Source organism: Lathamus discolor, chromosome 8 (assembly GCF_037157495.1).
Source record: "Lathamus discolor isolate bLatDis1 chromosome 8, bLatDis1.hap1, whole genome shotgun sequence".
Taxonomy (NCBI): Eukaryota; Metazoa; Chordata; class Aves; order Psittaciformes; family Psittacidae; genus Lathamus; species Lathamus discolor.
The window spans coordinates 10,143,358-10,420,242 of record NC_088891.1 but is presented as its reverse complement, the minus strand read 5'-3'; the positions used below and the strand labels follow the sequence as shown (position 1 = coordinate 10,420,242).

The 276,885-nt window shown below is 37.7% G+C and overlaps 3 protein-coding genes across 3 annotated transcripts; 2 read left to right on the top strand and 1 right to left on the bottom strand.

The window, feature by feature from the left end:
• Nucleotides 1–36,826: 36,826 nt before the first annotated feature.
• ADAMTSL3 (ADAMTS like 3) lies at nt 36,827–187,283 on the top strand. Its single transcript, XM_065688592.1, has 29 exons — nt 36,827–37,018; nt 37,340–37,459; nt 89,787–89,914; nt 92,294–92,339; nt 99,969–100,205; nt 113,213–113,339; nt 121,822–121,896; nt 127,207–127,364; nt 128,989–129,100; nt 131,929–132,067; nt 133,633–133,683; nt 137,814–138,018; nt 138,889–139,036; nt 140,433–140,517; nt 146,449–146,735; nt 153,599–153,728; nt 154,796–154,988; nt 155,721–155,900; nt 156,679–156,832; nt 161,161–162,241; nt 164,395–164,522; nt 164,955–165,083; nt 175,849–176,031; nt 178,045–178,164; nt 179,189–179,401; nt 181,839–182,022; nt 184,540–184,744; nt 185,593–185,702; nt 186,417–187,283. Exons 1-29 carry the CDS (start codon nt 36,869–36,871, stop codon nt 186,637–186,639), a joined length of 5,301 nt encoding a protein of 1,766 aa, XP_065544664.1. The 5' UTR covers nt 36,827–36,868; the 3' UTR covers nt 186,640–187,283.
• Nucleotides 187,284–190,833: 3,550 nt separating this feature from the next.
• Nucleotides 190,834–199,697, bottom strand: SAXO2 (stabilizer of axonemal microtubules 2). The gene is made up of 4 exons (XM_065688305.1): nt 199,579–199,697; nt 195,294–195,473; nt 194,163–194,365; nt 190,834–193,338 (listed from the first exon to the last, which is right to left on the bottom strand). Exons 1-4 carry the CDS (start codon nt 199,617–199,619, stop codon nt 192,356–192,358), a joined length of 1,407 nt encoding a protein of 468 aa, XP_065544377.1. The 5' UTR covers nt 199,620–199,697; the 3' UTR covers nt 190,834–192,355.
• Nucleotides 199,698–199,732: 35 nt separating this feature from the next.
• EFL1 (elongation factor like GTPase 1) lies at nt 199,733–276,546 on the top strand. The gene is made up of 20 exons (XM_065688219.1): nt 199,733–199,814; nt 200,332–200,432; nt 201,062–201,129; nt 201,312–201,396; nt 202,780–202,913; nt 203,506–203,643; nt 204,497–204,711; nt 209,054–209,177; nt 210,033–210,109; nt 210,209–210,345; nt 211,139–211,261; nt 212,908–213,007; nt 221,837–221,988; nt 222,938–223,116; nt 223,712–223,847; nt 250,454–250,585; nt 253,058–253,205; nt 257,500–258,503; nt 263,313–263,497; nt 276,321–276,546. The coding sequence occupies exons 2-20, from the start codon at nt 200,342–200,344 to the stop codon at nt 276,507–276,509; spliced, it is 3,417 nt and encodes a 1,138-aa protein (XP_065544291.1). The 5' UTR covers nt 199,733–199,814; nt 200,332–200,341; the 3' UTR covers nt 276,510–276,546.
• Nucleotides 276,547–276,885: the final 339 nt, after the last annotated feature.

The following is a 276,885-nucleotide window of genomic DNA, read 5'->3' as shown; positions in this document are numbered from 1 at the left end:
AATTTGAGAAGAGTGCAGGGACACCATTTAAGCTCTGGACTGGGGTTTAGTTGCTCTTTGAGCTATTATGGTTGTATATGGCTACAGGCTTTGTTGGCCTATGGGCTGATTTTCTGGCTTCACCTTGTACCTGCTAAGTTATTGCAACTTTGTCTGAGTTCTTTGCATACCCTGGCTGTCTTTAGCTCCTTGTGATTCTTACCTATGAGCAGTGGGACAGGGCCATAGCTGGTATGTGCCTGGCTACCTGATTTTGCTCTGTCCATTAGGAAGCAGCTGGACCTTGTTACTACTTTGATGACTGCTAAAGACTCAGGTAGGGCCAAGTTCCAAGTTTGTTGTTAGCAATATCTCTTCTTTTTTTTTTTTTTTTGGGTTTTTTTTTTGGGGTTTTTTTTTTTTTTTTTTTGTGACCTAGTACAAAATGCTTGAATTCATGCCCACTTTTCCAATGTTAAATGCGTTTGAGGCTGGGCATAGTAAGTGCACAAACTTGAAAATGGGAAAATATTGAGCTGGCAAATGTAGGCATAGATGAGGAGTCAGCATAGACTATGGAATCTTTGGTAGTGTTTTAGTGTTTTTCTTTGATAGTCATTCTGATCTCTAATTCATGAGGGTCTCTTCCCTAAGTAGCCTTTGAAAGCAAACAAGGTTATCACTGGATAGCCTTTGTAACAGATTAAGAAGTCTTTACATACAATAGTAATGTTGTTTCAATGGTATTACTCTGATGTATCAGAAAATATTAATAAGTACTTTGCTAAACAGTCTGTTTACAGGCAGATGTTAGTGACTCACGCATGTCCAGAGCTAATGAAGACAGATTGAGTTCTAATAACCTGATAAGGGTTTCCACAGTACTAGAGTAGGTATGGAGTTACTATGAGAAAATTAGAGATTAAACAAAGGTTTAAGGGCAGTTTCTGTGTCATTGGTGGCAGTATGCATAGATGGAAAAGTCTTTTCCAGAATATGTAACTGCACAAGTGATCCTCCTGTGTAGTATTTCAGCATATGCTCCTACTTGCCTAGCAAAATTAAGCAGGGTGGGTCAGTTAGTTTACAGTGGATTTTGTCTGTGTTAGAATAGCAGGCTTCTATAAACTGCTGATCAGTTAAGTTTATGTAAAATGCCCCTTAGTTTCTGTAAGAAATATCTATACAGAATTAGGTACTGTGCGTGGGTCTGGAATAACAGAATTTTGTTCTGAAGTTGTTACTAATACCAGTATCAGGCTTTGAAGAAAAGTCACAGATTTGAGTTTTCACAGTGTAAGGCAACAAAGGAAGCAGAGATGAAAATAAGGAAAGTGGAAGCTAAACTATTTCTTCAGTGACTATATAGCTCTAAATTGTGACTCTGGAGCTTGACAAACTTTCTTTCCCTCCATCCATCAGATCTCGCTAACCCTTCTTTGTCCTCATTCATTGTCAAATAGATTGTATTCAATTATGTCATCACTGACTGTTAACAAGAATAATGAGTGAATCTGCTGGCTCCCATAGCAGCCAGGAGTCACGTCTGATCCGTCAGAGCTAAGGCAAATCTGAGTCCCTTGTGAAAATGAAGTCACTTCCATCTTTTAGTAGAATATAACAAGAACGTCCTCATTTATATCCAGGCAACATTGCTGAATTGAGATGGGTTGAATCCACTTCATAGAGAGCAGTTTATCCCCCTATTACTGCACTTGATTTGATACCCTTCTCAATATGGAGGTCTTGGGCTGCAGCCAGGCTGTGGTGATGGTAATGTTCCATACTGTTTCTTGGTGATGATTCACAATATAGTCTTTAATGAAGGCTGTAAATGTGCGATTCAAGAAACACGGGTCTGTGCCAATATGGCAACTAGAGGAGAACAGAAGAATCAAATTTTAATTTCAAAATTGCTTTTTGTTCTCACATTTACTTTCAACTGTAAAGTATAGCTAGAGCTGGGGTTCTAGCCTTGGTTAGTACACTATTGCATCCTTGGTTTGGGCTTCATGTTTGCTCCTTTGTTCCCACCCACACAAGCTTACTGGAGTGTGAGACCGTTTTGTTACAAATTTTGCTGTATTTTTTCTGTATTTATATTGACACACAGATTGGCTATAAAAAAAGGAAATTCTGTTCCTCTTACTGCTAAATATTTGATGCAAAATGTTGCTTTTCTGAAGCTATTTTCTGATGACTTGGTTTTGGGAAGGTAATGATTTTTTTTAAGTTTTAACTTATTCACACATATTCATTCTTCTGGTGTTTGTTTTTTCTTTGTATTTTCCTACATCAGTTGTTCATCTTATGCTTTCATAACCACATTGTCTTTGTCAGTAGTATTCCTCCCAGCAAAGTATTATGTTTTAATTCCAATGTTGTCCTTGTCTATTTCCATATTGATGTGCATCTTCAGACACTCATGTGGCAACAGGCGCAAGTCAACTTGTGAGATGCAGGTAGCCTACCCTACTCTTCTTGCTTTTCCCCAGTGAGCCATTACAGTGAGGGCAGTAATTGTCCTGTTGACCTTTGTTGCTGGGACTTGCAGCATTACTGTTTTCCTCAGAGCCCCTGTTTATTCACCAAGTGTTGCTTCTTTCACATAGCACTCAATAACATCTTAATTTTAACAATCACGAAATTAGGGGCCACCACAGATGGAGTGAAACAGATCATCGTCGCTGTTGCATGAACAGAAAATGGCAGACAAGTTCAGGAATTCAAATCTGCCATATCCACAGTCCTCAGTGGGTTTTGCCTTGTTGTTTGCAGACTAAGTAAAAAAATCTGTTAACACACAGCTATGTGTAACTAGACTGAAGCTATTTTACTTCTGCAATGAATTTCTTGTCTTGCCTTATCTGCATACAATCTTCCTCTATACGAGTTCATATTTTCTATTTATGGCCACAATAAGCACCTAAATCCTTTTGAAAAAATAAGCTGCAAAACCACAAAGTGTATTATAATTGTCTGTCAAAACATTGGTTCTAGCATTCTAATTAGGGCTCTGAACACTGAACTACAACAAAAAGTATGTACTATCCGACTCTAGATGTATTTGTTCTGGAGAGTCATGAAAGTTAATGCATCTGCTACTACTGTACAGGATCATAAATATGCAAATATGCCACAAGTTGTTTTGCTTGAGGATAAAAAGGAATTTGAAAGACAAGAAAGGACAAATATTTATTCAAGTACTTGAAATAGTGACCATTTGTATATACTGTATTGGTTAATGCTAGATTCATTTAAACACAAATTGAGAGGAAGACAGTAGTTTTCTTCTACAATGTTTAGGTCTACACATAAGTAGTTTTTCTTTCTTTAAGCCACAAGAATTTTTTTGTACTTACTATATAGATGGAGTTGTTTCCAAAGCCCAGGGCAAGGATCAGTGTGGAAAGCAATGGGTTCCGTAACACCAAGAAATCAAAGACAGTGCTGTGGCTGAACTTTGTACCTTTCTGCTAATAGAGGCTTTACTCTTTATAGGGTATAACATATTTGTGAAGTGTGACAGTGCATGATTGCTTCCCACCCCAGAGAGCTTGTTATTTCAGGGTAAACAAGCACTCTGTACAAATACAATACACAGCCAAAGAACTGATTATACTGTGTCAGCCTTCTCATGACTCTAGTACAGGAAATTTAACATTTTCCTTTTATTAGTCAATCAGGTGCAGCTCTATTCCTGATAACTTTGAGGCCTCAACCCAAAATTCAGTTTCTGCATGGGGCCTCGGCAGGATACTTCCACTTTTGCTATTCATTAGACATAATCCTGATTTATGAGCCAAATGTTCTGTACTGTTTCAGTGGATTTTAAATTTGTAATTTAGCCAAACGTATTTTCTCCTGAGTAGTGCAGACTTTTGTTATGATGAAAGAGTGGCCTTCATGATCATCAGATTTGCTTAGCTGAACTTGTTTTGAGAGAATATTTATATATAAGTGGAGTCTGCTGAAGTATGTATTTCAAGACAAGAGAAATGTTTTTTTTTTTTTTAGATGTGAAGGTTTTCTACTAATGTTCACTGAGAGAGTGAAATCTGGTGGTTATCATATGATTGAACAGAGGGTTTTGTTTACCAGACCAGAGATTCAGTTTTCTCCAATTTTGCCCTTAGCTGTATCTTGCAGGATCTCTTTTCTCTGCCATTTCTGCCTGCACTGTTGAGTGCAAGTTGAAAGTTACAGTTGAATGTAAATCAACAAATGACAAAATATTTCATGGTTGTGTTCAATAGTGAAGACACCTGGCCTTAAGTCAGTATAAAACAAAGGATAAGACCATCATATTTCCAACCAGCTTCCTCATGAGAGACCATGCCAGCTGTACAGATGGATGAGATCATGATTATGTGTTCAATGAAATAATAAGTGCAAATGTCTATATTTCACAATTTTATGAACAGTAAGGGCTTTACAGCTGTCATATTTAATGTCATTTAAATGATGCATTTTTTTAGAGAGCAGCAAGAGAAAAGCATATATGTAATAGAAAAGCATTGCTAATAACAAGAGACAAATACAGGAACTACATTTCTGAACTCTTGAGTGCAAAGAGCAACACTACAGTTTCCTATCCAAAAATCGTACACCAACACTGCCAAGTTAATGTGGCATGAATGGGAATTAGAAGATTGTATGGTAAAATCTACTAAGAAAGTAATGCCTAAAGGACTTGACACTGGACCAGGGGTTGTGCAAACACAGTGTAACAGACAAAGAGCGTGAATTCCTGCCTTGGAGAGTTTATAATTCATATAGACAAGACAGAGTGAGCAGAAGGGAAGTTAAATATTTCCTTAGAAAAGGGTGATTTCTTTTAAACTTAAATGGTCAATTAGTTTTTGCAGAATTTCTTCAGGGATGAAAATTCGACATCCAGAACCTGCAAGTTTGTGGTCTTTAATTTTAGGATGTGTGTTGGTGTCTGATCTGGAGCTGCAGGTGCTGGGAGTTTTGAAGTGGCTGTTTTCAAACAGATCTTTCCTGGACACCCAAGTTTCATTCAGTTTTTGCTTGGCTTAGCAGAAGGGGTTATGGAGATATCCAACAGGAGTCAAAATCTAAAAGCTTCCAGGTTCACTGAAAATTCTGAGATAAAAGAGCGGAGTGGCAGGGGTGTGGAGTGAGGCTGAGGTGAAGAAACTAAATAATTTGGATAAAGAAGACAACAAATCGGCATTTCATGAGAATGAGCTTCACATGGGAAAATGCCCTGTTAAAAGCTGCCCAAAGCCCTTTCTGGTTTCCGTTTGTAGTCTGAGGCTATTTTTTGCTCCAAATACTGTTATTGCCTCACAAAAAGAATGATTTCAGTATAATAGAAGCAGACCATGGGTGCTGGGGGAGAATGGGACTCACTATGCTGTACAGAAACAGCATTGTGTCATTTCAGTAGCTTGGGCAAAACACATTGCCCATTGCTGGTTTATTAGGACTTGGGTCTTTTATTATAATGTTGCTTTCTGTAATCTTTCTGACATTTGGAGAGTAATGCTTGGAGACACTTATCTCTGTTCTCTTCCATGCTGTATAAATTCAGACATAGAACCTGAGATCGCACAAGGCATTAAGCATGTATGGAAGCAGCAGCCTCACTTTAGTCACTGAATCTGATGTGAGCTAACCCAGGCTGCTTCCTGTTACACAACTTCTTTTTCTATGCTCAAATTTAATGCAGGAGGTGAGCAGATATTTCTACATGTATGTGATGTTTGATTGTCCTTTATGGTTAGGGGTGCACGCAGGCAACTGATGCGAAGCAAATGACCAGGAACAGTGTTGAAGAATGGCATCAGTAAACTGGGAGGAGAAAGCAGAGAATGTAGAGATGAGTAGCACTGAAAAGGGGAAAATAAAGAAATACTGGCCAGCATTCAAATTTGGAAGACACTTTCAGATTCTCAGGGCCAAACATTTCAGTGGTATCTGTGGCTAATGCCAGTGCTAGGAACATAACCAGAGTACTTTTGGCTAAATATTCCCATCTGACAAACAAATTAATAGACCACTGTTCAGCTTTTGCTTCAGGGACCCAGCGGACAGCCTCAGTCTTAAGAGGCAGATAATTGTAAGAGAAATGACACTCAGAATAGGGGTGGTGCAAACCATGTACATTCCCAGATGACAGGTTCTGAGGGTCAGCTTCATCCTGCAGTTGTGAACATCTTTCGGGTTTGTTCTTGAAGTACTACGAGCCAAAGTTTTGAGACAGGAAAATTGATGCTCTGCGCCAGTTGATCTACTGGCTAAATTCTGCCTTTGAAATCACCAATGATCAAGTCTGAAGCATATGCTGACTGCACTGGTATATGCTTTTTGAAGATAACAAATCCCGGGTGTAACTGAAGTCATATTTAAAGGCTTATGTGGCTCTTTAAGTAAATGTAGTGACTGAAATGGATAAAACCCAACGCTTTCAGCTGAACAGTAGTAGAAAAAAAATCAAAGGTCAAGTCCTTCGCAGTGCTCCTGACAGTACTTCAGACAGCTTGCCCCAGCTCCCGGGGTGAGCCCGCAGACAGAGCGCTCTGCGCGTCTCATGCTGTCGAAGGGAAGCCGGCCGGGCAGCGCGGTATCTGCGCGGAGCCGGGGGCCGTCCCAGTGACCTGTGGCATCGCTGCAGCCCGGGCGTGCCGCCCCGGGCCCGTCCCGTCCCCCCCGGGCCCGTGTCCCCGTCAGGCGAGTTTCAGCAGAGGGCACTCTGCGTCTGGCGTTGGAGGAGGCGCTTCCCCGTCCTGGTGAGAAACCTAAACACATCGGCAAAGTTTCCAGCGCAACATATTTGAACAAACTTTTCATCGGTTATGTTTAGTTCACTGGAGCGTATTTTTAACTCCAGTGGCAGGGGTAACAGCCCTCTTCCTACGTGCTGCTCTTAGCGGACTCGGCGAACGCTCGGGACATCAGTGGAAGACGTAGAGCGAAGGTAGAGGATTTTAGTAGAGGATTTTAGCGTTCCTGTGTAGCAGCCCGACGCGCAGAGGCAGAAGGCGAGCAAAGCTGTCTTGTGAGACATACTCGTCAGATTTACAGTAGGAAGCCTAAAAATATCGTAGAGGGCAGCACGATTAAAGACCTCCTCGGTGTGAGCAGATTTGCAGCTGTATCGTGAGAGTTACTTGGAGATGAGACACAGGATGGTTGCGGTTTTGGAAGCTGCTTTGCATCGGATTTGGGGGCTGACTTCACGGTAGCTTTTGCCCCTCGGGGGAAGATGAACCGCTTGGTCTCGGGCTGCCGGGATCTCGGCCGCCCGCACCAGAGCGCCGCCAGCGCCTCCGCAGCCGGGGGGGACCGGGCCCCCTTGGCCGCCCGCCCGCTTTGGCCGGGGAGGCAGGGGCTGCGCGGGGGGTGCCAAGCCGCGGCGGCGGAGCGGGCGCCGGTCCGGACCGCGGCTCCGCGCCGCAGGTGGAGGCGCCCGGGCGCCTCTCGCCGGGGCCGGGCTGCGGCAGGCGGGCGGGCGGGCGGGGGGCGGCCGCTGCCAGCAGCCTGTAGGACCTTGGCTAACGTGCGGCGGTGGGCTGGAGCCTGGCGTGAGGGAGGGGCCGCCGCTCGTGATGCGGGATGCTGTATCCCCGGTGCCGTGACAGGCGAGGCTTTCCCCTGCCCTGCGAGCGGGAAGGAGGCGCCGGCTGACCCGGACCCGCTCCCCGCCTCTCCCTGGGTGCCAGCCCCGCTGCACGCTCCCCGCCGAACCGAGCCGGGTGCTGCACCAGGTGGGTGAGTTCGGAGGCAATGCCGGGGCGCGGCAGCCCTGCAGCAGCCTTCCCGACCGCTTTCCCAGAGCGGGCTCCCGCTGGCGGCTCCCCTGGCCGGGCTCAGCGGAAGCGATCGCGGTGCTGAGTGAGGGGCGTCCTGCAGCCTTCGTGTGGGCTATGTGTGGGGCCCTTGGGGAGCCCAGCTACCGGTACCTGTGAAGCACCGGAGACTGGGGTGTTGTGCCAGTCCCGGCTCTCGGCAATGCCTGGCTGGGGGAAGTGGGGGTTGAAGCGGGGAATCTTCCCTCTCTTATTGCCAAAGTTGATTGAAACTTTTGAATGACAAAAGCATTCGGGAGTGGTAAAGGTTCTGTGAGGGAGGAGAACTTCTTAAATGTTTTGGAGAGTGGGAATAGAACACTTATTTCTATAAGGAATCTTAATTATGTTTAGTTGACAGGTGCAAGAACCGTTTGGATAGATGGTTTTCTTTTGGGATATGTGACCTTTTAGAAAGGGGTACTGTTTTCTGAAGGAGAGATGTGCATTCACTGTGGGGCTTTTCAAAATAGCGGGGTGGTGGCAGGGAGAGGGGAGGAAGGGCTGCTTGTATGCTTGTGTATTAGGGGTGCATGGAACTTGTGCTATTTTGAGATCACTGTGGTAATGAATAGTCTGAGACAAAAAGATGCATTGAGATTAGGAATTAACAGAATTAGCAGCATTGCTACAAGATTGTTTTCTTGCTGGCAGTTTTAAATCTAAGGTTTTAGTAAAAGTGACCGACAGTTCAGGGTTGGCCCTGTAATGCGCATAATCACTAAATTGATGGATTATTATTTTTTCTTCTCTGCCCTGATCGCTTAGTCTCTTGTGTTGTTATGATCAAAGTTTTCAAAGGCAGTGCAAATGACTGCTGAAGTCCCAGGGCTGGGCTCTCAGCTTTGAGGGGGTGAAAGTGCTGGAACAGTACTCAGAAATCCTATGCTCCTTGGATCTTACTTTCCGGAGATCAAGATGGGACGTGTTCACAGTGTGATAAATTCTCCTGCATTCAGGAGATACTCAGAGTTACCCACTATGGCCAGCTTCCCCAGACCTTTCCTTTTCCCCCTTTCTGTTCTAATTGGAACTACCTCACCCTGCAGGCTGTGCTCATGGCATGCACTGTGCGCCTGCTCCTCTGGCCAGCACAGAACTCCGGTGTTTGCATTGCATTTCTTCCAAAGGCCGGTTCCATGCCTTTGCCCAGTTTGCTGTAGTCATTGGAATTCTGTCGGGGCCCTCTTGATTTTGTTTGTAACTTGAAACAATTTCTCTCAGCAGAGCCTGAAGGCATGAGGATGGCCAGCCCTAAAACCACAGGGTTCTCTTGGGAGATCATTTGGCTTGCTATTGCTATCTATGCTCACCTACAGGTAGGTAATGAACTTGTTGCTATTGTGCCTCATCCTTTATCAGGGGCACACTGCTGCACACTTTAAATTGCTGTGTTGTTTTTAAAGAGAAAACTGTTGAAGGAACTGCACTGTAAATAAAAGGCTCCCAATTAGGTTTTTGTTTCATTGAAATGACTTTCAAAGACATCCATGTGGGAAATGAGTCTTCTCTTTTCCTATTAATATTGTACCTAACTTTACCGAATGGGGACCAAAGGGACATCTTGCTGTACATGTAATGCCATGGGTCTTTCTAGGCACCAGAGCTGCTTTTTGCCCCCAGGAGGTTTAGCACCTGATAAATGTTAAGACACTGTGACAAGGGTTATATAAATACCTGGGTACAAACATCTAAAGCACTTGGAAGCCAGTGTCAGAGGAGAAGGTGGTCCAGAAAGGTCTTTGCTTCTAGAATTCAATGAATACAGGAACCATGGAGGAAAACCATAGCTGCCAACTGATCTATTGCCTGACACATGTGCCTAATCGGTTCCAAGAAGTGAGTATTTCAAGAAATATGGTGTGCTGGCATGCAGCAGAGATGTTGTTACAGTATGTCATTCTCCATACTGATAGTTCCCACAGCACGGAATGTTTCGAGGATTCTTCAGTCCTAAATACATCCAAATCCAGAAATCCTTAGAAAAGGACAGCTAAACAAACTGACAGATCTTTTTTGAAATAAATAACATTTTGTTTTTTTTTGATGTATTGTTGTACTTTTTTTGACAAAAAAAAAAAAAACATAATCTTGGTTTTAAATAAAACCAGTGATGCTGTTTACTGTCATACTGTTGTATACTGTTTGTACTATTGAAGTGCTGAGAAATGGTGATTTTAAACTGGAACCTGGTGTGCTGGGCATTATAGAAATGTACATGAAGATTTTTGAATTGAAGGATAATACAGCAGGCAAAATTAAATTCAAAAGGAGTGTGAAGAACTGGGGAGACTGTACTTGACAGCTGAGTAGGCTGTGATCTATGTAGAGTGGACTTTGAGACTTAAGGTAGTGGGAATTGGGCTCCAACCCATCCTCAACAGCACTGGTGAATGCGCTTTGTGCTGTGAATCATTTGGAAGCTACCTATTGATGAACACTTCCTATATTTGTCTGATGGTTGCAGTTAGTCATGAAAGTGCACTGGTTACTTGAGTAACATGACTTGCCATGAAAGTGAAATACTAGATTTGTATCAATTGTATAGTAAAGTACAGTGCACTCAGTGTGTGCCCAAGCAGATGGGGCAACAGTGAAATCTTCTGCTTTTTGCTTTCATCTTTCTTGTGTAAGAACAAAAAGGTTACTGATTTGCTGTGCCTGTTCAGCTTGTAGTTTTGTGTGCAAGCAGTTGAGGGGGGCTGTAATGACTGGCCCTATAAAACATTTAGAGAATAGTATATAAAGTTCACTTAATAGTTCAGTTCACGATGAGAATAGAAGTTCAGAGAAGGGAAATGTCAACTTTGTGTTTGGGCCTTTTGGTTATGAAGAGCCCATTTTTCTCTTGTACAATATTTTTCTTGCCTTTTTTCCTTTCATATTTTTCTTATTGTAGAACTGGAACTAGTAGTGGCAGTTTCCTCTTCTCCATGAGTGGTTTGGCATAGCCTCACTTGTCTCTTTATAATAAAAACAACCAAACACATTGTAGTAATCAGTACACTATTAAGAATAGCTTTATGGACATTTCAGTCCAGGTAATTTTTTTTTGGCTTTGATTGTCCTTTTAAATATCTTAATCTATTTGGTGTATTTGAGTCATTATCACTTAACCCCAATCTTGTAGGAGGCCCTTCTGCTCCAAAGTTTTAAGTGTTTTATCTCAATTTTAGGCACATTAATGATACTTTATATTATTTAACATAACATTTTTGGTATCCAGTAACCATTAATTCTTTAATTGGTTGCTTGGGGCCATACTATATGGACCACACACAGTCATTCTACCCTAATATTGTACCATAGCTTCCACTTGTGTTGTTTTTGGCTATTAAAATGCTTATGTCTGGAGCTAATCAATTAGAAACAATTGGATGCTGGGCAAGGTCACAAGTCTATGTCATGTCACTTATGTGCAATTGATTAATTTCATCCTGCTTGAGGCAGGTACAGAATAAAATAATGACCATTTTAAAAGAACGTGGTGGAAATGTGGTAAGAATGCAATGCAAAGAAAACTTTAACTTGAGAAGTTGTGGGAAAAAAGGTAGCTGTTACTGAGAAGAAATGAAAGTTAACTTTGGTAATAGGAACCCTTTCTGATTCTTCATGGCATGGTAAGAAGCACTGCACAGTGTTTAGCTAAGCTCCAAACTGCCCTTACAGGTATGCAGCTTCTCAAGCTTGACACAACTATTGTATCAGGGCCAGACAGTTGCTAGACTAGTAGGTCAGTTAGATTGCCGAGCTGCCTATTCATTTTATCTGCCCTGTAACCAAGAGGAGTGGCACAAGTGACATGGTCTAGCACTGGCTGTGTTCGTTTGCAGGCAGAGAGGCTGCTTTTTCTGTTATGTGCCAATATAGATGAAACGAATGGGACTGCATTAGTCTAAAGCCAGTGGCAATTCAGGGAAAGGATGGCTATATGTTTTCCTTAAAAACAAAAAAACCCACCACCAAATGGTGGCAGATGGGTTATGAATACTATAGATTTTAGGAGATGGTTGAGCTAATAAACAAAGTAGAAGTATCCAAGTCCAGTCTTGCTATTTTTAAGTGATCTCTTAAGCGCATATGGCTCCATATTGTTAATTGAAAAGGCAGGATGCTCAGCCTGGTAACCAGCTCTTAACCTTGTGATAACACTATATCACATTGTGCAACTAGATGATGTTAGATTTGTAATGAAATATATGTAAGACCATATATCTTTATATTCTTACTAATTAATGAGTAGCAGCAAGAAATGAGGGCTAGCAGATTCATACAGATGAATATATCATCAGGAATTTTACACATGGGTTTTTAGATTTGTTGTCTGGTATGTTGCTTTCATATTGGGAACATGCTGATATCTTCTTAGGTTCCTATAGTCCAAATGAAGCCCTCTACAAGTCAGTTGTTTCACCTCCAAAGACCGTGGGGTTGCTGAAGTCTGAGGAGGAAATAACAGCAAAGACACAGTTTCTGCATATTAGAGAAGCATTTACTTGGGTGTTCTATTGCAGGGAGAGTTTCATCGGTCGTGTGTTCATAGTTGCTCCCATGATTTATGTTTCTGCAATCCCTGCCTGCATAATGTTTTTTTCTATCTGTGATATTTTGGATAGAAAGGAAATACATGCTGAAAACATTATCTTATTCAAAATGATTCTGCCATAACCAATCAGCAGAAACCTACCAACACAGTAAATGTTTTTAAGGTTGAGTTTTGCAAATCCAAAAATCTGAGGTCCATTATATGACAGAGTGGACTTGGAGACCATCTTTGTGGAACACCTTTGGAGTATTGTTTTACAGTCACCGAATGCATTGCATACTGATATTCAGAAAATAAATTCTGATCTACATGCTGTACAATAGTAAGGATTCTTAAATCTCCAGTAACTTTAATCAAAACTATCAGGAAGAGATTTGCAAGCCCAGAGATAAATCGGAAGCAGTTTCCCTTTTTTGTAGGCAGGTCACAATTCTGCACCCATCTGGAGTTTTGCCATCAGCCTCAGTAGGCGTGTGGTTTTATTCTTAGTTTGAAGATTGAAATGTCTCTGCTATAGGCAAATAACACTTCTGAGACGCTGTAGAAGTGTTCTGACTTAAAATATTCATTATTATTGACAAGGTTGTAACTCAGTAACAGCATTACCAGAAAACTTATGTAAGTTTCTGAACTTGCTTTGAATTTATGACTAATAATGATTGCTCAGCCAGTGCTCATAGGATCTGAACTGCTGTTACCCCCAATTTACAATCCAAAAGAGTTGAATTGCCAGAAGAATTGTGATGAATCTGTCCTGTGACTTGAGACACAAACTATGCATGAATATTGAAATATTTTATGAGCACATTTTAAAAAACAAGTCAGCTATGGGAGATGGCCAAGAGTACAGTTGATATCAGTGGAGGCACCCTTATACTATCTAACTTGTTTTCATTTTCACAGTAGATATTGTAGTGATTATGAATGACGCGTGCACCGATACAACTCAGAAAATTAAGCTTTGGTTGTTCAGCTAAAGTATGGTGCAAACCCAATGAAGTAAAAGCAGTTTAATCTCAAAGTCCAGTTAGATTTTGAATTCTGTATCTACCTCTTCAGACATGAGTATCACTTATCATCAGTGCTCACCATGATGATAATTTCTGATGAGGTTACACTAAAAATTGGGCAGAGATTCTCAAGTCACTTTTATGTGGAGCTGCAAATTGCTGGTTTCAAGACTAAATATCCAAGAGTCAAACACTTTTAGAGAAGTCTCAAGTGTAGGAATAATCTCTCACAACAGCCAGTGGCTTCTAATTTCTCTTGAAAAAGTTATGAAGGAATGGAGGAATAGCTCTAGGGGATAGTCTTTGGTTTTAGCAGATACTTGAATGCTTAATCATTAATTACTCATTCAGGTCTGCGTGGGGCAGCTGGATCCTTCATATTCCTTACCAAATTGGGGCATAAACAGCACTGAGGTGGCAGTTCTGCACAGTGCACCAAACTTCATTCCTGCCTTTGCATCACAGAAAATGTACATGATTGATTGTACTGACATTAAAGCACTTTAACTGTTTGTTCAGAAATCAAGATTTGGCCATCCAAAATAATGACTTTCTCTTCAGAAGAACATATGTTTTAAAATCTGAGTCCTTTTATTTGCTTTTACTTTTGAGCCTGTAAGGTTCACATATTTTATGTCTTTATCTGCACTTTTTGGGCTTGAAGCTTTTTAAAGGATAATTCTCCATGATCACCTGAATGCAGGAGTTGGGGTTTAAGTAAACGCTGAATCTACTGTGGCTTGCAATGAAGTAGTAAAGGTTATTAAGTTCAATGGTAATAGGAGCAGACGTATAATTGTACCTCTATCCTTGTTTGTATTGTAAGGCTATGCAAGAAATCTTTGGGCATGAGTTATATCATACCCTGCGAATGTTGTACTTCACTGTTAATGTGTTGTTAAGATTTTGTATAGCTGATAATACCGATGATAAAGTCTTGTGGCTGCATACAGTCCAACACAGTCTTACTTAAACAATTCCAGTGTAATACTTATTATTATGCAAAATCTCTGTAAAACAGAGAGAGTTTGTGCATGGTGAAGGAATGGGCTTGGTTTTGAAGTACAGGTTGCTAGTGAGCACAACATTCCAGGAAGGGCATTGGATACAGCCATGGCAACTGTGGAGATTCAAGTAAGCCTCACATTGGAGCTGTATAGCACTGCAGTTCTGATATGCCCTCTGCACTCACTTTATTGTCACTGTTAGATAAGCAGTTCAGGTTTTAAAAGCACACATATAACTTTCTTTCCCATAAGAGGAGAAGTGTTCCTGATGATTAGCTGTAGCCTGTAGACTGTCAATGCTCTTGAACTTAACTGTCAAATTTTCGAAAGAGCCTCACTCAAACTGCTATGAGGATGAAGTAACAGTCCTACAAACCCCCTTTTTGACGACCATCAGTTACACAAGGGTGCTAAACTTAATGCAGATATAGCAGCATTTTCAGAAGGGTCTGTGTGATATGGAGCCTTTGTTTTGATGACTTTCAGTAAGACTTGAGACAAGTTAAACTCCAATACTGTTAAGTACTGTATTGGTAAGCACTTAGCTGCAAATTTCAGTTAATCCAATGGGAACCAGGCATTAGATGCCTTAGGCACTTCCAAAAGTCTGGCTAAGCATTTGTCATCATATTTAGCTGGTTGAACCAAAAAGTTCACCCTTAAAACCCTTTTGAAAGAGTAGGTTTTTGGTGTGTGAATTCTAGTACCTGGGTGTGCAGGTATTTGCTAATACTTGAGAAGTGTCAGTGCAAGCATCATGTTTATAAAGGGAGGTCAGGTTTAAAAAGCTTTGCCTAACATGTCCCTTCCAGACAGCACATTACATAAATTGTTTAGGAACAATGTTATTTCTGTTTCCAATTTTATATTTATTAGATTTAACATCATTATGGAGAGAAAATGAAAACAGTATTCTCAGTCTGTTTTGAGAAATGTGGTTTCCAAGAATTGTCAGTTTGTCATGCTTCTGGATGCACTAGAAACAGTGAATGCAAATCAGCCTGATTAAATTGTGAAATGATATTAAAAATGCATTTGCAATTGCAATTACTAGATTGTGTTGTATGCTAACTGTTGTCATTTGTGTCATGGTGGGAGGTCCCAACTGGTTAATGATGCTGTTTTGCAGCATTAAATAAGTGAAGCATTTGTTTATATGTGGAAACATGTATTTCTGTAATGTTTTTTTTTTTTTTCCTGTCATCAGGTGCTTTGCCAAAAATTGAAGCTGCTTAAAATTTATAGGATAGACTGTTGTCAGTGCATGCAGGCAGAACACGGTATCGTTTCTAGAGTGTATATGTGAAAGGGCTTAGAGAGGCTCACTCTATAGGAAGTGCAGACATGAGGATTTTAGCTGTTTTCTCTTAGCATCATAGAAGATGACACTGGGCACACCTGCTCTGCCACAGAATGCAAAGAGTGAGGGATTGTGTTCTCTCAAGTTCTCCGGCAATATATGTTTCCTGGCCTGCACCTTGCAGAAGCTCTGAGGAGGTTGCAGAAACTGGCTTTATTCCCAGCTGCCTGATTCAGCAAGAAATTAACTGGCTCAAAAAAAATTCCCCCCTTTGTTGCAATTTTTCTGCTTGTATATGTGGCTGCTTCAGGCCATCTACTGTGATGGAGAAATGTGAAAGGACAATGCAAGTGCTGGTTCACATTTGCGTTTTCTTAGGGAAGTTTTCCTTGCTTTTCCTGCTACTGCAGCCCTCTTGGTGGTGTAGGAGTGGTGTGAAAGCAGAAGGCTAAAGCTCAGTGCTCTCTCTGGATGTATAGCAAATGAAATATGCTAAAATATGAGTTGGTTTCCTCTCTTGAGAGTTGCCTTTTATTAGATGCTTTCAAGGTCTCATTACTCATTTGGTGTTTTGTTTTCTTGAGACTCCAAATAGTTTTAAACTGTTCCCTGGTTGACTAACATGGATGTTGGCTGAAAAAAACAATAGCACAGTAGTGTCTTGAGTATTGCCTGCTTGGTAGATGATGTTCTAGCTGGAAACTGCCAAGTACATCCAACATATTACCGATTCTTTCAGCTGATCTCATCAACGCTTTTGTTAGAAAGCAGAAGAGGGAGTACATATATCACTGGAGAGATGTGTTGTGTATGCTGTATGATATGTAGGGAATTCACTAAAGCCAGTAACTGGTAAGACTGCTTGAACAGACTCTGGGTTTGTGTCGTAATTTTATAATCTTATATGAAAGAGTATCATCTTTTCACTGTATGAATTCCTGGTGTGCCCACTTGAGTACTGTATACACTTGAGTACTGTATACAGTTCTGATCCCTTTGAGTGGGGTGGAAAGGCTAGACAAGAATCAGCTGGTAACTTGTTTCTTCCAGCATGAGAACTGAGTGCCATTAAATAAACCTATTGGGAGATAGATTCAAAACAATAAAAGGTGTTTATCCTCCACATAATGATCTTTGGCACTCCTTGCTATAGGTTTGTTTAGGGCTTTTTTTTTTTTTGAGTAGCAGGTTTCATGGATTTTGTGAGAGACAGGATGAGTACTGGGAAGATCCACTGTTACTATATGAACAAACCAAAGCAGGCTAGGAAAAGTAGGTCAGTCCAGGACAGTATTCCAGGGGAGTATTGTACATACTGGCTCCAGACATGCTCTTTGTGTGCCCTGTTATGGCTGTGTCAGAAGCTGAGGGACTGGATGGATCCTTTGTCTGAACATCATTTTGATGTTACTTGGTGCTACACTTGAGGGTTATTGAACTGGAAGTTAGAATCAGTCCTATACCTACTGTCATTTATGACTCGTCATTAAAAAAAATAACAAAGAAATATATTCTCCAAACTCCAGGTGTATCTGGAATCCTGGACACTTGCTCAAAAGCTGTGTAGATGCCTCCACTTTGAGCTGCTTTGTGGCTGCCTGGAAAAATTTTTATGTTTACATCATTTTTTTCTTTACAAACATTTTCATAATGTTTCTGGCACATCTTCAAATTTTAAAGCTCTGGAAAGGTTTTTCAAGTATGTAAGTATGGGTCGTCTTATTTAATTGCTGGATAGTTTCTTGTTTTTCAACAAACACTAGTATTTCCTTAAGCAAGATAGAGAAATGGCTTCTGGTATTTGACTAAATAAGGCTTGGCTTAAATTCCACTTTCATTATATGATCAGTCCTTCTGTAAGACAAAAATATTCCAGACATTTTCCCTGCATGAGTGAGCAGTTGCCTTCACCCCAGTGTGAAACTGTGCACCCAAATGCTTTTCCCATTTCCTCTTCCTGCTTCTTTCAGTTTAATTTTAGAACATAATAGGTTGGTTAAAACTATAAGAAAACCTCTAGAATGCCATCTTAATGTATGGGTTTTTACCATGCAGCTGTTTTTCTTCAGCTAAGAGGAAACTATAAATGCATTTTTAATGCCAGGAGCTGGGCTTAAAATGCCACTACTTACCCATTGGGAATAGATTTGAAAATTAGTAAGCAATTAGATCAGTAGACAAATACATTTTACTTAATGTTGCACATCTCATGGGCCTTTCAAATATCCTGTTAGCATCACCTGTTCTTAACCTGCAACCTTTTAAATCTTTACCTCGTCTTAAACAGCAGTGTTACTTTAAAAGGGAATTTTTCCAGTATATTTTTAATTTTTATTTATGAGCTGAATTTTAATGATTTTTTTTTTTTTTTAAACTTACATGGTTTCTCCAAGGGCAACAGAAATGTACTCGAACACTGAGCTTTTCTTGGAGAAAATTTCTTCCTGTAGATAACCATCTTGAGAAGGGCCGTAGCTGGGGTAACAGAACATGTGGGTCTTGTTCTGATCTTTTGAACTTGCTTGAATTATGTCCTCAGTAAACACCAGTGATGTATTTGTTTATAATTGCTTATTTTTCTTGCTGAATTTAGACCTCTGTGAGCCATCTGTCATATGCCACATAGAAGCCACTATTTAGAAATGGGGAAAACGTAGGGATTGTAGACTTTCTTTTTTACTGTTTCAAATATTAAGGCCCGTCCTTAAGAACATTGAAGAAAAGACCTTGTCCTCTTCAACTGTACTATAGAAGTGGCCCATCATTCCTTGTCTGCCAAAAGTTCACACTGGGTCGGTGATACTATAAGGACTCCTAGCTTAGGTACTAAAACCTTAGTCCTGCAAAAGATTTGGGCTAGTGAGCCCTCTGGACTTAGGTGGTTGTGCCACAAGAGAGACCTTGCTTTGTAAAATTCAGGTTTTCTGCTTCAGCAGTGCAACGTTCTCCACTTGAGTAACAGCGCAGTAGAGCCTGCAGGCACTTTGCCTGAGACATCAGTGGGAGTTTTTCTTAAGACCTGCCCATAGGAAGTGAATTGAGGCTGAATTTCATTAGTGCTAACTAGCTGGTTATCATATTTCCTGTTGTGTGGTGTGAATCATTTAATCTCTTCTTCATGTGACTGCTAAGGACAGATGGCATTTAAAGCTGTGTCTGCAGCTGTTGGTTTTCTTGAAAATTGGCTGTATTTATCCCTCTGGAAAAAAAGCAGAGATAATAAAAAAAATTTGCCTGTTGCTTATAAACCTCACAAAATTTGAAGTGATTTCCATTTTTACATGTCACTTTTTTATTGTGTGTCATTGAAGACCATTTTATCAGGTGTTCCAGACCATCCCTGTTGGCAGGAATTTCTCCAAACTACTGCAGAGGGAAACATCAAAACCAGTCCTTAGAGCATGTATGCTATTTTTCAAGAGAACTGAAGCAGAACATGGAAATTCACTTGTTAAAAATCTGTGTGTCTTTTTGCCAGGCTTACTATATTCAGAAGATTCCTTTCAACCTTTTAAGGGATTACGCTGTCCACGGCATGGTGCAGTTCTGCTAATGAAAATAGAGGGAAACACAAGCACACCATAAATACGGAAGATCTAGCGTTGATTTCTACATGTAGCATTTTGTCTGTGCATATGAAAATTGACATCATGGTGTTGGAATGTTGACCGTGTTTTGCATTTTGCTAGCTGCTCTTACTGGAAAGCATGTGTTTCAAAGGGAGTTTTCAGTTTTTACAAGTCTTTGCTTCCATAATAATACAGTCTTATTTTGAATGTAGACTTCAGCTATGAATAAAATTTAACTCATGAAGTAAGAGATTCCTCTGGCACAAAATATGACTGAATTATGCAAACATTAACCAGTTATGTGCATTGTGTGCATGTCTGGATCAGAATAGTCAAAGCCAACCTTTAGGTTCCACTATTACCACTTAGCATTGCCTTCCTCTGTTTAAGAATACCTTACTCTGAGAGTAAGGATACTGAGTTTTGAGGAACTTCTCTCAAGAAAAGCTGCATTAGGAAATTAGGAAATTCATTAACAGGAAATCATAGTTGGCTGCACAAAACCAACCCTTTGTGGGAAATCTTCACTAGTGTGCTTTCTTAGCTCCAGATGGGTCTGTGAAAGAAGGGAGCTGAGAAGTGAAGAAATCAGACAGGCAGCATTGAAATAGTAGCACTAGCCCTTCATTTTGAAGTAATCATTCAGGTAAAATTGGCAAAACTCAATTAGGTTATTTTTCAGTAATGGGCTGGCTTGTCTCTTCAACCTTCATAATCCAACTCCTTTTCCCAGAATTGCAGGGTTATATACCCTGTAGAAAGTTGGCAACCCAAGTTTCCCATGTCATCAGCTCTATCCAGTCTCCTGAGAGAAGAGTTTTCTGGTACAACATCCTTGCACCTGCTAGTTCTTCCCTTTTTAAAATCAGACCACTCTGAACACTTTTCATGAAATTATTCAGTTTAAAGCATAAAGCAGTTTACTAAATTTTATGATAATGTGATTCCCCAAGTGATAAAAGGCAGGTCCAGTTCCATTAACCTGTCCTTGTGATGAAAGACCCACATTCTTGATGATATTTTCAGCGTCTAAGGCTAATGGGTTTGAAAGAGTTAGACATCTATTTTATTCTGAGAAATGACATCTGCATCTCTAAGTTAAGTTAAATCAAAAGTACCTAGTATCTATCAAAGTGTATGTGCCTTTCTTTGCAGAGATAAGCTAGCACAGTTTTTAAGAGGAGCATAGCACCCCTTAAAAAATAACATTCCTCATTTTTAGGTGGTGTTGTGCAATGTTGAAAGCCTTGATTCACTGCTGAAGTTTTGGACTTTGTATGCTATATGGCAATATGCGCATGCATAGTGTATGTGGTTGCACTAACAAAGTCTCAGGCAAAAAGAGATTATCTTTAGGTGAGTTTTAGTCTGAATTAAGTGTTAGCTGCAGGTTTCTCATGGACTCTTCTTTGCATGTAAGTTACAAGGGTGCTGTATACAACATGCAATGATTTAGCCTGGTGTTATTATTAGTTGAGAAGGTACCACATTATTAGTTATTATTAGTTGAGAAGGTACCACATTATTAGTTATTATTAGTTGAGAAGGATCTCTTTGCGCAGCTAAATGAGAACATCGATCAAGAAAAATGAGAAATGACGTTTCATCTTGAAGGGTGATGCAGTTTGCTTGGCTGAATACCTGCTTGAACTGAGGCTTGCAACGGCATGATTGGTCTTACAAAATGGAGGCCTGCTTGACTGACCTATATTTTGTATGGGAATTTGCACTTTTAATGAAGTAGCTTAGAAGAAAATCCTGCTCAGAACTGCATAAAGTTAACAATCAGGGCAGACATAATATATGTAGTGCTTGAAATAAAATTTGGACTGGAGGGGGGATGCTTGAGTCTAATGGATCTTGCTTTCAGAAACTATGACTCTTCGTGAAGGCATTTGCGTCAATACTTGTTCTGTTCATCAATACTTGTTAAGTCCTGTTCATCTTTTAAAATGCTGGTTTAGCTCATCTACCTCCATCCTCTTTTTGGAGGGCTGCCCTAGCAGTCAGTGCTGTTTGTATGGGTTGTTAGTACCAGAGGATCTCTGCTGCAGCAGTTGTTTTTCTCTCTCTGGGTTTGCGTGATGGTTGGTGCAGTACTTGGCTCTTCTGCAAGGCTCTGGTGTTGCAGAGATTTCTCAGTGGGATCATCCCATTCATGGCTGATGAAGGGCACGTAAGAGCTCACATTTTTGAGACATGGAAACTGACAGGGTTCTCACTTATCTGTTATTTTCCTATATCTTGTTAAAGTTTATGGCTTTTTATTTAGCAGTTGAAAAAAGTATTCATAGTTCTTAATATTTCATCAGAACATTTCAACATAAACAGGTAACTTTCCATCTCAAATATTCAGATATTAATTGTCATGATAGCTACTTGTGACTTTTATTGGTTATTTCTAGAGTCCTATTTCAAGTATAGCAAGATTTGTGCAGGCTTTATTCTTAGGGGTGAAATTTAAACTTTATTAGGATTAAGTGTTTAATTGTATAATTTGTTGCATATGTTGCAAATACAAGCTGCTATGAATAGATCCTCTAAAAAAAAAAACCAAAAGCATTTGATATGCACTGAAATCTAACATGTTATCTTTAAAGGAAATTATAAGAAGAGATTTACAGAGAAGGGTTTATTCTATTAACTTTAATTTCTTGAAAACATTTCTCAAACAAAGTTGAATTTAGTTTCTGTATTTTGACTTTGTTCAAAATGTGCTGTACATAAATTCCTTTGTTCCTTGAATATTATTCTGAAACTAGTACAAATTGGCTGGTTTTCATATATAGAAACAGAGAAAAATGAGTAGTAGTAGGTGGAATATTTATTTGAGTGGGGTCCCCCGTTTCTCTACTTGTCCACTCACAGTAGACTAGAGGATTTAAGTGCAAGGTTTCCTGTTATTTTACTGAAATTTTTTAATGTACTTTTTATACCTTGTAAAGAACCAGGTTCTCCCTTTCCTACGTATCTTCATCCCCCAGGCTCCCAGGTAACAGCAGTACAGAGCAAAACTAGGAGGGCAGTGCAGCCCTGCGTTTTCCCAATCTGCATGAAGCATTTGGTTGATCTGTGAAATGCTGGTGCTTGGTTTGGATTCTTATGGCTTTTAGGAAATTTCGAATGCTTCTGTGTTTGTAAATGGCAAGAATTAATATTTTTGGCTTTTTGAGATTCAGGGACCATATTAAATCTTCTTGACACAGGCATTTTTACTTGGAGATTTTATTGCTGTCCCATATTTCCTTTTAAGGTGTGTAGTTGCTTCTTTGAGGGTTTTATTTAAGTAGGTAATCAATCTGTTTTGAGAAATTGGTTGTGTTTTTTATAGAACAATTTGCAGTCAGCCCCTGCCTCTGTTATTAAAGCTGGAGTAACAGAAAATGAGAAAAAATACTGCATGCATCATGTTAACTCTAAGAAAGGAAGAACACACAGGGAATGAGCAAATCTCAGTAATTTTGGATGGTTTTCTGCAAGAGGGCAACAGATTTCAGACCTTGTGTAGGATTCCCTTCAGCCTTTCTACCAGGAACTATAAAAAGCTTGTATAAAGGCAGAGAATAATTATAGCCTGATTCAGGCCAGCAAGTTGGCCTTTTTCACTGTAATCAGGATAAAAGAACATCTCTTTTGGCAAAAAGGACTGGGCTCTGAAATAAAGATGTTCTGGACTGATAATTCGAAGTACAGCCAAACTTGCAGAAAAATACACAGGTTAAGATTTATATTTTGGTCTTGTTATTTAAAATTGATGCATTTAGGCTTTGTATAAGAACATTGTATAGAGGGCAGAGGGAGCCAGGCCTGTAAAAAGTGCAAATGAAAATAGGATTACTCCCACTGTTAACTTCAGCATGGCTTAACTGTGACAGTGAGACTATCTTATTGTTTACAATTTGTAAAGCAGTGGAGAGTGATGTACAATTATGCAGGATAAGAACAGATCAATTGAACACAGTATCTCACACCAGTGTCTGCAAATTCACTAGATTGTGCAGGTTCTAGCTTCAGTAGCTTCTAGTGTCGTGGTCCGAGAAGTCATAGATACATAGGGCAAAAGGAATCCTCTGCAATTAAATAAAAGGGTGGATGAATTTATTTCCCTGCCTTTGCACAGTCCATTGTTCTTGGATTCTGTCTGTATTTTGAAAAGTCTTAGAATGCTAAAGACAAACATATGAGAATCTGGAACCATGCTAAAGCTTTAGATATTGTACTGTTAGCGTTGGCCTCCTAGCTCACATTAGCTTGTACTGGCAAACTAAGAGCTGACTGCGGATAAGAAAATTCAGGGGAGGTTATTGCCACAGATCCATCCAAAAGTGCTCAGGAATACTTGAAAAATACTCTGTAGGAAAAGTGCCCTTTTGTAAATCTTCAAAATGAAACTGTGCTGTCAAGTATTCTGTTTAACTTTGCATGTAAATGGTACTGGTAAAATAGAAGCTGTTAGGTATGCAAGAATAGGTGTTTTTGCACTCCTGGTTAGAAATGAGGCATGTACTGGGAACTCCACATTTCCCCTTGCACTTGCTGTTTTTAAAAGTAGTGAGTGGAGTACCCGTTGTCCTACAAGAGGCATGACAGCTTTTCAAAAGACAAGGTCAAGTGTACAAACCAAGATGATGTGTACTCTTAGAATTCAGTATATAAAAGCTCCTTTTGAAAAGCTGTTCCTTAGTACCTGTCCTATTTCTGAGAGAAGCGGGTGTTGTCCACTTTGCTGAAGTGGGGGAGGCTGGGTGTCTTGCCTTCTAAATGATGTCTATCACTTAAAGCTAACTGCTCACTTTGCATGCAAGACAAATGTGTTGAGATTAGGTTGTAGCAGCAATAAATCAGTCCATCCACAGGTGTTTTCTGTACTGGTCAAGGTATCAGGGCTTTTAAGTAGCTTAGCTACAGCCTCTACTTAGTGTTCAGTTGTGCCTAGTGTTCAGTTGCCAGTAGATTCAGTGAAATGCCAGTAACTAGGTACATGCTGAAAAGTTATTACCCCCTACAGTTAGCTTCTTCGAACTGCTAAGGAGAGAAAGAAACAAGACAATTTATCTACTAGCCATCTGCTATGCCATCATAAACTCCAATGCGGTCTTCCAGAGGAGTAAAATTATTCTGCTAAATTTCCTGTAGAAAGATAATCATTATTGGAAAGCAATGCATGACTTATGACACGTCTCAGTTCATCTGTCCTGGGAGCTATCCATTGTACGTCCACATCTGCTTCTGTACACCCACACAGGATGGGAAGATATTCCTCCACAGGAAGGTCTTCCGTTCCCTCAGTGTGCAGGTGGTATGTATTGGCAAATCACATATTGTGGATGTGGTAGCCAAGTTCCCAGAGTAATGCATACTTAGTGCAGCAGTCCACTCAACTTCAGCCGTTCGAATGAGAATAAAAGGTGACTGACTAGGAATAAAATCACATGGCCTTTCATTGTTCCTTTTGTGATACCTTTTTTAATCACTTGTACTTGCTACTGGTTTCATTTGAAATACCATTAGAGGATTAAAAATGGTATGTTAGTGAAATCAGTCACAGTGAGGACACTTGGTGCTTAAAATATTTAAAGAGAAAATGCAGAGCATTTTAGTGGGCATCATACTTAGTTCCAAAATATGAGACAATGTCTTGCCTTTGGCTTACAGATGTTATTCAGTGTTGTTTTCATCCCCCTTCTGTTGTCATGTTCATTTTGAATGTCTTTCTGTAATCACCTGGAACATTTTAAAGCTGCTTAATGGAATTTCTTCGCTGGTCATGGAAGATGGGCGATAAAGTAGTGTTGAAACTATCTTGATTAGGGCAGGGATCCTGTTCTGAATTAGCAGTTTCTATTTTCATTCGATGTCTGACTTGCTCAGTTGTGTCTTTGAACATTTCAGCAATTCTGGTTCATTCAGAGGATTTATTTCATTCTTTCCAGCAGCAGACCCTGTGTTTATCTTTTCTCACCTCGGTAAGAGCCCTTTCCCCTTCACCGTATCAGTCGTCCTGCTTTACTGTACACATCGTACATTAAACAAATGACCGTTAGTCTTAACAGTTGTCAGGGAACAGATGCCTGCAGTGCCTGTTGTGAGCTTTTAATTGCTCTGTTTTTTACCGATAAAACACAGTTATCTAAGTAGTGGCTTATTAGTAAGTGTACTTGTGAAATACTGTCAGTTAAAGCTAGTAGATGAATTATGACCAGGAAGGGGACAATCCTCAGATTAATGGTAGGTCCTCTTTCATTTTTGGTCTCTTCTGATTTGGAGATTACTTTTTTTTGGGAGGGGGGTGGGGTGGGGTTCTTCTGCTTCTTTTGTTACATTGTTTGCTTTTTGTTCACTTACTGACCATTTCTAGTCAGCCTTTGCTTTGCTAATGATGGACAGTGCGTCTGGCTCAACGCAGTGAAGGTTAAAACCTTGCCCTGCTTGAGATGCTTTCCCTGGCAAGCGGCAGAGGCAAAGTACACTTGGAGAACCACCCTCTTCCCCTGGCAAAAAAAAAAAAAAATATTAAAAGGAAATGAGAAAATGGATGGATTGAAGCTGTCAAGAACTGTCATCACTGGACTGGGGGAATAGTTAAGCTGACGTTTAAATGAGGCTAAAACAAATATGTAATAGTAGGGATGCATGCTTGGAGAAGTGAGTTGCAGTGTTTGAACAGTGGGCCTGGATCAGGGAAAGCATTTCATCCGCAGCAGATCAGGTGGGAATTATCAAGATTGTGGAAGTCAGTGGCAATCGTCTCAAAGTGGTAGATGACAGAGATGCTAATAAGACAAAGATAATTTCATAGGGAAAAATAGCTTCCTAGGGAATAGTGTGCTTTTTTTTTTTTTAGTGGTTGGTGTATCAGTATTCCTGACATCACTAAAGCACGAAAAGCTTAAAAGCTCTAGAGTATTTGCAAAAATGCACTTGAGACTTAGAGACTGTGCTGTGAACAGCTTCTTCTGGGAATTTCTCTTTAAAATCCTGCTGAAACAGGTGTGCACACATGGAGGGAGCTTGGCTGAAAGGCATTCACCTCATGTGCCTTATTAATAGCCTTAAACCAACATTCCTACAGCAGAGCCATGACCATTTAACTGCTTCCTTATTGTGAAAATGTGCCTGACTAGTCAATGTGCTAGGCTGCTCAGTCCATAAACCCTGCAATTATATATTGCCATGGAGAATGAAGAGGAGATGAAGAACTGGGTTAATATCACTAAAATTATCAGAAGTTATGGAAAACTAGTGGTGGAAAAGTCACGTTTTCCTCACCATGTGTTAGACACATTCATGTGCTGAGCTGTTGTAAATCACAAGTTGGCCTGAGAGTGAACATCTGGCAGTGACATTCTCTACAGTCTAATTTCTTTCAGGTGAGAAAGGATTCATCAGCTAGAGGTAGCAGGGAAGATAACCATTTTGATTATTTACACTCTTATTCAGGGTGGTCTGTCTTTGTAACTAGAACTTCAGGATATCTCCCAACCCGCATCCCTCTTTGAAGATGTGTTGACAAGATGGTAGCAGGTGCTGTCAGTGCTCTGCTGAAAAAGGTGGATGAGCAGTGTTAGCCCAAGCTCTCCCATTCCATGGGACAGAAGTACCAGGAATGTGTTTGTAAATGTTTTGGTCATTTGTGAGTGCCGTTAGGCTACCACACACCACCTTTCCCATCTTTTTTGAGGAAAGGGGAGAAAATTGTTTCTGATCATAAAGGACAGTGTAATATAGCACAAAAAACCTCCCACAGACCCACCCAAAGACCTAGATCAGAAGCTAGGCAGGTTCAGAGTGAAAATGTACAGAATTTTAGCAATGAAAGTAATTAAATGTGGAAATAATGTATATATTTGGTGTACTCTCTCTTCCTTGATGAATTCTAAACTGACTGAACCTTTTAGAAGATGTTTCCCATTTTAAAAAGAAGCAGTGAACTTGGTGAAGAAATTTCCTCACTCAGAACTGTGGCCTGTGTTGTGCAGGTCATGTTGGTGCCTTTGGAACATACAAGAGAAGTTCTGGCGCCAGTTTTCCATTTACTTGAGCAATTTCCCTCTGTTAATCTACATTCACAAGCTTTTACAGAGCCTTGTATGTGTGTGTATTCTTTGTGAAGTCATTGAAGTAGGTGAGCAAACACTGAGGATCGATAAAGATTGTTCTTGCCTCCTGTGTTATTTTACTTTGTTATTTTAGTATAGCTAACTGACCTTTGTGTGTATGACTTAAGTATATTCTTTTTGAGGGATATTTGTATCCTACAATAAACTGATTTGACTTGTCTGAAAAGGAATCTTGCCATCTTATTCTTCATATTACTGGATCTTATCCCTGTTTATATGGTACTTATAGGACTCTGAGGGTCTCATTTGTTGAGATCTTTTGTCACGATAGATACTTATTATCAGAAACTTTTTGACTTCCTAATCTGTTGAAGTTGCTTTTGCATACCCTTGGTTCTCCTGGTTGAATTTTGGGCTATATGATCTTCAAATAGTTGCACCAAAGATGTATTTTCTTACTGGAAAATTATTCCAGTTTTTTGGTGGCTGAGAGTTTGCCTGTTGCCAGGTCCATTTCTGTTGTGAGACTGCAGTCATTTACAGTAGCAGAGGAATTCCTTACATTTCATCTACCTGTTCAGTTCATGAGAAACACTATCCTGTTGCTGATGACAACATTGCATAAACAGTATGCAATGAAGAAAAATTACTAGTGCTAGGGCAGGCTTTTTGGGGGGGGACTGAATACTTGCCAATTTCCCCCTGCCACCTGAATCAGAAGCAGATGTATTGAGATTGAGGGCAGAGAGAAAATTCCCTGTCATTAGCAATTAAAGTCATGGCAGTGGTCTGCAGTGTATGATAGGGTCACTGTTCAGCCTTCCCCATGTTACGGAGGTTTGTTTATAGTTGCATTTCTGCACATCTTTAATGTCAAGATCTTCAGAAATTAGCTCTGAAGTATATAGCCATTTAGGATTATTTTTTTCCCCCCTAAGTGCTGTGGTTTTAATACCATTTCATTGCCCCACACATTTCCCTTCTTTGTGTTTTCATTATGCAACAGGAATTCTCTTAAAAATCTGGATCTGCCACTAGTTCTAGCAGGTGTTTGGCTTCTGAGTGCCAGAGTTTTTTTCTTTATGCAGCTCATGGATGAGAATTTCACTGCCCTTAGGCGCAATTTCAACTGAAGTATATGAAAAGCATGTTACTATGTCAGTTCAAATTATATCACTGTTAAAGAAAAAACTCAAAAGGAAATTAAATATAAATAATCACACTAACATAACATTAATAACATTAAGGTTATAATTTAAATGAAAAGAATCAGGAAAATCTGAGTCAGGAGTCCCATGTCATTCTTAGCCAGACTCTCCTGAGAGCAGCCATTGTACAATGAGGATAATGACAACTTTGAGTCATTTGAGATAATATATAAGAACAAAATTTATATTCTGACTCTGTGTAATACACTGCATAGGAACTAAGTATTGTGTAAGGTCTTGTATCCTACTTTCTCTCATCATTAACCTATTTATCTGATAGTGGCTAACAATTTTTTTTTCAGGACCCAACAATGTGCTGTTTCTCTCCTATTAAACTGTCTCTATCTTGACCCATGATTTTTACCTTTTTCCCAATTCTCTCCCACATCCCACTGGCAGATGAGTGAGTGATTGGCTCTGTGGTGTTTAGCTGCCTGCTGGGTTAAGGCACAATACAGAACTCTAAAAAGAAATATTATAGGTTATCCTGGTTTCTTTGCTAAGTACTTTTGTAGCATGTATTTTCTATGGAGATCATAGAAACCTTCAGTGAATGAGAGTTCCATGAGAACATGCTTCAATACTGCTTGATTTATGACAAGGGCTTGACTTATGACAAGAAACTTTCCAATTATTAAGTTACTAAATATAGAATGAAAAGAGGGTTTTGTTTGGAAGTGGAACATATGATGACAAAAGGGATAAAGAATACTTTTTTAATGACTTCAGTCACATCTGTCTTGCTTGCAAGACTTTAAAGAAGTTTTAATGAAATAGTATTTTCTGTCTCATTTACAGATTATTTTTACAAGATATCCCTCCCCTTTCACTATTTGAGGCACAGAGGAGTGTTCATCAAGCGGATTTTTGTAAAACCTCAATCCTTAAAACAAAAAAGTGCAAACATTCCCCAAGCACTCCCCTTTCCCCCAGAGCACCAAGCCTCAGATTTTACAGGTAGAATCTTCCTTCACCATTCAAAGCTGTTGTTAGAATTTCACTTTATAAGACATAAATACATTGTTGAACCAAGACCCTTATATAAAATACATAAACAAGTAAAGAAACAGCAATCTGCTGTGCGTACAGGAGACATGAGTTCAAGGATGAATTCCCTTCCACGCAGCAGGTACAGTCCTTCCTCCCTATACTGCCAGCTCCCCTCAGCCTTTCAGCACCGATGCCACTGGCATCCTGAATACAGCCTCTTGGCATCTGTAAGGAGACAGAAAATAGACATCCCACTATGCTGGGAATACAAGTAGTATCAGCCCTGGGGCAGAAAAACAGAAGATGGGGATTAAAATGACTGGATTTTTATTTTTTTATTTTTTTGTTAGCTAGTTTCTTCTTTTCCTTCTGGTAAATCCGTATCTTTGCAAACCTTTTATCTTGTTCTTAGGAACAGGGTTTGTACATTTTGTATGTGAAACTCTGAGTGGTAATCCTAATACCCAGATTTTATAGTATGCTTTAGCTGTATGCTATAAAATTGCTTTTATGTTGGCTCTAAATATTGTTGTGCCCATTCCCCCAAGGCCAAACTAAAGACTTAGGGAAATAATTGGGTATTGCATATTTTGAAAGCAGAATTTGACTCACAGTCACTAACTTTCTGACAATAATTGGACATGAACTGCTCTAGGGTCTTCCCATCAGAGTGCTGTATTTTTCACCTTGGCTCTCACTTCTGCAAAGCTCAAGAGCATTGAGTATCTAGTGTTATTCACAGTCCTATTGGTAAATGTTATATTGCAACGGATGTTCTCCTGCTGCAGATGTATTTGGGCCCTGTAAGGATGTCAGTGGGAACTTTGCCATTGATATCACTAGGAGCAACTTCAGTCTGCTAGAGCAGTTCATTTAAAAGCAAATACTTGACACATCAAATCAATCCTCTGGAAAGAGAGTAGAGTCTGCCTAACACTGAGTTTAGGAGCAGCTTCATTGAAGGAAGGAAAACTCAGAGGTTCAAATTTCTTTTGGAAATACGAAACAGAGTTGATATTTAAGCTGGGTTTTGAAACTAAATGAGATTTTGGCTAAATACTACTGCAGCCTTTCAGTAAGAAGTTTAATCTTTTAGCCAGACCAAAGCAAGAAAACACATAAGTAGCTACTGATAAATATCCAAAAGCTAATCGCTAGTATAAATTCCTGAAGGTACAGAAAAAGATTTTCAAAATGTGTTGATCTGTTTGCAGACCAACCTATGCCAAAGAAAATGTATTTACGTTTATTCAAGAACAAATTCGGTAGAAATGTCCTTTTGAAAGGACTGAAAGACAGTATCTTAAAACCAAAATGATCTCTATTATTCTTCTTGTGTTCAGTGTTGGCTTTAATTTGTACAAACTTACAGCATGAAGAAAGGCTTAGTCTGAGCGCTCTTGTTTTGATGAAAGGATCTTGAGCAATTTCTTAGTGGAATGATTCCTAGTGCTTGAATAGGCACAGGATGGGCTTCATTTGAGCAGCAGAAATGATGTAGGCAGTTGCTTTCTTGCACTTGTAAATATGACTGTAGTTATAGCTTAAATTCAGTTTACAATCATAGACACTATTCAAGCAATAGCTGAACTTTAAGTTTCTAAGTTGCTCACTGACAGCATTTTACTTTGTCATAAATAGGCTTATACAAAATAGTTCTGAATTCTTTTGCTTATCTTTGTATGTATCTTCAAATTAGAGTCACATTTACCCAAGTTTGCTTTATTTCTATGTGTTCTAAACTGGTCTAAAATAAGAGAGAAAAGTCATTAGATTTGGGCTTAAATCAAATATGTCAAAAGTTTGCCTTTAACTAATACAGAGCATACACCATAGGAAAAGCAATACTTGAGAGACACTTGAGTTCTGTCTGTGGAAGAAGTTTTGGTTCAGTCTTTCAGGTTGTGTTGGCATCTCACCTGTGTCTTTCCTGATGAAATCTGAGAGTTGTGTTCAGTGTTTGAGGGTTCTTTTACAAAGAAGTGTCTTTCATCAGTTCAGCTGTCCTTTTTTGTTTGTTGTTTTTTTTCAGAAAGATGACGTTTATAGTTTAATTCTGGTTTGAAATGCTGGCCTCTTGGTTTAATATTAATAATTAAATAATTGGCCTGGTCTCCAGAAATACTGAGCTGCTGGCAGCCTCTGTGGAAACTCAGTTCACTTGCTGGGTCTTTAAATGTTTCAGAGTGTCTAGCATTAGGAAGCTGTTTCTGTAAATCTTGGCCATGGCAAAAGCTAATCTGAGTCTGCCAGGTATTTATTCATCAAGATCACTTGCTTGTTCTGGAGATATATGAAGTTCTGAATTGTTAATGTGACCTTGTTTATTTGCTTACACACTTCGTGTTTTGATGAAGCTTGAGTGCTATGCTCTATCTAACATTTTTGTGCTGGAGTCCTTGAAAATCCATTCAACTGAACGGGTACTTAGCTGGTATATTACTTCCCTGGGGCATAGATCATATGCTACAGCAGCTTAGTAGACAGATATTTAACTTGAATTAAATGAGAAGGCACACATTTTGGTATATGATTGGACTTGCCATGCATATTAATCTGAGAAGCATGTATTTACAAGTCATTAAGAATGCAGATAGTTTTTCCCACTTTACCTGTTTTTCACATATTTTTCTTGAAACAGTGAGTTTTGGAAGCTAATGCTCTCAAGACCCTGCCCAATTTTCCCCTTTCAGCAAGAGCTAATCAAAGAGCCACAAAACTGTAGGAAGCAAACTGCCTTCACTGTGCTGGTCTTTTTTTTATAGAATTTACTTTGGGTAGGATAGTGCAGTTGTGCATATACATATAAAGCTGTAGGTGACTGGACCTTTATCCTTTGCCTGCTTCTCTTCAAAAATAAGATATTGGGCAGTTTCAGGAAGTGTGGTGTTTTGTCATCTTTGCCATTTAAAATAGATAATTTTGAAGTTTTAATCTTTTTCATTACAGAAAACAGTTTGTTCTCATCATGCTCTCAATTTTAGCAAGAACACAGGTTTAGACAGGGAATGACTGATTTAAATCTAGATAATGCTGATTTGCATTAAGAAGTGTTCATAAGAGCATAGTTCTTATTCTTAATGTGGTTCTTGGTGCCAACAAACTCTGAAATTAAAAATTCCTCTCTACCTGAAAGATAAGTGCTTGATTTCTAACTATGTTCAAGTCAGTTGAGATATTCCATCTGTTTTCTCATCTTCTTGACCTTCACTATGCAGGCTTAGCAGAAAGCTCACTTTCTAAAGCTGTTGCTGTTTATATATAAATATGGAACAATTACAGTGATTAAATAGAATAGTGACTTGTTATTATGATGTCCAGTTGATCTTTTTCATAGCCATTATACCAAGTGGTCCCTTAGGATTGTACACTAAGTTAATTTTTTTAATTTATCTGAAATTACAATAGCGGTTTAAATCCTTGGATGAAATTGTTAGTCTGTTACTTGGAAGGAATGATGGATGATTAATATTTGTAATTTTCAGTCATAGGGCAGCTCTACATTTTAGTGATTGCTCTGATGCAGTAATTACAAATGAATTGGGTAGCAATAGTTAATACGAATCCTGGCTATTAAGGAAAAAAAAGAGCAGTTACAGTAATTTGCATGGTGGTTTCAGGGTGTGCTAATGGTGAAACTGAACCAGAAGATGTGCCCCAGCAGCACACCTACTGTGCTTTGGTCACTGAGAGATACACAGCCCGTAGGAGCTAGTTGAAAGTAAGTCCCTCACTTTAAAATATGCTTTATATGGGCATCTGGTCATGCACACTATTTTTGTCTGCAGATTCAGTTCTCCTTGGCCACACTACTTGCTAATGTCAGCATTGGCTGGGAAGCACTCAGTAATCATCCCTCTTTCAGTAATATAATAAAATATAGAATACCCAAATCCAGCAACTTCAACTAGGGCAGATGCTTCTAGTCAGAATAGAATATAGAGCAGTGAAACTGGGCAGCAGTAAAAATGACATGAAACCCTCAATGGAAGGAGATCTAAAATTCAGAAGCTTGGATATAAGCTATTCATGTTGTCTTCTGCAGTTGAAAGTGGGAGAGTTATTTAGTCTTTAAGCACTCAGGTGGGGAGTGATGAGTGAGGAAGCAATCACAACCCGAGATCAAAGTTGTGCTTGCAGCATAAGTCTTTGAATAAGAACAGAGCCATTTTACACTTCCCAGAACCTTCATACGTTATCTACTTATCAGGGTAGTTCTCCTTGCTCACATAGGTGGAATAATGTAGCATGGAAGACATAATATTGTTTTTTTGGTTTCCGACTTATGAGTTACATGTTTTGATTAACCAATGCCTGGAAAGATTTTCAAACACTGATCTGTTTCTAACTTCTAAATTTTCTTCTTTGTCATACTTCCTTGCTCCCTGATATATTAATTTCAATGAATTTTATGCAGTGATTATTATTTTATCTTTTTTTGCTATATTATCTCTTTCTACTGTCTTCAAATGCTATGATCATCTTAAAAGCTGTTTTAAAATGCCTGTTCTAAATCTTAAATGTACTTGTTTAACTTAATGTTTAACTTAAAGCTACTAACATTAAACTGGCCATTAAACAGACTTACAATACTAGCATGAAATGTAATTGTTTACTGAAACTTGCAGTCTAGTTTAAAATGTGAATTTATATCAGATTAGCTAAGTCATTCAGAGATGATCCCAAGTACACTATAAAATCAGAGATTGTTGAAATTTGAGTTATGTTTAAGCAAAAATGCCCATAGAAATATAAAAGCCTCACAAGGAATGTTGGTAGATTCCTCAGTGGGGAATGAAGTGGACTAAGTGGAAACAGTACATTTTATGTTCAGTATGAATGAAAGTGCGTTGGACCTGTGCTGCTTATTTGAAGGTACCTATATCTAGAGGGGAAAGATGTTTTTCTGCTACTTTGGTGAGTCAATACAAAAGAGTTCTTTGAGCGTTTGAAGCTTTATTTTTTTAACTGTACTTATTGATTTGGGTTGTTCATCAGCTGTAATTACTTGGCTTCAACATTGGTTTGCCAGGATAATGTGTTCATAATGTGTTCTTAGTAGATTTTTATTTTTCATTAAATGCTTTGCTGGATTCTTCCTTACTTTAGTTATATGGGGTAGGTAGCAGTACCTATTGCTGTAGTTAGCAGATCAGTTTCCACTGTAACCTCCTGTGTAACCTTATAAAACGTTCATCGTTTACATTAAATTTTTCCATGCTTGGAAGCCAGGTTTTGCTTGCCTTAATCTAGCAAGCATTCTTCTGCTTTTCCAGTGGCTAGCTGCTCATTAGCTTGTAATATGAAAATTGATGTGTTTGAGAGAAGCCCTTAGTTTTTCATGTCATATTTATTACATTGTTATTTCAGCTTCAAAAGTTGGCATTTTTTCTATTCAAAGCATAATACTGATGAATGTCCAAAGACTTTCTATTTTAAATATTTAGCTTATGAAGATGAGGAACACAAGCAAGTTAATCACTGCATATCCTACTGACAAATTTGTTTATGGGAATTTAGGCAACAATGTGATATATACATTTATCTAAGAAGTGTGCTGGCTTACTTGGATTTTCTTCTGTCTTTAGATTGGGCAGCTCTTTCAAAACTGTTGTTATAAATTGCTAGCGCTTAACACTATTCTTTTCCAAAGTATTTTACAAATATAAACTAAACTTAACAATACACCATTAATATGTGTCAGTTGGTGTTGTAATTGTGCTTTACACCTGGGGACCCTGAGGTAGAAAAGTGCTTTAACACAGGCCACCCGAGATTCAGAATGCATATCTCTTATCCATTAGTCCTGTGCTGAAATCATAGGATTACATCATTGCCATATTCCCTCACATAGGATCTATCGATAGCCCAGTGAAACCAGTAGGGAAAAAAGCCAGATTATGTCAGCCAGTTTCATGTCTGGGTTATACTTAACATGTCAAGGTTTGCATCAGCGGCAGCCAGCTTGGATACAGCAAGAAGCATAACTGTGGCCCTCGCTTGCTTTATAGGGAAATTGTTATCAAATGTAGATTTATTCTTCTTATTTTATGATTTAATTCTGCATAAAAAGTCACTTGGCTAAAGTGTGCAAGTGAGACCACTGCTGCAATAGGCTTTATAGAAATGTCATGATGACGTGAACATGAATTGCTCTTATGCAGGCCTGATGAAAAAATCCTCTTTCAAATCTTGTTCAGTCTTGCATGCTAAAATACAACCTTCTACCCTAGTCTAGACATGTCCTTTGCAAGATATTTCTAGTTTATATGAAGATTGCTTTATTTGAAACAAGTATGATAATCTAATGCTGTCAGGAATGATGGGGTTTACAGCCTGAGAAGCTGACAGCTTCTTTTGCAGAACAGAGTAAGTAAAAGCAACATATGCTTCTCCGGACCCGTATTTCGAATGACATGTCATCTGCTTTTTATAAGATAAGTTGTGAGCTTCAGAAAGTGAACTTACTGCAAGAGAGAAACTGCAGAAGGTCCTGCCTTCCTTTTTCACCACAAACTGCTTAAACTATGTGGATTGCTTTTGAACTCTCTAGTTATCTGGCACTGAGATTACACACCTATATTTGGTACAGTTCTAGCCAACAGTCTGGAAAGTGGTTGGTGGAAACTGCTAGCTTTCATGTAAAATTACAATGTATTTGTCAAAATATAACAAACAATTTAATGAAACCCTATTTATTAAATTGAATTATTGGGAAATGTCCAGCAGAAACTTGTACATTTCAGGCTTCGTTTTCTTCTCTGAAAGGTTACAACCTTTTGGAAGGTAATTTTCATCTCCTTGCTTTTTCCACTCTCTCTTACCACAGCTGGACTCAATATTCTTCATTCAGAAGATAATTGCTTATTTTACCCAGTATGCAAACCAATTAGCTTGCCAGGGTAAAGTTACAGTGTAATAGGAATAATGATGTAAGAGTCTGTGCAGTACCTTTACTACTTATCTGGGATGCTTTAGATGTACAGTGGAAGGAGAGAGTGTTCAATCAGCATGTTCAGCATGTCTAGCACATATCAAGTGTGTTATGATTACTGAACATGCATAGATCAGTTAAGCAAAAGCCATTTGTCTAATAAGGGCTCAGGTGTCAGACAGCCCAGCTGGAGGTACTGATGCCTAATCTGACACAATTAGCTCCTCTGTAGCTCAAAATGAGCCCTTCTTCCTCTCCCAGTATGACTTTTTCTCTCCACCGATTGTGAATAGCGTACAGAACTGATACAGACCACTGCCTGGTGTTCAGTCCAGCTGTTCCTGCTCCCTTCTGATTTCTTCTTTGCAGTGATATCTTCCTGCAGGATCTGAAAGTAATTCACTGTTGTGGTTTCAGTGGCTACCCTACTTTGAGGAGGCTGGACTAGATGAGCTTTCAGGGTGTCTTCCAGGCTGAGTCGTTCTATGGTTTTGTCTTTGTATTTTCCTGTAAGAATAGCAACACTGTATTTAACCAAAACCCTGCTACCTGCAGCAGCCAGCAACTGTCCAGTGAAGAGTATAAAGGAAAAGAAAGTGTAGGTTAATGTTGCTTTCCCGTGAAGTTTTCACAGTGTCTGTCGCAGTGATGGTTGATAAGCCAGAGATGGTATCTTTGTTTAATAGAGGATTCTGCTATTTGAAGCATCTGGATTGGCTTTGGACCCCTCTAAGCACTTGGTATTTGTCAGAGACCTCTGTAGCAAAATATGCACTCAGAAATCCTGTGCCTGAAAACACAGCCACCCCCACCCCAAAAAATTCAAGTCTAATCTCTGTAGTTATATGCATAGAGGCTTTCTTAAATTTTGACTTGTGTTTGCAGTAGCTGTAATGTGACCTTTCTGAATCTCTTACAGACGAGAGCAGAGCAGTCCCAAGGTGCATACTTCTTGCCTGAGTTTGCACTTTCTCCACAGGGGAGTTTTCTTGAGGATACCACGGGGGAACAATTCCTCACGTACCGTTATGATGACCAGGTCAGTATGCCACATGTGAAAATGATAAATTCTCACATTCGTGTAACCCTGAGGTATACATTACTGAGAAACAAACTAAGGTACAAAGTGTGTATTGTCTTTTGAAGGAACATCAAATTCATAGAAAATTGAATAACACACTACATGAAATGAAAATCAAGGCACTTATTTGTAGAAAACTACTTATATTAATAGGATGTAGGAGAACAGCAGTGTTTAGTGGTATGTTAATAGATGTTTATAGTTAGTTTCGTAAAATATGTAGGGTTAGAGGTGATCGTCCTTTCTGTGAATTGTTTAAGCTATTCATAGATAAATCAGTACAAGGCAGATCTTGCATTTCCCAGCCTGTGGAAAGTCAGCACATTTTAGTAGTTTATGAAGTTTTCAGAGGGGAAGGTTGAGTGAATCATAAAGAAACAAATGCAAAGTGTAATAATGGATGAAGCAGAGTGTTTAGAAAGCAACAAATTATGTATTTTAAAGTTAAAGATCTTTAATGCTTTCTCCAGACCCATTATGTTAAATGTGGAATATAGATACAAATGTAAAGAAAGCAACATGAAAGAAATGCTGTTAATCTTGGCAAAAGATCTAAAGTAAACCTAGGAAATGTGTGGCATGCTGTGGAAATTTACTCATAACACAATGTGTTCCAGAAGTCAGTTGAACTTCACATCAAAACAGTCTGAATTACATTCATAGACACTTACAGTACATTTCTTAAGAGGAGAGAATTTGTTAGGAAACGTTCCCTGTAAAAATGAGAGAGGAGACAAGCTTGCCCTGCAGTCACAAGGTATGCAAGTCAAGTGATTGGCAGCTTTATTTTAAAAGATGGTCTCCTTCCAGGAGAAATGCAGTTTGCTCACCACTAATCTAAAGAGAGGAGAGAGCTGAGATGAGTTTATTAAAGCTTTAGGCTGAGTCTCTTTTTAGGAAGACAAAAGGAAGCAGAAAAAAATCAAATAGAAACCATGCTGAGCTACTGTAATTTATGTGAATTTATTTTAAATATACATACAATACTTCACGCTTTTGCTACCCTATAGGATTTTGATTATCAACAGAAAAGGTACTTATCTAAGATGTCTCCTGGACCAAACACCTGGGAAGGCAATAACTTACAGGACAATAAAATGCAGGTGCAACTCAGGCTGTATTTAATGACAGTGGTTGAAAAACACTATAAAAGTTATACACTTTGATCAATACAGTTTCCACTAAATGGAGCACATTTTAAAGAAGATGATAAATCCAAACAGGGGATAGTCTAAGTCTTTGAATAGACTGTTTGGAATATGTGAATGACAGCTGACTAAAAAACAAAATTAATCCCCCTCTCCAAACCCCCTCAGATACCAGCACTGGCCTATACAGAAGCCAAGTTCAATTCATTTGATGGAAAGTTTTCCATTAATTCCATTGGGATCTGAGTTGGATCAGGGATATGGTCATCTTCTGTTCTTTCACAAATGTAATTCAGTTTTGAAGCCCACTCTATTTAGCAAACAATATAGAATTAAATTTGAATTCTTGAGACTGAAAGTGGTGCTAAGCCATCAGATTGTTGAAAATAAAAGCAACTGTATCAGTAGCAGTTTCTTTTGAAAGGAAGTTCTGTCCTTAAGCATTATTTATTAACAATCTAAACACCTTGAATGCAGATGGGAATTGTTCTATATCTCCAGTTTACCTTCCAGTGTGTAAACCAAGAATTCTTTGGTAAATATAAGGATTATTCTCCTTGACATTCTAGGACATTAATCATAAGGTTGTAATAATGTACAGTTATAATTTACTTATGCTTTTGCTGAAATGTTCATACAAAACTAACTTCTATCATGTGGTCAAACCAAGCTTTGAAATGTTGTGTGTTTTCTTGCTGTCTGTTTCATTCTACTCTTTCATATGACATTTACTGTATGAATGGAAGGAAGTCTTTAAACCAGAGGGTTCAATTCACTTTCTATCCTGCCCACTGTGAACTGGTGTTGGCCTGTGGGAAATATATTCCTTTCTTTTTCCTGAACACCAGCATTGTTCTGTGGACATACCTAACAGAGTCCTGGTGTTCCTGTACATCCTAAGATCCATTCATTTATTTGAAAGCTGGAAAAGAGAAATAACCTTGTGCACTTGATACCAACAAAACAAGTCTTGTCTGATCCACCGTGAAAATCACCCTCCCTTTATATTCCTGGAAGGGAGCAGAACAGATTAAGGGATGAGAACTTCCTAAGACTTTGGCATGGGGGTGGGAGAAGAGGGTGGGTCACAACCTCTGTTCTTTTGGCTAACCAACAAGATGTTGAGAACCTTGCAGGAAAAGTGTTCCTTCCTTATGTTCCCCCCTTGCACTATTCCTCATACCCAGGCCAATAAAATTTCCAGTTTGTTGGGATAGATGGATATTATTTTTATATATCAGCATCATCATCGTCATGATCCAAGATTAGTTCCTTTACATCCTCCAAACACAGGAATGTTTCAAAGGGGTTTTCTTTGGCTGTTGTGTGTGATATTTTTCAAGCGGGGAGCCAGTTTAATCAGGATCATTCATTCCTTTGTTAGTAAGTAATCTCAGTAAAATAGAACTAGCTGTTACTTAAATATTCAAAAGTATTTGCTATCTGAAAAGACAAGCTTACAGTTTGAAATGGAAGATGAGTAAATATTAATGGGAACACACTGTACTCTGTTTTAGCCCAGCAAAGTTACATATGGATTCATGTTGTACATGCAAGATAGTACATTTTGTTCTGGTTTAGTCTGGCAGGACTGTGCTCTCATTTTTGTACAGGATTGCACTAACCCCTTTGCATATTCAGTTGCTATGTGTGTACTTTAGAATTACATGCAGATGATTTTTTTTTGCTAGATATTTCAAAATTCAGTGAATATATCTTTTTCCTCCTCTTTTTGATGGTAGAATAAAATACCTCATAAGACCTGATTAAGTACTGTCACCTTTATTCATTGAGGTGACATCTGGATAGGATGTTACATTACAGCTTTGACACATTTACTATCTTATCTTCAGGGAAAAACAATGATTCAAAGCAAATACTTCTGAGGGCTGCAAAAACCAGAAACACAGAAATGTTTGCACTGTGCATTTTCTTATAGCTCCTGCATTGTTCAGCAAGCTGTGTCTTGCATCAGCGCATTGAGTACTGCATTGCTAGAATTCTGCTGTGTCAATGTAATTTAAATCTAACTCAGTACCAAAGAGATTTTGATGCATAGCCAAAGACTTCAATTGCCATTAGAAATTTGAGACTGAAAAAAATATGACCCTCTCCTATCATTTTTGAATGAGTTTTAAAATAAATATGTAAGTAGTAGCCTGTCCCCCAGCTTTGAGATAGAAGTTGAACCTTGCCATAAGGAATAGTTTCCTGGTTTTCCTTCTGATTTCTTTTGGCTTTTCACCTTTTAATCTACTGTGAGGAATTTTTTTTCTTTTCCAGAATACTAGTAGTACTGGAAAGCTTTCTTAAAGAAATAAAATGTTCTTGTTTTCTGACACTTAAGGTCTTGCTTCCAAGTATTAAAACCATTCCATATGATGGACCACCAACAAGGACAGCAGTGAAAACTTGGTTGAACTGAATATGCTTGAAGTAGCTTTCCACTTTGATAGGCTGAAAGTGACAGCTCTTGGAGGGGGTGGGAAGGAAAGAAAAAATGCAAAGTGAGAAAATGTTTGCTTGACCAGTTGGCTTTTTAGATGACCTTGCTCCTGCTAAATATTATGATGTTTACCAGTTTAAACTCACAGCAAGGACCCCTGATTCAGGAATGAGACATATGGCAAGATGTAGTCTAATCTTGAGGAAGAAATATAGTTTCATTAAAAAAAAAAAATGCAGTCAGAGAGTGGTAAATATGGGCATCTTGAAACCACCCAGTAAGTAATTAAAATAACGAAAATCTAGACTTTCAGACTTGAGTGTTTAGTTACACCAGGTAAGGTAGAAACCAATGAGTTGGTTTTCAATTAGTTGTGCAATTTGTAATGCACAGGCTGAGGCTGTTACAATTCTTTTAGTAAATAAGCTTTCTTTGGCATCAGGTGGATGCCAAACTGGGAGAGTAAGTATCTGTGATCTGGATGACTTATAAAATTAATGTAAAAATAAACCAATGGAACCTACTATTCCACCTTTGTATTTGTAGTCAGCCAGCAGTAAATATTTGTGTTTGTTGTGTAAGTACATGTAAAGCAAATTATTACATAGGCACAAGTTGTCTTCTGGATGCAGCTGATCTGCTAGTCTTTTTTTTTCCGCTTATTTCTCACCTGCTTTCCTCACTGCACTTGCTGAAGATTGCCATCCTCCCTGGTCTGCCTCTGGAGCTATATGTGACTTGCAGCCTGCTTTTGAGTATCAGCTGCTTGCTGGCTTCTGCTCCTAGTCTGAGCCTTTTTATTCCATTGCCAGCTAGTTTGCATGTAAATCACCAGTGAAATGGAGCTAGAAATTTTTGGGCTTGGAGACGAGTCATGCAAGGGACAAGCTTATTTCAAATTAACACATTAGTGAAGACAAGCTCTAATCCTGAGGAGGGAGTAAGATTTGTAGTTAACGACACACTTGCTACCCAAATATGTAAAGCTCCAGCACTCCCCTTCTGAGAAGGAGCCAGAAACTTGTGTTGTGCTGTGACGTGATATTTTTGTAGATGCCCTGAAGAAACATTCTGAACTATTAAAAAACTCAGCATTTTGAATCTCAATGTCTAGCTCTTCATTTAAAGATTCTGTTTGGAATGAAATAAGCTGTTCTCAAGTGGGCATAAGTTATTTCAGGCATTTTTCTACAATGCAAACCTTTCCCCAGCAAACACTCCTGGTGGTATCGTTTGTCTGTTCTGAGAGTGAGCTGATTGATAGACTTAATTACATCTAAGCACCAGAGGTGCAACTGTTAAGACTTGGCTACCTGAATTTCAGCATTATGTTAGAAATATTCCCCTTCAGCTGAGTAGGGGACTGACTTGCAGTCCCTATTCAGCCAGTGTGCTGATATTAGGATAACACAAATTCCACTGAATCCTGCAAAGTAGTTCCATTTTCGTAGCTGGACGTCTTGTGTAAGTAACAAATTACGTGGTCAGGTTTGTGGCACTCCATACTAATCGTACAGATGGTAATAAGGAGTTTTACATCATGTTCAAAGAGTTCAGAGCCATGTATTTGTAAGGCTGCATGAAGGTAAAATGCATCATTTGGTGTTTTCCTGGAAATTTATCTGAAGGTGATATTAGGTGCTTTTGGTTCCTTTTTTTTTTTTTATTACTTTTGTTTTTGACCTCTTTATTTTTAAGTTGTGGTTTGGTGGAGTCTTTCCCCCCCCTCCTAAATATTACTTGGATAAGGAAATTAGCTCCCTAATAAAGAGAAATGTGTTTCTGATTTGGAATGGGAAGGTGGGGGGAAAGGAGGCAGGGATTAAGAGCAAATGAAAACCACTTACAATTTTACAAAACTACTATTACAGAGACTGGTACTGTGTAAATCAGGCATGATCCTATTCAAACAATACTTTTGTTTGGGCTAATTGCTTGCTGGAAGTGCATGACTAGCATATGCACAAGTAATTATATCATTTGTGATATTCATGTGTGTGATACATTGCACAGTGAGCTGACGACTGTTTAAACACACTTGCTTATTGGCAAACTGAATAGGGACCTGGCACTTTTAAAAACCACCAACTAACATTTTAAACTCAGGGTTTTGTTGCTCAGAGCAAGCAGTGGAAGTGCTGTGTTCTGTACATTTTCCTTTGTGCACGAAGAATTACAGACTCTCTTGTTTTGTACTGCTGCATTAGTCCCAACCCTGCCAAAGGTCTCTGTGTGTAAATCATACTTACAGAAGCCAGTAGGTCTTCACCTCGTGCGGGCTAAGTGCCTTCACAGGGAATCTGTAAAAATACAATTTCTGCAGAAAACACACTTTATATCATTTCAATTTGGATCAAATACCTAGTATGAGGCTGTAATCCTATTCCACTAAATTCCATGGTAAAACTCATTGGCCTGGATCCTTAGCCCTCCTGTGGCTGTGATAGTACTGGCCTCAGCAGCTGGCAGAGGATTCCCAGGTAGCAGTAGCAGCCCCTCATTTGCAAGGTGTTACCCAGAATGACTTCTCAAGGAAGAAAGGAGAACGGCCTTTCATGAATGGCCACCTGAACTAACTTTCAGGTGTTTCTGTTATTCTTTCTCCCCTGGGTGTTGGACAGATACTAAGGATGCTCTAATGGATGATAAAAGGCTATACAGGGATGCATAAACTTTTGCGCTCTACACCTGCTTGGAGTGGTATTGCGAGCAGCTTGGATGCAGCATGTGACTGAGACCATTGACTTGGGTAGAAAGAAGATTGAGATTAGATTAAATACGTGTTTGTAGGAATGCAGGAACAATAATCTCAACTATCTTTTCTGCTAATGGAAAACAGAAAATAATTGCTAAAACACATTACTTACTGATATTAATGTCTTTATTTCTTGGATGTTTTCTTGTATGTTTATTCAGTTTGAGGTTGGTCTATATGAAAACAAAAAACTTTAATATTAAAGTGCCTTGTTTTTATAGTGTCTCCGCCATCTACCTTTTTCGTATAGGACTGAAATTTAACTCATGTTCAGTGTTTCATGTTCTGAGGTTTTCAATTTAGAGTTTTCCCAAATACATTTTTTCAGTTCCTAGCAATAGATTTAAAGTGTGTCCCCTTGAGGAGCAAAAAGAAGCATGTGCACTTGGGCAAATATTCTGCTGTATAGTTCTTAACTGCTATATTGAACTAATAACAAGACACCCGATGAAATGAATTAACAATATACAGAATAGGCATTCATTTAACATTCTTTTCTCAATACCAGTGATAAGTCATGAGAGACTGTTACCATGTAATGTGAATTTACCACTGACCTCCTCATGCCCCCAGTGCACCCCCAGCAGCTGGCACATGTACTTATCTAAGAATTTTGACGTTGATAAAGGCTTGGCTTCAGACTTCTAAATTAAGCCTTAAAGATCTGGAGGTAGCAGAAATGATCCCATGCTTACACAGCTCTGACGCACCTCTGCTCTCATCTATCAATAAGAGTTCATTGAGATATACTAGAGAAGTGCTTCTGAATCACAGATATATTTTAAGTACAGTAGGAAACACTGTGCTTGAAACTGGAAAACCGTTTTTCAGATGTGCATGGAAGAGGGGATGTTTTTGGCTGATAAAGCCTGACAATGAATTAGTTTACACAATGCAAATTAATTTTAGAACTATGTCTTTTCATGGGACTCAGTCAAGACCAGAACAGATGGTGTTTAGTTTTCTCAATAATAAGGTACATTTATTGAACTTCTCAAGCTGCTCAGTGCTTTTGTTAAGTTTTGCACAAATGCGAACATGAAATTGTTGTACTGCTGAAATTTCATGAAGGACGAATGTGATGAATTGGATTTTTTTCTTCTGTGCTGTTTCTGACACAGGTAACATTAAAAGACCCATGAAGGTTTACAGCAGCTTCTCTCTCTTAGCATGGAAAGCCTTAGAACAAAAATGAAAGAATCTTTGGTTTATACTGGCTCTGAAATAATGTTAAAATGCTTGCTTGATGAAATGACTCATTCCATGCAAAGTGTTTCTGATACTGTTTTGCAAGGCAGTGGGTAATTTAAGTGGAAGTTACATTGTAGAGCATGTGGATGACATCCTTGACAGTCATCCTTTCAGGCTTGTCCAGCATGGAAAACAGGTTTAAAGTAGAGGTTGAATGTCACAATGACCTTTTTGGTGAAGATATACTAAATTTCTTCCAATTTATAAGCCACTAATGTGGAAGACACACTGAAAAGCCTTCTTTTAGAAATCTGCATGGCTTGGCTTAATTTTCAGGAATAGTTAAAATGGTGCTTTATTGTTAGCACTTGTGTAATGAACCAGCCTTGGGACAGCTAAAGAACCTCTTTACCACTTCAAACAGTCATTTCACTTTGCACTATTTCAAAATAACTGTCAGAGTTGTCAGTAAACCTAATTTATATCTAGTGACTAGTAGACTTCAAAAGCTATTTGCTCACAAGGAAGAAAGTTACATACATTAATTACCAATTTTGGCAGTAACAGCAAAAATGGTAAATGTAGTTTCTTGAGAGAATCACTGCTGACAACTGTATTATTTTCAGAGCTTATAAAGTGTTACAGGTTGTGATACTGTAAGATCTGAAGCATTTTAGTGCTTCTAATGTGTAACAAACTGTACCAGACTTCACAACATACATTAATAATGTGCTGTTGATATAATGACAAAATAAGCAGACTGTCTCTTCTATTTTCCGGCTTTCAGCAACTGTCTTTTCTGATATCTAATTTAATAAAAGTGTGTTTATGTGAGGTAGTCAAGTGATTCAGCTGCAGCATGGCCAGGAAGAGATCTCCTTTAGTGACTGGATGCTAAATCTTGATGCTGTTTTATAAACAACTGTCTCACTTTGCAAAGGGGAGTTGTGCCCTTGTTACTTGGTTGTGTTAGGAGACTGATAAAGTTGTGATTGATGAAAAGGAAGGTCAAACAGCTCTGAACAGAGGAAAATGCTGTTATTTGCTGACTTTGTTACAGAAAGCAGAACTGATTTGCAGGGTAGGCTGTCGGATGGGCAAGAGTGACTGAGCTTCAGGATCAGAGCAAGGCTAGGTAGAAGAAATAATGCAAAAAATATCTTCAAAATCAGCTTGGCTTTAAAAGGAGAAAGAGTATATGCAGTTTTGGGGAGACAGGAGTAGCTGTAATCCCCAGCTAAACGTCTTGGAGTGGTGCATTTCAAGTGTCAGGATGCATGTGTAGCTCCCTACCAGCACTGTTGCTTACCCTGCGCTTAGATGCTTATCGACACTTAAGGATACAGAGGATAACCATGGTTCTCGGTAACAGAACTGGTGGTACTAAAAAACAACAAAGAACTAAATGGAATTTGTTGTTATTCATTCTTTCATGTTATGAAAAAGATATTTTTTTTTCTCTGTATTATGTATAGAAGTTATTTGCTTCTCTGTCTAGGCCATAGCCTTAAAAAATATTGCTTGTTTTTAATCACTTTAAACCATTACCCCCAGGGAACCACTGCACATTGGATGCAACCTCCAGCACTCAGGATGTCAACAGATCTTTCTGAATGTCCGAAACTATTTACAGAAATAAATGCTTGCATGTGATTTGAGGCAATGGTTAAAGGTGTTCAGAGCTTTGAGTTTAGTGTGGCCTTTGGTAAAGAGTAATGCTGTTCTTGATCATTAGCCTTAAGTACTTGAACATACTTGACATAGATTATAGGTCTAAGGTTTTGTGGAATGATTGGCAAATCAAACATTCCTTTTCATTCTCATTTGGCATTTTTTCACCCTTCCTATAGACGGGCAACTGTTAAGCTAGTTCTTGGTCTAGAAGGAGTGGCACTTAGACCTCTGAGAACTGGAAACAATCTGGCATTTTTAATACTCTGAGAGTATAAGACTTGACCTCTTGCCACTTGAGCTTGTATAATGTGGCTTTATAAAAATATCTTTTTGCTAGGAAAATTTATTTTTTGCTTGTGTTGCCATGCTATATGATAAAGTAGTTTAGTGCTTTGATATAAGCCTTTCTTCAGTTAACATTTTATGTTGCATAGGAGAAAAAGGACTTTAAAAAAGGCACCAAATCTTTAGCTGATTTACAGGTTCATGAAGCAGCCTAGAGTATTTGCACATAGGTGAGACAAATTAGTACTAATATGCTGCTGTATGATATGGGATGTTTTTGCAGTTTTAAAATAACCCTTGGGATATAGTTGCAATTGTAAATACAAGATGATATGTTCTCTTTTACCTGATTATTTAGGCTTTGTTCCAAAAATCATAGTAATTTCCACAGACTTTGGATCAGACATCCATTTTTTTTTAATGTAAAAGGAGATTTGCTGTGGATTTCAGGCAGATTGAATTCAGGTACCCCAAAAGAAATGCTGTAGAGAGTTTCAGCTAAGGCATTACTGGAAAATGGGATGGATCCTACAGACCTCAAGCATCAGCGCAGCCTCAGTATCCTGCAGAGAGAAAGTTCAATGTTTTTTTCAAACCTGGTGTCAAAAAGATGTGTGAAGCCTTGCTGCACAGTAAACTTTGTTAATTTGAACCAACTGCTGGCAGACTTGGTGAGGATCATGAGGATCACAGAATTTTCTGTGATTTATAGAAGCAAACTTATTCACGCACCACAAATGCTGAAATGAATTCTGTTCTTAAAATATTTGATCTGTTTCATTAATTATGTTTTACTCCAATCACATCACAAGATACTGACAAAATGTGGTTTACTACTCCACTCCCATGCCCAATTTTGCTAAAAATATGCACATTTGCTTAAATGCAAAGCACATAGGTCAACAATCCTCTTTGTCTAGATATTATGGTTTTATGTGGCATAAATCTGAAGAAACAGGCTGTGTGCTTTTAGACAACTCATAGAATGCCTCATAATGTCAATATAACATGGCAAAATACCTCTTTTTGTTATACGATTTGTAAAATAATAAAGACAATGCATCAGTTTTACTTACAAGAAGTGTAGTCCATTGGCTTGAATGTTTTCTTGATGTTATTAATAGGTGATATAAAGTATGTTAAAATACCAGACTATAAACCATGAAATTTTACCACCTTTGAGTGATGGTTTCAATGGTAACGGCTTGCGTTAGGGTAATACTGCATTCTAATGTATGAATCAGAATTATATCCTAAGTATCTTATTTATGTACTAGGGCTAAGTTTTAAACTTGCCCTGCTCTTTTTATTCCTGTCGAAAAAGATTTTGTTCTTTTTGCAGATATTTTTATGCTTTACAGTGAACTTGCCAGTTAATGTTCATTCTTCTCCTGCTCCTTCAATATCGAGACTATAGGATAGTCTGTTTTTCTCATATTTTCAACTCTGCATTCTAATGAATGTGAGGTAAAGAAAAGGAGGACTCTTTGTAAAATATTCTTTACAAAGAGTCCTTTTTCTATGCAGTTAAGTGATTCCCTTGTAATGAAGAGTATTGCCCCGAAATTCATTTTAAAGATTCTTTAGAGTGTTAAAGAGATTATCATACTTCTAAGATGAAATTGGAATTGAAATGATGTCCTGTTTTGCTACATGAGAGACCAAAGTCCTGCATACTGAAGGTAAGTTTTGCTGGCAGCATCATGATGTCTCAGCGTATTAGTTCTATATATGTTAATATTTTGGTGAGTGTGGATAGAAAATTTGGAACACTGTCTGAAGAAGATAGGGTAGATGCACAGACCTTGCAGTCTGTAAGCCCAAGCACTTATGCACATGCATAACTTAATTCTTGTGAGGACTCCCATCTACGTCAGTGAACTACCCACGTAAGTAAAGATGCACATGTGCACAAGTGTTGGCAGGATCAGGGCCTTGTTTTCAGCCCTGTTCTTTGAAATTCCTGTAGGACGCCAAAAAGAGAGCACCTCTTGGGAAGATCTGAACATCTTCTGTTCATATTACAGTGAGTGGAAGTTGAAATCATTTGTGTAATGCGATGGGGCCAACAGGTCTTTCTCTTTTCATAGCTCAGATGTATACTGATTTAATAACTCCCATTACCCAGTGTTGTCATAAAGCTTACCATGAATTGCAATCAGTCTAGTTTACATTTTAAGCATTATTTTTTTCTTAAATGAGGGGCTTGAAACCGTTTTTGCAGACTGACGACATCAGAAGATTTTCCAACTTAATGAAAAAATCCAAATGACCACGTAATATTTTCAAAGAACAGACTGATGGAGGCTGGCCTGTTGTCAGAAAAATAGGGTATGAATTAACTTTGCTATGTTATGATTTAATTTAAAATTAACTTACGGTTTGTTGACAACATTCATATTTCATAGAATAGGTGTAGGGTGCAAGTTTTCTGTATTTCCTACCATGAAGAAAAAAACCCATTAACTCTGACATCTGTTTTTAGCACTTTGCTTCATATTTTTGGATGAATGCCTGGCAAAAGCTGGAAAGCGACTAAGAAATCAACCAAAGATGGCCTAAGGGCCTGTTCCCAGCTGGTACGACATCTGGAATGTTATATATAGTGGATAAATTCAGAGTTGTAGTTTAATAAGATTGGTATTCAAGCGTTCGGCCTACAGCAAAGGAAAGGACAGTGAAGCTGACAGCATGCGTGCTGCATAATATGTCAAGGTGTCTGAAATATAGTTTGCTGGGTTTTCACTTTCATTTTGGCAGATTCCTTATGCTTATATATAAACTTTCATCTAGTATTATTTTGAACACATCCAAAATAAAGAGTTAAGTTATATCAGTATTATATCCAGAATCTTATCTTTTCACTGAGCTTAGGGTATGTCTGGGTTTCTTTCTTTTTTCTTAGGAAAAAAGGGCTAAAGACAGATTTTTATGAGCTGACTAGAAATAACTTAAGCTGCTACCTTTGAAAATTTTAAGTATAAGCAGTCTTTTACAGTGAAGATTTTACAGAATCATAAACTATTCAGGAAACTGGACTTCTGCTGTATGGAACCATACTTGCACTACTTAATGTCTCAAAGTCTTGTCTTTTAATATTTAGGGTTTAGTTAGTCTTCCAACTGTCTAATCTCCAAACTGTAATTAAATGTGTTGCTAGATAAGCCCAAAAAAGTTGCAGGTGGGGATCAGTGGAGATCCACATGCTTACAACAGCTCTGAGTGTGGTAATGCTAGGTCACAAAAATACAGGGAGTGATTTCTGTTTGCAATCCTGTAACTATACTAATCAAATAGTGTGCTTGTGCTTGCAAGTCCCTCTACCTTTGCATCACCTTTTTGTGTCCCAGTATAAAGTGAGTATTGCATATGTTTTGCACTGCAGCCCAGAAAAGGATGTAGTCTGTATGTATAGTTCTGCAGTGGGCAAATCAGTTGGTGTGACCGGGGCCAGCCATGGTGCAAGGCTGCAGCTGGAGAGAGTTTGCTGAAACATTTCTGCATAGGTCTGGGCTGTTCTGCGCATGATCGCTGTTTTGCAGCACTATGATCTGTCTTCAGTCTGCATCTTCCCTCTGTGATGCTGCAGCAGGGGGGAGTCTGTGAAACTCCACTCCTAATACGTAAGTCACAGGAGTGTGGCAAGGGAGTGTGAGATGGAGGAGGGTGTAGTGTGTGAAATGCGTCAGGGCTGTAATTGATGGAGAAAGGTGTAATGTAAGGTCTTATCCTTTGTTTTTTTAAAAACGACTTGCTTAATAGTTCATCAGCACATTGTGTTATTTCCACAGTATTTATTACTACGCAAGATCTTGTAGGTGAAGACAAGGCACTTGCATATGATTTGGCAGGGGACCAACAGAGTCTAGGAGGAGATGGACTTAGAGTGGGAGGAGAGATGACTTTTGCAGCTGCACTTTGCTAGTGGTTTAGATTTGGAGGGCCAGATCTGAAATGACTGCAGCTGACAGGAAGAAAGCTGATTTGTCTGCAGGGGAGTGTCACTAATTGCTGTTTAGCTGGTGGGGATGTCAACAAAATCTTATTATTAACTTGTGCGTGTGGTACAGGTATATGTGTGTGTGTAGTGCAGATGAAGCTTAAGAGGCTGAGATCGGGCCAAACAAGAACAGTGTAGGTTGTTCATTCCATGGTATTACCAGAAAATAGAATTATTTAGTTGTTACTTAGGAAAACAGGAAAAAATGATGATTGCCTTTTGAATCTTGTGACTGTGTCCTTACCTTTTCTTGTGCTCACTTGAACTTGCTTGGTCTTAGTGAGTTTGGGGACAGCTGGCAAAATCCCCATTGATGTCTACTACTTTATTCTGGTATGCAAAATAATAGTAACAATATCAAATACTAGGTGGTCCTTACAAAGTCACATACTTTAAAAGAATGGATGTTCTTGCAAGAGGAACAGATTCTCCTATCACAGAATTTGAAGTGATTGCTTCAGCTTTTTTCTTTTCCTTTTTTGGTATCATTGTACTTCTTGTAGTATCTGTCATTACAGTACTTGCTACTTAGTGCTTTGAAGAGATCCGTGCCAACATGCTCACTTCTCACTTTTCTCTGTGTAGATTGGTTATAGAATATTTACAGTTGACTCAAAGTTCTTCAGACTGAATATCTTAATATTACTTTGCCTTTGGAGTTGCTACCATTGTCTGTTTTTAGCCCTTCCCCAATTCTCTCTTCTGCCCAGATAGACTGGGTTGCCTGCTTTGTCTCCAAGAACTCAGGTAGCCTAATGGGTCTTTTTGATCTCAAAGACAGCTGTTTTTCTACTAGGATAATTTTATTTATTATAAATAATGCATGTTTAGAACAACAAAGTAACCCAAATATTACTAAGGTGTAATATGATGCTAACACCACAGTCTAACACTGTAACAAAATCAGTGTGTGATTTTTACAGTAACATTGCTTAGTCTCACAGTGTTATTTGTGAATTTAGAAGTGATATAATCTGATGAAAACAAATGTGCCAACAAAAAATAGTGGGATTGGAAATGGGAGGGAGGGCTCTAATGGATAACTTTAAACCTAAGACTGCTAGTGGTTTTCATAAGCTTTTATGTTTGGGGTCTGATCCTGTGCTAGCAGCACAGAACAAACTTGCTGTGTCCCTGTTATCTGTGCAGCAAGAGATTATGTGAATTAAGTTAAACCATATGGAGTAGATACTAGTTTACATAAATAGGGCAGATATAGTTGGAGGAGTACTTGCAGACTGAAGATGAAGGATGTGCTTGGTTCTTGGTTCGAATTTAATAATCGTGTTAAAACAGCTGTACACTTTCTAGAAGAAACCTATGGTTATTGTTGACACTTTATCTATTAAAAACCATTTTGTATAAGATTTTGTGACATATTATACTTTGGATATGAAATATTAGTGCCAGGAACAGAAGGATTTACTCTTCCATATGCAACTCCCTAGGTAGTTTTTTTGGTAAATAAGTTACATAATGCAATGTGAATATAGTGCTTCTATGTCTAAATAGTTTGGCCCTACAATGACAGAACATGCTTATGTATGCCTCTTCGTATTCATTGCACACACTTATCTAGATGATGCTATTTTGAAGTGAAATCACTGTCTTGTTTATTAAGGAATACGTGTTAAGGAATATGTGTCAGTGCTACTAGCAATCACGTAAACCACTTGAATGGGTTTTTGCCAGGGTATGTGCACTCTTGTCTTCAGGAGTTGATTATTACTTATTATAATTCAAAAAGGTGGCGAAATTCATAGAACTTCAACACAGTCATATTATGGGGAATGTGAAAAGAATTTCTTATAGAACTTCGAAAGAGCTGCACATGAAATCATATCACTGACAGCAGGATTTTTTAACAAGTCTATCAAAACAAGGGTGGTAGCATGTGGCTAAGGAATAGCTAATGTAGTACTTGTATATATGGAAGGGAGAGAGCCAGGAAACAATGAGTGTGGCTGTCTGATTGTAAGTGTATAAGACTTTGGAATGCTTTTTTTGAGGAAGGAATAATTAATAACAGAAAGGTAAATGGAAAACTGCAAAATTGGTTTTATCTGGAAGATCAAACCTATCCTAACTCATTTTGTACCATTCTTCGATCAGATATTTTTTCCTTAAATGAGAGCAATAGAAATCTCCTTTATCTGGACTTTATAAAGCTGTTTGATATAACGCCATACTGGAAATTAACTTACAGGAGTTGCAGTCTGGTGTGTGAAGTGGAAATGAATAAGGAATGGGAGAGGAAGATAATAACTGCCTGTGCTGAAAGAGAAATACTAACCTAGACAAAGGTTACACACAGAGGCACTCTGGGACTAGAACTGCTTAATGTTTCATTAATGACTTGGATAAAAAAAGATTAACATTGAGCTCATTACACTTTATGATAAGATAAAGTTGGGAGGAACTGTCAACACAGATGGGAATGAGAACAATACAGTAGTAACTGGATGACCTATAAGATGGGAGTAATAAAACAAAGTACATTGTCATACACACCATGGAAAAATAATTCCTCGAGCTAAGGAAACAATGCAACGTAGAAGTAAATTCTAACTTACTAGTGCTGCTAGGGTCTAATATGGAAAATAATATTCAGGAAAAAGAGACAGTTTATCAACTTGATTAGGGAGTAAACAGCTTATTTTATAACAGATTTAGTTTATACTGGCTAAAAAAAGGTGTTGATGATGTATGATTGCTGCCTGTCACTGCATGAGGCTAGAAAATAAGTAGCCGTATTTAAAGACACTGGGCACACCAGTAAGCGTATTGACCTCTAGTTAATCTTACTATGGAAACTAGAGGGAGGGTTTCTAGCCTTGTGAGAAAGATTCTGAAGTAGCTTCCCAACAGGAGTATTGAGAGGGGGAACAAATTTGCATGTTTCATCACAGAAATGTGCGGCTGCTGCAAATCTGTATTTGGAGCCTCAGGAGCTCCCTTCCAGAACTGCATTTTTTGGAGTACCAGTTGTAGGAAAACATGTGCCATGCTAGTCATGCACGCATATTTGGGTTGTATAACACATTGACAGACAGAAGTGGTATCTCTTCAGTGTTCAGCTAGTTTGTACATATGTTATTTTGTGTGCTTTAATAAATATTTAGTAACTAATAATGAAATTGACAGCAGATTCAGGGACATTTCTAAGTGGGTATTACTTGCTGAAGTATTTGTGCCTTGCTTGGTCATATTTTTCTCTGTATTACAATAATTTTTTTAGCAACCTTTACAGTTATTAACCTTTGTTTAAAATAAAATTCCTTCCATTAACCCAACATTTCATAGATGATATGCAGAGATGAAGAAAATTTCTATCCATTTTCTTCTAATGAGTAGTAATGCATATGCATCCATATACTATTAAAGTTGCTTTGGCAATGTACCCATCAATGGTCTAGAGCCCGTCAGGGGGCGGATACCTGTCCATGGTCTAGAACCCACCGGAGGGTAGGTACCCATTGATGGTTGGGAACCCGTCGGGGGCTGGGACCCAGTTGCGGGCGGGATCCCATTGCTGGGGGGGGGCTTACACTGGGATGGTTCCTGCTGTTTTAAATATTGGCCAGAGGATACATTTCCTTAAATGGAAATTGCTTCAAACCATTCATTTTTTGTGTGACAGTGAAGGTATCAATTACTTTCTGTTATTACCTATATGGAACAGGAAATGTTAATGAAACTCAACTTCTGAACCTCCTGATTGGTAAATTCTTGGCCACCATGTTGAAAGATCACTGTTGCAGATCAAGAAAATGTTCTGTTTTACTCTTTAAAGGTCACACATAAGGCACAAAAATAGGTGAGCAATAAAAAGGGGAAGGTATTTGGGAATGTGTAATGTTTTAAACTTTAATACCAGTTGTCAGTCAGAATCACAGAATCCCAAGGGTTGGAAGGGACCTAAAAAGATCATCTAGTCCAACCCCCCTGCAAGAGCAGGGTAACCTACAGTACATCACACAGGAACTTGTCCAGGCGGGCCTTGAATATCTCCAGTGTGGGAGACTCCACAACCCCCCTGGGCAACCTGTTCCAGTGCTCTGTCACTCTTACAGTAAAGAAGTTCTTCCTGATGTTAACGTGGAGCTTCCTATGCTCCAGTTTACACCCATTGCCCCTTGTCCTATCACTGGATATCACTGAAAAAAGAATGATATGACAGATCTACCTGCTTCTTTTGTCCATCTCTGTTCTTTTGTCTGGTCTTTTCTGCTTAAAGATCTAATCCAAAATGACTGAAAAAAAACCCAAAAACCTTTGGGATTTCACTGTGGGAATTCTTCTACTGACTTCAATGAGTCTCATTTTAAATCATGGAACAATTGGGGGTTTGGGGGATTTTTTTTTCTTTCTTTTAAATAAAGATGTGATAGTTTATAGCTCCCATGTTGGAGGCTGTTGCATTGAAGACTTTGATATATGTAGTTATTACAGAATTGTGCCCTTAGGATGCTAGGAAAGTAGAAGATCGGGCGTAGATCCATTTTAACTCAATTCTGCCTATGAGACTGGATTTATGCTGAGGAAGAGCGGGACACTACTGATTTTCAGTGCAATTAGGCACTGTATTTTACACATTGTAATTTTGGCAGGATTTGGCTTGTAGCATGAAAGGTCAATATTAGTTATAAGCTGTGTGCTTTGAATCTTCTGCCCTCATATTCTGTGTGTTTGAATATCATGTTTGCCTTGAGCCTGAGGCCCTCTTGGTTTTGTCTCTCTAATGTACAATTAAACACCAGGCTTCAGGCAGGAGGGTGACAGCTAACAGCTGGGAGGTACTAAAGCTTAACTATTGGTCAGCTGTACCTGAGTTTTTTGAGGAGAGTGATTAAAACTGCTCAGATTAGTGAGACAAAAACACCGGAGCATGGCAGTGGTTTTGTCTCATAGCAAAGGCCTTTTAGTTCTTTGGAGATAAATTTTGCATAGGTTTTCTAAGGTGGGAAGGGGTCCTTGATAACACTCTGCAGGGCGATAATGTTAGGTATTCACGCAGAACTACCAGACAGGTATGGCCTGTGCCGGAGTCATTACTTCTACTTTACCCAACCGCATTTTGGCCTAAAGTCATAGAAAAGATAAAACACTGAAGCATGGAAGCAAAAGCCTTCTGTTATCTTAGAGATATTGCCAGCCATTTGCCCTCATATAACTCTGGCTAAGTATGGGGAATGATTTTTGTTCTTCCACATTTCTGCCAAGCAGAGAATCATATAAAAATAAACAATTCTTACCACTCTTAATGCTTTAATGTAATCTTATAGTGGTTAAAATAACATTTGTAATTTTTTACTGGAAATACTTACATTTGTTATCATTTGTTAGCTGGCTTAAACTTACTGGCATGTGTAACATTCACCCTGCCAGATGAAAAAGGGATGATCCGCTTGACACAAGTAGCAGAGCTTCTCGGCACAATCCTAGAAACCTTCACTTTGTAGATAAGGTCATTTGAGGATATTCTGTGTTTGCTCACATTTGAGCAGAAATCACTATTAAGGCTCAATTGGGATAAGGGTTTGCCAGTCATAAAATGGATGGATTAAAATTTGCCAGCTATTATGACTAATTTTATCTGTGGGCTCAACAAGGAGTATGTTTGAGACTTCCTGTGTGTGTTTTCAGATAATGCCAAGGACTTGCAGATGAAGGCTCTGAATAGACAGGGCAATCAGCTGCATGCCCCTTTGCTATTCGGGTCTGGGTGACTTCACTGACTTTCAGTGTCCAACTGCTTAGGTCCTTTTTCAGTCTGGTCTCTTAGTAAGACTTAGTGAAGAAGGTATGTATGTGCCTGTGTTTGAATTGTCACTTAATAATGTATACTTTTGCTGATTATATCCAAATTTGCAGAGGTGTAACAGACTCCCAGAATGTTAAGTTACTGTATGATTTGTACAAATAAACACTTATATGGAGTGGAGAAGTGCTACAAATGGCCTTTACCTGAGTGAAAGGCTGCAGCGTAAGTTGAGCCTGTATTAAACATCAGAGGAACCATGCAGGAGCTCAGCCTTGTACAAATCCACAGGGAACCTCATACACTTGGTTCAGAAATCTGTGTAGAGTATTTGTGAAAGGGTGCTTGCGTGTATGTGGCAGTATAATGGATGAAATGCAAATGCTCCCCTGAAGCTGGTTATGAATGTTGTACCATGCAGACTGGGAATCACAGTATTTCTTGTGTTTCTTTTAGTGTGAATATGTATGTTGGGGTCAGTGCAAAGCTCAGTGGAAAAGTTAACTTTCTGATACTGGTGTTTTTAAAACTTCATGTGTATTTTGGTTGGAATTTTTGATGAATGTATATCACATCAGTACCGGATGTCAGAAACAGATGTGACATTTAACACACACCTTCCGGCCAAGGAATGGTCTGATAAATGAAGAGTACAGGTATCCTTGAAAGGAGTTGATATCAATCTGCTTGGGTACTAAGTTCATTTCAGGCTTGTGTTAGGAGTACTTGATGGAAGACTGGAGGCAGTGTGTGTGTGTGTGCGCCTGTGTGTGTGCGGATTTTTAGGGATCTGCAGCAGTTTAAATGCCAAATGGTTTTGTACTGCTTTCTTGAAAAAGGTTTTTTAAGGCACAGCTAGAAATGCAATTCACTGACTGATCTGTAGGTAGTTCTCTAAACGGTCCTTCATTTCTTGCAAAGTTATCAGTTCATGACAAGCTTAAATGGGGCTATTTTTTCTTGCTCCTATGTTTTCACAGTAGCAAGCCTTTATTGTGTATGTGGGATTATTGGGCAAGCCTTTGGGCTTGTTTTTAATGCGATATTACAAGAGGAGTGTATATGATTGCTCGTGGTTCAATTTTTAAATAAAGTGTTTCTCTTATCTCTGTAATACTTTTGAAAAAAACTATCGCTTGGAGGTAGTCTGGCTTCATTTGAAAATGAGAATTGACTTCAAAGCAATAGTTGTTAATATATTTGTTCAAACCCACCCAGTAATGGGCTTCAGTTTGATTTATAAAACAGCTCTCTCTTATCATATAAACTTTAATAGCTTTTGTTCATGAAGAACTGAGGGAGTAAAGTCAGTTTTCACTGAGACAACAGTACTGAAATAGAGTGAACGAGCTCTGGCTAAAAAGAGGCTTAAATATAAATGCGATTGTGCCAGGGCTAATGTTTGAATTTCTGAAAGAATTTAGATAAGCTGTATGATGCAATGCTTTCAGAATTTAGAAGAAAATAATCATCTTCTTTGAAGAAAAGGAGTCTGAATCACTGGTTTGAATATGGGAACCAGAGCATACAAAGTTTATGTATGAAAGATTAGTAGAACCCAATATGGCAATTTTAAATGTACAGTCAGGAAAATACTCAGTATGTAGGTTCAGCATGAACAAGGAAGTTTGCAGCTTTTGGAGCTTTTATGGTCATTGTACATTTCTGGATGGGCAGGTCATTGTTGTGCCCAGTTTTCATTTGACAAAGTAGACTCCCTGCTCTAACTAGAAGCTACTCCATTTGGCTTTTGTTTGGCACAATGGATCTTAAAGACAGAATGGAAACACCAGTTAACACAGAGCATATCTACCAGGTCACCCACACTACTATGGGCTGGGCAGGAAAGGTTGCACAGGCTGATGGTTTGCTTCCTGGCATTTGAGTCCATCCTAAAGTACATACAGCACAGGTTTGTAGAGAGTGGTTGCAGTATTCATCAGCTCTAATCCAGTAGTTGAAATCAGCTGCAACACTGCTGGCGGGCTGTATTTGGTATGTTGAAGCTTATGCATTATTTGTATGTTAAATTGCTCGTAGTTTTTCACTGAGTGAGGCTATCAGTTGGAGTAGATGCATATAATTTGCATATGCATATGGAGTATATAGGAGACATAGCCCTGATAAATGTATTAAAGCCACACAAATACCATCTGAGACAGTCGCTATTTCTCTGACTCCAAAAGGAAGAACTTAATGATGAGGTCCATGGTAATAACTTTTGAAAAAGTTGCATATGGCTGATTGTAAAATAACTTTAGCCAGGATGACATGCTAATGATAAATATTGGTTGGTCATAAAACTGGTCCTTGTTTTTTCAGAGACAGCAAATATGAAATTCAGTCATAATTCCTCTGTATAGCAGAGGATGTTACCAAAGAGTTTGGAGTGAAAGGAAGGAGGCGTGGATTGTTCAGAGTAGACTGAGAGCTCTACTTTCTAAGTAATTCAGATTGTAAGCAGTTACCCCCACTTGGTCTGAGAAGAGGTTGAGCTCTTGCTCCTTGCAAATGGAATGCTTTTATCACATTTCTAGTTAAGTAGGTGCTGAAATAAAGATTAACACAAGCAGGGTGGAAGTGTACTGTATATGGCACCTCTTCCTCTAGGACAGGAATAGTGCTACAGCAACATGACTAGGTAACTAATACTGGGGTTCTTAGACTATAGGTCAGATGTTGCTGCTCTTTATAGACCAAGAAAAAAATCCACTGAAATCAGTGGAGAGAATGATCGAAGGACAAAGATCCATATTTTCTGAGTCAGCAGGGTGATGAGGTTTCCTGTCACGCAGTATGGTAAGAAAGACAAAACTGTGTTTAAGTTCTAAACTCTACTGACTGCCGAGTTTGGAGAATGTGATGCTAGGACACCTGTAAAAGCATATTGCAGAGATGTATTCTTTAAAAAATGAGCAGGATTTGTGGTACCTTTCAAAGGGATAATAGAACAAACTGTCAGGGAAAACAAGTCCTAACCATGTACTGCATCTAATTGCTGAGAAATGGTGGGTTTTTTACTTCCAGTGTGTGGGATGACTCATATGGTGATATGGGTTAGAGGCTTTTATTTCAGAGTCATCGGTTCAAAGTGAACAGAGATTATTGTAATTCCCCGAAAGAACTGGAAAAGAATGAGATAGTGTTTTCTTTTTTAGCATCCAAGGTGATAGAAATATCAAGACTACATGCTTTATGTCATCTTACAGTTTGTAGAGTGCTAAGTTAAAATAAATATCCATATATAAATATTCTAATGAAATGTGTATTTGCCAAGATTCTTTAGGACCCTTTTCTCTTTTGCTCTTTTTATGTTTTCCTTGTTTATGGTGGAGGGTGGGGTAACATAATTAACTCCAGTTTATGGCATGAAAAAATTCTCCTTAAATCTTTCCCTTTGGAGATGAGTTTATAGTTAGTCTGTGTCTTAGATTCACAGATGTATAAAAATGTAGTAACACATTTGGTTCACTTCACAGATTGCATACTCTAATAGGCAAACCCTTACTCTAACAGATATCTATAACAGATTCCCACTAGACAAGGTATACTAGACCAGTACACCTATAATATGTATGTGTAACAACAGAACAGAAAGAGGGGAAAAATGCTTCTTACATCAGGTGAGTCTGTGCATAGTGTTGAAAATCCTTGAATATCTCCAGTAATGCCTGGAGAAATGGCACTTTACTGGTGTTCTGTCTTGGCTTACCGGAGTATCTCTGTTAGGAGGCCTGGCACGAGGGAGGGCTGAATGCCTTTTCCAAACTCAGAGATGAAATGCTCTGATGTTTCACTCCTGCTTTATTTTTATGTATGACATTATATGGCTTCATAGGAGAAAACAAAGCACTGAAACCCAAATATTTTTAAACTTCATCCATGATGTAATAACCCACTTCTTGGGACAAAAGCAAAACAAAAACCCTACCTTAAAAATGCCTTTTCTAATGTGTGAGTGATGGTGTAACCAGTGTGTAGGGTTTTTAGTCATTTATCATGTAGTAATTGTCACCGTTCCCATGCTACATTTTTCTCTATAAGATTAGGAAGCAATGGCATTCTTTATGCTTAATGGCACAAACAATTGTAGTACTGACTTGGCACTGATTTGCTGCTTTGGCTGGCTCTGATGCTGCTGGTTTTTAAATTGGCTGCAAAACAGCCTGTGGGACCAATGTATAATCGGTTGTCTGTTGGCGCGTGGTTCTGGACAGTGTTTTTGCTTTGACTCATCTCTGATTGCAGGGAGTTTGCTATTGGATATAGCATATTTGAGAATATGGCTGTATGCAAGTTCCTTACTAGCTTGTGAAGTCCCTTTTATGGTAAAAGTAAATTGTTTCACATGTAACATGAAAATACACACCATCCCTATTTATTGCTTCATTGCTTCATTGCTCCTTGGGCTTGCTTTCTTAACTTAACAATATAAGCTTACTAACGTTTGAAGTCATAGAATCATAGAATAGTTAGGGTTGGAAGGGACCTCAAGATCATCCAGTTCCAACCCCCCTGCCATGGACAGGGACACCTCTCACTAAACCATCCCACACAAGGCTTCATCCAACCTGGCCTTGAGCACTGCCAGGGATGGAGCACTCACAACCTCCCTGGGCAAAATGTGACTGAGTTTTGCCAAATAGTTCTTATACTATGCTTAGATATTATGCTGCAGAAACTAAGGTTGAAGCAAACTGAACATGCTTGTAGTACTCTTTTGTGGATAAAATGACATCAGCCTCTGTTTCTCAAGGAACCTAGTAAGAGCCAAAGCAAGGAAATAGGAGGACAGGCCAGATCATTAATACTGTAGTGCCTTTTTTTGTACTATGTTTATGGCTCCCTTTAGGCAGAGACCTTTTGGGGGATGGAGAGTCAAGCAGTTTTGGTGATCATGACTTGACAATGGAGATGGTTGCTAATGGAGCAGCTCAGTGTTCCTCTTTGACTGTTGCAGAAGAGAAGTGGGGGTGGCTTTGTAAACTTCTGCTTCAACATTTATACCCTTGAATTATTTGTGGTGATTACAAGAAAAGTCTTTACTTTTCAGACCCATGCAAAACATGGTGCAAATAATAACTGTAGTAATACTTACAGCATAGTGGAAATACTGTTTGTTTCTGTGCTGGAGGTATGCAGATGTGGGGCTGCAATATGGGAATACTGCATGTGGGTTTGGAGGTCAGTATTTACATTGTGTATTTTTTGAGGGAAAACTCAAATTTTATCCAGAATTGGAAAAAGAAATCTAAGTACAGATGCTAGTATGGCCACAACATCAATCTGCCCAGTCACCAGTTGTATCGTCTCTTCAGTTGTAATGCTGTTACTGTGTGCGTTGACTCCTCTGCCAGGACACCTCCAGTCTGTGAACATGTGAAAGACTGCCTGGCTGATGTGAGCAGAGCACATGGCCCTTGTCACGTGGTGATGTACTGGGGAAAAAAAATAATCTCCTCTTCTGGTCCTGTGAGGGTCAACTTCAGTCAAATTCTGAAAACCTTTTAAGAGCTTAGTACAGTTGAAAAGATGGCTTTTTAGCTGTACTCACTAACTTATCAGCTTCTCCAAATACATGCCTGCTTTTCCCTTTCTGAATTTTTGTTTGGCTCTGATAATGGTGCTCTGCATTGAAGCTGGGCTTACCAAGGAGGCCAGCTCCAGGGCTTGTGTTCTTTTTCTTTTGCTGTCTGTCTTCCACTGTGTTAAAAAATAATGTTCACTGGGTTTTGATGTTGAGCTCTGACAATTTTTAATGAGTTTTGTGCAATATATTGTGTCCTTTTTTGAAACTTGTACGGATTATTAGTGAATGCTTATCTCGAATACAGTTACAACCTAGCAAACTAAAACCTTTGACTCTTGAAGGATTAGATACTATTCATTGTATTTCAAGTTAACAATACTATATATTATATAATTTGGAATATCCGTGTTGGTATTGCAGAACAAAAGTGGTTAAATTAATAATAAGTTGCAGTGTGTTTAGGCAACCACATAATGGCTGAGGAGGAACTGTGAAGTCTACTGTATCCAAAACTGTTTAGGGTCTTTCACAACAATGGCTATATAGAGCCATAATGATTCCAAAGAAGCAATTACTGCCACATGAAAAGATAGCCCTTTAAGATCATTTGGGTAGATACTGATGGGCCTGACATGGGTGTAGACTGCACTGTTACTACACCCCGAAAACTGTAAGATACGCCAGTGTTTAAACCATCCTGTATATAAAGCAGCTTATTGTATCTACTTTCTCCCAAGCGCAAGACGAGCCAAGAAAACTTTCATTAAAGAAATGATCCAACTAATCTAAGCTGGTGGAAGAAGGAACTACTGTGAAGTAATAATTTGGCTTTGCTCTGCTTTACAGTAGTACCTCCTGGAATGACCTACTGTCAGGTCACGCAGGAGCTAGAGCTACTAATGGACGTGTGATAAGTACTTCATTATAATTGAGTGGCAATGACAAAAGAATGTGTTTCTAATGCATGCTTATTATTTTAACTTTGAAAGGGCCTTCCAGCTTATGTACTGTTTCTGGTGCTGTCACACTGCCCATTAGAGCAATGACTGTTTAATGATCTGAGCAGAAATCATTGTGCCGATGTGGTGCCAGAAGAGACCCTGTTCAGCATTGCTGTCTTCACCTCTCTGACGTGGTGGGACAATACTTCATCTCAATTGGGGATGTTTAAGTTTCTAACATGATCAGGAAATTCTTATAAATGGAACACAGGAAACCTTTATTTTTGCTTTTGAGTCTAGGGATCAGATTGAAGGTTTATCTTCTAAAGTAAATATGTCTGAAAACATGATGTTGTAGTTACTTTTATGTTAGTAAATGCTAATTTTTTCAGAAGACCACAAAATACTGAGGATACAGGAGGTCAGGAGAAGCCCTAGTTCACAGGAGATTTATTCCCAGTTAGAGTGCTGCTTCCGGGTAGCTGCTCCTGCTTCTGATTCCAGGCCAGGGTACAAGCTGCACCTTTAGCAAAGAGCTGTGCGTCTCTTTTCTGGAAACATCTCCCAGAATCCGCTGGTAGCAGCTGAAATAGCTGGAGTAAAAGCTGCATCATTGCTGTGCTTAGGAAAGCCTTATTCCCACTAGTGACCCCCATGTTGCTCTTATTGTAGAACTGAGCCTATATTTCTGCTTGTCCTTTCATCTGCACTGTTTTCATCTTCTATTGATGAAATGGTCTATAGCTGAAACTGTATTTCTGTCTGGAATGCTGTTTAATTAGGATGAATGATCTTATGCGTATGTAAGGTTATTTTTCTTTAATAAATCTTTTCTCCATGTGCATATTCTATGACAAAACTAATTAGGAATGACAAACATGTAACTCAATAGGTTAGAGGGAAAAATTGTGTAGTACCTCTTGTACTGTTTTTCATATCCAGATTGTGGACACTGTGGGTTCTTTGTTTGCTCTGTCACCTTGAAGTTCAGCTTACCAAATTTAGCTCAGCATTCTTGTGTTTTTGTAATTTGTGCTGTTGGCCATCTCAGGGCTCGTATTTCAATTACATTTTTATCACACTGATTCTTTTTTATTAAGTTATCCTCCTTATAAAAGTTCATTTTAATTAACTCTAGCAATAAAGAAGTTATGAAAACTGTAACTGAGAAATGCTGATGTAAATTTTCACCAAAATGTCCATTTTAAAGAAGGATGGAAAGTTTATTTCTCTTGGTATTTAATTAAAAGTTAAGAATCGGATATGCAAGCTGAAGGGAAAAATACAGCATTCTTAATAGAGTTCAAATGAAATATTCTACTCTGTTTAGCCTTTTTTTCCCCTTTTTTTGCTTATTTTTTTCTGCAACTTATGTAACTTTGCCCATCAGGTTTTTTATTCCTGTCTGTCTGAAGTGATGCCTCACACCTGCTTCTGAAGTCCAGGGACAGCTGCTTTTCATTTTCCCTTTTATGGAACAAATCCTGCTGTCACTGGAGTCAGTTATGGAACTTGTAGGGACTTTCTGGTATAGTTTTAGGCTTTCAGTAGTCTTAATCCAGTGACAGCATCATTTTCCTAGGCCCTTCATTATTCCTGCAAGCTTTACCCCTCGCTGCCTTGCTGTGACATACTTTGACCCAGACACTTCTCTGCCTTCTCTGTAGACACTAAAGTGCTGTTCTTGTTTACTTTTTTCAACATCTGCATTCTTCCTCATCTCTTCACCACTCGCAATGGTAGGTAGTTCAAATTTTATGTAACACCACTGATTTTCTTCTCTGTTCCTATATATCAGATGCAGATAATGATAAGTTGTTACTGCCGACCCACTTTTTCTAGCAGGATGATACTGCACAGTGGTGGATGAGCAGGAAGAGCCAGTGTTTTAAGAGAGACCCTCTCTCTGCTCTGAAAACAGCATTAGGCCAAAAGAGTTCTTGTGTACTTTTGCCAGGACTGGTATTCTTCCCTCCCCTTAAGTTTCTTCAGGCCTTTCTTCTGTCTGCCAACAGCACCTTTCCACATTCATCTGAAAGTACAGTTCGTATGATGTGACCAGGATATCTTTCGTGTTTGTTTCTAAGTTGGATTTGCCTTTAAGTCTCATACAGGTAGTAAATCAATTCAGCTATCCCAGTAAATTTCTCTGGGGAGAAGACAAGGGAAGGAATAAACATGGTTTATAAACTTTCAAAATACATAGTAAGAACTTTTTTCCTTAACTTGATGATTTACTTCTATTCATTGTTAGTAAGTTAATATAGAGAAACATTGGTTTTGGTGCCAAAAATCATCAGGAACATAACCCAGAGCAATTTTTAAGGGCACAGCTTTTAAACAAGCTTCTGGAAGAAGCATTATTTGACAGCACACAAGTGAAATAACCCAGTTTGTTATTTTAATCTCATATCTCCCCTTCTGGTGTTCTGTCTTGTGGATGATTTGCATTCAGCTGAGGCTTTGGCTGATGGGTTACCATAAATGGCTCAAAACCAGATTAGGTCCACTTATATACAGCAGGTTTTGTACATAATTAGAATAAAGCCAGCAGCTTTCTGAAATACCTCTTTTCACCTGATTAAATTTGGAATCATTGTTCCTGATAAAAACCAGTTGACTTTGTTGGAAGTCCATGAAAGACAGGAGGCAGCGTTCTTTGAAACAAGTATTTCTCAAATAAGAATACTGTATTCTGAATTCAGGTAAACCAATATGTGAGATTTTGAAATTAACTGTTTTTATATGTATGCTTAAAAAATATGAAGTCCCAAAATATGCTTTCAAGAGCAGTGATAATCTTTGAAAATGAATAAAACGGTGGATTTTGCTCTGTGCTTATTTTGTTAATTATGGTGAGACTTCCTAGGCAATTGTCCAACTAATTTTCCATTGAAAACCGAATATCGTCCTTGTCCAATTTATGAATGAAGAAGGATGGCAGCAACTTTGGAAATTGTCTCAGAAGCTCAGCTGCCGTTTGAGAAAAAGGGGGGATTTGTTAGAAGAGGAAATTGTTGACATTTAATATATAAAACCAGAAAAGTTTGTTTCTAAATTTGTGTGGGTATGTTGCATATAAAACAGTATCTGGTTGTTTCCTGGCCTTTGCAAGGCAACATTCATTTTGCCTTTTTTCTCACTCAGGATGAGTATGTGGAATATTGGAGAACACATGGAGTGACTTTGAAGACTTGTCTACAGTTGAGAGGAATATTGAATTTTAATCATAACTTGTACCAGGGACAGAAGAAAAAGTATTTGTAATCATATCTAGCCCTAAGATCCCAGGGGTGTCTCCATCTTGATAGCAACCATCTAGAAATACACATTTGTTCCTTCAAAATTTCTTACTTGCTTTGCAAAAGTAATGTAGCCAGACACCATAACATTCCTATGCTATCTTCTAGACAATGAGACACTAAAAGCAAACAAGTGCAGCTGAATGTTTTCTGCATTAGTTTGAAACACAACTGCCTATTTTTTTTGTGCTGTAGTTTGCAGCCATACTTAATGAAGACTGGTCTGACATTGACCTGCCTTAGTATTTCCTCATCTAAAGTTTCCAGTTTTTTATCTATACAAGTGAGATCAGACTGATTTTACTGTATGTCAAAGTGTTGACTTCCTTGTAGCAATCTGATTTTGTTCCTGTTGTACTAAACATGAATTCTTCTGTTGAACTCAGAGCAGGAATGAACACTGCAGTTAGATCCACCTTCCATTATGTAAAAGGAAAGAAGGTAATTTAATTGAATTGTTAAAGTATCTATCCACACTGATGTGTGATGCTTGCAAGTAGTCCAGCCTCTGGAGGGACTGACTACACAGTCTTCCCAGTCAACAGCTGCATGGCAGCCTCCTGCTTCTGCCAAGAGTTAGTGAATAATTCAGACGTAAGAGAGCAAGGAAACAAAGGCAAGGTCTTTAGTGTCACTAACAAATATCTAAGAAGAAAAAGTCGTCAAGTAGGATTTAATTCTGGAGTGCTGCTTTAGATTACTCACCCTCTAATATGCCTGTTTGAACTCTGTTCATGGTGCTCTTTGACGTTGTCTTTATTTCTTGATCAGAGACTAAGATAATATATGCTGGACGCAGAGTAAGTAAGCAAATATCTTTTTGGACTGATTTACACTTCTCAAATGAAAAGAATATGCAGCAAACTAACTCAACAATGTAGTTCACAGCACAGTCACAGGGAGGATTACTACAGGTGTTTTTCCCACACAGTGTCACTAGGGTGTTACAGCCCTTACCTCACACATGCAGAAAACAATTGTTTTTTTTCTCCATTTTCCAAGACAATTGTGGTGCTTTATTCTTTACCAGCTTGCCCAAAATGTTCTATTTGCCGAAGGCCTCCAGATGGGCTAAGTGGTGTGGTCTAAGATGCTGCAAATCTCTCTCACCTCGTTATTATTGCAGAGTAAGATGTGGATAACAGAGAGCAGACATAGCTGTCCTTTGACTATGGTTTTGAGAAATCTCCTTTTTTTTGGGCTAGGATCAGGTCTTCTCCTGACCCAGCAGCATGAGTTACTGAAGACTGAAAAACAGAACAGTCAGGACTTTTACATAGAAAAGACTTTCTACTCTCTGCTTGTTTTCCTGCTATTCTGGTGAGGCCTCATAACAAAGTTACTGACAACTGCTTGTGTACCTACCCTCATTTCTGGCTAAACTAGTTTTGTCCCACTGTATAAAATGAGAAGTGTGTTTTTGCAGCCCAACAGCTCTGCTTAGGGTTGTGTGAGCTTGCTCATGGGGAACACAGGGTAGCAGTCCATGATTGGAGTGCTGAAAAGCGAATGTCAGAGTAATTCATTTTCAGACAGTGTGGATTAATCCAAAGTGAATCAAGTTTATGGAACCAAAATCTACATAGCAGATAGACTGGTAGAAATTTCCAGTGTGATTCTAGTCTCTGTGGGAGGTTGCTCTACGTTATAGGAATATAAGTGCTTTTTCTTCTTTTTTTTTTTTTTTTTTTTTCCACAAAGGCACATAAAAAAAGGTTGAAAACAGTTTAAAGAAAATAAGAAACATCTGTCTTCCTCCTCACCCTTTTTTGTTGAAGGTTATTAGACACTTCCCTGCTTAAACATATCACCACACTGTAATGTTATTTTTGTGTGTGTGTGTGTGTGTAGGGTTGATATGGAGAAGCACTGCCCAACTGCAAGCTGTTCCTGCAGTTTTATTTTTGTGTGTGTGGTAGCAGCCTTTGGGATATAAAATGAGAACAAGAAGATTGCTCTTTAATGTTTGTAACCAAGCTCTTGATCTCCAGCTAGGTTATGTAGTTCATGAAAGCTTACTTCGGATTTCTTCTTCAGCTAAATGCTTGTTGACCATTTCACCTGGAGTTTAATTTTTCGCTTTATTGATGGTCAGCTTCTTGGAACAGGCAGAGGATGTTGCTGGAATATGTCTAAAGGCAAAAGAGAAAAGCAATGTGGCCAATCTACCCTGGGCAGCTCTCCAAAGGAAGTATTACACACTTTGCTTTCATGCCCTGATGGATAAGACTTTGTGATTTGATTATTTGAAGTGGTAAAACTCAAAGTATAGTTTAAAATAGAATAGGGTTTGTATTGTGCAGTATGGGATATGGACAATCATGTTAGCTGTGAATAGTATAGTGTAGTGTAATATTATTTGGTGACTCAATAGCATCTTTCTCTAACTTTGTTAGTCTATCTCCATCAGTCTGCCTTATGTGTTGTCAGGATGAGCTGCACATAATCTCACTTACTGGTTGGGAAACTGAGTCAGAAAAAGTTGTCCAGGTGCTTGTAATTGCTCCTTATCACACATGGAAGTAGGTTTCTGGATCCCCAGGTCTTGTGTTCTAGCTACTACTCCATGTTGTATGTATGTTACCAACCTATAGGCAGCGTCTCTTCTCCAGAACGTTTGAGCTTTACTATGCTTCGGTGCCCTCTACTGCTCCATTAAAATAATGCTGTCTCCTTGCTCTTGTAGAAGCATGGTTAGTTTTGTTCTGTGGGCTCCTTGGGCCAGTAGTTCCCCTGGTGAGCAGTTGCTATAATGCTGATTAGAGTAATGGACATATACTGTACTGAAAATTGATTTTCCTGAAGATTTTTTTTTTCTCTTCTGGAAGCCTGACATGATTCAGACTGAGATCATCGGGTTTTCTTGTTTTTATGGCAAGGGTAGATTTTATGTATATGTGTATGAGCAGTTTTTATTACTGTCTCCTTAATGAATATACAACATGTAGGGTCAGATATTCAGAAGTGTGGAGCCATTTCAGATTCCACTGAAATCAGGAGCTACAGATTTTGATTTGTGAGCTTCTGTGAATCAGCTATGAATTGAATTGTAGATTCTTATTCTTTTCCTGTGTTTTTATGGGTTTGGATTTTGTTTGGTTTTGATTTTTTTCTTGTGTTTTCCTTTCTGTAAGACGTTTTGCTTTTTACTAGGTACATTGGTAGATTCACTCTCTGCTTACTCCTGTTCTTTAGAAAGAAGCCTCGGGGATCTGTAAGCCATTGATCAACACTGTTGCTGTACTTGAGGCTTTTTGAATTGTATTGTTCAAGCTGCAAGGGTCTTTATGGAATGGAGTGTAGGAAGAATTGCATGTTCTCACCCTTGGAGAAGTAGTTCAGATTCAGAGAGCTATGTAATCTCCTTTCAGAGTTTTAGTCTTCCAGAATATGATCTGTTATGGAAACCATTGTCCCATAATGACAGGAATATTAGTCGTATGGCATTTTTTGTATAATTAGATGCAAACCAGACATGATATTCAGTTTTATTCCATTTTTAAATGCCTAATTTGCTACTAGATCCCTTGGCATTAGTCCATATAGGTTGCTGCTTGATTTTTGCATCATGTACATGCAATGGTAACTTGGAATTTCAGGCCATTTCCACCTCCCAGTGCTGCATTTTCTTACCAGTGGTAATGACTGATAATGCATTTGAGAAGGGAGAGGTTACCCTTTCATGGTGCACTGTGGTGCGAGATCTTTTTGCACATTTTCAGAATGCGTACAATGTGTTCTAATATAATCTTTAAACAGATTTTAGTTTATTCATAATCCATCTCTGCGGGGCAGATCTCCCTGTGGAATGAGATTCCTAGCGGCACTTTTTTTCTTCAGTGGTTCTTTCTAGCTCTCAGGAATACCCATAGTAAATGTTAAATTGGACAGTAATTAAACTATTTCCTAATCCCCTTTGATTCCTTGCAAGGATTATTTGAAATCTGCCACTCATTTACATTAATTTAGCATATGCTTTATTGATTTTGAATCTTGATTTTTAAAATGTGTGTGTTCCAGGTCAAATGCCTTGCAAAAGGTGAAATGTTTTATAACTATCATTAGCCCTCCCAGCCACACCTGCTATTGAAGTGTGGCATCAGGTTTATTTGACAAGACTGTCTTTCCTTTTCTGTACATAGCAAGGCTTTTCTTGGTTCTCTCCTTAATGATTTTCTGTTTGTGAAAGCACGTGATTTCCCTTATCTGTATGGGGCCATTACATTGGCACAGAGAGCAAATGCAATTTATAATTCAGTTTTTAAGATAGGCTGTCAGCAAATCCTGTCCTGACCACTCTTGAGAGTATCATATACAAAAAACGATTGTTCCTAGATCTGTGATTGATGTAGCAGAACTGATAAAAGTTGCATTGTTTGAAAGTGTTTATAAATCACCCTGTCCATATGTTCATTTCCTGTAATATGTTACTATGGTTTCAAATGTAATTGTGGGAGACACGAAACTGGCTTCATAACACTCTGGAATGAGGTTTGCTTCCATTTGGTGTACGTTGAAAGGTGGCTCAAAGCAAAAATTATAATCCTGGAATACCATGTACCTTACAACAGGATATCTTTGCTTTGTGGTTTTGAATTACTGAAGGGCGTAGTCTGAATTCTGTGTTTTTCCCCCTGCATTGCTGGGATTTATGCAAAGTAACTGAGCCAGTTGTAGGGATTGCTTGGCAGAGAGGATCGCAGGCTTTTTTCAAATACAATTCCTGTGCTCACTTGGGAGGTTAGCATTATGACAAGCTGGGTCTACAGTCAGTGCTGAGCTGGGGTTTTGGCTTTAACAGAGATGGACTACTAGAGAGCTCTGTGGTATGATCACAGATGCAGACCTCTGCTCCATTACTGAAGATGCTTCCCACTTTCTCGGCCAGGCCTAGGAGTTGGATGAAGGAGCAGTTATTACAGCAAGAGTGAAATCTGAAACAGTCTCTTCATGCACAGGTTTCTCCATTGCAAGGGATGGAAAAATAGTTTTGGAGAAGCAACGTAAGTTTTACTACCTTCAAGTTCTTTGTCAAAATTATCCAGGAGCATGATGGAGGCAGAGGGGTGGAGGTTTACCTTCTGTGACAAAGTGGCCCTACTCTAGCAGCTTGCTAAGAGGAGAGAATAGGTATAGCACAAACAGTGTTCTAAACTGTCACTCAGGGTACCCAACCATGGCTGCTGGTGAGGTTACTAGGCTTTAAACTGTGCAAGTTTTTCCAATTATTCCTTTAGGGAAGGAAAATAAAGCACAATATTGTCCTCTGAAGCTGCCACACGTTCTTCCAGGCGCAAGTATTATCTGTTTACACAGCCTATTCAGTTTTCCTTACTCATGAGTCCTGTTAAGGATACTATCGTTTGCCCAACTCCATCAAATGATATGAACCTCCTATTCTCCATAGTGGGCAAGGACAAGATTTGAATTCAGTACTGTAAAAACAATGACTTTTGCTCTTTCTGCCTTTTTTCATTTAGCGGTTATCTGTTTGGGTGAATTGTCAGCTTTCACGCTTTTTATAAAGGATTTGCACCGACAGACCAAAATCTTTCACTGACATCTGCGTCAGTTAAGTAGAATGCTTCATCACTGCAAACTAGTTTTAAGGAGCAGATTTGAATGAGTTCATATTTGTTAAGTGCAAATATTGTGACATTTGAGAGGCAGATGCAAAGTGGAAGATTTTATTTTAGTCAAGAAGTACTGGACAGCTTGGTTTCTGAATTAGGATTTGGGGATATAACAAAAACTTTTCGATTGCACAGCTAAGGTTATCCTTTATGTCCAGCTCGGGATGTGCTTATTTTATTTTTCCCCATCTGAAGAATTGGGAAGAATAGCATATTTGATTTGTGTTGTTCATTAAAGCAGCAAATGTAAATTCTGCTGCTGCTGGTTTAAGAGGTTAGAGTAGATGTCCAGGCTGGATGCCCATGCTCTTCAAATCAGCAAATCAATGCTTTATTCCTGTTCCTCAGGATAGAATTTATTAGCTGCTTCAGGTGTTATGTTCATGACATTGTATCAAAATATGGTGTGGTGGTACCTTCCAATGCTCTTTTCTTTGTTGATGCTTTTATTAGACTTGTGTAATTAAAAACTCAGAAGAGGTTTGTTTTAACAACATAATTACTTTTACCATTAACCTAGGAACTTTCTCTTACTTAAGGAAACTGCTGGTAGTATCTAACCAATTATCTAACCAGCAAAGCTGTATTTTCTTTTAATACATATCTGACAAATTTGTATTAATTTTTTGGTTTTGCAGACACACTTGAGATCTGCTTTTAATTACGGCTAAGATTTACAAATCAGAAACGCAAGCACAAGCATACAGCTTTTTTATCATATGTAAGTCACCTTTCAAAAACTGTCAAAAAACTGTATTTTTAGAAGCTGTACTTGTATAGACACAAGTAATGCAATAGCTGTGTCAGTCTCTGAGATTATGAACATGCTTACCATGAGAATATTCTTGGCGTAAGTCAGGAGTATTATATAATAAGGAAACAATGTCTTTTTATACTTTTCTTCCAAAACATTCCCTAGTGAGAACTAGACTAAAAAACCCCCATAGGATTGCCTATGAATAGATCTCATTGCAACAGGATAACTTTAGCCAAATTACACAAAGTAGATTTAAAATCCCTGTCATGTTTTCATAGTTATATTTTTAAAACCCTTTATTGGCATCTAATATGAGTTCTGATTGTATAACAAGACCAACAACGTGTAGATGTGCAAAACTGTCCCCTAGCAGTATGGATGTCTAAAAGGTAGGAGAGTGGTCAAAAGCAATAAACTACTTGAATGAAATAAAAACAGCAGGACTAATCCTGCTTTACCTAGTGTCCCAGAATGTACAAAAAGCAGTATGGGAGGATGAGGAAAATGGCTTTGGTTCAGTAATGGTATAGGTCTATGACCGTGTACAACACAAATAGGAAGCCCAGCACATGGTCATTACAATGACACCTCCAGAAAGGTTAGAGACCCACTGTAACATGAAGTTTCAAAAAGGAAGGGTATTGGGGCCTGCAGCACTTCAGATTTAGAAAATATACAAGTGGTAGATGGTTACCTCTCTTCAATCATTTTACTCCCCTGTGACTTACGTGGTTGTCAAGTACAACACAGAAGACAGCCCAACACATTCTACATGGCCACATACAAATGCTGAAAACTGAGGTGGAGCAAAAGGAAGGTGAATTTTAATATAGCAGCTGTGATCTGTGTTAATGATGTTTCCTAGTGTTTTATGAGTAGTTTCTAGAGAAAGTTGTTAATCGATGGTGACCAGGAGTATGTGAGTATATGAAAATATATGTGTACAATAGATGGCATTTGTAGTGCAAATAAGGATTTGGGAGTGTAAATTAATGATCCAAAATCGGCAGGAACAGTTCATCAGCAAGCTTAAAAGGAAAAGCAGTTTTTGGGTATGCAATGTATCTGTTTCCATACAGAATACATGGAATAGGTACATGTAGCCAGTCTTCAGAAGACAATGGAATTGTCATGTTTGAGTTATCTAAGCTGTACATACAGTAAATAAGAAACACAAAGTTGATTTGTGATAAAAGGGTAGAGCAAAACAGTAGTTAGGTAATTTGAAGAATACTGCCTGAAGTGAGAAATATATTGTGAAACAGTGTGTTTTGGAAGAGAGTTCCTTCTGGCAGGCATAAACCAGGACACACATCTGGGAAAGAACAGATAGCTGAGAGATGGACCTTGTCTCCAAGCAAAATATGAGTCATTGTTTTAATCCATTCGTCTTGCAGTGGGACCTTTCCTTCCTTACTTTTGTTTTCAGGATCCTGATTGCTTCTTCAGAGTAGCTAAATCTTAGCCCTTCTACCCTTCCTCAGTATCTGGTATGGATCAAACAGAAAATGGCTCTGGAAGAAACCCTGATCTGTTCCTTTGCTCTAAGGCAGAATCAATTCCAAGTAAACCTTTCCTGATGGATATTTGTCTAGCTTGTTCTTAAAAAGATTTGGTGATCAGGATTGCACAACCTTCCAAACTCCAGCATTTATTTATCTTTGTAGAGTATTTCGCTTATTTTTCCTTTATCCTCATCTAGCAACTGCTGTGACTTTGAGCACACAAACGAGAATGAGATCATAAGCCATTTTTACCATTAGCTATTTGCCATCTCTACAAAGACTGAGAAGCTTGTGCTTTAATTTTAAACCAATGAGATGCTACACAGATAATTTTAAATAGAGTTGAATGATGTGCATGGAGAAACCGTGGAAGTTAAATGCTGTGGATCAGTGAGGGGAAAAAAATGGTTGTTGATCTCCCTTTGTGCTCGGCAACATAGCTATGGTAAACTGATTATGTTGCGTTATTTGAATTGACTGATAACTGGCAAGCAAGACCTTTTTAAGGGAAAGCAAGCCTCCTTTTTGTGAGGGTATATTTTCACAAAAGAAATAAGTAGTGCCATAAAATATGGAACATTCAAAAGTGTTTGGAATCTGTCAGTTGGTGAACTTGTATAAAATGTTAGCTGTCTATAATGGACTGCATAGCTCATTGGTCCCCTGCGTCTCTTGAAAGCTTCACTTAAAGAGTTTACCTTTATGTATTTCGGTGGAAAAAAAGTGTGCAAACAAGCAGGAAGTAGTTTCAGGCTTTCAAAATTAATTTGTATACAAAATACATGAAAAGATATAAAAGATACTTATCTCTTTCATGCCAAAAAAAAGAGCTTCTCTATACTAAATGTGTTAAAAAAAAAAATACCATTTGGTTAAAATGTATGTGTGGGGAATTGTTTGATGTTCCTTCTTGTTCTCCAGACTCTCATGCAGTATAAGTGCAAATATTTTCATATTTAACCTGGAAAGTGAGATGGGATGATAACAGGGAGATTTCTGACAACTAAAATATGACTGACAACTTGCAACAAAGGTAAAGCAATCGTAATTTATGTGACAAATGCAACTTATTTTGGTGGTGGCAGGGAAATTCACGGCATCTGGGGCATAATTTGGTTTCAATAGCTAACCAAGAGCCGATGTTGTTTTCTTTCTTGTGCCCAAAAAAGGAGATAGTGCTCTTAAATGGAACTTTTTTTGTGGGTGTTTGAAGAAACATAATCGTAGACTCTAACCAAATGCCTACTTTATAGTCAGAACACTGATAAATGGAGGCTGGTAGAAGAAATAAATTTAGGAAAAGTATGTAAGAGTTTTTTTTCACTCTTCTTTGATCTTTATCTGCCCAGATGTGTAAGAAATCACATCCATGTCTCTAGTTTGGCTGTATCTGACATGGAACACAGGTGGTTCTTGTAGGTCCTCTACAAAGTCCAACAAAGTCACTAGAGATACTTTCCATTGATTTCAGTGGCTTTTAAATCAAGCTTTATTCATTAACTGTCTGCGGTAATATTTTGGTTGTCTTTCATTTACCAGAGTGTAAGGCAGAATTAAAAACAAAACTAAAGAAAAGGAGCATTGCTATTTAATTTATTTACACAAATTTTCCTGAAGCCCAAATGCTAATGCAACTTTTAATTAAAAACAACTAAACCCTCCAAAACTCTTCCCTTCTCTAAACCTTTCAAATACAAGCAACCAGGGAATTATATAAATAGATATTCTTACCTTTACTATAAAAAATTCATGCGGAAGTCCTATCTTGGAATAAGCTATTCATTAGTTGGCTTGGCAGAAGGAACACAATCCAAATGAATGAGCTGCCAAGAGTATTTTTAGTGGTTTTATATGTTGCCCATTCAAACCTTGGAAAATGTCTTTAGAAAATTGGACAAACTGACCACTCATTTTTATGGGCTTTCACAAGATCTAAAAGTGAAAAACAACTATTGTATTTAGCATCTGTTAATGGAGGTTTCAGGCTACAGAACTTGAGAAAGTACTGCTGGGAAGCTAATACAATAACCATAAAATATTGGACTGATAATAGGAAACACTGGCACTGAACAGATATGGAAAGAGTCATGCTAATATTCCGTATCCAGGCCTGTTACCCTATGCCGAGTGCTAAAGATACTGTAGTTAAACATACACAGTAGTAGAGATCTGGAATGAAGTCAGAATCAAACTCCAGATAGACGACATTGTCTTTTTCTACCATGAATACTGTTGGTTGGATAATTCTGTCTTTGGAGAATTAAAAACCAGGAACTCAGGCACAAAAGAGACAGCACGTTGTGCTAATATTTTTCCAAATGGGGAAGTAGATGTCCTTACCCCACATATGTAATGAAGCCCTCATCTTCCTTTATTTGAAGTCAGTGGCTTTTTTTCCCATTTTGCTTCTTTGGGAATTGGGTCTAGACTTGTGCTGCCATTGTAACTGTTCCCTTGACAGAATTTTTTTCCCCAATCTGGAAGCTAGAAAATCAATACAAGGGAAACTATTCATGAGATACCAAATGAGTTTCAGTGGCTTATATGTTATTTGATTCAAAGTGGAAAGAAATGACAAGAGATATTACATTTTTAATCCTACATAAAATATCATTCTGGGAAACCGTTCTTTGCACATGAAGTTTAATTTGGAAGATCTTTTTTTCTCAGCAACACTTTCTTTCAACCTGTGCAAAGGTGATATCCAAAATCTACCCTCAAAACGTGTTTTGGCTTGCAACTTCTGTATATTGGTATCCTCTGCACGACGAAATATAGGTAGGACATTTTAATGTTTTTTTAATTATCTAAAAATACTTCCTGAAGAATTTGAGCATGTTTTGCTGGATGTGAGAGAACACAGCTGGGGGAAGTTTAGATGACAGAATTGGTACAAGCTTTTGACTGCGAATAACCGGTGATCAAACAAAAGTTACAGGTATGACAGAGCAGCAACAGAAGGAGCTTAAGGATACATTTCACCAGTGCAGGTGCCCACCATCGAAGGTTCACAACATCTGCAAGTCAGGGTACCTTTGTGTAAAGGGAGCTCTTCACAACAATGAATGAAACTGTTCTTCAAGTGCAGGAAATCAGCTGGAGCCAGTGAAGCTGAGCAAACTTAAATATTAAATTTGTCTCTAAGTTAAGCATGAGTAATAAAAAGAAACACTAAAATTATATTTTGATTTTGGATCAGTTATGCCATTGCTTAATATCACCCAAAGATCAGGTCACGGTTAAAGGGGCAAGAACTGTTTTCTCTGAGAAGAAAACTCATCTTGTTAAATTTGATTTATGCCGTAGTAAAGAGGCACCGTGATCAGGCTGACAAGTTTTAGAGTTACTTTGGGCAGAATTAACTTCAGTCAGACTGCTTCTCGGTTATGGGCTTAATATTTCTCTTTCAATATATTAATTTAAAATGGCTCTACATTATGTGTTATCTACTTCAAAAATCAGGGGTGAGAAATACGTCAACATAAAATAATGCCTTTAAAATTCAAAACTGATAAACTTAATTTTTCTGTATTTATAGAAAGGAAAATTAGGATTCTTATAATTGCTGTCAGCTAACAATGTGGCTTTAATATTTTTCCTTTTGACATTTGTTCTGTTGCCAGGTGTATCTGCTTATGTTCTGTGATCTGCTTTGCATTACTTTTATAGAAATATTACCATTAAAAGTGCTACATGTAGTATTAAATAGCAGGGTGAGTCAGGAGACATGGGTCGAAGCTCTCGCTCACAAGCAAGAGGTTTGGATGCCTCATCTGAGTGATATGGTATAAATGCCTACAACCAAATCATCAGTCTGGCACTACCGATAATCTTGGCATTAAACTGGGGCAAAACATCCCAATATCCAGGCTTATGAATATTGCAGATTATGGATAGACAAAATGAACAGGAAAGACTTTTCTGTACTGGCTGCTTTAGCTACAGTTTATTCTTCTGTCAGTATTTCCCCTATAAACTCCTTTTATTCATAGGTTTGGCAGTTGGCCATAAAATTTTGCTTCTAGCTGGAACTTGGCAGACAGTGTCTCAAGTCAGGAAAATTATTTTAAACAAATTTAAAAAATATATGATATGTGTTGGGGCTCTTTTTAAAGTTAGAGGTGCAGTCGTTTTATTTTTCTTTTCTGAGAAAAAGGATTGGTTTCTGCGGGTTTTTTTATTGTAAATCCTCTAAACAAATTCTTAAAAAGAAAAAAAGATTGTTGTAACCAATTAGAAAAAAACATGAATTTTGTTTCAAAAGGATGTATATAGAGGTACTGTACATAAATGTCAAGGACCTGGGTGTTTTCAAGTTATTGCTTTTAGGGTATTGCTTTAAATTAAATACATAATTTATCATTGCAATGGGATGAAGCTTTTTTATTATATAAATTGTAAGGTGAATAGTGTGTAAGTTAGAAGTAATTTTAAATGCCCATACTCTCTCTTTATCTTTATTTACTTTACAATAACCTGTCTGTAAGTCTTGTACGCAAGAGTCTCTTGGCAAATCAACTCTTTAACAAATTCAACATAATACAGTAATTGATAATGTTGTGGGAACAAGTAGATACCATTCTGTGAATGTGTTGAATGGTCTAGGATCCAAATATACACGGATCACATATGTGTGTCGTGTAAGCAGAATAGCCTTTCTTATACTTCAGGGTTTGCAGTGCTAATTTGGGCAAATACCACCAGGATCACCACAAATCAGCAGGAGTGAAATTTGATGGCGATTGTGGTAACAGCTCCTGGCTTTGTGTCAGGGCCCGTTCTTCTCCATGTTCTTACAACTTACCTGTAGGCTGGAAAAAAAGTGCCACCCTGTGCTCTGCTCTGTCACTTCGCTCCTACTTGTAAATTATAAGTTTGCTACCTTGATTAATTTTAATCTAGAGTTTCAGTAGTTCATAGCATTCCTGCCATAGCTCTCCTTACCCTAGAAAGACTTCCTCAACTTTGGTCAAGTGGATCTCCATCAAATGAACAGATCAAGAAGGAAATGAGGAGGTCATAAGGCATAGGTGTTTTATCAAGAGGTGATGAGTCTGGGATAGGTACCTGACCCCTAGGAGAACTGTTTAGAAAATGAACATGAGCTGCCTTCAGTGTGCGCTCGCAGCCTAGAAAGCCAACCATATCCTGGGCTGCATCAAAAGGAGCGTGACCAGCAGGTCGAAGGAGGTGATCCTACCCCTCTACTCTGCTCTCTTGAGACCTCACTGGGAGTATTATGTGCAGTTCTGGTGCCCTCAACATATAAAGGACATGGAACTGCTGGAACAAGTCCAGAGGAGGACCACGAGGATGATCAGGGGACTGGAGCACCTCCTGTATGAAGATAGGCTGAGGAAGTTGGGGCTGTTCAGCCTGGAGAAGAGAAGGCTGCGTGGGGACCTCATAGCAGCCTTCCAGTATCTGAAGGGGGCCTATAGGGATGATGTGGAGGGACTCTTCGTCAGGGACTGTAGTGACAGGACAAGGGGTAACGGGTTAAAACTTAAAACAGGGGAAGTTTAGATTGGATATAAGGAAGAAGTTCTTTCCTGTAAGGGTGGTGAGGCACTGGAATGGGTTGCCCAGGGAGGTTGTGAATGCTCCATCCCTGGCAGTGTTCAAGGCCAGGCTGGACAGAGCCTTGGGTGGGATGGTTTAGTGTGAGGTGTCCCTGTCCATGGCAAGGGGGTTGGAACTGGATGATCTTGAGGTCCTTTCCAACCCTTACTATTCTATAATTCTATTATTCTATTTTGTTCTGTGTTGTACTGTTTTGTACATAGAAATCACAATTTATAAGCATTCAAAATTATGTAATCACTGAAGTATGATGGCAATTTCATATGGCATCACAATATGGAAACCCCCCTGAAAAATAAGCCTTGACAGGAAAGATTTTGCACACTTGCCAGTGCACCAATGTGTCATTATGATCTTTAGAAGCTTGTGGAAATCCTCTCCTTTGTCACAGGCGTAATGCTCATCCCTTTGTCAGTGTTACTCTTTTCTTTCCACTGCATGTGCTGAAGTGATGCAATTTTTACCTTTTGAGGCAAGTTTTAAAAATTGCATGGTAAAGTATTTAAAGAGCCTTTATTTGGATGTTTGCAAATATATTTAATAAGGTAAAAATAATGCCAGATATATTTCCCAGAAATTGGAATCTCTTTTTCTATTATGCACCTGAGGAATTCTGGTACATTGGACTCTGGCTGACCCATCATGCTGTTTATGCTGGATGAAGAACATGTGGTGTGCAGTGTGAAGGTGGAAAAACCCAGTGTATCCAGGTGCAAATTTTGAGTAAGCATTTGGTAAAGCTTGCATGGACTCTTACTACTTTTATGAACTCCAGGAAATATACGGAATGTTGTTAATGCAGATTTATACATAGGCCCAGAGATAATTAACATGGAAAAATGTCCTGAAGACTTTTTTTCCCCCTATATAGTTTGTACCTATTATAGATACACATAGGAGAAAGCACAATGTTTATAGTTTCAAAATAGAGGGTGGGAGAGCTCTGTAAGGGGCACTAAAATCTGACTTTGGACACTGGGATGTAATTCTCGGCTGTGCTACTGGCACAGCTCACCTTCTCTTCCTCCTTCCTGTGGTTAGGATCTCATGTAAAATGGACATCACAATACATAGCCTTAAAAGCTGCCATCAGCAGGTATTAAGACTGCATGTTATATTTTTTCACATGAAAATGAAAATGTTCTCAGGTCTGTGGCAAGATACGGTTGCACAACCAAATGCAAGGACTGTATATTTAATAATACCATTTTGTGAAGAATATTCTCTAATTTAATGTAGTTATACTTAAAAGTTATATCTTAACAAGTTCTTCATGTTAATGCAATCAATGGTATTTTAAAAAGGAATATCATGTTTCTTAAACTTTTTAAAGTATTCCGTTCCTTCTTTTTTGCATATTCTAAAATTCCACCTTTATCTCAGTTCCAGCCCCTGGCAAGTGTTTGCCTCAGACTGGCTACTGAAAGTGGGCAGTGTGCTACAATCTATATTGCTTTCTTGGTTATGTTCCCTTTTCAGAACCTCTGTGCTTTTCCCAAGTGTGGCTTTTGAGTCATTTGCCAGCTACACGTGCAAATCTTTAAGTTATAATTCTCCAGACCACTTAGAAATGGAGGGAATTGGAGTGATGCTAAACATTTCTTAGCGTAGTTTCCATTTCAGATGGGGCAGATACAGAGGAATGAATATGTTTTGAGAGTTAAAATTTATGTATTTCCAGCTACATGTTCACATGTACTTTTAAATCTTGGAAGACAATGAAATACTAGGAACTCGGGGAGAAGTTTTTCATATTCTTGATCCTGGTCAGCTGTCCTGGATGATTGAACCTAAAAGCATTAAAGAAGCAAGAACTTCTTGCTTGGCTGAGTATCACCAAAGTTGGCTATTATCCTGATGTTTGTTCTCAGGATGCAAGATCTCTCTATGCTCTAGTACTGGTGAATGTGGAATAGCATTTGCTGTTATAGATAGGGCACGTACAGGGCTCATGGCTCTAGTTAGGCAAGCGTGAATGAAAACTGAGTCAAAAGAAACTGTATTGTCAGGTGCATTGTCAGTGATATCTATTTGCAGGACATGCTTATCAGGGTTTAAAAAAATCATTTCTGTTTTTGCTATGCATTTGTCTGTCAGAATAGTAATTTATGGAATATAACCCAAGAAAATAAAACAGGTTGCCATTGTCCAGAACAGAGGACAGAGGCAAGTGTTCCTCTTGTAAAAGGTAGGTAATAAAAATGTACCCTTGGACTTCAGTATAGATCATCAAAACCTGTCAGCATTGAGTAAGACTAAAATTCATGTGGATTTTCTTTAAACTCATCCGAACAATGTAGTTAACTCAGAAACGGGAAAAAGAGCAGATTAATTGTGCTGTAACTACTTCAGTGCTGATTCCATTCAGTAGGAACATGTAGGTGCTGTCCTTAGCTGTTGTTAGATGCAGAAATAACTGCAGGAGCTGGTATACTAATGCAGTTGCTCTCTACTTGAAGCAGTTAGGGTGGGAACCACCATGATTCCTTCTCCGTGCCCACAAATTCCATGTTCCCTCTGTTACTGCTCACAAAGAAGGAAGGAGGTGATACAGACTCTTTTCGGTGCCAAAAGCCTCAGCTAGCTTATAGGTGCCAAACAGCCAAGCAACATTTCATCCCTTCCTGAATGCCAAAAGCCTCAAGTATCCCTGCTCCACCTGCCAAAACCTCCAACTTTGTCCTGACAACTCCTGCAGTGCAGGCCTGTGTTGTCAATATGAAATTTTGCAACACACTAACAATGGAAAATCTGGATGCAGTATAATACAGAAAAACATGCTGGGATTTGCCTTCAGTTTAGTATCAAAATGAATTACGCTGTAAATATTTCCTGTGTGTGACTGTTTTGCATGTTTTATTTTCCAAAACTTGAATTTGAATTTATTCAAAACTGCTGTAAAATGAAAATATATTGCAGAATTCAACACTGAAAGCTCTGAACTACATCTGAGCCCTCAGATGTATTCTTTCATGAAGCTGAATAAGTCCATCATTCGCCTTTTGGCTCATTTGTTTTTGGTGATTCTCCTTGTTACTAAGCTTTACTAACTCATGTTTCTGAAATGCTTTTTGTTACCAGGCACTGATTGCATTTTGCAGTCGGTTCATGGTGCATGGACACCACTACACAGTAGCAAGGCCAAGTGCAAGGAATAGTTAATGAGACTGAAATAATGTTAGTATATTAAAACTAATTACTTCTAAACATCTGCTTAAAATAGTTTCGTTTACTCCCTGGTGGTTTTTATCAGTCAGAAATAATGATGCATTGTTTTTTCTCCAGGATCTTAAAATTCCATATCCATTCTTTTTCACATACAGAATAATTTATAATTTACTTTCATACATGTAAGTAAAAGATATATTAAACTTAATGGCATACACAGTGCACAGTTAGGTACACCCAGCAGTAGTAAAAATATATCAGGAAATGTCTCAAAATGTGTCCTAATGAAACAAGTGGAAGTTTTTCCCCTAAAATCAGGCAATGCAAGAACTCAATAATAATTCTTATTTGTCTGGAAAGAAGTTTTGACTGTTCTTCTATTTAGTTGCTGACACAACTGAAATAATTTTTCCTAAATCTGTAATCTGAATTCTACACCTTACATACAAAATAGAGGTGTAAATCATTTCTGCATGTGACCTTAGCAAGGAAAGAGATTTCTAGTGTAGTTTGTTGCAAAGCCATAGACATAACAGCCAGCGTCAAAAGTGAAGGATACAGTTCTGAGGCTGAAGAGCATATCCAGTGATTATCTGCAGGTAAATACTTGTTCTGTCAGTTATGCACTCTGCTCATGGATACAGTCAACAGTGCAATTTGATACCTTTTCCACCAAGTGTAGTGTCTGGAATGAAGAATCTGGGAAATGCATCACAAGCTACTCAGGCAGGATATTTTCCCTTTAGTGCCATAATTCCTTGTGCTACCTCTCTTCAGAGCTGTTGTAGGTATGAGGAGAAGAAAATGGCATAGTGCAGTCCTGCACATGAAGAGTGGTGAATAGAACATAACCTTGTGCTTTGGAAGAGTCTGAAAGTCAGGAAAGTGTTAATAGTACTTATGGATTGTGAGAGTGGGAAGAAGCAATAAAAAGGAAATGCTTCATCTCTGTTCAAAATACCATCAAGGATGAAATTCACTCCTGGGAGAAGGGCCAGTACTGAGCTTTGGGTATTGCTTAATTTAGGCCTTCAGTGGGACTGAAGTGGTGTTTATACCCTTCAATAGGTTCTTTCACTTCAATGAATTTAATCTGAAGAATCTAGATTCTATATGGAGAAATTTAATTATACGCAATATGCTATTAAATAGCAATATGATATAGCTGTGCCAATGTAACTCCTTATGGGGATTCTCTTTTGGACTTTGGCATGCTGTTTTGAATTAATATAAACTACTTTGATAAGAAGCCATGAGAAAAATCAAGAGTGCTCACCCAGAGAGCTGCAGTGACGTTGGTAGAGTAGCAGATGCATTGGTAAATATTCCTGCATAAGTCCTTACTTGTTCTGACAAAGTCTTATTTTGTGAGCCACATCACTCTAACCTGTTTGAGTAGAACATTTTATATATCCATCCAGCCCTAGGCACGATCTGCACTGGCAGATGCTGCCCAGAGATTGTATTCAGTCTCTTCTAGAATATGACAGAGCTGGGCACCCTGCTCTGGGGAAGTGCTCAGGGGTGTGTCACCAGGCAGGATTTAGGGTAGTTTGTGTGTGATACGTACATGGCAGAGGGACTGTCACCTGGGGACTCTTGCAGATGAATCCCAGTCTGTACGTTTTTTCATTACACATTCTGTTACAATAATACTCATATGTCAAATGCTATGTGGCTTGTGGCTATGCGGTTTGTGTTTGTATTTAAAGCAAAAATGTATGCTGAAACCTCTGGAAAACAAACATATAAAGTAACGGAGCCTTTCTGTTGAGAAGCTGAATCTTTGTTACACTGAATGCTAAACATTTACATATCCAAGCCTTATGTAATGGATGTCTGAATAATAATAAAACTGCACAAACTGACCTTCATTCTCTGGCACCACATCTCCTTTGAAGTCTGCATGACCAAATTCAAGACAATTATGTCATCCTTCATAACAGCCAAACAAAAGTTTGGCCAAATAATCATTTTTCTCCATATAACAGCACTGTGTTTTATTTTTGTGATGTGTGTCAATGTAGCTGTTGTTATTTACTGGGTGTTACAAGTGACAGTAAAAACCCCCTTGTTTTATATTAATGATCAGCCCTGGTAACATCTGGATTTCATTTTACCTCAGTACCCACTTCTGCTATACTCAGTTACTTTGAGTAGTATGTTGCGGGGCAAGAGTGGCTTGAAAGCACGCAGACAAATAATTAGCAGAACATTATAGAATGAAAGCACACAGACAAATAATTGGTAGAAATAATTAGCAGTATGTGCCCATATATGACAGAAGTGAAACAGAGCCCAGGATGGAAGAGGGGAAACTGGCACTAACATTTCCCCTTTTGTCCAAATCTACCAGTGCCACACTTTGAGTAAAATTCTCCATGTACAAGGCTGTCTCTGTCAGTTAAGGGTTGTCAGCAGAGAGTCAGATTGCACGTTACTGGGCCTCAGACCTTGGGGAAACCTTGGCATACTGTCATCTCAGTCTTTGAGACTCTGCCTATGTCACCAAGCACTTTAATACTTGTTTATTTTCCCTCATGCCCTGGTTCAAGTGATCTTTGCTCATGTATGTGCAGTGTCATGATTTAACTCTTTGAAAATGAATTATAGATTGGATATGGATTGGGATGGATATAGAATGGGAGGAAATATTTTTTGAACCTACCTGTGTCATATAAACTGGATGCATTTCTGAAGAGAACATTGTATAGTTTCTTAAACACTGCTTTGAGTGCAGTGCTTGCATCTAACCCTGCGTTTGCATGTAATGCTTTTGGAAGGGATACAGCTCCTGCTAGCGTAGCTGGATCCAGTGGAAGTGTGACGCCTTGTGCCATCTAGTTTTACGTAAAGAGCAGCAAATCATGTAGGTTGTGTTTATAGCTGGCTTAAGTTATTTTATCTGGACTCCCTACAGCTCTTGTGCCTTTACTTGATCGTGTTACAGCATGGGTACATATATGCATGTACATGCATACATTTGTGTGTGTAGCTACATACTTGCACAATGAATGTGCCTGATGTATGTGTTGTACTTCATCTGTTGCGAAATTAAACTACTAAAGGAAAAATGCTTCCATTCTAATACGGTTCAGCAAAGCTTCACTTCTGAACTGTTAGAATTATGACTGAAGACAATAAAGCCATGAAAAACTGAAGAAACAAACCACAAATGCAATCCTGATAATAATAATACCCTTTTGTATCCAATTGCAATTAGCTCTTGATTTAATTCCTAAATGAGCTTCCAAGATTTTGTTGGTTTAAATCATAAAGTTGATGATCTTTTCTTTATTTTACTTCAGTTTGGTGTCGTGGTGTAGACAAATGTAATATGTAGAGTTTATGAAATCAGACAGCTAGTAAATCAGTATTATTTTGCTAGTAAATTACAAAGCCAGTGCAAGCTGCTTTTAACTCTTTCCCATGGGACAAACAGTTTGAACTAGCTGGAGTTTAAGTCAACACTGTGGGCACTGAATTAGTCAGTGATTCTGAAGAAGGCTTTGCTGGCATAAACTTCTGCTTTGATCATCCTAGTATTTACAGCTTTTTAATTAGATACAGTTCAGAACAATGGCTTTTATCAAAGCAGTTTGGGAAGTGAACAACTGGACATTGTTTTGGGCTTTAGATGACATTTTGTCTGTTAATATCATATGGCTGGTTTTAATACAATGATGAAGTTAGGATTATTTTCGGCATTGTCACTGCTTTGTCAAAAGAAACTAGCTAGTTTAAAAAAAGAGCGTGGCATGTATTGCTTTTTTAATATCATAAGTTTAATCATTTTTCAACATATTAAAAAATGATCATTTGCCTTGGGATTGTAGAAGACAGACTTTAATTTTGTACTCATAAATTTGAAAGAAGTGACTTTTTGTTCATCTTGACTTATTTTCATGTGCTGAGTGATTTGTTGGGAAGTGCTGAGCTCTTTTTGTTCAAGATTGAAGGCAGTTGGTTCCATTTTCAGTGTCAGACATTGCAGAGTTGGCTTCTGATGTAAAGTAAACCCAAAGCCAGTGTGAAAATTCCTCAGGGATCTTGGCAGAGTAGGGCTCTGTCGTTCCTGGAATGGTAGATTGGCTTAAGTACACTTTTAAAGCTTTACAGTAAATGTTCGTAAAGTGGTAAAGTTAGGGGAGCAAGAAAGTCAAGGAGCCACTGATGTGTTTAGAGCAACTTCTGCAATTTAGTGTTCAAATAGAGATAGCTTACAAAGGTTCTTTTTTACAAGCTCAAGTTTTTTGAGGAAGAGATGGAAATCTTTGGAAATGGTCAATGTTTGTTAGCTGCTTAACTACAGGGAGCAGTGCTATAATACTAGATCTGCCTACTCGTATTAATGCCTTTAAAATGTGTTTTAGTAGTCCTTGGTTCTGCTTAAGTGCAGCTAAGTTTATCTATTTACCACTTGGGTTTATTGTTCAATAGTTATAGATACAACTGTGGTGTGAATGCATCCTAACCTCATTCATTGAAATGGGCCAGTTTCTCCTTATATTGTTAAGATTTGAATTACACATCCTTCACTTTTAATTCACTTTGGTGGTTTTGGAAGAAAATAATGAGTCTTGTTCTCGTAAGTTTATTTCTGAAATAAAATCTGGATTAAAGTGTGTTCATCTGGTTTAGTATTAAGACATATACTAATCTCTTGCATTAATCTCAATCTAGTCACTCATTAAAATCTTTTTCATGGAATCATAGAATAGTTAGGGCTGGAAAGGACCTTAAGACCATCCAGTTCCAAACCCCTTGCCATGGGCAGGGACATCTCACACTAAACCATCTCACCCAAGGCTCTGTCCAACCTGGCCTTGAACACTGCCAGGGATGGAGCACTCACAGCTTCCCTGGGCAACCCATTCCAGTGCCTCACCACCCTAACAGGAAAGAACTTCTTCCTTATATCCAAACATGTTTTTAACATGTTAAACTTTTTTTTTTGGCACTTATGTAGCACTTATGGCACTTGAAGGTTTACATAGATGCAATTGATTTTGTAATGTTTATATCTCTTTGCCTGATGATTTCTGACGGGTAGCTCTTCTGTGTTTCAGTGCACTTGTTTTCTGGGAGGGGGAGTAAAGATTCTGAAATACAAGTTCAGTTGTGCCTTCCTTTGTTGTCAAAAATAAAACCATAACGTGAATGTACTGCCTTTGTTTGTCAGAGGTCTGCTCAGGTGCCCACTTAGGTTGATGGGAATAAAAAAATTTGCTGTAAATAGTCTTTATTAAAGCTTGGATGAGCTCTTCATGTTCTGACATTTGCAATTGTATTGGGGCAGAGTAAATATCAGTCAGTGTTCTCTGTCACTGGGATAAATGACTCACTGCCTCATTTTTATCCACAATATGACTTTCATTCATAACGACGTTAATAGTGACTACATTATGTTTGAGGTAGTTTTATGTGCAAACTCTATCACCATGGTGATTAGAGAAATTGGTGTTTTCCTCTCAGTCTGGGTGTAATATAAAGTTCTAAAAAGTCTTAACTTCTTTATAACTGACCCAGTTCTGATGACTCTCAGGGAATCGTTCTTTGAAGTTTTGTTATGAAAATGTGTGCATGATATTCTTTTCAAAAGAGAAATTTTAAAGGTTGCAGAGACAGGGGAATGAAAGTAGGATGTAAATGGAACAGCTGCTGAACAATCGTGGCAAAGTCAAAGAAAGGCTTGGGGAAACCCTGAATTTAATCACCCTATGTTTTCTTCATGAAGAAGATCAGAAACCAAAAAATACTCTCTTAAAGAAGGCCATGACTGAATAATTTGATTCATATTACTTTTTAATATTGAACTATTATATTTAAGCAACCACTTTCTAAAATGTTCTGATAAAATTCTCTGGGAAATGAACAGGATACAATGCAAGTGAAAAAAGACATTTTTAAAGGTCATTTGAAGAAGAATTTTGGCCTTTGCCACAAATCTTTCATTTTAACATTTATGATGTCTGGTAATAATGTTTTTGAAACCTGTGTGAATGAATTTAAGCCTAAATCAGTGTATAATCGGTGTAACCTAAAAATAACTCTATAAGTGATCTTTAATCTTTTCCCTGATCTTTTTCAAAGTAATAGCACTTTTTGTAATGAAGTTGTATTCTTGATTTGCTTCCCTGATTGCAGTTCTGGATGTGCACTCTGAAAGATTTGATGTGCTTAATTCCTGTACTACTGCCTGAGCGCAATCACACTTGGGATAAAAAGAGACTTAAGTCATCTTATTAGTTCTGGGTATGAAACTCCTTTCGTTAGGATCTCAGAAAGCCCAGCACCTGCTCAGAACATGATACCTGTCCTGGTTGCTCTAGATCTACTGTGGTTTCTATGCAGAATGTTGGGAATGACAGAGTATTTGTACATAGCAGTCCTTTGGCTGAAGGCACCACATTGAATACACTATATCTTCAAAGACTCTGCTTCCTTTCCCATGTAATTATTATGTATTGAAATAGCAAATAAATTCAAAATATTGTAAATAAGCAACAAAGTAATGTGCACAGTACTGTTAATGGCAAGCAGTAAAACATATACCAAATAAATTAATGTGGATTGTTTTATTTCTTCTATGGTCAATTTTCTTAGACCTCCAGAATTACCCGCTCTGATGAAGATAAGGATGGCTCCTGGGATGCCTGGGGAGCCTGGAGTGATTGCTCACGGACATGTGGGGGGGGAGCCTCCTACTCACTGAGGAGGTGTTTAAATGGCAGGTAAGCCAAAGGCTTATGTGTGTTTATTCTTCTGCAGCTCTGAGGTATTTCCCTGTCCTCATGTCTGTAGAGAAGCATTATTGCTTCTGTTTATGGAACCAAGCAGTGTGCACAAATCAAGTGTAATGAAATACTGCTTTTAATATGCTTTTGTAATATTTTAGATAAGTATCTTAGCCTTCAACTCTGATAGAACTTTAGCATATTATTATGTTTGTGGAATAACGAGAATGATTTAGTATGTTCAAATATTGAGAGAATTCCCTGTCACTGTAATATAAAGTGAATGTTGAGTTACCTGCATACAAATCAGCCTGCACTTGAACATTACTTGAAATAATGTTCAAGTGCAGGCTCCTCCATGTCTTCCCTGTAATGAAGAACAAGTGACCTACTCTGCGTATGGATGTACACATGCTGCTTTCTGTTAGGAAGCTTTTCCTCTGCTAGCTGTTCTTGTGCAGTGGTCCTGGTCGCCATGCATTTTCATGGATAAGCCTTAGTGTAACTGGAAGAGAGCAGTGTGTGTGGTGAAAACAGTTTACCTCAGTAGTAAAGCTGGACCAACACAGGATTTGTTGCTACAATCCTAAAAGTAGGAGTAATGCAATATACCTGTAGTCAGGCTAGAAGAGATCCCAACCAACTGAGAAGCATCTGTGCTGGTGTACATGATCGCATGCATTGCTTGAATTATTCTGGAGATTATTAAACCTGGTGGTTATGCTTAAACTTCTGTTTTGTTGAGATTTCTTAAGTGAAATGCAGTATCACCCAGGAATTTGATTTTTCTTAGAGAAGGCTTGCAGTGTGACACACTAGTGAAGTGCAAACCGTGTGAAATATGTAGCTAAAGATGATTGATTAAAGCACTGCCTGTTTCTTTTAGTGAAAAATGCACAAAAGGCTTTGAGAAAAGCAAGAGTTCAAGCAAGAAGCCGTGATATTCTACCAGAGTGTTAGGAACTATGAAATGAGCTCAATAAATTGCAGCAATATAAATTCCACTGTGGTTTTATTAATATTTTTAATGTGTTCCCCTGTGAAAAACATGTGTTTTCCATACCTTGACAAATGTGTACTTTCAAGGGTTTTTTTTTTTCTGTGTTTTATTGTTGTTGTAATGTCCAGGAAATGTGCAATTGTGAAACAAAGTTTTCACATTTGTGTGTATCATAAACATTTTTAACTTACATGTTCTGGTGCAATCTATCTTGCAAAAGAATGGAAATTTGAGACATGTAATACCTTGAGCTTGCAGAGCTGTACCTTCAGCTGAGCTTGTTGAACTCTTGCTTCAGGCATCCGTTGCCTTTTCCTTTTCAAATGGTAGTTTTCAATCTGTCACACATATTAAAGAATTTTCTTAATATTTGCAATCAATTTTCATGCAAAAAGTGGAAAGTTCAACAACAGCTTTAAATTACCAGCCATGCATTCATGCATTCTTTAATTTAAGGCAGGCTTTTTTTGGTAAAAAGCTATTATCCCAAAACATTATTGCTAATTCTGGAGACATCACTAATTATAATTCCCTGACAAATAATTTGAAATACGTTTTCAGTTCTTTCAAGGGCTTGATTTTGTCATTATTAAGGGAAGTAAGTATCTTACCCTGTGCAAAGTGCCGGTCAGTTACTGAGGAGTTTGGCAAACTTTGTCCCTAAGAAAACAAAAGTGTGAACCATCCCCCACCCCCAATTATGAGACCACAATAAAAATCATGACTTTATTATATGCCTGTTATTTCAGCTACTAACAACAGACTTTGCCAAGGATCTGGGTTGCCTGGATTTCAGGATTCACATGCATTGGGAACTACAGAAATGCATGAGAATTTGATTTCATTAAAAATTATGAAATCTGCTCATGTGGCAGTAAAATTACATGCTGTTCTTCAAAAGTTGCATTGGGTTTTGGAAGAAAGGTTTTAAGCTGTTCTTTCTTTCCTAAACAAAACAGGAGAAGGGAAAGTTAATGCTCATTATCCCGATGCTTGATTAAAGGATTGCGTAGATACTCTGATCCTCTTTTCTTCTGGGTTGCATCTTGTGGGTTAGAAGCAGCTTTGCTGCAGTCAGCATAGATCAGGCTTAGGGATATTTTGTGAAATCTTTTTCACGAAAGAAATGTGGTTTTCATAAGGTTTGCAGTAAATTAGGCTTACAGGGAAAGCCACACGTTCTTTGCTAAAGAGAGACAGCAGTGTAACCTGTTGAATCCCCAGATCCCCTTTGTATTTAAACCTTGCATTTTGAGTCCAAATTATGGTAGGGCAGTAGCTATAAAAGTCTAATTTTCAGGCGAATAACTAGCTGTAAAACAGGCATGGTTGTGTTTTGCCATTATTCAGTGTAACCAATTTACTCTGTTTTTCAGGAACTGTGAAGGTCGAAATATTCGATACAAAACCTGCAGTAATAATGTGAGTCTGGTTTTTAATCCTATTTTACTTATTCAAGCAATGTGTTAAAGTTCAAGAAATGCTGCTGCTTGTTTAAAACCTCATAATACGTAATTTTCTTTCCATCATTAATACAAATTTTAAAGACTTCAGTCTGCATGACACCACAAGGTCTGAAAATTAGGCTTCCCAAATGGACGTTTTCTTTTGAAATTATAAGGCCAATTGTGATTCAGAATGTTTTATATCTTTTACTAGGAAAGTTACACATTTTGGTGGATTAGCAAATCAGTTCTCATCATAAACTAGAAAGTGCTTTTCCTGGGAGTGCTGTCTTTCAGATGAAGCATTAAACTGAGCTGTTGATCAGTTCATGATTCGTAATGATTTGTGATCCCTAATGATATGGTGGTACTCTGAGCAAAGAGGTTAACTGCCTGTGTCCCTTCCTTATCTTAAATTGTATAATTACTCCTTCTATTCCCTCTGTTTCCCTAAGCCCAGATCTTTATATGTCTATATGTAAAAGAATATATATTGAGGTATGCTGGCATTGCTGATTTCCATGACTGATTTTAAAGCTGGAGTTCTGATTACACAGTTGCTGTTAATGTGATGCAATCACGTTATACAAACACATTGTATGACAACCAATTGCATACACCATACTTCATGACTTGTCCCCAGCTGATTGTAGTGATGTTTTGTGCTTAAATGTGTGTAAATGGCTTCTGCCTTTCACTCCAGATGTAGTCTGTTCAAGGTGTACAGGACTTTGTGATAGCACCGTCCCACAGACGTTTTTGCAAACACGCTAATTCAGGGTGGTTTATTTTCAGCAGTCTCCCCCTTGCATGGGTTACCTTACCATGTAAATGATAAGTCAATGTGATATTCACATAATCCCATTCCAGAAAAGAGAGAAGGTGGATGAGTAACTAAATCAAAAGTGTCTTATTTTTTTTAATGTCTAGTGCATTTGATTCATCTGCTTCTAGGTGGGAGAAAGGTAGCAATTTTCACCCAAATACTGCTAAAAGGTGAGGGCTGCAGTTCCCTTGGGTTGAATTATATCCAGGCAAGAGCAGGTGATACTCATGGCATTGCCAACCCTGTTTAATCTGCCAGCAGTGTGTAGCTGTGAAGTATGACATTCTTAGCAGCTTGATACTGAAAGCTGCCCAGTAAATATGTTGTATTGGTGTATATCCTGGGAGAACTGGCCATTTCCATTCTTCAGTTTGCTACACCTACAGTTTATTGTGTGCCAGTTGGCTTTTGCCCTCCTTGAAAACAAGACTTGCTAGCACCTTGAATTGCTCTAATGCTTCACTCAGTGCTGGATGGATTTTCCACCACAGCAGCTGCTGCCCAAGTTCCTGCTGGCAGAGGCTAGTGGAAGTGATTGACGAATCCATACATGCAAAAATCAGATTCTGGAGACAAACCCTGTCACCTGCCCTTTCAGAAGAAAAGGCCTAGCATCTTTGTGCACAGTGTCCTTAGCTCATAAATCAAAATGCCACGTAAAAAAAAAAAAATCCATAATCTTTTAAAGCTGTGTGATAAGCTAAATAGCAGCCAGCCAGTATGTATGCAATAAACAAACTGGCACTGTAAAATGTATTTGCTACGTTCCTTTTCTACATAACTAGTTGTGTGCATTGTGTACAATAATATACCTATGACTGCTTGATCCTGTGCACTTCAGCTTCCCATGAACAGTACACACAAGCCAAAGTAGTATACCTTGTTTCTCCAGCAAAAGGACTAGGAAACTACGCAGTCTAAAGAAAAGGAGAAAGATGAAATCAATTTGGGCATATTTTCTGCTGTAAGCAAAGGTCTGCATGCTTTTAGGATATGTAAGAGCAGTTGTGGATGCTGTTCATTTTAAGGATTATGTAGTAAAAATCTGATGGAGATGAAGGCACATTATGCTTCAGCACAGAGAGAATTAAGATGATTACCATATCCTTTCTGAACTCCCAGGGAGTTTTTCTGCAGTCATTGGGGCCTGTTTTTTAACTTTAGGACTTATTTTCAAGCGATAAGTGGCAAGCATCTTGTATGTGAGTCTGTTAGAATTTACGATGATTCAAATGTTAATTTCCAGACAGGAAGCTGCCTTTACAGTTCTGCTTTTGGGGCATGTCTGAAAGGGATCAGGTTTCCATTTCAGTTCAGATACAGCCGGAATCTCTCTGAATGGTTTTTTCTAGATTATGGATCAGATAATGGAGAACTCCTGAGAAAAATTTCATGAGATTTCTACTGTTGCTACACTTGATCTTTGAATTTGGCATCCTTGAATTCAAGCCCAGTATTAGACCTGACTTAACCTTGACACAAGAGCTAACACCAAATGTAAACCTGCGGCTACTAGGCCAGTTTTGTTTCAAATGATATAATTTTACCCAAAGTATTATTTCTAATGAATGCTTCTCACTTTAGGAATAAAATTTTAGTTTGAAAATTAAGCGTTGATACAAGCTTCTTTCCATATTAGTAGGCATTATTGTTAACCATATGAGACATTCAGTATATATACACTATGTAAAGCTGTCTGCAAATGTAATTTTGCTACATGATACATTACACCACTAACATCTATACTGGGGAGTACAAATGAAGCACAACTTAATATGTGTGTCATTCTAATGAAAAGAACAAGAATCATTTTACGAGAAAATTGGTTTCATCTGGATTTGTAATGGAATAGTAGTAAATTCATTGAACTCAAGCATAGATCCAGAATAATATTAGTGATATTTCAATCAAGAAATTAATTCAAAGTCTTAGCAACAAAATAACTGCTGAGATTAAGGCATATGTATATTCTGCTTGTCTTTCTATCATAAATAAGATACGAGGTGCCACATTCCCTAAAACTGCATGTATGTTTGCAGCTTTTCTTATAGAAACTTTGGAGAAATAAGCTATACAAATTGTTCATTATATGCTGTTCATGTGAGATTTTCAGTCTTTCTTAACCCTCTTTTTTTTATATTTCCATTTTTGTATATACTGTTACATTCTAATGCTATGATGTGCACTATATGGAAGTGTTTAAGATAATCCTTTAGGGTCCTATTCATAGAAACAAGTTATTTGGGCCATTTCTCCATAAATTTAACATTCTTGTGTGCCAAAAAGTCACTTACATATTTGCCAGAGTGACTCTTCTGCAGTAAGAAAAAACTCTACTTTGTAACAGATTTCCCATGTTTAATTCCATTATAAACTTTTATTATAGGCAGATGATGCTCACACTTGTTCAACATATTCATCAGATTATTGCTCCATCATCTACTTCTTAAACAGCTCATTTATCCTAGTCAGAAAATCTTGGCTGAACTGTGTCTACTTTAGTCCTATAATATTTCACCTTGAGTTGCCCAGTTTCTCCCTAATCTGCTTGTTTGTTTATTTCATTTTGATAATGCTGATGCACTGTATGGCTCTTGTGGCTAGGGTGGTTTCTAGCTCAGGTATCTTGATTTTACTAAGAAGTGGCCTGAAAATTGCTTAGGAAAACATAGAGCCTGAAGCTAATTTCAAAAAGAAAACAAAACAATGACTTCATCGCTTTTGGCTAGGTTTCAACAAAATGAGATTCAAAGAATAAAACTAGACAAAGGGCTAGACTTTCTTTGGTGTCATCATTTTTACTGGGAATTTTCTTGCCTTCTCTTTTGTGCTTTTTTCAGTGGAGTAATTGTTGGCAGGAATCGCAGGGTCTGATGCAACCTTCATATTTTGTACATGAACATTGCCTACAAAGATACAAATTTCCCAGGTTAGCTTTGTTTTCAAAGGCTAAGAGTGCTTGCTGCCAAAACTCAAATGATACATTTCATAAGAAGCCAGCCCTTGAATGCAGTAGTTTTTAATTGTCTGTCACAATAAGAATGGAAATATATATATGTACATACATGTATGTATTTTTAGCTTGCATGGTAGTCATGTCTGACACATTTTTTCAGATCTGTCTAATAATATGTTCATAAGTCATGTCACAAGTACACTTCATTCTCTTACAATATCTGGATGTGATTATTTTGCTAACATTTTCATGCATTAAGCCTCATAGATATGTCCTCAGCTACTTATGTAGTGTATGAACCTACGAACAGCCTGGCTTGAATTGGATTGAATGCAAGACACAAACTGTTGCTGAAGTTCGGAAATCTGAAAAATCCTGGAATTAGTCACAAAAATATTTAACAAACAAGAAAAATATGTGGAATATTGAGAGGGAAGAGGGAATGATTTAATGAATTGATGTCTGAAATAGGTTAAAACCAAAAAGAGATACAAACAGGATGAGGAGATGAGGACTGGGGCCTATGTGTCATTGTCTGACAGTGCGGCTTTGCCCACTTCCCAAACGTGTTTCACCCTTATCTCTTTCACATCATGCCATCCCCCTTTCCTTTCTATTTCTTAAACTCCCTCTCATTTTTCTGACCCACTGTGATGGATTAAACTGAAGTTTACAAGTTCTCTTGTTGTCTTGATTACATTCCTTTGTGTTTATTTGTCTTTGTTTAGATTATAAACTCCTTCCTTTATGCAAATATTTATTGTTCCCAAGAAAACAGGGATCTGAACTTGGTTGCTCTCCAAACTGTGATATAATGCAACTGATAATTTCTTCCCTGCTGTATCTCTTTGTGATGCTTCTTTTATGCTCCTGCTTTTGAACACAGCTCAAATACAAAGCAGGTGGAGCTGGCATATGAATCAAGCTGCCTGGATCGCTTTGTGGTCTTTGAAGATGCCAAAACAGAACAGGGAGATGAGAATTCACTTGCTCTCAAGCAGCCAGGAAGCGAGTGGAAGGAAGGAGCTGCATTGTGTTGAATCAATGAGAAACATACAGTAACCACAGATTGACATCCTGACATTGTGGTGTTTGTGTCTTGGCATTGCATCAACACCAAGTGATAATGAATTGTAACAACAGCTTGTCAAAACTCAGCCTAAGGCCATCACTCTGCCTATTTTACAGATAGCTCTTTAATTCTTTGTGATGAAAATGTGGCTGTGCATGGCTGAGTAACACTACTCTGACATACTGCTTCTAACTTTACCTGAATCTAACTTCCACTTACATTTATCCTTAGCTACTACTCTATTTGTAATGGTGGAAGGGAACCATATGGTATCCATATGAACTTTGAAGTTTTCTCTGCTTTTTAGACTTGCTATTGTGGAAAATGGGAGGTGACAGATAAGTAAAAACCAAATTCTGCTCTCATTTACACCAGTGCAAACTTGGTGAATTCTTAGGAGTGACACTGCAGTAAATAAGGCTGGTTTCCAACAGTGTTTGACCTAATAGCAGCCTTCCAGTATCTGAAGGGGGCCTATAGGGATGCTGGGGAGGGACTCTTCGTCAGGGACTGTAGTGATAGGACAAGGGGTAATGGGTTAAAACTTAAACAGGGGAAGTTTAAATTGGATATAAGGAGGAAATTCTTTCCTGTTAGGGTGGTGAGACACTGGAATGGGTTGCCCAGGGAGGCTGTGAGTGCTCCATCCCTGGCGGTGTTCAAGGCCAGGTTGGATGAAGCCTTGGGTGGGATGGTTTAGTGTGAGGTGTCCCTGTCCGTGGCAGAGGGGGTTGGAACTGGATGATCTTGAGGTCCTTTCCAACCTTAACTATTCTATGATTCTATGATTCTATGTTTTTAGAAGCTCTCACTTGTGGGATTTTGCGGAGGTAAAATTCTCAGAGGGTTACAGTAACTGTAATTTCCCCTTGTCTTATTCCATCATTTTAGTTTTTAAGAAATATGGCTCAACCTAGAATTATCCCGAATTAAAAATAATACAAAATGTATTAGCATCATTCTGAGTTATTCTCACTGTAAGGTGTAGTGCTGGACAGAGTTGGAAAATGTTGCTGGAAACTCTCAGTGAATCGCTTGGTTCCCAGCTGCAAAATCCCAGGTGTTGATCAGTAAAGAGAACGCTAATATTAGAAGATATTTTTATGCAGACTACAGATAAAGCAGAGACATTTCTAGGTTACTGTTTTGTATGGTGAAAAAAAATCTAAGGCATTGACAAAGCTAGTTAAGCTAATGCAGTGCCAGCTCATCCAGATTCATATGAGCAAGATGGTGTCAGGACAACATTGTTGAGGTCATTGGACCGGAATCTGAACCTTTCTCATGTATGTTTTAATTTTCAGTACTGTGTAATGCACTTACTATTCCTTCAGCTTTTTTTCAGGTAAGGTTCAGTTCACTGATAAGGCTGAAGCTGAGTTCAGGATTAGTATTGTTAACTAATACTTAGTAATAAGTTCCATGAGTTCAGCTGACACATCACAATGTTTCTTCCTTACATCCAATGAAAACAAATTCCTTAAAATCAGCCTCACATCTGGCTTATATGCAGTTGGAATTCTTGGAAGAATATCCTTTGTCTGGCATATGGACTGTTTGACACTGGACACACTTTCAAATGAAGTCTTTAGTGAGAAGTTGACACACTAACTCCTTTGCCAGTACTTTACCAAAGTTATTTTTGAATAAATGGGTATTCATCTCCATTCATGTCACTGTAGTTTAATATTAACAACATTGGGTGAAATGGATATAAGGGGATATTGGGGATTGGATATAAGGAGGAAATTCTTTCCTGTTAGGGTGGTGAGGCACTGGAATGGGTTGCCCAGGGAGGTTGTGAGTGCTCCATCCCTGGCGGTGTTCAAGGCCAGATTGGACAGAGCCTTGGGTGGCATGCTTTAGTGTGAGGTGTCCCTGCCCATGGCGGGGGGGTTGGAACTGGATGATCTTGAGGTCCTTTCCAACCCTAACTATTCTATTCTATTCTATTCTGTTCTGTTCTATGAAAATGGTTTAGAGCATTTTATTTCAAACAGTTCTTACGTTTGGTCTTTCAGCTGTATGTTCTGAGACTGTATGGGAGAAGGTACAGAACTGTCTCGTTAGAATTGGAGCTATATAATCAGTAGTTACCAATTTGAAGTATATTTCATTTCAACAAAGTAACCCTCACTGCTTCTATGGGGTAAAGAGGTTTTGGTAGACTGAAGGACTAAGCGCTGAAAGTTCTGCTGTCTCCTCCTAATGCTGTTGTCCCCTGTTGGAGCAATACTAAACAATTAATTAGATAATCTTTTCTTTATGTGTAAATAGCAATAATACCTTTTTCATTACTCTGACGTATGAACTGATGAATGAGTGTAGAGCAGTCAGAAATCCTTTAGTGGAAAGAGCTATTGAAAAGAGAAATATTAAATGTCAGACATCTCATTATATTCACTTAAGTTATATAGATTCCTTTAGAAGCTAATTCTTACTACAGAACCTGACTTTAGATATACTACATAGTGTCATAAAAAGTAGCATTTTTACTTATTCTCTCATATCAGTTATGTTGTTACTGGAATATGTGTGATATTCTGTTACTTGTTCTGAAAGCAATGGATTAAGCACCATAAATTGTTTTAATACACACTTTAAAACCTTGCAATATGGCATATTTGTCATAGCGGATCAGTTCTTGAACCAAGCCTTCCTGAATAGGTTCTGTGTAATTGATTAGATAACATTATTGCAAACATGAAATATTCCTTTCCTAAAACTAACATTTCCTTTGGTTTGTTTTTAGGACTGCCCTTCAGATGTTGGTGACTTCAGAGCACAGCAGTGTTCAGCCTACAATGATGTCAAATACCAGGGGCATTTTTATGAGTGGATCCCTGTGTATAACGATCCTACTGCACCGTGTGCCCTGAAGTGTCAAGCTCTGGGAAAGAACTTGATTGTGGAACTTGCCCCAAAAGTACTAGATGGTACTCGTTGCAATATTGAATCTTTGGATATGTGCATCAGTGGAATATGCCAGGTATGTTTGTGGTGTGAATCTGAATGTGACCTTTGTTGTGAGGCACTTTGCTCATGAGTGGGTGCTTTCTGGTTATTTTTCATCTTTAAGTTTACTTTAGATGTATCTGCAAGTACTCCCCAGTGGATTGTAGATAACTTACCTTTTCTTGCATATAGAAGTTCGTGACTGCCTTAGCTATTAGTATTTTCATATATAAAAGGTCAATAACGTTCACTCTTATATTTGTATGTTAAAATTAATGAAACTAGTTATGCTAGTTATAGCTGTCCAACTTTTAATATGTCTGTCTGGGGGTGTGATGAAATTGCATAGCCTTCCACTTCAGTTCACTCTTTCTCTGAGTCCTGTATCTTATGAATACTGTTAAAGAGAAAACTTGATGTTTTATAGGATCCAGCCCTGAATGGCAGGTGTGAGATTATGTGTGTGTCTTGAATGGATGAATGAGTATATGTTGTGATTGCATGAATTGATTGTTAACGTCATTTTCCTGGGAATCTACATTTCCAGATTTATTATTATTATGCTGTCAATTTTACGTAATTGGTGTAAAAATTGAGAGTTGTAGTATTTGAGGCAAGCAGTACTGCAATCTTGAATTTTATAAACAGAACAATTTTATATAGAATGGATATATTACTGCAATTGGTTTTCTTTGTCTGCAAGTGGTTATTGCTCTGTTAAATGCTCAAAATATGTGCAACTCAAAAATGCAGGATATGACCCAGTGAGCAAAACAGCTCAATTATAAGGGAAAATTTGACACCTTTGGCATAAGACTGGTGCATGGATTACAGCAACATTAATATATGATCTGGATTTGGTATGGATTTTATGTGATGTCTATGTATACTGCAGTTCTAATGCCAGTCATGCCAACACATAATGCATCTGCTGCCTCTGAAATAGAAAAATTCCTTCCGGTTTTCCCCTTCAAGAGACTACATTTGTCTCTTCACAGTGGCATCCAACAGTGTTCATTACCCTGTGCATTTAAAATAGGATATACCTCTATGAACTCTAGAAGCACTTGTCAATGAATACAGTTGGGGTTTTTTGCAATATTCTTAGTGATATTCTTATACAAGCTTTTTTCTAATACAAGCTTTCGCCCTGGAGAAAGGTCAAAAAGCCTTTTCTAGGTGATGCACTTAGAGCAGCCTCTGTTGTTTGTGACATTGCAGCATGTCATGCTGAAGCTAATGGAGATCCGAGTTTTTCAAAGGCTTTTGAGACTCTTGCTCAGAGTCCTGTGGGGTTTCCTGTGTCTTCCACAGTGGCTTCAAACATTTGCTCTCTTTCATGCACTGCATAAAATTCACTTTGTCTAGAGTGGATCCAATTTTGTGATGAACAGTTGAAAGGTATATTTAAAAGGGCTGCCTTCAATGTCTCTTGTTAGTATTTTGTAGTATTCATGTGTATATCTGATATCAAATGCTTGGAAATTTAAATAATCTGTTCTTAGAATAACCATAGTAGTAGCAGGAGAAGCTAATCATTCCAGAAACAGAACTGGAACTCTTTCATGCTATTGATGAGAATAAACTTCTTTTGTCCATCTCTTCCATTTTCTTCGGTGTGAGAAGAGCTTCAGAAAAAAAAAAAAAGGGAAAACCAAACCCAAAAATGTTTAGTGTGTGTCCTGGGTTGTGACTTAAGCAGTTTAATTAATTTATAACTTAACCTCATAAGCAGCTAGATGTTGTCACTATATTTCCTTTAAGTCACTGGCATTTGCTGAAGTATTCTTGCACAAATGGAAAATTTCTCCTTTCTAAAGTGTATATATGATAATTTAGTTTCAGATAATTTTGACATAAAAATTTGAATTTCAATTCAATGAATTGAAATGACAGGAATTCACTGGAATTACATTTTTCTCTTTGTGGAGTGTTCTGGGTGCAGAGTGGAAAGGTTGTTACCTGTGAAAGGGACTGCGAGAGGCGGGGGCCTTCCTCAGAAACCAACATGGAGCTTTGTTGCTGCTCCTGTTTAAGCAGCAAAAGAAAACAAATTGACACCTAATCTTCCCTGGGAAAATATGGTTATTTAGTCAACTGCTGTTAAGAGGGAGACAGCAAATTTGATTCTCTACAATTGTTGCTATAAGATCAGTCTGTTGGGTTCTGACATACACTTGGCACAGCCTGCAAATAACTTGGCAAGTGTTTTTACAGTTAACTCATCTAAATAAACATGTCATACTGCTGATGTGGATATCTTTGCTTTTATGCCTAGAAGCACCAAAGAATTAGTATAAGGAGACTGCCTTGCCTGAGTCCCTTCCCAACTGGTGCTGGTTTTGCTCATTTATTGTCTCAAAGTTGGCAGGTTTTGTAAGAACTCAGCTTCTCCTCCTACCCCCCAACATAATTTCACTTTTGTCTGCTTTCTTATGCTTGGTCAGGTAGGACTGCATCACTAATTCTGCCTCTTGGATTCTTGCTCAGACTGTCTCCTTGGCAGCATATGAATTTGCAAGTACAGAGGGTTCCTGTCATCTGCAACAGGACAGGGTTTGTTCTGAGTTTCTGCACTTAACAAAGAAAATCAAACTAAATAATGCTTCATCAAAGAAAATCATGAGATGACAGAGCTGCTCTTTGGGTAGGAGGTTTGAGGCTTCAGGGGAACTAACCTCTAAAGGCAGTTGAACAGGGAAAGGTTTATTGGGAAGGTTAAAGATATTTTGGGGTTGCTTAAGGCTTAACTCAGCCAAACCATTTGATCATGTATTAGTCTGCTACTGCTGTGCTTCTGTTACCAAAGCAAATATCTGGGGCTGTTGTGTTAAACGGGGGCAGGTCAAAACTTCGCTGCTGGGAGGATTTTCACACTTCTGATATTTTTTTGTAGTCTGCAGAACTCCCAACACATTTTTTCATGTAATATATTCCTGCTGTGCCCATCTGGGTGTGGGTGGAGACATTTTAAAACATCTGCATGTCAGACATGTGTGGGCAACATTTACCCACTTACTCCGCCTGCTTTGGGGCCCTGCCGCTCCTTGGCTTTTGTTTTTAATTAATGTAGACCTGCTTTTTTTCTACCAGGATGTAGAATGGGGTGTTACTTCTGTCAGCACCTGAAATGGTTACAGTGATAATTTTCCTAATATGGAGTAATGTGTCTGGACAATAAATACACACATAACACCAAAAATCTGGAGTCCTGAGGAGCAGCCTGAGTAGTTCTGTCCTACACTGTCACAGTTAGGTCAAAGATGATGTAAATCCTGTGGTGAACTTTCCATTTAGTGTCAGCAAGTTAGTTGTGTTCCAGAAAAGGCAGACACTACATTATGCTTTGTAGCATATGGCATAAATTTAGCTGACATCAGAATACATCCCGTATGTCAAGTGAAGCGCCATCAACTTCTGCCATGCTAGTTCTTTCATGTCACATGTCATGATATGGCCAGTAGGTATCTCTCACTCGCCACCAAAGCACTCATGATGTAAACATCTGTCAGAGTTTTCATTGAAAACAGTTTCTGTAAGCTTTTGGAAGGCCATATCACTTTTTTTCCAATGAGCTTTGTTTGTGCTTAAAACTGAAGATCATAGCAGATCATTAATTTCTTCTGATTTTTGACTCCTTTTATTCCTTTTATTCTTTTTATCCTTTTACTGCTTTCTCAGGGTGCTTTATTAAAGCTCTTTGTGTACTTTCCCATTCGTTTTGTGTATATAGATCTCTTTGCGTGTAAATGTATTAAAGGACGGCCCAAGACGCACAGGAGGTTTGGTGTTCAGATACTTAGAAAGGGATGTTTCCTTTTAATCCAGTGTTACTGCAGACATAAGGCTGTGTTTCTCACATGTGTTAGGCAAAGTCGTTAATTCTTAAATTTACAATCTCTTTTTAATATTTAAAAACAAGAAAAAGTGTTCCCATTACCTTTTCTTCCTTTCTAGCCTTCAAGCCCTGCATAACTTGTAGGAAGAATTGATTTTGAGGTAGCTCTGTGTTAAGTCACACGGTTAAGTTCAGCCTTTATACTGAACCTGACATTCTTTCCTGAGTACTGTTAATTAGTGAGTACAGAGGTTAAAGTGCATTTTGAAACATGGAGAAATCCATGCATAGAGACCTGCACTGTGTCTATAAATTGCTGCAGGTACCCGATTTGGCAGGCAAGCTTATCCAGAGAGGCTATGGGAGTTAGTCATGTACAGCCACCAAAACTTTCCGGCTCTGAGCTACGTATCAAAATCTTCATAAGACCGCATACATGTGGCATGTCATAAAACTGAGGAGAGTGGGGAGCTCCAGCTGCAGTTCAGCTGGGAAATGGTGGTGGTTCTCCAGAAGTCCCACTGAAGGATGTGGCTGTGCTAAGCATGGGTTACCACATCCTACTTTACCTGTCAGCATCACCCTCCATAACCTCGGTGGGTTGATATCCTCGCCCTACAGAGGCTCTTGGCACTGCCTAAGCCAGCAGATCACGTAGCCACCCTCCATGGGGCCACACTTGCAGCACTTACAATGTCAATCCACCTCGGTATAGTGCTTCCCTGGTGATGGTGTTGGCAACTCAGAGGTGTGCTTTTTCTGCAGGTAGTAATGGAATACTCAGACCCTGAACAGCTCTTTTGGAAGCACTCTTTTTTATTTTGCAGCTGTCCACTGCTGCTAGAAACTGACATCTCTGTTCAGATCTTGTCTTTTTCTCCCTCCTACTGTTTTTTAAGGAGAAATACTCCCTATAGTGTTTTCTTACTGTCTGAGTTTATCTTTCTTGTCAGATAAGTAGTGGAGTTTTTCTGATCTCCAGTTTCTTATCTATATTACTTTTTTCCTGAGTCTCTGCCAAGTTTTGTTTTGTTTTAGTGAGCTTTGTACAAATGCAGTTTTACTCCTCAGCTTGGCAAGACTCTAAAGCATGTAAGCAGTGATAGAAAATCTCAAAATTTGGGTGTCATCTTTAACTAGAGCCTTAGTAACCTTCAAATCCCCCAACGCTAACTTCACCTTCATTCTAGCAAGGTAGACTTGCTGGGACCCGGCCAGAAAACAGCAAAGTAATCTGATTCCATCTGATTTCATGTATTGATTTCTTGTTCAAAAGCATTCTCACAAGCAAGAAGCCCAACGGGAGTTTGTGTCCTATCTTCTGAGTGTGTGAAAGTGTATTTTTTTAAATGGAAACTGTGTGGGAAAGGGTATTTTCTCCTCTACTGGGTGGTCCTGTAATCTCTTAGCTGCTCTAGAACATGACAGATCCTGTAGTAAGAGTTAAATGTTTTGGGAACACTTTATTTTATTTGGTGGAAGTGGATTTACAGAATTGCAGTGCACTCTTTAGCCTCTTGCCTGCTTATATGGAATACTTGCAGAAATATATGGAAAGTCTTTTTAGGAGTCCTTTAGTAAGCAATGAATTTTGTGCACTGCATTTATCTTCTGGGTTTTCATTGCTTTGCGTTCTTTTCCTCTGTATGGATTGCTGGGGAATTTGAACATCGTGATGTGCCTCCTCATGCCCATCGTTCTGACCTATTTTATGCCTCTGTCCTGAGGCTTCCATTTTGACACACACTGCTTTTACTCCCTGTGTTCTCAACTAGGAACAACTGAAAATCCTTACACAGAAGACATTTTCTTACTCTCACAGCTATGAATACCCATTCAGCTTGGCAACTGAGATTGCTGCTTCATTTGCTGTGAAATGATGGGCTGCAACTGCTGTTAATCAGAGTCCATACTCAAAGTTTATTAACATATGCTGAAGCCCGTGTCAGCTTGTCTGGGCTGCTACTGACCTGCGCTGGCTCAGTTGCAGAGATGTGAGAACGTGTGCCACAATCAGGCCTTTGTTAGGCTGAGTTTAGGCATAACTGAAGAGTTATGAGACTGGACCATGTGAGGACAAAATCATGTCTCAAAGCAAGTTAAATCTTCAATGAGGATGAACTGAAGTTTGAAAGTGGTGCTTGAAAGCTAATATACCACACTACTTTTAAACAAGTAATTAAAGAAAAACAAAAGAAGGAAGTGACTTTCTTAATTGGAGGGATATTCTATTCTCTTTCCCTCTGCTTGTCAGAATCAGTTATTTGTAGATGGGAGCATGGGAAAGAGACAGTGGGAGTTTTTTCTTTATATTCTCTCCAGGGACATAATTTATCTGTTAGAAACAAAGTGCAAGCTGAAGTTATCACAAAGACAAAGCAGAGATTGCGAAGTAAATGGATAGATGGGCTTTGAATGACAGTAGAGGTTTACAGCAGGGCAAAGATACGTGGAAAATATTGACTAAGAACCGGATTTTCACATGACAGGTTTTATACTCATGTTTTTATTACCATAAATTCCCATGGCCATATTCAAAATTAATTATTTGTTGTGTGGATACAGACATTCCTAACATCTGCCTCTACTGTGATTCTGTGCAAGCAGAGCAGGAGAAAATGTAGCAAATAGCTGACATTGATGGAGTGAGATCTGTATAGTGTGATAGCATGTGTGACTGCAGTAAAATACAATCATAATTTCCCTGAGTTTTGGATTTTGTGGCATGTCTATAGGAACAGAAATATTTTTTTTTTATGACCAAGACCTGCGGATTCTAATTTTCCATATTTAATTTTCCCTATTGTGATTCAAAAAAAACTTCAATAGAGATTCATCTTTTTGAGCGTGTAAGGGTTTTTCACTGTTTTCTTTTACCCGTAAGTGTTGAAATAAAATGTGTCCCTTCTCAGTCAAGTCAGAAGACTCGGAGAAGATATTTTTGCCAGAAATAATTCTGAGGTCATCTTTTGTTATGTGCAATGCTGATAACTTTTAAAAGGATGTAGATGGTTTTGTTCCATTTTTTTAATCTTGGTTCTGATCTCTTATAAGACTGAAATAAATAGTTTGGCTATAAGAGCCCAAGTACTACTATCCTGGTGTCAGGGCAGTCACATCACTTTGTTGGATCTCTTTGGAGTAATAGTCTATTTTTATTCATTATTTTTCACACCTAGACAAATTTCATAGGTGGTGCAAACCCAATTGATCCTAGTCCACAAAGTCTTTGCCACCCTTCATCAGATCAGTAGTCCAACCAATACAGGATTTGCTTACTGACAGGTTGCTATAAAAGATCCAGCAAATTTTAAAACGAAAACTACTAGGCAAAATGTACTGGAATAATTACAGACTGTTCAGCCCTTGAGGAAAAGGATCTCCTTTATAGTAACTGTGCCACATTCACGTGAAGTATAATTATCATCTCCATTTGTGCATGCTGCAGTGTAGTTCCTTATCAGAAATGTAGTGTTTCTTTTACATTTTAAGCACTTCAGTCACATGTCCTTAAATTATTTACTAGGTTTTCTGCTTTGGCAGACTTTCACTAAATGCCACCTGTATGTTTGTGTGAAAATCCCACTAGCTGTCTTTTCCATGAGTACATGTGGTTGTGCATCCTTTGAAATAGCGAGGCAAATGAAAGCACACAGATGTGAATGTACTCAGGGTAGCTTTCATCTGGATTTCCCCACTCATTGAGGGGTTTACCCAGCACCTCTTGAAGGATGGTAATTATGTCATATTGAGGTGGTGTTGAATAGATTTTCTACTTTTATTTTATTAAGCCAAATCACATTACTAAAGAGCATCAGTCCTTGACACTGAGCTGTCAGACTCTCAAGTAAACATAGATAATCATAATTTAATTTACCATTTTAATTTGATCACTGATAAATGAGAGTCTATGGCAATCAAAAATTTGTTGTCAAAGTAGAAGATGTTATGGTATTTAACATACGCATTGCTGAATATTTAAATGGTCTGTCTGCCAAAGAGCTTAGTCTAAGACACAGTAGGTAGAGAAAGAATGGCCCTAGTGCAACTTCAGTCTTCCTGTTTCATAGAATTTATGTATCTGTCACAAATAAAAACAGCACTGATTTATTCTTTTGTGGCCACTTCTATGGGGAGAACTCAGTATGTTTGTTTTTTCTGGCTCTACCTGGAGCTCGGGTTCCAGAGGGCCATAGAGGGGGGAAGCCCCTTTCTAAAGAGAAATATTGTGTATAATTATATATGTTGCTGTATATAAAATTATGCTTTTGGTAGTAATAATGACACTATGCTTAAATGGTGCTTATTATGCTCACGTCTGTGTTTTTGCTCATGTTTCAGATAAGTAATTTTCTTTTGTAGAGCATAGGTGTATCTTCAAGTTCTTTATTTGAAGTGTATCATCTCGAGTTGTCAGCATCTCAGAAATGGGTGTTTTTTTATAATTGACATACAAGATTTTTATGATTGACAACTCACCTGTGGGGAAGGTGTTGTACAGAAAATGGTGTTGTGCCTCTTTTGAAAGAGTGCCTGCAGCTAGAGGTGAGTGGTCAGTTGAAGGAACAACACAGTTCAGGAGGTCTAAAGTAACTGTCTAACAAGAAAAAGCTGAAGTTTCAAAACCTGATCCTGCATTGGGCTCTGCATTGTCGATTCTACTCTGTGTTAATATTTATGTATATTAAGAGAAGACTCTGAAGGATGTTTGGGAATTACCATGTTTTTCACTACAGTGCTTTTTTTTGCCATATTGGAATCCTAGTTAAAGACCTGTCACCTGGGAGTCCTGTCTATTTTCTTGCCATAGTAAACTATAAACATCTCCTTAAGAAAGATCTATGAATTTAACAGATTGACCTTCACAATCAGAATTAACATGCTCTATTAATTTCTTCAAGTCTAATTCCTCAGCTGAAACTCTGCTAAGTGAATAAAAGCTAAAAAACCAGCTGTGGGAGCTTCTGAGTGACTTTTGGACTCATATTTGCAAACATACTTGTAATATTCCATAGTCACCTCTAACATAGCAGCAGCATTTTCATTTTTCTCTTTCATCTGTATTACTATATTTTATACTATGACCTTTTGCTTTTCCTTTGCCTTTCTGAACCTACATATGAACAATTCTAAGCATGCTACAATGTGTTTAACATCCTTTGGTATTGTCTTTCACAATAGCTCTGGCATACTAAGATTTGGTTTAGAAGTTTTTTGAAGCAGATGAACATTTCTGTTCACTGTTTATTCAGATGCTTTCCATCCTGGCTGCTTGTGTCAAAACACAAGATTCTTTTTCATATTTCTGTTTTGTTTTTTTCTTTGGAAGAACATAGACAAGTAACATATTCAGGTTCTGCCCCAGAGTAGTAATAAACCCGGCACCTGTTTCTGAAAATAATCCACCCCTCCCCATATCCAAATTCATAGATACCTCATCATGGACAATTTATTAAATGCATAAAGTACCTATTTCCTCAGTACCTTTTTTATATTAAATTTCTGCTGATTGTTCATTATATACTGGTCAATATTCTCCTTGCTGTCTGAGGAGCTCGTGTACAACCTAGTCATTACTGTGCTTGTATCATTTTTTGAATGATAGTATTTATGCTTGCAAATTTCTTAAATGTGAAGGGTCCCAATCCTTCCATTGCGCAGTTTGTATCATCACTTGTTTCATTAATGCAGCCTATGTTAAAATCACCTAATACAATTATTTCTGACTATGCCCTAAAAGCCTGCAGATGTTTTCCCAATCTGCCTGTAATATTTATAGCTGATCCCTTTGCTCTGTAAACAGTGAGCAATGTGGGGTAAATTAACCCTAACAAATGCCTTAATTGTGGAAATCCTCAGACCTCTCTGGCTTGCTGAGATGGTGTGTGAGCTGAGGAAGGCTGTTACCATATATAATTTTCTTGTCCTTGTTGCAGCTTTGCTTGCAAATACACATGTATTCTCCTCAGAATGTTTCATCAGATACTGTTTTTTTTCTATTAGCTACTGGCTAAAAATATGAATACCTTAAATTTATAATGTTTGATGCTTTAACACCATATGTGTTTGAGGCCTGATTTCCAAAGCTATGGCTTGCCCAGTATCTGAAATTCTGTGCTTGCTTCAGCCCTAAGTTGTGATACTACTTTGGATTTTCTGAATTGTGTTTCAGCATATGATTGCTTGATACTCATTCATAACAGTTGATACAAACGTAATCTTGGAAGAAAGTCCACAGAGGGTGAATACATCCAGCTGAACACCCCACCTTTGCTGGCAGGGGAGCTGTAAAACTTTTCCCACATCCAAGTCTCTTGCAGTTAGTGCTCCTGTTTTATTTCTGTGGCATTTGTCTTATTAAAAAACAAGCAATAATAGTACACGAAACAGTCCTCTGAAATATGCTGCTGTGCTGACTATCTTTTTTCTTACATTCCATGTTGGACACAATAGTGCCTTGTGTTTGCACAGTTGTATAATTTTTGTTATACGCAATGAGAGTTTGTTTTCATAGTGACTGTGTGTAATAGCTGAGTATGTGTGATTATTATCAGGTTGGGCTTTAATGAGCTGGTCTTACAAGTACTCTGCTTGCTCAATATCCTCCTCCTACCAAATTCTTGCAGGATCTGTAGCCTACAAATATACAACAGCTTTAATAAAAATAGCGGTTTCTCACACAGAATATCAGCATGTGCAGTTTAATTTTTCCTTTGAGAATTAATTGATGAGTGAATAAACAGATTCTTAATATTTAGAAAATGGGATTACACTATGAAATAGAAATGTGTTTGTGAGATCGGGGGAGAAATTACACTTGCAGTAGTTCCAACAATTAACCTCCATGTGCAAGTAGTAACTTTATGTGAATAAGAGCAGGAGAAGCAGTGGAGAGCAATAAATACTTTAAAAGCCTGCCTGAGAGAAATATAGACTCTCTCAACTACTGGTATGGTCCCCATCATTGCACCATCGGAATGTTTCAGAATCTTTAGGAGATTTATTCTTGCAACATCCCTGTGAGGTGGGGAATTGCAGTTATATCCCTTCCACAGACTGAAATCAAAAAGCACAGGAAGTTTTCAAAGGTCAAAAAGAAAGTCTGGTGTGGAGCTGGGAACTGAGGGAGTTTTCAAATTAAAGCCACTGTGTCGAGATCAGTATTACTGTATCCCTTGAAATGTTGTCTGCTTTCTGACTCGCACAGTGGCCTGGGCAGGTTCTGGTCTTGAAATGCTGTTAATTTCATTCATTCTCAGTGCTAATTGATAATTAAATGAGAAGAAAGACTTGTTTAGAGTAATTTGTTTACAATATTTTTCCTTTTGTTATTTTGTGGGTGTCATTGAGGAACCCAGAGCTAATGTTATAAAACATTAAGTGAAAACATTTTAATCTAAATCCTATCCTAAATTATAGTATAGTTTTCCCCCATAGCTCCTATGTAGTAAAGAATCACCTGTTCTGAGATAGTCTGATTTCACATGTATGTTAATTTTACTTTTACAAATAAGTTTTTTGTTACACTAACATTAAATCATTTCATTTAGGCTGCTTATTTATTTTTTAAATGAATTCTTTGCTGGGTTACATAGGATGAATATTTCCTTCAGCTGTAGGAATAAAATAACTTCCTGCTGCCAAGGTAGAATTCTGTGATAAATCTGCACCTTTTAGTAAGGAGATGCCATTCAGAGCAACATGTCTCTCAACCCAATGTATTGTAAGCTGTCCTCCATAATGCCATCCTCTTAAGAAGATGCAGGATGTAAAGAACTGGGAAACCGAGGGAAAGGGTCAGGCGTGGGAGGTGGGACTGCTTTGCTGTCTTTTCTATAGACACATGAAACCTTGAGATTACGTTTCTCTGTGTTTGGCAGTGAATGTGTGTGATTTGTGCAGTGTGTGTCTTGTGTGTGTGTTAACCCAGACTGGAAGACCCAACCCTGCCTCTTATGTGCGGACTCCATCCTCACCTCTCCAAGGGGATCGTGTGTCAGTTTTGGCATAGCACAGATGCAGTGGATCTTGGCAGCTAAGACTGCCCCTTCCCCTTCCAAGCATTTTTATATAGGAAGAGGAGTGTGCTGGCCAATTTCAGAATTCTAGCACTGCTTTTAAATGTGAATTTCCAGAGTGCTTTCTATCCGTTTGTCAGTTTGGAGTTCAGTTAAATATTCATCCATGATGAATGAGCTGCACTTCTCAGGGATGTGTGGCTATTAGAGGCATTTAGGCTGACTTGAGAAAACTTGAATCTGCAGATGAGCTTTTTACCACATTGCTCAGCATTTGGTACTCCCTGCAAATATCTTTTATGAAATGCTGAAGGGTAAGACAGGTGAGACCAAATATTTATCTCCCTTTCAGAAAGAAGATGCTTTTAAATCAGTGTCATCTACTCTTCTTTGTCTTCCCATTCTCACTCCCGTGCTTCTTGGAGGGTGATTGATATGAAAAAGGAAAACCCGGAAAAATGTTTTCATTACAGTTTGGAGAGTTTTCAGTTGACAGTTTTTCAAAAATGTTGCTTTTGGAATTTTTGGCAGTGTTCAAGTTAGGGTGTTTTCATAATAAGCATTGGAAAGTTTTATAGATCGGGTCTCATGTTCAGAAACAAACAAAAAAAATAATCAGAAGGTGAGAACCGAATCCTCCAAGTTTTTTAAAACCTGGTTAGCAACTGTATATTTCATTGACTGGATGTAAATGGCAAATAGGGGATCTACACAAATACCAGTTAAATTTTGAATGGCCGACACACTAGATTGAGCACTGCCCACAAGTGCTTGTCTGTGAAGCTGAAGGCTGAGTGCCCTTTAAACATTTAGCTTGGGTTATTTCATTGCATTAATCCATTCTCAGACATAATTAAACAGGTGATGAAAAACAAATTGTAAATAACATAGTTGTCCCTTGTGTTGGAAAGAATAATGCTCAATGGTATTCATTCACATAAGTAGAGGGAAACCGATTTGTGTATTTCCTATGCTCGAGCAGCTTAATACATCAGTTGTTGTGGTTCATCATTAACAATGTGGAAATGACAGTGTGCTTTAAAATCCTAAATGGCAAGATATGCTTTGATAGAATGAGGCCAGCTCATAAAATCGAAAGGATAACATAATAAATATAATTTCAGAAACCTGAGCATGTCTACTGCAGCTTTGCCCTCCTTCTGACTGTGGTGTTGATCTTGGCAGGCAGTAGGCTGTGATCGACAACTTGGGAGCAATGCCAAGGAAGACAACTGTGGAGTCTGTGCAGGAGATGGTTCAACATGCAGGCTTGTGAGGGGACAAGCTAAGGCACATGTCTCACCAGAAAAAAGTAGGTTGCAAACTGATCCTATTATAATCTATCCTTGACTGTGTTTTCTGCTTGTATATGAACGTACATATTGCAAGGTGACCTTTTAACTATATACTTGTTTGCAGTTTTCAAAGCTACTTATTCTAAAGTCTGTGCTAGATTAGTCTGTTGAAATTCCATGAGGGATACTACACATTAGAGTATAGCTAGGAAAGAATCTAAGATATGCAATTTTTTAATAGAGCTACTCAATTCATTCTATCAGGAATAACCATCAAGATGCACATCTTATTTTAGAGGGTATCCTCGTGTTGCAATATATGTGATACTGCAGCGATGTTCTTAAATGATGGAAACATCTTATAGATGGCTTTGTGGAAATTGTGGCCCATGACTGAAAGTATACGGTTTTCAACTTAACTTTCTTTTTTTTTAATTGTCTAAAGACAGTTGAACTTAAGAGGTAAGTTAACTACTTGTATGCTACAAAAAGCTCAAGGTGAAAGGCAGTCATACTCTCTTCTCACTTTTGTGTGTTCGACTTACATTTTGCCACTCTTTCTCAAACTAACTAGCATCTTACTTTGAGTAACTCTAGGTCTCAGTAGTACTAAAAATGTAAGAGAGAAGGGGTATCAGAATTAGATCCTTTCCTGGAGTCCTAAGAGTGGCAATATCCAGGCAAGGTTTGTCATATAGAGGCTTGCCTCTGGCACTTTACCCTTACGGATGATGTTCCCTGTAGCCTCCCAGCATATGTCCCCTGTGTTTATCATGTGAGATAGTTGCCTCACATCAATTTTTTTTTTGTTTCTGAACTCACAGTATGTATTTATCCTATGGATATGGAGCCTTTGGTGTTTGTTAACTTTCTGCAGAGCCACAATATGCACGAAGATCTGATGCTCTTAAAGTCGATACTTAAAGATCAAATGCAAGCAGCTGTTTGGGTTTTTTAATGAATGAAGCACCTGCCTTTGACAGATGCACATATTTTAGTACTGTTGTAGTTCAGCCAGCAAAGAATGTAGTTCAGCAATTTATGAACTTTTTTATCCTGAACACTGAGCAAATGTCTTATGTTTACAATGAGAAGAAAACGAGTTTTCGTGGAAGGCCACTTTTTATTCACTTTGTCCTATCGAATACTCAGACTTTCTGGTCAGCACAGAGTAAGTACTTGTAAGGCAATAAAATACCTCTTCCCATTTCTCATCTGGTGGTCAGCTGGAACAGAAAGGAATTTCATTGTCTGTTCCAGTTTTACAGTAACAGAGGTTCTCCTAGAGGACAATTTTTGGGGACACCCTAGCTATTTCTAAGGCAGCCCAAACTAAACTTGTTGAATTGGCAAACCTGGTTGGATAGCTCATGACAACTGAGATAAAAAGATTCACATTTAATTGCTGCTTAGTATGTAAGTATGATAGAAACAAAGTGGTAACAGGGATCTGGTTTTGAAACTGTCATTGTGCAACAAGATACTAATTTCACCTGTGATATTCTGGCACAGTTAAGAGCTGACTACAGCTGACATCGCCTGATGGAAGACCTCCCATTGCCTTTACCAAGTCATGAAGAATGCCCATGGCTGATTGTTTTCTCTGCCATAATTCAGTGGCTCTTTAAGAGTTCTTTAAAATTAAAGATGAAGAAAGGCTATTCTGGGGAAAGGTGTCGGTTATGTCAATTTTTGTTTTTACCTTGCACTGCAGTAGGGTATATTCTATGAATGAATTCCATTCACATAAACAAAACAGTACATATGCTACTAAAATCAGAACTTTTACCTTTTTTCTTGGTATTGTGATAGTGCCAAAATCTCTTCTGGGTCAAGTTGTTCAACACTGCGGAAGCAGTTCCGTATAGTCATCCTCTGTGTGAATGAAACGTGGAAATAAAGCTGTGCTTTCTTTGTGCTAATGTATCGGTGAAGGGAGACACAATATCTTCCAAGTAGTCATTTGGAAGCTTTCAGAACTAGTGTTGAGAAGTAAAATATCAACACATGACAGACATGTATTTGAGAGGGAGCTTATAAGGTTGTGAGCAGGATGTAAATTTTATTTTGCAATGAAGCAAATTAAAGAATTGGAAAGAAAGCAAGAGCCAAAGATTTTATTATGAAAAAAAGGAGACATAAGGGGAAATAAAAGTGCCTTGTTATCTTGGTCCTTATTTTAAGAAAAGAAATTTAGGCATCGATAGCAAATGATCTCTCATAAAGGGCTCACTTCAGTTTATTACCTTTTTATATGCTTTTACAGTAAATGAATACCTTTTTTGATCGAAAAGCTAAACGGCACTGAAAGAAAGCTTGCTGTTTTGCAAATATGAAACGAGCTGTCATTTCAAAAGTTCTTTATTTTTTCCACTAACACTTAATTGCCTTTGAAAGACAAAGTAAGTTAGACTTCTGCCAGCAAGCCAGATTCTAACATTCTGGTAAAATGATTAAAGGTTTGACTAATGATATTCAAACAAAAAGTGTAATAGGTTGTAAAATGTACCATCCCACTGGGAAATGAGATATCACGGGCCTGATGTTTCTCGTGCTTATATGCATGGAACTCCCATTAACTCTACTGCACTTCGTGCACATGGAAAAATTGTAGGATTGGGCCCTGATGTCTGCGTTCTGCACCGTTATTGGCAAGAAATGGTAGGAAAGTGTTCTGGTTCTGATACCAAGGAAGAAGAAAAGATGCTGGTTCTGAAATTAACAGGGAGTGAAGTTTAAGGCACAGACTTGTCCTAATCTGGTCTTACTTGATTCTTAAACTGTTTGATACTTGCAGGTTTTACCTTTACTAACTTTTGCTAAAAGCTTCTTACAAAAGGTTTCAGTGTTCATAGCTTTGTAACTGCTTGAATTTCTTCTTGCCGTGCATTTTATTTCCTATGGCACTTGGGTATTGTACCACTGGTCACTTACTGTTACATGTTTGTATGTCATCATCCCCAAGCGCACTTACCTAAAAACCTGATTTCAGTTTGGTCATTTATCTAAACAGAGGCTTTCTGCAAGGCTCCCTGTTCAGTATCATCAGCTGGCTCAGTTTTGTGACAACTTGCTGCCTCGCATCTTTTTCCCTTTTTGAAATCAATATACATGGAGCTAGTAACCCCCATTGTCAGGGTTACCTGATACTTCACTTTATATGAATGACTGTTTGCCAAAATTGAACAGTTGGGTCAGAAACTTTCCATGTCAGGTGCTGAATGTTTTGGAGAAAATTCAGCCAAAACAACTCTGCATGTTCCAAAGACACAGGAGAGAAAAACATGTTGTTTCCCACTGTCAAAACATTCCTGAAACCTTTTCTCTAATATGTCTTAACATCCCCCATTGTTGGACTTGATCACAGATCAGGGATTTGAAATTTGGCAGGCAATGGTCTTCTGGTCATGGACAAGTCGTTTGCCAATATCTGTGAACATCAACACGTCTTTTACTACAATCCCTTCAAAAAAACCCACACCAAACCCCAAAACAAACCCCTTCTCCTTAAGGCTCTGTTAGAGGCTTCTTGGATGTTAACAGCTGACATTTCTGAAAACTTGTCCTTTTAAGTGTGTTTAGCTTTTTACACATTGTAGCTGCAAACGAATCATATGTGTGCTGTCTTCACAGAATAAATTAACATGTTGCTCTTCCAGAGCTAAGCTTTTAAAAAGCATCCTTGATGTTGTTCTTGCTTTCTATTTGCTTCAGTGTAGAATGGGTACCATGGGATGAAGTCAATGATGCCTCCTGCCTCACTTTCAGGCATTACAGAAAAGATTTTGTGAAGATTTTCTGACTCTCCTGAGTTTCAGACTTACGAGTGGGGAAGGGGAGAACACATGAGAAGAGGGAAAGACAAAACTAGCTGAACAGAAAAATCTGACAGTTCATAGAGTGAAGACAGATTTGAGAAGATGTGAGGAGGACCTGGGACTGGCTGTACACTTACATTGGGTCAAGGAAAATAGGAAGAGTGGAAGACTGAGATTAGATATGGAATCTAGAGTGGGAGATGGAGTGAGAAACACTTGGAGAGGAAGGAGAAAAATTGACGGTATGTAGAGCCAGGAGAGGGAATTGGGACTGGTTTGGCAGGAAAACTGTGTGTGGGGAGGGATAGAATGCCAATACTTTAGCATTTCGGTTTGGAGTATGTTTTTTTTGAAGCAAATTTCATCATGGTCCTAACATGCTGCTCCTTGTTCACATCACGGAGTGGTCTTCAGGAACATAAACTGGATTTTTGTTGGATGAAGCTGAACTGGAAGGTGTGCCCCAGAAAAGCACCTGATGTTCTCCAGCAGCTACTGAATATGCAGTGCATGGGATCAGCCTAGAGTTGCTCCAAGGTGAAGCACCTGCAGTGTGCATAGTGTGAATGCTGGCTCTTCAGCACCAGCTATTTCAGTTTACACATTGTTTAGTTTGGTTGCTTTACTTGGAAATGTTATTGGTAGCATGAAGTCTTCTTCATTACTTTCCTGATCTCTCTTGTCTTACTTGGTGATATTACTGTGTAAGAACATTGTCTATTTCATTATTTATTTAACACTGCACTTCCTGCAGATGCATTTACTTGAAAGGCTGCTTACTGTGTGTCCCTGAACATTTTCTCCAGTGCAAAAAAATCTTAGAGTAAGTGTCCAGAAATAGAAGAAGTCTGTAACCAAAATGAGTTGTGCTCACACTGCCTCAAGCAGGTTACCACACCTTAGAAACAGCCAGCAGTGCAAAGAAGTGGCACTCTCAGATGAAGAGACAGCCTTGAGTGGTATTATCAGTGGACAAGAAGGATGAAGGTCCAGAGGAGTGGGGGAGTCTGAGGCTGAAGAGGGAAGGACTCAAGAAGAGAAAGGATGTGCTTATACAGATTTTTGCAATGTGGCTTTTAGGGACAAGATATATAATTGCTGCTTTCAGTAGCCCACACTGATCTGGTTCAGGTGTCTCTTAAAGACTGTGTATATTGCTTTGCTCGCATTCTTCTTATGAGGCAGGTCAGCACATACCCCACACAAATGGCCCCCGAAATTATGCCTAATTTTAGGGTGGATGGTTGAAGACACCCCAGGAGGACTCCAAGCATTTTGAGCTGTTTTGTTTCCCTTGTGCTGATAGTTGTTCCTGGGCTATTGTTCTCTGTGTTTTGAGAGCACATAGGTCTTCAATCAGAATCGGAGGACCAGCAGATAAGTGCTGAGCAAATACATAGAAAGAAACAGTTTTTATAGGCCTGAAATAAACCCTCTGCCCTGCTGTAAGAGGAGAGAGGGAAAAATCCCAACTGGCCCATATGTGAAACAGTAAATGGGTCCACCATGGCCCACATGGAAAAATAAATAAAACCTGCTGAATTGGATTGAACTCAGGAATGTGGCTCTTTTATTTTGATCCTGGGGATTAGCTCCCAGTCTTACCATAGCAGGGAGTCTGATCTTGCTCTCGTTGAAATCCAAAATCTAAATCCACATTAACACCATAGAAACAGGATCAAACCTTGCCATCTAGAGTAAAAGCAATCCAGGAGCTAAATCTGCAAGTGCTTTGTGTAGTGTGTGCACACTCATTTGCTGAGAGAGTCCCTATGTAAGAGCAGGAAGCCCATTTCAAGCAGGTGCTGGAGAAAGATGAACCACATGCCCTCAGGAACCCATACAGTGAAAGCAGTGTTGGAATAAAGAGACAGTATCTCACCTGTTTCTCAGTTTTTAAGGTGAGATTTATGACTCTCAGAACGTATTTTACGGTCTAGTGTTTCTGCATATTCCAGATGATTGGGGGATTATTTGTTTTCAGCTTTAGACAAAGGTTACACTTAACTTCCAAAGGTACATAAATAGTATAAGGCGGGGGAAGATAATTGGAAATTCTAAGTATAGGTTTCAGAACAGCAATTTACCCTTTCGGTTTTGTAAGAGTTCACTGCTTTTTGACAGTGTAGATCCTACTGATAATGGGAAATGTACAACATAACCATTTTTAAATGGGCTTACAGGACCTTGTACTCGTTTAAGAATATGAATTATGTGCTTCAGCTGAGAACCAGAGACCTCTGGAATATACAGTTTTGGAGCCAGACCTGGACAATCGTTAACTACTGTTTCATAGGGATTTAAAGCTGTCCTCAGGAGAAGGTGGAGTCCCTTAGGTCATTCTGCCCCATTTCCTTCCAATTCTCCGTTTCAGTTCAGAATTCCAAAAATCTCGTTTTCATTTTTTCCTATAATTAACTTCATCTCATGGAAGGATAGAGCAAGGTCATAATTATCTCAGTCAGGTTATAAGAATCTTTTGTCTGCTTTCAGACTTCTTGACAGGTCTGCGGGGGTGCAGAGGCTGAACATTGCTGTGGTGGTGAACTTAGTCATCTCCTCTAATGCAAATAAAATACTTTCTGGTAATATTGTCTCTGCCGCAGAGAAACACCAAATTTAGCACCCCCGTGAGACTTTTGGACCATATCAGAGAGTGCTTCAGTGAGGGTGGAATGTCTGTAGTATTATTAAAGGAATGTGAAGCATCCTGAAAAGGGATCAACAAGGCCTGCTGAGGCGAGTGGAGCTTTCTGTAAGGAGGTGGAGGAAGCAAAGCAGAACGACCCTGGTTGTTCTCAAGAGGAGCAGTCCTACACATCTCTGCACATCTGCAAATCCCAGCCTTGTCCGTTCAGCACGGAGTGCCCTTGGTTCCACTTCAAAACAGCAGTTGCTTTATTCAGAGCTGGTCATAAGCAGACTCTTATTTGAGGTTTTGTGCTGTAACTGCTGGTTGGTTGTCAAGACTGGATACAATTCCTGACCAAGTAGGGACAGATGGGCCCCTCAAACCTGCTTTCTCTCAAATACTGTATAGCACATGAATTCAGTAGTTATTTCCTTACTTTAAAGATACACACATCCACTACCTTCTGGCTATCTTTAGCAATTCAGCTGATGAAAAACCAAGATGCAAAAAGATATTAAGTGGTTCAGTGGTTAATGTTTTTTCCAGGGCTCCGTAGCTGTGTTATTGTTCTTACTGTAGTATTTTTCACTCTGGTGGAATACCCAAGTATGAAATTAATAAAGATCATATTTTATTACATCCAAAATAAATTGTTATATTTAAATGTCTTTCCTAGAAATTGGCGATATAAAAACTGTAACATAAGAAGGTGTTTATTTCAGAAAAAATAATTGCAGCATTTGCTTGAAGTATCCTGAACATTTGGCAGGATTTCATACTTATGCTAAGGAGATGTAAACCAGAAGCTGATAATTTAGCATCTACTATAAAAGGGTCTGGTTTAAAGTGGAAAGAAACATTCTTCAACTAATTTTTAGTTAAAACTAAACTCAAGTATTCTTCCTTTAAATATTGTGTGAGTACTTCTGGAGCCAATGCATCACTGACCTTCAACTCGCATTACTTTTTGAATTTGCAAAACTGACTTTCCTCTACACCAGCCCCTAGATGTGTGTTAATGCTGTCACTGAACAGGGCACCCTCTGTGTGTTGTACCTGCAATGGGCCTGTGTTTACAGGTCTTGCCTCAAAGAAGATTTGCAGCTGGAAATGGGAGACAGCAAGTTGGCACTTCGTTGTTTGGACACTTCTCTTGTTCTTCTGTAGATATTACTGTTGTGCACTGTGCATACTCTTTTCTGAGAGCACTGCTCTTGCTGGCATGAAAGACTCTGGTCTATTGATTCGTGTGCTAACTCAGTTTGCTTGGGCAAATCACAGATTTCCTACAGTTGAAATGGAAAGTAATAACTTTCTGCCTTTGTAAAATACACTGAAGTAAGTGTGTTGAACGTTTATATATGAAGAGACCATTCAGGCAGCCAAAAGCTGTTTTGTATTGACATGTCCTATTCAGCGCTGGTTTGTTTTATAGTTAATTTTAAATTGAGGCTCTTACTGGAAGGAATGATCTTATATCGTAAGTTAGATGCAGACACTCTGTTATAACATACACGTTATAGCTAAAATATATTTGCTCTTAAGTGGTCTGTAATTGGTTAAGGGTTAGTGTTAAGTAGATGATTTATTTCCTGTAAGTCCTGCCACTTATTAAAGTTGTGACCTGCAGCAGGAAATGAGGTGTGGGCAAAATGAAACTGAACAGCTGCAGATTTTTGTAAGGGGGAAGTACTACTTAGCAGATTCCTTATGTCAATTCAGTGATTAGGAAATAAAACTAGAACAACAGAGTGTAAATATGTTCCTAATACACTACTGACATTTCAATTGTTTTTGTTAATAGCAAATAATTTTCAAATAGCAAGAAAGATTTACAAGTCCATTCGTAGCTCTTAATAGTTGTATGGCATAGCAAACAGACTCAATATACTGTACTTAATAAAATAACATATGATTATTTTTAATAGAAAAATTGTGAAACCTGTTAAATATTTTCTTAGACACATTTGACAGTTTTCCATCAAGTTATGTGATGTGCAAATTCCCCGATGCAAGATAACTTCTAAAACAGTTCTTTAATTTTCCTAGGGGAAGAAACTGTGATTGCTGTACCACATGGGAGTCGCAGTGTGAGAATTACCCTGAAAGGACCAGCACACCTTGGTATGACTGAGCTGTTATATGTATTTATTCATAGACAGAAGGTAAAAACAGAACCCTGTATTTGAACTCATGCAAGCTTTGGGAACACATAGTGACCCTGATTCATCTTTCCATCTTTAATATCCATCCTGTAGATAGTCCTAGAGAACATTGTAAGTCCACTTAGTAAAAAGAAATAGCGCACATACTGGTGGTTTCTAAATTTATTTAAACCAAGTCATTCTTAACATGTCTATAAGACATCTAAAATACAGTACACTCTTAAACTACATGCAAACAGTTACGTGAAAATTACTATCAAAGGCTGTGTGTGGGATTGATAGCACTTGTATAACCCAGCGCCAGATTTCTGTTGAAGAGATAGCATAAATAGTGCAGTTGAAGTCACGCCTGGTCAGTGAGCAGTGTTCCAGGAAAAGCAGTCTAGGTAAAAATGAGGTAAGGTATTTTTTACATAAAATAAACCACACAAGTCCTGTTTCCATGTAATGTGTTTGGTCATTACATACCATCTGTGAGCGACAGTGCTCTTCTCTCAGACATTCATTTCCTAATATTTTTTATAAGGCTGATGGTAATATCTGTAGTAATTTCTTTACCTATAGCCCTACTTTACATAAGGACCTAATCTTTTCAATGATAAGTGATACTGCCATAGCAAGCAATGAAATACAACTTTCCTTAACATTTTGAGCAATTGTTTACCAGTAGAAGTGGAAGACTTAGTCTGAATCATAGAAATAGAAAGGACTTCTACTGGTCGGAGGTATGTAAATAGAAGACAGAAATGTATTTTATTTGAAAATTGCTTATCTATTTGTTTGCTTTGAATGTACAGTTATTTTCTTTCAAAGATTTTGAAGGCTTTCATTTTAGAGAAGCTCCAGAAGGACAGGAAATTATGACACTGATATCAACAATGTGCGAAGCTGAACTTAATCTTGAAATAAATAATATTAATGTAAAACTATTGCAAGGGGTGTATGAATGAGTGATCCTGACCAGTTCAGGTCAGGACTCTTGGTCTTTCTTAAGTAGTTCTGCAGAAGGAAGTTGTTGATTTAGCTTTGTATAAGGAAAAAGAACTAGATTCAGTGGCTCCTGGGGGATTTCTGGAAAGCTCCTGAGGAATGCAGCAGCAGCTCTGAAGCTAAGTACAGAGTGCTCCTGGCTTCCTACCCAGGGTGGTTCCGTCAAGAAGCTGTGGCTTGGCATTACCTTTGTTAGCTAGTTCTCTTGCTGGATAAGAATTGTGAAATGTTCCTTTAACCACTTCCTCCAGCACATCTGTTTGCAAAGCTGGGAGGATTTAGACATTTGTTACCTAAAATTTAAAACTAAAAACACAGAGGTGAGAAACAAGCGAGAGCTGTTGTGGGGAGGGAGGTGGAAATAGTTTCTGGCTTCACAGAAGACAGGTCTTCAAGAATTGGTGTTCTAGAAGATGTGCTTCAGGAAAATTTGCTTGTCTGCCTTTCTGACTGTACTTGTGTACTTGTGGATGTTTGTCACTTAACAGAAAGTATCAAGGGATCTTTTTTCTGAAGCCTCATTGGGTTCTGTGTGGGTGTGCTGGCATAATTAAAGGCAGAACTTAAAAAATAGTCATCTCTAATTACAGGCTCCATTTGTCAGAGACTTTCTTCCCAGCTTCGAAGGAGCTGAATTTAACAGGTGGAGCACGCACTACTTATTGTAGAATTTTATACTGCCTCCTGTTGCCAGTATATATTTGCTCTTCAAGTAAAGTCAGCAGCTCAAACGCTCAAAGAGCACGATGGAGTGTCTGGCACTTTTCCCTTTATCTTGTATTCTTTTGTGCTTCATCCTGGGCTTTATGATCTGCACTTGTTCCAAGAAAACACAGCTGCTAGATTAATCAAAAATGGAAATGTGGTTGGAGATGTAGCACATAACAGATTTGAAACAAATAAATGCTCTGAACGTTGTTTTACAATCAGCAGCTTAGCGTTTTAGGAAAGACTGCATTTGTTTGTAGCCGGTGAGACTATTTTGTTTGTGTATACCGGCACCTTAAGAGAGGCAGCAGATTTATCAGACAGCAAAGGCATTACTCTGGGTTTTTTTTACATATAGATCCCTCTTGTACCTCTTTCTGCTTGGGTTTTGTGAGTGATTTGGTGGGAAATAACCAAGTAATGAGTACAAAAATGGTTATGAATAAAATGTTTCATTGTGTTGGTTTTGGTTTTGATTTGGACTATATTACGGCTTTTCTAGCAGTTGTTTTAAGAGCATTAGAATCAAAAGAAAGACTGAAAGTTCCCTGAAATTAATCCTCCAGCAGAAGAAACAGGAAAACCAGAAGCTAATATTTTTACAAGTGGCTAATGCTAGATAACTGAGTTCATGAACTTAGGGAGGTTAGCTTCACCAAAAGGAACTGAAACTTTTTTCCCTTTTTGTCGATATCTGTGCTGCTTGCAGTGGTTTGTGTTACTTGACAGTGTTTAGTTGTTCATCTGTGCACTGCTTTGTCTTTTGAGGAAGACAGTGTTGCTTGCATTTAGAAAAGATGTATTTTGAGTCCCTGTAATGTTCTATCTACAAATGAATCACATAGGAAAGAGCGAGCTTCTGGTTAGCAACATGATTTGCTCCTTCTTGCACTGGGAGCAGCAGCTATTGCCCTGGGAATTCTTCCATGCACCCTTCTACTTAGTGAGGTATCTGCAGTGGGTTCCCCATGCCATGCTGCCCTACTCCTGCCTGCCGCTAAGAGTATAGGAGGCTTTTGTGCTGGGTCTTCCATTCACAACTGGGCAAGGCATTTCCATGGGGAAAATACTCTGTATCAAGATGATGGAAATAACACAAAGGCAGAGAGTTATAGGTCTTTGGCACCAGTGATTATGTTGTTAGGCACAGAAACAGGTGAGCACTTGAGAGAATTCCCAGTCCTTATGACTCTGCATATCTGGAGTCCTAAAGACCCCACAAGGAAACTTAGGGGGAGAAGCTTACTCCTGAAGTCAAACTTCCCACCTCTCCAAGATTACAGGGCCCTGCAGAACAAATAAATGTTTGGTCAGTCCTTTTCTAAACCTAGCCTATAAGCCAGTTGGTGAAACCCTTGTTCCCAGTTACTGCTCTGATATCAATAGTTTTTTTTGGGGGGAACTATTCCCTAATAAGAATTATTCTGTTATGCGTGTGTTACACTAAATGCTTGGTTTCACTCTGATTTAGAAGCCTGTGGTGACAAACACTAGATACTACTGAGCAGGAATAAATTGCATGAGAGGTTATCTCTGCTGTGCTGTGGAATAGCTCTTCATCTCCCTGTGTGACACCCTCCTGGAAAAAACTGAGCAGCTGCTATAAGCTTCACTGACATGACCTCCAGAGATACAGTCCATCCCTGGACCTTGCAAATAAGCACATGCTTTGGATTAAAATTTAGCATAGCACTAATGTAAATGTGTATCAGTTCTCAGCGAGTTACCTTGTGGTTGGTTGCTGAACAGTATTCCTGGTTTGTGCTTAGAAACACATAAAAATTATTTTTTAATGAAGAAAAATAGCATAAAGACTGCAAAGTAATGCAGCTCAGGTCACCACATTAACATCTTTAAATTCCTGCAACAGCTGGATGTCTTGCTTTGCAATTTTAAATGCTAGTTTCAAAGGGTTCCTCTACCCCTGAGGATCCTACTGACTTTATGTGGAGTTGGAAGTACTTGAGATTTGCGGATTTGACTCTTATTCAACAAAATGACAGAATAACAGGCACCATGCATTAATACTTACTGTTAAGCAGTGTAAGTTTGGGGTCAAGACTTGAGGAAGCTTAATCCAAGAATGCTGAGTTCAGATATTTAAAAGGTTATTTTGTAATGCAGTCAGGAAAGAAAATGTCTATAAGTGACAAACAAAAATATGTAGTGATTGTCTAAATACTGTTGATTTTTCTGGGATTTGTTTACCTCAGTTTGTTCCTAATGGAAATGCATTGGACAATGGGGTTCCCAGGGACTTATTTTTTGTCTTTGACAAAGTACATTTGATTCACCACGAGATTCTTACTTTATGATTAACTTAAAGTAATTTTTCTAGAACCATCCTTGCTTAAACTTCCTTCCAGCCATGTATGTGACCTTTGTTATGCCTTTGGACATAGCGGAACCAAATGCTTAGAAACTTGGGATAATATTGGTACCTTTTAAAGGAAATTAATTTCTTCTAGAATTTCTTCACTCTGTTGGGGATGCTCCAGAATGCATTTTTATTTAAAAAACCTTAAGGAAGGAAACAGTAATGATGGATTGCAGCATTCAGAATATGTTTTCAGTGCAGGTAAACCTAGATGCTCTTAACCTAAATTGTCTAGCCTGAATTAGGTAACTGTGTTTAAAGTACCAAAAAAGGGAAGATAGTTGAAGAAAGAGGGTATTTATAGCTCACCAAAAGGTTCCTTTTAGCTAGCTTTGAGCTCATCTGAGATTCATGCCTGCCTTATGCAGTCCTCTGATTGTAACCAGACCAGTGTATTTCAACTCATGCATCTTGCTGTGCCTATGTGCAGCATTATGCAGAGCCAAAAATTCTACCTTTGTTATGAAAATCTTCCTTTAGCTTTGTGCACTCGTAGCTCAGTCAGTTTGCTGGAAGTGACTCAATCCTAAAAATGCTTCATCTGTCTTCTGGAGGTTGTGGGCTGTTAGTTTAATGTGTTTCCAAGGAGTGCAGAACAGCTCAAAAGGGTTTTCATCACCACCTGTTCTGAGAAAGGGACATCCCCCCGGCAGCACTGCAGCTACCCACCTCCTGGCCATGCTTTTGCCTCACAGGGGAAATATTCAAAGTTGAGTTAATGACATCTGGAATGGGTAAAGTGATACAGGTACTGAGGTGAGTGTTTGGTGAGTTTGACACCATTCAGGCTTCTCTGGAGACTGCTGAAGTTGCTAGGCTTTTGAGTTGCATGGAAGTTTAAGTTATTTTTCTGTGTATTGGTTCTATCTGGTTTGAGTTTCTTGCAGCTCGTCCTGCTGAATCTGTTGCTTTATAAATATATAGAGCACTTGGTGTAGGAAAACCTGTCTCAGAAGTGTTTCTGGTATGAAAGAATAGTGTGTTCAGGCAGATATTCCTGTGCTGACATGTCCTTCAATTATATGGTAGCCCATAATCTGAAGTAGCGAATACTCCTACAGATATTCTGCATGTTTTTTAAATGCACACATATAGCTGTTACTTGTAAGACAAAACTGTAAATATTATTTTCTGATTTCCTTGAAAATAAAAAATATCCTGTTCAAATTTACTAATTACATGTTTCTTCTTTAGTTATAGAGTCAAAGACACTGCAAGGAGACAAGGGAGAGCACAGTTTTGATGCTTCTGGAACGTTTATCATAGAAAATACAACCATCGAATTTCAGAAGAGTACAGACAGGGAAATCATAAAGATCCAGGGACCTCTTGGAGCAGATCTCATTATCAAGGTGGGATGTGTGTATGTACAAATCTACAAAGATACTGCAAAGTATGTGTAACAGAGTAGGTGGCTCCATCAGCTTGTAGCAGTACAACAAAATCTTTCAGCTAGCAAATAAGGAATCCTAATTACAGTCCAGAGGTAGTTTATACTAAGTATATCCAAACAAATTAAAATGCTACAAGGTTAATGTCTTTTCTGTGGTGGAAAGAGCAACAGAGGTAAACATGACCAGGAGTTTTGTTTTAATTACTGGGAGAATATCAGTGTGATCCTGTGCAGTGGGTTAGTGTTAATCCAATTGAAGACTGCCACCTACTGAATCTGAGAATTGCTTCCATGCAGCATCCTAGAATCAACTTTAGCTAATCCAGCTACTGACCATCTCTAACCTAAGCTTCTCTTCTACCCAGACCACACACCAGTGGCTTGCATCATACACACAGATATTTGTATGTAGAAAAAAATCAAGATTTGATTGCCAAAGAAGATAGTCATGCAGTTTTCCACTGGAAATGACAAGTGTTTCAGTATTGCCACAACATTTGGCTTTATCTGTCATGTTGTAGAAATAGACTTTTAGTAGTTTTCATTTTGCATCACCAAAATCACGGATGCAGTTAGACCTGCCTGAGTCTGAACCGGTGTGCTTGGATCAATTATAGACTCCCCTCTCCAGCAAATTCTAAAACTTTTGCTAAGAAAGATAAGCCAGAAGAATACAGTTAGGAACTTTGGCAATCAAAGTTAGATAATCAAAGTCACATTCAAGATAATCTTGAATGGTTTCTAAAGCAAAGCAGCATAGAAGTGTTTGACTATTGGAAACTTTAATTGTCACTGTGGACTTTCTAGAGGTTTTATGCCTGTCATCATAGACTCATAGAATAGTTCGGGTTGAAAAGGACCTTAAGATCATCTAGTTCCCACCCCCCTTGCCATGGGCAGGGACACCTCACACTAAACCATCTCACCCAAGGCTCTGTCCAACCTGGCCTTGAACACTGCCAGGGATGAAGCCTTCACAACCTCCCTGGGCAACCCATTCCAGTGCCTCACCACCCTTACAGTATCGAATTTCTTCCTTATATCCAATCTAAACTTCCCCTGTTTAAGTTTTAACCCATTACCCCTTGTCCTACCACTACAGTCCCTAACGAAGAGTCCCTCTCCAGCACCCTTGTAGGCCCCCTTCAGATACTGGAAGGCTGCTATGAGGTCTCCATGCAGCCTTCTCCAGGCTGAACAGCCCCAACTTTCTCAGCCTGTCTTCACAGGGGAGGTGCTCCAGTCCCCTGATCATCCTTGTGGCCCTCCTCTGGACTTGTTCCAGCAGTTCCATGTCCTTTATATGTTGAGGACACCAGAACTGCACACAATACTCCAAGTGAGGTGTCTCGAGAGCAGAGTAGAGGGGCAGGATCACTTCCTTCGACCTGCTGGCTCATGTTCATTTTCTCATTGACCAACACCCACAAGTCCTCCACAGGGCTGCTCTGAATCTCTTCTCTAGTACTCTCATATTACTCATATATCGTATTACTCTCTGCACTGCTGTTATATACAAATTATGTTTTGAGATTACATGAGCAGTACAGTATACACATGTGTTGTAATGGAAATTTCTTCAGACCAGGTACTCTGGATCAAAAGATAGTGTGGTTCAGTTCTTCTTCTATCAACCCATCAGTCATCAGTGGAGACAAACAGAGTTCTTCCCTTGCACAGTGACATGTGGAGGAGGTAAGTAATGGCAGTTCTTCATGTGTTTAAATCTGAAGATCAAAAGTGGCAGATTGACAACCTTTGTTCTGCATTTTTATTGGTTAGATTTTTGTGTTTCTTTGCACACTGATGGTTCTTCAGGAAAATAAATGAAAGTAGCACCTAAGTTGGTTGGTTAAGTTAGTATGTGTGTAGGATTTCTTATACCTTATATTACCGGAAGTCATGTTATTCCATAAGGAATGATCATTTGAGTAAGAACTTCAAGTAGGTTGCCCGGAGAAGTTGTGGCTGCCCCATCCCTGGAAGTGTTCAGGAAGGGGCTTTGAGCAACCTGATCTAGTGGAAGGTATTCCTGCCTATGGCAAGTTGGTTGGAACTTGATGATCTTTAAAGGTCCCTTCAAACCCAACCTCATCTATGATTTTATGTTATGACATTCAAAACAGAAAATGCCAATTCATAAAGGGTATTTTAGGAAAGTAAGCAAAGACTTACGGTGAGATTTTAACATAAGGATAATCAAGAAATGGAGGAAGAAGGTATTTCTGGCCACAGTGTAGACAGGAGGGGAGACAGTATAAGTAAATAGAACTTAAAGAATAACTACTATTAATACCTTTGACTCTCTGATCTTAAACACTTAGTCCTGACGGTGAGCAGCACATAGTGTGCCATGGCATCTACTGGTTTAAACACTACAGTTTATACAATGGTTAGATGAAGTGCAGCACAAATCTGCTGCTGCTCATACAGCCCAGCCCACTGCTTGTCATGTCTGGTTCTGCAAAAACTGTAACCTCATGGCAGGAGGAGTGCTTGACATTTTAGATAGCTGTTTCACTTCAGCTAGCATTACCCAGGTCACCTGGAAAACAGACTGGGGTACTGGTGATCCTGTTGTAGTGGGTTTTTTGGAGACTGCAAATATGGTTTAAATAGTTACTTGGGACATGAGTAAAAGATGTTTAAAGCACAAGTGGAGCCTGGGGATCCTTTGATGGACCACTTGCACCTCACTTTAATCTGAAATGCAGACACTATATGTGTGTAATATCTAGTCCCACAGGAAACTACTGTATCTTATAAGATACTTGGCCTCATTAAGTGTGATTCTTGCTGGAAGTGTGAGTGGCAATACATGTCCTCTGATGATTTCACCGCACCGTTTATGAATTTTTTCCTAACTCATTTGACAGGGGAAGAAGTGTAAAGCATCACAGTTATTTTTGAGGACTGCAGGTAAACACTGGATAACTCAAGGGACGTATCTACCTTCAAGTTTATTGGCTTAAATCCAGCCTTATGCAGACTGGTATTATGGTTTGAAAATTATAGCTACGTGTCAATCTCTTTGAAATCAGCCAGGGTTTTTAGTGCCCTGCTTTCTAGCTGCATGTCTGTAGCATGAAAATGAGCTTTATAAGCAGGGCTTGACACTCTTGATGGCAGTCCTGAGGAAGGCCAGTAACTGAGGAAGCACAGAAACTAAGCTATTTGCTTGCCCATGAAATTAGTAAAGAATGGCATATTACTGAGGCATGCGGGGAAGTTGTATTGCAGCTGCCTGGCTTTAACCTGTTATCTTAAAGCAGATTTAGTGTCCAGATTGTCTGTTTGGCGTATTTTACTGGCAATAAAAGAAAAAGTTCTTCACAACAAAGACTTGGAATCAGTGCACCACCATTCCTCACTTGGATGCCTCTCCTACATTTAATTCTGTAATCTCCGTGTGTTGGAAGGGGGAGTGTGATGGGCATCTCGGAAAGTACTGTCAGGCTTGAATGAGCAAGAATGTCTGGAAATTAAGTTTATCTTGTTTGCAAGTAGCGTATCTTCTGGGTCCTTTCAGTACTTAACAAGAACTGGAACATACATGCTTTCAGCACTGGAACTGCTTAGTTCCTCTTCATGGTTATCCCTCTCATGCATGATGACACTTTGAATTGGCCAAGAGACATACAAGCAAAGCCATTGATACATGATACTTAGCATTTTCAGTAGACACTGGGACTTGTGCTGTTAGTTTATTGACTCTGTTTGGATTTTAATTCTTGTGGTTTCAAGCTTTTTTTTCTTTGCACATACCAGAACATCCTCCTCCTCTCCTCAGTTTAAGTCCAAGTCAGCTCTTTTGAATGAGTCTTTTTTCTTAGCCAAAAAAGCAATTTAGTGGTTTATAAAACTCAGATCCTTTCTTGTAACCAGTCTCCTCACAGACTTCTTTTTTGGGTTTTTTTTTTTTCACCAAGTAGTTACTTCAAGTTTTCTTTTGCTGGCTCTTCAACTAGGAATGTTCTTGAAACTATTTCTTGGTTTTCTCCAGTTTAACTTAGCAATGTTTTTGGATCTCATCTTCAATTCCTCTGGCTTTATTTTAAGTATTTATTTTTTTTTTAACATGCATGACTATGTAATATAGCTCTCTAACATACGTGGTAAATCCTCCTTGGGGGAGGGCAGTTGTAAATTGTGGAACATGTAGTAGAACCATATGACTTTCTAGGGTTGCCTCTGTGACAGGTGAACTGTTCCAGTACATGTATTCCTACATCACGTAAAAATATATATGCTTTTACTCTTATACTTAGAATATTATTAGAATAATGTGCCAAAGCCTTGTCTAGTGTTAGGATAGGCTAACATAATAGTTGCACTGAATTGCTTTAAATGAAGATCTGGTCCTGCATGTTCCTGTGCAGTGTTTCCTTGTTTAAAAGTAAACCAAAGAGTAGCAGAAGAAATTAATAGTGAATGGGCAGCACAATTTTTGGGAGGGGTGGGGAAGGAATAAGGCTGCTTTAATGTATTGCTGTTACCAATATTTAACTTTGCTCCTACATTAGGTTATCAGCTTAATTCAGCTGAATGCATGGATATTCGTCTGAAGCGTGTTGTTCCTGACCACTATTGTCATTACCATCCAGAAAATAAGAAACCAAAGCCCAAGCTAAAAGAATGCAACATGGATCCCTGCCCTTCTAGGTTTGTATGGCAAATAAGTTTGTGTGTGGTATAGTCAGTTACTAAGGAACAAGAAATTGTATTTACTTAATTTAATCTCTTTTAATCTTTATGGCTACTTAATCTTGGATGATTATTGTACACATTAAAGGCTGGTGTTGAGCACCACTTGCCTATGGATTTGTAGCATTTCAGTGTTGCAGAATAGGAGACTTTGCTTTATACAGAAATATTGTAAATGTCAATTTGTATGTTCAAGGACTAATTCTACTTTATCTTTTGCTGAGTGGTACAGCACTAGTACAAGGATTTTGTGAGGCTGTGTGAGAAGGACAGATTTTTTGCCTGCTTCGGATTTATTGATGCTGCCATTCAGGATTTCTCATTAGACAGACAGTAGCTTCAGTTCTGTCAGAGTACAAGTTTTGCACATGGTTTAACTTGTTTTATTCATCTGCCCACTGTAAAAGTTTCATTCTTTGTTTGTACTGTGGAATTGACAGTTATTAAAGTTTGGGGGGCTTTGTGTTTTTATACTAAGAATTAAAAAAAAAAAATCATTAAAAGTAAATATACTTGTATTACAAACACCGCAGAACATTATTGCCAAATTACAAAGGCTATAGTATACATAAATTGTATCGAATTACACTACAGTATTTCAAACTAACTTTTGGATTGTCTGGTGAGGTTTCCTGGCTGTGCTAAAGAATCTTAAAATAACATCACAGTATCAGGTCCCAGAACCTCACATTAATATGCCAGCTGGCCGAGCTAGAGTTATAGGCAAGAAGAAAAGGAAACACTCTCAATGGATTTCATTTCCTATAGCTAAACTGTCCATTTTCTTTCATTCCTGTAGAACATAATCATTGATAGTGACCTCTAACAGTTATAGATGTGCAGACTCTCAAAGTTTTTTTTCTTGGAGAGTTGATCACTATATAGAGTGGTAAGATTTCAGTAATGCTTAATGGCAATGGTTGCCAAGTGTTGTAAAGCTGGAATGGGAAAATTAGGGAAGGAAAGGGTGTAATTACGTTTTCCTTTCAAATTTAGCTTATACAGACAGAAATAGGGAAGTACTACTGAATATAATACCATATCTCTTAGCATTGGTAGTAAGGGTTTATGCCTGCTCTATGCTGTGCAGTTCTAGAAGGGTCTTAATCACCATTCAGGACCTATCTAGGGGTAATCCTGTGATGCATTTATATCACTGACACTCAAGTTCCTCAGTGCCTTTGTTACAGGTTTAAGTATGTAACTTTTCTTGAGAATAAATTACCACAGTTCTAAAAATTCACTGATAATACTTTTCTTTGCTGAAGGCTTATTCATTTAATTATTTTTGGTTTTGATGGTATGAAGTGGAGAAACTGTATGGGGAGTAAATCTTTATCTGTGCAGAAGAGGTAAGGCTATACAAGTCATTGTTTGCCACAAGGGTGATGTGTAATGGGTGTAAGATTCCCTCATTTCACATTGGGAATTGCTTACTTTAAGTATGATCATGTAAAAATATGTACTTGGCATACAGTCTCTGGTATGAGAAATAATGATGCAATATTTATTTTTTTTGACAGTGACGGATTTAAAGAAATCATGCCCTATGATCACTTCCAGCCACTTCCTCGGTATGTATAATCAGGGTAGCATACGTGTCAGCATTAGCACAATTTTCATTGCAAACATACTATTTGAGTATTAAGATCATGGAACATCTGATTTTTTAATGTACAGGAGAGCAAGTTTATAGCAATCCTCTACATGTTTTTAAGTTTGTGATTTATTTCAGTGCACTCTGACTGATTAGCTTAACAGTAAGGGATTAATATGCTCTTTTGAAAATATCAGTGTGGAAGATTTAGAATAAAGAACTGTCCCCCTAAGCCTTCTCCTGCTGTAGTTTTGGGAAGAGCATCTCCATTAACATGCATGTATGAATTCTTGTCTTAATGATGAATGAAATGAAATGTGTTTTTTTTGAAGATGTATGCAATGAATGTATTTTATAGAACAGGTCTGCCTGTGTTACAGGGCTCTAGAAATCCTTTTTTCGTCAAGAGTTCTTATTCTTCTGCTCTTCATTAGACCTATGCTTTATCTATTGACATCAAGGCTGATGTCCCTTTAAAGACACTGAGTTGTCTGAATATATATTGCCTAAAATTAAGTTGTCAGAGCACAGCTTGTTGTCATTTGTTTATCTACCTGAATCAATGAAAAGAATGTGAATCTTCTCTGGAAGGCTTACATGTTCTGTGAAGAATGTTGGGACTAAAAAGCATTGAGCCAGATTTACTGTTAATGTGAAGAATTATAGTTGATGGAGTTAGATGCATATTTATCTAAGCTGATCCTCTGCTTTATTATGCCATGAAATGAATAATGTATATTTTTCTAAAGAAGTAAAGATATGAAGTAATACGAATGAAATCATAGACTTGCACGGCTCAGTGGAGCTACTGATTGCAGCTGATATAAATGTCATAGTTTATTTCTGTAGCAATTTATGCTTGCTGTGGATCTGCTGTCCTGTGATGTACTTTGGCTTTCCTACATACATTCAAGTTTTTTTTCCTTCACAGCTTTATCCTGTAAAGTTCGATAATTATGTTCTGTGTCTCTCCCCTTCCATTTTTTCTGCCAATTCCTTTGTACTTAAGGTCTCCTCTGGAACTCAGCATAATTTATTTACTTGAGTATTTCATCTTCTGAACTGTTCAGGGCTTGGAGGCCAGTTGAAAGAGAAATTTAATCCCCGTTTTTTGTGCTTTACTGTGCTCAGCACGTTTGCATGACACTGTGGTGAGATAGATGGTGTGCAGTAAAGATGTGGGCAGGTTCTCTTATTTCAAACACTGAGAAATGCAGACAAAGGCCCACCTCATTTCGACACCTCAGTGTGTCCTGTCAGAAGGTATCATGGTCTTCCTGGGTGATGCTCAGGAGTAGGAACTGTATAATAGCAGGTTGCCAAGTAGGGCACAGAGTTGGTGCCAGGAGGAAGGAGAGAGAGGAAATGGGCGGTATTACACTGTGAGGGCACATAAAGAAGCACAAGACAAAAAAGCACCCTTTCTTGCTGGAATTTCTGAAAGAAAGCAGCAGCGAAACAGGCACTCTGTATTCCTGCATCATAAGGTGAATCTGCTCCAGCACAGATGCAGGTCTTGCTTCAGTGTAGCAGGATGTATTTTCTCTGTGCCTGTCAAGTGACTGCAATGCATTAGCCTGTGCCAGTTCTGATGGAGGTTTTTTCACCTTTTGTTTTTGTCTTTTCTTACCTGTTTCTTATATGGTAATCCAAGACTGTTCTTGCAAAGCAGGCAGAAAACCAAAGTACTGTAGATATGCTTGAGCAAAACTGTACAGGCTCCTTCACCTTGACCAGCAGTCATACATCACACCTCCTACATAACACAAGGGCCATGTGGAGGGCTGCTTTGCAGTCCTGTGGTGTTTACCACTACTTTCCCATTCACATGAGGAAGCTGTGGGAAAGTCACGGTGCGCACCACAAGATCTTGAAAGAGTTCTGTGGCTAGAGTTGTAAATGCCCCGCTGAAATATTTTTACAGATGGAGGATTCTTTTGAAATAAATAGGAAAATTTCCCAGGATGAAAATTTTCTTTTAAAGCTTTTGGAATGCCTCCATTTATTTCAGACTTGTTGGACTGTTGAGGATCCCTTGACAGCTGTGGGTTCTGGAAAGAATCTCCTTGACTGCTTGCCCAAGACCCCCCCTTCTCCCCAGTAGCCATGGACCTCACTCCATCTTGAAAATGCTTATGGGAGTATGGGATCTGGAGTGTGTTCGAAACTGATGAGATAAAGAAAAACAGCTATAAAACTTCATGCTATAAACACTTGCAAGGCTAACATTACATACAGCACAGTGAGCCTTATATATATAAATCCATGAGCTGCTAATTCATTGAGCAGCTAATTATTCTGCAGTTTCTGACTTTTTTTGAGGAAAATGAGTTGACAATGGTAGTTTGTTTAAGTCAGAGAAGTGTAACTGTTGCTCTTCAAATGTATCTTGTACTTGTGATATGGTACCTTATGGGGACATCCAGCTTTATTCTAAATGTTTTTGAGTATATGCTCCATGGCTAATGTTTCATGGCTTGATCTATGTTTTAGACTCATTCTTTAGTTGAGCTTAAGCATGATTAATATGCTTTTGTAGGCAGTTTAATGAATTGCGTAAAATAGGAAGTGTCCTTGATTTACCTGTGAGATCATAGAAAGTGGGTAGTAGTCATTTAAACTTATCTTTGATTCATAGGCCTTCGCTTCATCTACTTTGAGATTATGACTTCCTTTATGATAACTAAGTTACTCTTGATGAATTGATTTTGGTGGGATACTGAAGTACTTGACAAGTCCATGGTTCATAATGCATGTAATTTTTTTCATGATCCTTTCCGAGCCCCTGCAGTTGTAATAGGAATAAGTTTTAAACTAAGACATCGATGAACCATAAGATGTGCTGCAGGACTGAAGCATTTCACAGGGCTTTGCTTTGGTTTGGGTGGGTGGTGGGAAAGAAGCAAGAGATAGTAGGAGAAGAGTGAGGAAAAATTGTGTGGGGGTCAGTGGAATCTATAGACAAATGCTATGATAGGAGCTTGTTATCTGTAAACATGACAACAGCAGGACATTATTGAAGTTAGTTTTTGTTGATAAGTGATTGCTTAAATGTACATTCATGCTAAAACCAGGAGATAAATGAAACAGAGTTTGTAACCTAAAAACCAACATGGAATTCTCGCTTCAGCTGGTGTAGCAATTTCCATCTTTATTGTGGTTAGGTCTAAGATTGTGGATAGATGTCCATTCTGAAGACATTCCCTCCCAGCAGATTGTTTATCATCCCTCTGTTGGAGGCTATTACCCTACAGCTCTGCTGGTCGACAGGGCTGTGTGGACTTTCCTTAATCTGTGCATAGCCCTGCTTCAGGAGCAATCAGCTAGGTTATCTGAAGCAGCTGAAATGGATGAGCAGCTGCCTTTTGCTTGAAGCAAGTTGGAAAGTGTGAATACAAAGTCATTCAACAGCATTTTAATGAGGGTGGAAAACTCTTGCAGAGCTACAGTGGTGACCAGCCAAATGGTAGCTGTCACAATTTAATTTTCTCACTGTCCTTAGGGATGAAGACAGTTTGAAATGAAATGGCTGGGTTTACCCAAAGCAAGTATTAGAGTGCCCAGAAAAGCTCTTGCATGAAGAGATTTTTTTAGGGTAGCCTGCATGATGTGGGCAGTGATGAGCTACTGGGCAATAACACCCTCAGTCAGCACAGCCAGATCTGTCTTTGTGGACTTCTTACAATCACAATTACATATGATTGTCTCTGACAGTGCTAATAGGAGTGTGTGACCATGTAAATTAACTGAAAAATATTCTGTTTAGAGTATTTAGACTATTTGCAAGAAAAATCATTCCAGTAATCAAACTCAGTATATTTAGTGTCTTTAACTCATATGTCAGAATAAGATTTTTATTCTGTTAAATGTACTTAAATGTGTAGTTCTGTTTTTCTTCTCAATTTGCAAGCTAATTTAAACCTGGAATAAGGCAAGGTAGTTCTGTAATTTGATGTATTTTTATTCAGTATATGGTAAGAATACAGCAACCAAACTGTGACTGGCTATTAATGACACTGATGTTGAATTCAGTATTTTGCGCTTTTAATAGAGATTAGTGGAATAAAAAGTAGCCTTATTTTTAACATGTGTGAGTTCTTCTTCCAGATGGGAACATAACCCTTGGACTGCATGTTCAGTTTCCTGTGGAGGTGGTATTCAGAGAAGAAGTTTTGTGTGTGTAGAGGAAACCATTCATGGAGAGATACTTCAGGTGGAAGAATGGAAATGCATGTATGCCCCTAAGCCCAAAGTCATTCAAACCTGCAATTTGTTTGACTGTCCTAAATGGGTGGCAATGGAGTGGTCTCAGGTAAGTTGAAAAATAAACTGGACCTTATTTTTGTTTTCTAAAGAAAGCCTCTAGTCTTGTTAGCGTGTATTTGTGAGCACAGGGCTATTAGAAAAAGACAGCCCTGCAAGCATAATTCATAGGACTTACTAGGAGAAGCTTGCCCTAAGTAATTTGGCCAGGTAATCAAAATGTTAATATGTCTGTGTGGAGAAAAATCCATATAGAATTATTTATGCCTGTTGAATTCCTGCTTTACACGGAGGAGGGATGAGAGCCAGAGGTCAGGCCCCTTTGCGATCAGGTCATTTGTCTCTCAGTTCTTGATAAATGTAATATTTCACCACATATAATACCTAAAGGCATCTCTGTCTAGGGGCTGACAAGTCTGCAAGGGTGATTTTCCAGCATTCTTACCTTTCATTATAGTAACAAGAATATAAAGCCAACTTATCTTGGCTGTACTTATCTGATACAATCAGATACCTCAACGCTTCTATAATTTCTTAGTTCATCCAAATGACTTCACTAACATGTAGCGAAGAAACTGTTCTTGCAGCACGTCTGACCCAGCTTTAACTGAAAATGACCACTGTGAAAGAGCATATTCTCAGTACATAGCCACCTCTGTTTCAGACTGTTGCCAATCAGATAAGCTTCACAGAACTCTGAGAAATCACTTGCATTCCCAAAACTTGAGACATTTTTTCCAGCATCAACCTTTTCTTTATTCACCCAGCAATGCAGGGGCAAATTCATACATCTGATACCTCACTGACTGTGGAAAAACTTTAGTGAACACATCATCAGAACTTCTAACTTGCTTTTTAACAGTATTAGTAAACATAATGAAAAATAAACAGTATGAGGTGATTGCATTGTCTCCTGCAGTGCACAGTGACCTGTGGCCGAGGCTTGCGCTACCGAGTAGTGCTGTGCATTGACCACCGCGGGCAGCACGTCGGTGGCTGTAATCCACAACTTAAACTCCACATAAAAGAAGAGTGCATCGTGCCAATACCATGTTACAAGCCAAAAGGTAACTGGAATTTTGTCTGGGTCTGTTATTGTTTTACATTTTTGTTAGGAGAATTAAAAGCCCCTGGTAACCTTTTTTTCAGAAATGCCAGAAGAAATACCTAGAATTTACTAGGACTTATTTCAGTCTTGGCAGAATCAAGCATTTTAATTATTGGTGCTAGGAAAAATGCTCTGCTAATATTTTTTGCTGATGATGTGGCCAGACTGTCATGAGGTGAACATGCTAACTAAATCTATACAGCCTGGTCAGACTGGGAAAACCAGAATTAATGAGTCCAACATGGGGAGGGGGAGTTGTTCAATAATACTTAAAATGGGAATGATACTCCATATGTATCACTTGGGATCTTGCTCATTTGCATCGCATTAAATGTGTCCACATTCTCAGGGGGACTCATCAGTTCATTAAGTTATAATCAAACTGGTTTCCTTCTCTCTTCTCCATATCTGCATATTTAAAAGGCCTTTAACAACGATGCAAGTTGATAAATATTCTCTAAAAGACTTGGTAAGGCATACAACAGTAGGTGGGAAGGTGAAAAGGAAAAACCAAGATGAGGGGGGGAAACCAGTGTATTTTGTCACTTGCTCATTCGTGTCCCTCTGGGCCATTTTAGTGGGTTCTACTCCTGTTCTTACAGTTTTTATTTGAAAGGCTGTACTTCAGACTTTCACAGCTGACCGCAGAGATTTGCATAGAAAAAGTGAAAGCTATCTGTAGACAACCCTATGTCAGGATGTTTTCGGACTCTAAAGAATTCTTCAAGCAGAAAACTATTAAGGGTTAAGCCACGAGGTAGTAACCAGCTCTGAACTTTTAAGGACCTTCTTCTGGGGTTTTACTGAAATTTGGAGGCACAGATCCTCAACTGGCTTACAGTACTCCTAGAAAAAGCATTACAGAACTATAGGATGCTTAGACAGATAAAAGAAGCTAGTGTTGTTTTTAAAATTAATCTCCAGGTTTGTGATAGCTGCCTAACTCAGGAATAAATAATTCTGTCAATATTTTCTAATGAAGCCAGCCTACCTGGAACACAATGTGTGTTTGCTATGCCCTGGCTTCTTTCAACTATAAAGTTAAATTATGATGATAAGCCATTATACTGAGATATACACTTCGGTCTGCATTTGGGGAAGGTGTGGGGAGGAAGTAAAAGATTAAACACAAATGGAAATTGAATTACTCGTACCCTCTCAGAAAAGAGGGGTGTCAAAATGGAGCTCAAATATCATGAGGGAATGTTCTCGTATGTTATGTTTTATTGTCCAGTACATATTCAAAAGGCCTTAGGTGAATTCAAAGGTGAATACTGCTAACTTTTGCATATTGTTCTGAGTTTGGAGGAATTACTGAATGTTTCTGTTGTGTTGATTTTTTTTCTCTCTCCCAGAAAAAACTCCAGTGGAAGCAAAATTGCCATGGTTTAAACAGGCACATGAAATGGAAGAGACCATAAAAGTCTCAGAAGAGCCAACGTAAGTACATTGGCTTTTACATTGAAGAAACATTTCCGGCACATTTTGCGGATCATCTGGAACAACTGTTGCTATGCAGTTTGCTTTGACAGTTGGCCCTCCTTGGGAGATGAGCTGTGTTGTGAGCTGTTCCTAATTTTGAATCTCAGTAGCTTTGCTTCTGGAGCTCCTGTTCTGGATGATGCAGAGCTGTTCTACTATAGTGTCCCTGTACCATTCAAGCAATGCAAAGGGATCTTAATTTAGCCTAATTAATGCATGTGGAAGCATTTCAGCAGATGTAAATTAAAAAAATTCAATTTTATCCCAGCCGTTGCAGTTACCTCAAGAATGTAGTGGCTGTATTAAAAACTAAGAGGTACTTTGTAGGGTTGCCAGCGTTTCCTTGGGGGGTGAGCCCCATGCATAAAGCAGGTGAGAAAAACCTGCTGATCTCTGAGCTTAGCTGAATCTACGGGGGTAAATTGTGATACTTTACACGTGAGTATGTGTGAAATAACATCTGGATTTTGTGAGTTCCCTTAAAAGCTGATGAGGGTAAGCCTCACAATATTTAAGTCCTGAGGATGAAAGCACTATTTAAATCCACCTGCACTTGTTCCTGTCCCTTGTATGTTAAGGCATCCACACAATTGCTTGTATCCCCTGTGTACGTTCATGGATATATGTATCTTATGAATTCAATATGTAGTATATAACTTTCTAGAAAGTAGTAACTTTTTGTAAGGCTTTCATGAGAGATTTTTAGCAATATCTTGTTGTGCTTTGCCAAATTCTGCACTCATTTGTTGTAATATTAATTTAAAATCATTTAGATGAGCTTACTGACGTTCCTTTGGATTTATTATTGCTCTGAGAGCAGAGCATGCCCAAAAACTTATTTTTCTTCCTCCATCTAGCTATTCCTGATTTTTGGCACACTTGCACCAACAGGTGTGATCATGAGTAATAAAATCTTTACACCTGCACTGACTCACAGAAGAAACTTCTTGCCAAACAGGTGTTTGTTATGGTGACTGACTTTTCACTGCTCTAGCCTCTCAAGTCAAGTGTCAACCTACTGTGAGCAGTTATTTCACTCTCCAAATTGGTGGCCCTGAATTCAAGCAGGGTAGTAGCAAAGATATAAAAGTAGTGTGATAATCGAAGGGGGTGATGCAACCAAATGTGCCTGTTAAATTCAGCTTATCAGAATGAAGGTATATGAGGCCGCCACTAAAGAGGATTCAGCATGAAGCTATAAAGAAAACGATCTCTGGTATTTTGAAATTATGCTGTGGCAACTGTAAGCTAATGTTGTCTTGAGCTTTTTTGGATCCTTCAGCAGCAGTCTGACAGAACAAGCAGAGAGGACTGGCAGGGACACAGCATGCTAAGTCAGAGTATATTTAGAATATAATAGAGCCGAGCCGGAAACTTTGTAATGGGTTCCCTTGTACCTCATCCTCACAAAGAAAGCAGTTATTCATGCCTTCCTAGACATGACCAATGTATTCCACTGCAGCCTCACAGTGTGAATGCAGCCATGTGTTTGAGTGCTCAGTGCATGGCCTGTCACAGCTGTGCAGTTTTGCAGTTTCCTGGATCTTTTTTCTTCTTCACTTGCTCTGGAGACCGAGATTTTCTTTATCTTTTATTCACAATCCTCATCTGTCCTGAGAGTCTTTCTTCACATTTTCCAGAATCATGTTCACTTAAGTCTAAAAGATTTCTCCCTCCACTTGTTGCTGATGACTTTTCTCTGCCATCCTTCTCTTTACTGAGGTGATGCTGAGGTGCTGTGATTTCCTAGTTTGGGTACTCTGGGCCCTCCTGGGACACAGCTCTAATGCTGCAGCCTGGTTCCCCATCACTTTCTTTTTACCTGTCTTCTGCTGTCACCTGCTCTTAATTTATTCTTCTAAGGAAGCTGTCAGGTAAGGAGAAATGAGAAACAACTGACTTCATTCCTTTTTGTGTATTGCCTCTTGGTCACGTAGACAATGATTTGCAACCTGAGCAGTTTCTCAATAGATGCTTGAATCTCATGCTCTAACTGCTGTGGTCTTTTCCAGCTGGAGTGAGATTTTTGGGTCAGGGTTTAGGATTTAAAAAGAAATTGTAACAATAGGTTGTAACTTCTCCCAGAATAAATTATAATGAGATTTCCCTCTGATTTGAAAGTGTTTAACTTTGTTTTCTGTAATTTACACATGGCACAGTGATAACTCATGGCCCACCTCTGCCTAGCCGGGGGGCTTTTGAGTTCCTTGGTAAAATGCCATCGCTTTTAATTTTAGCTATTCTCTTGTCATCCAAACTTAAACCACAATATGAAGTCTCAACTTCTAGTCCATCCTTTTATTACAACTGTCTTTCTATGTTTTCATGCGATATTTTAGTTGATAATGAATGAGAGAATAAATGCAGCTGTGTTTTAGAACCCACAAATGATGGATATGCCAAAAGTAGCTTGTGGAAGATAAATACTTCTGCCGCTGTGGTCTACCACGGCTGGTGTCCTGAATTTACAGAGAGGGGGAACATTCAAAAGCTTCTCTTTTTTTTTTTTTTCATTATTAGCAAAATAAAAAATGACTGCCCTTAAACTGAGGCCAAGAAAAATGTAGGTCTGACCTTTTTAGTTTTCAGTTGTGGAATGTGATGACAGTTGATACCAATCATTATTTTAAATGTTCTTCCCTCGAGCCTTCTTAGTTACAGTGGGATTCTCAGAGAAGCTGCAGCAAGGTTTTTGCATCCTTTTTATTAATCGTAAGTTAAAGAAATAGACACTTCAGCAGCTTTAGCCTGTCATGGCTTAGGGCAAAACTAAAATGCTCCCAAAAGCTGATGCGTTTTTTTTCAGCAGCCTGAGCTAAAAGTTAATCACTAGGTTTGTGGAGCTGCATTCGCTGAATGTGAAATGAGGTGTCTCTCACAAAGGCTCCTGCTCATTGTGTGTGGGTCATTTTCACATAAATGTCCCCACTGTGCCTTTGGTGATAGACATTTTTCACAGGTTCCTCTCTGAAAATGAACTGATGATTTTGTCCAATATATTACACTCATGGGTGATAAAACCTGGCAGTACAACTCTGCTTAGAATGGCAAGGGTGGTGCTTCAGGGACTGGTAGGATACCAGCGTCATTTAAGTTCTACGCCTGTAAGCAGCCAACATTTTAGATGCTTCTGCAAACTCTTATTCAGGCCCCTTGGCACAGTAGGGTTGGACTAGAAATATCACAAGAGTGGCCTTTTTTTTTTTTTCCAGGATTTAGGCATTTCCTCTCTTAACTGGAAGCAAGGACTGCAGGCATGAGGAAAATAAAATAAAAAAATAATATTAAGAGACAGCATGATTTTCAAGTCTTTAGAAAGATACAGAAGGCTTCACTGAGTTACGTTTTCAGTTCAGATTTGATTTGGTTGGACTCGGCTGTTCTGTACCAGTTTTATCATCAGTACTTTAGGTCACTGCTTCATTTTCCAGGTCAGCTTACACTGGCTTTTTCAGAGTGTGCCAGGTGAATGCACATTTCCATTAGTGTAAGACTGATAACACTGCAGCATGGACATATTCTCCAATGCATCTGTAGTGTGTACATCATTTATACCTGTGCAGATGAAAAGTTGTGCCTGCTTGGATTTGTATTTTTCCATTATTTTCCTTTTTTTAATCAGAAAAAGAGTCTCATCTACAAACTTAGTTACAGATCTCAGACAGTTTTGCAGAGCTGCGACCATCCTGTCAATCCAGAATATATTCCCAGTGATCTGCAAGGGATGAGCACACTCTGAGTGTATGCCCATCAAAGACAGAATGAATTTACTTTAGGGAAGTATTGTGTCCAAACTATTAGCGTGAGAAAGTATCAGGATGTATGCTGTGAATGCCACCGAGTGAAAAATATATCACTTCTGTGGCTGATGGTGTTTGCTTTAATGATCTGTCACAGGCTTTGGTTGTGCTCAGTTCCTTGCTCTAAATTTGTATTAGCAATCTCCGTTGACTTCTGTTGAAGATACTTAAAGTGTGACTTTAACACGGTCATCTTTTGAAAGATTCTATAATTTAGGATTTTAAGAACCAAATAGTCATGTGACTGATTTAGCAAATGCCAAGGTAAAATAAAAAGTATTTGGGGTGGTTTTTTATTTTGCACTTTGCTGAAAAATACCAGACACTAATATTCAACAGGAAAACCTCAATTATAATATAGGCTCGCTATAAGTCATAGAAAAAATCCTTAGAACTTTCTGAGTTTCTTTATAAATCAATTGGTTGCTGAATGAAAGGATTGCTGTGGTTCAAAATTTCCTTTCATTTATACAGGATTTCAAAAGAAAGCATCATACATTATTTTTGGAATGTCTTAATGCACTCAACTAACAGTACACAAAACTAGCCTTAATTTCTGGTATGCTGCTGTCATGCTTTTACCAAAAAAGTTATTTGCTTTCAGACTGTCAACTGTTATGTGTGGTCAGAACACCAAGCAACTCTTTTTGACTATAAGTTTTATTTTTCCTATTAGGTACATAAATACAAATGGACTTACACCTTTTTTGCACAGTTTTCCTTGGTTTCAGGAGGAGCTGGGGACACTGCACCCTTTACTGAGGTCTGTCATGGACCAGTGAGCTCTAAAATTTTGGGGCTCTGAGCAGGAAAGGAAACTTTTAAGTGATTGGATTTGACATCTTTATCTTCATAGTAGACTTGTAAAGGTATTTCATCAACAGCTCCTTAAAGAAGAACCAGTTACCTTGTAACCTTTATTGGAAATGGGAATGTTTTTTTCCAGAGGAGACAGTCTGTCCTGGGCTATGTCCCAAGCACATCTTGGGTGACTACCCCGAGGACTTAGTTAAACTATCCTTGTGTGTTACCCACTCATCTGTTCTCCTTTCTTCTATTTGATTCTTTCTCTGTATATATTGGCAAGAAGTTATTGGCTCAAGATGATAAACTGTCTACAGAATCAACCACACTGAGTTGACATTTTTTGATTCTTTCTGTGTATGCAGAGTGTAAATTCTGATTTTTGTCTTATGCAAGTGTTCCTGTATTTGTAAGGGCAGCTTTCCTGCAGTAAAGAGAAAGGTGATTCTTAGTCAAAGATAAGGAAAAAATCTTTGGATCCTAAGTTGGATTTTTCCTTCCAAATGTTTTTAGCATTGGTCAAATATATCCTCCTATGTCTCCTATTTGTGTTTTGATCATCATCTGCATTTGTATGTATAATAAAGAGCAACTGCAACCTTTTGAGTAAATGCTCTATGATACTCTCTATTTGATTTCTTATAAATAATACCCCAGAGCCACACAGGATGACTTCATTAATGGAATTCAGCCCCTTGGCTCTAGTGTCATTTTGAAAATTACTATCAGATAGTAAAGTGACCCTTGAAGTGAGAGAATATTACAGACTAAAACCTTGTTTTATTCAATAAATTCCATGATCTGTAAAATAAAATTTTATTATAGTTCATCAGGAGCATAAATGCTTTCTAATAAAAATGATAGATTAGAGACAGAGCCGGTTAGACTTCTTTATTGAAGATGAGAGGCTTCTTGCAAGATGAAATCTGAACAGCAGCCTGCGGTGGTGTGCACTGGAGAGAGCTGGGTTTGGAAGGTGCTTTTGTTCTCCCCGATTGCTGATTATTAGTATGACATAAGGTGATGGTCTTTCTCAGATTTAAGCAAACTGCAAACATACTTTTGGCATATGCCTCAGTCTGTATACCTGGGGAGCTATTTTACATTGTATAGATATGTCTTCATGAAGTTTCTCTCTTTTTTCTTTTTCACTGAAGGAGTTTGAAAAAAATAGTATTAGGTATTGTCTTCTTTGTGTATAGGCATACATTCATGTTTTAGTATGTTTTAACTGACACAATTATATGGAATAAAATTACAAGGTTTCTACTGTGATTCTTTGCAGGTTTATTCCTGAGCCCTGGTCTCCATGCAGTGCTACGTGTGGCAGTGGCATACAGGTGCGAGAGGTGAAGTGCCGAATTCTTCTTGCATTTACTCAGACTGAGGTTGAACTGCCTGAGGAGGAATGTGAAGATTTGAAACCACCAACAGAACGCATCTGTCACCAGGCGTCCTGTGACAGTGATCCTGTCCCCTATGCACCTGATTTTTCACATGCTGAAGATGGCAGCGTGATTTATGATTGGGAATACATTGGTTTTACTCCTTGTTCAGCCACGTGTCTTGGAGGTACCTTTGATTGTTTATCCTGAGTTGTAAGCATTTGGCATTGTTTGACATTGTTGGGGCTTCTGTTAGTGTTACCCTAACCTAGCTATGTAGATCTGTAGGAAAATATGCAGCTTCAAGTTTTAAATTATTTCTGGGTTATCCATAGAGTCTTTCAACCTACTTCATTTTCTTTATAATCTGTATTCAAACACCAACTTTATTTGGTTAAGTAAGGTGCAAGAAGGTGTTGATACAGCAACTTACTTTAACCTTGTTGCTGAAGGAGATATTGGCTGCCAGGCAGTTGGTGATACCAGTATGTTTCTAGGAACCAAAAGTATATAGTTTCATTCCCATGTTAATTATTTTTTATCTTCTGAAATGCTACCATTTTCTAGAGCACAGTAGGGATACAAAGTTGTAATTAGGGAGACTTGCTTTCAGCCTGACCGGCATAAAGATCAAGCAGAAGTTTGTTTACGTCTTAGTACAGTATATCACTGTATAGGAACTTTGTGCCATATATCTGTCTGCAAGTAGTTAGGCACATTCCTTTTTGGATGTAATCGAATATCCCTGTCGTCCTAAGTACATGTTACTAGACAAGGTTGTTGGTGTTGCTACTACATACCATACTTTGGGACTGAACAAGTGAGTTCAAGGCTGAACTGAGTGAGTTATGAAGTGTTAAGTGCAGGCAGTGGAATTGTGAACACACCTATATATGGCAGGACTGATGACATCAGTGAGAAGCGAAGACAGTTGTACCCATAGAAGAAACAAAAAATGTAGAAAAAGGGAGAACAGAAACAATTGGAAGCAGAGAGCTGGTCTAGAGCTCGCAGAATGCAGCCTCCTTTGTACTAATCTCCAGTTCAAACCTTGAAGACAAACATAAGGAGGGATGCGCTAGGATGCTACCAGCAGGATGGTAAGTGACTGATAGGTGCCTCCTTTATCATCTACTACTGCTATTTGTTGATGGAGTTGATCCATAGGATACTAGCACACATTATCAGAAAAGCTGATGCATCCCATTCCCTCCCCTACCTTAAGTGTACACTAGGACTGGTAAGATGGAATCCTAGTATATATAGTCCAAGTATATACGCATAAGCATGTGGTGACAGCAATAGCTGTTGTGACTGAGAGTCTGTGTTTCTTGTTTTTAATGAGGGAATTATGTTTAGAAATCAGGAAATTGTACTCAAATGTAGAAACAAGGCTTACATTAGTACTAAATTTGTAGTTCTCTTTTTCATATCTCAACTGATTTGTGTATTGTACAATTATTTCATTGCCATCTTTTTAATCCACTTTAACTGGCTTTTTAGCCAATATCTTTGTCACAGGTGTTCTGAAACTCCAAAGTTTTTGCATTTTGAGGACAAAAGCAGACATTTAGGCTGAAATTATTAGGATGAAATTGTGCCTACAATTTCACATGTGCATGTTTGCATTACTGCACCTTCGCATGTGAGTTAGTCTGTGCAAAAACATTCACATAAAACCTGAACTTGGTGTGCAAGCTGACAGTTAATTCAAGGAGCCTGTACTGAAGACAGTACGTTCATTTGCCAGGATGAAGGAACTTTGAAATGACTGATGAGCGCGTTCAGCTTATTTTGTTGCTGAGGGAGCTGAGTGTGAATTCTGCTGTTCACTTCTGGTCCTTTCATGAATTTTTAAGGTTGCCTGACCCAGAGTGGTCCTATAGGTGTTCTTAGTAATCTAACCATTTGTTTGATATGCAGTAGAAATGATCTGTTTAAAGAAGTTTAAAAGAAAATATGTTTGTGTTCTTGGGACTTCTGTGGTATCACTGGTACTATGTCTAGACATTTTCCTTACTTGATGCTCCTGGGAAATGTGGGAAGTTGTCAGGATATTTTATCAATTAACAGCTTCAGAAGTCCCTGTGCTGTTATGCTAGTTAGGTAGCAGTGATTTTTTCCTTCTATCAGTTCAGGTCGTCTTGCTGCCTTGGCAAAGGCTTTCAAACAGACCAAAAATTACCTGCCGATAGTTTTAAAGGAACCAGACATCTCTTCTGGTTCCAACTTGCTGCAATGTACTAACTAATGATCTCACTGTCTACCATTTTTCCATTGTGTAGTTCAAAGGAGCTGATCCATTTCTGCTAAGTTTTATGTTTAAATCTCATTTCAATTAGATGAACTCTTTTGTTACAAGAAATAGATGTTGTCTGAGTTTGGAATATCCCAACGTAATGTAAATTATATTAGACAATTTTTCTCTAGTATGTATGTATCTAACAATAGCTATTAAAATAAGTTCCTGTGGGTTATTCCTTTGGATTTCTGTATCCTCAGAACTCCTATCTCAGTTTCTTCATGCTTGACTCTCTCTGAATGAGAGAAAAGCCTTCAGGGTCTAAGTAGGCTGGAAGCTTTATAGCCACTGTTTGAGCAAGGTTTCAATCCCTATTTCACTACTTGTCACTTGCACCTTTTTTATAAATACTCGTACAGACTAGACTTTAAATTCAAAATCTCCTCTGGTCCCTCTCCAAAGCAGATGAAAAAATGTGAAGGGAACTACTGTTTCTTGAGGTATTAGAATTACAGAGATAGAGTGATCTGCAAAGCATTACAAAACATCATCCTTACTTTCCAGTTCATGCTATCCAGCAGGTTATAGAGCATCAGTAACATGAGTCATTGGTCATTTTGTGTGCTTTCTGCACCATATCTGTATGGCTTGTCATGCAGCATATGGAGTGCCACAAAACTTGCTGCTTTTGAGGAGTGCTATTTTGTCTTATGCCTGTTAGCGTAATTAACACTTCTCTCATCAATCTTTCCATAAGTGCGAATGAAAGTCATCCAGACCAGCTTGTCATAAAGCAGACAGCTCCTTTAACATCCATAGGAAACTCTGTGACCATCCTGAAAGCTAAAGATCTATTTTGTCTTCAGTGCCTGAAGAAATCCCAAACTGAAAATAAGCCAACTGTGTGCTTGGGAAACTCAGGCTTTGCCCTCATATTCCCAGAATGTTGGGATTTTTTTCAATCTGTAGAACTTTGGCCCTGATGCAAGAGTCCCCAACAGAAGTATAAGTTTAATTTTCACAGTGTTGTCAGTGAGAGGTAAGATGTTACCAGAATAAAGAGTATGATGGAGGAGAATAAATATTTCTCTTGCAATGTGTAGTATTTCTTTACAGTTGTCAATAATTTCACTACTGTACAATATTATAAAGAGATATCTGCCATTAAAAAAAAATAACTGACCATTTTGTGGGTCCCTGTTTAAAAATACCTGGAATTGCAAGAGGCAGCTTTTGATAGCTCAACTTTACTATTGTTATTTATATTCAATTTGTTTCAAAAATTGTGATTCAGGCCCCCTAAAGTCATTGCACTGGCTTAAAAATAATGAGATTACACAACAAATGCACTTCCTGTTGTTTGCTCTGTAGTCTGTGGCTTTAGAAGCTTTAGGGTGCAGTCAAATTGTGTTTTCAGGCATTTGCCTGGACCATAATGGCTAAAAGTTTACCATTTTATTTATATGAAACCTGAGATTCTTAGAAAATTAATGGATTCCAGCCAAATTTAAGGGCTCTTAAAAAAAGCAATGACTGTTCTGAGACTCGCATATAAAGTTGAGAGCATTTGCACAAGTGTTGTAGGCAACTGGTTACTCCTATCACTAGTTTCCTTAAGCGCAGACACAAACTGCTGTTTTAAGGAAGGAATGTAAATAAGTCAGTTTCAGTAGATTTACAGAGGGGCTCAGCCATATGCAGGACTTGGCATTTCTTCTGACTTATTTTCTGCTGATAATACATGTTTTTAAGCAGTAACCAAACTGAGACTATCTGATAGAAATAAATAGGTGTCCTTCCTTTTCCAGGTGTAAAGAATAGATCCACCCTCTGACCACTTGCACAGCAACTTTCCACCCCCATATTCTTTGTGCTCTAAAAAACGCAGAAACAAAAGTGCTTTTTCAAGCATTCTGATCTTTTAACACAGCTTCATGCACTCTGTATTTCACTGCACAGAAAAGCTTGTAAAAGAATGTAAATGTATGTGGTTTGAATGCTGGGTTGAAATAGAAAATACTCTATTTCACTGAATAGTAGGATAATTACTACAATAGTGCATCAGATTACTATAAAAATACTTAATGCTCCCTGCTGCATACATAATGTTTTAGTTAAATTATCTACTATGTTTATATTATAAGCCAAGAAAGTCGTACATATAAAACTTTGCTTGTTTGAATAATAGAATTTTCCGTTTTCCAGTCAACATAGAATAAGAAATTTATCACTGACTGAAGTTCCCAACTAAAGGAAAATTATAGTTTGGGGTGAGAAATCTGATTGTCAAGACATTTTGACAGTTCAGTTCAAGTAAACGCTGCATCAATTATGTGTAGTTATTTATTGAATAGAACTATTGAACTGAGAACCAAGGAGCAGGAAAGGAGCATGTGGTATGTTTTTAACAGCTCTTTAATATCTGTTTTACACTTAAGAGCATCAAAACAGGGTGCCGTTTTTCTTTCAATACAGCCCCTTTGGGGAAGAATCACTACTTCCCTGTAGTTAAGTCATATGGAAAATACACCACATACCAGCAATTCCTTCTCGTAACACAATTAAAGCTAGGTAGGCCATGCTGCAAGGCAGAAGTGGTTAGTGAGCTCCAGGTGGCAAGTTGCAGTCAAAACCCATCAGCTGGTAGGACATGCCTTTTGTTCATTTGGCTGGCCAGTTTAGTTTTTGTAACACTGAATTTAAAATTTAGCCAATTTAGATGGTCTGAAAGGAATCTTATTTAATTTCCCTCTTTTGTGTGAAATATTAATATATTACTTGTCACAGCCTGTTTCAAAGCAGCATCACCAGAGTGTGGTTTTTCTGCAGAAACACAGGGAGGTCAGCGAAACTGAAGGTTCATATCATAGGGTAGATTTTGACCTAAGGTAGAGGTTATATAGATCCTTAACATGGGCTTGATGGCTTGTCTGGTATTGTCATTTTGTTTCTGCCAGAGCACAATTTCTAAACCTTTATTTCTCTCTTGGAGACAGTCAGATGTGCATTTCCTACATAGGGAGACAGGAAAGCTGCTCCTGTTAAGCTTTTAAACAAGCATTTTCATGTCTGTGTTATGGGCATGGTGTTTGTAGTTAAAGGTGGGTTTTTTTTCTCAGCCTTGCTAATGAAATACTTTTTACTCAGTGCTTGTGTTCTATGTTAATGTAATTATCAATACTTTGATATAAGAGATCTGAATAGGTTGTCAATCATATTTAAGGTCAGGTCTTCTATAAAATTTCGTCACTTCATAGATGTAGTCAAAACATTTACATAACAAGGTCTTTCTGGACTGAAAATGTGTCCTGGTGAGGATTCAGAGGTGTACCACAGAGACTGGAAGAAGCTGACATCTACGTTATTGTGTAAATCACTGCTGATTTGTCTGAAATAGTTGGGCTGGTTCAAGTGTTGCAAAGAGGGACTGTGGCCTGGGCTGGCTGATATGCTGGACTACATCAGAATTGTTTATAGATGGAAGGAACAGTTTTGGTTTTTGAACAGAATAACAGTGCTTGTGAATATGTTGCAGAGGAGAGAGTTATGGACCATTGGCATTGAGATGAAACTTCCAGTGCAGAATATTCAGGAATAGTTGTAGAAACCTCTGTTAAGAATAGTGGTGCTGGTTTGAGGTCATGTCATGGGTAATACCATGAAATGGTTAGTGGAGTTTCTGGTTAAAAATGCAACTCCCTTTGAAACCTTAGAAGTTGGTCCTAAGAAAAGAAATACAACCAGCTGCTGAAAGCAAATCCATATCCTTACAAAATCACTGGATATAAGTGAAAGAGAGGAGGGAAATGGATCTAAATTCTTAAAATGGTGACTCTTCAAATGCCATTTTTACCTGGAAACAACAAAATACTTATTTTGTTATTTCAGTGCTTTTTTGTTCTACAGGATTATGATCATTAGCATTGCTTGTACAGGACATTCCAGATGCACAGGGTCCCCCAAATACGTCACAAACCGTCTCGTCTTCCATGTGTATACAAGTGAGCTTTGAAATAGAGTAAGGCTCTCATTCTAAAGAATATGATATATAAAATTGGATAATTACATAGGTTTAAAATAAAAGTAGTTCACAAAATGTGTATTTGCTAAGCTGACATTCTAAAGCAAACTCATATTACTTTTCATTTTGACTCACAGAAATTTGAGTATTGGTAATCTTTCATGCTTCAGTAATAAGATCCAGGTAGCAAAAGCTGCAGATTAGAAGGTGCCAAGAACAGTCATGAGTGAGGAAAGCCTTAGGCTGGGTCAGATTTGCTGCCTTCAGCAAAACTATTGCCCCTCGTAGCCCCTAAGAGAAAGGTTCTGCTATTGCACCTCGTAGCCCCTAAGAGAAAGGTTCTATGCTTAGTCAGCCATTCTCCTGAGTATAGTTTTACAAGTTTTCTGCTTTTTATGACATTGTTTGCTTCTTAAAGTTAAGGTAAGTGAGAAGGAGTCACTTTTACCCCAATTTTGGCAATGAGAACAGTAGCTGGCTGGGGAGCATTACAGAACCGGGCAGATTTAGCATCCAGTGGTGGACAGACAGTAAAGCATGTTGGTTTTCAGACAAGTGGAATGTCAAATCAAGCCTTTTAAATGTCACTGAATTAAAGTAGACATAATTCACAAATATCTTTTGAGCGTTAAATATATAAATACTTATGTTCTTTTTGACTTGAGGTGTTACTTTTAAGCCTTCTATCTAATTCATGTTCAGAGCTTTTGACAGCTATTCAAGAGTAAGCTCTACAGAAGTCTTATCTGTCTTCAGTGTCTCATGAGTGTTTTCCTTTTTAATTCAGGAACACAAGAAGCCATTGCAATGTGTCTGCATGTAGAGACAAAGCAAGCTGTCAATGAAACCCTGTGCGACAGTTCCAAGAGACCACCACCAATGACTCGTGCTTGCAATACGAAGCTTTGCCCTCCGAGGTACACTGTAATAATGAAATCATACTGTGGCAAAGAAATGGTTAATAGGACTTAAATAAACATTGGCTTTCTCAGAAAGGGCTCAGATTGCAGGACTGTGGTCTTGCTTTGGGATGAAATTTCACTACTTCTGTTTTTAACAAGCTTTTGGGGTTGGGTGTTTTTTTTTTTTTGGTCTTGTTCACTCCTTTTCCACCCTTCACATCTCACCAATAAAATAGGGAACATTTTCTGAAATAAATCTCTTCCGTGTAGATATTTGCCAGATTTGGAAAAGCAGCCTTAACTCTTCTAGTGGTACATGGAGAATTTTAAAGCAATTTCACAAAAAAAATCCGGAATATTTACTTTCTAGTCTTACTAAATGAGAAAAGCGAAATCATGATTTGCAGTTATTTTCAATTCATGCCTGTTTAGTAGCCCCACATAGTTCTTATGGCTTCTTATGTTTATCTGGAGATTCTGGGAAAAGAGAAAACCCAATCCAAATCCAAGAAAACCCAGCTGATTTGGTCACTTGAAAGAGCCATATGTGAATTTTTGACATGTGTTGCCTTATTTACCCACTTTTGATCTCTGACATCCCTGATCCTTTGCATATTGTTTCTACGTGTTTGCAGAAACCTCCTCTTGCAAAACGTAGGGAAGAAGTTAACAGGAACAGGATGTTTTATAGAAAACGTATACACATTTAAAGGAAGTTTTGTAAATGCAACAAAGGTCTATTTATATATTTACATTTATAAATGTAAACATCAGCAGATTGCCAACAGGCTGGGGTTTTTTTGATGAGGAGCATTCTGAGAGGAAATGCTGGAGCTGAATTTGTCTGGAAATTATTCTTCATTGCTTTATTGTTCATAACTTCTGCATTTCCTTGTTACCTGTAGGTTTATATCTAGTTTATAATTTTGCAATAACACCAAACCAAAGGGATGTTTCAGCCATCTGTCAATAACTACGCCTTCAGTTATGTTCCTGCTGGGCTCTCTTTGGGTGGGATTGCTCCTTCCCTGATCTGAAGCAAGTTGCTAACACTTGAGCTTTGGGCTGTGTTGTTGGAACAGGTGGCAAAGCAGCCCCTGGAGACGCTGCTCGGCTACGTGTGGGGTAGGGATACAGACGAGAGACGTGTCCTGCCAGCAGCCGGGAGGATCTGCTGTTGCTGCTGAAGAGTGCAAAGACAAGAAGCCTCACTCTTTACAAGCTTGTAATCAGATTGATTGTCCCCCTGTTTGGCATGTTGAGGAGTGGCAAGAGGTATGTCTGTGTTACAGAAGTAGTTTATATGTGTTCCTCTGGCTAGGTACTTGAAATTCTCCAATGCAGTAACATGGAAGGTAGCTCCTAAACTTTGGCATGTAAGTGTTTCAACTGATTGCATTAGAACAAAGTAATCCAGGATCAGAAATACTGTTTTTGACTGCTATGCCAATAGACAGTCACACCTTGAGGTGGAAAGTCCTTTTTAAGATTTCAGAATGCTGGATACCAGTTATTCCAGACATCTTTCTGCACTCTGCAAATGCAGTAACCTAGTTTGGAGACCTTGCTTGCTTCCTTGCTTGCTTGCTTCCTTCCTTCCTTCTTTCTTTGTCTCTTTCTCTCCCTCTTCTGTCTCTCTCTCTCTTTCTTTCTTCATTTAATTATTTATTCATTTTGTCTCAAGGACAATGTTTCCTAAACTCTCACTAGGTGTGAGTGACATAGACAGATCTATGTGCAAGATGTGTGTTTTTAAGATTTCTACTCCTTTACTGCGTTGAGGTGGTATGACTTTTTAACATAAGTTCTCTCTCTAATATGTTAGCTAAATATTTTAACAAAAGAGTTTTCTACATGCTGCTTGTTTTGTAATTGAAAGCAGATGCCATTTTTCAAGAGAGCATAATGGGTAAGATGGGCATACAGTGTTTGTGTACAGTAGCAGTGTGATGGGTGAGCCAAGATGTGTGTGCAGGTGTACAGACTGTGTTCTCTTCTCCTCTTTAGTGCTCACGTACTTGTGGAGGAGGGATTCAGACCCGCAAAGTGTACTGTAAGCAGCTGCTTACGGATGGAAGCTTCTTGAAGCACCCTGATGACACCTGCCAGGAACCTAAATTGCCAACTAGTAAACCATGTGCAAAAGTTGATTGTCCTCCTCAGCTGGTCTTTGGAGAATGGTCCAAGGTGAGCAGCCCTCAGCAATGGTGAATCAAACCCTTCAGCTGCAACATGAGCTCTAAAGTTTTCTGCTTGGGTCAATACGCTGTTTGGAGCAATACCTTCGCAGAGCAGCTTGCGGTTTCACAAGACATGAACCTGGACTAATCTGTGCATACAGTTGCTGTGCATCCCTGCTTACAACCAGGCTGATCACAGTCCTCTCCCTGAGCTGTATTTCACTTGCAAAAGGACAGGCTTTAATTCATTGCGTACGCTCTACCAGACATGTTTAGCTATCAATTATTTCATAGCAGAGCTTCCAAAAAGCAATTATTTGCATTATTCTGGAGTATGTCCTCCTTCTTTCCCATTTAATGCAAACCCACTACCACTTTCTGTTCACAAGATTTATAAAAGTGAATTTAGAAGCTGCAATTAAAGGTTCATGTAATATGAACTTGGAGAGAGGGATGAGACTTGGCACAAACTGTTTATAATGTGCTGCATTGTTTCTCTTAGGTACTGTATCTCATTGCTATGTTCTGCCCATGGTTGGCCATAAAGAAATACTGTCATGTTATTTTAGTTGCTCCTGAGTTGTTTGCTGGAACAAATCTGTTTTATATTCTTGTTGTCTGGAAAAGCTGAGAGAGTTTAATGTCTGGATAACACAGGGATTCATATGAAGTAGAGTGTGTGCATTCTCTCAGAAATAAAAAACCCAAACCAACAAACTAGTTTAAAATTACCATGTGTGGTGTGGGACACCAAGTTTAGCCTGACTGCATCCTTCCCTTCACAGTGCTCAGTAAGCTGCGGTGTTGGAATCCAGAGAAGGAAACTTGCCTGCCAAAACCTAACAGCAAAGGGCCAATATGTCACATTAAATGGATCAATGTGTAGTGGTCTGTCTCCTTCCCTGCTTGTAAGGTCTTGTCAGATGAATGCCTGCAACAGTAAGTATGTTACTGTTTCTCGCTGATTTGGAAAGATCTGTTTATAAAGAAAAATCTGTATACAGGTTAATTCATTCATCTCACTATACTTTCACAGCATTCCTAATCTGGCATAATTTAGCGTCATAGTTACTAGACCAGTAATAACAGGATTGTTTTGATTTTTTTTTCTACCAATCAGAAATAAAGGTGATGATCTCAAGAAGTAGTTTTAGAGTAGGCTTTAAGGGTACGCATCTCTCACCTCGCTCTTACCTATATTTGATCTGATCTTTCCTTTAACCTTTACACTATCCCAACTGAAAAAAAAAAAAACCCAAAAAAAAACATAAATTGACTATCAATTACAAATGATATTAGAAAAGATAAGAATCCAGTCCTGGCTTGTCTTTTCACTGTATACATTTGTATACACTGGACATTTCACTTGACGTGGTGGAATTCAAAACCTGAAACTCTGAGCCAGTGATAACATCAGGTATAATTTCTATTTTTCCTTGGAAAAATGAGAACCCCAGTTTCATGAGCTTTGCAGGAAATGATGATGGTATAGACACTCTTCAAAAAATCCAGTATGAAATCTTGTTGGGAAGATTGTCTAAGGGAATTGTATGATTTGGGCACAATTGTTTACAATACTGATGGCAGTTGCACTAATTGCATATATGTAACACCAATAGAAATACCTCACTGATATAGAGTATGTTCAACTGCATAGAGTAATTTAGAATAAGCAGTTCTAAATGCAGGTTCCTTATATATGAACCTGTGCTCTCCTCCCTTCGTAAAGGAAACTTTAAAGGAGACTTTATTAGTATGTAGGTTTGGGGAGTAGGATGCTGAAAAGGAAGAGAAAAAGGAGAGCTGTTAGTTTTGAGGTGGGAGAAAACCAAAAGCCCTCATTGAATAGCCTGGTTTTGATCGCAGCTCACAGAGATAGACATGTTTTGACCCAGTTCATAGTGCTGTCAAAGAACAGCTACTTCATACATTTTGAAGCTTTGCTTTAAAAACTATTCACAAAACAAAATAAGAAGTAGAATAATTACTGATTCATACATAATATGAAACTCTTTTCCTGGCCTGCGTTTCAGATTAATGTGCCGAAATCCTGAGGTTCAAAACTCCACTTAAAAGCCCTGTGGACTTTCAGGAATGTCCTTGGCATAAGGTTTAATAAAATATTTTGAGCTGCATATCTATCTGAATTTAATTAATTGTGGATAGTTGAATGGCAGTGTAGCTGGGTTGCAAATTGCTTGGCACAGACCGATATTCAAGTTAGATTGTCAGGTTCCACCACAGTGCCAAGAAAGCAGGACAGTGGTCTGCAGAAGGAGTGTGATTGTGCCAAATGGGTGCAGACTGAAGTCATACAAGAGGATCACTGTCCTCCTTATCTCCACAACCCTTCAGAGCAAGCAAGCCCTTGCAGCTCAGAACTGCCTGGCAATTCCCTGGCTATGCAACAGGAGGGCAGGGGAAGGAATGAGACATGTCCGTATCCATAGTTCCAGCTTGGGTTTAGCAGAAGGGGCCAGGGCAGCGGCAGCAGCAGGGTTTGGGTTCATGGGCACATTCAGGAGGCATTTCCTTCTCCTGCAGCCGTGGATTCAGCCTGTCTTGAAGGGGCAGTGAATAGAAGGCAGGGACATAGCATGGCCCTAGGGTGGGCAGATGAGTGAAGCAGACCCAGTGAAATGTGGTGTGGGTCATGGTATGCATGCAGTTAAGGGTTCTTGGCTTTGAAAGCAGTGTTTCTAAATGCATCTCCTCAGTTTATGCTTCTGTGGGTCAGATGGGCTCCTTCTTTACTGCCTTATGACAGTGCTGAGGCATTTTAGACTTAATCTTTTTCCCTGGGACTAGTAATCATAGCTGGTTTCTACTTAATAAGCCCTATTAAGTCAGAAACATTTCTGACTGTGGGCTCTGAGTCGTAGGAAGTAACACCAGACTAGCCCTGAGGTCACTAGGACCTGAGGCCCAACTAAAGCTGTAGAGGACCACTGGAGGTCATAGACCCAGATGGATTTGTACTAGGTGATAATGAGGTCCAACGGCTCCAGTACAGTCTAATCCTTAAGCAAGCTTTACCTTGTAGTAAAAATCGCTCCCAAACAGTCCATTACCTCAGCAGATGTGAGATTGGATGATACTGAGGATCTAGAAAATGCATGCTTATGTGGCCTCATATGTTCATCTGACCTTACATACTTATATGGCCTGCCATCCAGAACTCTGAACTTTGTTTCACTCCTGGCCTTGCTCACCAGTCACCAGTAAAAACATACACACCCTTTAGTGTTGAACTGCTAATGAGAGTTAGTGGTCTTTCCTTTTATGAAAAATGAAATGGATGAGACTTGTTAACATATTTATAAGTATGCACTGGTATTAATTCCATGTTGGAATAACTAGTGTAAACAGACCACAGCCTGAAGTATTTTAATTTGCGTGTTTAAAGTTACACTTAACGGTGTCTGTAAGTTGGATTTTGGAAATGGAAGATTTAATACTGGAATGCTTCCCAAAAAATAAATATTTTGGGCCCAATAACTTATTAAAAACAAGATGCTACTTTAATAATTTTAGTAAACTGAGTGCTGAAGCAATTTATTTGTTGTACCATGTGAAATGGGTGAGAGAACCATGTATCTGGGTAATGAGTATCAATTTAAAAGCTGTGTAATTATGAAACCATGATATTCCCCAAAGGTCTGAACTCATTACCCAAAACATTGAAAATAACCATTTTGTTTTATAAGCATAAGAATACACTCTAGGGTGTAGTTCATACAGCGTACACACTTATTGAATGCTTGAAGCATTTAGCTTTTCACCTATTTCTTCACAGCATATTTGAAGCACATGTATGGAAGAAGCATGCAGTTTTTCAAATATCATTTGTGGGTCATCACTGAAGTTGTCATTTTATTTACGTACCTACCAAGTGGATAGTGGTACTGATTTCAGATTCAGGCGCACTGAGAATTGTTTCGGTTTGTGTGTCCATTTTTTGGCTCATCAGCTCAACTCATTCTGCAGGCTCCAAGTTTTTTCTCTGTCACATACCAGAAGGCCGGGTTACCAAACACAATTGGATTGTTTTCTAGCACCAATATGGAGTGTTTCCCGACTCTTCCCAGATGGCCAATTTCATCTTCCATGGAACAGACTTGGGGGGTGCCTGCCCTTGCTCTGAGCCTCCTACAGTGCTTTGTTGCTCACCTACCTGGTGTTTTCTCACCAAGTGTGAGATGAATTCTACTGATCAAAGTGGGACACAGTAGCTTCTAGCAATGAGTCAACACAGTGGTATCCAAAGCATTGCAGTCATTCTTGTGTTGTCTCCAGTATGCCCATCCAGCCACTGCTAGGAAAACCTGCTTGTGGTAGGGTTCATTCAGGCAGCACCCTAGAAACCCTTCAGTATCCAAGTTCCAGCAGTACAATGCAGGAGAAGCTTTATAATACTCACTGTCTCCATCCTCAGTCTACGTGAAGCTTAATGTTGTTATTATCTGCTTTTGCCAATTCATCTGATTACTATAGTCAATCTCTCAAAATTTTAACTTATTTCTCTCTTTCCATGCTTCCCTCCCTACTTTCTTGGCACAACACTGTAAGCAACTCATCTTTCAACCCGAAGAAATTAGGCTCAGCCAGTGATTACAGGGCGGCTTTGCTTGTTGCATGTACTGTGTCTTCACTGGCTGTTTCTTTCACCTCCTATGTCGCTATCAATTTGGCTTGCCTCAACCAGACAACCAGCATGGCCAGCCAATAATTTAAATAACAGTCAAGGGGAGCCTTACTTTTTGGATAGGTTTTCTTTAATTTAGGTCGTTCCGCACACAGCAGTGTCGAATGTGGGGGAAGTGATAGCGTTCAAATTTTTTCAATTAAATTTTTCCATTCCCATCATGCCTAGCCTTTCTGAGGCAACAATAAGAAATATATGGGAAATATAATCATATAAGACTATATATGATAATATATATGATATAAATTAATATAAGACATATATATCCATTTATGTATGTGTGCATCATCTATGTCCTTTATATAGGTACATATTGCCTATATCTTTTTATTGTCAGGAGATATGGGGAAGAAGCAATAGAATTCTTGGCTGGAGCAGGGGAATGTTATGGTTTCATGTTGTTCGTATTTTTGCATTTTTGTGACTGAGATAAAAGCTCAGCATGTTGCAATCTGACTTGAACAAAGCCAGGAGAAGCTCTGTCAAGCATTCTGTGAAAAGCAGATTTTGTAAGCATGAGTGCCAATGATTAAATGCTTTTCAACACTGTGTTTTCTTTCAGAGATTAAACCAAAGCTTCCAGAGAAGTATTCTGCTCACGGACCTCAGATTGTCAGTATTCATCGAGTCTACATTCAAACAAGACAAGAGAAGCGCATTAATTTTACCATAGGAAGCCGAGCGTACTTACTTCCGAAAACATCTGTTGTAATTAAGTGCCCTGTACGGAGGTTCCAGAAATCACTTATCCAGTGGGAGAAAGACGGACAACACTTACAAAACTCTAAAAGACTTGGCATCACTAAGTCAGGCTCGCTCAAAATACATAGTCTTGAAGCTACTGATATTGGGGTATACCGGTGTATTGCAGGCCCTGTGCACGAAACATTTGTACTCAAACTCATTGGTACTGACAACAGGTTGATAGAACCACCAAATCTGAGGAAACATGCCAGTGAAGCCAGTAACACTGATCACAATGAGGCCAACAGCTTTGGGGCTAAATGGCATAAAATGAGCAAAATGTGGCAAATGTGGAGTAAGAAGAATGAGCTTTATCTGGGTGACAGGCAAATAAATGATCAGCCGTTTCTGCGAAACCTTGGAACCTTTGGGAGTAATTCAGCAGAAGACTTCAGCTCGCGTGAATTCAAGAATAAACGACTGGAGGCAGCAGTTCTCCAAGGAGCCTACAGCATGGACACTGCGCAGTTTGAAGAACTGATAAGGAATATGAGCCAGCTCATTGAAACTGGAGAAGTCAATGATGACTTGGCATCCCAGGTCATTTACCAGTTAGTTGCTGAATTATCTAAGCCTCCACAACCAACAACTGAAAAATGGAAGGTGGCCCAGGATGAGAAACGTGCCTCAAAACTCAAAGGCAAATCACCAAATGAATCTGAACGTTTCAGCACAAAAGCTGTTGATAAGTTAATGTTTGACCAGAAGGTTCCAGTTATTATGAGGCAAAAGGAAATTCCTCGAGTTTCCTTCAACAAAACAGTAACTGTACGAATTGGAAATACAGTTTATCTGACCAAGAATACTCACACTGTCAATCTACTGTGTGAAACAGCTGGTATTAGTGAAGTGAAATATACTTGGACAAAAGATGGTGAGACATTAAAAGCCTCTGAGAAGTAAGTAAATATCTTTTATTTTTGAATGACTTATGTTGCTATAAACTGTAAAAATCCACCCTGCTGTGCAATATCAAAAAGCATACTGTTGTGAAAATGAGATAAGCATGAACCCTGTGCCTTTCTCCTATTTAAGTAATTTGCTTTTTTTTCTTTCAAGTGTCTGTCATGTTTGGCTTCACTAACATCAATTTCTACAATATTATGTGGAAGGGTTGCCTTTCTTTGCTAGGTTTGGATGTTCTACCTGTATTTTGTGATCTGTCTTAATTATTTCAACTGCATCAGAAAATGAACAGATTTATACTCCAGAAGCCTACTGGATTCATTTAGATACCAGATATAGTGGGAACATATTAAAAACTTGTGCCTTCTTTTCATAAATGAAAAGTCTTACTTCTTACTCGTTCTTTCTCCTGAAGGAGGGGAAACATCACTGGTACCCTCACCATCCTTCAGCACAGTAAATCTTTAGGTAACTGTAGCTGCATACTTTCAACTTAAAAAGAAAGAATGAGATTTTATGTTTGGTTTTCGTTTCCCTAATACTGTAGAATTTACAAGTATTTCTATCGAGGACAGTGGAATACAAAATAATAAAGCACCTGTACTACCATCACATTTGGAGAACTATACCTGAAGGACAAGTACAGCAAGTGTGTGTTATACTCAGATATTTGCTCAAGACTGAGCAAATACTTTTACTTCATTGCTGATAAATTAGAAGCTCACCTGATAATATTAGTGTTAACTTCGTGTGTGAGCCTCTTGGAATTAGAGCTAGCTCTTGAGTAATGAAAAAAAATGATTCTGAAATGATAAAGGTGCTTTTGGCTATTTCTTAACATGCTTAACTGATTAACTGAACTGCCAAGAAAAATACACTTCTGCAGGGCTATCAATTAAAGCAAAGACATCAAAACCAAGCCATTTAAAAAAGTGCAAATGTTTTTGGAACCATGTAGCTCCCACCGGTTATGTTTATTTTGCAAAATACGCATAATTTGCCATTAATTTGTTGCAAGTGATACTCTCATTTTTTGGACATGATGGTGTTTTGTTTAGTCACGTGTGTCTGTGTGATTCCTGATGTCTCCTTCCATAAGTTGCCTTCATTTTAGCTCAGACATATATTCTTGCTCCTAAGAGATACACTGACTAAGTGGGTTTCTTTCCTATTTTTTTCACAGCCAGGTTTGTTATACTCAAACCCATACATATGTGTGTGTGATCTCAAGGGCCAGTGATTTTAATAGCATTACATCTGAAAAAGAATATGAAGAGGCAAATGGGCTGTTTACCTGTTGGGTTTGTAGCAGGTGGCCACACTTGAGCCATGCAGATGACTTTTTTTGTTGAGACACAAGTATTTTGAGTATGTTTTTGTGTATCTCTTTTGTAAGTGTACTCAGAATGACAGAGCTACAGGTTTTTTGAACATCATGAGTGTTTGGCATAACTCAGGTTACAAGGGGAAAAGTCCATGCAGCTGTTTTCAGCCTTTTCCCCAGGCTGTGATGCTTGCTTTCCTATATTGTCCCTCAGATGGCAGGCAAGATATTCAAGATACCTGTGAGGTTTTGGAGGAAGACTTCGGCTTTAATAATGACAATATTAAAGCAAAATGAACCAACCAAAACAAACACCTCTTTCCCCTTCTTCTCCCTCCAACCCAGAAAAATTTAAAAAACCCACCAAAAGCCACCCCCAAAAAAACCCCGAAACCTACAGTAATTTGGAAGTCAGATTAGACCATACATCTGTGAACTTCCCAGTCCTGCTGAAAACAAAGCTTGCTCTGCAGAGATGGATTTCTTGCCAAGCCTAATACTTTTAATTGTGGTAGTCTGATTTATTCATGCTGCTTCTCCTAAGGTTTTTCTGGTTTGCAGTAGCAAGCTCACTGTCCTGCAAAGGCCTGCAAGTAGGACACAGCTTTGTAGAAGGAGGACATCTGAAGAGTATTCCATGCATGTATCTTTTAGAGCTTCCCTTTGTCGTCAGAGAGGAGGCAGAACTGTTACTGCATGCACTGGTCTAGAATGGCAAACCCTAAAAAGCAGTTTTGCTGCTGTATCTGTAATTCCTGCAAGAAGATTAAGCTGGGTTTGCCACAGGGCGGTAACTCTGGCCTTTCCTTGAATATCGTGCAGGGTGATCCTGGACACTGTTGGAAAAGTGCAGATTCAGAATCCTACTCAAAAGGAACTTGGTACATATGGATGCCTGGTGGTAAATGACTTTGGGTTTGATATGGAAACATCACTGCTATTGCGTGCAGGTAAGACTATAGCTGCCACAGAGTTGAACATGGTTTTGGTATTTTGTTTGGTGTTTTGTTTGGGTGGGTTTTGGTTGGGTTTTGGGGTTTTTTTTGGGGGGAAGGTTGTTTTTTAGTTTTGTTTGGTTTTTACATATATATATACATATATGTATGTATATTTAAGCACCCATCCCCACTCCAATGTGAAACAGCTTCTTTTGTTGGAAATCCCTGAAATTCTGCTTGATTTAATAGGTAGCAATAAGATGGTACTGTTGCCCTAAAACACAGCAAGTGTGAACTCAGTCCGCTTGTATCTATCCCACCTGTATTTTCTGGCCGTTGTTTTGCAAGCTGTATTCTGTTCCAAACACAATGAATTTAAATACAGGATCTACCTTTGAAAGTCAAATAAAGCTTTTAAAACTGGTTATTCCTTTAATTTCGAAGAGATTCCTGTCATCTTGTCCTCTGTGTTAAATGCCACAAATCTGGAAGCCAGCAGTCTCTCAGCAGTGGTTGGAGGTACAATTGTGGCAAGAACTGGAGCAAATATTACAGTTGAATGTCCTGTGAAAGGTAAGAAAGAACTGCACTGAATTTCCTTGTAATGCTGAAATCAGAACTTTACCTTACATCTTGAAAGAAATTACCAGTGAAGGCAGAAAATCACTGATCATTAGTCATGCTTTTATTAGGCATGTCACCCACACCAGCACTATTTCTTTTCTGTCACTTTAATTTATACACACATGTATATGTTCAAACAGACTTGCCTTTAAAAGTACTTTTAAAAGTACTTTTCTTTCCATGGAGTTGTCTGAGGCTCCACTACAGAGCTTAAAGCCCACCAGAGTGAATGACTATCTTGCAGCAGTAGCAGGCATGGCCAGCTGACTTGCTCATCAGAGAACTTTCCTTATCCCTATTTGAGGTGCACATATGTCTAGACTGTTGTTAAAACTGAAAATGAAATCTCCAGCTGTAGTGTAATAGAACTTTAAACCTGATGGTGAAGTAAACTCACCTTTTAGAGCCATCAGTCTGCAGCTGCAGTAAGGAAACAAAGACAAATGCCGAGCCATGAACATACAGATATTTTCTAGCTCCTCTGTGGAGGAGCATTAATGTTCATCAGAAGCTCCATGCATTACACAGTTCACAGCTTTGTTTTATTTTCTACTCCTTTGTTGGAAAGGTACATATTTTTATTCTCATCATTGCTATCTGTTACATTTAAATTGTAAGATTTAACCCACAGTGGTAATATTCTGTCAAATATTTAATAAGCCAAGGTCAGCCTTTTGTACCTTGTTGAAGAAGATGTATGAAAATTGCCTTGGGGTGCAAAGAGAGACTTCAGAGGAGCCAGTGCCGTTCACATTTGTATTGCTGGGGGAGTGCATATCTGAGGGCATGTTGATACTGAACACGAGTAGTGATAGAAATATATGTATGCAAATAGTTCTGCATACAATAGTGGCGCCAGGCTGATGTATATTAGGACATGTGGCTCTGCTGCTCACTGCTGTACCAAGGCTCATTCTTTGATGAAGTAATATTTTCCAACTATAGTTTGGCAACTCTATGCATAACTGACCTACATCTCAAATTCAGCAGAGAGTTAGTGTCACACTGTTAATATTAATATTGTTAGGATGGGTAAGCAGTTACCAATTTAAATATAAATTAATATTTTCACATGGGACTGTAGATTTCCAAATGGTTTAGAATTGTGTATATTCGTGAGCCAAACTTTAGCTATGCTAAGACACCAGTGTTGACTTAAAAAGTGATTTATCTAATTGCTTTATTTCCTGTCATTGCCAAGGAAGTAAGTATTACTGTTTGTGAATTAAATAGAGCTTGCGTGTCTAAAAATGTCACTAAGCCTAGAAGCAGAAAAACTGATTCAATGATGTAAGCAGTTTTTCTGTTCTCATTTCCTTAATGAAAAGTAATAAGCCACTGACTTCAGAAGATTGAACTTAACAGCATTTTATGCTAATATACATCTGTCTAATATGTGGGACCCCAAAATAAGTCCATTTGTGGTGTAACAGGATGAGAACTTTGTGAAAGCTGATAAAACATTGTGTGAATTATCAGACAAGAAAGGGTTTGAATCAGAAGATGCTAATATTTCCATGCATTCTAAAAGTTCTGTTCCATCAAGCAGGCAACATAAATCTGCAAGGGTCCTTTTCTCCTCAGCAGCCATGTTGATTTACAGTAATAACCTTTTGCCTTCTTGGACTAATACCACTGCAAATCAATACAATTAATATCTAGAGTAAAAATGCTATTGGACAGTGATGGATTGTGACTGTCAATCATCTGGGGTTCTCTCAGAATGAACTGTAAAAGTAATTATAAGAGAGCCATTCTTTTAGTGTCAGGGAGACCTTGGCTAGATCTGGAGCACCTTTTGCTCAATGCCATTCTTCCTGAATGCTCAGAAAGAAGGATGTGTTTTCTCTGTGGATGACAACTTCTCCGCATGTCCTGAGTGAGGTGTAGCTATATTAGACTTCTCGTGTTCATATTCTGCTACATAGTTATGCAGGACCCTTCTACACAGACATTACTCGTGCAGATTTCTCAGTGACATCAAGCAGATGTATCTGATCTATTGGACTTTTGCTAGCCCATAAAAGAGTTCTCCATAAGAACCATCTAATGAAGAAGGTGTCTCTATGCATGTGAAGAATATTAGTGCCATGCCACTAGCAGAATTCTCAAATTACTTTTAAATTTCTTAACTGCATTGACTTCTGAGGGGGTTTTCTGTAGACTGAAAAACCTGTAATACTTTTTCATAGCTGTTCAAATCATAGTTTTCTCTATGTATTTAGTTGTACATTTTGTGTCTAGCAGTGTAAGGTCTATTCAGGAATTTTCTTTCTGAAACACATGGAAAATCTGCACATATGCAAAATGGTAAATTGATGGTTCCTTTAGGAGAGAGTATCATGCCATAGAGCAGAACTTCAGCTGGAAGTAGAAGTAGCCTGTCCACCAGTCTGACAAAGGCAGTTGGGAAAGGTAGAACAGAGGCAATGTAAGAAAAGATATACTTCCCAGCTTCCTTTGCTGCCTGGCAAATAGCTGTACAATACAGCCTTTAATTATTCAAGGCCTGAAGAGAACTATGTATATTCCACTTAAGGGGCCCCGGGTTCATTAGGGCACATTACACAGGACAGCTCTTGTTTGATGGTTCTACCGGCAAAGACGTAAGGTTTAATATTAGGTGCAGGGTTAGCCAGCTGACAGCAGGCTTTTTACTTTATTCATTGTTACTGATTTGATTCTTTTTATCCCTTTGAAAGTCTGTCTTGCACACTGCAAAAGTCACATTCAGATGGAAAAAAACTTTGAAATGCTAAAGAGGAGTGTATCCTAATAAGCAGAAGAACATCAAAGGAAAGATTAAGAAAAGTTAGCTAAACTGCTGAGGCTAATAGCCTTGATTTCTCTTTTTCATTTATAACAAAACTATTTTTCCACTAATTATAATAAACTCACTTTTATAGCTCCCACACGAGCATGTGCTACAAGATATTCATAACATTCTGGATAGATTCATATTCCATTCTTACAGCCAAGAGCTTTTCAATCAACACACATGGTATAAATATCAATACTGATTGCTCCAAATTGCTCTTGGATAACATTTATTGTATTTGCAGAAAAGATCGTCTTGTGATTATTACTAAAATAAACTAAAACTGTCAGACTCCATTTATTGTGAAACCTTGAAAGTTCTGAGCTGAAGTAAAATAGGGAGAGAAGATGAAAATATGTATAAAATGTGCGTTGTCTGCCACCCGCTGGTGAGAGAGCAGAAGGGAAAGACCCTGAACTGAGGTTGGTTGTATTGTGTACATTATATCGCATCTCTGAAATATCTTGGCACAGAGGCTTTTAAAAGTAGAAACTCAATTCTTCATCCAACTTCTGCATTCCTGTGAATATATTTTGGCTCTCTAAGAATAACTTGTTGATAAAAAATTGTTAGGAATACACAAAACCTGTTGAATCAGGGTCCATCTTTCTGCACATACGTTTCACAAAGACGGACCAGCTACTTGCTGTCAGTATTGGAACTTGAAACAGGTCCAGAAAAATATCACGATTTTTGATTTTCCATCTGTTCCTTCATTTACCCACGCTATTCCAAATATATCTTTGATGCTGTTCTTTGTCTTCTATGCTTAACCCCTCTGAAGACATCTCAGTGAAGAAAAACAGCAGGATTCTGGCTCTTGATTTCTTTTAGGGCTTTTGTATGTTTTTATAAAAGATATTAATTACAGATTTCAAAGGCTTAAAGGAATAAGTACAGACTTATTTTAGAAGAAAGGAACGATACTTATAATTAGTGTAATAAAAGGAAAGTCTGTTGCTTTTATGCTTCTTTTTACTATAAGTGCATCTATACTAGTTTTTGTTTGGAACAAGTACTAGCTGGAAGGACTGAAAGATGTACCTCAAAAGCTTAACTGTGCTTTGCTTTGTGTCTTGCAACAATCTGGGGACCTGAAAACTGAATCTCTTTGATATGACTACCCTTAAAAGGTGTGCTTGGGGACTCTACCTATTACTTTCCAAATACTAATGGGCAGTAAGTCCAAGAGTCCAGGCAAGATTCACCAAGCAGCCCAAAGCAACACTTATCCAAATACACATTGGGTGTGGGTTTGGGATCTCGGTACATACTATGTTTATTTTGAAGTACACTCCTGTTGCCCTCCACTACTTGCTAATGTAGATCTAGCCTACAGAGTTTGTGAGGATGAAAACATAGAATCATAAATCAGCTAGGTTGAAAAAGACTTTTAAGACCATCAAGTCCAACCATGACCCCAGGACTGCCAAGTCCACCACTAAACCATGGCACTGAGGGCCTCAGCTACATGTTTTTTTGAACACTTCCGGGGACGGTGATTCCACCATTTCCCTGGGCCACCCTCTTAGTGAGGAAATTGTTCCTAATATCCAACCTAAACCTCTCCTGGTGCAGCTTGAGGCCATTACCTGTGTAGTTCTTTAATTCTGATAAAATTCTGTTTACCAAGTCCTTGGCTCTGTAGCTACTTTATGACCATAAATGTCTGGGTCCTTGCTGATACAGCATGGCTATTCAGTAAAGGGAAAGTATCATTACTACCAGTTAGGCAAAACAGTCTCTGATAACAGTTCTGAATTATGGAATTGCCCTAATGCACACCAAACAAGTCTCTGTTGGGGGTCGACTACAGAATTGAGTTTAACAGTCATTTCTGAGTTTAAGAGGATCTGAGTTCATACTTTTTAGCTGCCTAAGCATAGATGCCTTATTTTAAATGCCTGATTTTGAAAAATATTAGCCTTAACCTTCTGCAGATGGAAAAAAGATCAAGTTCTGTTTGAGCTGACAGCCAGAGAACTAAGCAGGACCTGACAGAGTTGTAGAAAGAGTGGGATGGGAAGGGGTCTTGCTTCAGGAGCTCCTCTAAGGAGACCACCAGATGTCAGTAAGTATACCTAAATCCTGCCAGATGTTGCTACCACCTAGGAAGAGGGGCTGTTGCACTGCTGGGAGGAAGATGTAGAGGCAAGAGCTTTGAAAGACTGTGGGAGAATGAGGCAGTGCCAGAGGGCAGGTTGGAGATCAAATGAGGTGCCAAAATGTCTCACACTGGTTTTCTGTCCCAGACTGTTATTCCCGGTGAAGTTGGCAAGATTCATTCAGGTAATTTCAGTAGCAGCATGATTTAGGCTTTTCAGGTTCACTAGAAGCTGATTACCCAAGCATAGTTCAGATGAATATAAAGGAAGCTTGTGACTTCTGCTGGAGAAAATATGAAGATGTATCAATCAAAGAAATTGCATTCTAACTTCTGCTAAGTCCAATGCAGGTGTTGGTGTGTGCAGAATAAATAATAATCAGATGACATCCGCTGTGTGTATTACTGATCCAGAATTGTTTCCTCTGAAAGGTGACATGCAAATTTAGCCTCTGAAGTTTAGGTAAACCTTTAGTGAAGTGCAACAAAATGTGGTTTGTGCCAGCACAGCTCTGCCTTGCTCTCGGATGGGAAATACAGAATACTTTATGAGATTCTACATAGCTGGGGGGAAAATTTCTGAAGACATATCCAATGTTTTAGAGCAAGTAGGTAGTAGGCCAAGATTTTTATGGTGTGTAATATTTCACAGGGCTTTCAAGGATGGAGGAAATTTGTTTTTGAACACTGAATATTTTAAGGGCACCCTATAGTGCGGATTCCTTTTTTTTCTCCCCCCCCCCCCTTTTTTTTTTCTTAAACACGTGTTTCACAGTCCCATCCGGAGCTGGAGGGTTTTTTTCCATAACAGTTGCTGTCCCAGGGCCACTCATGGTGGAAAATGACTTTTTTCATGGAACATTGAGTATTTTAGAGCTGTTCCAGTGCTAGTGGAAAATAACCTGTGTTTGAGGTCAGAAAAATAGATTAAACTAATTTTAAAGTTTTATAGCTGCTTAGGTCTATACTAGAAATTTTTAACATCAGAGGATTTAGGTCCATTACAAGAGTAAGATTCTGATTTTTTAAGGTTTTTCTAAGATTAAGAAGGCCTGAGTTCAGGAATGAGTCTTTGTTCATGAAGGACAATTACAGCTATCTTTAGTTTTAAGCATGTGTTTAATTGCATTCCTAATAAGGATGGGTTTAGTCCTGTGCTTAAGAGCTTTCCTGACTTGGAGCCATAGGATATGATTGTTTGATTCTGCTACCGGTGGATGTCAGTGATGGATCTCCCACTTGAATCACTGGGATCTAAATTGCACTCAGGGATTTTGAACCTTTGGCAGTTTGGATGAGTCGGTATCTTTGGGCTCCTCCCCAGCTGCATTTGCCTGGAGGTGGGATATGAAGGAAACAAAGGTGGCTACAGTCCACCTCTTACCTCTTCCCCTTTATGTACTGGCTGGGGATCAAACCAGGAGCTCCATCTTGAAACTCTTCTCACTACAATTCTGTAATGAAAAAGGCTCTTGAAGACAGTGTGAAGTCTCTGTGTAAATCAACCCTTATGTAAAGGAGAGTCAAGAATTGACACATGATTAACTCCTCCATGAAGTCCTACAAGTATATCCCAAAGCTTAAGTATAATTTCAGCTCTTTCAAGGGGAAAACAAAACACTAACACTTCGTGTTTGGCTTATTAGTTTAATTTCTACTTGGATAAGAAAACAGTACTTTAAAGTTTTAAAGTTTTCTTTACATGAGTACTAAAGGGTAAAGTGCAGGTTTTAGGCCTCAAGTATTTGCCTAGAAGAAAAAAAGAGCTTTTCTTGTATTTTGATGTTATCTTGAACTCTATCCTGCAGTTTCTGTGTAGGAAAGTTGGTGCTTTTCACAGTGCTACAGTAAGAGTTTTGTCATAAGAGGAATGTGGGAACTGTGTACTTTGCCTGCTTTCTCACAAGAGCTGTTGGATGAGACTTCACACCGTGTACAGTTCTGCATACCATCAGGGAGGAAAAATCTTATCTCAGAAGTAGTTTACTATGGAGTCTAATCTTTAAAGGAAAAGCATCAAAAATGTGCATGACAAGACCTTTTACACTTGAAATTACTAAATGGTGGCAGCATTTTGGGGTTGTGTTACGTGCTATGGTATGAGAAGGAGATTTATGCAAAGCACTTTCAAGCACAGACACTACTAAAAAAGGTAAATACACACCTAAAAATAGGGCTCTTTCATATCCTCCAACAGTAAGTTTCCCTTGATAGGAATTCCAGAAACTACAGTATACACAGGAACTCAGTGTCTTATGAGAGTTATGGCAGAAAAGGGTTTTTAACTGGCAATGTGAACATAGAGATAAACTGAAGATGTCCAGAAGAGCTTGAAATGTGCACACTGCTTTCCAAAGGATGCAAAGGAGCTGGACTATAAGGGATGTCTTTTTCTCCTGCTTTATTTAGTTAAGCCATTTATAGGGTGTCTATCAGCAGATAGCACCACACAATAAACCTTTTTTCTGGCTGTATTCTCTACTGCATCTCTCTGGATGCATAGCTCTGAAAGGTTTATGTCACATTTATGCTCACCAGGTTTGAGTTCCCCTGAAAGACGGAGTTAGAGTCCCCTGATTTCTAACACAGAGCTGTATCCTGACTGCAGCATGTGCAGTGTGCTACCCCCTCTCCTCCCTTCATGCTGAACTCCAGCCTGTAACAGGTCCCTGAACTCTTCTCTGAAAGATATCTTCCTTTTTCCTTCAGCTCAGCATTCAAGCTGGGGATTTGACTTAGCACTTTTAATGGAAACCTAACCAGGAGCCCACAGAAAAGGACACAGAAAGAGCTCAATTCCAAATCCCAGTTGTGCTTAAGCAGATGTCCCAGTATTTCCCAGGCTCACCTTCAGACAGTGGATCAGTTTCCACATAATACAAAGGTTGAGGAAAGAAACTGAACCGTGAAATGCAAAAGCTTGAAGGGTCCTCAAAATGACTGTGAAGAGGCTGGCACAGAGGCATACAGTTCACATAGAAATTATTGACTTTTAGATATAAATCTTTGCAGTAGTTTTGGTAACATACAATGCAAGAGTGTTCTGATTACCCCATTACTGTTTTCTTCTCAATTGGCTCACATTCATGGATTCACCCTGAAGGTCTCTCTATAATACTAACTCCGGTCTGAAATAACAGCGTGCTGTCACCACATATAATACATAATAGTCTTGTTTTCTCCATGTATTTAACTGATGTTTTTTCATGGTTTTCCCCCACCACACACTTCATCTGAGATTGCTTGGATGGCTTCACTGTGCCTTTCAATTGGGCTGGTTGCTGGACTCCCGTGCAGGGCTCTGTCCATGCTTCTGCTCCTTACACCTAGAATTTATGTTTGTGTATTCACATTATTCACATGAGAATTGGTCTGATTTACCTGTGTGTGTGTGGTATTCCTTGCTTGTTGGCCCTAGAGAGAAATGTCTACTGCTCTTTGGAGAAAGAAAGAAGAATCCTTTGCTTCAACTTAACGAAGTTTAAGGTGTGTGGCAGATACCCGATTCTGAACTTGAAATGAGAGGCAAAGTTATTCTGCAGATTTCTTCTTCAAACTGAACTCCAGTCCAGGTTTTAAAAGGCTCTACATGCCTCTGAATGAGACACGGGTAGAGAGTAGACACATGGTAATTTTTCTGGGATAAACTCTAGGATACAAACCAAGTTTGGAAGAAGGAAATATTTTAAGTTAAATTCCAGGAATGAGGGACATTTCTGAATGCTGTGGTGAGAGCAGAGGGAGGAGGTATCAGGGGGTGACATTGGGCTGAAGTTTGATAGAGGCTCAGGTTAAAAGCTTAAATTTGAACCTTTCCAAATATTTTTATGTTTTGTGGAATTTAACTTTAAATCTGTTGACTTCAGTCCCACCTCAGCTGTGCCGCTTCTGTCTTTTTTTTGGCTCTCATTGGTCTGATGGATTTTGGTGCCAGTGCGGGTATTCTGGCTGCAGACCTCTAGGCCTTAGATTAAAACAGCTCAGGATCCTCACAACACCTCTTCAACCCATCTGTATAGTAAGTATATGTGCCTGAATGGCCATGGAAAGTACACTGTAAAGGAAAAATATGTCTGAGAATGGTACACTTTAGCCAGAAAGAAGGGGTAAAATGGAAAAAAGACCCTTAAAACAAGATCTCATCCTAATTCCAAAAGGATTTTTTGAAGTGGCATAAAACTTCTTCTGGAAACTTGAAAAACAGCCTGGTTTTTTGGACCCTTGTGCACCCTGCAGTTTTGTGCTTTGTTTTATGCAGTTTTATTCAGTAAAACAAAATCTCATGAGTTTAAAAGCACTGAATAGCTGCTAAATTGTCTAGAATAAAATCTGTGATTATGCAGAAGAGTGTTTCTCTGCTGTTTTTCTAGAGAGAATGATGGGGGGAGCTTTCTCCTTCAGTGAAATAGCAGGTTCCAAAAAATATGTCTGGTTCCTATTACAGTAAAGGAAAATCCTGAGGTGTGCATTGGAAGTGCTAAGCCAGTGATTGAAATGTTAAAGTTGTTCCTAAAGGCTATTCCACATCATGAAGACATCATCTGTAAAGTAATACTGCACAATGATCTGTGAAGAGAGGAGGCAGAATTAGCATTCAACATGGCTGAAACTTCCAAATGTCCCACAGTCAGGTCAGCTTCTATAGCACAACCTGGTTTGGTAGTCTGCAGTGAGTGCTGACCAATATATTTAGTGAAGAAAGAGTTCAGGTGAACAGCAGTTTAACTACTCTGGCTTGTCTTGTGCCCTGTGCCTTCGTGCAGCATTGTGGCTAGTCACTATGCCACATAGGCCAGGCTTACCTCACGGTTTATCTAGGATTTTGGAGCTTTGAAAGAGCGCTTCTGCAGCAGAAGCTCTCCCAGAGCACAAGCAATGGAGCATCTGATTTGCCAGCTCACAAAACACCTTTTTAAAGACAAATGTTTGAGGAAAATAAAACCCTGGAAGTGCTCCCACGGAGCTGGTGCTGTGCCAGTGGAAAAATCACCCAGTTAAAAATAAATGACCAAAGTCATTAATTGGTTGAAACTTAGAATGGCAAGTTATCTGCAAATGCTGTTTTTTGGTGTTCAAGTGTTACAGTGTGTATGTTGATAGACCTTTGGATTTCTAAAATGTCATGAGGTTGCTTAACAACTGGGCCCCTCGTTTAGGTGTGAATATCTCTTTCTGTCTCCTTTCCTTCACACTTCACTGTTACAAGTTGTACATATGATACCCGTAAGCTGGAGAAGCTTTCCGGAGCTATTTTGGGAGAAACTGGCCACGTGTATTTTCCAATCTAATTGATAGGTATATCCTTTTTTCTTCAAGAGAGATATTTTGCCTCCATTTCTTTTTCTTTATTTTTAATTAGAAATTGAATATTCCTTCCTTCCTTCCTTCCTATATTCTGGCATGCAGGTTGAATGAAAAGATGCTGTGCAGGTCTTTATGTCAGTTGGTCCTGATTGGGGTTAATGTTCTCACATCTTCCAGTAGCAGGACACAGAAGGACATTGCTTTTATAGGACTGGTAGCAGTGTTTTAAGCTGTTCTGTGAGCTTGCCTTACAATGCTTAACCTTTAATCTCAGTGGGATACTGAAATATTAGTAGGACTCACAACTAAGAAGTTCTGTTGTGAGTGGAAAAAGTACTTGATTTGCTTCAGTGTCATTACTTTGGTTTATATGAATTGTGAAACAACAAAGGAACTTAGGATTCTTGGGTGTTATGGTAGCGGTTTGCAATATGAAATCTATGGTTTATCTCTCGCAAATTAATGTTTTGATTATTTGCGTTTTGAAGGTGTTCCCCAACCAAACGTAACGTGGTATAAGAAGAAAGACATCCTACAAATCAATTCTTTCTTGAGTTTGAATGGCTCTTTGTTTCTGAGGAATGTGTCCTATGAAGATGCAGGAACATACACTTGCAGAGCAACTAATGCTCTTGGAAAAGCCGAAGCTTCATCTGTTATCCACTTAACTAGTAAGTGCTAAATGAGAATTCCTTACTGATAACATCGAGCCACTTCCATTATGAAATTTAATCAATAAAATAGTCAGGGGGATATTTAGCACTTTATTATGAACCTGGAATTTTTGATTTCATCTGATTCCCTGTGTTCTGTTCTTTATTTTGTGTTTCCTTAAATAGTGGATCTAGGTGCAGATGGTTTGACTTGTGACTTCTTCAAAACTTATTCCATCTTCTTGCTTCCAGGCAACAAATAGCAACCATTAAACCAGCAGACACATTAGAAAACTAAATCCACTGTCACATTGTTGCCAGCACTTTTATCTAGGGCTTGAGTTATTGAGAAAATCTGCAGGGAAATGCAGTGAAATGAAAGAAAAGGCTTGGTTTGTATTTTATTTTATTATATGGGGACATAGGAAACAAAAAAATCTGAAAATGAACTGCTAACTCTCAGAATAGAAAATGTAAAGAAAAACTCCGTTTAAATGACTCTATTGTAAGTAGATTAATAATGTAATACTGTATAATACAATCATGCCTTGCAAATAGCTCTAATAAATGGATCATTCACATCTAGAGATTAACTTTCTCACCATTTTGCTGTACAAAGTACAACACAGCTACACATGGCCAGTCCTGCTACAAAGCTTCCTTTCTTAGGCACACATGTGTTGGGCAGGTTATAGATGTTTGGATCTGTTGGCCAAGGAAGAGGTACCAAAGACATAATAGGAGTCTCTGTGTGAGGATGAGTGTAGACTAAAGCTCCGGTCTTGGTTTCAGTTTTCCTGGAGTCCATGAAAACTTCAGATGTTCCAGAAAAGAATATAATTATAATGATGTGACTGGGAAGATTGCTCACAAGAGTCTGAACTTCGTTTCTATTCCTGGTCACATGGTGCTAGTTCAAATAAACCTAGAGTGGGTAGGAGAGGGCTAAATTCCGCAATATTTTTTGGCTGTGCAAATTTGCAGTGAAATCAGAGGACTTCACAGTTCAAATCAGAGGGCTTGCAGATTGCACTGACTCTAAAGCAACATCATGTCAGCATTTTGGACCTTGCTACAGCAATTACTGCCTGACCTGGGGCAGTCGAGTAGAGCAAAATCTGTGCAGGTTTTCTGATCTAAGTTCCTAAGGACTGACAAGGCAACTAGTCTATTGCCTGTGTGGGACTGGCCTCCCTGTGGTTCTGAGACTGTTTTGTCTCAGTGTTTACATGGACAGATAGGAGGTTTTGTGTACACCGAGGAAAAATGTTGAATCCACGTAAAATGACCCACAGAAGTTACAATATAACAAAAAGCTGACCCACAGAAGTTAGATATAACAAAAGATTAAGCCATGCTGGAAGGAGAATCATAGCTATTATGCACATTCATTAAAACAGAAATGTTGACTAAGTGGCAAGAACTGTGTGTTTCTGACAGATTGCCACGTTTTTGGCAGTTATTCTGTCTGGCATATGATAAAAAGAAGTTGCTATAGTGATAGGCACATGATTCTGCATACATTATGCTATCTTTATGCATAATAAGGTTTTAAAATATTTTCTTCTTTTTTCTGTTGTAGCACTCTCTCATAATTCCATCTAATGAAACAGAGGAATTGGCCTGAGTCCACTGAGAGAAATATTTTTCTTAACATTTCTGTATGTGAATGACTGGCATTGAAATGATAAGTAACATTGTCATGAGAAACAGGAAATACATCATACATCCTACAAATCCTGTTTTTACTCTAAGTGTTACAGGCTTATTTTTTAAATACATAAAATTCAATAAAATTGATTGAGAAACTTGCATAAACATGTATAAATAGTTTCTGTTTCACTGTTTATATATCTCAAATACATTTGTTAGACAGTTTAACTGCATAAATTAAGTTGATCCTGAAGAATACCAAAGCACTATTATCCTTCTGCTTCATAACTAACATGTTGGGTATTTTGATACAAATTGTTTTTTTTAGCACTGTGGTTTAATTCTTGCTAAGAATATATCTTGCGCATTGTCTTACAGAGCAAAGATTTACAGAGAATAACACCCTATTATCAAAGGGAAGCAGAAGAAAGCGTGTTATAATGGCATCTGGAATTGGTACAAATGTCAGTGTAGTACCTGGAGATCCACTAAGAATAGGTACTTTGCCTTTTCTTCTTTGTCAGTTAAATTGTACTATTTATTCATTTAATTAAAATGGAAGGGGCCTCATGGAGAAATTAGTGTAATTCCTAAGAGGCCAGGTTTGTTGACCACCTGGATTTCCTAACCATTACTAAGCTTTCTGCTATCAGGAGGAGGCCTCAGAGGAGACACGGAATTATTGTTTGATTCAGTTTTCCTATAAATATTTTGAAAGGGCAACCCTTTAGGCACGGTCTGGGTGACTCACCGTGAGACTGAAGACCTGAAAACTACGGGAGGGGATTCAGCTGGGCTCTGGAACTGGCCTTTTTTTTTCTTTTTTTGTCTAAATGAATATCTTTGTTTCTGTCCCTGCATTTTCCTGTGGAGTGAAAATGCAGCAATTGACTCCTTTCCAAAAGAGAGAGAAACTCTTTTGTTGCAAACCTCTTTGCATATTGTAGAGTCTGGGATGAAATATTTGTTCTATTTAAATAGTTGTCCCCCCCCACACACTTACTTTGTTCACATGGAAGTTAAATTTGTAAGAACAAGGGGTAGTGTTGTCTAAACTTAAACAGGGGAGATGCAGGTTAGGTGTAAGGAAGAAATTCTTTACTGTGAGGGTGGTGAGATGCCTGAACAGGCTCCCCAAGGAATTTGTGAATGCTCCATCCCTGGCAGTGTTCAAGGCCGGATTGGACAGGACCTTGAGCAAACTGGTCTAGTGGGATGTGCCCAGGTTGGAACAAGATGATCTTAAGGTTCCTTCCAGCCCAAACCATTCTATGATTCTGTAACTTACTGAAAGTGGAAATACAAAGAACTGTGGTAAGTATACATCAGCTTACACAGCTGATAACCTTCAAGAGACAGTCAGGATTTTGGGTGATAGCTTGGACTTCAGTGAGTTTATGCATACTCCTGTTTTTATTTAGACTGTTAAGGTCTTCTACGTAGAATCACAAAATAATACATATTTACTCACAAACATTTTAATGTGTTTAGAAAAACTCACTACAATGCTGTTGATTTTTAGGTTGCCCGGTGCTGCCCAGCTACAAAAATACAGTTAACTGGCTTTTCAGAGATAACCCGATTGAGGAAGTTAAGACCTTGGAATACCGAACCCTGGTTGGGGGTCGTATCCTAGAGGTGAACACCAGCTCTGGTCAATTTGCTGGACAATTCCAATGTTGGACTTCAGCTAGTGCAAAACTAATGTCAGTTTGGGTAAATGTCAAGAAGGAAGGTTTGTTGAAAATTATATGACAAATTCTTAAATTTTAAAGTATTTTCTTTCACTGTGTAAAGACTTGCCTGAAACCTAACCTGCTTTTATACATAGAAAGTAATTCATAAATTTGTGTTTAGCGTCACATATGTGAATAGTCACATTTGTCATTAGACAGTGTTCATACTCAGAGTTGAATATGGGAATTAATGTGTACCCAACTGTCATGTGGGAGTTCTCATTTCGTACCTGTGTAGCTAAGAAGCTGAGAGAATGTTGCCTGATTCAGTGTCTTGCTGCTTAAACAGTTTTAAATTGGGCAGGTTTTCTCAGCTTCCCCTTCAATAAATCATACAAATTGCTTCCAGGATAGCACACCAAACTGAAACAAAGCTGACTTTGAGGTTATATTTGAAAATATCTTCATTATAATCAAAATAATTTTAATAATTGTCATATTACAGCATCATGACAATGATACAGCCATATTATTGAAGTCAACCTTAAACGTATCAGTGTACTAGGGCACACTGCACACTACTTAATGTTAAGTTTTCAAGAGTGTTTTTTAATGTTCTCCAATGTAATGCACTTGCACAAAACTTCGTTTCTATTAGTAGGTTATAAAATGTGAAACTGAGAATTATAGATTAATTTGACAGGGATCTTACATGTGCATCAACAGGACAACACAGCAGGCAGTATCTGCAAGCATTTTATAAGTTTTATATATTTAAAATGCTTCAGAAATTAGTTACATTTTAATTTGTTTTTTTAAAAAGAGTTAGAAACTTAGATCTGGTTAAAGTCTGGCAACAAAAGCGCCAAACTCCACGTGACAGTTAAAAATACCTCAAACCTCTTACCAGTCAATACTTGGTGAACGCAAATGAGGTTTAAAAGCAAGTATCTGTTGAAATTGAAAGTTTTGGTATGTGTTTTGTCTATTAACATATCAATATGATTTGGCTTACTGTTTGTGCAAAGGACCCTAACAGTTAAGAGCACATCTTAAAAATTCCTTGTGCCGTGTCTAAGTATATTCTCAGTGACTGGCAGCGCTTTACTACTGTGGGTGAGAATGGTTCTGGTAGGGGTAGGCATGGGGATGTGGAGTCAGTTACATTTACAAAGTGATTTTACTGAAACATATCTGTGATCAAAATATTTAGTTTTAAAATCAGAAGTAAATCAAAACAGTAATGAACTGAATGAGAAAATATCGTAATAGAGGTTTAGCAAACCCCGGTCCTAATACATATCTCATTAAAGTTAAAATTCCTCAACAGGTCCAGCCAGGTGTTGAACTATCCACCTGCAGTCTTTAGCTGGACTGCCTTTTGGTTGCCCAATACCCTTTCCAGTTAGGCTGGTCAGAATTTTGAGGCAATTTCATTTTCTAATCATGAGCTTTAACGATGCTTATGTAAATGTTTCATCACTAAAATACCCATGCATTTGTAAGACTACAAAATCTCCTTCGGTGTTTTTTGCACAGTAGGCATATTGAGGGCACTTCTGAGCAGTATCATCCTAGTTAAACAAACAATACAGTCTCTCCATCATAGTTTCAGTCAGTAAATTTAACTATTTCCACTTTGAAAAAGGCCCTTTTGTATTATTTTAAGAAACCCAGAAGTAATAAGGAAACATTGAAAAACAATAAGTTAAAGAATTCATTATGTGCTGGAAGAGTGAGCCTGTGGACACAGCTGGTAGCTATCAATTATTCTTGGTTATTACAGAAAAATCTGACTCCTTCTGTGATCACATAAAAATCTGTCAACATTGCATAGTACTTCATCTTTTACCAAGTGTCAAAAAAAAGCCTGTAGGGCAAGGGGAAGTGTGGAATTGTGACTAAATAGAAAGGTATTAATTGTTAGAGGTGATCGGTTTTTAATATAAAATGCTCTTTAAAACAAATCCCTTTTTCATCTTGCCAGTGCCTCAGTGGCAAATTATTTATGCATTAAATACTTTTCTATAGTTTAGTACAGGATTCCTTTAAATCCTGAAATTATGTGAAGTGTCTGGAGTAAGACGAGTTTTCTTCAGAATAAACTCACTGTAGAACAGCAGGAAACCTGGAGAGCCTGATTTACAGTTTCCTCTTTTTAATGCTCATTGTAGAAAAATGTTACGAAAGTTTTAAAAGAAGTTCATTAGTTCCTACTGTGAGCCAGGTTCTGCCCTTCGTGTGCACATATGCTGATCCCATTTGCCTTCTAGAGAACTCCATGCTTATATGTGAGGGCTGAACTTGAGGGGAAGCTGAGTAGGATGAAATTCTACTTGGGCTTATGGTCTCTTGTCACAATGCTGAAATATTTGCTGTTCTACAGTCGATGCGGTGTCTATCTAGCTTAAAGAATATGCTGCCAAATCAGTTGAAATGTGACACAGTTGCAATGTATAGTGCCTCTCTCATGCTATTTTCAATTGCATTTCTTAGATTATAAATGGGAATATACTGAGTGGAGTACTTGCTCTGCTAGCTGTGGGAACACAGGAACCCGCTCCAGAAGGCTACAGTGCATGAACACAGAGAAACAGAATGTAAATGAATCATTATGCAGAGAGATGCAAAAGCCAGTGATTACTTACGAGTCATGCAACACAGATGACTGCCCTGCCAGGTAAAATCCCTTCTACTCTTATTTCCACGTGTGCTATATGTATTGAATGTTTCGGTGCTTGTACTCTGTGATTGAAATGGGGGTTTTGGTTCATCATGAACCCTGAAGCATAAGGGTTGTGAAAACAGATCACTGGCAAGTTAGGGAAACTCTTGATTCAGTAGGATAAATGAGATCTGTGCAAGTCTCCATGCTGCTGCAGTAAGTCCTGCTGCTGCCACACCTCAGAAGCTAAGCTGGAGGTCCCTCCGAGGCACTGTTGTGCTGCTAGCTTTGTGGAATCTGTGCCAACACACAGAGAGAAAACTTGTCATGTGTAGAGCAGCCAGGATACTCTGTGTTCAGCTCCTCTCCTTCCATGCCAGCAGAGCTCTGAGTAAGATGTTTACTGTGGAATGCCTCATTTGTCTCTAATGCCCCTCACCACAGTGTCACGTTCCATGTGTATCCTTCCCTGCCAATTTTCTCACTGGATCAGCTGGGGTATCTTGTGATCTTGGTGCAAAAATCTTTATATCACAGGCAAGTATACCACAACATCTGATTCCAAAAGCCAAAACCTTACCTCTAGACTTCCTGAGTTGCACTGAGCATTCCAGCTCAGCAAAGCTCTAGGTTTGTAGCAGTAAATCCCACAGGAGTCCTCAAAACAAGTGCTTTCCGATGCTTAAAAGAATTGGCCATCACTGTCAGCAACATAAAAATCCATGAGGGCTGAAAAGTCGTGCACACATTTTGGAGTTGTCCCTCAGTGGAAAATTTTTGGAGAGAAGTGTTAAGACCTTAACTGACATTGTGGGAGTGCATCCTGCCAGTATGTTCTAAACTGTGTTCTAAATACAGAAAACATAGCAACAGATAAATAGAAAGAGAAATCTGTTTATATTTCATTATTAGCAACCAAAAACCCAGCTCATCTGAAACTGGGAGTCTGAATGCCAGCCAGCCCATAACAAGCAAACGTTTTGCCAGTGGAAAAATACTGAAATAGAACTAATATTTTGAAACACACAGACTCAGTTGCAGGTTCCCTCTTAAAATCCAGCCATTCAAAGCAGACGACAGAGACTCTGGAGGATGCAAGAGGACTTTCTTGAGCAAGGCCATGCCTTTTCAATGGACTGCAGTACATGATTTAATAATCTGATTATTGCTGGACCCAGAATATTCACCACCACCACCCACCAGTTACTTCATAAACAGCCTGGGATCTAAATTCCCTGTTATTAAAATGCTTAGACCTATGTTGCTTTTAATTTGGCTTTATGTATTCACCAGTGGAAAGGAATTGTGTGCATACTCACATACTCAACACTACCTTGAATTATATATATATGCTAACATATGAATTATTTTTATGAAGTATTCCACACTTCCTGTATGGGAAAAGCATCCCAGATGCCTGGAAAATAGCCCTGTGTCTGGTTCCTAATGCCTCTAACCTCCCCCTCTTCCTTGTGATTACTGACCTGGGAGGGAAGTACAAAATGTTCAGACTTCCCCTTCCATTTCCCCACTTACTGATTCCTGCAGGATCTCCTCATCCCAGGGCAACAGTTTAGAAAATATCCATAGAACTGTAAAGTCTTTAGATGTACAGTCACTGTCATAAGCCCTTGTTATTCAAAGCTTTTTGTGTATGTTTAATTGCTTCTCTCCAGCACAGCACAGAAGCGCAGTTAGGCAAATATAAGGGTTTAAGCATATGCTTAACTTGTGCTTTAAGTGTTTGCCAGATTTGGGCCCTGCTGACTTGCTGTGGTGCACTGCACCAAATGTTTGTGAAAGTACTTGAGCTTTGAAAGGGGAGAAAAAGACAAGGGTCCAGACTGTAAAAGATTAATCTGCCTTTAATGGATATAAGCTGTTTGACTGTAAGAAAATGAAAGAATTGCTAAAGAAAATAGAGTATTTTTCCTATTATCACACTTGTGCTACACATGAAGTCCCATTCTGTATTCCTAGCTTAGATTTATGAAAAGATCAAGTCAAATAAATCAAATAAATTGTATTACCACTTGCTGCTTCCCCAGTATTGTTCCTAGCTGCTAAGACAGACTAATCTTTGCAACTTCTAATAAATAAATAACATGTTCTGCTTGGGCCATTATCTAGCAAGATCTTGATGTAGTAAATTTGCATGAGTTATGACACCTGTCATCTTAGCAGTAACTACATCAGGTACCAGTCACTTTATAAGTTAAGGGAAAGTACATTGTCCTTCTTTCAGAAATGTTAAATCCAGTCGGGTCTACAGGGCTTACCTACCACAGCCTGTTGAGTATAAGCAGTCTGACTTCTGTTGGCATATCCTGAACCATAGTTACCTGAGAAGTCATCAATTGACTGAATTTATAAGACCTTGCTTAACTGAAAAAGCTGATCCTACCTTTTCTCACATATGAAACGTGTGATGACAGGTTCTTTTGATTTTTATTTGCAAACAGATCCTTGCAAACTACCAGGATGTTTGCAATGCTTTCATGGCTGCTGTAAATTTGTCTCTGCATCCTCTAGGTGGATAACTAGTCCATGGTCTGAGTGCTCTGCATCGTGTGGCAGTGGATTTCGCTATCGACAAATAACTTGTCAACAAGTGAAAGCTAATGGCAGTGTGCTGACAGTGCTGCCGGAGGCTTGCATACACGGAGATCGTCCCATGGGAAGGAAACCTTGTCTGGGTCCCTTGTGTACAGTGGGGACAATACAGACAAAAGGAGAGGTATGTTACAGAGTTTGTGTGGAAACTCCTTAGATCATAAAAGTGTGTCAGTGTTGTCATGGCACTGGCTGAACACCTATTCTCTTTGAGCCCTGTCGCTCAAAGGAGGAGTTGTGTGGCACCAGCTGAAATTGCCTTTCAGACCCATGAATTGCAAATCCTGGTTTTTTTATCAATAATTTTGTGATGTGCAAGCTAGTTTTATCATGTTTGAAGACATGACCCAAAACCTAAGGATTAATTTCAGTATCGTTTATAAGCTAATCCATTACTATGCATTCCATTTGTAAGCTAGTATATTGCTTTCATTGCAGTGTTGTAAGAACAGTTTGCATAGCTGTACCTGTGAAGTCACCAAAGATAGATATATGAATGTGCTTCACTAGCAGTTGTGACAATGTTTAGTGCACAGAACTCTGCTTTCTTTTATTTTCTTTTTTCATTTGTGTCATAAACTTGTGTTCATATTGATATGATTTTTATGATTATTAACAGAGTGATTACTATTCAATGAGCAGAGAAGTGAGTTAAGAGGTTTACTGTAGCTGCATTCCTGATACAGGCATTAGCAAGGAAGTTTGTGATTGTCAGAGCTACAGATAAGGTGCTGCAGCTCTAGCAATGGAAAATGATGAAAACATAGGCAATGGATTTAGCTTTATGAACAGCTAGGAAACTCGGTATCTTGGCAAATTTAGACAGAAACCTTATCCGAGCAGAAGTGAATGCTTGAAGGAGAAATGCAGATCAAGAATTATGATAGGGTAACTGCCTAGAAGGGTATTTCTGTTGTTATTAACTTATTTGTTTATTTTTCTCCTCCCTCATCCTTTTCTCTCGCTTTTTAGTGTTCTGGTCGCTGCATAGGCCGCCCTGTAGGCTTACACCATCGTCACTTTATATGTCAACTTCGTAATGGATCTTTGGTGCCAAACTATTCTTGTGATGAAAGAAAGAGGTATGCAGTTTGAAGCAGTTACAAGTTAGATTCTTTACATGATTGTATTAAAGATACAGGGCAATGAAGAGCAGGGAATAAATGGGTAACAAGTGCATACATGGGAATTGTTATCGTGTTTCTAGATTACTGAGCCCAGCTATTCGTAGTTCTTGCTGTAGAAGTGCTTCTGAATTGTGAGCATGTCAAAGCACTTTCGCTCCACACAGGATGAAATTTTGGCTCCACTGAAGTATGCCGTGAAACTTCCATGTACTACTGAGAGCCAGGATTCCACTTTGGCAGCTTCAAATGTTTGAGGAGGTTCAGTGTCAGCAATAGAAACATTACTTGTGTTCAGGAGAGAGGCTATGCGTGAAGAGCATGCAACATTTCAGGGTCAGTTAAGTATTCCTCAAGACATTTCTTCTATTCCACTATTAAGGAATTGGTTTGAAGATACAGGGCATTGTCATTTGTTTCCTCATGAGTGAGGCATGATAAATGAACACAAATGCAATACAGGAAGTTCAACTTAAATTTAAGAAAATTCTTTTTCCTCTGAGGATTGTCAAGCACCGGAATGGATTACCCAGAAAGGCTGTGGAGTCTCCATCCTTGGAGATATTCAAAACACAAATCAGCCTCCAAAAGTACAACATCAGCTCTATCATTCTGCAAATAATGGTGTAGCACAAAAGCAAACATTTAACTGCCATTTATTTTCCTCCACAGGTCTCCTGTCAGAAGAAACTGCTCTTCAGAGGCATGTGATGTCTACTGGCGGACAGGCCCTTGGAGGCCTTGCAGTGTGGACTGTGGGACTGGATTTCAGTCAAGACGAGTGTATTGTTTACACAGAAAGAATAACAAACTTGTGGCTGATCAGTACTGTGGATGGAGGAAGAGACCAGTGACCTGGCAACACTGCAATGGCACAGCCTGCAGCAGTGTGTAAATGGTTATTTATATATGAGCATAGCAATAGTTTGTAGCAGTTATATTAGAAAGTGACTCACAGTTGTACGCTAATGATTCTGCAAGCATTTGATTGTACATCAAAGGTAAAACTATCCTCTCCAAGGAGTACTTCACAGTCCTGGGGTTATTTTTCTCTGAGTAGGCCAGTTTGATATTAAAGCCTCAAAAGCACTTTTAGAAACAGGATATTTAGGAAGTTGTTTTATGCAAACTTCCCTACATGACTGCGCCAGTTATGACTCATGAGTCTCTGGGCAAGCTGTTAATTCCTGAAAGATGGGGTAGTTTTATGAAACAGAGAATAGGTAAATGGATGCAGTGAGATCACACCTCTTATTTGTGACCTAGCTCAGCTTGGAGTCCACTGCTGCCAGAAATGCAAAGTAAAATAACTGCAAAGCTACCAAGGAATCCATCAGTTGTTTACAATTACAACAATAAGTTCTACTATTTATCTTTCGTCCATTAGAAAGCCTTTTAATGTTTAAATATATTTTTTCAGAAGGCAAATGGAAGGGTACAACTCACTACTGTACATTTGTAAAGCAAATAAAGTTATGCTTCATAGACACCTACAAACAAAGATGTTGCCAGTAATGTCAAGAAATATAACTCTTCTGTGGAAAGTTCATAATGCTGCAGTGAAGAGTGAGAAGAGAGGTTCATTAAACTAGCCTGCTCAAAGTATACACTTGTAAATAAGACATTAGTCATAAGAGTAAATGGAAACGTGGGGCTAATGAAAAACCAGTATTGCGGATTGATATGCTGAACAGAGCAATTTTTCTGGAAACTTTTATTATCCACTCTCTGCAATGGAACTTTTAATGTTTTAAAGATCTTTGTGTCTGGATTAGGAAGATAACATCATGACATATCATCTGTAAAAATTTTACATTTCAATTTTGTCAGGGGAAAAAGCACCAGATAGTGCTTACTGTCCTTAACTTAGGAGAAAAGCAAAGCCATAAAATCCTTTGAAGAATTCTGGAATGCAGCAACTGTTGACCCCTAGGTTTTGTTTTCATTGTTTTATCAAATTAAACACATTTTTTAAATTTATAGAAGCTGTGGCCTGTAGCTGTAAAGTGTTTGGCAGCAACTTTATTTTCATAAACAGCTTCAGCTTAAGGGTTGATCTCACAGGATATGTTTTACTGATATTAGCTGTCGGATACACAGAAGTACATTCAATTTTTTGTGTTTGTAGTTATGTGTTTGCAGTAAAAGAGATCGTAGATGCTGTACGATTTTCAAAACAGCAATAGATCTGTTTTGAATAAATGAGGTGTCATCTTCCATTGTTTCTACTCTTCTGCTCCAGCCATTGAAGTACAGTCAGAGTTCTGGCATGATTGGACTTTTCTACTGATTTTAAACTAGACACAAGGCTTCCTTGTCAGAGCTGTGAATGAAACATTTATGAGCACTGTTCTCTTCAACATCAAGTCAAATGGGGAGCCACCAACTGGCCAAAATGGCTGTCACATTTTCTGTCTTGAATAAGTTGGGTTTTTTTCCCCCATTAATGTCCAAGGAACAATCATTAATTATGAAGATAGACAAGTGCAAGAAATCTATTTTGAGCAGTTTCCATCAATATGACTTTTCATCATGACCATGAACTATGAGTCTTTTTGACAAATCCTGACTATGATATTCCTGGGTAAATTATTTTCCACATAGCAGATTGTCTCATTAGGGCTGCAAGCAGAGAGAACCCCGTAAGAGGCAGCAGATAGATGGGGTTTTTGTAGTTTCCAAACTACTGCACATACTGGAGGTCTGAATGCTTGTATTGACTTGGATCTACATTACACACTAATCAGTGGGCATGCTGTAAGAACAGTGTTAGAAACAGCATTCCTGCACAATGGGTTTGCATCACTGAAAATTAGATTAGCACTACTGTATAGAAAACGTTTAGTGTGGACTATTGTGTCAGAGGCTGACTGCAAGGAGAGGATATTCCTGATCAGTACCTTTTTAATCAGTGATGGGTCTTGATTGTTTAAGCAGTTTTTTAAATTAAAAGAAAACATTTGTAAGATACTTTTGTAGATATTTATTGTCTGATTTTAAAAGTGCAATATTTTTTGTACAGTGTTTAATAAAGATTTTTGGACATATATTTTTTCTTATTACCAAAATTTCTTATTCATGTTTTTGCTTATATTTAAAGTCTTCAAATGTTAACAAATAGCATTTTTTTGTTGCTTTAACTTTATCTTTGATTAAGTATGCATGCTATACAGAAGCAGTGCTGTAAATGTTTGTTATTGCAATTGGCATGACACTCCTCTGTAGATTTATTTTATTGCTTCTCCAATAACTGAAGATTTTACTTTCTTGAACGTAGTTTTGATATTTCTGAAATAAAGTCTAGTTTGATTATTCAACACTGTGATTACCGAGAGACTGTTTGTTACTGTGATTTTCACGGTAGCTATGCTTTCATTCCAAGTGTTATTTTATCAACCTGCTATGTCCATAATTCTGAGGTTTTACCAAAGCCAAGATTACTTCTTATTTTTGACAGCTTATCAGACATATTCTCAGCTTCATTAGAGTCTGCTTTGCGTTGCTATTAAGAGGCACCATAGATGTAACCTGACTGAAAAAGTGGGGAAGAGAATTTGCCAAAATCCAAATAAATCAGATCTGACTCATTGAAATCTTGAATCAGGATTCCGTAAAATGGTGAATAAAGTTACATTTCTTTGCTGCCTGCAATGTACTGCACCAAGCAGAGTTCATTTAGATCCAACAGAACAGCACTATGTTTTAAATTTAGTGGGTGATGGGAATAGCCAAGGCAAAAAATCTTGTTTCAGAATTTCCAATATGTGTAATAGTATTTAGAGAGTCTCATAAATAATATGAACAAGGAAAGCCTTCAAAAATTTATTAAATTGAAAATAAATGTCTAGCGATAAAATGGCAGTGTTTCAGTTATCCTAAATAGTAACACTGGAAAAGTGCATGGATCTATTTAATTCTCCTTTTGTGTCACCAATGGATTCTTTCTGTTCAGTCTGTATAGCAGTTCTGTGGAGCATGCTGTATAGCATACTGCCTGAAAAGCAGTTTCAGAATACCAATTGAATCCAGGAGTAATTTTTCTGCTTATACATCTTCGTTTAGCATGACATCATAAAATGCTTTTTAACAGCTGTTATTTTGAGAAATATTAATTTTCCAGCCTGGTGTTCATTTTGCCTGCTTCTCAGTAACATGTTGCTTATGAAAAAGTTGAGCTCAAGTATTGAATACCATCTGAAGGTTTATAATAGCATTTGATGTTTTTGCTGGAAGCACAATCAGTAGGTTGTGGCTCTTTCAACTGTAATGTAATAAAGGCTTCTCTCAGTATTAAGCTTGGGGGAAAACATTAGGGGTGAAATGAAAGGGAATATGTCCCCTCCACCCCAAAAAAGTCTTCAAACACATCTGCAGAGGAACTATTAAGTGTTTCTGAATATGCCCTCTACTTCCTCCCAAAAATTTTTGTACTGTGCTGGTAGGTGGCAGCAAATGACATTCCGTAACTTGAGGGGAAGTGACTTAAGAACTAAAAAAACATCTGTGAAAATTACAAAAAGCATGTGGGCTCACTCACAGACCCAGAGGAGGAGTGATTTTCAGCAGAACATGCACACGTAACTTCATGGATTTAGATTGCATTTCTCAATGAGTTTTTTTCCTCCCTAGAAAAGAGACCTTGCAGGATCTGAGGAAGGATATTCTGTAAACTTCTCATGAGGTACCAAGACTGTGTATAGGATACAGACTTGGGTAGGTGTAACTATGCACAGTTTTGACTTTGTTTTCCCAGTTGTGGCCAGAGAGAGAATGGCTCAAGTTTCATGAAGAAAAGGGTGTTTGTAGTTTGTTTTCTTCTGTGGTTTAGAAGGATGACGATGAATTGTACTTTTTCCTGTCCTACTTCTAGGTTATCACAGCGTTACATTGCCCTTGTTCAGTCTCAATCCAAAACGTCTTTACCAGCTGGGGACGTGAATAATCTTCAGAGAGAAAATGTTGAGTTGTTGTTTCTTTAACAGAGTCATATTACAAAAACACAAGACAAAGACAAACATTGCATAAAAGTAACTGATGCTTTAATAGTGTCTGGAGCTCTCTCATACAACACCTTTATGCACAGCTAACATACTCAGTTCAGCTTTCTTGCTTGCATAGGATCCAGTTCCTGCTTACAACGTGTATCCAGCATCAATCTTAGTCCTTTTATTGGTGGTTTGGCTATGAAGTAGGAGCACATAATTCTTTAGAACCCAAATGACTGCCCTATACCAATGTGTACAAGATCTGCAATACTGAAAAAAAAATCATACTGGAGTAACTGTGATAGAACATGATACTGTTAATCATAGAATTATTTATTGGGTCTTGCTTAAATCATTAACATAATTAAATTCATCCAGATTTCCCCAAATCAGTAAAAGATACATAGAGAAAATACTAAATATCTCATACAGAAGCATAATCACTGCATGTACGATTTCTGGAAAAATTTTGTTTCCTGTGTTTTTTAATAAGCAATTCTTTGAAGAGCAGACAGGCTCAAGCCAGGCTGTCTACAGATTCCTGCATCTTGGCTGGTATTTTTTTAACTGAGTTTGCACTCTTTTCTGTTATCTCTACATACACCTTTATAGTTTTCTGCCATTTTCCCCATCAGACTGACTCTATGTGAACTCAGGCAGTGATAACAGGCTGCTTGGCTTTAAAAATCAGATAGCAAGATCAAAACCTGCAGAGGGCGGATGTTAACTTTTTGAGCCTGATTCTTTCTGCTTCCTCACCATCTACCTTAAAAACTTGAAAAACAATCATCTTTGAAATCTGTTTGTAAAATTTTATTGAATTTGAAAACTGGGTTTAAAAATTACTCAGGTGAGAAGGTCACAGTGTGTCTGTGTGTCCAAAGCTACGTTTCCTTTGGGAGTGAGGCTGAAAAATCATGGTCAGGAAAATCAGGGAATAGAGTCTAATGATCGGCTTTTTATGTCTGGGTGATCTCAGCTATGTGTACAGGAGCAGAGAAAGGATACTTCTTATTAATTGCTGCTAGAAATTAGAAATTTGTGCTGTCTTCAGAACTGAATGAAGGAAAAATAATGATGACAAATGCTAAACCCGAGCTTTCAGGAATTCTGAGGTGTGATGGGATGCTATCTTATGATTTGGGCAGCAAAATGTAAAGAAAAAATATCTTCTTATCAGATTACTCAAAGTATTGAGATGAAAAACTGGACTGATGAGCTGTTTAGATCACAGCATTATTTGCTTACTATGAAAAGAAATTATGATCACAAGATACTTGCTATTTCACAAATACAATTTTGATTTGTGGAAAATCTGAAATAATTAAATGTACAATACCTATGCTTGAGATGGAGAGTAATAAAATTTGGGAAGTCAAGGAAACTAGAATGCGTGATCAGAAAATATATTCTGTATAAGGTGCATTATTCCTCTAAAATTTGGCAAATTTCTATTATTCTTGTAATTAATTTCTGGGTTTGCTTTCATTTCCTTCAAGCTATTAGTTTAAATACTTTTAAAAGCAAAATTTGCATTGTTTGCTTTCAGTGTTATTTTAAAGAGAAAAATTAACAAGTAGGGCTCCAATTCTTTAAACAGGGTGCTTGAAATACTGCAGTTTAGTATTATGACACAACAGCTATTTCCTTTGCAATAGGATTACTATCTGACTCGGAAAATTCTGGAGTACACTGGCGAAAGAATTTGTGACCATGAGAATCTGTGTTTACATAGACATAACCTGGAGGAGATGGATAATTTGCTGGGCAGATCTCCGGTTTCTTTGGAGTATATTCTGTGCGATACATAGTTTCATCTTGAAAAGGACCTGAATTAAGAGTTATAGCATGTACAGGTTTGAAACTTTGTGCTGGAGTGACCTGATGTGGTGTGTAATGAGATTTGAATGTAGTTAAATCATAAAATTTTCCCATAGGTTTGGGAATTTCCTGTTGTTTCTTAATAATCTCTTGCCGACAGGTACCCCAAGCTTTAAAGTCTTCTTTCGTAGTAGTACTCCCTTGAAAAGGGGCATTGGTTCTTCTTCTATTAGAAACTGGTCTTATGGGGAAAGCAGGAGAAATTTCATGCTTAATGTAATCAAGATGGCTTGTGGAGTTAAAATCGATGCTGCCTGGGGGTGGAACATACTCTCTGGTTTTGCGGACCTCAGGTAAGGAGACCAGCCATGGCTGAAAACGATCCTGGAATTCAGTGACTCCATTAAAACGAGCATTGGAGCCAACTTTTGCAATTTCAGGCTTGCAGCTTTTTGCAAGTTCCCCAGGTAGCCCTTTAAAATCATTCCGGTGGGTTGTGAGATCTACAAAGGGTTGGTTGCTTGGCTTGTACTCTTCTTTTGGTCTTACGAATTTTGGTTCCAGTTGATGAGCAATATAAGAAGTGCTATGGCTGGTAGCACCATTGAAAGGCACATCTGAAAGCTTGGCTACACAAGGAGGTTTAAAACTTTGTCTGGGATTCAATTCTCTAGGAACAAAGTCATCTTGAAACGTAGTAGAATTTCCAAACTTCTCTGTAGGTGGGTGGTATATACATACCGCTTTAGTAGCTTCCCTTCTTTGAACTTCCCATGACCTGTAGTCATCTTTAAAGCAAAACCAAAACTTCACCATACAAGTGTAATTACTTAAGACCATTCATCTAAAATTAAGCCAAATTATTCTGGTATTCAATCTTGCAAAACAAATACAATGGAGGTAAATGAGAATGGCAATGTTTTCTGTGTGTTTGTGATACAACAAAACTGTCTTCTATTATTGGTGTGATAAAAAAGGACAAAAAAAATGTAAATGATGTCCTATTTTGACTATATCCTCAAGAAAAATGTTGCATGTACATATTTAGTGTGTATAGAAAATAGCCTACTTGTATGTAGGCTAAATAGAGTATTTAAATTTCCTTATAAATTATTTTTAATTAGTAAATAAAACTAGAATGTATTTATACAAATGCATTTCTATCTAGCATAAGCTTAAGCTTAAAGAAACTAGTGAAATATAACTGGGGTTTTTTTGAGAGTCTTTTCCCCAAGTTTTACCCTTCCAACTCTTTCTCTCTGTCCTCTGTCCTCTGCTCACTTTGCACGAAGCATTCAATCTTTCTGTTTTAATAGCCCTATCTGATTCTTATTATTTCAACTATTTTGGCATTTTAACTACAACCAGCTTTTGCCTGAGATAGTCTAACTAAGCATATGTTAGAGTTTCTCTTCTTCTAGCCAAGAAAACCTTAGAGAAGGCTTTTTGTAGAACCTCTAGAGTGCTGAACATTTTGAGGCATTATCACCTGCTTTCTACGATGTCTTACTCTCTGGTCCAAACTAAAAAAATCCAGTTTCTGATATAGGTAATTCAGAATACTACCTTCATTTTGGTTATTTCTCTTTCTGAAGGTGGTATGTATTATTACCTTGATAGGTTGGTATGGTATCCAGTTTTCCTCCTGTAGTGTGTTTTCTCTCTAGAGGTCTTACTAATGTCACTGGTTCTATTTTATGAGCATTGTAATCTTTCTGGTATGTGGTTCCCAGTTCTATCTCTCCTGTCTTTGGTTTATATTCTTCTTGTACCTGAAAATGTTGCTTCACAATATTGTATGGTAAATAATCAGATCTGAAATGGAGAAAAAGAGAAACACCAGTTAAAAAACTTATTTTTTTCTGATGGAGGCACTTTTGTCATTTTTTCATTATATAGAAAAATGAGAATTTATAACGTTTACTCTGAAAAATCAATCTGAGGCTATATGTTAGAGGGATAGCAAGGAGGAAAGAAAACCATAGCACATAAAATACTGGTACATTACGTTAAAAGTATATGCAGTACACAGCCAATCTTGCAGAATGCGTTTGGCAATTTTAATACATACATGAAGTTTCACCTCTTGTCCTTGTAGCTGAAAGGAAAAAAAATGTATTAAAAGTATTCAAACTAAAGGTTTGTGCTCCTGTCACATTACTGAAAAGGAATGAGTGATGTCTTTTTCCTAACTACTTGAAAGATGCTCTTTAATTTTGTAAGCTTAACACCATCTGTACACTGACAGGACAGACCTACTGAACCGCTTTAGAGATGGTTTTCTTCAAACATCTAATCATTTAGAAGTGTTTGAATAAAATAAAAATAAAAAAAAAAATCTCTGATCCTTTTACTTAAGGTTTAATTTTCCCCCAGTCTCAGATTCCACACATGTATTACAGAAAGTTTCCCAGCTTGCCAGCTGGTTCATGCTAGACGAGATCTGGATTTCCAAAACAGGCTGAAAACAAGAACAAAAATTTTTGGTTATCTTTACAGGTTAGAGGATTCTCTAAAGCATGGAAATCCTGTTGTATGAGTGCTTCATGGTTTTTCAGTGACCTTTTTGTGATAACTGTATTTCTATATTCAAAATTTATACTTTTATATATGCTAAAAGTGTAAAAGATGCAATGGTTGCATTTTGAAAACGATTGCAATACAATGTTCAGTCCCCCTTAAAAAAGAAAATATAAAAAACTTTATGGAATAATTGTGAAACACATTGTTTCAAAACGCTTACTTAAAAGTTGTAATTCCTTCCATTTTCCCATGATGCACTTGGTACTCTTGTTTTGGCTTAAAGCTCCAGGGAGGAGAGATGTTGCTATACTTGGGGTATTTTTCCACATACTCTGTTGTGAGGCATGGCTGTTGTCCATTATCATAAATCCTTGTGGGTTTATGAAGGCAGCGATGGCGCCTGAGTAAAACACATCAGATGAGATCATTTTGAATAGTTTCATTTAAGGGAAAAAAATGTACTCTATCTATGGAGTGGATAATGGATGTGGAAGATTGAACGATGTCAGTTGCTGTGCTTAAAATGGTTTCTGAGTGATAAAACCCCCAAATCCTGTGCTGATGGCATAGGTCCCAGAGCACAGTATACTTGTGCAGTAATGAACAGCATCAGCATACAAGTTAGTCCTTAATAAAGAATATGAAGGATGGATACAGCTGATCTCAGTCCTCTAGATGATGCTACTGCCAAGATGCACCTTCTTCTCTTTTTTTTTTTTTAAATCTTTAGTAATATTGCTAGTCTTACATGTAAAAATAACTATGCTTCATTTATCCTCTCATATTGCCTCTTTTTGACTGTTTTCTCTCATTGCTTGCCTTTATTTCTGTGCCTCTGCTCACCTATTTTCACCACAACTCTTGATTAATGTTTTTTGATTAAAATTGTAGGGGTGTGAAATCTTCTCTGTGCTTCTAGAGCTCTGCAGGCCATTTCTGATTTTTCAAACCTTTTTTTTTTTAACAATGACTGACTAAATCCTCAATCCAAAATTATGTTTAGAAATAATGACATCTGTTTTTCAATTACACCTGCTTGACATTGCCTATTTTAATGAGACCATTGTGTTAAAAGGTGTTAAAAGATATATCATGACTTAATTTACTACTTATACCTGTTGTTTTGAGTAAATTTTGCATGCAGTTAAAATGTACCCATTATTTTCTATATTGCTGTAAAAACCTTGTTATTCTAATTTGCATAACACATCTCCGGCAGTTTGTTTCAAGCATAATTTTAAAATTTTATTTTGGCTGATGTGATTATTATTTAATCTCTCTTTTAAGGAGATATATCATGAAAAATGTTCCTCCTATTTGCAGCTGACAACTTGCAATACTGGTTCAGATATAAGGAAAGGGATATAACAATAAATACATGCTTAAAATAAATGTACTTTCTAAAATTCAGTACATGAAAAGTAAAAATGACAAGAAGGGTAAAACAGCACAGCTCTTTCTGGGTACGAATAAGTTCAAGTTTCAGGAAGGTAACTGAAAGGTCTTGTCGTGGTTTAAACCAATCCACACAGCTCGCCCACTCACGTCCGTCCGTTCCCCCCCCCCCCCGGCCCTCCCCAATCCCAGAGGGATGGGGAGGAGAATCAGGAGAATGTAACTCCCACGGGTTGAGATAGGAACAGCCCAGTAACTAAGGTATAACACAAATCACTGCTGCTACCACCAATAGTAATAATGATAAGAGAAACTAACAAGAGAATACGATACCACCGCCGAACGAGTTCGACCCCCCCCGAAGAGAGAGAGCCTGCCCTTCTGGGTAACTCCCAGTTACCCCCCTGGGCATGAGGTGCTGTGGTATGGAATACCTCTTTGGCTAGTTTGGGTCAGGTGTCCTGTCTCTGCTTCCTCCCGGCCTCCCCTTGTCCCCAGCAGAGCATGAGACTCACAAAGTCCTTGGCCAGAATAAACATTACTTAACAGCAATTAAAAACAATCGGTGTTATCAGCTCTCTGCCCAGGCTGGAAGTCAAAACACAGAGCTTGCACCAGTTACTAAGAAGGAGCAAAACAGCTCCTGGTAAACCCAGGACAGGTCTGAAGAGAAATTTATCTCACACTGAACACCGAAAATGGAAAAAAAAAAAAAAAAATAGCAAGGTAAAATAGAATACAGAAACAGACATGAAGGACTCCTGCTGGGAAAAGTAAAATGAAAGAAAAACCAAGCCAAACCCAACCAACCAATCGAAAAAACACTGAAAGAAGTTATCTGGAACCGGAAATCCCTAGAGCTTGTATTAGTTTGGGCTGCCTGACTTTGCCAGCTCAGTAGTTCAACAGATGAGAAATGAAGTAGCCCTGTATAAGAAGCCAGAATCTTTCAGAGCCTCAGGTGCTTACTCCTTTTCAATCAAGTCAACAGATAGTCAAGTAACAATTGAGACACCTATTCAGAACATAGAAGGGAAAGGAAAATGGAAAGAACAGGAAGAGTAAGAAAACAAGGAGGTGAGTGTATGCTGTTTCTCGGCACTTAAATAAAGACTTACTAAAATACCCAAACAAGCACAACTCAAAGTTTTTTATTTTTTTTAACTCCCAGTTCACATGCTATGATCTGAAAGACAGAAATTATGTACGGACACTGTATTTTTGAGATTCATCTACTTTCCTAGTAGGAAAGGGAGACCTGGTAATTTTTATTTGGCATGTGTATATATATGTGTGGACAGTATAAAGTTCTAAACATGCTGTATTTTAGAGAAATCTTCCTGGTTTTAACTCACATTTATTCAGAAATCTAGACCTTTATAATAATATAATAAAAGTGCAATGAGTGGGGAAAGGCTGACAATGAGAAGGGGGGGTTGGAATTAGATGATCTGAAGGTCCTTTCCAACCCGAACTATTCTATGATTCTACTATTAGATCTTTTTCTTTGCTTTGAAATCTCTTCTACAATGTTTATGTGTGGCCATATCCAGGTAACGCTGCCAAGCAACCAGTCATCCCTTAAAACAGAAACACTGTAACTGCAGTAAAGCAAACACAATGTGCTGCCTAAGCCAATAACGGCTTAAGATTTTATTGACTGTATGAACTTCAATTATGTTTACTTTAAACTGTGACTTTTGTGCATGTTTTATTCACTTATTTATATTGTTAAGCTGGGTTTTTGAAATGAAAATTTTTGGTTGCATTGAACCTTGTTTTGTGCTGTCAGATTGTGTTCTCTCGCCATCTTTACACTTGAGCCTTAAGCAGATTTGCTATCTTATTGCGAAAACAATGTGTTCCAATTCTTCGTTAATGTAGGATGTTTGAAATAAATTTATGGGACAAACTGCATCTATAGCCTTGGCCAAAAAGGACATTCTCAGCTTTACACGCTGCCTGTCTTTTACGCCTACGTACAGATAAAAAAAACCCATGATGAACAGATAGACAGACTTCTTGTGCAGAAGTACATAAGGTTCATGTCTGCCCTACAAATGTCAAAATGAAACCTGTAGTTCATGGTGCCATCTGCAGCCATAGGGTTGGCCCGGTACTTCCAAAACATAATGATCATGCTCTTGTGATCTTATGATGACTCTCATATGTATGTAGTAGTTAGATTTTTTTTCTTTTAATATTAAAAACTGAATCTTTGAATCCTAGGATGAGTATTTTTCAGCTTTTTTTTTTGTTTGCTTATTTTTTGTTTAGTTTTGTTTAGTTTTTTCTTCCCTTTGTTTGTTTATTTATTTCTTTAAATCTTAATGTAGAAATAGGAGAAATTGAAAATATTAACAGTACTGACTCCACACCTATGACCATCCATCTGAATTTTGCAAGGTTTAAATCACTTATGCTTTTGGGAAACCTAACTCATGACTTTTTTTACCTGTGTCATTGATGATAATGCTTATACCACCATAACAGTGATTTGTAAAGAAAATTGCCTGCTGTACCCTCTCACACCAGCCTTCCTGGGCCAGAGAGGCTACAGCAGCATGATGAACTGCGTGTCTCCATATGTGATCTTAGAACTTAAAGAAACAGTGGGGCTCTTCTTCCAAGTGGAGACTATTACTGGATGTGATATATTAAATATATTTTAATATGTTAATATATTTTAAAGGCCATAGTTCTTGCACAGGTTTCTGTCAAGGTTGATTTAGCCAGAAAACAAACAAACAAACTCTTTTGAGGGTTTCTTTGAAGCCCTCGGTAAAAGTTGATTCTGCTTCATGGGGAAGCCTGATCCTGCAGTCTTGTCTAGTTGGCTTTGACAGACTTTAATGCTTTCAATATCTGCTTTTTTCCCCTACCCTATTTAAGCACAAACATACTACTTCACATTCACCGAGAAGGCCCCTTTAGAAAGAAACGGAACCCAGAAGCTGTTGAAATAGGAAAGTTTGTGCCATCCCACCGCTGAGGACGCTACCCACGGCCCCCACGGGAGTGGGGCGGGTGAGGGGGAAGAGACGAGGGGTACTTCTGTGGGGCCGTAGTGCCGAGGGGGACCCGCTCCGGGGGACCCCGGCGTCGCTTACCCGCAGCTGCAGATCTCGCACAGGCACCGCGGCCGCCCCATGCTGCCCGAGCCGCGCCGACCGGTAACCAGGGAAGCGCTGCGTTGCGCGGCAACAGCGGCGTCCTCGCCGTGCGCGGCCTCCGCCGGCATCCGTCGGGCGTCACGCACGGGCGGGGCGGAGCGGGACGCGCGGGCTTCCGGGTTCGGCGGCGGAGCTCTTAGGGACGGCGGGGGAGCCCCCCGCACCGCGCACCGGTGAGGGGCCGCGGGAGCGGCGCGGCCTCCCCCTTCCTCACCTCAGACCCTTAAGGCACTCGGGCTCAGCGCCTCTGGTCGAGGCGTGGGCGCACCAGGGGAGCTCCGCGTCCCTCTCCTGGCCGTCGGCCCCTGTGGTGGCTGTGCGCCGGTGAAGCGCGGGAGGGTGCGAGCTGCGCCGAGGGAGGCGGTGGTAGCGGTGTCCCTGTGTGGGAGCTGCGGCCGGTTGTACCTCCCGGGGCAGCTTCGGGGGCACGGAGCCGCGGGACTGTGCGAGCGTAGGAAACGAGAAACTGACCAACGCCAGCCTCCCGCTGCGCGTCCAGGGCACGGCCCCAGCCCTGTCAGTTTCAGCTGTCCGGGCGGAGGGCGCATGGTGGCCGAGCGGCGCGGCGTGACGCGCTCCTTGTGCCGGAGGTTTCACCGATGAGTAACAGCCGCAGCTGGCGTAATAGTTAAAAGAAAAAGGCTGTTTCTGAAGTTGTCTCCTAAGTAAAACACTTCCCTCCGTTCACAGTTAGGTAACCATGGTCCTCACAAGTGTGGGAAAGATGGTTGGCCTCCAGAAGAAGGCTTCTGGAATCCGGAATATCTGTATATTGGCCCATGTGGATCATGGTAAGACCTGTTTGTGGTTGGCAGGAAGCACCTCGTGAGGAAAAGCATGTGTGTGATGGTGGTGTGATGTTTGGGTCGCTGTTTTAAAGCAATAGGTTTTCACAGCTTTAGCTTTAAACTGCCTTAAATCCTCATTCTGAGAATTAAATTTGCTTTATGCCAATTTCTGTTGCCTTGATGCAGTTTTTTAGAATTTAAGAGAGTATTGCACTGTAATAATTTGGAGTAGTTGAAACTGAATGTTTTCTACTTCTGTGCTGCTGAATGTTGGCATAAACAAAATACATGGGTGTTACATTTTCAATGTTTATTTAAGGGAAGAAGTTTGTTATGTAAGTGGAAATGTGTCTAATTGCATGATCTGTTAAGGTTCTGATGTACTTCTGATGTTTGTTATTTCAACTGCGTTTCTAGTCATGAAAGGGTAAGGTTGCATCCACTCTTCAAAAATAAGCTTGTGTGTACCTAACAGGTCAAGTTGAATAATCAATTTCGTTTGAAGTTGTATGTTTGTGGCATTTTGAAGCCTTTATTAATGTTGGTATCTTAGAACACAAGATGTCACCATTCATAATAGCATTGTATCCCTTTCCACTGTCTCTATTAATTTAAACTGTTTTTCTTTTCAGGCAAAACTACTCTAGCTGATTGTCTAATTTCTAGCAATGGAATAATCTCCAGCCGCTTGGCAGGCAAGGTAGTGTTTTACTGTCATTTATAACAAACTTCTGGTGTGTACATGCTGCAGTTGTGAATCAGAGATAAGTAAGGAAATTCTCTTCTTAGTCTTGCTCAACCTCATTTTCTCACAGTTGTACTTCTTGGCTTGTGAAGATAATTCTACAGATTTATCGTCTCTTCTTTTGTTTCTGTATTCAGCTGAGATATCTAGACAGTAGAGAAGATGAACAGATCCGAGGGATAACCATGAAATCTAGTGCAATTTCACTGCACTTTGTGAAAGGTAAGTTGTTGACACTGGCGAGTATAAGCTTTAATACATATTTTGGTTAATTTTCACTGTCTCTTTGTTGGTTTTGTTGAGATCTTTTTGTATGCAACTTTTCCTTTTGTGTTTCTCAGTGCTAGGCTATGATGCTGCAAAGGCTTAGGCATCTATTTATTCAACTGTTAGCCAGGAAAAGTTCTGTCTCAGGGTTACAGACACCATCTTCAATCATATCTCTGAGTGGCGGCTATAGGAATAGTTGCCTTTATCTTTTTATTTTAGCTCTTAATATTCATATTTTGATCTTAACTCTTGAAATTATGTTGCTTGAAGGCAAGACCTTCTTTTAAAACCCAACAAATTTAAGATGATTTTGTAGTTTAGTATACTTCTGTGTCAAGGTGCCTATTACACTGCTATAAATTGTTCAGAGGGGTTTTTTTATAGTATAGTTACAGTGCCATCTTTTTTATGACTCCATGTTCCTCACTAGTCTTATCCTCAGCTAAGCAAATGGAAAACATGGAATACATTACTAACAGGCTTGTGCAGAAAAAAGAATAGCTGTTTCCGTGAACAGAAAAGCCACTGTTAGTCATTCCATTTCAGCTACAGCTGATTATAAAAAATAGTTGAAAATCAATGATCTTCCAGCTCAGTATTGTAAATTGGCTGTTTTATTGTTGACTCTTTTAATGGTTGAAACTTCTTATGTCTGTTGTTTTTCTGTTGTATTGAAATTTAGACTCCAGTATAACCCCTTAAACAGGAAAGTTGTTTAATCTTTTTTTGGTTATGGTTGATGACAAATGTAGTGAGTTCATTAAAAGTTGACTGGAGTCTCCACTAAGCAGCTTTTTTTTTTTCTTCGGGAAGTAGTGTAGAAATTATTAAAATCTTCTCCTGTACTGATATCTTGAAGACATTCTACTAATATGGAGTCAAAACCATGTTTTAAAAAGAACATGAGGATGAAATGAGGTATTTGATCAAGAATATAGGGTTTATTTTAATGACATCCTGTCATGATTAATCTTCAAAATGCAGACTAATGCAGTCAGTTTTGTTTTAGCTAGTGATCTACTTGTAATGCTACTATAAGCTTGTTCAGGGTTAGGGTTTTTGATTTTGATTGGTTGCTTTGGTTTTGTTTTTAAATTCCTGGAAGTAATTGGGTTCTAAAAGATGAAGACTGGTATAAAGAGTGAAATTAAACCAAAGCCACTAGATGTTACTCTGCTCACAGTTGTCCTGTTTCACTGGAGTTTTTCTTAAGTGTAATGCTTACTGTAGATATGGTCCTTAGAAATTGCTAATAACTTAAGTAGTGTAACCAGGTGGCTGAAAGAAATGTTTTTAAAAAGTGCTCTGAAATGCTAATTTATTGTTTGATCCTAGGTGATGAGGAGTATCTGATTAATTTAATAGACTCCCCAGGGCACGTGGATTTTTCTTCAGAAGTATCTACTGCTGTCCGACTCTGTGATGGTTGCATCATAGTGGTGGATGCTGTTGAAGGAGTCTGTCCACAGGTGAAATTAAGTATATTAAATAGAGAAAGAAGGTAGAGAACATAAAGCAAAGTCTTAAGTGTATTATTTAGAAATAAAAGATGAGCTGGTTTAAGAAATTTTGTAAAACATTTAATAAATGACACTGTACTTGAGGTATGAAAGGGTAGTTAGTTTCAGAGTTGTGCTGAAAAACTGAGAAGTGCTGCTGAGTGGGTCTAGTGACATAGGGTTGAAACAGTGAGTATTACATACTTCTTAAGTAGTGGAACATTTGTATTGAAAAATAAATGTCTTAAGAGGAATTAATTTCATATCCTTACATGTGCTCATAGGGTATTGAAGAAATATGCAAAATAACATCTTTGCTTTTTTCATGGCGTACTTTTTATAAAGAGTGTTATGTTGTTGCGAGCGTTTCTGCTGTGAAACTGCCATTCTGCAGAATTTTATAATAACTAATGCTATGTAATCAAATTTCTGGTTTGACTGTCAGACTGTCCTTTACTATCTGTTTAATTAAATTTTAGAATTATATTGTAATTTTCTTTAACTTTTGTGGTATCAAGCCTTCTGTATTTTTTTTTTTTCTTAACAACTTCCTTCTTAATAGACTCAAGCAGTTCTGCGGCAAGCATGGCTAGAAAATATACGTCCAGTATTGGTGATCAATAAAATTGATCGCTTGATTGTGGAGCTCAAGCTCACCCCTCAGGAAGCATACTCGCACCTTAAGAACATCTTAGAACAGGTATTGGTACTATTGTGTTATGTTCACACAGCAGATTTTGTTGAGGGTTTCTTCTTCCCTCTTTTCTCAATTTTTGAATTGAGAGATGCTGTGATTTTCACTGCTTTATAGCTGCAATAAATTTAGTCCAGCAGAACCATTTTTTTCAAGCATCATAACATCTAGTCTAATATTAAACACTGAGATACATTCATTTCTGGTCAGGCTTGATTTTTATTCAGAATCTTCATTCAGGAGAATTCTTTTATTCAGGAAGAATCTTCAGTTTTAGATTAATACTGTGAATGTTTTGTTCTTCCTATTAAATTGGCTCAACTTCTTTGAAGATAGACAAATAATGCATTTCAGCTGCTTCTGATATTGATGGGTTTATGCATGCATGAAGTTAATTAATCTTTTAAGTCATAAATTAAGTTACTTTCAAACTTTGTGATTTGGTTGCCCCCCTGAACTTATTTTAGGAACTTATCTGCCTAGTTTCTCTTTGTCCTCCTGTTGTTACTGCCAACAAACAAACAAGTTTCTATTTCACCATTTGTTGTTCTGAGACACACAGAGTATCATGTGTAATACACTTTGTCTCTTTCAGTCCTGATGTGGCTGACTTTGAGTTGGAATGTGCATGGTATTTAAGTAAAAATTTTAGTCTCATCAAACTCCCTGTTGTGTTCAGATGGGCAGGATTAGACACACAAGGTCTGTGCTTTAAATTGCAAAATGAATCACAGGCATGCTGTCTTAAAAAAATCCAAACTTCTCTTTATATTTTGGCGGGGAGAGGGAATTGCATTTTAATTGCAAGGGTTGTGAAAGAGTGATTGAATCTTGCGGTGTTCTATGTATCCTTCTGTAGATCAATGCTGTCACTGGAGCACTCTTTACCTCTAAAGTCTTAGAAGAAAGAGCTGAGAAGGAAACAGAAAGTGAAAATGTTTCAGACACTGCACCAGGAGATCAAATTTATGACTGGAGTGCTGGATTGGAAGATACTGATGATTCACATCTCTATTTTTCACCAGACCATGGAAATGTGGTGTTTGCCAGTGCAATTGATGGCTGGGGTTTTGGGTAAGCCTGGGGTTTAGTTAATGACTTTTTAATTAATTATAGTGGTTAATCTTGAAGTATTTTCAGTTGTTTTATATTTCTGAAGATTTTTTTATTTTTATTTTTCTGGGATATGTAACTGTATATAATCAGTTCTAATATGTTAATACTGTACAGCTGAAAATACTGCCTGCTTTGAGATCTATGTGATAGGGACCCTTGTTTTACTTACACAGAAGCTGCTGAGCCCGTATAGTGACCAGCCTAGCCTAGTAAACTTAGTGTTTTATTAATTGCTGATGTTTGATAGCCTGTAATAGGCCAAAAACTGGCAGTAAAGGAGCTGTTTCGCATGTAGATTGGACCTTCCAGCTACAGGGACAGTGACATTCATAGCAAGAACAAGGCAAGCAACTGGTGTAAGGGCAACAATTCCAGCTGTCCAATTTGGTCCAGTACAGCTCTGGGTCACAGCATTACTGAGATCTGTTTTTTCTCTACCAGACTTTGACTTGTCCTTGAAGTGGCACATCTGTCCTCAAGTGTTTATGCTGATCACTCTTAATCTAGCTTTTTTCTGTTCTTCATTCATTCAGGTGCATTTCTTTTTTCCTGGTATCTTTATATTTCTGTTTCAGCAGTTGCTAAAGAACATTGCAGGGATGTTTATATGAACATAAGAATTTGGGGATAGAACAATTTCAGAAAATTTTCTGGAGTACTGTATTTGAATTTGTGATCGATTCTGTTTTTCAGACCTGTTTTTAGTAGTTGCAAAGGTCAGCGGGCTAGTGTAGAGATTACGCGTGTTCTGATTGTTATCCACAAGGTGGAGTCGTTGTCTCCATCATGAAAACATAATTAAAAAGATGTACTCAGTAATACAGTGCATGGGTTTAATATTGTGAAGCCTTTAGAAAAAAAAAATAGCTCTAGGATTTTTAAGTCAAAGTTAAGTTCTTAAATAAGGTTCCATGTGTAGCTTGTAGTCTGACACAAACATTTCTTATCACTGCAGCGGAGAGGGAAAATGTGCTATTTTAGTTTTAATGTCATGAATAATAATAATTTATAAAATGAAAAGTCAGAGTGTAAGTGTGTTAGGAAGTTGAAAACACATCTTCAGACTCTGACATGTTCTTTAGCCTGAAAGAGGTCTTTTCATAGAGGATGTGTTTGAGGGGAGGCATTTTGAAGGCAATACCAAGTTTTTTGATACCTGTGGTGATCAGCACATTAACATGTCTTGCCAGAAGTCCTCCATTTCCATATGGTGCCACAGTTACTATTCTGTTTTATGATGTGCAGGGAAACAATATTTTGAAATCTGTAAGCTTTAGCTTTCTTGACTTTCATTGACATTCCATGGAAAAAATGAGTTATGCTGATAAACTGTTGTTACACAGTATGTTTGGGATGTAACTGTTACAAACTTACTCAAGTTTGGAGTCAGAATATGAGCATTTTCTTTAACAGGTGTTGAAATTATTTAGAAGTTTTTTTTTTATCCTATGTAGATAAAGACTGGATAATTTGTAGTCTACTTTTGTTTTGGATACTGACAGAGCCTGTCGAAGGGAAAAATGAAAACAAATAGCTAAGTTTATGGTTTGGGAAGTTCAGAGGTGCCCGAGGTTTAGCATTAGTATTCTAAGTGTGCTGCCAGAGAATGCTAAATATTAAGAAAAATGCTTCTTAAAAAATGATGCAGTGGAGTTCTTTGTTGCAATAAGTAGAATTATAAGCTCAAAAGCAATTTAGAAGCTTTTCTTTAGATCAAGCTACTTGATATTTGGAAGTAAATGATCAACTATTAAGATTTTATAGGTTACACAACTACATTCTGATATAAACATGTGGTCATAAACACCCTGTGATCACCTTTGTAATGAGAAAGCAAGCATGTTGTTCTTAAATGGTAGGTGAATATAATAGTTATTTCCATAGAAGTGAGACTTCAGGTAGTTGTCTTGCTTTCATGACTTCTTCTGATGATTTCTCTGTAGATATAATTAAATTTAGTACAAATGTGAGCTGGAGAAACAAACCAATTTTCTGCCACAAGTTTAGCAGAAGAATGCTTCAATTTGAACTGCTAGACACGGGGGTTTACTGTCTGGTTTATTTCCAGGTTATGCATCTCATTTGTTATAACACTGGTGTATAGAGAGAAAGGAAGAGAAGAAAGTTTCTCAAAAACAGTGCTAAGGGCTTGAGAGCTTGTCATTTGTGGGTTTCAGAGATAAGCCTTGTGCTGATTTTCTGTGTTTTTATTATTTTTTCCCCCAAAACCTTCAGCACTTGGTGTATGTTGGTAACTATTCTTTCTGCAGAGTGAAATGTGTGATAAATGGTTTAAGGTGGAATGATAACTGTCCAAGCTTTAGTTGTTTCTTTGTGTTTGCTATGCCTCTGCCACTTCAAATATTTGTCAGGTATCTTGAACCTTACTTGTAGAATTTCTATAAGGCTGAAATCTAAATAGTGGTTATAATTTAGCTTCAGATGCAGGGAAGAAATGGGCCAGATATGACCTGTCCTTACTTTTGTGATTGGAATATTGGTATGCTGGAGAAGATTGATAGGCTTTCTGTTTATTCTTTGCCAATACTATACTGGTATAAGATGGCCTTAAAAAACTATGATTCTTTTATTGAATATGAGCTTATAGAGCATGTTTGCTAAGATTCCCCAAATTTTAATCCCCTTCCACTTTATTTATTGAAACTTTTTAAGGATTATATTAATTGAACTATCCATGTACAAGATTGTATCTCAGCCAAAAACCTTTATGCATCTAACTTGGGCATAGGGGATGTTAGTATTCTGCTGCTAGGTCAGGCTGTTTATGTATAGCACAATTGACAAATTTGTGTTAAATCTGTTCTCTATCCCACACAAAGTGTGCATAAGGCTTGGACAAACCACAGGACTCCTCTCTGCTAGTTTCCTTATTTATGCCTTCCTAATTCTCCATTTTCCCTCATATACTGAAAATGTTTTAATGTTTGTTGAAGCTGAATGAAGATTGTTGGCTTTCTGATACTGCTTTGTTTCATATTATGAACTGGTGGGCCCTGGTTCTGATAAATAATATAATGAGGAGGAAAAGGAGCATTTTCACATTTTCCTTAATTAGTTTCAAGAGGTACTTCTGGACTGCCAGCGGTACTTTATGGTGAAATACACATCATTTGTGCATTTTCTTAATCAGGGCAAGCCTTTGCTGTTACATGGTTGTGGGTTCTGTTCCTAAAGATACTATTACTTGTCGGGATGGAAAAAAATTAAGCCATTAGGAAGTGCCAGCCTCATCCAGTGCTATTAGTACATATGCTTTTCTCATAATCCTCAGGTGTTGAAAAATGCCATAAATACATATGCAGGAGCAGCTGGCTCCCCCTGTTCAGAGTTTGGATGAGTTTCTGGAAAACAAAAATCTCATTTTTGGTCTTGGTTCAGCACTTATACCTTATGTCTTGCTGACATGGGCAGGTCTTTTTTTTAGGTGTGTAGAAATTTAAGAATTCTGGATTTAAAAGACTAGATTATCACATATCACTGTCTGTAAATGGGATTGTTCTGATTGTAATTGTAGATTTGTTTCTGTGCGCAGAGGGAGCAGATACGTATATTTAGTTGTTTGGGTTTTTTTTTTTTTTCCCTATTACTGCTCGATGAACATTTTCAGCAAGGAAACCATAGAATGTTCAGGACTCCCTCTTTAGGTAGAAAGCAGCCTGCTCTTAGTGATTCCTGTGACCTGCTGAATGACAGAATAGGCTTTATAACACACAGCATTACAGTTTTCATATTATTTTCTGGATTTTACTCATTACTAAAACAATGATTCAAGCAACAAAAGGTGCCTGAAGTAGTTAATTGAAAAAAATAGCTACCACCATCTGATGGCTCAGATGTGGCTCAAAGGAATACTTGGTTTTTAACTTGTATCATTCTGGTCACAGACCATAGTTAAATGTGTTGTGGGATATCTTTCATAGAATTAATTTGAATAATCACATAAATATTTAGAACTTTTGTGTTATGCTTTTGAGTTTTTACTGGGGGAAGAGGGTAGGATACAAATATTTATTTCAAATAAACAAGTTCAACCTTGAAGCTGACTTGAACCAAAACAAAAACATGCAAATACTGCAGACATTTTTGAGCTGTTATGACTGAATGTTTTTGCAGGTGTAAATGTTAAGCAATGTGAGCTTAAGTGAAAACAGGAAAATGGGTATAAACCAAGGATTTGAGATTTATGTGTAATTTTCACATAAGCTGTCTGTTGCTTAGGCTGATAAGCGCATGTAAACAGTGTTACATTTTCATCAAGATTCATTTTGTTTCCTTTCAGCATAGAGCATTTTGCCAAACTGTATAGCCAAAAGATTGGAATCAAGCCTGCGGTACTTCTGAAGACTTTATGGGGAGATTATTATCTAAATGCAAAAGCAAAGAAGATAATGAAAGGTGATCAGGTAGGAAGGTTATCAGAAATATTACCTGGTTTCTAATTTTTTGTATTATTATTATTATTTTCCTCATTGTCTATGCTGAAAATTGACCTCAGTACCTTTTTACCCGACATAAATGGAGGTATAAAGTACCTAGTATAGCCTTGCATCAGCCCTTGGAGAAGAGAATATTCCAAAACTGGCTGCTGAAAAGCTAGGTGGAGGAAACCTCCTTTGAAGGTGCTCTTAAATGTCTGTCTTCGCAGAATAAGTGATGCTCCAGCTTCAGGGATTCAGCGTAGAGTGAAACACACAAGATGAATGGGAGACTAACAGTGCAGACAGTGCAGAATCTGTCTTGTTAGAAGAGTCCTTCAACAGCTAAGAATTTAGGATACTCTTTTAGATTAGGATTTAGGATTTAGAAGATCTTTTTGGCCTTAATGGAATCCCACTGAATGCTGTACCAAAACCTGAAAATTACGTTTCTCTTGCATTAACTGATTCTACCTGTAAAAGTTAAGAGGGAAGACAGTTTCCCTATTTTCATAATGCTGATTTTCTTAATGATATTTTTTTTATGGGTGAGGATTAATAGCTATGAAAAGGGTGATAACCAAGCTCAAGGTAGACATGTTCTGTATCTATCAGGCTCTTTTTCTGAAACCCTTGTCCTTCACTTTTAAATGCCATGTTTATATTGTGCCTTCTACAATTCTTGTAATACAGGCTGTTGAAGTAGAAATGAAAGATTGCCTCGATTTTGAATAAAGGTTTTTACATGCTCCTTAAGATAATGGTCAGTTAAAAGTGCAGTCTTAAGCCTATTCTAAAAGTGAGGAGTTACTGGTAATTAGCTGTATGTTTATGTTCTACCAGTCAAAAGGAAAGAAACCTTTGTTTGTGCAGTTGGTGCTGGACAACATATGGAGTCTATATGAAGCTGTTATGAAAAGGTGAGATGATCTACAAAGTTTTCATGGGATTTCTTTCCATGCTTGTTATGTATTGCTACTGTGGGGTTGTTTTTTTTAAATCTGTTGTTTTCTTTACAGAGACAAAGAAAAAATTGAAAAGATAGTCACCTCTTTGGGACTGAAAATTGGTGCACGGGAGTCACGGCATGCAGACCCTAAAGTTCATCTTAATGCCATTTGTAGCCAGTGGCTACCAATATCTGATGCAGTCCTCTGTATCCTTAAAGAAATACTAGGTTTTGTGCCAAGACTTCAAAGAGAGCATTCACATATTTCAGTGTGTGAATTGCTACAGTTTGTTTTCTTTTTCACATCTGTGCCTATGCTAGCTGGACCTGTTTTCTTGTTTCATATATACAGTTAGTGTTATATTTCTACCAACTTCATGCTTTTATACACAGCCTTTTTTTTTTTTGGAAAGGTGAGTTATGAAACTTGAGGTAGTTTAACAATACACTTTCATTATGTAATTTTATATACAAATTTTAGTGTTTTTCCTGAAGGATAAACCTATCTCCTTTTTAAAATAGTATCTTAGGTTTTCTGCCCATGAGCTTCTGTAAGTATCTGGTGTTATGTTTTAGGCATATGCATTCTTAATCCAAGATCAGCCTTTGCTGTTTGTCTGCAGTGTAGACAGTCTTCTCATTGTTTATGTTATACTCAGTTATAGTAGCAATGCACAAATAATTGATCTATAAATCCTAATTAGTTATATAAATTTTGCCCCAATTGTGCTATTCTTAGTTTACCAGTTGCACATAGGAACAGCCACCCCTACTTAACTATCCCTTCTGTCCTTAGGTAAATGCCAGAAATTGTTGACGTGGGAGGGAGCTGCATGCCCTGTAACAGAGAGAGATGGGTTTTAGCTGTCTTTTGTTACTGACAGTTACTGCATGAGGTTGATTTAGAGAAATGAATATTGAAAGCATTTGTCTTTCTTTCATTAGCATTCAGCAAGGAAATATAAAGATATAAATGTATATCCTTAACAGTGTGTTTTAGCCATGGTGTGTAATAAACTTCCTAGTCCTCTTGACATCACTGCAGAGAGAGTGGAAAAGTTGATGTGTGTTGGGGCTAGAACATTTGATTCTTTGCCACCAGAAACTCAGGAACTGAAGAGTGGTGAGTAGGCGTTCTCCCATTAACATGGAGGTTGTTTCTGTCTTGGTGGTTTTGTTTGTGGATCATAAGCTGTGTAGTAATCTGTGCTTAGGTTTATAATTATATGTCATATTTTTCTTGATGTTGGTCAGTGAACTGTGATAGTATTATGTCTTATTTTTATGCCTGTATATTTTTTTTCAATCCCATATATTCATGGGTTTTAGACAACTCAGCTGCAGGTGATGTAAGGTCTAAGACTCTGAAACTGAGCTTTTTGAAGAATATGAGAATAATACATGGTTTTAGTTCTAAATGTAGAAGTTGTTATGTAATTGAGAATTCAATATGCTACCAGCTTCTGTATTAAAATCATTAATATTTAGCCAGGAGAGGTTAGAATTTGAATTTCATTTTTACAACTATATTGATTAACTAGACTCAGCTTTTGGTAATTTAAAATAAAAAGCCTTTTTTTGTTGAATTTATGGCTAAGTAGTTTGTATACTGAAAATAAGTTAGTAAGATGTAGCTTAGCTGTTACCACAAGCATTAAGAATTTCAACATTTCAATAGCTCAAGGTATAACTTGATTTTTTGGTTAATTTGTATAGTCCAGCATGGTAAAAGATTAACAAATGAAAACAAGAGCTAAAAGACTTCCAGCGCAATAAATAGCTTTTGTTACCCAGAGTGTTAAATGAAGATATGAAATCCTGATACTTTGAAGTTAGTGTAAGTTTTACCATTGACTTCATTGAGATAATCATTTTACATCCAGTTCTGGCAGAGTTTCCAGCTTTAACTTAAGAGTTCCTCTTCAAGAAGGGTTTAGTATTATATTCAGACAGTGTTATGTTGAACTTTGGGATGTCTGTATGCAAAAGTAAGCAATAGGAAGTTTGATAATGACCAAGTCCTGTGCTAGAAAATTATAATGGGGCTGGAAAAACTGCAGTCAGTGATTTAACTTTGCTATGGCAAATAAAAATTCTTTGCTAGGCAGTAATGAAAATAACTTTGGTGTACAGGATGGAAGAGGAAGTAGGAGAAGACGCTTTATTTTCTATGCTCTTAGAAGATTTGAATGACATTGTCTGTTATAAATTTGATAATATGTTTCAAGTTGGACGAAAAAAATAGTTTATGGGTATTTCCTAAGTATTGACAGAGTTTTGTGTAGCTCTTTCATCCTTTCAGGAGTATCCATTTTTGCAGTTAAATTGTTAGGATTTTGTGAAGACATAAGCATCTGGATGTTTGCAGGGCCTCCTCCTTTAGTTTGAAAGAAAGAGACTACATTGAGGTACTGAATAAATAGCTTGGTCTTCATGCTAAGCTGTTCTCTGTTTTCATTCTAATCTAAACTGGACGATGAACTCAACTTTAAATATCAAACCAATACGTTTAGTTGGAGTATTTGTAGTTTGTTATCAAGAGTTCTATTTTTATGATTTTGCTAGTTTTATTGTGAAACAGGTTTGAAGATATGGGCAGTGTTAAGTAAACAGTGGGCAGTAATTTTCTGCTTTTCCTCTTGTCTTCAGCGTGTCATCCAGTGAAACAGGAAATAAACAGTAATTCCTATAAAATTCTCTGAAAGCCATAGTTTTGTCCATACTTTTGGGAAAAAAAATTGTGCAAGTGATTTCATTTTGTTTCTTCAGCTTTTATGAAATGCAGTAGTGAAGGAACAGCCCCGGTTATTGTCTTTGTTTCCAAAATGTTTGCTGTTGATGCAAAGGCATTACCACACAATAAACCAAGGTAAGAAAGTGTAACATATAACTTTCTAATCTACGTTAGGCACTTTAAGGAAAAAAAGCTATGTTGCAAGTGTGGATAGGCTGTTTCAGTCCTGAAAAAATAATTCATGAATTGTTGAGATAAAATCTTTTCAGCAAGTAGAGATTTTCTGAATGAGGTGATTTTTTTAATCATATTAGAATTAGCGTATTTGTTGTTGAGTAAACAACACATATGTTGGAGAATAGTACTTTTTTCAGATATATCATCCTAATGCATACATTGTATGCTGTTTCTGGATGTTTGGTTGAAAATATGATTGAGTTGTAATGGTTTCTTAGTTTTTCATTAAGGTTGTGTTGGCATGATCATAACTCCAAGAAACACTTCGTATTACAATTGGCATAATAACTAAGTGATCATCCAGTCCATTGCAAGTGCAAAATAAAATAGATTAATTAAAGCAGTCAAACCCCTGAGTTTTTGCAGTGAACTGAAAAGTATTAATACACTTTAAATCTTTTTGAAACAGCTTTTTATTGTTTAATGATCATCTTTCTTTGAGGTATAAATCCATCTTGATTTCATTTCTCTTAACTGCACTGCTTTCAGCTGAAGCCATCTGCTTTTTTTACAGAGGACGTGTACTTTTTTTGATGAGTTTATAAGAATGGGTTTGATCTTAACCTTGCATCCCTCTAAGTCTCTGGAGCATTTTCAGTAGTCAATTTTTGTATTAACTGGCCATTTTATGTTCTTCTGAGATTGTCAGTCTACAGTGAAGTAATATTGAAAATAATCTTTAATAAATCAAACTGATTCTGAGTATAAACCGTTGTGCAGAAAATACTGTGGATATAGTAATATTTGAAAGGTTTACTACTATCTCAAATTCTTCACACACTTCCTAGATTTATTTCAGTTTTTTCTTACCATTCTTATCTCAGACTCTTCCATCAAAAGTCTTTCATGCCTGAAGTTTGAGTTCAGGGAAAAGATGTGTTACACTTATGGATGGACCGGACACTAGATGGTGCAGTTTTGCTTTGAGTTCTGTCCTTAAATGTATCTGGAACAGAAGTTCTTGCGCTGGTCCTGCTGCAGCACAGCAGTGCCGTGCCTTCTTTGTCTAGATTCCTAGATAGATACACTAGTGGTTGTTTTTTTCTTTTCACCTTAGTCATCCGCCTTCAAGAAGGCAGATGTTTTATGTGTGTGGTTATATGCTATGTGTTCAATTTTTATTCCTTTAAAAGAGAGAAAAGGTTCCTCAAATGGACAAAATATTTTGAAGAAATTTGCCATGTATTGTGGTTCATAATATGTGTATGACCATTTGTGTGACCATTTCAGTGAATGATGCATTCAGTACATAACTTAGGCATTGTCATTTAGTGGTTGTATTTTCACCCTAGATAAAAAAAGTGCTGCTGTCAATTTTTTTGGTTTTCAGAACACAAGTATGATTGCATTTGTGTACTCTAATGCTTACTGTGTAACAAATCTGTGGTTCTGATTGTCTGGTTTGAAAAATCTCAAGATGTTTACTAAATTGTATGGAGGACTGCAGTTGACTGATAGTCCAAGTAATGCAGAGCTGGTCAAAAAATCCAAATAAAATTTAGATGAGTTAGATTCTGAGATTATATTGTATGAGAGTTCTGCCTACAAAATGAGAAGACTGTCCTGGAATTCTTTCTAGGAGACTTGGAGGCATATTAGTGATGACTGTAGACAATATGTCATTTTTCTCTGTTTATCCAGGAAATTGAAAATTGCAGTGACTTGCTCTGTAGTTGAGTGTAAAGTGTTTCTTGCTGGCCTTAATATTGAATTAATAAATAATTTACTAATTGGCTACTATTAAAATGAAATCACAGGACTTATCTTTGAGATAAGAAGTCATTATCAGCACCATGTAATTTTGCTGATGAGGTAGTAATAACAGTTTTGTTTTGAAGTCACAGTTGGAGTCCGTATTTTTTAAAAAATAGTAATTATAGCTAAATGTGTACTTCTTGATATTTTAATCATTAAGATTGTAGAAGGAAGCGGTTCTTGATTAAATCAGAAAAGGAGGTTAGTTTTAAAGAGGAAGGAAAGCTGCCTCCATGAAACAAAATGTAACTGTTTTAAAAACACAGTATTATGTAAATATGGTTCCTAAGCACGTTTTGAATTGTGTTGGCCACTGAATGCTGTTTGCAGTTACACGATGAGGATTGTGCTTAACAGAATTGAGTGACGGTTGTTTGGAATGTATGACATATTTAAACTGTCATTTCATGAGGATGCTTCATAAGAATGCCTGGACATAGGGAGAAGCAAAGAATGCATACACTGAGTCGATTAACAGGGGGTTTCATGTTTACTTGTTTAAGAACATGAATATGTTAGATGTTCCATTTACACGTTACTTTTGAGAAGCTGTAAATGTTCTTGTATATTCTGATATTTGACTGCTGGACCTGTCTGCTGGGTTATGTGCATCCTTTGGGATGGGCAACTGGTTTTAAGTCTGTTAAATCTGAGATGTTTCTCAAGATTGTTTGTGTTGGGGTTTTTTTGCAAGACTTATACTTCCAGTGGGGGACAAAAAAATGTAGATCCATGCTCTGTCATCTTCTTTTGGGTAATGTTAACTTTTAGTACATTACTTAAAAGCTGCAAATTGACTTTGCAGTTTTTATAGTTTACCTTATTTCTTCCACCTGCTTATAATACTACTTAAGCATAGGCTAGGAAAAGCAAAAAGCTATTCCAAGTCCAGGGCATACAGTAAATGATAACAAATGTTGGACTTTTAATTAAAACACTCTCCTTTGAGGCTGCTGTTGGCAACCAGTATCTCCTAAGAAGGTGACTTTAAAATTTAATAGGTTCTATACTAAACTTGATACGTTTTTGCTTTTACTCTTTAAAAAAAAGTTTTTCAGCTGTTACAACACTGGAATACATGGGAAAATAGTTTATGGTTGTGTTACAGCAGGTTGGCAGCTTGTATTAGGTTTGTCTTTGGAAAGATTTGTAATTTGACTTTTGTATGGTACCTGTATGCCCCTGAGTTCTTATCAGGTTTTCTAAAGAAACAAGAGCTGTGCAAACGTGTTTTGTTTTCCAGTTTCTTCTGTCTGAACTTCTGAAATAATTTGCCAATTCCAACCAAATCAGATTACAGTGTGAATTTTCTGAAAGTCGGTGGTTGGACAGAGTAGACAAATGATGTCTACTGCAATGTCTACAATGCTCCCTGATAAGAGAGTGTAGTGTTATCTCCTTCACTTTAGATATTAAAATACCTAAAACCAAACCCAGTGGGAAATGAGGGCAATACTGGCCTCTTTTGGAGTTATGTAATGAGGCCTTGGTAATTTAATGATGCCTGTCCTTATTTATTAAGTATTGCTGTGTGCAGAATTAGGTGTTCGGTCAGTATATACTGTTTCTTTCTCTCCTTTCTACCAGTGTTTTACATGGAACAGCCATCTAAACCAGAATGGTTGAGTGTAGGTGTGTAAGTAAAAGCAACTTTGGCATTTACGTACAGAGTATAAATGTTCCAGTTTGCTTTTCCTGAGGTTCAGAATTCTGTCTTTATCTAACCCAGTGTAAAAGAGAAACATACAGTAATTTGTTATGATTACTTTCAGGCAATTTTAGTTTAAATTGTATATCAGATGTTTGTTACAATGAAATCCTTTACTAGCTTTGCAGAACTTAATCTAAATGTTACAATGATGTGATGCAATGTCAGCAGTAGGAGGCAAACTTTTTGTGCTACTTCGAGTCCATTGCTCTTGCAATACTACTGAATAAATAAATGGAGTACACTGAAGAAATTCCATTTCTATTTCTCAATGGCAATAAAGAAAAGTCAACATTCTAAAATTATTAATGACTGCACAAGGGGATGTAAAATCTGTAATAGCCTTAACATTTTCCTCTAGATAAACGGACAGGTACTTCTTTATCCTGAGTCAGCTCTATATCAGGATTTTCTTTTTTTTACTTAGGTGTCACCCTGAAACATGCATTTTTCCCAGAGAATTCTGCAGGAAATTATAATAGGATCTAGTGTTACTATGCGTCCCTGCTTGTGGCAGGGGGGTTGGAATTAGATGATCTGAAGGTCCTTTCCAACCCAAACCAGTGTACGATTCTGTGATAACTGTTTCTTTGTTTTATGATGTCTAAGCCAACAGAGTGTAGTATACTTAATCTATTTCCTTTCTGCTGTTTCCTAAAACTGTATTGGAAAAAAATGTCAGTTATGTCATTTTTACCTAATCGTTAGCTAAAAAGACATTACATCGTCATGATCAAAAGAAGTGGACATACATAAAACTCCAACATCTTAAAGAAATTACTGTCTTCTTGCAAATAAATTAATTTTTATGTTTAAAGGCAGTGTGACTTTCAGTGACTTCAGTATGATCTGAACCCATCATCTTTCCTTCGCATAAGTAGCTTGTTCTAAAGTGTAGTTAGTGGAATATGTGGTAATAATAGATGAAATCTGGATCTCTGAGAATAATTTACTTCGTGCAGTTGTAAGCTTAAGAGAGAAGAACTTGTGCAATAAAGAAGCAAAACTCTTCCAGAATGTTACATCAAGTATGTGAGTAAATCAAACGTCAGTGTGTTAGTCAAGAGTTTTTGCAAGGCAGTGTATGACACATTCATATAACTATTCATATGAATAACTGAATATTAGTTTCATTATGTATTTCAGAATTAATGGTAATCACTGTATAATATAATAAGAAACAGTTATTGAGTATTCCCCTTTGCGGGAGCTCTATAAGACTGTCGTATGAAATTTTCTGTAAATCCTGATTTCGATAATTTTCAGTTGTTCATTTTGTATATACATGATAATTTGTACTGTGAATTGCCTGGTGCTTTCAGTTGCAGTAGAAAAGATAGGGAAATAATCTTAGTAGGTGTACAGAAATTTGTGGATGAAAATAGTTCCATAGACATCAAGCAGTTTAATCCAGAAGTTAATGAGCTTCAGAAAGATTTGAAAGACCACTGGACATACTCTAGGCTGACTTGTAGCAAACATGCAGCACTTGTGAGAGTTGTTCTTAGAGATGCTGTTGTCGGAAGTCTTTGAGTGCCAGATGGTGAGCAGAACAGCAGCCAATGATTTAACTAGAACTTAATACTGAAGAGCAGAGCCACGAAGAGTAATCCAGGGGATTCTTCATAAATTACTTGGATTTAAAAATGTTAACAGAAATTGCCACCTTAGTTTCATGAAGTCAAGCACATGTCCGTGAATTTAAACTGGTAAAAAGTATAGAGAGAAAGTATTCTCAGCCACTTGACAAACATTGTTCATGGTATGGAAGATCTATCACAGGCGCTTGTTGATGGTAGTCTTTTGGAAAGGAGTTGATGTTCTGACTGTGGTGTTTCCCTTTTAAAATGGTCTGAAGATTAAAAGGTTAAAGAATAAATATAACTCTTTAATAATAAAAAGCTGTTGTATTTGGAGGGTTGATTGCATGAAGAAGTTTAGTTGTAGTTCAGTTTGAACTAAATGAATTATCCCGGGAAATGTGGGAATGAAGAAGTAGTCAGCAGTAGCTTGCTTACTTGCCTGGAATCTGATGCGTTTCATCATCATCATGCTAATAGTATTTATATTATACTCTTTTCCACATTATTATTTCCATAGCATTTGTTTACCACATAGTTGAGGTTAAGGTGAGTTAGTCATAATGTAGCTATCCTTCTGTGTCAGCTCTGTTTCTTGTGCCTGTTTCACACGTATGGTGTCTGCGTGTATTTTTCTGGAGGCAGGGAATCTCTTTGCTTCAGAATTTTCATTTACTGTTTTCTGTGTGACTGCGTGGTCCCGTTTTTGTTATTTCAATATTATGAGGCAGTAGAACCTTTTTTACAGAGTGAGAAAAGAGAAGGAAAGAAATATGGTAGGGAAGAAGAGGAAAGAATCTTTCTTCTCATTTGGGCAGCAGTTGTTCAAAATTGATTTCCCTTCCGATTGGTTTTGCCAACAGGAAAAACTGAATAAATCGGGGTGTAATTTAAAACTGGGTTGTTGTTTGTTTGGGTTTCTTTTTCTTTTTTGTAGATCCAGTGCCTTCTGTTCATTAATCTTGTTCTGTGATGTTGAGTATGCTACAGTTCTATATAAGAATTTGGCAACATTATCTTTTTGTAGTTTCTAATGATACTGTCAGGAGTGTCTCATTTTACAGAAGTTGATTCTGACAGAAACCAGGATGGAAGTCTAGGTCGTACCTACTAGCTAAAGTCGCACCCACATTCAAGCTGCCTCTTATCAAATTGAGAATATAATTAACTGTGCTTATATATATTGCAATTTGTACCACTGCATTCAGAATTTTAAGGTACCTTTGATATATTAGGCTGACACCTAAATATACTGATAGTTTTAAAAATCCTGTAAAAGGGAAAAAAGCAAGCAAACTTTTTTACTCTCAGGATTATTTACATAAATGAAAAGTATTTTTGGACAATAAAATGTGTTGGAATGCATACATATGTCCTCATGTGTATACTATGCCATCATATATAAACTGCATTTATGACACACTTGGCTGTCTCATCTGTACTTCCCTGTCAATCTTTCTCCTCTGGGAATTTTTCAGACATTCCAAACCCTTAAATAGCTTTGAATAGCTGCCTTCAGAAAAAAAGAAATCATCATAAAAAGGTTTTCTTCTCCACCATCTGCTTTGCATTTTGTATTGTTAAGCCTCACTCTCTTCTGTCATAAAATAAACAAACCAAACAGAAATATAGCACTGTCCCAAATTTCAGAGTTACATATTCTTAATCCTGTCACAAAGATTCTTTAAGAGATTATTTTTAAAAAGAAGAAAAAAAGGGAAAAAAAAAAAAAGTTGTGAAGTTTGTAGTGGCAATTTTGCCTTTTATATGATATGTAATGTATCTGTCCCAGGTTCTGAGTTCTGAAAGCCTGTGCTTCAAATGCTAACATTTTATCCTGGGGGCCTCTCTTATTTTTAGGGAAAGTTTTTGTTTTGTGGTTTTTTTTTTTACTTATGTATAGCTTTCTTACTCATTTGAGTTGAACATTTGGGTTCAAGGCAAGCCTGATAACTATATTGAAGGTGATTTCCTCAAATGCTAAGAAGAAACTTTATATAATTAAGTGTCTCAATAAGCATTTTAAATTAAATCTCTTGCAGAATGTGTTGTATGCAGAAAAGCATCCGTATTATGATATAAAAATATCTTAAGGGCAGTGAGTTGGTCTCAGCCACATAATCTTTTTAAAGCTTGCTGCCCCCAGTTAATTCAGTTAAGGGCAGAGTAAGTTCAGTAAATATCTCTACTAGCTATACATAAAATCTTTGACCTTTAAGTAGTGTTTGCTTCCCTTTTAGGGAGTGTGGAATAGTTGATATGGGCGTATGATTCAATAATTTTATTTTTTTTTTATTTATATGCCTGTTCTGTTTTCTTCCTCTTATCATTACTAGTACTACTATTCAGGAAATCTTGAACTGTTTTTCTAAGTGTGGATATTAAAGAGAGGAAGTAACTTGTCCAAGTAAGGACACATCATGTAGATGGGGATTTGCTGTGTGATTATGTTCATCTTCTTGAGTTTAAGTCAAGATCTAAGACTTTGTAGTTAGTTTGTCCAGCTGTGTTGTACAAATGCATGTTTTATCATAGAGAGAATTCTTCTGTTTCTTCTCTTGAGGTAGAACTCCATTGAGAATATTCATATAATGTGAAGAAATGCATTGATTATTATTTTGAAAATAAATTATTCATTAATGCTGGAAAGCAATATGTATTTATATTGCTTCCACACCAAACAAGCAAGCAAAAATTGGAAGCATTGTAGTTTTCATGAAAAAAAATTATATTCATAACTTAGTTATTTTTCATGCTTTTAAGCTGCAATGATACAGATTTTTTTTTTAATATATGCATCTGACAGCACAGATTAGATTACTAAACAGAATAGATTATTTTTCAGAGTATCTGTGATAACTATAGCAGGAACACAGGTTCAGCTGTTTCATATGGGAAATTAATGGAAATGGTGGAGGCGTTGGAAAGAGATGTGGAATCAGTTTCCTTGTTTGTACTTTAGAAGATAATCTCATATCACAGTTTTTGTAATATGAGAAAAAAACAGGATTTCAGGCATTGCTCTTTCATATATGCATAACTCACTTTGGATAGGAATTGCATCAAATATTAAAATTATTTTTTCTTGTTGTCTCAATTTTTAATCTTTTGTCCTTAACAAATTTAATAGCTATGGAAAGGTAGCTTGCAAAGGCTTTTTTCTTCATTTGAACATATGTCACAAAGGCTACTTTAAAATAACGAAGTAACATAAGTAATTTAAAATGACAGTATTTTTTCCCTGTGTATTTTGAAGAAATGCTTGGTAGTTTTTTGTAACTATCTTGGTATAGATAAGCTTAGATTAGTACACTGTATTCTTAGTCTTAGCTGTCATTCTAAGTCAGGATACTATACTTGACATGGTGGAAAAAAGTTTTGGAAATTGGCTTGAATCTTTTCTGAAAAAGCGACAATTCACACATCAGTGGGTGAAACTTGACTGATTTTAGCAAAAGAAACAGAAGTTTAACATGGTGGCCTCTTCCTAATCGTGACAGAGGAAGAGTTCGCTAATATTAGCTGACATAAAATACTGTGATATGATACTACAGTATCATGGGGGCAAAAGGCATTCTGCATGAATTTTTACTTATACCAGGTATAGTATTCTAATTGTTGTGATTGAATTTATTTTAAAATAAATTACATTTCCAAATACTAATGGTCTAAAATACAATGTAGGCCTTTAACTCAAGAAGAAATAGCTCATCGGCGTGAACTTGCAAAACGAAGGCACGCAGAAAAATTGGCAGCAAATCAAGGAAAGGAGCTGTCGGAAAAAAACCCCAATGAAAATCCGTCTGAAGTAACTGGGAACGCTGGTGATACAAAAGGTATGTAATTTTCAGTTGTTTTTATCAGAGAGCGTTTCATTGTACTATCTAAGCATTGTAAATGGGCTGAGTACTTTACAAAGAAGTATCCACATGATAGTCCAAACAGTTCAATAGATGGAAACCAATGGCAAGTGAGGAGGGATTTGTAAGAAAGCTTGTAGTTCATAAATGCTCTGACATTCCATGGACACCTTTTCCTATAGCTTGAGAATGTGTTTGGTCTCAGTACTTAGGGTCAATGAAGACAGATCCTGCTTGAAGGAGGTGCTCTGCTGAAATATCAAGTCATATTCACTCTTAAGTAGAAGGGTCAGTGACTGACTTTTGACCTTGTGTATGGGGTAGAAAGATTCAGCTTTGTTTAGCTTGCTGCTAGAACCTTCCTATGGACATTTTACTAGCATGCTTTATTCCAGTATAACCTTTAATTCCTCTAAGCTTTTATGAGAGTAGCTGTTTAATTATAAGCAAACAAGCAGGCTAATAACAAATTAATAAAAAAAGCAGGGTATGAGCAACAAGACTGGATTATGAGGTACAGTGATGGGGGTTGGTCTCTTCTGCCAAGTCACAAGCAGTAGGACAAGAGGAACTAACGTCGATTGCACCAGGGGAGGTTTACATCAGATATTAGGAAAGCTTTCTTCACCAAAAGGGTTGTCAAGCATTGGAACAGTCTGCCCAGGGAAGCTGTTGAGTCACTATCCTCTGAGGTATTTAAAAGGTGTTGCACTTAGGGACATGGTTTAGTGGTGGACTTTGCAGTGTTGGGCTAAGTTTTTTTTTTTCCCCAACCTAAATGATTTTATGATTCTATGTTTCTTGCTGTCTTTTAAGGTGTCACCAGATATGACATGATAATATCTAATTGATTTTATTTTTTTTTCTTAAGATGATGAGGCAGAAACTGGTTTTATACTTTCTATATTTTTCTAACTTTGATTAGGTGAAGAGCAACAGCTCACTGGTCAAGCAGAGAGTGTGACCTCAAAGGCAGTGAAACAGGAAGCAGACAACAAGGAGTCTTTTATTGCTTTTGCTAGAGTGTTCAGTGGTGTGGTGAGAAAAGGGCAAAAGATCTTTGTTTTAGGACCAAAATATGATCCTGCTGAGTCTTTGCATAAGGTAAGTGGTGACAATGAAATAAAATTTTTAAAAAAGTAAGAAATTCCAAAAAGTATCAAAATAATTGTGGTAATAGCTGATTGTGCTTGTAAACTCCTTGTAAACCTTAACTCTTCCAAAATAGTTCAGCGTTGTGTTAGCTAACAATAAATCCAGTATGTGCATACTTTGATTCAAAGAAAACTTGCATAGGAAAAAACAATACTTTGGGGAACAGGAAGGGGTGTGTAATAGTATTGAAAAAAATGCTATTAAATGTTTTGAGATTGTGACCGTATAAGTTCATTACTTATGAATTTGTTTTGAAACATTTGTTTTATCAGTGACAATGAAAAGTGAAGTAGGGGTAGCAGACACCTAAATTATCAAAGAAAGTGTAATTTTTTATTTTGTTTGTAACATTTGCTTTTTTTGCCACAAGACTTCATTTTTGGAAGGGGAAAAAAATACAGTATATGTTTTTTAATACTTTTGAAATGAAAATGCTTTAGAATGTATTTCTTAGCTTTGGAATGCAAAGAGGTTTTGAAGAAAAATGTTTTTGTCATTATTAAGTGATAAATATTCAACACTGGTTGTTTTACTCTGTATATAGCTGTCATCCCAGTCTTCTGCCACAGATGATCTGCCATTAGTACCTCATATGACTGCCTGTACACTGGAGAATCTCTACTTGCTTATGGGGAGAGAACTTGAAGATCTTGAAGAAGTACCTGCAGGAAATGTTCTGGGTAAGATGTAACTAGTGTTAAATTTCCTGGAAATGGAATCCTTATATCATCCAAAATACACTGATTTATTTTCTTTATCTGATTAATGATAATAAAACTTAAATAAATCTATGAATGTTTTGAGGCATGTTGTGTGTCAAAAAATGAAGGCACTCTAATTAAACTGTGATTTCTATGAACTTTGAATTGAGGAGAGAAAAAGATGTATGACTAGGAGAAAACTAGGGATTACATTAGCCTGTTACCTTCAGATTAGAATATTGCCAGGTAAGCATTGCTGCTAGGAATTGCCAAAGGCAGCAATAAGGTCTCTTATTTTATAAATTGCATGGGTTATTTATAATACTTTCCCAAAAGAGGAAATTCTGTGATACGACTTCTGTAGTGAGCAGATAATTGTAGTTTTATGTATGGTCTGCTTGAACTATGGTACTAAAAATTATTTCTTTTATGGCTGTGGCAAATTTTGCACTTTCTCCATGGACAAGTTTCAAAGTGGTAAGTTGTCCTAATCATTCAGTTCTGCTCTTTTGTGCCAGATTCTGAGCTGCTTTGCTCTAGAGTACAAATAGTATTCTTTACTGGCTTTTTCCATTGTTTGTCTTTTAAATATCAGAAGTGGTCTTTAAAACTTAAGTGTAAACTTTAAAAATTATTTGGTTCTTTACTTTTTCATTGAATAAGACTGTGCAAACTACAGGAAAAGAGATTTTTATTATTTTCATATCTATTGTCTGATTTTTAGAAATGTAAATACATAGTAAATTGCCAATAGGTGTACTCTGTCCGCTCTTCAACCCTGGCTGGATTTTGTAATCTAGGCAGTTAACTTGGTTGCTTTTAGCACGTGCTTGGCATTCAGAACATAAGTTAATGAGATATATTTGGAAGCTTAATATTTTAAAATTCTGAACTATACCTTACTCTAGTATGATGCCCAAGTTGGCCATTTTCAGTATCGAAATGTATTAAGTATCTGGTTTCTTCAAAAAGTGATCAAGAGTTAGGGAAAAATAGAGCTCTCTAAAGCACAACAGTAAAAGTGAAAGGATGTTCTCTTTGTGCTTGCCAAGTAGTAAACACTTTTGGAGCTACCACCTGCGGATCAGAAATATACTGTGAGAATTTATACTGTCTTTAATGTTAAGAGTTGGACTAAATTCCAGGAAACATTTTTGTAACCAATTGATTCTACCAAAAGGCTGAGAGAAGTCTCTTCTGCCGAAGGCTGCTCTTCAGTGGGGTCTAGCTTTTCCATAATGAAAAGTATATTACGTGATTAATAGCACAGTGCTAAATGCTGACATAACATTTATCATGTTTAGAAGAAGTCATTGGAATTTTAAAATCAGAATTAAATCAGAGTTCTTAGCCAGACTACTTTTGATTTAATCTTTTTTTAACAGATCATTGTTTAGTCTCTTTATATATTGAGAAAACAGGCTTTCATTTTTACATAAAACATGCAAGCTCAAGTATACGTGTATTTTTTAATCTGATGTAATTTTAAAGAACGTTTAAAAGCCCTAAATACTTTCTTGTTCATTTGTTTCTCCCATTTCCCTGTGAAGCTGCAATTTACAAAAATTCAATAAACACTTTTACTGATGTGATGATGATTTATTGCACTCAAAAGAAAATGCAATGCATTTAAAAAAGGGCAACTAGGACAAGGGGTAGTGGCTTTAAACTGAAAGAAAGTAGATTAAGATTAGATATTGCGAGGACATTCTTTACTGTGAGGGTGCTGAGGCGCTGGCACAGGTTGCCCAGAGAAGCTGTGGCTGCCCCATCCCTGTCAGTGTTCAAGGCCAGGTTGGTTGGGGCTTTGAATAACCTGCTATAGTGGAAGGTGTCCCTGCGCATGGCACGGGGGGTTGGAACTAGGTGATCTTTAAGGTGCCTTCCAACTGAAACCATTCCATGATGCAGAAGGAATCTGTAACAGTGGTGATGCAAGACACTTACTATTCCAGTTACTAACAGCGATTTCTGTTTCAAAGGCCATTTATCTTCCAGCTTAAAAGCATACAGCGGTGATTTCTCTCCAGCCATATAAGGAAATTGCTTGTAGATTATCTAGTAAATTAAGGAAGCTTTTCTGAAAGCTCTGTAGTTTCAGTTTGTGTAATCAAATTATTGCTATGAGGAATACACAGTTAATCATGACTGCTGTTTCCACTTTAAAACTCCTGGTGTAGGGGGTTTTCATATTTTGTTTCTTCGGGGTTTGGTGTTTTTTGTTGGTTTTTTTTTTTCTCCTATTAATTGTAGGTTGTTTCTTACAGGGAAGAATCTGCTTGGTCCTAGTAAGCAGCCTTTTTGTTCTTTATACTTGTTTATACAAAGGTTTAATGATCAAAGACATGGCTTGATACATAAGTTATTTCACTGAAAATGGAAAGGTTTCATCCCTTATTCCTTGTGTTCAATTAAAAGATTAGAACTTTATAGAAATATTAATTGTTAAAAATCCAACAATCTTGTAGCTTAGATACTGTAAGGGGAAAAGGTAATGAAGCATACTGTATTTGAACTACAAAGCTGTCACACAAACAGAACTCAAGAGCATCCAGCAGAAGAGCGATACTATGTGCCTAATACGCATAGCCATTCTGGCAAGCTTTGGAAAGTTATTTTCTCGTATTATTCTGAGTTCTGGGAAGTTAGGAGAGACAAACTGCTTTGCATTAGTTAATTTGCATTGAAAGTTTGCAGCTGAAATGTCAAAGGTATTTGTCAAAATGATTTAAGCAGCATGTAATTTTCGTGTAATATGGCAAACACAAAGTACTGCCTCCTTCCATGTAGCTGTTTTAGTTGACAGTTTTTCTTTATAATCTCTGTGACCACTATACATATTTGTAGTCTTTGAGATGAAATAGGATTTAAAACAAAGTAAAATTTCTTGGGGACCAAGCATAATGAAGTCTTAATAAGTCTTCTTTTAAAAATTATTTGTTAGAATATTCTATGAAAAGAGTAAAATTCTTGTCAGGCAAAAGCACCTGGTTTTTAGAATTTGTAATTTAGAAGCACTATCGATTTTTCCACTCAGAAAACTAAGGGGGAGTATGTGAACAAAATGCCTTCTGAGGAGAGAGTACTGCCTTATTTTCCACTTATTTTTCCCCTGCACTTCTGTTAGAGGTCCTGTGACAGCAGACAGGAAATTACACCTTTTAACTGGTACTATGAGGTTCTACTTTGTACTACGTTGAATGAACAGAGACCTTGCAGGAAGAGAATTTAGTTGCTGGAGCAGCAGTTAAAATGAGATACACTAGGTTAGGTATGTGCCCTTGGGTTCCAAGTGCCACTTAAATTTAGTTGAAACTGCTGAATGAAAAACATGATAGTCATCGGGATGGGCCCATGAAAGTATCTTGAGGCTTGATTTGGGAAAAATGTTGAAATACTGATTCAGAAAAAAATCATGTGTCTGATGCACTGTTTCAGGAATGCTTTATTTTTCTGTATCGTGTCACACGCATTTTGCATGGTCTACAGTTGCTGAATTTGAACTTCCCTGTGGTCATCAGGTCTCAGTGTCCTGGGAGTGAGAGCTTTGTATTGCAAATGGTCCAGCTACATGTGCTTTTACTGGAGTGCTAGCCTTCTCTGTATCACTGTCCTTTTTAAGGGCCGTATGCACTTGTGTACTGGCTTCACTGGTCTTGCGGGTGGTCTGATGCCTTACATTGACAGAAAAAGTGTTACCTGATTTGTAAATTCTAATGAGGTATTTCAAAATCATGCTTAAATTCCAAACATAGAAGTACTCTGTGCTTTCAAACATTAAATGTGACAATTACATGTGTCGCCTAAATTTGTGTCTTAAAATCAGTTGAGAGCTTTCAGTTCATCTTGGGCACATTTTGTGCTCCTCTCTTGAAACCTCCTTAATATCCATTGGAAAGAAAATGTTGTATCATAGACCTTGGACACAAGTCTATGCCCTGTTTTGAAAACACTCTCCTCCTGTGGCTTTAAAAAGAGAATCAGTACTTGGAATATAACTTCGAAAGGCTGCTTGACTGATGTATCATTGCATGTTCTTAGTGATGCTGTAATTAATACTGACCTGTGTTTGCATAATCCAGTGCTATCCAAATAGCCAGCTGCTCTAATTGCCCCACTCTCTTTAAAGGTTTGTCCTTCCTTATAAAATATATAACAAAAATACACCAGAGAAGGAGCTTGATATAGACAACCATCTGGCTATCCAGGTGTGTTTAACTTCTTTAGTTTATTGAGTGTTATGGAAGCTTAGGCTTTTGCTAAGACGCCCCTGCCTTGTGGTTCAGGGAACACTGATGATACTGGAAGTTCCTGCTACCATGCAGGCATCTGTTCCATATGTGTTATATTTGACAGGAAGTGAACCCTGACTGTAGTGTTAAATTCATTTGTCTCTAGTTTAGTTATCATAGATCTTATTAATAGTGCTTAATTTCTCTTACAAAAAGGAAAACTATAAATGGTCCAGTCACAAAATGTTAGTTGATTTAATAAGGAGGTTGTATGTAGGTTCTTCTGATTGCCAAGTAGTGTTAGGTATCGTAACAAACTGTAGAGGCACACAAATAGAAAAATAAATGCTAACATAAACAATTTTTATTTTCAAAATTTTTTTTGTTAATAAAATCAATGGGAAGCAGAATTTTTTATCTCATTTCATGAATGAAAACGTGTTCCTTCTTCACCAGGAGGGAAAACAATAACTTAAATAGAAACAGTGTTAAAAGGAGATTATTGTGGGCAAGTTTTAAATTATTTTGCTTATGATTCTATCTTGAGAATATTTTGTCCAAATCAAAATGACCTCTAAGTAACTCTCACCAGTAGGTCTGTATTCTGTGGAATGCAAGAAGTGGGGATGTTTGATTCACTTGTTCCCATGCAAGAATCTCTCCTTATGCATACATCTCTCCCTCTATATATATATGCATATACACACACACTTTTTTTTTTTTTAGACATTTATTTGTTTAAACCAGGCAAAGTGAAAATTCAGAAAAAGCATCATTTTGTAACTTGTTCTTTTGTGGTTGAAGACAATAAAAAGAACTTAGTGGTTGATCCTCAAAGTGACAAAGAAAAAATTAGAAGGCAGTATGTGAGGAAAAAGTAATTTGGGCTCATAAGTAAAGACTGAGCAAGTGCGTGCCCTCCAGATGCACACACATTATTTTTCTTGTTGCTGTCCTGTAATTGAAGGCAAAATGCCTTTTTATATATATTTATACAAAAAGGGGGGAGGGTGCAGTAGGGGTAACAGTTGTTGAAGGTAGTATAAAAATGTACTGTAAATGGGCAAGAAGAAGTAGTGCTTTTATATGATACTATCCTGCACAGATAAAAGGCCTAGGATTCCCATACTGGGTATTGATTATTATTTCTAATAAGTAAGGAAACACCAATGTGGAAACAAAGGAACATGTTTCTGAAAACACTGGTTTAGGTACTTGTGTAAGTACAAGCGTTTTTAGGTACTTGTATTAGTGAGTAATGTTATGTTGGTTGTTTTTTGTTTTGTTTTTGTTTTTTTTTTTTTTTTAAACTTGGTTCAGTGCTGTATTTTTTCAGAATGAATAATTGAAGGATCATGGAGTGATACGTTTTTGTTAATTGTAATAAAATTTATCTATAGTCATGCTGCTTGTGCACTCATGTATGTGCACACACTTGAGTTCAGTATAACATGCATCTTAAAATTGACATTGCTTTTATCCTCAAGTGGCACAATAGCTTTGTGTTTGCTAGCATACAAACCCCAGATTTCTTTTACAGCTGCTTGAATGACTTATTTAAGTGTTTTTGTGTTTTGTTGAATACTGTTAAAAGCAAGGCTTTTCCCTTACCACTAGATTTGTAGTGCTTCAGTGTAATGCTCATAGGAGGCTAGACCATTTCCTGAATGTAGCAATGTGGGTATCATGTGTTCCATCAAATTAAGAGCATTTGTTTCTCTAACTTACCAAGTGATGTTATAAAAACCAGGAATCTAGAAGTCAGTCCTGTTGCCAGCTCACTATGAACTGACTTCCTACATGACCCACTGCTGTGTACCTTGGGTTTTCCATTTCTCAAATGCGTGTATTCACATTCAGTGTTCTTTCATGTCTTAATTATTTATAAAGCACTAACAGGATTTTTGACATGTTAACAGTATGACATGGGAAATATAGGTGATTGCAGATTCATACTTTAGAATTTTTTGTACCGTTCTGAAGAGGAGGAGTGCCTTACAGCTGCAGTTAGTGTGAAGAGCTGGTATGAAGTAGTATAGCTAACCTCATTGCAAGGTGTCTAACAGGCATTTTATTCCTTTAGGACTTCATCAAACAATTTAGGAGCTTTTAATAAGCAGCCTCTGTTAAGAGCAAAGAGCAGCTGCAAGCAGCGATGCCATTTTAAAGGCCCAGAATGGCTTTTTAGGACTGATGCCAACTAGCAAGCATTACCGCCTTCTGTGAAAGCCCTAGGAACAGTCTTGCTGTCTCACCAGCCTTTTATTTCTGTGCAAACATTTAGTGGGTTAATTTCACTCTCTGAATCTGTAATGTGATTATTAAAAAAATTAAAAAATAGAATAGCCAGCTTCAAGTGATTCCAGCTGCAGGGGCTGTCTCCTCTCAGCATGCTATGGTCAGTGAACACAGGAGGGCAGTCTTTCTCAAGGTTATCACTGAAATTAGCTGGAAATAGTGAATGAAACAAAGAAAACTTAAACCTTTGTCTCCAGTTTTGGAACACTTACAGTTTTTATCGCTAACTGCCATCTTATAACCCTAATAAAGTAACATTGCATTTTTAACTAGTTTAGTAATCCTGCATTAATCAGGAAAAGGTATATAATTGAATGGATTCTGGTTTTGAATGACATTTTGTCTCTGTGAACTGTTGGGTTTATCTGACGCTATTGTATCTATATTAATTTCTACCCAATTCATGTTTTATAAATAGTTTAATTGTTTAAAAAAGTAAATATGTTCAAGTTCTTTCTTTAAGCTAAAGACAATAGTTAATCTTTGTTAGGCCTCTTCAGTGCTGGAAACCGAAACCATTTTCTTGACTCTTTTTGCTGTAATGGTCTTAGTCCCTTTGCAGTACTGCTTTTTGCTGTGTGTGCTGCCAACAAGCAGGCTGAGTAATTTGTATTGCTTACTGAGCAACGTAACATAACATGATGCACAGCTAATGAACTAGTATCGAATGAAATTAGAAGTGTATTCTGCTGATAATCTGATAAGTTTCCTTTACCCTGTTTACCTTACCATTTTTCCAGTTTTATTTTCCAACCAGATTGGCATATCCCACATGCCCTTGGTCATCTGGTCAAGCCCTTCCCAAATCTTCGCTCACGAAGCAAAGCCATCAATTTGTGATTCCATTTCAGGGGATTTGATTAGACAAACTTTATTGCAAAAGAAATGTGATTCATTACTTTGTTTTCAAATAAATACCAAGATATCTCTGGAGGGGAAAAAATATGATATGTCCTAGGTCACAGGTAGAGCATGGATGTCATTAACCCAGATATGTTTTTTGGGGGGGAAGAATACTTCAAATGGCTAATAGTTTCCTTGTAAAGTCATTTTAGCTTGGGTGCTTTTTAATTTGTATTGAAGAATTTAAATTGCTATTTAAGTAGCTATATTTTTTTTCTATTTTTCTGACTGTAGCTTCTTAAGACTATAAAAGGAAATCATAAGTGTAGTAATTCTTTCTGAAGAAAACCACTTCTAAATTCTCTAGTGCTTCTGGAATGTTTTTTGCTCTAATTTTCAAGAGTTCATTATGAGATCTTAAAAATGTGTTTAGTCTTGCCACTGGAATAGAAGGGGTTTTTTTTATATTTAAAAATTGAACCTTATAATATTATTGAAGCTAAAGTCATAATACATTAGCTAAAAATGCCTCCAAGTTTGCTCTTGACCACTGCTGGGTTACAATATAAAAAAATAAGGTTTTGAGGAAAGGAGAGAATGCAATGAAACATTTTGTATCAGTTTTAAAGCAACTTTTAGGTATTATAATCTGTCAAATCCGAGTTGTCATGCAAGAAAAAACTGCATTTCTAAATAATCTTCCAAATGTGAGGCAGGTACTCCTGATTATTTGGGGATTCTATGCAGACAGATGCTTGCTGATGCTTGAGGTTTCCCGAACAGCACCAGAAGGAAAACCACCCGGACTTGTCAGTGTTCATTGTTGCTGCTTATATGCCTGTGGGCAGCAGTGGGGCTAATAAGAATCGAGACAATTTCATACTATTGTTGCTTGCAGAAACTCACAGCACAGCGGCAGGCACATGCTCTGCAGCAACTTAATAGAAAAGATCTAGAAATAGACTGGAAAGAGGGTTTGAGGTGGAGGTAGTTGTCTCTGTCATTCCTTTGTTTGCTTCAGAAAGAAGTTATTTTTGGCCTTGGGACTTCGAATTTATTAGATGCCTATTATTACACTAATATACATTGATCAGAATTCAAGGCCAGTGATAAAGGAGATCGATTCCTTTTCATTGTGCAAGTGTGGAGAATTGACTTATGTAGTCATTGCCTCTGGGCAGATGTTACTCAGCCTTTCAGTGGCTGTTTGTGGTTTTAGGTCCCAGATACTAGCTGCCTTACCTCTAAAATTTCCAAATCTTCTATGTGAGTACTTAGTTGGGTGGGACTTTTCAAGTCTCTTTAAAATGAGATAGGGATTTCCCCAGGATTTCCCAGTTACTTTCTTTATTCAGGATCAATGTATTATTTTTAGTCTCTGCCTCTATGAAACTGAAAATATCCATGTGTAAATAAAGGGAAAACAGTTACGTACATAACCAGCCATATTTATTACTTGGCTTATGAACTTCTTTTTTTCCAATACTGTAAAAGGAGTGCCAGAGTAGTTAGTATCACCGATGTAAAATGGTAATAGAAGTCTTATGGTGAAGTTTTGAGATGATTGGCTGAGCTCACATCTGTAATGTTGTGTTTGGGATTTTTTCCAGCATACTCTGATACATGAATGGTGATTTGGGGAAATTACCTCACATTTTCATTTGAAGAGCCTGAAGACTGCCCCCTCTGGCCTCCCTCCCCCCAGCCCCCATTACTTGGGGCATGCTGTTTTCTGTGATGTTTTATTATTTTTTTTTTTTTTAATGTTTCCTCTTTAAAAGTAGAATTGTTTAGTAGGTGGCAATGTGTAGTACAGCCATGTGCTCTCTTCTTTCTTATGTTGTGGTTCTAATGGGAACCATCTAACTTGCCTTGGTTGATTGAAAATCTCTAAAGACACTTTGGTATCCATCACTAAATGAAGTTTTATGCTAGATGAATTAAAGTAACTTCAGTTTTGTACTCAAAGTTTTTTAGAATTCTATGATTCTGTGAATTCCATTTCTAAGAATATTCTCCCTGTTAGTGCTGCTATGAGATATTGTACAAAGAAGGAGGAAACATCAGTTCAAGGATGAACTTGGACACTGGGGCGCTGGATTAAATGGTTGAGAGATCATACAAGCATGCCTAATTTGGGGAATGAGTGTTTAAGGTTCAGTTTTCAACACAGGTGTAAATTACCTGATTTAACAACTATCTGTATTTAGATTGTATAATTAAACCTTTACTCTCGCTACAAAATAGCATTAGGCTTGTTTTCTTAATTCAGAATGAAACACACTAGAGAATTCCCTTTGCAGAAATAGTTTGCTGTAGAAATCAAACTTAGAAACTTTGCAGAAAGGAACATTTCCTTTGTTTAATGTGGCCATCGTTTTGTTAAAATGCAAGCTGGGAGCTTGCATTGTCATGTCAGGAGCAGGTACAAAATAATCACTTTAAGCACAAATGGGTTTGAAAATACATGCCTTAATACATGTAAATTCATGTATAGCAATTCAGATGTAAAAACAGACACCATAAATCAAATCTCTTTAAGAATGTGTGCAATTAGCAATGCAGAAAAGAAGTTTTATTTTTTAAGGATTTTAAGTTTTGCAGTATTTTTTTATGGAAAATATATCTCTCAGGCTACTGTGATGGCATACTTGAATTAGTGACATTTCATTCTGTGATTCTATGCCTTTTGAGAAGAAATGTGTACTTTTAATCATCTGGCTACTCCTTTAGCTCTTCTGGCCAGGATAAAGTTCAATTTATATCAGATGAATTAAATTTTTCTGCTTCATTGCAAAGGTAGAAAATTTATGTTCTAAAACGTAGTTGTAAATTGTAGGTATTTCTCATAGCATCAAGACATAGTATAATTCAGGGCAGGTAAGTGAATAAAAATGTAACTGGAATACTGTCTCATAAGTATCATTTAGGCTAAACTTTTACTTAAGTGGGGAATTGCACTGAAGTGTACATTAAATCATGACATTATTTGTTTGGATAATCCTGTGTTTTAGGAATATATTTTACATGCATCTCTGTTCCTAACATAGGTTTTCTTGTATACAGTGCTGTTTCTTTATCCTTTTGTTGTCTCAGTCAGGACAGTGTGCTTTTCCTAACACATCCTTAAATAACACAAACTACCTGTCTAGATCATGTTATTAGTGTGACAAAAGTATTTTCGTTTCTGATATTTATCAGTGCTGAAATATACCATGTGTAACTTAAGGGGTGGAGAAGAAATTTGGACCTAGAAATTACAGTTTAGTTGTCTCAAAACTTTATCCTCTCTGTGCCCAGTAGGAGGCACTGAATGAGTGATGGATAAAAGATTTTCTAGGCAGTCTAAGTTTTAAATTGAGTTTGTTGCTATTTTTGCATAGTTCTTGATTTCTGGGTAATTTCTCTAAGTATTAACTTTTTCAGCTTTAGTACTTCAGGAAGTTATTCTCTGTATGTGTGTTTTTTGTAATTCTTTGGAATTTGCAATGTTCTCTATTTCTGTATAATCCCTTTTTGAAGGTTATTGCAAAAGTGAAGCTCCTTTACATGGCTTTGATTGAATAAGGCTTTTTCCCCATCTTTATATTTAAACCAGTATCCTGTTAACAAAACAATCCTAAAGTGAAAAATGGTGGTTTTGTTTGTTTTTCATTGAGTTTCAGTTTCTCATGATATACACACAGCTGATAAGGATTATATTTTTGGTTGAATATCACATTATTTCAATATTCAGAGCATCTGAATTATGGTATTGATGAGGATTCCTTGACAGAGTAGTTAAAGAGTTGTCATGTAATTTTCCATATGTTTTTTTACAAGAAATGGAAATAAGAATGAGGTAACTTGTTTTATCCTTTAAACTGTTTTCTTATTCCCATTTAACGTGAAGCCTGAGGGCACTGTTTTTTATACAGTACAAAAATGTGTAGCCATTTCAATTTTGGGTAAAGATCTCACATGGATTCACAGTACTGTCAGTGTAGTGAAAACTTAGGATTATGTTTTTTAATGTGCATTTTTTCATGCAGAAAATCTACAAATGTTTTGAATCCAAATTAATCTCACAGAGTATTCTGAAAGCCAAAAATCTGCAGTCAATGTGGTGCCTACTTATTAGCTCAGCTTGGAAATACTGTACTGGTTTCAAACGCAGTGTAGTGTTAAGTAAAGCCACTGTCATGAAAACATATTGTTCAGCTTCCTTTTTTTTCTTTGGTACTTCATTGGTCCTGAGACAAGCTACTGTTTTATATGACAAAGAGATGGGAAAATTCTTCTCTGAATGTTTTTGTAACTTTCATAGCTACACGAATTGCCTTCTACATAGAGTAATAAACAGGCTATAGAAATTAGGCTGGACCTCCCTCAGCTGTCTTTGGAGTGTTAATATGGCTCTGAAATCTACCCATCTTCCACTGAGCTCCCCACCCCAAATGTTAGTGTCAACCTCCTGTTTTCTCTTTGAATCTCTGCCTTTCCTTCTGTTGCTCTACCTCAGCTTTTAATTTTGACTACCTTAGTTATCCATGTCAATAAATTAAGACTATATGAGAATATTGTAGTTAACCACAACCTTAGCAAATGCACAAGCTCTTATCCTAACTGGCATTGTTTATGCAATATAAACCACTAATCCAAGAGAGCAATTTATTCAAATGTGTTTTAGCTTCCTGCTGGAGCACTTCCTAAGCTGAGCCAGGCCTCCTGTGTAACAGGGAGGGGACACATGCTTCCACACCCACATGTGAAGAAGTGCTTGTCTTATTGTGTATTAGACCTAATGCCTGTAATGTACAGCATTCTTGCAATAAATACCATCTGTGGTTGTGAAATGCCTCTACTTCTACATTTGAACTAGCCACAAAAGCCTTTTTTTGCTTTATATATTTATCTTTTGCTCCCATTTCCTGTTGTCACTAAAATTTCTTCAGGGAGTTCAGAAAAAGCAGAGAGGGGGTTCAGTGAGGGCATGGGAGTTTGGGTGAAGAAGTTTGTAATCAATTCTGGACACATGCATGGTACATGCATGGTTGCAGAGAATCAAAATCCTTTGTAACAAATGGGAAGGTTGCAAAGTCAAGAGGTTAATAAAGGCTGTGTTTTAGTGAGTTATTTTCTAAATATTTTCTCCAAATTTTGATGTTGTTTCATGCTTCACATTAAATTGCAAAAGTGTTGTGAGGGTTGTTTGGCCTGTATCAGGGTGTGAGTCACGAAGTTGGCTTTGTCTGGTTTGTGATCTGTGGGGGGGAGTTAAGGCAGAGCTATATTTAGGAGTATCAACTGATGTCAGACTGTGGAGCACCGCTAAACAACAGTTTTAAAGGGGCAGCACTGGATAGTTAGGCTCAAAGTTCAGATTGTTTGTAGTAGTTTATAATTTAGTAAATAATTAGAAAACCTGATACTTACTAGAAATATTATTCTGCAGAGGCTGCAAGCCAAGCAGTGTGAGTTTCAAGTCCATTTGTACTTAATCTAGTAGTAACTATTCTAATTTCATTGTCAAAACTCAATGAACTGACAATAACAAGTATAGATAATACTCATAGTTACACCTTATGTGTTTCAGAATATGGATTTATAAGAAACCGTTTATAAAGAATTGCTCAATTCCAGTTACAGGTAGATAAGGGTAATGTTTGAGGGGCTGTTGCTATTGAGTTTTTGTCTTAAGATGCAGAGCAGCTGCTGACTTGACTGTTTTTTGATATTTTGCCTAATATATTAATTCACCTAATTTGATAGTGAGTGTTTTATATTGCCATCTTTGTTTTTAGGCCTGTCTGTGTAAAGACAGTGAGATTGCAGTAGGGAAACTGCAGTAAATTTCAGGACCCCAGTAGGGATGTGAGTCAAAGCTTTTCCTCACAGAACAGAGATTATTTTTGTCATCTTAATGAATTTGAAGTGGGCAGATTTTTCTAAGGCACTTACTGTTGTTTTAAGCAAACTATTATTGACTTGAATGTGAGCAGACCTGAGCCAAGGCAAGGTAGGGAAATAGAAAAATGTACACTGGAATGTATAAATTATACAATTGTTCAAGTTAATATATGGGGAATAAATCAGTTTATCAGTTAGTGTCATTTTAAGCTTCATTGGCCAAAGTACCGTCATTGCCAACTTTGACAGAAGTCTGAATTCAGGATTTCTGAAACATAATATTGAGCAACAAATACTCGTTTAAATACTTGGTGTTTTCCAAGTGTCATATGCTAAGATTTGCACAAATCATGCTTTATGCAATATGAAGTATTGGGTTACCCATTGTGGGTTGCATGACTGTGAACCCGTTGATCTAACTGAAAAGGCAAACCTGCTGGTAGTTCTTGTTGTATCACTTACTGCACTTAAATATCAGCTAAGACATTCAAACCGGTTCCCCCCTCTCTAGTCTGCTGGAGCTGTTTGGGAAAAGGAAGTTGAAAGCACATGTGATGAACTCTGAAGATAGCCTGCATGGTTCATTGAGGCAAAGAGCTGTGTGTTGAGAAGCTTTCAAAATGGGACCTAAAATATTTGGAATCCTAATGGTTACATTTTTTTGAGTTTTTCCACAAAAGATTGTTCTGTCAATGTTCAAAAATCAAGTCCTCTGAGCAGTAGAATTAACAAAGCCTGGATTCCTGTGGACTGGTGTCCTTAAAATCCTCAGCTTCCCTCTAAGCTGCGTGTCCCAGTTGGCCAGCCAGGATGCGCGTGCTGGTCGCCAGGCAGCTGCTTCCAAGAGGGATGTATAATGATTGTGTTTTGCCTGCCCTTTTTTCAGTGAGCTCACCAATTTTGGTCTCCCTTCAGTACTTAGCCATTGATTTTTACATAACTTGTGGAAACTTAATTATATCTGAACCCTTTCCTCTCTCTCACTGGTAAATTTAGTGGAAGTTGACAACATGTTTAAAAGTTGTTGAGGGGAGACTGTGTGATTACAGGAGTTGTGTTTTCTTTGGAAATGATACTAAAATCATACTCTGTTTTTAACAGATTCTTCTGTGTACATGATCCCATCAGGAAGTATGACATACTGTGTTGGAAGCATTGCTTCTCAACCAAATAAAGTCATTTGAGTATTCAGCCATTTTTAGCAGAAATGCTTTTCATTTTTAGTAGAAAAGGTTTATCTACCCTCAAGTCTTCCAAAGCATTTAAAGCTGGTACATAACAGTGGCAAGCAGTCACATTTCTTTTGTTCAGAAAAGCAGCTGACTTCTTGTGATTTAAGGTTTTGCTTTGTCTTGAAGCAGCAGCCAAGTCACTGCTGCTGCTTGTGGGTGATACATGATACCATATCTGTGGGCTCTTCTGCTTAGTCAGCAAAATGTTAACCTACCTGATCTAGTTTCTGAGGAGGTAGCACTGTGGCATAGAGACAAATTAACTTGTTTCAGAACCATGAGGAGTTGGCTGCACTTTCTACATGGGTGGGAGAGGAAAAAGGTCTCTTAACTAGTTTTATAGCATCTTGATTGTTAAACCTGTACTTCTGGTTGGCTTCATCATGCCATAGGAGCATCATTACGATTAATATGTTGATATGGCCTTTTTTTTTGGAGAACACTTCAGAGCAGTGTCTCTTACAAATGTATTAATGCTTTCATAGTTGAGGGGGTGAAAATTGGGTAAGAGGGAAAATTGCCTTTTTATTAGCTTAGTTTTACTCTGTTTATTCAGTATCATGAATTGGCTCACCCAGAATTTGACACATGCCAGTGCTGGGAGGCCAGAAGCAGGGCAACTGGCTGCTAGATCACCCTAGCTGTATTTGAGATAGTGTTCTTAGACTATCTTTTGGGGTAAGGTCCCTCTTCCTTTTATGCTGTAATGCAGATGAAGCAGTCAGTGACAGGTGTTACCACTGCTGAAAAGGAAGTTGAATACTAAGGGTTTTCCAGATGTGGAGATGTTAAAGCTCCGAGCTCCCTTCCTGGTATCTTTTGTCAGCATGAGGCTCATGCCTGTTTTGAACAAACAATGAGAGCAATGTTGGGGAAGTTCTTATTGCCTGTAAACCGGTGGGATGTAAATAAAATTAAATCTTATTAGTTACCTATTTGCAAGGTGGCCTTAAGATTAGTTATATTTAATTTCTCCATTGTGAAATAGAGGAACATTTTACAGCCCAACTCAATTATGTGGTCTTCTGCACTAGTCTTAAGAATTCTCAGATCTTAGGAATGATCTGTATATTTTTTTTCCCCATTTTCTTCTTGACCTAGAGCTAATGAAAGTTAAATGTTGCAGTATTTTAGGAAGTCAAAGTTATATGGACTATGAATTACAGTAATAACTCTCAATGTTACATTATCTGAAGCAATCAGAAATTAGGGGGGAAATAAGTTTTTTTTTCCTTAGGGAAAAAATGCTTGGGGTATGAGGAGTAGCAGTCTTAATTTTTAGATATCATTTAATGTTTTAAATCAACATGATTTTGTTATGCCTATTTTACACAGATGCAGACTGCCAGAAATACCTAATGTGAAGCTGACTTGTAAAATTCATGATTTAAGCATAGTTTTAATTTTGTGGAAAAATAAGATGTTGTTTTGGTGTTTTTGTTTTGTTTTTTTTTTTTTTTCCCATTGCTGTGACAAAACCCCTGTTTTAATCAGAACGATGAAGGGCCTGCAGAACATTTACTCCAGAATTTTTTTGTTCTGTATTTCTTAGGTGCTTTTGTCAGTGGTTAATGTGTGTATTTTCAAATAACTTTCTGTAATTCTCTCCTTTCACTAAAAAAATTGTCACTATTCTAGTTACATTGTATTTGATGGGTTCGGAGCATATCTTTGGAGTGTATCTGGGAGCCTTTCGATCCAAGATCAGTGTTAATGGCCCAGTCCTGGGTTTTCATGTGGCAGTAACTTTTTGGGGTTTTTTTCCTTTTAAATTTGAATACATTTTCTGTGTTATTTTGGAATGTATTTTGCCATTAAACTGGAGAGTATGATAAATAACTCATTATTACTAACTTCCTAGGCTGCTGATATAACAAGTGTGTTTAAGACATCCCCTATACCCTCTCATGCCATCTCTTTGTGCACACTTTATGTCAAATAGTCCTAATCCAAGGCATCAGAAAGATGCTTTCTTTTGTTAGAATTTTTCTTCTAATTATTCCCCAAAATGTTATTGTTTCTGACTACAAATGGACTATTTGAAGGTTTCTTTTACCTTAAAGTCAAATTATTCTTCTTCATTATCCTTTATCCTTTTTGAAAATTATTGTATTTAAAATAAACATCAACTTCTGCATAATGCAGACTGAAACTATCCATTATTCATGGTACTTAGGAACATTTCAAGCCATATTTCCCAAGGCAGCAAATTAATCAAGCAGAAATCACTTGCAGGCAAATGTAACTTGGGGTGCAGGGGTTGCCTTTAAAGGGAAGCATTAGGCATTGGGTCAGGTTTTGGAAAATTGAATTTTAATTAGTTAGTTGCATGTCTTACAAGTTAACAGGCTAAATGGTCAGTGACTCAGTAGGGCATTTCCCAAAGGATATTGTACACATTTAGTAATTGGTATGCTGCTTCTACTTGTGATATCTGAAATATCCTAGTAACTGAATAGTCTATCTTTGCATTTTGCCTGGTTTATTGTATGATGAAGGCTTCATATTTTATTTGACATGTAAATCAAGTATATTGGGATTCTACAGTTAAACAAATTCTAGGATCAGCACAAGGATGGACAAAATTTAATGCACTTTTAAGCTATCTACCATTGTCTTTAGTAATTGGCACTACTGGTAGTAGATTCTAAATTCCCCATGTACCTCGGATATGTAATGCAGGACTTGTAGCAATATGTTCATGTAGCTTTTTCTAGGCAAACATGACAAAACCTCCAAGACTTCTACAGATTAAAATTAATTCCTTGCAAGATCAGTGCCTGAAGGCCTCATTAATTTTAACACCACTGATAATTGATTCTGGGAAGTAACAGATGTTACTTATATTTTATAATCTTCAATTTAAGAAAGCAGTATATACGTGAAATCTGCCCATTTTCAGTTCACATTCCAAAAACTGATTAAAAACTAAAATGGCATTTTCTCTTAATGGTCAGTTGGTTGTCAGACTATGCTATAACTAGTCTGTTTTATGAAGAAATCATTTCAAGTTATTGATCTATTAGCTAAGAGTAGTTAATTTGCTCTGTTGTGGGAAGCATTTGGTCAAGAAAATAGAGGAATTTAGTTTGCTGTGTGCTCAAAAACCACTAATGAACTTTAGATCTTCACTCGCATCTAGCCTCAAGTAATATCATAAAAATATTAAAATATTGTGTGTGGTTTTATGTCTTCCCAGTGTCCAATTAAAAATTAATATTAAACTTGACTACATTTTTAAATAGAAAGTCTTTACCTCCATCTCTTTTCCTCTAATGTTAAACACTTTCCATGCACAATCTAATAGAGCACACTTGATTCAATGCTTTCCCTTGCAGCCCCTGGCTGCTGCCTCCCCCCATCCCTTCCTTCAATTTAGGTGAAATGTTTTACAAAGATTTTAAGAGAGTAAAGTGAGAAGTGCTTGTTTTCATTAATACTTCTGGTCTACAATATATTCGTGTTACAGACATAAGAAAACAGGATCCGATTTTAATAGATTTCCAGAACTGAGCATGTGTGCTTAGCTGATGTTATCAATGGTGGTCCTGTAAAAGAGTAGACGTTGGATTTCTCTGCTTTTTTTTTCTAATATATACTTAATAAGGTAGACAGGTTTATTTTAAAATATTTTCATTTTTTTCCTCTTTAATGTCCAGAAATGTAAGCAGTATAAACTCTGCCTTTGCTAGAGGACTGCTGGAACATAGAGATTTATCTCGTTCTGCTATTTTGAGGGTGAAGAAACTTAGGTCTTTTAGTATATGTTCCTTTGCACACTTAATTGAATATTAATATCAAGACTAACTAAGGTATTTTACCAAACACTTCAATGTTTTCTTGGGTTTTGTTGACTTTTTCATGGATAAGATTTATTATCAATTTATAGTTATGTACAAAACAGCTTTATGATGGGTCAATAGCCCCGTCTTTTTCTGTCTTCTACAAGGCAGGTGTCAGGATCATAGCTGAAGTCTTAAGAGTTTCAGTATAGGAATTACAAACAAAAGAATGATTTTTTTTTTTTTTTTGTTAAATAATTTTCTCATTGAACCAGTAGAAGTCATCAGTAGATGACCAGCATGTGTTTACCTGTGCCACCGAACAGGGAGGCTCCCTAGCAGTAGCCAGAGCTACACCTGTGACACATTTCTCATCAGAAAAAAAAAAAAGTATTTTCTTTAGAGCGCATAGTTAATGCTTTGTTGTCTAGAAGGCTTTCTTTTTCTTTAGGTTTGTAGGGCAAAATTTTTTCCTTTGCATAGGATGTTCCATATGAATTCAGCTGATCTTTTTTTCAGTATAATATGCAATTTCATGAATATATTTACAAAAGCACATTTACTACTACTAATAAAAAACCCAACAAATCAGCATTTCAAAGGACTTTCAGATTATCAAAGTAAATATGTTGAAACAACTATTCCTAAATTCCATTTGTTTGGGACAACAACCATGCTAAACTGCCTCTGAAGTTCTGGTAGTCATTTAAAAAAAGAAATATAAGTAAACTCAGATGTGTTGTTGTCAGGTCAAATTAAAATCATTTATTCAAAGTAATTATAAATCTAAAATTTGGTTTGTGTTTCCAAAACCCTTGAAGAGTTTTATATGGTGCTAAATGCTTTCCACATGCAGTAATGGAAGTATTAATTTGATGTACAGGCTAAATGAAGTGAGTTCCAGTGTCTGTGTAGTCACATGTACAAAGATCTGGCCACATGCTTACTGTTGTTCAGTTTTGCTGCTTTCATGTGATGTCAAGTTGAGGGGTGTGTGAAAAGGAATTGTAATGTGTGGACTCGGGCAACATATTACATGTATTCTGCTGAGTAGATCTACTAACATTTTTATAAAACCACAAAAGGGACCATTTACTGCCTTTATCAAGAATTCTTTACAGTTAAAAGATCAAAGTAACTTAAATTGAAGTAAAGGTTTGGTTTTTCCCTTTCTGCAAGTGCATTGATTTCAGAATACATACAGAGGAATGGGGTTGGATTACAGATACAAGCATGAACTTTCTTTTTAAGTTTCTGTGCTAAAATTAAGTTTAACCACAACAAAAAAAAAAAAAAAATTGGGATCATTTACTTCAGTTTTCAGCTTCAAAATTTAGTATAGCATGACAAATGAAATAATTTTGTAGTGTAAGAAAAACATCATTACATCCGAAATACTTTCATCTTCTATATTTATTTGCCTCATTAAGCAACTTAAGGAAATCAATATTTCATTTTGACTACACCTATTTGTAAACCCAGAAGGCAGATTTGGAATGTTAACTGAACTTGGGTTAATTCTACTTACTTTAAGGTAAATTTATATTTTGGCAAGCAAATTCCTGACTCAGCTTTGGTGTCTGCATGTTCACAAAGACTTGAATGCAGATAGATCTCTATCCATTCCCTTTATCATTTTAAAGATGTTACTGTTTAATGTAAAGGGGTTTTTATAGTTTCCTTGAAATTGTTTATAGTTTATAGTCTGATGAAAGTATAGGAAAGTTCATAGTTACAATTGTCAACTCAATCAACAGTTAGGAAATGTATGTTATCATGCAGTCTCAGTACTTAATCAAATATATGGCATTTTTTCCCCCAAAGAATTTCAGCAGAAGATAAATGATACTCATTAGATATTTGCAATCCTCTTAAAAACTATAATCTGGCAATAAGAGATTTTAGCAGAACATGCTGTTAGATGATATTATTGCTTTCCTTGCAGTTCTATAAAAGCACACAGTATTGTTCTTTGCATTGCTAGTCTTTTTTCTTAAAAGAACTCAGCAGGGTGCTCAAGCACTTTTTCATCTTTTACTACTTGATGATTCAATAGTAAAGCATTGAGGTACTTCTTGTGTCAAAAGTCATTTAGTGCATTTAATGTCTTATGGCATGACTGTGTCCCTTGGGGAGAGGGAATTTTGTTATAACATTAATAATATGGCTGAGTTTACTGTGATCAGAAAGTTATGTTCAATTTCCCCCAGACTGCTGTGAACTTAAAAAGTAACATTTTTACAATAAAAACTATAACTTAACACCTTTGTATTGAGGAACTAAATTCGTGTTTCTGCTTGTTAATCTGTAGAACTTATTTAGGTAGAAAGTGTTCTTTGAAACTCATGAAGAAACTGGGACAGAGGCTTTGAGAGGCTTGGATTCTGATAATTTTTAGAAACTAAGCTCAAAAAAAAGCAGGGAAAGAGGAAATTAAATACAAAAGAAAATGTTGAATTAACCTTTTTTTTGTTAAATGATTGGAAAGTTTCAAGAACAGCTGAAATCATGCACATACTTCACAATATTCTGTTTTCCATACAAACGATTTCACTGGCCTCAGAAGCAAGTACGAGCAATTGAGGAGGAAGTGCACAATTACAGATGAGGACACTCACCGGCAATCTGTGCTAACATGTGGTGTGTATTATGGAAGAAGTTGATGAAATCTCAACTAGAATGTGGTCTGTATCTTGATTTACATTCCCTTCTCTTCCAGAAACAGTTTCTAATACAGAAAGGTCAAGTTCTGCCCTCAGATCTCTCTATGCACTGCCCGTGAGACTCAAGAGAAACATGCTTAAAGTCTGAGGCGATAAATGTATAATACGAAGCATTCTTAAACCATAGTAGCTGCTTGTCTGAAATCCCTACAGTTGCCATCATTTAATCCCAGTAATTTGTAAAACATTGTAAGATTCCTGAAATAAAAAGGCATACTACTGTAACAGGGTTTAATCCCACCAGAAAGCCAGTTTCATCTAGCAAAATAACTTTTTTCTTTTTTAGCAGTATTAGTCCCCCTAATGAATAATTGTGCTAATGGTATAATCTTTTCTAGGCTTATCCTAGATATTGGGAAAAGGAGAATTCTGTGAATAGATTGAAGGAGAATGATGATTGATATGGAATTATTTTCATTATTTTTTATATTTAATATCTGGCAAATATATTTTTCTTTCTGTTTTAATTGGCTTTTAGCCTGTTTACTTTAAGGAGAAACTGGAAACATCCAAGAGCCAATCATATTTTTAAGATTTGTGAATTTATTTTCTCATATGCATTTTTTAAGGTACCTTTTAAATTAATTTTTTTTTTTTTTTTTTTTTCCAAAAGGTCACTGGGAAGGGAAAAAAGGTATTCATATTACTGCCCAAAGAAAATTATAGAGATCTTAGTCTGTTTGTAGACTCCCTTTGAAACAAAAGGCACATTGTCATTTTAAGAGTTGAGATTCTGTAGATTTACAGAAGTTTGCATCACACCTCTTTTTATATGAATTACAAATGAGCTTGCATGGTCTTTTTTCACTGATATTAGTTTAATGCATGAAGCGTTTAAACCAGAAAGCTTTGCATATTGTAAAGTCTTAATCTTTCTAAACAGAGAATGTTGATAAGAAATGATGTATTTCAGTGGAGACAGAGTCTTTGTGAGAAGATTAATGTTTGCTTTTTGCTTTACTTAGTTCCTTACGGTGTTAGTCCAGAGCTTGACATATCTCCATTCCAGAGCTGCCATGGATTCTAAAGTGGTGATACAGTCAGTGAGAGAAGATGAAGATCCACTGAACTAATGTGCTGAGGCTAGTAACAATGTGGCAGCAGTTAAAATTTAAACAGCTTTAATTCTTCTTTGTTTGATCTTTATACTGGAAAGTAAATTATTTCCTTATCTGATTGAAGAAGTTAAGTGGGTGGTGGTGTCTATTTCATTTTTTACATCTTGAAAGAACATTAACTGCAAAAACTAACTGCATGTATCTTGATCTATTATGTGTTCAGATCTTATAGATGAATTCAGCTGGAAATGTGTACTTTATCTTTAAAGGTAGCAAAATGATTGTCTGATGTGTCGTGGTTACCAGCAAGACATAGAGGTGAAAAGTAAATGGAGGCTTGTCTTAAATCTCCTGCTCCTTTTGAAAATTTTACTTATGGTGTTCTTAGCTATTTTTGCCATTTATTTCTATCATGTGGTAAAAAACACTAGTGATACAAATAGGTATATACTTGATTTAGTATTCTTATCTTCTAGGGCAAGTGATAGAAAGGACTCAACAAAGGAAGGACAATTGTAAATCACACATTTCTCCATCTGTGTGATAATTTTCCCTGATGTACACCATAATTTGGTCTACTTTTAAATGACAATCGACCAAACTCAGAACGTCTTTCATAATATTATCTCACAGGCTTTTCATGAGTTCTTTCTCTATTAAGAGGATGTCTTATTTCCAAGCTACAGATTGACAATGGTTGTTGAAATAATACGTTTAATACTTTCAGATAGATTTATTGCTAGTTACTGTGAATGATTTGTCAGAGTATTCTGAACATAGTCTATGTAAAAAGCAGCTAGTTACATCTATACAAATAGTCTTAATATGTGCTAGCAAAAATCAGTTTGATACTTACATGTAGGGTTAGGTTGTTTAGGACAAGAGAGATAATTTGTAAACTTTTTAAAATTAAATCTCCACATCATATTTGAAGTCTTGCCTGTTTCTTTTATAGGTGGCATCAAGTTTGTAGAACTAATGCTACTCTGGGTGTTTTCATCTGAGTGTTAAACTTTGTAAAATTGCCTTTTTTTCAGTGAAGTCTTTGGCACGCAGACAGAGCCCTGGAGAGTGGTATTTTCCAGTGCCCATTATTATTCAAGTCCAGTTGAGTTCATTCACTGTATTTATTTATTGACCAGTAATACATGGGAGTGCTAGTTCATAACAAAAGTATTACTCTGCAGTAGGGGCAAAGCATTTAGGTAATGAATTCAGGAAAAAATAATCTAGTCTCATACTTACATCTCAGATGGTATTCCTTGGTAGACTTGACTTTTCAGCATGGGTAGCTTGCTTTGTAGTTCTCTACACTATAATCCCCTTAATCTCGACAGGGCTATGCAGAAGAGAAGAATACACTTATAGTAGTAACTGTTTAGTAGATATGGCTCTTTGCCTTACGTTATAAAATCTGAAAAGGTGATTTGATTCCTGACTTGAAGAAAAGGCTTTGCTACCAAGTACAATGTTAGAAGTAGTTACACATGTACCAAAGTATGTGATATTTCTCCTGAGGGGTTTTTAATAAACTCTTGTGTCTGAAGTTTATACACTCCCCTAACAGTCATAATTCAGCATCTATTCTTCTGTACAGAAATCAGGTGGCACACCACAGGCAGAGTTAATGAAAAGGAGCAGTTTCCTGATAAAGTTAATACTCATGTTTGAAAATTCCTATAGACATATCTAACTCTGGCTTCTCTTAAAATAAATGAATAAATAAAAGCAATGTACTACAAACTGCCTACCAGTGTGCATGTTGGTTTGTGTGACAGACTGCATACTTAGTTGATTAGGAATTCTTTGTGGGGTCACTATTGTATGTCTCAAACATACTTACAAGGCTTTTTTGTATTTCATTCTTTAAGCTAACTTAATACAAAAGAGCAGTATTTCATCTCCCCTTCATTGCTTAAACAGTTTTTTCTTACCTTGGGTCCTTTCTTTTTGAAAATTATTGTACTATAAAAAGAAATATGAAGTAAAATGTGTGTGTTACAGTAATGTCTGTCTTCAAGGGCTGAACAGGACAAAATCAGTTGCACTAACAGTACTAGCCACTAGGAAGAAAATTAACTCTATCCCAGCTGAAATGAGGACACACATCTTAAAACGAGAGGTGTGTTTATAAGCTTAATTTTGGGGTGACTTTTCTGAGTCCGTTCACATAGTTAACATATTAATACACATTTCAGAGTTGATGTCAAGTAGTATGTGTAAATTTCAGTGGGATGAACAGTAAGTAAGTGTAAGATTTATGAATTCTTCCATTGACATATCGTGGTACTTCGGAATTAGTTACGTCTTTTCCTAATGTTATTCTGAAGATACATTAGTGGTTACTCTTAATCATATTATGTAAAAATGTGCCCAAGAACCTTTAATCATTATGGGGGTTTTTTTGGTTTTTTTTTTTTTTTTTTGCTGGCATTCGTTACTAAGAACTTGTAAATTAAACAGATTGGTTAGAGCTGGACACTGCTCTGTGCCAGCTCACGCAGTTAAGCAATTAAAATACTCAGGTTCCAAACCTAACAGATTTTCATGAAAACTGACAGGGTTTTTTTATAAAATACTATTGTTGCCAGACACCAGTATAATTCATGTGTTTTTTTCCTTCAAATGTGAAACAAAAGAGCAGAGAGCTTTAGGTTTTCTTTATAGTGGTAAGAGTACAGTAACATGTTAAAGAAGAGAGTGAGTCTATCTGAAGCAAGATTTGATAACTTGGTTTCTCTGGTTCACATTACACTGTGAAAAGGAGCTGTTCACCTCCCACTCTAAATCATTTTCTTTTTACCAGCTGGAGAAGATCAGAATAAAATGGGCCCATCCCTTTCTCAGTCCCTGGTGGTGATGATGATCCAGCATTTGTTTTTCATTCAAACCACATGTTGAATAAGTGAAAAAGAGGAAATACATACTGGTCATAGGTCAGGTGCAACACAGAGTTTATACAGATTTATTTTCTTCATAGCATCTGCTGTCTTGCATTTAAAGCTATTGAATGCTGTTCTGCTTCCAGTTAGTTTAAGACAGGCTTACTTAAATAGTGACATTTTAGGTTTTGGCGTATCCTTCTGGCCAGACGTTCAGCCTTCAGAGCTGCAGAAATGTCCTGATTCTGCAGATGATAGCTCTGCAGCAGACTGGCTCTTCAGAATTTAAGCTCCCTCATGATCTCATAGGGTGAAAGCTGACCCTCTTTGTTTCTTGCCTCAAATAAAGACAACTAAGCCAAAAGAAGAACCTGGAAAAGTATTAGGGTAGTAATAAGGAGTTGGAGTTAAGAACTTCTCTGCTTGTCACTATTTTGGCAAGTAGGAGAGATGAGGAGGAAGGAGCAGAAATATACTGCACTGTATAATTATGAATTTAATTTTTAAGCAGGTATAGATTATGAGCTAAAGGTTTCCGTTTTCTCATATTGTTATATGTTCATTTAATTTATCCTCTGTTAGAAGTACTTTAATGCTCATTGCTTATGATTGAAGGAGAATCGGGAAAAGTGACTGTATATATCAATATCAGCTTTATTTGTTATCTTTATTAGTCAAACACTTCTGGTAGTGTTTTTATAGCACTGACTAAATTATGAATGATGTCCTGTTGGTTAGGAATTTGAAGGCAATAATTTCAAATTGTCTTTAATGTGCCAGCCAGCCAAAGCTAAATATGCATTTACAGCAGCTACTTTGCAGATTTATAGCTAATATTTTTTAGTATATTTTTTTCTTATCACTACAATTTAAGCTCAGTTTTCTCCAACTTGCCAGCATTATAAAATATATTGGGGTTAGAATGAATAGGTTACTATGTCATAAATTAGATTTTACGGAATTCAAGGTACAGAAAAGGGGAATCCCAAATGGGCATAACGGGGGGGGGGGGTGGGGGGGGTGGGGGGGGTGGGTGGGAAGAAAGTAAAAAAAAAAAAAAAAGGCATTCTTCACAGTAAGAGTAATTAAGCACTGGAGGAGCTTGCCAACAGAGGCTGTGCAGTTCTATCATTAAAGGTTTTTAAAACTGGACTAGACCAGGCCTTGAACAACTTGATCTGACTTTGAAGTTAGCCTTGCTTTGGGGTGGAGGTTGGACCGGGTGGCCATTGGACGGCTCTTGCAGTCTAAATTTTTCTAAATTTAAACCAGCAAAAATAAGTCTTAAGCTGTACAAAGGATTGGATGTATTAGAAAGGAAAAAAAGTCCTCATGTCCTTTCTGTTCAGAGTGCTAAACATGCCTTTTTAAAATACAGACGGAATGCATTGGGAACTGTGAGACTAAATATCAAATGTCACTCCAGAGACTTGAGTTACCCAGATTGTGAGCAAATATTTTAACAGATACATTAAATGAACAGTGAGGAATTTTTGAATCTGATTTTTGTAATTAGAGTAAGTTCAGATTTTTTTTTTCTTTTTAGCTTGATGGTCATGCTTTAGTCTCATTGAATATGACAGTGGGCAATTTTTTTGTTGGTTTCTTTTTTCCCAATGTTTTTTTGTTTTTCCAATTCCTGTTAGGAATAGGAGGCCTGCAAGATTTTGTGCTTAAGTCTGCCACACTGTCAACATCACCAGCTTGTCCGCCATTTACACCTCTCAACTTTGAAGCGACACCGATTGTGCGGGTAGCTGTTGAACCAAAACATCCAAGTAAGTTTACAGGAGCATGGAGATAATAATGCAAATTCGGTGTGGTAGCAATGTATCTTCCCACCCTTCGTCATCTGGCTAGTTTATGATCTATTCACTGAATAAGAGACTGACCCAGTATAAAACAAATATGTGTTGCCTAGAGGGCTATACTTTATTGTCCTGGTGAAATCTAGCTGGCTAGGTCATGTATCTGTAGGTGAGGAGACACAGAAGACCTTGTTGTGCCCTTTATGGTCAGAGGTAACTTCCACAAGTAAGACCTTATGTGATGCTAAAGGTTCACTATTCTTTTACTGTGAAGGTGAGTGTATCTTTGGGTTTTCCCTTCTGCAGACATTCTTTGATGTTATATCATTAAGCTCATTGTACAGATTTGCAATGCTGCTTCTAATTGATACCCCATCACAACCAGCAAGTAGTATATGTCTGGGTGTATTTGGATTTCAGCCCAATTTCCATCTCTTGTTGTAGTGTTAGTAGTACCAAAATAACTGGCTTTCTGTGCAGTTACAAAATTCTCTAACACTGGCATTACATGTTTTTTGATAAGTGATTGTACAGCTTAGCACCTGTTTGTCATGTGTAATCTTATGTTGTACATCCTGCATTTGTTAAAGCAGTTTTGAAAGTACTGGAAATTACTGGTTCTACTGAGTGTAGCATTAAGTTGAAAATGTTAAAGGAATGCAATTCTAGAACTACTGACCAGTTTTTTGTGTAATTTTTTTTCCATAAGGAAATGAAACTTTACATTCTTACACCATTGCTTTATTTCTCCTCCCTGGTAACTTCTGAATCTATGGTTTGAAGTAAATTTATTAGAGGGATGGAAGCCTCAAAGGTAGCTACACTTGCAAAGGTTTCCTGAAAATCAGCTGCTGCTTGCAGTAACAGGAAAACAAGCAAAATTTGGCCATTGCAGCCTTAACTTGAAGGCAGTCAGTTGTCCAGTGAGCTGCATATAGTTGTGAGGTGGCCCTGGCACATTGTGACATATGGGTGCCTCAGATTTCCACAGCAAACCTACTTCACAACTGCATCTGCTTATTTGGAAAAGTGTCTTAAATCAGTACAAATTATTTCCCTATGTATATTTTACAAAATGACTGCATGTCTTCACATTCTTGTCAAAATCTTCCTGAACGGTTCCCATAAGCTCTAAAAGGAGAAAAAAAAAAAAATAATCTATTTATCCATCTTAGCGGGCTTAAATGCAAAAGACAGGGTTGACAGTGTTCAACTGTGTTGGCCATGGGAACTAACACTCTGATATTTTCTATTTCTCATTTATTTTTATGTCTGTTTTCCAAGGATACTTTTCTTTTATACTCTTACATGCTTAGCATTAACTATACAGTATCATATTTCTTGCAATAGTCTCCAAGTGAATGACGAGTTCAACGTCACTCTTCCTTCTGAATATGAATATGCATACTTAGAAAGCCTGTGGATATTCTTTACCCCGTATGTAAAGTAAGAGAAAGGAATCATAATTATTTTTTAAAATAAATACTAATTATGAAGGGCTGCTGACATGAGGTGTTTATGCATAGCTTTGATGTAGTCTAACCAAATTTGATTCAGCTGTGGTTGTTCATTCTCCATTAGCTTTAAGGTGACTCTTTAAACACCTTCAATTTAGGGACAGCTGTGTTTTGTTTCACTGAAAAGCTCTCACACGCCTGATTTTTCCCCTTTTCAGGTTGTAAGCATTAAAGCTTTTCAGTGGCTTTCAGATAGTTTAAACCCTTCCTGTGCTTCATTTGCTCTTATGCCTTTTAAGTGATCCATATGGAATCATTTTTGCTTTTATTTTAGTAAAGTTAACATGTTATTATTTATGTCTTTGGAGCATTTTAAGCATTAGCAATTTACAGGTTACTACACTTAGCCATGAAAGATTGCACAGAAATACAAGTATTTACTGACAGATGACTCTAAACAGTAGTAATAAATAAGAAAGGTTATATCTCTTGATAATTTGTGAAAGAAAGGAGTGAATTCCTGATATTTTTAATCACTTTATATTGATAACATTCAATTTTTTTGTTGGTTCTGAACTGTTTATGAGCTGTATCTGGAGCTAATTGTAGATAAGGAAGCAAGATAATGTGGTAGCTATCTTGATATACTAAACCTATTGTAAAACTACGTAAAACAAAAATGTGCAATCAGTTCAAATGTATGCAGTGGTTATGTTTGTATAATGCTTTATCATCAGCACATAAACTCTTAGTGCCAAATGATGAGTATATTTTATGCTCAGTTGCTGCTCTTAAACCATACCACACTTTGTAACTTGTAATCAGAAATTGGCCCACAGAAAGACCTCAAAACTTCGCTGAAAGTATTCCTGAAATACGTATTTTTGTTTAGACTTCCATGAAAATGAGTGTTGTTTCTCAATTTATCCTACTTCAAATACTGCTCCTTAAGTATTCCTTTGTTAATAATACCTTATTTTGCCAGGTGATATGCCTCAGCTGGTCAAAGGAATGAAGCTTTTAAACCAAGCTGATCCATGTGTCCAAGTTTTAATCCAGGAGACAGGAGAGCATGTGCTAGTGACAGCGGGAGAAGTTCATCTTCAGCGCTGCTTGGATGACCTGAAAGAAAGGTTAGAGGGGCAAGGAGGAAGACATATTTTTAGTTCAGTAGGTGTCTGGTGTATTTCTTTGTCAGATGCATATCTTTGATTTATATTCGAGTAAAATAGAAGCTTCATCCACCAGTGGTTTTACCGTTGGATCATAAATGTAACCTTTTGTAGCTATAAAATTACTTGCAGCTGGGCAGAAGCCACTAGCTCATCACTTCTATACATCTTACACACCTTATGGGCACTTTCTAGAACTGATAAATTGCAATAGGTTCAGAAGTCCAATTCAGAATGTAATGTACCATTTGTACAAAATAAAAACCAAGGGGAATCATGTCTGATTCATGAACTCTCAAAAATTAGAAAGCACCAAGACTGGGATGCTCTTTCACACTCCATCTTTTCCCTTGCTCTTCACACTGATTTTTCTTTTTTAATGTTAACTGTTCTCTTATTAATAAGCAGTATTTTCTGCAAGCATATATGCATACATTTAGTGTTGTCTAATGTTTCTTCACATGGTAGAAGAACAGTTGTCAGGCACAGTCCTTTCCTGTAACTTAATTTACTAAAAAAAAATCTGGTACTTCTTTCCATGTGCATTTACTATTGTTTTCATTCTAAATCAGAAAGAAAACCTGATGATGGATGATTGAATGTTTGTCTAGCTGTACACATGTCTGATATTAACTGGAAAGGACAACTGTAACTTCTGAGGAAAGCTAGATTGGAATAGTTGTAAAATTTGGTGTATGTTTTAACAGTTATCCTCATTACAACCTAGTGCAACACATTCTTACCACTTTTAAAAACACAGTATTACTTATTGATACTATGTTTCAAATAAGTTCCTTTAGAGCTCCTAGGTCTGTGCAGTCCCCAGTGCAAAGACATTTGTTTCCTTAGGCTCAAATTACATAGATTAAAGCTGATGAGTTCCTTTTCCTAGGTATCAGTACCTATAATTTCAGGTGGTGGTAGTTGTGTTATTGTAAGCAGCTATTCAGCTGTAGGTACTGCCAATTAGAACTGAGGCTTGATGCTGAGTAGTGGCTATTCTAAAACTGATTACAGCAAGATGTTTTAGCTTCAGAATGAGATAGAGCTGAAGTATAAGTGTTCCTAAATGCATTGTAGTAGCCTCACAGATGTCCATTCAATCGTGTAATTCATCCTTTAAGTCATGCATACTGGAATATAATTTTTGTTAGTTTTGATTTTGAATGTAAACTATAGCATCATGAAAATCTAACTGCATCTCTTTTACAAGGATCAGTGACTTACCCTTGTCTGGAAACTAACTTTATTTGTATAATAAAATAGTTCTATACAAACATTCATTATCAGGAATGTTGTATGAATAGAGGTAAATAACATCTGGGTGTTAGAAACAGGTCATTCCAATGATGGTCTTGGTTTCTCCATGTGTTTTAAAACCTGAGTGTAATTCAGCTGACAGTATCAAACATTATTTTTTATACCTTCATATGCAAACAATAAAACAAAATCCACTGTCCGTTGATCTGCTGCTAGCTTGCTATACCACAGGTTGTAATTGTAGCAGTGAGATAATGAGCAGTAGCTTATAATTTTTATGGATAAAATAGCTAGAAAAAGCTGTTACAAATCTTTGAAGACACAAGATTATTATTGTACCAGTGGTAGGAATGTTTCATTTCCAAACAAGGTGTTTCCTGGGAGATTCTGCTATGAGACCATTTTTTCCCCCTTCAGCTGAGCTGAAAAATACAGGCTATTTTCCAAAATCTGATGGCAAGTTTTCAGCATTTCAGTATCTTCAGCTGAATTAAATCCAGAATGTATTCGAACAAGATGCTGATAAATGCGCACTTAATAAACATCCATTTCACAGTGCTAAAAAAACCAGGGCTTTACCATGGTGCCATTGGCAATTTTCAGCTCCTGTGATTACAGTAAACAGATAAAATACCATACAGGATATTTTGAAGTCATGGAATTATACTTGAAGATAAAACAGGTGATCCTTTATGAATAAATATAGCTATGTTTATAACAAATCTGCACTTCCTAGCTGGGTGGTAAAATAACACATTGGCATACTCAAAGATGTGAAGCTTTTAGAGCACTTTAATCACTAGTAATTAATTTTCCTCATCTTGTGAAATACCTTTTAGAGTGGTATTTCAGAAGGTTTTCCTGCAGAGTAATCACTTCAAGGCAAATAATAATAAATATGAGCTAATGTGAAAAAAAATGCTGTTGGTTAATAGCATTGCTGCAAACAATGCATCAGTTCCTTAATAATCAGATTTTATCACTGTTATAACTACCAGTACTACAATATTGCTGAAACTTCTGTCATGTTCTTATTGTGGTCTGCTGTACTTGTTTTTTCCTAAATGTTTTTATCTCCCACACAGGTTTTCTTCACTGTGTAGCGTATTTCCCAGCTTAGTTTAAAAAACAAAGCTTCTTAGGTTGTATCTTTAAACTCTTGACCCAAAATGATTCCTCTAAAAATTGCTAGCACTCTTGCAAAGCAGACTGTAAATTAGTTTTAGTTAAACAGACTGAACTGCCTCGGTATGATTTTTTTTTTTTCCTTTTTTTTGGCTTGGAACATAACAAAGATCTTCACCTATTGCCTTGTACCCCATTTTATTTTGTGCTTTCTGTGGTCCTTTAAAGGCAGATTGAAATTACCTCTTCTTCATCAGTACAAAAGTAAGATTCATCCACAGTATTAAAAATGTTTGTTGTCTTTTACTTGGAAATTCTATTCTCTTTGAGAGTCTTCCAATATAAACTCTTCTAACAAACTGAAAGCATTTAATGACCTGAAATAATAGGGTTTTCTGATACCAAATTGATAGTTTAATTTTTTTCTGTAGTTAATGGTCAATTTATTTTAATTATCTCACATAGTTGCTTTTATATTTTAATTTTGTATAAAGCTGTACTCAAGTAACTTCATAAAAAAAGCACTACTTAATTTTCATTAATGTAACTGTACAAAATAACACTACTTGGGGTGTATAAGGGAGGGGGACTGTGTTCTGCTTTATAGCAGAGAAAAGACTGCTACTTGACAGGTCTATACATGAAATGATGGCATAATTCTGTAACCAAAGTTACCCTACCTGGTGATGCTCAAGAGTTAACTATTTCACTTGAAATTTGTTCCCTTTCTCAGGCCCACATAAAGGCATTCAAATGTAGGTAATCAGTGACTTTACCTTCGGAATAGTGCCTTGTATATTTAAATTTGATACAAGATCACAATTATGAATGATCCTATAGGTTTTCAGGGAGAATAGTGCTTAAGACTTCTACTAGCTGATCACACTGAATTTGTGAGGTGCTTTTTTTTACCCTACATTAACACTACCCCTGCTTCTGTGCTGCAGTGCTAGTTTCCTGCACAGATTTGAATCTGCTGTGCCAGGAGTGTGGAGAAAATGGAAATAGCAGCTCTCCAAGCGCTCCTAGCTGTTCTTGATCTGAACCCACAAGGTTATGGAGCTCCACACTTTACAAAAGCCTATTCAGTGTACCTAGTGCTTCATCTTTTGAGAGCATCTCAAAGGGTGACATGGTTTAGTGTGTAGTGTCCCCGCAAAACGCATGGCAATGGGTTGGAACTAGACGATCTTAAGGTCCTTTCCAACCCTAACTGTGCTATGATTCTAAGATCTCAGTGTAAGAACATATGTATTCGTTCAAACCAAGTGTCCATCGTGCTCAGTACCATGTCCGCAGCAGTGTGGCCTAGAACACATGTCTGGGGAAGAGTAAAAAAAAGAGTAAGCATAATCCTTTCTGGGCCTTAATTGTTTTCAGTTCAAGGCCTGTTGTGGTTTGGTTGTCGGTTAATCTTCATCAGCCTTCCCCATGCCCTTCATGATTTTTAGACCTCTGTTGCATCTTTGAAATATCTGAAGGCTGCTTGGACTATCATACCTTTGATCATCCTTATTTTCTTTTTTTAAATCTAGTTTTACTCTATCTCGTTTGAGGGGAGAGAACACCAGCACATAGTTACCAAGATGTATGTGAATCAGTGATTTACATGGAGGCACAGCCGTGTTCTTTCTTTCATTTTCTCAGTTCCTTTCCAAATCTTTATGAAGACATAAGAGGCAACACTTCCTTCTTGAAGTACATAAAAGTTTTTCAGAGTTTGAGTTTGAAATGCATTACTAGTGATTTGTGTTGCAATCAATTTATTCATGAGCATCTGTTCTGTGTGAAGACCATTGCTCTACCTCCTACCCCTAAATTTAAAAGTATTTTTAAAGCTTTAAACTAATTTTTAAACTTTATTTTATAGGTTTGCAAAGGTACAGATTAGTGTATCAGCGCCTATTATACCATTCCGAGAGACAATAACGAGACCTCCTAAAGTTGACATGGTGAATGAAGAAATAGGAAAACAGCAGAAAGTTGCTGTTATACACCAGACAAAAGAGGACCAAAATAAACTTCCTGAAGGAATTCAGGTTGATTCAGATGGGCTTGTTACAATATCTACTCCGAATAAACAAGCTACTCTCAGCGTAAGAGCAATGCCACTTCCTGAGGAGGTAACTCGACTTCTTGAAGAAAATAGCGACTTAATTCGAACTATGGAACAACTCAATACATCTCTGAATGAAGATAAAAAAACCCATGAGATAAATCAGAAGACTACAGATAGAATCAAGGAATTCAAACAGAAGTTGGAGCAACATCTGCAGGGAAGAAAGTGGAGAAATGCTGTTGATCAGATATGGTCGTTTGGACCACGCAAGTGTGGGCCTAATATTTTGTTATATAATTTTGAGGGCTATAAAAGGTCTGTGTGGCAGTGCCTTGGGAATGCTGTGAAAGAAGTTAGTAAATACAGAGACTTTGATAACAGCATAGTAAGTGGATTTCAGCTGGCTACGCTTTCAGGTCCCATGTGTGAAGAGCCCCTCATGGGTGTGTGTTTTGCAGTGGAAAAATGGGAAATAAATAAAGCTGGAGAGATTCTGTCAACTAACAGTCAGGATTCAGAGGAATGTGATGCCATAGAACATAACCAAAATGAAGATACAACTCTAACAAGCAGTTGCACTGATGAAGTTTGCAGTGTGAGTGAACACCAGGACAGCAGTCAAAGTGTTACAGAATCCCCTGAGAAAATTAGTAAGCACAAGGGAGAAGCTTTACTTTCAGATTGTTATGGTCCCTTCTCTGGACAACTGATTGCCACCATGAAGGAAGCCTGTCGCTATGCTTTGCAAGCAAAACCCCAGAGGCTTATGGCAGCAATGTACACATGTGAAATTATGGCTACTGCAGAAGTTTTAGGTAAGACAAACAAAATAAACTTTTGTCAAGAATTTGCTTTCTTAGTTCCAAGGTGAGTTTTTATTATTAGATGAAATCAGAAAGTGTAACTTGGTTACAAGTTTTGTCAGCATTTTTATAGTTCTCCAGTAGTAGTGTAGTGCTTGTAGTATTCATGCTATTCTGAATGAAAATTATAATTCTTTTAGTTTATATCTGAAGCATACACATAAATAGCAATGCTACCCTTCTTTGGAAGTGCAAGATACAAAATGTTGGCTTTTTATGAAGTTTTTGTAATACCAAATTCAGTAAACATGAATATTAATGTTGTGTCTCAGAATTAAGCATTAGTTCCATGAATAGATGAGGAAATCTACCCTGCTAGTAAAATAAGTGCAGAATCTTAGTAAATGCCATTTCAGGATGGTTTATGTTAATATAATCAATATATAAATAAAATCAGGAAGAAGAGAGGATCTCGCTGTTACAGTCCCATTGGTAATTTTCTTTTTTTGGTAGCATCTGTATCCTTCTGGTATGCAAGTTGCTCACTTTGCAAACCCAGCGCATGCAAATTTGTGTCACTTGTATTACTTTACCACTTACTCCTACTTAAACTTGTTTTAATGACCTACTTAGAGTGCCACTCAACTTACCCTAACATTTGTTCTTGGAGTTTTCCACGGGAGCTGCTTGCATGTGGAATCTGATCCAGTGCACCAAGATACTCTTTAAAGCTAGCTTCCATTGCATTTAAGCTATCAGCTAATTTACTTTAACTATAATAATCATGGTAGAAATAATAGTATATCCCACATAGAATAATTAAAGAATTGTTATTTGTTATAAAAATCCCTGCTGTTGTGCACAGAAGCATAATGATGGCAGTTACACAAAACAAATTTGTTCAAAAAGCAAAATTTACTATTGCATGTAGTGAAAAGATATGCCATTTGAATGAGCAATTGTTTTGTACAGATGCATGATCCTGTTCTGTTCTGGTGATTCTCTTTAATAGGCCTGGCAAAAGGTGTCCTGTGGTAAGCTTATTAGCATATTACCTTAAGCTAGAACTTAATGTGATGTAGAACTCCTGCATTTTAAATTGTCCTTAATTACTTTTTAACAATTAAGAATGCATATCAAAATTATGCTTTGTAACATTGCACATCACTGTTCCAGGAGCACATTAGCACAGCACTTCTGAATCTATATATAAGCAATATATCCATTTTTAAACCACAAAAACACTGTATAAGCTGGTTCTGAAAATGCCTAGTCCTGAAAAATCATGATTGTTTATAGTGATGTAATTAATATGCATCGGCTTATCAATTGTGCCATCAAACCAAATGGAAAACATGGCTTCCTAATGTGCATATATATATATATATATATATGTATTAAATGAGTATAATTTAGGGCTTAGACATGCAACCAAATTAGTCCAGTCTAATGAATGTGAGTTGTGTGTTAATAACTACGGACATGCACTTCGGTCATTACAAATTCATGGGTTTAATTTTTATTATGGAAGTTTAAGGTAATAAATTGCATCCTTACTCGGGGAAGCAAAGAGTATGGATACTAACCATTAAGACTTGAGAGTGGACGTGTGATACACCACTGGCTTTTTTTACTTTATTCTTCCTATTGCTCTTCCATACATTGATACCCAGTTGAGTTTAATTTATCTTCATATTAATCTGCTTGTTTCTAAGATGCTAGCTTCTGAGAAAGCTAGTTCTTTTATGTTTGTTGTCTCAGTATATAAAGCTCTTTCCATCAGACTTTTCTGACAATTAAAATAAACTCACTGGAGCTGAGGAGTGTGGAAAGAGGAATGCAGAAATGGGTTGAAGTGTGTATGTGTTCAGTTAATTGATACTGGGTTTAGACTTGGGTCTTACATACACTTTATGTTTCCCAGTAGTTTGTACTTTGAGCATCTCATTTCTACAGTTAGTTCATTAAAAAAAGAAAAAAAAAACCCAAATAATTTTTGCACACTCCTGCTTTATGGAAGTTCTGTGTAAACTCCTGAAAGGTGAATAATATTCTCAACTAGTGTCACGTGTTAATTATTATTAGCTTTCGCCTTTGGTATTGCTTCCTTTCAGGGTTTTCTTCTCTTTTGTGTTGTAGAGACTGAAAACTAGACTCTTTTCATTTTGCTGGTATCAGCAAAACTTAGGGAAAGGACTTGACCAGACTCTCTTGTAGCTTTTGCTTTTGGATTTTGATAGCAATTCTCATGTCTTTAAATTTCTTTAAATAAAGTTATTAAGATTTTAGATCACAGTATTTTAGGGAGCAATTCACATCAATTTAGGGGTTTATCATTAGTGTGAATGAAAACTTGCAGATTTCAAAACAGAATAGCAGCTCCTCCTTCCCTTTTTTCTAAGTTTACGGTGACCCCTAGGCTCTTGCAGATGGTGATCCTGTTGTCCTTCCACAGTATTTCTTTCCTGTATGAAGCTTAATTTTTTTTTTAGAGTGCAGGGAAGACAGAAATTGGTTAGCATTTTCACTTGACTGAAGTATCCTTCTGTGAATTGTGAACAGGACTTACCTAATACTTTAAGGAGTTGGACTTAATACATATTTAAAGTGAGTCTGTTATGCATAGGACTTACTCTGCACGTTGCAGCACTTAGACACTGTTTTTGAAGTAGTAGCTTATTTTCAAAATAACTTTCAATTGTTTTGAATAGGAAGATCTTACAGTATTTCTTGCTGATTGATGCCATTCAGCTAAGTAGAGATAGAGCCAGTATGTCTTCAGCATACTGCAGTCTGCCCATAATGGTAAAATTAAACACCTTATGTAGCTTCTTTGTGATAGCATTAATTGCGGCAGTAGTCCAGACTACTTGGATGAAATATATGTAGCTAGAAATCATTTAGTAAGCTATAAATTCTCTTCTGGCTTTTATGTTTTCAAAGAATAATCTTCAGTGAATTATGGCTAGAATATGTTCATCTAAAGTGCTTTGTGATAAATGTTACCTTACTTATCTCGTTAGTATGTATGCAAAGTTTTCTACATCCTACTGAAAATAATTAGTAAAATTGTTTGAATTATGACATTAGTGGTTTTGAACTTACTTGCTTTAACAAGTGGCCTTAATGTATGCATACACAGTATATGTACAGTGACCATGACGTGATGCTCTTTTACAGTGTGTATGTTTAATCTGGCTTTTTTAAGCAGTTACTGAATTGTGAGCTCTGCTGAGATACGACTTTTTTATATGCGAAAATTTTCTGGACTTAGTGAAATTTCCATAGACTTGAAATTGCTTAGTTTATGTTAACAAAGGATGCATGTGCATGGCAAACTCAGTGACTTATCTTCAGAATGGCTTAATCTTTTTGTGATTTTTAAATATATAATGTTAAGTATTTCCTCAATTTACTCATGAGCAGTAGGAAGACTATTATGCATAGTAAAGGTGAAAGTCAATGAACAGTGAGGAAGTCCCATTAAGGGCATGAGCAGATAAAATTATCAGTGGTGACAGAAAGAACACTTCAACCCACATTTTCTTAGAGAACTGTAAACTCGGAAGCAATTGGTGATGAGCTGATGCTTTATTACCTGCATCTGACAGGAAGATTTAACTGCACTACCTGTGTGCCTGTGCTGAATTTCCTGAACAAGGACCAGGTTCTATATTTAAAAGGTAAAGGCAAATAAACCCACTCCAACATTTCCTCTAGTATCCCACAAAAGACTTGCAGTATGTATGCAGATCAATGTATGTGGCTATAGTATTTAATGGTATCTTTCTGTCAAGTCAAAATGATGGCAAATATTAGAATATAAATTTCTCCTTACTTCCAGTAAGAGCCAGATTTGTCCAGCTGTATAAAAGGTAGCAGCATTCATGATTTTTCAGTGCAATATATATAAAATACTTGAACCTCTCAGAAATTAATACAAATTTGTTCTTCATTAAGGTACTTTTAATTTGTGCATATGACACTTACTAACTATTCACATTAGTAAATGAAGGCATTCCTAAAACATTTTTTCCACTGCATAGGTTTTCTTGTGGTTTTGTTATCTTAACACAAAAGTGTTTCTTAGTATTTATCTGTAAAATAGCCCATAAGTTTGTAGAAACATTTTAAAAAATAACTCAATGCCTACTGTAAAGTCAAACACAGACATTTTCACAGCTACTTTCATGATATATACACTGTATTTCAATGGATTTAATGTTAATTTGGAAAAGAAAAATAATTATCCATGGCTAACTTAAGATTGAATTAATTAAAAACCTAGCAACACATTAAACATAAACATGTAGTATTTCAGATAAACTAGTTTTCTGTGATTAGAATAGCACTGCTATTATTATTACTATCTGAGACAAGAACCACTTAGGGATATGTTGATCCAAGCAAACTTCTGAAGGTAGCAAAGATATGATTCCTGAAACATGGTAATATTTCTTAGTAATATTTCTCAAATATTTGTTTATAAGAAGTGAAGTAAGTTAGGCACATCGTCTGGCAAGCCTTTTAACAACATAGCCATGTGATTATATAAAATGCACCTACTGCAAGCATTATCTAGATCCATACAGTAATAATTTATCAAGTGTTACTCATGGTTCTGCACGTTGTACTGGCAGAATATGTTGTTTGTTTGAATTTAATGGGTATACCTAATTGATCCACTTACAAGGGCAGAATTTTAGCCAAAGAAATTACGTATTTTACTTAACGCTGAACTTCCCTGGATAAATATTTATTTCTCTTCATGATGCAGAATATTAATATATTGGTAAAGTCATTAAAATTATGTCTTTGCAGGTCGTGTGTATGCTGTCCTGTCCAAAAGAGAAGGCAGAGTGTTACAAGAGGAGATGAAAGAGGGGACGGATGTGTTTATTATAAAGGCAGTCCTGCCAGTAGCAGAAAGCTTTGGTTTTGCTGATGAAATCAGGAAGAGAACTAGTGGCCTGGCCAGTCCGCAGCTGGTGTTCAGCCACTGGGAGGTAAAAATATCTATTCACTCCATCTGTTTTGGTGATCTATTTCCTGTAGATGTGGCAGGCTGGAATAATAAGCGGAAAAGGTTAAATTTTGGTCAAGACATTCAGTTAATTCCTTTTGGAAATGAAGAGGAAAAAATTAGCTTTATATTAGTCTTCTTTTTATAGATATTCTGTTGAGAAATGTATTTATATTTTGATTAGATGAGATGCTTTTTTATTTCAATAGAAAGTATGTTCTTCACAAATGAAACTGATTCTTCATAAGTGTGTTTTCCTGAATTTTATGTGCCTTTTTTATGACTTCTCTGGTAAACTTGTTTGGAGAGTGGGAATAAAGAAACATCCACAAAACAACCGCAGCCTAACAATAATAGAAAATGTAACAACAAATCTAATGCCTATGATTAGCATTAGGGGTTAGCAGACACTTAGGTATTTTTTGTCATTGTATTTCCAAGTCAGGATATATTTTCATACTTACAGGCAAAGGGAATAGATTTCATTCTTTCAAAATCAAGTCTGGTGATAGTAAGTAGAGGTGTCCTCAAAATCATTCTATTTGGTCATCTTTGTCTCTTAAAGAAACGAAAAGGTGAAAGCATAAAGGAAATATGCAAGTGGGAAATCTGATAAGGAGTGTCATAACGTGAGAGTGCACTGTATTTTGTTCCTATGATGTGGATAGTAGATCTTCAAGGAGAAATATAAAAGCTGTAAATCAGAGTTCCTTGTTCAAGACAAAAACCCTGCAATGTAGGGCTTCTTGGAATACTTCAGTGAAGGAGCTAAAAATAGATTCAAGGACAGTCAGTGGGTGTAAGTGTTCCACATGAATTCTTTTAAAGAAGTCTCAGGTTTTCTGTTTTGTTGTGGGGTGGGGTTTTTGTTTGCTAGTTTTTTTGGTTAGTTGTGGCTTTTAGTCAGGTATCCCTTTATTTGATGTTAGGACCATCAAAACTTTTGTAAATGGATTACAGAGTCTTTGATTTTTGTTTCATCTTCTGATTCATTTTGTGACTTCAAACATGAAGTTTTTGAGTAGTAACAGCTACAAATTTTTTAAGCCACTAACACTCTGTTGTTGCCAGCTGTGGTCAGTTTACCACTGTTTCTCTCCAAAATATGCACTGTTTTTTCACATGGTGTGGATTATTCTTCATTTCCTGTAGCTAAGTTGTCCTAATAGGTAGTATCTGTTAAATACTTCACTAGCTCTGTATTTCTATGATAATCCGTAATAATCTGAATTGTTAGCAATTGTTGTGAGTGCCTCTGGAGTTTTATATAGATGCTAGTGGAAAAGGAGGATCTCTGCAAACCAACAGAGTAATGTGCAGTCAAAAGAGTTGGGAATCCTTGAAAAAGTAGACTTGGAAAAGTACATTATGGCTTCCTTGGCAGTGGTGCCTTACTGGTGTTAGAAAATAATGGTAGGAAATGTTGTGGAGCAGGGTTTACCTTTCCTCCCTCAGTACTGATTCATGTGATCTTCTTGTAACTAAGTCTTCACAGAGAACAACTGAAGGGAAAAACAGAGCTACACTGAATGAAAAGCAAAAGAAAGGGCAACCCTCTATAGATGATGTATGCACAAAAAGTAGATAAAGCAACATCTTTTTTAGTGTAGTGGTCTAGGTGTAAGCCACTAACAGGTTAGATATCGAAGACTGTTAGCAGGATTACATTCAGTAGCCTGATAAGTTTTAGTTGTTGTTATCTGAAGTGCAGCTGGTGAGGTTTTGTGGCTTAACTGGTCTTTTGTCTGAATGGCCTCTGAAATCAGTGCCCCTAAAGGAGTGTCAGTCAGAAAGGTGTTAATTCCAGCTAATCATTGTTTTGTGCCAGTTTCTTTAGGATTTGTGGCTACTGTGCTCCAATACTAACCAAAAACCATAATCCTGACCTTCTCTATTATCCCCAGACATTGGTGTGAGTGTTCATTCTATCAGATGTGATGATTTTCACATAGGAAAATGTTCACACTTAATTACACGTATGTATAGGAGAGGAAGATTTGAACAACTGGCAATGTTTTCTAAAACTGACCCTCTGCAGAGATTATAATTACAGCTAGTATGTTAAAATTCAGTGGTAGTAGGAAAAATTACAGTGTAAGCCAGTCACCTTTCCACCTGACAAATCTGTCAGTGGGGAGGGTTGGTTGTTTTTTGTCACATTGAAACTCATGCTCACATATTTTTGTGACAAAATAAGCCTTTTAGTAAGCTACTAGCAATGTTGGCTCTGTGCAGTGATGGCAGAGGGAGGGCATGCTACTCTCACATCATCAGCAGAATTGCTAAATAAATACAGTTTTCAGAATATCTAGTGGTGGTATGACAGAGAAGCCAGGAAAAAAAAGGTTTTGTGTCTCAAGTCACATGAGTAATCTGTAGAGCTTTTCTGTTTTTTTGGTTTTTTTTTTTCTCTCTGCATTCTGCTGAAAACAAGACCCACAAATAAATAAAAATGCTGTCAGGTTTCATCAGGTAGTAGGCACGATTTTGACATAGCTACACTACTGATGAATCCTTACAAATATATACATGACAAACATCAGCATTTTCTTTGAATCCAGTTATTTAATGTATCATTGTGTAAGGCAATGTGATGTGAACTCTGTGTAATACTGTACTCTTTTGTCCTTACTGCTAGAAATGGAGAGGGAATGTGGTAGCTACTTGGTTTTGTTTCCCATTTCCTACATTACCAAGTGTATGGTTGCTGCTTTAACTTCACACTATCCACACCCTTCCCATGACATTCTGAATTGATTCTTTGTTAGTGGTGTTTTCTCAGTGTGCTCAGCACATTAACTGAGTACCTGGGACTTGTATTTCTCTGCACAGATTCCTTCTGATATATTGTTATTGCCATTTTACAGATAGTGAAACAGACACATTTGGTATTTTTTAAACTTGAACACAATCTCATGGAAATCACATGCATAAAGTATGTTTAAAGAAGTGAGATTTGAATCCATTTATTTTATTATTCTTATATTTCATTAATGTAATTTCTAGACTATAAGCACAGGCAGGTCAGTGGCAGAGCCTACATTTAAATGACGTAATTTTGGTCTCTCTGGAAATGAAATTACCATTTTTTTTTTCTTCAGTTAATGAATGTATTTTGTATAGTTCAGATTCCTCCAGCCCCAGGGGATGGAGCAATGCACATATTGAGGTCTGTCTTGTTAGATACTCCTTTTTTATTGATTTTTTTCTGTCATGCTTATACAATTTATTCCTGCCTGTAGAGGACAGCACCAGAAGAACATTAATGGGAGCTTTTAGTTTGGTCCGAGTTTAAACAAATTAGTTTTAAAAGTTAGCCAAGTGTTTTCCCTTATGATATCCCAGAGCAAATGTTAAGTGTATTGTGTTTACTTGGCCATATTTTCTTAGATTTCAGTATAAACTTTCTTCTGAATTCTTAGTTTAAAATGTATAACTTGGGGATCATGATTAAACTTCTTGGTTTGGGTTGAGGTTTTTTGGTTTGGGTTTTTTTTTTTTTAAATCCTTGAATTAATAATGTGTTTTCAATTAGTGTGTGTTTTTGGCTGAGCCTGTTCCCTTTGTTCTCCCTTGATTCTTTGCAGTTACATCTTTCACTCAGTCATGTCATTTTATCTTAATCGTAAGGTTATTTGAACAAGAAGATGTTTGCGATTGCAGAATGCTCAGAGTAATGGAGCTCTAATGCCACTTGGGAAAGGTGTTCTAGTAAAAACAAATGCATGTATGTGGCTCTGTTCAGATGCTGGTTGAATTTTCAGCAAGTGCAGAAATTGTTAAAGACATCTACTAGTTCTGAAGTTGTGAAATGTGTAGTATTCTTGTTAACTCATATCTTTTAAATTGCATAATGACTGACTGTTAGACACAGGTGTATTCTTGGTGGAGCATGGTTGAACTATAAACACATGCTTAATCTGAATTGTTCTTCCGTAAGCCTTCCATGCAGAGTAGTGCCTAGTATGTGCCTTAAGGCTCTGGAGGCAAGAGATGGTAAGAGATGGGCTTATGGTAAGAGAATGTAGTAAGTGGTGAGGCATTCTGAATCTGGAAGTTTTATATTCTGAATTTTAATCCATTCTGTTTGAATTGTAAGTAATTTTACAACTCAGAAGATGAGAGCTTAATAGAGGAGTTGCCTCTATTACCCTCTAATCTAGGGTGAGATTGTTAAGCTTGCATTAAAGAGCAAGCAGACTAAGGTGGTGGGAGAGACTCTGAGAATCTGTGAATCTGTACTAGGTTTGAACTGTAAATTCATATACATTGTTGTGCCAGTGACAGTTTAAGCATGTAAATGAATTCTGGCAGTAACCTTGAACCTTTCAAATATGAAAAGCTATTTGTATTGGCCAGGACATCTGAAGCTAATTAAAGTAGTAAATAAAAGTGGTAGTGGTGTGGCTTTAATTTTCCCTCTTAATAGGTGTTTCTTAAGTAATAGGAAAAAATGCAACAGTAGAGCCACATGTCTCCTTTTCTTTCTTCCTGTTTTTAGCTACAGACTGAAGTCAAGGCTAAAGCTCATCTGTTGATTGGGACACTAACAAGGATGATGCTCTTGAGCCAAAATAAATTTGTATGAGTTTATAACTAAATGTGTAAAAGTTCAATATTAAAATATTTATTGGAAGAAGAGTTCTCATATCTGATTTCGGGCATTTTAAGGCCTTGGCTGTCCCCATATATATGGGATCTCTGAACTATAAAATGCTTTTGGATGCTCATTTTCCCTGTAGGGAATCTACAGTCCTAATATATCTCTGTAGGTTAAACATCTAATGTTTGACTGAAATTTATTCTATATCCCCTTTATCTTTAGAAGGAGATACATGGTGTTTATTTGATGAGTTGATCTGTAGTGATGCGCAGTGGCAGCATTCTGTGGAGCCAACGTTTGCCTGCAGTGTAGTCAAACAATTGGTAAAAAGGGAGGCTGAAATTTAGTTGGTTATTTTTGCTTTCAGGATGTGGCATTGAGATTAGCTATTTATAAAACAGGCAATCTGGTACACAAAGTATTTGTGTTTTAACAAAATAACTGTAACTCGTTTTATTTCGAGAACATATATGTGTAGGTTCTTCAGTAAAATTCTTTAGCTAATGCAGATATTTCTTCTCCCACCCTCTGCTGCTTAATCCTCACCCCCAGGATGATGTTTTGTGGAAGTGTTTCAGGTGTGCAGTGCTTCCCACAGTCAATTAGTACTCCTAAGCAGGAAAGGAAGTGGTATCTGCTTTCCACTGTAATGGAATGGCTACGGCAAAATGGAGATGCTGAATCTGCAGAGAATATTCTCTCCCTTTCTGAATGGGAAGCATTTGGGGCTTGTAAAGGCCTACAAAGGAATAATAACATACCTATTATGAAAGGGTTTTCACTGAATAAAACCAGTAAGACCCTACAGTTGGTTAAACAACAACATGACAGACAAACTTGTTGAATCTTTCCTCGAGATTTTAAGTTGTGGTTTCTTCCACGGGCAGGCTGAGATCCTGGCTGCTCTGAAAGCAGAATAGCAAAATTAGAAACAACGGTTTACCTGTTCTTCAATTGAATATTGTATTTCAATGCTGTGGTACAGAAATCACTTCAAAAATGGCATTCAGCCAGCTCCACATTTAAAGTTATGGCAGCTCCTTGTCATACACTGGCATCATGCCGTTTTACTGGGGTTGATGGGAAGCAATTGTTCATGTGGAGATGGCTATTGAAGTTGCCAAATGTCATCTTGCAACACTGCTCTAGAGTCTATATTTTCTTTCACATGGAAGTAAAGAATGATTTGAAAAACTGCCTGTGCATACAGGCATTAGCACGGTATGTGTTGGGCAGTAGTGTGCTGCAATGCTGCCAGTTCTTTCTTGACTCTGTAGCTGCTTGGGTTAAACATAGGAATTAGCCAGTCACATGGGTACGTCTGCATTACACTGTGTATGATACTCAAGGAAGGACTTACTTAGTGAAATAATGAGTCTTTCTGAGGTCACAGGAGGAGTATAGTCAAGAAATCATGCTCTATCCGCTTATGAGGTTGTCTCCTCCCTGCCGCTACTCCACATCCCAAAAATGTGTGAGACACTGTCTAAAGCCCACTCAGTTCATCTCACCTCAGTCCTACTGGGTACCCTGCCAAGTGTCCTCTGTTCAGGAAGCACACTGCCAATATCCAAACGGCCTTGTACATGCTTAGTGCAGAAGCACTTTTACAGCATTACCAAGCATATTACTGAAAACCCGGCAGGTAACAGTTTTTCAAGGTCACATTTCACCTAAACCTCTGCAAAGTTCTGTCATTTTGTCTGAAAGGTAGAGGTAATTTCCATTTCATAGGGCTGCTTCAGACTTGGAAAACGTGTGTATCGGCTGTACCCTTTTAGTTGTGTAGCTTATGTCATTACTAAGTGATGAACACCATTTGAACTCTGAATGTCATTCTAGCATCAATTTTTCTAAGGTAGAAAGGATTCTGATATACTGAAGCCTGTATCAGCTTTGAAACTGTGCATAATAGTTCTTTTGAATTACCTCTTTTTTTCAAACAGCTTCTGGCGTAATGTTTTTCCTGTCTTGCTAAGGGCTCCTTGTGGTATTCAGTCACACTGAATTTTAGTGGTACATGGGATTTCTTACAAAGCAGTTCACAAAGGCCATAATGTTGCTTTCTGGACTTAAAATCTTCATTGGACAGTGTAAGACTGCTCTTTCTGTTCATGGTCCAACTAAAGCATTTTCTACACTGATAGTATCTGGCTAGAAAGAAATTTTCTGTCCTCACCAGGCAGTAAGGACCAGTAGGGGAACTGCTACGAGAAACATGTCTGTATTCCTAGATCTGCCTGCCCTTTTGGATGAACTAGGCAGATCCCTTCTGTTTGCTTTTGATGGTTCTCTCAACCTTGTTTTGCATAATTAGGCTGCCTTAGGCAGAAACTGTTTCGTACTATCATTTTGTGAAATACACTAGACAATGGGACCCAGATCACTATTGGAGCCATCTGGGTGCCACTGAAATGCAAATAATAAATCATCCTCAAATTAAGGCTTAAAATTCTGAGTCCTCTTGTATTGGAAGTGGTTTGTTCTAACTCAAATCTTACTGGAAAGTTTGATTAGCTTACATAATCATTTGCAGAATTTAGTACATGCTCTGTTGTCTTCCAGTATTAACATAGTACGCTCACAGTATTTGTGTTTTTATGGATTCTTACAGGTATTCAGATTTTGTCTCTGATAAAGATACAGGCACTTACTGTTTGAATAATTAATGTGTAGGTTGTTAGGCTAAAAGAAAATGACAGCTGTTTTGCCTGTGCTACTCTGCATGCTGTTACTAAACAAGTCCTATGAGACTTCATTGTTTGGGTGTGTTGGTTTGAACAGTTGTGATACTTAATGAAACATCTTGCTTCAGAATGATTTATTTTTCTAAAGAATATCCTTGCACTTCCAGTATTTGAAGTAATCTGTTCGCTTCCCTTGAAATACCTACTCCCAGCTGACTTCATTATGAACAGTGTTTTATTTATACCTGGAGTGGGCTCATAGTTCTGCAGTGAGCAATGCAACACTCTTCAGCATGTGTTTGACTCCTTTTTTCTTTTCTTTTAAGTGCAGTGGAATTCTAGTGATTTGCTTATAGCAATACTTTAAGCAAATTATCACCCAAGACTTCTATAAAGTAAATCAATGAGAGTACTGTTAAACAATATTATTTAGGAACATTTCCATCACTGAAGAATTGCATTTGCAATAACAGATTTAAGAACTGTATCAGCTGCTGTTCACTAATTCATTTTACTGTATTGCATTTTATATGGCTGCACTTAGAGAAAATACTTGCTCTCTAATAGAGTAAATGCTAGTCTAGTGATCCACTACACAAACCTTAGTTTATAATTCACTTCTTTTAAAAGAAACTCTTTTCAGAAGAGCCTTGCAGATGTGGTGTAGAAATACTTGGTTGTGTTAACTAGGGAGCAGTAAGCTGTGTTTGTTCTGAGCTGTTTACTGTTAAAGCTGCTTTTGTCCCCATCAGGTTATTCTGGTGTTGAATAATAAATAAGCATAGAATAATAGAATAGTTAGGGTTGGAAAGGACCTCAAGATCATCTAGTTCCAACCGCCCTGCCATGGGCAGGGACACCTCACACTAAACCATGCCACCCAAGGCTCTGTCCAGCCTGGCCTTGAACACTGCCAGGGATGGAGCATTCACAGCTTCCCTGGGCAACCCATTCCAGTGCCTCACCACCCTAACAGTGAAGAGCTTCCTCCTTATATCCAATCTAAACTTGCCCTGTTTAAGTTTTAACCCGTTACCACTTGTACTGTCACTTCAGTCCCTGATGAAGAGTCCCTCCCCAGCATCCCTATAGGCCCTCTTCATAAACTGGAAGGCTGCTATGATGTCTCCACTCAGCTTTCTCTTCTCCAGGCCAGTGGCTAGTTTATGCTGTTAAAAAGAAAAATTCCCAAGTTCTAGCAAAAGTTCCTGAAGAAATGTTGAATTTCCTAGTTACCAAATTGTATGCAGTGTGGTGGTATTTTAAAATATACTTTCCCCTAGTGCTGATAATATCATCAAATCACTGGGTTTACAGTGTTTTTTCTCCCAACATTGGTTCCTCTTGACATCTTTTGTCTCTTATACTTGAGGTATAAATGGTTTGGCTGTGATAGTTTTCTTGTCATGCCCTGCTCAGCGGTTCCCAGACACACATAGCACACAGGCAGACTGAGAGAAAGGCAGACTGAAGACCTTTGACAGAAAGTTATCCGAATTACTTGATGTTTCAGCTATGAAAGGCATGCTGTTTTGACTTTCCAGTTTTGTTTTGATTGAAGTTTTTGTTTAAGAGTGTAACTTTCTGAAAAGCATTGCTAAGATACCATCACGTTGCTGTTTTTAAAATGAATCTTAGGCTGTATGTTTTAGTTTTGTTCTGAAAAAATAGTATGTGGAAACATCTGAATAATTTTAAATTAAAAGTGACATGCATCACGGAATAAATAATGTTTGTGGGTTTCTTCTCTACTTTGATCCTGTGGATCTTCCAGGATCCACAGCAAATTACCTCTGTTAAATGGCTACATCATGTTCCAGAAGGATTGGTCCATTTAGAATCTAATTAATTATTTATGACTTTATCCAGACAAAAACTCAATTTCTATCACAGATTCCAGAGTCATCCCTATCCAGTTCCCATGAATACAAACAATAGCTCAAGGACTAAAAAGCTCCTCAGCTCTGATTCCAGGAAACTCAGACCCACCATTCTGACAGCTGCTATTGTAAGCAAATTGATGACAATGCTTTTTGGAGCATTACACGGAAACCTTTTTTTTTCCCTTTTGCTTGCTTGCACTGTATTAACAGAGTACGGGGAATGATGGATGCCACCTGCTATATGTATTTGCTGTGGTTCATTAATGTGGTGTGAATACAAGAGGTAGTCTAGTCCATGCCCTCACCTTCACTTGTAAAAACAAAACTTCTACTTTTTTTGTATTACTGTGTCACTAACACCTCTGTGTAGTTATATTAGGGCTAAGTTAAGAAGGCTCTTTGCTGGCTTCTTAAAGATGAACAGCTGGTGCCCCAAGTTGCAGCTGACTCAGTAGATCTGGCTTCCTCTTTCTCATTACTTACCATGTGGTATTACAAATAGTGTGTTCTAATTGACCTCATCTTTTGCACTCTATCTACACCATACAGACAGGCATGGTCCTCAAACAGAAATTTTCAGATGCCACCATACTTGCTCTAGAAGCAGTCTGTAGCGCTTGAGATTGAGAAGCAAAGCTAGCTCCTGAGTTGGCTTTTGAAACCTAATTTGTCTCTTTACAGCACTGCTCTGCATCATGTAGCAGTACAAGGTTCACTCAGGATTCTGTAGCTCCATGCTGCAGGTTTACCTTTTGCTGACTAGTTAAGTACTCAATAGTGCACACACTTGTGCCTCCTGTTATTCCTGAGAGCTAGGCATCCCTGTTGAGGCATAAAGTACTATTGTCAGTGGGAAAAGTGCGAAACTTCAGTTAACATTAGTAGAAAAAATCTGTCATAAATTATTGAAAGAAACACTCTATCAAACCTGGGTATTTTCTCTAAGCATCCATCACTACAGTAGCTAAATATTTACGTGTAGATTAGACCTCTGAGTTCAATTTTGTATACTTTTGGACTCCTGTTGTATTCATTCTTCAAGAACCACTGTTTCACTGTTTCTTTTTGGGCATGACTTCTGGGTGTTAGATTTCTTGCTAATGTAAGAAAAAAATTCATCAAAGGGGATAATAACAGTCTTTTAAGTTACTGTAGTTTGTAGCTGTGTGTTCTCCCTCAGCAGTACAGTCTGGAGCAAATCCATGGAGCATGAATCACCTTTTCTTACTCGTGTGTTCTTGGACTTTGAAAATTTTGTTTGTTCAGATCTTTGAGCTCATCATGATCAGGGAAGTCCCTGGTCTTTCTACATCATTAAGATGCTCAGTATGAACATCACTACAGCTTCATCAAATCAACATGCAATTTTTTTCCCAAAAGTTGGAAAAAACACAGTAGTCTTTACTGCACCTTTTCTTTATTTCTAGTGAATAGTGGTAAAACTTTCAGACTCTCCAAAAGCTGGGACCATTCTTTTTATTGATATAAACTGTCAAGGAGTCATCTTTAAGTTTCTAGGTATTGTTTATAAATGCCTGTATAAGAGATCAGAATGGGTACGACTTGGGCAGATTCTTCTATGGCTAGACAGTCCTGTAATATAGAAACATGTGGAAAGCTAAGTTTCATACTGTTTATTTCTGAGCTCTGCTTGCTTTTGGTTTTCAGCCAGACAACGCTACGCATACTCATTTCCTACCTAAATAATTGAGATTTGATGTCACTGTCAGTTGCCAGGATTATGCATGTACTTCACTGTAATAAAGGAAAATTAGTTTTGTTGGTTTAGGGAGTTTACATACTATTTTGCAGCACTGAACCTATGATGGTACCTAATACAGAATAGCCACCTCCTGCTGTTGTCATTTTCCTGATGCGCCATAAAGTGTAATTTGTTTGATTGAGTTAGGTGTTATTTAAGATGAGGTAGTAAATTAGGACTTCACGATCATTGATGTTCATGAGAAAAATTGTTTCTCTTAAGCCATCATTTTTTAATTCCTGTTCTCATTAGTTTGTGTAACTTAAGTTTTAAGAAATGTTGCTTAGTTTGAAATACCTTGTGGCCAGTATAAGTATTTGTCAGGAGAAACAATTTATAGCAGTAGAAAAGGTTCATAACACTGAGGTAAAATTTGGTATTGAGGGAAGTTTGTTCCCTTCTTGTCAGTTACTAATGTTTGTGCTAATATTACATAGTTCACAAATGATAGAGTGATGTCATCAATTATCGTCATAACTATCATGATTCTTACAGTAACTAATACTTCTACTTCACTCTTTTTTCCATGTGGATTTTGTTTAAGAAATTGATACAATATTACCTTTGGGCTTTTTGCATAAATACATTACCTGTGACCGCATTTTGTGAGGAAATCTACAATTGCTTAAATAAGTTTCTTGAAATTTGCAACAGAACCGGAGTAATATAATATGATCCATTTTATCCCTTCTAATTGCTCATGGTTTTTTAGCATTCTTAGAAGGTGATCTTGTTATTTTTCACCAAGCTCCATGCTACAGGTTTGTTTTTTTTTACTCTGTTTTATAGTTAATTGTCCACTAATGGGAAGGAAAGTTAAATCTCAGGACTATAACCCTATGCAATTTTGGTTGGTCACTAGGGAACATTTCACAGATTTGATTACACATACACATTATGCGAGTTTAAGACCTGATGGTCAGTCTTAATGACTTGGGAATAATTTCTGGTGCCACTGAGGTGGATTCTTAGGAGCTTAGAATTGGTGGAGGAAGTCCTACTTTTTCTTTAGGTCTTAAAACATTTATTTGGGAAACCAAAACTTCTTAAGTGCTGTAGGTCCCTAATAGTAATGGAATGAATTGTTATCTTTGGCTAGGTAGTTGAATATTAAGCCTGGAATTTGTGTGAAATCTAGTCCAAAGGTAAAGACTAAATATCGCTTCAGACTTTCTTGGGGAGTTAAAAATGTTGTAGCTTTGCTGTGCAAGATGAAATGGGGAAGTTTTTTAAAGACTTTGTAAGGTAACTGCATCTTTGAAATATTCTCTGTAGTAGTCTGAGAAGTATGGGGTATATAGGATAAACTGGGGACAAAGACATTCCCAGTTATTTTCTGATCATGTTACTTCTGAAATCTCTTCTGGAGGAGGGCCCTTAAGATATTAAACTGCAAGAACAGCTCTGCTAAATTTGTTATCACCAGAAACAATGATTTTAAACCATCTGTCCAACTCAGGCGGATTGAAGAGCATAGGGCACAGAAATGAGCAGAAACCTTCAGTTCCTGTAAGTTCTAATAAAATCGTAGTGAGATAATATTCTAAATAAGGAATTCCTTCTTGAAAACTGAGAATTTTCTGAATGTTATTTGACATTGTTTGCTGACTGACAAATTTGCTTTAAAATAAAATTGGTATGCAGATAAATGCAGCTGAGTTGCAAGCTATTGTGGGCTTCTTGTCACAAGTGTTACATAGTGTATCTGAACTCTTGTTTTCTCCTCAAATAGCTAACTCCAGCCTTTCCAGAAAACTCTTACCTACTCTGCCTTCGTATTTCTCTGCTTCAGAGATTGATTACCAGAAATGTACTAATAAATCTTTATACTACTTTACCTTTTTTGTTTTTTTCTTTTCCTTTTTTTATAGATCATTTCGAGTGACCCATTCTGGGTACCAACCACTGAGGAAGAATACTTGCACTTTGGGGAAAAGGCAGACTCAGAGAACCAGGCCCGCAAGTACATGAATGCAGTAAGAAAGCGAAAGGGACTTTATGTAGAAGAAAAAATTGTGGAGCATGCTGAAAAGCAAAGAACCCTTAGTAGAAATAAGTAGCTGTGTCTGCTTCGTTTCTCTCCTGACTCAGCAAAGTGATGATTTTCTATGCAGGAGATTCAAAATTTCATCTGGACTTTGTTCTTTGACACCACTTTTCTTATACACTATGTCTGTGGCTTATGTTTTAGTCAACTTAAGCCTTTCCAACTTTTATACAGAGAAAATAGTTTATTTATCTAAATAAAGTATAGGCATATTTGTTGCAATTGGTCTTAGTTTTAAAAATTTATTGCCCTATTGAACTTTGTCATGGGATTAGGAACTCAATTCAATTTTCTTTCTTTCTGGTTTATCAGATGTAATTACAGTTAGAGCTGGTTAGTTTGTTGCAAATAAACTTTCCACTGAATTTAGCTCCTTATTGGTTTTGAGT

What these genes read in the sequence shown, in the direction of transcription:
- EFL1 (XM_065688219.1), top strand. Translation starts at nt 200,342, where the DNA reads ATGGTCCTCACAAGTGTGGGAAAGATGGTTGGCCTCCAGAAGAAGGCT. An exon ending in ATTGATGGCTGGGGTTTTGG is followed by an intron (nt 204,712 to 209,053) that starts GTAAGCCTGGGG and finishes GTTTCCTTTCAG; the next exon opens with CATAGAGCATTTTGCCAAAC. An exon ending in CTGCTGAGTCTTTGCATAAG is followed by an intron (nt 223,117 to 223,711) that starts GTAAGTGGTGAC and finishes CTCTGTATATAG; the next exon opens with CTGTCATCCCAGTCTTCTGC.
- ADAMTSL3 (XM_065688592.1), top strand. Translation starts at nt 36,869, where the DNA reads ATGAGCTTTCAGGGTGTCTTCCAGGCTGAGTCGTTCTATGGTTTTGTC. An exon ending in CGTACCGTTATGATGACCAG is followed by an intron (nt 37,460 to 89,786) that starts GTCAGTATGCCA and finishes CAATTTTCTTAG; the next exon opens with ACCTCCAGAATTACCCGCTC. An exon ending in TGGAGATCCACTAAGAATAG is followed by an intron (nt 178,165 to 179,188) that starts GTACTTTGCCTT and finishes GTTGATTTTTAG; the next exon opens with GTTGCCCGGTGCTGCCCAGC.
- SAXO2 (XM_065688305.1), bottom strand. Translation starts at nt 199,619, where the DNA reads ATGGGGCGGCCGCGGTGCCTGTGCGAGATCTGCAGCTGCGG. An exon ending in GAAGGAATTACAACTTTTAA is followed by an intron (nt 194,366 to 195,293) that starts GTAAGCGTTTTG and finishes TCTCCATTTCAG; the next exon opens with ATCTGATTATTTACCATACA. An exon ending in TACCATACCAACCTATCAAG is followed by an intron (nt 193,339 to 194,162) that starts GTAATAATACAT and finishes TTTGCTTTAAAG; the next exon opens with ATGACTACAGGTCATGGGAA.